The sequence below is a fragment of the Pipistrellus hanaki genome, assembly GCF_964339955.1.
Source record: "Pipistrellus hanaki genome assembly, chromosome: 10".
NCBI lineage: Eukaryota > Metazoa > Chordata > Mammalia > Chiroptera > Vespertilionidae > Pipistrellus > Pipistrellus hanaki.
Genome location: NC_140512.1, coordinates 31,974,097 through 32,262,454, shown reverse-complemented (window position 1 = coordinate 32,262,454; position 288,358 = coordinate 31,974,097). Strand labels below are relative to the sequence as shown.

Genomic DNA, 288,358 nt, shown 5'->3' with positions numbered 1-288,358 from the left:
ACCTTGGCATTTGGGCTTCTTTTGCTTGGAGTTCTCAAGCGTATTCTCATCTTGTTTCCTTGCTCATAATTATCAGTATTTTTTAATTTGTCTACAGTGAGAAAATTCTATATTTAGAAACAGAAAAAAATATCAAAATGTATTCTGACAAATACTACATTATCATCTAGCACAGTGGTCTGCAAAATCATTAGTCAACAGAGCCAAATATCAACAGTATGACGATTGAAATTTCTTTTCAGAGCCAAATTTTTTAAACTTTAACTTCTTCTAATGCCACTTCTTCAAAATAGACTTGCCCAGGCCGTGTTATTTTGTGGAAGAGCCACATTTAAGGGGTCAAAGAGCTGCATGTGGCTCGCAAGCCGCAGTTTGCCGATAACAGATCTAGCAACAACACTCTTGCCTGGTTGAGCTAGGAGATTTAGAATAATACCTCCTAATTCTCAAACATGAGAATCCCGGAGCTGCCCTGACATGGGAGATCAAGAATTCACTTGCCCAAGCCACAGACAGGCTGGGGAAAAAACACATGCAAGTCACAAATCTGATAGAGGATGTGTGTATATAAAATATGTAAAGATGTGTGTATATGAAAACATAAAGAACTGTTAAAACTCAATAATGAGAAAACAAATTAATAAAGACTGGGCAGAAGACATGAACAGACATTTCACCAAAGAAGACATGTGACTGGCAAAAAAAAAAAAAAAAAAAAAAAAAAAGAATCCTCAACATCATCAGTCAATAGGCAAATTGATACCTCAATGAGATACCATTACATACCCATAAAATATTTAAAATTGAAAAGGCTTGCCATGCCCAGTGTTGGCAAAAATGTGGAGCAACTGGAACTCTTGTGCACTGTGGTGGGTGTGTGATATAGTACAATTACTCCCATCAACAGTTTAGTAGTTTCTTAAAAACATAAACATACACCTACCATATGACCCAGACCTTCTCCTTCTAGGTATTTACTTAAGAAAAATGAAGGCATATGTCCACAATTGTACACAATATTATACAGCTTTCCTTTGTAAAAACGGGAAACAAGCCAAATGTGCAACAGATAAATGGATAAACAAACTGTGGCACATCCACAATACTATTCAGCAAGAAGAAAGCATGAAGTCCTAAGATAGGCTACAATATGCATGAATATCAACAAAACTAAGCTGAGTGAAAGAAGCCAGACTAAAGAGAGTTTATACTGCATGATTCCATTTGTATGAACTTCTACAAAATGCAAACTAACGTATAAGGACAGAAAGCAGATCAGTGGTTGCCTGGGGAATACGGAGGCGTCGGCAGGGATCACAAAGGGGCACAAGGAAACTTGGGAGGGTGAGGGATACATTCTTTATCTTGATTGTGGTGATGGTTTCAGGGATATAAACATATGTCAAAACTTGTCAAATTGAACATTTTCAATATGTGCAATATACTGTATGTTGAGTATACCTCAATAAAGCTATTTTTGAAATACATTAGTAGTACAATATTCTAGATGTTATATAAATGTCATAGTTCACAATTATTCCAAAAACTGTCTCAAACCTATTAACCCCCTTCATATGTGTTACAGATACAGTCTTTGTATTTAAAGAAAAAATGCTTTTCTCTAAGGATTCACACAAAACTTGAAAATAAAAGAACAGTGTCTTCACTGTTTTCATGGTAGACACAGGCACATAGAGGGCTAGCTGACTGCTAGGCAGGCAGATCCTATTGCCCTGAAGGGAAAGAGAGTAAGGCAAGTTATAGATTTATTTTGTCCTATTATTACAAGGCTTACCTTTTAAGAAATATTTCCCATGACAAAAGGATTAAAGGATTTTAAAAGAACTCCTTTTTTCAACTTGCTTATCTTCTTTCAATTTCAACTGACTACTAAATAATGTAAATACATCACATAAACTGAAATTTTACGTGCGATCAATAGATAGCAGATCAATGGACAACAAGAATAATATATGTACACACACAGCTTTCTCTTCACATTTGTGCCCAAATCCAAAAAATATGTATATTTCATGCTGCTACAAAATTAAAATCTTGAACAATGTTTTCAGCTTCCTCTGCTTCTTCTGTATGGTGGGTTATGAATTGCACCATTATGTAACAATAATACAAATTTAGACAAGTTTACTAATTTATTCTGAGAGGTACCAAAAAAGGAGGTGGCCCATGCTTTCGGTAGTTTTAATCTTGAGACATTACACAATATACAGCACTCCAGAAGAATCAATGAGAATTAGAGGAGCCCTGGTAGACTTCACAAATAAGTAGCCTTGAGTTTAACCTCACCTGATGGTTTGGGCACCGTTATAAATGAAGAAGAGGCCTTTCCTACAAAAAGGATCACTGTGAACAATAACATGATGTGTTCTTTGGGAGTGACCTCAATAGAGGCATGTAGACAAGCAACAGAAAATGAGACTGCAAAAGGAAGGTACAGATAAATTATTGAAAGAACTAAAAATATCAAGGGAATATTAAATATCCAGAGTGGTATATAGGACTTGTTGTTTACTATTATTGTGTAGTCTGGCTTTTGAATTTACCACTTCTGGATTCTACTGAAGAGGTCAGTTGTTTCTGCTTTGAAATGTGAAACAATAAAGTTAACATTTTAGTCCTGGTGTGACAGCCAAGTATAATGGTTTTGAAAACCAGCCTTCTATGTGACAAGGAGTGAAGGAGAGTGACGGCCTAGTCCAATGGTTGGCAAACTCATTAGTCAACAGGGCCAAATATCAACAGTACAACGATTGAAATTTCTTTTGAGAGCCAAATTTTTTAAACTTAAACTTCTTCTAATGCCACTTCTTCAAAATAGACTCGCCCAGGCCGTGGTTTTTGTGGAAGAGCCACACTCAAGGAGCCAAAGAGCTGCATTTGGCTTACAAGCTGATCACGGATCTAGCAACAACAACACTCTTGCCTGGCTGAGCTAAGCACCATTGGAAGCACCAACCAGTTCCATAAAGGAATGTGGGCACAGTGTTACCAAGTTTGATTTTTCAAGACAACTGGAAATCTACAATTTTGAAAAATCTGGTTTTCAAAGGTAGAAAAAAATTCAAAATGTTTAAAAATAGTCTGCATAATGCCTAAATCCCTTTCAAACTGTATTTAGCCTTCAGGTGATAAAATTTTAGACCAATAAGAGTGTTTAAAAATGTAAATCTAATCACAATAAGAAACAATTGTGACTTAGGCATTTAGTGGATATTCTGGCTAGCTCATCTATCTGGTTTTCTTTGACTAGGTTATGCAGTAACTCTATTGGAGGTAAAGTGTATGAAATTGACAGCCATATAAATAAGCCCTGACAACAGAAGTGCATCTGGAAGACTGCATTCATTTCTGTCCTGAGGACAGTGACCAGTTTTGCATCCACTTATAAAACCGACATCCCCTCATTCTTCTATAAATAATACTTTGAATGATACTTTTGAGTTCTCATTTGAACCCATTATATCTTACTAATTCTCTCCTTAATTAATGAGTAAAGTCTTTTTAAAAATATATTTTTATTGATTTCAGAGAGGAAGTGAGAGGGAGAGAAAGAAACATCAATGATAAGAGAATCATGGATCGACTGCCTCCTGCACGCCCCCTACTGGGGATTGATCCTGCAACCTGGGCATGTGCCCTTGACTGGAATGGAACCTGGGAACCTTCAGTCCACAGGCTGATGTTCTATCCACTGAGCCAAACCAGCTAGGGCATGAGTAACGTCTTCGACGGGTTTTAATATATGTATAAAAGGTGTGATTTTATCTTGTTTAAAAATGTATCTATTAACTTCAGACTACCAATTAGGACCCCAAAGATTCTCCCCCTGTCTTTCCACCCCATCTCAATATTTTTCTTTGTGAAGTTTTGTAATATTGATGTAATATTTGGGAGGATAAGGAAAAGGGGAGCAAGAAAAGTCATGTAAACTGATGTTACATACAAGCTCCACAGAACTTTTGAAAGACAATTAATGAAATAAAAGTATTAACATAAGCTTATTTCTGCCTCTCTGATTTATGCTCAGACACACACACACACACACACACACACACACACACAAAGGCAAAAAATGGCAACAACTCACTCAAGGAATAACATAAAGAACTGAACCTTGGATCCATAGATGTTTTTCAAACTCCAGGTCCAAACTCTTGAGAGGATATAAACTCAATCTACTGAGTCATGGCCAGATTTATTAATAGAATGAAATAGGAAGGGGAAAAGGAAGCAGAAGCATAAATATTATGAGTGAGAAGCACATATGATAATGGGCTATGAACATTTGCTTTTGGATACAAGGACAAGGTCATTGAAATGTAGTTCTTAAGTTGGGTTGCCAGCAAAAAATATTTCAAAACAGCTAATCATACTTTGGTGCTCACATATCCCCTAAAAATGTTTTGAAAACACGCCCCCCAACAGTCCAGAAATGGAAGATGCTGACGACGCCTTGCCATACTAGCAGTCAGCAGCTGTGTGTCGCTGCAGGTTGCCCAGAACCAAACCAGAGAGGGTCGGACCTGCATCACCACCATTTGTCCACCATCCAGAAATGAAATATCATTGCTGACATGTACACATAGGAACTATTTGACATTGAAATTGATACTCAAAAGAACTGTTGGCCCAGAAAGAAACTCACTACAGACTGATTCATTTGCCTCAGCATAACCATATTGCTTGTCTTCATTTTTGGTTCCTTTAAGTGTATTTCTAGGATCACTCATCTAGGGGAAATAATAAACTGATGAACAAAAACAGACTTGGAGACCTGGAAGCACTGATCAGACTGTCAAACCTCAGAGGGAAGGTAGGGGAGGGTGGGGGTAAGAGGGAGAGATCAACCAAAGGACTTGTATGCATGCATATTAAGCCTAACCAGTGGTCAGGGACAACAGGGGGTGGGGGGCATGTGTGGGGAGGGGTTTAGAATGGGAATGGAGGGATGAGGACAAATATGTAATACCTTAATCAATAAAGAAATTTTAAGAAAAACATGTTCCCCCTTGTACTTTTTTAAGTCATCTAAAACTTTCCATTCAAGTTATAAAGGATGTAATTTCTAGAATGCTATAAATATTTATATGTTGTAATAAAACCAAGGTATCATTCTTTTACCTTTATCCAATGAATTATAAACACTATAATGTTTTTATACACACCATCAACCATTTAAAAAAAAAAAAAGATGAACAAATCCTTTTATGACAGCAGAAAATTTTACATTGCTCTCTTACTTCCATTTCCACTGGCCTGGAGTAGCTCAGAGATGCCTCCAGAACACTCCTGCAGCTTTTCTAACATATCCGGATGAATACAAGGTGGTGGTGACAGCCTCATTTTTAAGAAAGCCTGTCCACTAATTTAACACTCCTAACTGTTCACTGGTCACCTAACTGGAAAAGTAACATCATGCGCATATATAACAAGTCATTAATAATTTGAATTGACGTGATCTAATAAAACTCACTTCCCTAATATGACTGCATAGTTGCTTTCAGCAAATTCAGAAATTAAACACGTATTACTTTTAGCCAAAACAGACCATCTAAACTACTCAGAAAGTCAGAGGTCTGGAGCTACAAGTGCATGATTATAAAGCATTGGGCAAGGGAGGATTCTGGAAGAAGGCAAAGGAGCTCCCTGGAACTTCACAGTGTAGATTTTAACAGGGGCTAAGCTGGGTGTGTGGTTTTTTTCCCCTTGATTCTATAGTTTTTTTCTTGATCCTTACTTATAGTTTAAATCCTCTCCTATTGTATTTCATATTATATTAAATGCAGAAAAGCTTTTCAGAAATGGGACATGTAGGATTCAAACATGAAATTCTTAAACAAAATACCAGAAATCTAGGTTAAAGGAGTACTGGGGGTGGACGGGCTGCCAGTTTATCACAAGGGATGATTTTAACATGGCCTTGTTGCCATGGAGAGCAGCACAGGCTTCATTTGATCATCTCAACAGCCAGCTACTGATCACTCCTGTAAGACACCCACCACCAGAAACTCTCTGCAATCATTAGCTATCACTAGAATAATAAAATCCTGCTATCCTGGGAGCATTACACTTTCTGGAATTTTCTCTAGCAGAATTACTTTCCAAGCACATGATAGAGGCATCTTGAACAGTCACAAGTTGGCCCAAGAAAATTTTAGAACAAAACCTTCATTCTGCTCAGACCCTAGTCTCATCATCGAATGGTCTCACTAAGGTAAAACCAACCTCATAGAAATTGACCCCCCTCCATTGTTTTGTAAATAAATATGACCTCCAAAGTCTCTATGAGAATCAACAGGGAAGTTTGTATATTTTTGTTGTTGGATTTGGGGATTTTTGTTTGTTTTCCTTTTAATTACCCTAATACTTTCAGAATAAAAATGGTAGCCTGGCAGTGGGAAAAAATAACTACCTTTTCCCTCTACTGTCCCTTATTCAAAAAAAGAAAAATAGAACAGTATAATAAAGTCTCCTCTGATTCTACTAATTTGGGGGAAAGGGGGGGGGGGAGTCTCCTAGTACATTAGACCCAGGTTTCTCCATCTCTGTATTCTTAGTGTTTTGGTCCAGAACATTCTTTGTTGTAACTTACTTCTCTGTGGATGGGCGTGATCACCTAGTATATGATACACTTTAGTCAAAGACATCTTAATTTCAAGAGGTTTTATTTAAAAAACAAAACAACAATTTCCCTCTCTTTAATGCAGTACATGTGAGCACCATGGATTATTTTTTCTAAATAGTGTGGGGAGAAGTAGACATTTAGAAGATACAGTTGTTGTTGCTTTCTGGAGCTTATAAATAAACTGTACTTGTAACTTATACCATTTGGGTCTCAAAAATATAATTTAAAGACTTTAGTGTTGTCCCAACTCTTCTAAATTAATGATACAATGATATGACATATTTTTATGTTTTAATAAAGTTACAGACATAATTCTAATACAAAAAAACAACACATTTTGGCTTTGGCTTAAATAACACTGAACCTACTTATACAACACTAATTTCTACCCACTGCATTCAATGTTGCAACTCTGAAATGGAAAAAAACAAAACAAAAACACAATATACTAAAAAAGACTTCAGAGAACTCTAACAAAACACATCTCTTCACATAAAACAAATATCTTAGGTGAATAAACACATTTAAATAATGTCCTAAGAGAGAAGGAAGTCATCCGATGTAAGGCCACACCTCTTTACACTCTCTATTGCACAGGGAAAACCTAGAATGAATAAAAATAAAAATAAAACATTATTTAGCGTTGGTCTTTCAGTTGCTCTATTTGCTCACTCACATGCATTTAACACACAACAGGGACCCTTGTATTCAGCTTCCAAAAAGTCTCACCCCCAAAATTGTCTACTAGAAATCTGCATCATTTGACTTTAAATACAATCTAACTGCAGTATCAAGTCTTTACTTCCTACCCCCACCTCCGCACCCTCCTAAAAAAATTCTGAAGGGCAAATACTGGCCAGGCACCATGGTAGGCCCCACAAAAACAAAACCAGACAAGACATTTTGTCTAAATTCAAGGGAATATCCAATCTTCTTGCTGCCTCTTTGGCCTGCTTCTCTATTACATCTCTCAAAGCCAGTCCCATAAAGTATGGTACTGAGTCCTGTGTAACACTAGCACCAGCCATGCAAGAGGCTAACAAGTCTAGTCAAGCATTGCTATTTGCCTGAAAACTTAGACTCCTGAGTAAACAAGAAAGCTGGCTGTTTTGCCTTCTCCCAATTTTTTCATCAAAGTGTGCATAAAGATAACACAAGACAACAGTTGGCAATAGCTCCCTCAACCACGTGCCAAAGTCTGAGTCAAATTTCCACGAACAGCACAATCAACAGGGATAGGCCAAAAAGTACAACTGACCAAGAGTTCCTAACTGTACACTGCCACATGCTACTACTTCTCTCCAAGGAATGCAGGAATAAGTGAGTAAACAAGCAAACTAAAACTGGAGAGTGAACCACAAAGATGGAGAAAGTATTCCGTCCATTCCCATCGCCTAAACTTAATTCTAAAATGCAGAAGTTGTACCCGCCTGGGGAAAAATTGGCTGCCTGAAAACTCTTTCTATCTAAAGTCTGGCAGAACTAGATTCCCTCCCCTATCCTGACCCCTCCCTCGGAAGATCATCCACCTCCATTCAAAGGTCAATGGTTTGTACCTGCCCAAGAAGACTGTAAAACAGGGGCCCAGACAGAAAAAGTTCCATGAGCCGAGCCAGGAAGGTGTCCATTATGCTCAGACTCTCAGCCAAGTACACCCACATATAATGAGTGCCAGTAGCCAGTGGGAGCTGAACAAGCTGAGGAACGTGTACATCCGTCTTTGGACACGGAACAAGTAGCTGCATGCAATGAATTCAGAGAGGGAGACTAAGGTAATCTCACCCACCAAGTCTCTCCTTCAATACGAGATTAGCAGAATAAGGTCAACATAAAGTTCTTGGATCACATGATCTCACACATCTAGGGGAAATAATGAGCAACATAAACTGATGAACAAAAACAGACCCAGAGACAGAGAAGTAGAGATCAGACTCTCAAACCTCAGAGGGAAGGTAGGGGAGGGGAGGGGTAAGAGGGAGAGATCAACCAAAGGACTTGTGTGCATGCGTATAAGCCTAACCAGTGGCCATGGACAACAAGAGGGTGGGGGCATATGTGGGGAGGGGTTTGGGATGGGAATAGGGGGATGAGGACAATTATGTGATACCATAATCAATAAATAAATAAAATAAAAAAGAAGGGGGGGGGGCAAGATCAGCATATAGAAGGGAAATTATGGAACCAAAGATTAAGAAGGCTATCTCTCTGATGATTATTTTCCAAAAGAAACTGTTGATAAGTAGAGAAAACACCTTGGTAATATTGAAATGGTTGTATAAAACCACAATCTCTTACATCCGAGCTGCTGAGCAGAACGGAGTAAAACCCAGATGGATTCAGGATCTCCGCTCTCAGACAAGCCCACACACTTCCTTCTTTCTGTGGAAACACGGTTTCCCTCACCCTTCACTATCTTACTGTTCATCATCACGAACATGTTCAACGGATACCTAAGGACAATCTGGCCGTGCTAGTAGCAGTTATAATTTATAGTTTATTACTAAAGTACTCAATGTACCAAGGCACTGTGCCCAATGCTTTACAAACACAATTTTCTTTCACGCTTAATAATGGTAGTATGAAGCTTCACCTCCCATGTTAATACAAATATTGCAACTATAAAAGGATGAATAATTTGTCCGGAAATCACTTAAGTGAAAGGATCAGGATTTCAACTAGGCTGTTTTCTCTGAGTCTATGTTCTTCACTCTGTGCTACACTGACTCAATGTTCACTCCTGAGTCATCTTCCCAGAACTACTCTACTCTCCACCTCAAGCATGATGGTCCGAACAGCTGCCAGAAACAAAACCATGTTACCTTAATTTCACCCTCTCCCTGTCCACCCAACACTAAGCCTGCAGCTCATGATATCTCATGAAACTTTTGGTTTTTCTCTATTCCTACTGCCACTAGTTCTTGAGTTTAGCTGACCACAATCCCCATTATGGGTTACTGCAACCCCCTTGGGCATCTTTTCAACAGAGTAAACTCTCAGTAGCCATGTTTGTACCCAATCCTCCTCAAATCTCCTTCCACGCCATAGCTGTTTAGATGGCACATGGACAAGTGACTAGAGCTGGCAAATTAGATTATCCCAAGAAAGGAGAAAAATTTTATTTATTTATTTTTTTAAATATATTTTATTGATTTTGTACAGAGAGGAAGGGAGAGAGAGAGTCAGAAACATCGATGAGAGAGAGTCATCGATCAGCTGCCTCTTGCACACCCCCTACTGGGGATATGCCCACAACCAAGGTACATGCCCTTGACCGGAATCGAACCCGGGACCTTTCAGTCCCCAAGCCGACGCTCTATCCATTGAGCCACACCAGTCCCGGCAGATTATCCCAAGAAAGGAGAAAAATTTTAAAAGCAGAACATAGAAAGCACAAAATGACTATAGAAATGATGCAAAAAAATATCAGTAACAACGATCAATGTAAATGGACAAAATATAGAAATGTTAAATCTTCAGCTGCAGGCAATATTTACAAGAGACACACCTAAAATTTACAGACACAGAGAAGCTGGAAGTCATAAGGCCAATACAGACACAAATACCCACAGTATAAATGTCAAATAAGGTTCATTGAGGAAATATAACAAGCAGAGAAGTACAAAACACTCATCATCCACCAAACTCTAGTGCTCCCTTAGAGAGGAACCCAGCCTCCATGCATTTGAGCAATTCTGTTATAATGGAAGCCTCTTGGTTAAAAGAGTGTCTGTTCTTCCCTTGAGTTAGACCTGCCCAGTCAGCCCTGATAAACACCTAAGAGATGAGGCAATGAGCAACCCAAGCCCTTAGGTGAAGTACATGATGGAAAATAATACAACAAACAAATTCTAACCAAAAGAAAGCTGGTGAGAAACTAAAAGAAAATTAACATAAAGCCAAAAGGCATGATCTGAGATACTCACTACTTCATTTGACCATTTACTTCACAATCCTAATCTTGTATGAACTGAATAACAAATCTTCAAAAATACATAGTACAAGTCATCAGAAATTCAAGGGAAAACTGCCAGTTGCTACCATCTGTTGGATACTTAGCACAATTATCGCAATTGAGATATTAATTAGACAAAAGGTAATAACATAGGAATAGTTGAACAATGCAATTTACAAGCTTGATCCAACAATTGAAAAATGCATTTTTTTCCAAGCACACATGAAATATTTACCAAAATTGCCCATGTACTTGATAAGCCTTAAAGCAAGTCACATATACTTTGAAAGATAATGCAACTACATTAGAAATTAATAAAACAAATAACTTCAATAAATAAAACCTATTCATTTTGAAATAAAATCCATGAGTCAAAGAAGAAATAGGTTGGAAACTAGAAAATATTTACAATTTAAGGATGATGAACATCTACTTATGAAAACTGTGGGACATGCCTGCAGCAGTAGGTTGAGGGAACCAAGGCATAGCTCAAGATCCTGCGTTTCGGTTCCAGACCACTGCAGTAAAGCAAGTATCTCAATACAGTGAGTCATAAGCTTTTTGCTGGTGAATGGTCTTGCCTTCAGTTTATGAAAAATGCAACAACTGTGAAGGGCAATAAAGCAAAACACAATAAAATGTATAATAGACGTAGAATGTTTTACAGGTGGGTTCTACCAAACAGTTGACAAGCAGATCAATTCAATTTTACACAGAATCCAAGAGAACAAAGGAAAGACTCCACAACTCATGTCATGAGACTAGTACAACCTAATAATACCAGAATCTGACAAGGACTATACAGGAAAGAAGAAAATTATAGGCTAATCTCCCTCACAAATTTTTATGATGCAAAAATCCTAAACAAAACAATATCAAACCCAATATCCTATCTAATAAAAGAGTAATATGAAAATTGACCATCACTCCAACTCACAAGATGGCCGCCCCCATGTGGTCAAAGATGGCTGCCCCCATGTGGACATTAGATGGCCACCACAAGATGGCAGTGGAGAGGGAATAGTCCTGCAAGGGAGAGCAGTTGGGGGGTACCAGGCCTGCAGGGGAGGGCAGTTGGGGGGCACCAGGCCTGCAAGGGAGGGCAGTTGGGGGGGACCAGGCCTGCAGGGGAGGGCAGATAGGAGGGACAGGCCTGCAGGGGAGGGCAGTTGTAGGAGACCAGGCCTGCAGAGGATGACAGTTGGGGATGACCAGGTCAGCAGGGGAGAGCAGTTAGGGTAATCGGGCCAGCAGGGGAGGCAGTTAGGGGCGACCACACTGGCAAGGGAGGGCAGTTAAGGGTGACCATGACAGCAGGGGAGAGCAGTTGTGAGCAACCAGGCCTGCAAGGAAGGAATGTTAGTGTTGACCAGGTAGGCAAGGGAGGGCAGTTAGGGGCAATCAGGCTGGCAGGGGAGTGATTAGCTGGTGATCAGGCTGGCAGGCAGAAGCAATTAGGGGCAATCAGGCAGTCAGGCAGGCCAGCAGTTGATAGCCAGCAGTCCTGAATTGTGAGAAGATTCCCAGATTAGAGAGGGTGCAGGCTGGGCTGAAGGACACCCCCCACACATGTATTTTGTGCAACAGGCATCTAGTATAATAAAAGAATATATCAAAACTAAGTTGTGTTTCTTTCAGAAATATAAGCATGGTTCAATAGTGGAAAATTTATTCATTTTAATCATCTCAATTAAGGCAAAACATTTTATCAAATATCTTAATCACTCAATTAAAATTCTTATCAAACAGGGAATAGATGGGAAAACCCTTAACCTAATAATTAGAACTCCAAGTTGTAAAGAACTTCCAGGAAGGCTCCTTAAAGGGAGCTGAGTCCCATGAAGGCACACCCTTTTGTCTACTATTTCTCTGCTGTCTGGAATGGGAAGTAAATGGTTGATGCCCCTGCATCTATCCTAGCCTATGAGGTGATCTTAAAGATGGAACCAGAGAGAGAGAGAGAGAGAGAGAGAGAGAGAGAGAGAGAGAGAGAGAAGGGGATTACTTTTCCACTTATTTATGCATTCATTGGTTGCTTCCCTTCTTATATGTGCCTTGATCAGGGATAGAACCCATAACCTTGGCATATTGGGACAATGCTCTAATCAACTGATCTACACAGCCAGAGCAGCCTTTATATATTTAAGACACTTTTACTTATGCAGTCAAATCCCACCTGAACTAAAACACCATTTCTATTCAAAATGGTATTAGAAATTCTAACATGGGGAAAAGCAAGAAAAATAAAATGTGTGAGAACTGCTAAAAAACAAATTATTCACATATAAATAGAAAATTTATCTTATAGAAAAATTACAAGAAATGACTTTAGCAGAATGGCCAGAAAAAAAAGTCAAATGCATTCTATATATCAGCAATAATCAGTTAACAATCTTTAATTAAAAAAAAAATACCATTTATTGGTGCCCCTCATTTATTGGCTCAGTGGATAGAGCATTGGCCTGCAGACTGAAGGATCCTGAGTTTGATTCTGGTCAAGGGTACATGCCGGGTTGCAAGTTCAATTTCCAGTAGGGGGTGTGCAGGAGGCAGCCAATCAATGATTCTCATCATTGATGTTTCTATCTCTCTCTCCCTCTCCCTTCCTCTCTGAAATCAATAAAAATCTGTTTTAAAAAGCATTTATAATAGCAACAAGTTACCTAGGAATAAATCTAATGTAAAAGTCAAAACCTTTATATAGAAAATTAAGAAACTATTTGGAAAGATTTTAAGAGGACCAAAATAACACAAGAATAGTAAGAGTTGTCATTATGATGTTATTTCTGAAGTCAATCCAAGGATTCAAATGCAATTGTGATCCGATCCCAACACAGTTTCCTACGGAACCTGACATGCTAAATTATATATGAAGTATCAAAGAGCCAAGAATAACTACACATTCATGAACAGCAGATCAAGGTAAAAGAACTTTCCATCAAGACATCAAAGTTAAAGGCCACAGTGTTGAAGAGCGTGAGTAATAGTGCAGGGACAGAAAAACAGATGAATGGAACAGAACTGAGAGCCCAGGAACAGACCCACACAATATGTAAACTTAAGGTGACATCAAAGGTCAATGGCAAAGGTCATAGTCAAAAATGATGCTGGGACAATTGAAATAAAAACAAAAGAAAGAAATTGGATATCTGACAACATACATGAAAACTCAATTCTAAATGATGGAGTAGTTTTGAATATGAAAAATAAAACTATTTCAAATTTTTAGAACTTGTTTTAAGAAATGATTTTTAAATTAGATTTTTTGAATTGCCTTTTCAACTATTTTAAACTTCAGGAAAAAACATTTTAACTATATTAAAAGTAGGAGTTCTTTCTATTGAAAGGGGGGAAAAGGAAAGAAAAACAGAAAGAATGAAAAAAAATTGAAAGGCCTAAACTAATAAATGCAACATTACTATCCACACTAATACAAAAGCTCTCAAAAATCAATAAGAAAAATCCTCAATACAAAACAAAAAGGTAAACACAAATAGCCAATAAATATTTGGAAAGCTGTAGAACATTAGTAATCAGAAAAAGCCAATTAGGACCACAACATGAAACCATCTCATTGCCAAAAAAAAGCAAACAAACAAACAAACAAAAAAACGTGGATCAAATGGAACTCCTGATAAGAGAATAAACTAGTACCACTTCTTGGGGAAAATTTTGGTTTTAGTAAAGTTTTAGTAAAGCTAAAGATGCACACCCTATGTTCCAACAATTCTACTGATATACTTTTGCACAAGTGCACCAACAAATATATACCAAAATATTCACAGAAGCCCTATACACGTAGAAATGAATTTCAAATAATCAAAATGTCAGTCAATACAGCAAAAAATTAAAAGAATGAACTCCACCCACATGTGTCAACATGGATTAATCTCAAAAGCAAGTAAAAGAAATAATTCAGAAAATATATATGGTATGATTCTAATTTTATAAAGGTCAAAATTGACAAAAACTAAACAACATTCCATCTAGGAATGTCTGCTTGTGTAAATAAAAATATAAAGAAAAGCTTAGTGTTTTCCAGATAGTGTTGCTTTCTGGCTGGTAAGGAGAAGGACTTAACTGAGGAAGTACAAACTACTAATTGGTAAAGGTCCATTTTTTAAGCTGAATGAGTTCGTTTAATCTCTCTGGTATTAAATGAATACATACTGGCCATATTTGAATTTGAATACATACTGGCCATATTTACATTTCTCTATATGATGTATTATTACCTAATACATTTTAAGTGACTCAAAATATATCTAAAATGCTGTTTTAAATGATCTTCCTGCTTGTCTCCATATTTTGTTTGCTTTTTAGAATGCTGTTGGAAGGTAAGAGTGGCCTTTTAACTGTAATAAAATAATGATATTAGCATCTGGTACTTTAAGGCTTGCTATTAAAGAATATATTCATGCGTGTCTTACCCTATATAATGCAATGACTTATTTTCTAAAGCGATACTAAGGTGCAAAAGACATTAAGTCTTCAGAAAAAGTATAAAATAGATTATTGATTTGCACCAATAGAATCACAACTTTTTTACAGACCAATTGACATACATGCTGCATCAATTACCGAAATTGTTTAAATTTGTTTTTTTTATTTCTTAAATTTCTTTATTGATTAAGGTAACACATATTTGTCCTCATCCCGCCCCCCCATTCTCACCTAAGCCCCTCCCTACATATGCCCCCTCCCCGCTGTTGTCCGTGACCACTGGTTAGGCTTATATGCATGCATACAAGTCCTTTGGTTGACCTCTTCCCCTTACCTCTCCCTTCCCCTACTTTCCCTCTGAGGTTTGACGGTATATTTGTTTTAGTGATAGCAACACCAAAGACAAATATATGTGCTACTAAGTAAACACTGAGGTAGGCTATCCTTTAATTACGGTACATTAGATTTCCATTTTAAATTGCTGCAGTGAAGTCTCAAAGGACCTTAGTTGCTTAAGGCTCCAGATAGGTCCCTGAATTTGAAAGATATCAAATAAGGTGCCTTAGGCAAACTCATGTGACTAAGTTCCCCCAAAATAGTAATATCCAATAAAAAGTGTTTTCCAATTTCTGCAGCCCTGTTGGCAGGTATTTTTATGAGCACTCATTCTGGAATATCCCTGGCAAGTCAGGTACCAATCCGCAAGCACACACACACACACAAAACACAAAAACAAACAAAACAAAACAAAAACATGAAAATCAATAGCCACATGAGCCAGTGAGATCTGCTTGAAACAGGTTATCCTCCACATCTCCAGATCTCTCCCCTCCAGAGTCCTGGGGAGGGGGGGGAGGATTGCAGAGGAGTTAAAAGGTCCGTGAACCATAGGGACAACAGTTGCAATTTACTTTGTCAAACAGTAAATTACCTACCCCCTCATTTTGCGGATGGGGAAATTACGGGTCAGGAAATTACCGGTCAGAACCTAGGAGCAATGTAAATTCGGCCCCTATCCTGGTCCAGAGGTCCTCCCCGCTATGGACCCCCTCCCAGATGCTCCAACACTTCGCTCCCGCGGAGGGGAGAGAACCTGCACCTCCGCAGTGTGGCCTGATCGTGGGCACCTGAACGGGTCTTGGCGGTCATCAGATCCGCCTCTCTCCCTACAGGTGGGGAAACTGACAGCCTCTCTCCCTTCAGATGGGGAAACTGACAGCCTCTCTCCCTACAGGTGGGGAAACTGACAGCCTCTCTCCCTACAGGTGGGGAAACTGACAGCCTCTCTCCCTTCAGGTGGGGAAACTGACAGCCTCTCTCCCTTCAGGTGGGGAAACTGACAGCCTCTCTCCCTACAGGTGGGGAAACTGACAACCTCCCTCCGTACAGGTGGGGAAACTGACAGCCTCTCTCCCTTCAGATGGGGAAACTGACAGCCTCTCTCCCTACAGGTGGGGAAACTGACAGCCTCTCTCCCTTCAGATGGGGAAACTGACAGCCTCTCTCCCTACAGGTGGGGAAACTGACAGCCTCTCTCCCTTCAGATGGGGAAACTGACAGCCTCTCTCCCTACAGGTGGGGAAACTGACAGCCTCTCTCCCTACAGGTGGGGAAACTGACAGCCTCTCTCCCTTCAGGTGGGGAAACTGACAGCCTCTCTCCCTTCAGATGGGGAAACTGACAGCCTCTCTCTCCCTACAGGTGGGGAAACTGACAGGGAAAGTGACGCAGCCTGGGAAGTAAACACCCAGCCCTCCGCCTCCCGCGTCAGGCGGCCTGGCACAGACGGTGGAGATCCCTGACGACCCCACTTCCCACCTCTAGGAGGGCGGGCATCAAAAACAGCCTTATCCCTAGGTGTCCACACGCAAGAATCCCGCCCTCCCCACGCAGAGCCTGGCAGGGGAGGGCGAGGGAAATGCGAACAGCCGGGGACAGCAGCGACTCCGCCTCCCTCTCCTCACCTGTCAGTGGAGAGAAGAAGGGGAAAGAGGGAGGCGGCGGGGCCTCCCGCCAGAAGAGGTACCTGAGGCTCGCACCGCAGGGTCCCGCCGCGCCGGAGCCCCGCACCCTGCTTCCGGGGTCAAGTGGCCTCGGGGAGGCCGGAGATCAGCGGAGGGAGCCTCAGGCCCCGCCCCTGCCGCCCTCTCCCACGTGGACAGGGCCACTTCCGGGACGCCGCGCGTCACTAGGCAGCAGATCCCACCCCACTTCCGTTCGCGTCCCTCCTTTCGCTTTCCCTTTGGTGGACACCGTGAGCCCACACCGAGATTTCCGCGCATTTGATTGGTGGAGCGAGAGTGCTGGTCTCCGCCGATTGGTGCCAGGGAAGCCCGCCCCACAGACGCCCGCGAGCCGCTGTTTCCACTCCGCCGCAGGTTTCCCGCCAGCCGGCCGCGGGTCTCCGTCCACGATGATGGTGGAGGTGATGGAGCTGCCCAAGTCGCGTATCAACGCCAGCATGCTAGCTCAGTCCATCGACCGGCCCGTCTGCTTCGTAGGGAGGCTGGAAAAGGTGTGCGCGCTGGCCGCCCGGGCTCCCCGGTTGTAGTCCGTGGTGGGGGTTGGGTGGCGGGAGCGGAAGGGACCCTTGACTGCCTGGGGGGGTGGGGGACGTAGAGTTAGGAAAGGTCACGGAGGGTGGAGGAGGGCAGAAAGAAAGCCTTAGCCTCACGGCGTGCCCCGTTGCTTTATTTTTACACGCTTTGTAGCTATTGCAGCCCCATTTTGGCGCCTCTTTTATGGCGCGGAATAGCAACGTTTGTGTATGCGCTCCGTTCTAAGTTCTAGCGCCCCCCCACCCTGGTTCTGTTTGTGTTTACGTATAAAAGAAATTGTAGACTTGACTCCCACATCTACTTTCTTGGTCGTTTAGTTTAGCCAGACTCGACGGCTAGTCTGATTTTCTGACTTTCTTCTCTTCTGCAATTCTCCTTCTCAGACCTCGTTTTTCCTTGAAATCACTTCTCGATAAAACATTCCTCGACTGTCCCTTCCAGATCCCACAGCTGTCTCTTACCTTATCCCAGTGTTAAGAGTGCAGCCCCTTCGTCCTTCTGGTTGAGAAACAGGCCCAGAGTCTCAGAATCGGTGAACCAGGTTAGAAAGCTGAAAGAAAACGGATATTATATAAAGGCTAAGTAATATCAGCCACACAACCTCTTTGTGAAATAGGTGTTGTTATTAAATTTGGTAGTGTAGATCAACCAGTGAACTTGTATGCATGTGTGCATTACCTGTGGACACAGATAATGCGATGGTAAGGGCCTGGAAGTGGGGTGGGGTGGGGCTGGAAGGGGCTAATGGGGAAAAGAGAACCTATGTAATACTTTAAACAAAGATTAAAAGAAAATAATTAAAAAGTTTCAAACAAACAAAAATTGCTCAAGACCACATCAAGTAGCAGAGCTAGCACTCAAAACAGATCTGACTGCACACTTTGCAGCTGTCTCACAAGACTAGAACCCAGATCTTTTGACAACTGATTCTCTTTACTAAATCATTCCAGATTTTTTAAACATACCCTCCATGGAATATGTACTATTTAAACCATGGGCCCCGGCAGAGTTCATTTTTAGATAATATGGACTCTCTTTAGTTTTTAGCATAGGGTTGAGTGATATAGCAAATAAAAATACAGGACATATTTGTACTAAAAAAGGTGTTAATCTGGAAATTGAAATATAATGGGATCGTTTGAATGGATACAGCAACACAAGATTATAATTTGAACCTAATAAACTTCAAAAGCGATTGCTTTGCACACATGTATCACAAAACTTTGGGTCAACCTACCCATCTTTTGTCAAATTAATTTTTATTATTATTATGGTATCACATAATTGTCCTCATCCCCCCATTCTCACCCCAAACCCTTCCCCACATATGCCCCCATCCCCCTGTTGTCTGTGACCACTGGTTAGGCTTATATGCATGCATACAAGTCCTTTGGTTGATCTCTCTCCCTTCCCCCCACCCTCCCCTACCTTCCCTCTGAGGTTTGAGAGTCTGATCCATGCTTGCCTATCTCCCAGTCTGTTTTTGTTCATCAGTTTATGTTGCTCATTATTTCCCCTACATGTGTGTTTTTTATTTTAATTAGATTTTAAAGGTTTTGTTTATGTGAGATGTTTCATTGTGTATTTTTTTTTTTCAGATTCATCCCACTGGAAAAATGTTTATTCTTTCAGATGGAGAAGGGAAAAGTGCAACCATTGAATTGATGGAGCCTGTACGTTCAAATATTAATTCTATGCATATCAGAGTTAATTCTACATCTTGTTTTGGTTTGTTGCTGATATTTTTGGTTCTTGGAGTGGATATATAAAGGATCAGGTTGTAAAACTTCCCTGGCTGTAAAAGTCATTTTTGTCCTTGTATTACATTCTATTTCCCTTTTACATGTCTAACCAATGATTATTTGGATTCTGTGGGTTTTTTTTTTTTTTTAATACATCCCTTAAATACTAGGTGACAATTCCCATGTCTTTTGAAAGACCATAAAATCATGTAAGGTAAATCTTTTGTTTAAATCATTTTTCTTCCTTAAGAAAACATGAAGGTGATACTTTTTTTAAATACTGTTTTCTATTTTTGTTTACATATATTTTCAGTTTTCACTTAATTTGTTTTTCCATTTTTTATATATATTTTTATCTTTTATTAAGATGTATGCATATGCTATTTGGTTAATGTATACAGAATATACTGTGCAAGATTATAGGAGGTTCCTTTCATTGGTCTTTTTGAACAAATCGCTCCTTGTAAAAATGCTGGACAGTCTAAGTATCTTTAAGTGATTTTGTCTTCAATTTAATACCTTTGGACCTGGAGCTATAGCTAAAGGTTAATAGGATTTGTAACATGCTGACAGCAAGTACTCAAACATTTTTTAACAGGTTGCACTTCAGTTTTGGCATTGGTAAACTTTTAATTATTTTGTTACATAAACTGAAAGATATAACAATTTTCCGAGTTCATTATCAACTGAAAATGTGATAACATGAAGTTGGTATTTTGTTATTTGTGCTAGCTTGATGAAGAAATCTCTGGAATTGTGGAAGTAGTTGGAAGAGTAACAGCCAAGGCAACCATTATGTGCTCATCTTATGTCCAGTTTAAAGAAGATATCCATCCTTTTGGTAAATAAAGCATTTAGTTTCATTCAAGAGAAAAACAAATTTTATTCTTTAGTTTCAGTCCTGCTACATTTTCAATTTCTATAGAATTTTCTGATATCAAAAATTCGAGGACATTTTGCCCTGCTTCTAAGTAGTGTGTGTATTTGTAAGAAACTCAGTAAAGTTTAATATTTATGGAAATAATTTTTAAGCCAAACAAAAATAATGTTAATCTTTTTTGTTTTGTTTTAATATATGGATTAAAGCCATCAAGTAATGTATAATACTTAAAGCACTACAATACCATGGATGATCTCCTGTCCCATGTCTTTCATTTTTTGGAGCCACAGTTAGTTAAATAAAGATGACAGTCCATATCTCAGTTTTAGAAGATGGATCGGGAAAATAAGTTGACCTTTAAAGGGGAGGTAAAAGAGAAAGAGGTAGAAATGTTTAGAAATAATTGATATTACAATTTTCCACTGTAGATTAAATGTTTGCTAAAATGTTTTTTTTTCAGATCTTGGACTTTACAATGAAGCCGTGAAAATTATCCATGAGTTCCCTCAGTTTTTTCCTTTGGGGGTTAAGCAATATGATTGATCTCAATTGCAAATGAGCTGCAGTGAAGACTATTAAAGGAGATCCCTGGTATTTGAGGGATAGATTTTTTGTTATTTTTTAGTATTTAATTTGTTCTCTTTTTCATTTCATTTACCTAACTTTATTAAATATTCCAGTATGCCATTTTTAATGGAACTGGTATATTTATAGTTCTCTCCTACCTCCTCATAAAGTGTCACTTATCTGGCATATGGTCAAATCAGATGCAAAAACAAAGCAGTTGTCTGACTTTAGTTTTCTGTTTTATTAATAAAAAGTTAAATGATACTATTGGTCATGCTATTATTTTTTTAGGCAGATATTCAAGCACAAACTTAGAATTTAATAGCTGTATGGTCAGTCATTTTAGCTTGAAAGAGTGTAATTTGAATGAGGATAGCTGCCCTGTGTTCCTTGGCTTTCTAATAAGAATTTTATTAAGATAGAATTCACATACAGTTCACATATTTCAAGTATATAATTCAGTGGCTTTTAGTATATTCACAGAGTTATATTATCATCACCAACAATTTCATAACATTTTCATCATCCCCAAAAGAAAACCTTATACCATTTACCTATTATATTATAGCCCAGTTCCTCCACCCCCCATACACATGCCTAACACATCACTATAGATTTGCCTATTCTGGACATTTCACATAAATAGAATATATATAGTCTTTTGCACATGCCCAGGTTGTGGGCTCAATCCTAGTGGACTTGCAGGAAGCAGCTGACCAATGTTTCTCATCAATGTATTTGTCTCCCTCTTCCTCTTTAAAAATCAATAAAAACATTAAAATAAATAACCAGACAAGTATGGGAAGAGGGAAACTTCTGGGAAGCTTACAATGGAGGAACCTGGCCAGTACTATCTTAATAAAGTGATCATGGTGAACATCAATGATGACATGGACATGTGCCCTCTAATAGGATGTGATAACAAAGGCACTTTACCTTTTTTTTCCAAAAACCCTCAACACCATTCAAATCATGAGAAAACATAGACAAACACAAATTGAGGGACATTCTACAAACTGATCACTACCTCCCAAAACTTGAGGTCATGAAAACAGAAACTCACATAGAAAAGACAGGAAACATGACAACGAAGTATGATGTGGGATCCTGGATAGGCTCCTGGAACAGAAAAAGAACATTGAATAGTCTGGAGTTTGGTTAATGATAATATACCAGTGTTGGTTTCTTAGTTTTGACAAAGGCACCATGGTAATGTAAGATAACATGAAGGGAGACAAAAGGTGAGGGGTTATACAAGATCTCTGTACTATCTTGGCAACTTCTCTGTAAATCTAAAATTGCTTCAATGAAAAATATATTTTAAAAAAGCTAATAAACCGTGGAAACCGGTTTGGATCAGTGGTAGAGCGTTGGTCTGCGGACTGAAAGGTCCCAGGTTGGATTCTGGTCAAGGGTATGTACCTTGGTTGCGGGCACATGCCCGGTAGGGGGTGTGCAAGAGGCAGCTGGTCGATGTTTCTCTCCCATCAACGTTTCTAGCTCTCTATCCCTCTCTCCTCCTCTCTCTAAAAAATCAATAAAATATATTTAAAAAAAAAAAAAAAAAGCTAATAAACCTCCAAATAGTCTCCACTGACTAGGTCAGGTCTATATTTCTAATTAATACTTGAGACACTTTGCAATCTGACTATGCCCACCTCAGTCTCAAATTCTACTCCCTTGAAACTACCCTCCAGCACCAGTTGCCGTTCCTGGAACCCACTATAGTCCCATTAGGATCTGGGTGCTATTGAACTTGCTATTTGCTCAGACTAGAATGTCTATTTCTGTGACCAAAGGAAAACATCATCTAATCTTTCCCTAACTTAGGCAAGCAGAATTAGGTACTTAATGTTACATTCCTTTATACCTTATCACACTTAACTTACTGATAACCTTTTTTCAGCTTTTGTTTAAACACTAGAAAAGTTAGAAAGTAAAGTTCCTAGTGTCCTCTCAGGGACACTGCTATAGATGTGCTTTCCAGAACTTTCTCTACGTAGATAAACGGTCTATAGCATCTCAATATACTGTTCAGTAACATGTATTAATCCTTTAATATGTTTTGGCAATTGACATGGAGCCATCTCATTCTTTTTAGTGGTTGCAAAATGTTCCCTAATTGATTTAAACAGTTCTTTCATTAGTCTTCTCCAGTAAGGAGAGGTCCTTATAAAGAATTTATAGTTAAAAATCTATCCAATCAAGGCAGAGAGGAGAGGGAATGAAAGTGAACCATAGCATGTGAAGTGGCAAAGGATAAGAGGCAAGGAGTTCAGAGTAAATTATATTGGATTCCATAGGACACAGTGATTGATAGTAGGAGCTTAGACTAAGAACCAAGGATGAAGTGAATTTGTGAGGAGGCAATAAATTCACTTCAATACAAATTTATGTAGCTGACAGGCCCTTTAGTGAAGATGTGCAAAAGGCATTGCAAATATAGGGCCAGATAGAGATTTGAGAGATACCATGCCTAAAATATTTTAAGATCTACCAAGTCCTTCTCTTTCAAAAGCCTAAAATGATTTGAAACCAAAAAGCTTTTTCCCAAAATTGGGACAAAACTCATTTGGCAACAAAACCTGACTAAGAATGTAATGGGGCTACTTACAGTCTTTATATTACTGTAAATGCTCATGCTTCACTGAAGAAATAATGTATTTGATTAGAGGGTCGGGCTCTTCAGGGAAGGCTATTACATAACATATGGTAAATCTATGACCTTTCTAAAATCCAAAAATTCTGAATTCTGAAGCAGATCTAGCCCCAAGCATTTCAAGGGAGGAATTGTATTTCTAAATCTAGGGACAGCACACAGAGTGAGAAAACTATAGAACTGGGGGATGAAAAGGGGGGCTGCACACTTAAGGAACAGCAGTGGGAGAGTGACTGAGTCAGGAGAAACTCAATGGCACCTGATATCTAATAAGCATTTAATAGTTACTTGTTGACAAAAAATATCATGAAAGGCAAGGAAGGAGAGTTTCAAAGAATAGCAAATAATGCTGAAAGTTGAAAGAATCACTGGAAATAAGGACTGAGGATAAAACACTGACATTCATAAAATCACATTTATAAAAAGGATTAGGCTAAGTAAATGAAAAAAAGTGGCAACTGACAAAAACAATAGGAAATATAATAAGACATTAAATTTAGCTCCGCGTGTTCCTGGGAAGCTAGGAGAAAGAAGGAACAAGAATAGGCCACAGTATTTTAATAGCCTTAAATTTATTAGGACAATCAAACCTTCCCCTAATACTATATCCTAAAAGCAGTATCACACAGAATCTAATGTGACAGATGATGAACTACAAATGGTTGTCTTCAGTAGTAATTTTAGAAATGTTCTTCAAATGATAATTTTTACTTTAATCTGGTAAAGACAACATTAAAATAACTCTGAAAACATCTCTTCATTGGGTAAGTTAATTGAGTGATAAACTAGTATTATTACTAAATTTATCAAACTTCAAGATTGTCTTTTAAGGTGTTAACATTCATTAAGACACTCAACAAACATTTTGTGTCAGGTCCTGGGCTAATTATTAGAGATGCATATAAACAAAATCCCTGCCCTCTATTAAATCTCCATCTATGGCAGTTTAGCATAGTCTCTAAATAAATCTGATGTCTCAACTCAGATTTATTTAACATTTAATTAGTCTAAAGTTTTGAAGAAAACCACCTTGAAGAAAACAACCAAATTCTGGAAGCTCTATTTAGTGAAACTGCAATTTGGTTCTCTTATTTAATTCACATGGAATTTTATTATGTTCTGTTACTAAAAGGAAAATAATAATCCATGTACCATAAGTTATTCTCCCTATAAAGGTAATGTTAAATCTAGAATACTAATAAAGCATATGTTTTAAGTTACTTTCTAATTGTGATGTTGGTTTGAGGTAAGCCACTTATGTTCTTCATGACCTCATTTGACCTACAGCATAGGGTTTTGAGCTGGCTAATTAAGACCAGAGGTGTAGACTATGAACAATTTATAGTGTAATATCTTCATCTTGACAGTGAGGATGAAATTTGTTCTTAGCATGCCATTGTTTCTTCTTTAAATATTACAGAACGTCAACAGCAGGGCATGATATTCTGTAGCATTTCCTCATTAGCTACTCAAAATCCTTAGAGATTTTGATTAAAAATAGTGGCTTTCATATATGAAAAAAAAAAAAAGCTTTCAACATGATTATTTTTGTAGGTGAGCAGGTAAAGAACAACAATCTCTGTGGATTCTATATAATGTGATATTCATGATGAAACTTTGAAACAGTTCTCAAAATATAGTATAAGTTGGGAGAAAGAAAAAAATATAAGCTTTATAATAGTTATGGGTAATGTCATAGATGACATTGAGACTTAATTAACCGCTCTTTTTAAAAGACTATTTTTCACAGGTATTTGAAGTATATCCAAGGAAAGTTAAGTCAATTATTTTGGCCATTAAGAATCTCCCACCATAAAATAGTGTATTAAGGTAATAACATTTATTTAATAACTAGAGGCCCGATACACGGAATTCGTGCAAGGGGCTTGGACCTCACAGCCTTAGCGGCTTGCCTGGGCCCTCACAACTCTGGCTTCGTCCAGAAGGTCATCCAGAAGGATATCCGATGTCCCGAAGGTTATTCGACTGTCCGGACTAAATAGCATGTTATACTTTTATTATTATAGATAGTAGGTTTAAATGAATGGTTTCATTGAAAGACCTTAATATCATGTCACCTGAATCTTTAAAGATAATGAGCAAGAAGAAATTCTTCTTTTATAATCACTAAATTCTTTTTATAATCACTAAAAAGCTAGATAATTTAATATTATTGTACTATAGATATGTATTTTAAAATAAATGTTTTTTAGATGTTAACATTGATTCAACTCCACTTCATATTCAATTATTTAAAGCCATACTGCATCAATAAATGCAGCATTACCCTATAGAAAATCAGAAACTGTCACATTTTACTTAGACTTAAAATTTTTCTTTAGCTTTTGAGAAGGAAAACATTAGGCTTCGTGAGAGAATATATTTCTTTTTAAGAGATGCATCTATTCTTTTAAGTGATCAGGACCCCGTTTAGTCAATTATTTCTTCCATATGGCTCAGAAATGGTATGCCCTTAGTTGGTCATGTATTTGACCTTTTATGAGAGGCAGACTGTGGACCAGGGGCTATGTCATTTTGGAATCTCCTCAAAAATGACTAAATGTTTTCCAGATGAACATACTGTAGACCAAAGGAGGAGCAAGGAGTTAGAAATCATTGCTTCCAAACCAGAGATATTTGTAGACTTCTTTTTCTTTTGGAACCTATTGACCTAGAATTGACCCACTCAACAATTTCCTTCACTCTCAGTAGTTATGATTAAGTCATGTAAATAACTGAGGATGAGCTATATTTATTTCTACCCCACTTATTTCCAAAAATATATAATAATAATAATAATAATAATAATAATAATAATTTAAGACAGCTACAAAGGCTTTTATCCTTTTCCTGTTTTCTCATCTTAAATTCATAAAATGTGACTTTTCCTAATGTAAATGTGAGTTACCAGTGGAGGTAGAATGGTATAGTCAATTGATCACTGACATTGTCACAGGAACATTAGTCCGCTAAAATTGGCACTAGTATTTGCCTGCTTTATCCCTTAAGAAAAACTTCCAAATAACATTTCAAGATGAATGAAACATGGTCTATGTTGCTTTTCTTCCTTTTTATTCTATTTTACAAGCTAGACCTATATGAGGTGAAAATTGAAGAATATATTTTAAACAATTCAGGGGAAAATTATCAGTACATTGGACTCAAAAACTATACCAAAGATAATGTACACAAAAATAATGCTTCCCTGTTTAATCTATGACTCAAGTTGATTCTTTCAGCACTTGCTTAAAGGAAGAATAGGCCAAAGAAGTATCTGTAAATTCACCTTCAATAATTGGTAAAAGATACTTGTTACATATACATCTATGTAATGTATTTGATGATACTTTAATCAAAGCTGGAAAGGATTATAAGGCACCATATGCTTCCAGATCTGACTCCCTAAACAGTCTGGAGTACATGACATTTGGTTTCTAACAATTTAAAAATAATATCTACAGATAAGTCATCTGATAAATTATCTCATTGGAAATGAGGTTGGGAAACTGCAGGGGGTTGGGTAATATGATGCACAAAGATAGCCATTTGCAGCAATAGAATACGGGAATTATCTAAAATATGTCAGATATGATTGATTGGAATTGATGTACTTGAACTTTAAAATTTTTATGAATTAAAATCATTAAGTCAATGTCATTTAGAAACAGTTATACTGCATTCTGTGTTCTCAACAGATTCTAAATACAGCTTCACTGTGGCTTGTGATCACAAGATCTGGTTACAAATAGCAATAATTGTTGCAAAGCAAATTCCATGGTGGCACAGGAAAAACATTCCCTCTTCCAGCAGAGGGGAGAGTGGATTACCTCACTCATACAGTCTGCAGGTTATATAATGAAGATTACAGACTTCAAAATGAAAAAGGGATGTATGCTAAAGTAAAAAAAAAAAAACTTATTTCATAGAAAGGAAAAACTTATTGGCGAAAACTTCTAAAGCACTGAAGGGAAATTTTAGGTGCAAATATTTAAGTGTTTATAGGCTATGAAAACTGTTACTAAGATAGGAATTTATTAATTTACATAATATTTAAGAATGCACCCAAGCAAATAAGTTTTATGCATATAGGCCTTGGATATATTAAAATATACATTGCACAATATATTGTATAACAAGTAGGTACATATTTATACAATATTATGTATAATACTAGTAGCCCTGCACACGAATCCACATACCAGTAGCTCACTGCCGCCCTCTGGTAGCTCTTCACGGGCTACCTCACCCTCCTGTAGCTCCCTCCAGCCCTCCGCCCCCCTCATAGCTTGCTGCGCTTGCCCCCTCCTGTAGCTCTCCGCCCCCTGCTTGTAGCTCACTGCCCCACTCTTCTGCTGATTTGTGATCCAGTCATTACAAGGTTGGCCGTTACCCTTCATGGCGTAACGACTATTTGCATGTTACATCTTTATTATATAGGATGTTACACGTGTATATACTACATCTATAATAGCCAATATGCTACAATTATATGTAATATATTACAACCTGAAAATTGGTAATTTCTATTTAGCTGGATTCAACACAGAGATGAAAGTATTACTGTTTATTTTAACCCACACATTTTATTTATCTACTTTTTGATTTATTGATTTGAAAGAGAGATTGCCAAACATTGTTTTGTTGTTCCACTTATTTATACATTCATTGGTTGTTTCTTGTGTGTGCCCAGACGGGGATCGAATCCCAACTTTGGTATATCAAGGTGATGCTCCAACTAAATGAGCTACTGGGCCAGGGCAACCCACACATTTTAGTGGTTTGGGCTAATGAGTGGTTTAGGTGTATATGGATTTAGTGGTTTAGGTGTATATGGGCTAATGAAAAGTGGCCAGAGCATACCAAATTCAAACTATTTCAGGATACATTTTCATATAAGTAACCCCTAGAAGGTTGCCACACACAAGCATGATTATTACAACAGACATTCCTATAATACATACCTATGATAAAGTTTAACATATAAATTATGCACAGTAAGAGATTACCAATAATTAATATTAAATAAAACAATTATCACAATATGTGATAAAAGTTATGCGAATATAGTCTCTCTTGCTCTCCAAGTATCTTAATGTACTGTACTCACCCTTCCTCTTGTGATGGGTGATGAGAGATGATAAAAGTCTACATGATGAGACGAAGTGAGGTGAAAGACCCAGGCTCTGAGATGTGGCGCTAGGCTACTATTGGCTGGTGATATGTCAGGAGGAGGACTATGTGCTTGGAATGATCCTGGATCATCTCGAGCCATCAGCTTGACAGTGGGTAACTGAAACCACAGAAAGTAAAACTGCAGGTAAGGAGGGGACCACTGCAACTTTTAATTCCACAATTCACTGCAACTTTTAACTCCACAATTCCCCCTTTACAATTTATCTGACAGATATGCTTACTCACAGGTACCCAAAGATGTACATGCGAAGATGCTCACTGCAGTATTGTTGGTAAAAATACCCTAAATGTCTATCAATGGGAGGATATACATACATAATCCCATACCGTTCAGCCTTTTCTTTTTGTTTTGTTTTTCATTAGGAGTATATGGGCTAATGAGAAAAACTCTACAAGATACATATTTTAGGTGAGGGGGGGAAATCAAAGAGAATTTATATAGTATGACCTTAACCATGCAAAAATAGAAAGGCAAATACCGACAGAGAGGCAGATAGATGCATATGAACTTTAAGGCAGTTTCCCATGGGAAGTGAAGATTGGAATTTTGGGAACTAGATCATAGAGCTGGTTGGGGAGAATTTAATGAAGCAGAGGGATGGGGCATTAACTTGCATTTTATACACTTTGTCAACTTTTTTTTTTTTTTTTTTTTTTTTTTAGCATGACCCTGCTTTATGTTTATAATAAAACACTAGCTTTAAAAATCATTGAAAATTCTTATTTAGTACATTGTACTAACAAGGAAAAATTCATCTGGTCCAGTTTATCTGTCAATGAAACAGAAGAGCACTAAACTTCAGTCAAGAAACCTGACATCTAATTCAAGTTTAGTCCACAGCTACCTCCCTAAATGATCCTGTAGCTTTCTTCCAGTTCTAACAATTCATGATGTTAACTATTTTAAAGGTCACTTTCCAAGTCAGTGGTCAGCAAACAGGTGAATGTTGACCAGTTGGTATCTGCTGGCTGGAATATTCTGTGAAAAGCGTTCTGAGGGAAAGTGGGTAATTGATAAGGAAGGTGCTCCCACCAGATCAAGCATATCTTGATCTAACTTGCTCATTTCCTAACTGAAAATAATTACCTGCCAATGGAGAATTTTAACATACAAATTCACAATTTTAGCACACAAATGAAGTTTGTTATTGATCTACTTGTAGAGCTTTTGCTCCCATCTGTGGTGTTTATTTTGTTTTGTTTTGGTTTGTTTCATATCTTTGCAGTGTTTCCTCTTACCATAAACCATATTATGCCCACTTTTCAAAATACAGGTCTCACTTATTTACCCCAATAATTGTTGGGTAAAAATGTTCTCTGTAGCAGTCCTCAAAACAGCCTTTTCTAGCTTAACGTATACACAAACCAGGAAAAGATGAAAATTCACAATATCATCACTAACGACTATTAGAATCTGGAAAGATTCTTAACCAAATGCAGGGCAGTAGCAGCTGGATAGAGAAAAACCTAGGATGGCTCCATTTCATCACATAACCAGTCAGTCTCAGTTCAGAGGTAGATAAAGAGCTGGTCCCAGGAGATTCTGAGGGAGCTGAGCCAGGAAACAGTAACAGAAAATTTAAGGGGGATGGACAAAACATGCCAGGTTGGAAGAAAAAAAAGTGGGTGAGGAGGGAGTTTAAGTGCAGTCATGTTGAGAACCCCCAGAATGGAGTCCCAGGAGCAGGGAGAGATGCTGAAACAGACGTTCTAAATGCCATCATTTTCCTTGGGTGTACCACTTCACAGAATTATAAGCTGCCACTTTTTTGTAGGCCTGTGTAGGCTCTCTTTCTTTGCCATCTGCTTTAGAAATGCAGCCCATATCACCAAGACACGTAAATGATGATGTTATCACCTCACTCTCACATCTTGTTGAATAAGAACTTTTATTTCAATGTATCTGGGTATCATTTGCCAATTAGATCTTCTAACAGAATCTAACTGCTCTCCAGTAGGATTAATTCTGGCCTTTCAAAAATGTCTAACTCTACCCTTTTATTAAAGGCAATACTTTGGCAACTTCATTTTCACCATTGTTTGCAAGTTGCACAAATTCATTAATTTACATTTCATGCTAACATGACAGTGATTAATAAACAGACTGGAGAGTTTGAATATCTTAGTAGGTTGTAGTCAAAACAAGAATAACTTCACTCCCATGCTTCCTTCCTCAACTTAAGGCTTTCTGATGCTGGTCAACAAGGAAAAACATAACCTTACCAGGAGTGACTCAGAGGAGATTATTCTGTGTTATTTTTAATGCCATAACTTAATTCTTTTATTTAAATGCTAATAGACTGTCCTAGCACAACCTTCTAGTGGCAGAATCAATTTCAGTAATAATGCTGATGGCTGCAATATGATCAACTGAAGCCTCCGCCATTTGCTATGAAAGAAGTGGAAATGATGGGCAGTTCATTAATCATTTATCCCAGAGATGAATGTGTTCAGTTGCTGATAGGGGGCCATAAGGTGAATGCTGCCAAAATGAGAAATGTCAATTGTCAGGCCTCGTGCATAATGGTGGAGCGACTTTTAAGTGTCTTTGAAGATTAAAGTTATGCTCTTTTTCCCTACAGTTCCATCACATATGCTTGGCAATTTAGTTCTATGAGAATTCATTTTCACCCTGCTCAGATGTCTCTGCTTGAGCAAGTATACATATTCAAAGGCTAGCATATTTTAAAAGTTACTTAGAAATCTGTAGAATTCCACATATTGGGAGTGAACTTTAAAAGAATCGAGAAGTGAAAGAGGCAAACCTGGGTGTATGTTTTACTAGCAAGGATATTTGTTCTTAATTTCTCGGGTCCCCAGAAGAAACAGGCGTAGTCTCTCATTTCCTGTAACATTTTCTGAAACAGATAAAACAATTAAATAGACCTAAAACTCATTCGTTTACCAAATTAAGTGAACAATGTTACCAAAAGAGTAGTCCCAAATGACTTCAGAATCTGTCCCAGATTAGTTATCTCCAATTTGTGTCTGATCCTTCAGGGGAAAATAATGTGTCCGGCCTGAAGGAATATTCTCTTTGGAAGCCAGCAGCATCTTATTCACTGAATTATCTTTTTCAACAAGAATTGTATGTAGTTCAGAAATCTGTCTTTAAAAGAAATGGTAATTTATCATAAGAATCACAACTAACTCTACATTCCATTTTTTGAGAACTAGATGGAAAAGGTCAGAAGAGAAAAATGCATTATTTTTGCAAGAGATATAGGGTGTCCCAAAACAATGTATTCACACTTTAACAGCTGATAACCTCAATTATGTTTCCTACTTTTCAGATTTAACCCATTGGAATTAATAAATATTCAAAATATGCGTACATTTTTTGGGACACCCTGTACATCTCCCATTTTTATCAAGTTGCTGAATATTTTGCTCCATAACTTATATATCTTCATCTATTAGGAAAACATTTATGTACAGTAAAGATACACACCCTTAGCTGTATAAATATTAAGTATACCTGCTTAATGAATACAAATTTCCAAACTGACAGAGAAAATTTACATAATTATGTAGCACAGGAACTGTGTACCAAATTTTTATTATGAAATAATCAGTTATCAAATTATTTGCTTCTGAAAAATGGTATTTTGTTTTACCATTTGAGAATGGCAACTACTTTAAACAGTTATCAGCAAAATATGGGGCTACAAGGTAAAAGAAATCTGAATAAAAATGGATTTTCACATTTGCTACTTCAAGCTCCAGTCTTTCTTGCATATGCCCATCCCCCACATAAGAATCCATGTGTAAGTGGAGCTAATACTCTCTAAATAAAAATATGTAAGACCCAAATATGCATGAATTCTTATAAAGATGCCTGTTTCATGAGACATTAATTCGTTTAAATGCTCTCCCAGACTACCCTGTCTTTGACTTCATAGTTTAAGAGCCCAACTAATTAGATTTCTCTATCTGGATTTCAAGTTATGAAATTATGTTAAGGCAACATGTTTTTCGTAAATTGAATGATAAAAGACTGTATCACTGAATTACTATTATTGCTGCTATATCTGAAATTACATAAATTATCCTTTAATCCAAAAGTTACCCTTTTAACATAGCATTTTAAAACACTGCACTCCTAATAGATCAGCAAGAAAATTACATTTTTAAAAAATGTATGGACAGCATCTACTTCCTCAAATTATTTCTAATTAGAAAATAAATTTTTAAAGTCTAAAATTAGAAATTTTGGCCTACAGAGACAAGATGCTAAAATGATACTATTTCAGTAATTATATTCATATGGACAGATTTGAGTCTGCTGAAAATTATGCTTATGACCCTCTTCTATTAGACATATGTCTCCTAGGGCAACTATTATGTCATCAGTCTTTGAACTCATAATTTTTAACATGTCAGGCCCCATAGGATGCAGATAGTGGTTTTCTAAACACTTGGACATGCATACATGTTCAGAATTAACTGCTTAAACATAAGTAACTTATTAAATTAATAGAGGTCCGGTACACAAAATTCCTGCACTTGTGGAGAGAGGTGTCCCTCAGCCCAGCCTGCATACTCTCCAATCTGGGACCCCTCGGGGGATGTCTGACTACTGGCAGTTGGACATCCTTCTCACAATCTGGGACTGCTGGCTCCCAACCACTGGCCTGCCTGCCTGATTGCCCCTAACCACTTCTGCCTGCCAGCCTGATCACCTCCTAACTACTCCCCTGCCAGCCCGATCACCTCCTAACTACTCCCCTGCCAGCCCGATTGACTCCTAACTGCTCCCTGATGACCTGATCGCCCCAACTGCTCTCCCCTGCAAGCATGGTCACCCCCAACTGCCCTCCCCTGCCAGCCCAGTTGCCTCCAACTGCACTCCCCTGCTGACCTGGTTGCCCCCAATTGCCCTCCCCTACCAGCCCCATTGCCCAAATTGTTCTCCCATGCCGGATCCATCACCCCCAACTGCCCTGTCACTCCCAACTGCCCTCTCCGGCCAGTCATCTTGTGGCAGTCATCTTTGACCACATGGGGGTGGCTATCTTGTGCAAGGGTGTGAGGGTCAATTTGCATATCACCTCTTTATTATATAAGTTATATAGAATTAGAAACAAGAGGCCTGGTGCACAACATTCATGCACTCGGGGAAGGGTGGTCCCTCAGCCTGGCCTGCACCCTCTCACAGTCCAGGAGCCTTCAGGGTATGTCCGACTGACGGCTTAGGCCCACTTGAGCCTAAGCTGTCAGACATCCTTAGCAGTGCTGTGGAGGTGGGAGAGGCTCCTGCCACCACTGCTGCACTGGCCAGCTGTGAGCCCGACTTCTGGCTGAGCAGCGCTCTCCCTGTGAGAGCGCACTATCAGGGGCAACTCCTGCGTTGAGTGCCTGCCCCACAGTGGTCAGTGCACGTCATAGCGACTGGTTGTTCTGCTGTTCAGTTGATTTGCATGTTACCCTTTTATTTTATAGGATGTGATACATGTAGTGTATCAGCTTGCTTGCCTTTTAAATGTTTATAGCATTTTTGCCATATTAAATCCAGGGGCTTGATAAAGAAGCAAGGATGTGCCTTGTTTCACTCTCCTCTTTTACACTGCTATATGCAGACTGAGGTAACGAAGGATCCTTGTTTTACTCCTTTCTGTAGGAAGAATTCTAGAATTAGGCATGAGCCAGCTATTTTAGATAGTAAAATATGGTGGAAGAAGCATTTTTATTGCATGATAAAAATGCAATCCCCAAAACAAATTAAGTCAGTTGATAAAACAAATTCCATTTTATCAAGTGGCTCTTACATCCAAGAAGCCATTGACGTGTTTTTCCTCTTTTGACATATTAATACTAAATATAATAAACCCCCGTCATAATAAATTATTTTCATACATAGCCCATAAAGTACTACATTGCTATATAAACAGTAATTAAAAATATAGACTGGGAAGTCAGAGTACTGGAGTCTAAATCTGGGCTCTATTCACAAGATGTGTATTCCAATTGACTCATGCATAGAATGGACACAGTAATGGTATACCTGCTCATAGAGCTACTGTGGAGATCAAATAGGGTAACATGCATTGTAAGGATAATAAGTACCAACAATAACTATTTCTCATTAATAAAGTTATATTTGATATTCATTTCACTTACGAGTTTCATGTATATCCCTAAGTAAAATCAGTCCCTTGTTTTGTCAATATAGGATGATTTGATATGCAGGGTATATTAGCTTTAAAAAACATTTGGAAATCTTTCCTTCTGTCTCTTTACTCTGGAATAATTTATATTTTATGAAAATAATATTTTTAAAGTGCTACTTTTCATACTTAGCAAAATAATTTATAAAATTTGGGGGTAAGAAGGAAAACAAGATGTTGTAGTGGAAGGAGTTAGAGTACTAGATAGAAGGGCAGCTGTCCAGCTAACCCCACCTCTGCCATGGTCATGTGGGTCACAAGTACTCCATATGAATATGAGGTAACACATCCCGCCCACCTCTTGGATCTTTTATCTCAGCGACTATTAGGCATGTACAACTAATTAGTGCCCACTTGTTTTAACTACCGCTCCTAAAGGAGAACAAATCTCACTGTGTATTTCCTTTTTTATTGCCATTATCTCCCCAACATGTTAACTTAAATGAACATCAAGTGTAATAGAATGACTAAAAAGGAAAGATTATAGAGATAATAGTGGATATTTTCTACCATTAAGACCAGGGTTTAATAGTTGAATAGAGATATGAAAATTTCAAGTTTTAAAAAGTTACTGGTCAACTATCAAGATTTGCCAAAATTTTAATTTTCATTCCTGGATTCACTCAGATCACATTAAACTCCTAGGTACTTGTTCAGAGGATTTCAAAAGCAAAAAGTAATATTCTAAATATAGGATAAACAACAAAAAAAAAGTCCTAACTCCAAAGAAAATACCATAATTTATTTAGATTTGGGAAAACACACTCTTGGAAAATTCCCACTTCTGAGACAAATGTAGGTTCTTCATTTAAGTTACATTATACTAGAGGCCCAGTGCATGGATTTGTGCACCGGTTGGATCCCTCAGCCTGGCCTGGCCCCTCTTGAAATCCAGGACCCTCAGGGGATGATGGACTGCCGGTTGTGGCCCAATCCCCACAGGCCAGACTAAAGGGACCCCACAGATGCACTGGGCTCTAGTCCCATATAATAAAAACCTAATATGCAAATTGTCCCCTCAAGGGAGTTTGACCAGGAGTTCAACCACTTGCTATGATATGTGCTAACCACCAGGTGGTGGCACAGAACATGGTGGGTGCCAGCAACGCAGTGCTGGCAGTGGGCAGCAGAGGAGGCGCTGCCAGCTCTGATGGACCCTGATGAAAGCAGGACTACAGCGGGATGGTGGAGCCAATGAGCAGGCAGCAACCAATGCAGGCGGCAAGGGGTGGGGCCCCAATGACTCAGGCAGAGGGTGGCACATGGGGGCCCAGGGACCCAGGTGCTGTCCAGGGCCAGATATCAGCTGGGACCTACCCTTCCAGGCCAGACACTCACACTTCCATCGCCAACCGGGTTTAGGGACTGTACCCATGCACACATTTTATGCATTAGGCCTATAGTATGCATATAAGATCTCTGGTTAATTTCTTCCTACCCTCTTCCCTCCGCACTTCCCTCTGAGATTGATCAGTCTGTTCCACGTTTTCATGCCTGTGCATTTATTTGAGCGTCTGCTCCCAGAGGGTCAGTGCATGTCATAGTTACCGGTCAAACGATCCCTTAGGCTTTTATAAATATAGAATTCAGTTAAAAAGTACTGACATACAAATACCAATAAAGATTAAGGTTATAATGACTATTTAATCATTACCTTTTATGGGGAACTTAATATGTGATATAGCACTTCATGTTTATTTCATCACCTAACAGTCCCATCACCCTATGAAGCAGGTGTTTCTGTACCTTGCTTTTAACACATGAGGAAATTGAAGATCAGAGCAGTCAAGGCACTTGGCCAAAATAATAAGGCTAATATTATCATTTAAATTTCAAAGCTCATACTTTTAATATTTAGAGTCAAATGAGTGACTAGAATTAAATTTAGTTAAGCAATTAAATGTGAAACTATATTTTTTGTAACTCTAATACTTATTACCATGTATAGCACTGACAATAGGTTACTTTTTGAATAGATGATTTTAAATAACCACTCTGAAAAGCATACGTATTAAACTAAAAAATAGAGCCTAAAAAAAGTTACTTCCAAGATTAAAACTGCCAACAAATTAAATACTAATATTACTTTCTGGAATTATTTGTAGGAATCGTAATTTCTAGATTAGAAATGTTGACTTCAACCCAGATTTATTGAATTAAAAAAAATTTTTTATTAAACACTTCTATTGAACATAACTAGGTAAAATATCTTGTTGAGTTTATAAAGAGAAATATCAGTGACCTAATAATAAAAACAGAAAAATAATTTAAATCTATTTTCATGGTCCACATACACTGAAACTAAAACAAACATAATAGGCATCTTGTATCAACATTTGGGCTTCACAGAAAATATCAGGAAATTGACACATAGATATAAATGATCTTTAAAATGTCACCCTGTATAACAAGATTATTTATATAGTAGACTTTGTGTTATATTTACAAAAATTATAAATATTTTAGATATAACCCTATTCTAAATATACATTCAATAATTTTATCTTACTTAAGCTAGGAAAAGTTGAAATATATAAGATAGTCTGACATTACTTAAAGCTGACTTTTCATAGTTAGGACACAGTAAATTTGAAAGGGACAATGCAATCTTTTTTTAAAAAGATTGTGTTAGTAAAATGAAATCTGAACGATTTATTAAGACTGAAAAAGGCCCCTTAATAGGAATCTTCATTAAAAAAATTACACACACACACACACCACACAGTAGGTCCTCGGGTTATGTTGGAGATCCGTTCCTACGGCACAACTTAACTGGATTTTCACCGTAAGTCGGAACCCACCTATATAAGCACCTAGCTTACTCACAGGGAGCACATATACAGCAGTGAAACAGTAAAAAACATTTAAAAGAAAGATAACAATTCCTGACCTCTACTTGTGTTAAATAAATAATAAAAAAACATACAGCACACATGTACATATGTGGAAATGACAGAACTTTTTTTTTTTTTTTAATAAATGGGAGATGGCGACGTCACCATGAAAAGACGTACGTCGAGTCTGATGCAACCTGAGGATTGCCTGTGTACGTAGTATTTATATTGTACATACATATACATGTATATATAAATATATATGCATTTTTAGAGCTATTCCCAGTTCTTTCATTTTAAAAGAAGATTGTCATCATCTAAGTGAGACAGATATGCAATGTTCTCCTACAAAGGAGCCTTTTGTATCATATCTAAAAGTAAAAAAATATTTTAATCCACTTTTATTATTTAGGTCACACTTCAAATTAATCAAATACAATAGATCTTAGTTTCATCAGGTAAAACTGCTAACATGAAAGCTCTTAAAATTCAAGGTATTTCTCCAAAACCCATAAAATAATTAAGTTTTAGGGTTACCTTTTTATTTTTTAATACACCTTCAATTATAAAAATCAGATCAGTCCTTTGCATATTCAGATGACAGAGAAGCAGCTACAATTCTTTTATACTTCTCTTCCATCTAGCTGTGAAAAGGGGAAAAAATAAATTTAAAATAAAGGCCATGAATTGGCCCAAATATACTTACTTTTAGAAACGTACATGTAAAGTAAAAATGTCTTCCAAGTGACCTTGTTTCTCCCAACATCTTCTAGTTTACCTTAAAAAAAAACAGAGCAACCCAAAACAGGAGCAAATTTGAGGGTAGACATACTGACAGATTGCTGAGTGGTTGATCACATATAATCTTGCGCAGACTTTGTGTTCAGTAAAATGCTCCCAAATGACGAGCATAAGATGAATTAATAGGAAGAGAAATCTTTAAAAGCAAATCAGGACATTGATAAGCAAAAGGCTGAAACTGAAATTTTATAACATGTTCCCATGAACTGATATAATTTTTTCTCTTCAGAAAATTTGTAAGATACAGTCTTAATTTTGGCTTTCTAGGAAGAAAATAATGGTCTGTGCCAAAAATGTCTTACCTTAAAAATGAAAGTACAAGGGAAAAGAACTCCTTGGGGGGGGGGGGGGGGAGAAAAAAAAATATATATATATATATTTTTTTTTCCTTCAAGGTATGGTGTTTTTATATATATATATATATATACACACACCATACCTTGATAAAATTATTCTCCAGTGTGGGGTAGAAGTTCTCCAATTCTAAATGTAAAAATCCAACACTTAATTTTATCTGAAAGGAGACTAAACATGAATGAGTTTAAATTATCATCTGAGTCACTGAATTGATCATTTTAATCTATTTTCAAAGTGTACTGATTTTATTGGAAGATATCAACTTTTAGCTTGGAAAATAAAGGTTCCAGGTCTGTTCTTGGCTATTCCAAAAACTCTGCTTTTTTATAATTTCAAAAAAACCCTAGAAAGTTGTTCCAAAGTGAACTTTTTCAACCTATTCAACAGAATTCATGAAAACACTCTGATATCCATTTCAGCAGCATTTGTCTCCATGAAGCACATCAAAATCATCCAGACATCAAATTGCTGATTTGATAGAATGATTTATTTTTCCATTATAGGAAAGTCATGAGTGACTTGTTCTGAGGTATGTTTTTGCGCTATGAAGGTCATCTATTAGAAAGCTCCACACTTGAAGGTTCTTCTGTAGGTGGTAACATTTACGGCTGGACAGTCTCTGCAGGCACCAGATTCCCTGTTGTATCCAACTGCATACATTTACACGTGCATGCAGACACAGGACACTCTGCATGGTCCCTAAAAGAATAGATCAAATAACAGTTAAAAATCTAAATTAATACACACAGATATATACATACATAGGTACATATGTACATTTTTTTTTTAAATCTGCATACCTATCTATGTCTATAATGCAATTTTTCAAAATGATACTTGGGAAAATATAGCAATTCAAATCCAAAGACAAAAACACATTAAAAGCATTAAATTAGAAATTTATGCCACGCTGACATGGGGCGAAAGTTACTAAAAACTTAAATGGCTTTGTTTTATAAATATACAATAAAATATGCATCTGCAGTTATGAAGGTGAAGGGATATGGTCAACTTTAAATTAAAGCCAGTGTGACAAAGTAAGTGTAGAAGCTATAGCAATATAAAAGAGTGTAAGGCCACTAGCACTGCTCAGTGTAAAAATTAATTATGGTCTTGAAAATCTCCATTGCATGAGGTACTTACTACATAACAGCTTATTTAGAAGATAACTGATATATACTCTATCATTTAATTTATAATTCAATTACATATTACATATAGTAGGACCTCCAGTTAACTATGAAAAACTGTAAACATATATTCCCCCCAAATAAAGCAAAATAATGCTATTCAAACACTTAATCCATATTTAAACTACTTATTATATGTTTAATTTTATAAGATTACAAAGGATATCTAATAATAGAAATGTTGCCGAAACCGGTTTGGCTCAGTGGTAGAGCGTTGGTCTGCAGACTGAAAGGTCCTGGGTTCGATTCCAGTCAAGGGCATGTACCTTGGTTGTGGGCACATCCCTGGTAGGGAGTGTGCAAGAGGCAGCTGGTCGATGTTTCTCTCTCATCGACGTTTCTAGCTCTCTCTCTCTCTCCCTTCCTCTCTGTAAAAAATCAATAAAATATATTTAAAAAAAGAAAAGAAATGTTGATGCCCCCTTAGTTAACTCAGGTGACAGGAAAGAACAAATTCATCCTTTAGCTGTATAAACCTGAAGTATTTAAAAAGCCATCAGCTTTATCTTCTCTAACTCCAAGCCTATTAAAGAAGGAATGTGATTATTACCTGAACCAACTAAGCATATGTCCAGCATGCCCACCATGCCTGCAATTATGACACCATGTGAACCAGTTGTTAAATTGAGCTAATTTTTTGTCCTTGCTCAAGTCTACTTTTTCATCTGATTTGGATCCTCCTATGGGTTAAAGAAAATGATCTTCAATAACTATATTATAATATTAATTCAAATTTTCTTAAAAGGTATTCCAGAAGCTATGTCAAAATACAAATCACATATCATATTGAAAGAAGCATCAAACAGACTGTCAAACTACAGTGGGAAGGCAGGGGACGGTCTGGGGGGTAAAAGATCAACTGAAGGACTTGTATGCATGCATATAAGCACAACCAATAGACACAAGACATTGGGGGGAGGGGGTCAGTGAGGGCAAGTGCTGGGAGACCGTGAGGAGTCAATGAGAGGGGGGAAAAAGACCTATGTACTACTATTTGTAATATCTTAAACAAGGAAAAGGAAAGGGAAAGGGGAAAGGAAAAAGGGAAAGGGAAAAGAAACATAAGACAAGAAATAGTAATTTTAATGCTAGTATCTAGTTAGGTTGAAAATATACTAAATAACAAGTTTCCTTACATCTTTCATAGCTAAAAAAACACTTGAAAAATATAAGGTATCAAACCATCTAAGAAGTAATCTGAATTAACAATTTTAGAGAAGTAACTGGTAGCTTAAAATCTTCCCATAAAGAAAAACACCAAGCCCAATTTACAAGAGAGTTGTACTAAACAATAAAGGAACAGGTAATTTTTACCTATACAAACTCTGTCAATGAATTGGAAAAGTGAAGAAATCTCTCAAAGAACTCTATGAAGCTGTCATAAGTTTGCTAACAGAATCAGGCAAAAATAATATAAGAAAGGAAGATTAAAGACCAATCTCTCTCCTGAACAGAACATAAAAACCCTAAGTAAAACATTACCAAACAGTATTATTTAGCATTTCTACTCATAGGTAAGTACACTAGAGAAACTCTGTACATGCTAAACAAAGACATGCAGGAATGTTCATAGCAGCATTGTTCGTAATAGTAAAAATCTGGAAGCAAACATGTCTATAGGTAGCAGAGTGGAAAAACTGTGCTACAGTCATTAATGGAATACTAAATAAGAATGAGAAAGGAATAAACTATAGCTACATTCATTAGCATAATTAACACTAAAAAAACAAACAAACCCCAATGTTAAGCAAAAAAGCTAAATCAAAGGATATAACCCATAATTCATTTGTATGGAATTTAAAACACAGACAAAACTAAACATGTTATAAAACTATACAGACAGGCTAGAGATTGAATAACACAGTTTAGGATAGTGGTTACCTCTGATAGGAGGAAAGAGGTGAGACTAGGCAGGGAAAAATAATCAAAGGCACTACCAAAGACAATGACATATTAAGTAGGCTAGAAGACTCATTGATGTTTGTTTTATTACAGTACATGACATACACATTCCTATCTGTTACAGTGCACAGTGAGTTCCATTTTCTATTTATCAGTATTGGGGCTATAAAAAGTGAAGAATATGAAATGTATAAAATGGAAATCTTGATTAAAATTTAAATTGAAAGTAATAAGTGCATTTGAAAACATAATGTATTGCCTTTATTTGTTTAAAAAAAAGGCATAAATTGAAAAATAATTACTCAGCCAATGATACCAGCAAATCTCTTTCAAAGATGTTAATGTAACAATAAAGCAGGCTACTTAAAATGAATGAGCTGCAGACTAGAATTACCAAATTTCATAACTATGAAGGATCGCCCCATCCAACACTTTATATGAAAAAGAGCTAACTTAACTCTAAATTTCAGACATTGAAATGTCAGAGCTGTAACTAAAACAGGTATTCTGACATCTTATCCAATTCTTTATTCATTATACCAGTGTGCCAAATATAAAAATGATTTAATTAAAATGTTTGCCATAGTATCATAATTGAGTTATATAAATAACTGGAATATTTCTAGCCACTGGGTACATTATATTCAGTTATCCACTTTCCTCAAATATTTTTTTTGTATGTTACCAAAAGCGGTAAACAATAATTCTAATACTTCCAACCATACATATAATACTTGCTAGGTAACTAATAAATATTGCAGGAATAGCACTAAATCCTACAAGTAAAGGAATTTTACTTTTAGATTAATACGTTCTGTATTTCACAGGTAGATTCTGAAAATGAAATAAGAGAAAATGTGCAAGTGCTTTGAGACTATCAAAAACTCTTTATGCATTAAAGGTAGTTATTAGATGAGGGCACACTGACTGAATATAATATTTGAGGAAACCCCTCTTAGAAAGAGTGACAAGAAAATGAAATAACATTATTTAATATTTAAGCTCTTCTCAGTTCAAATTGGCTAGAATTTGTGAGATTACCTGAGATATCCTGGATATAGATTTTACTTTTAATGTATAGATTTCATAAACCATAGGGAACAAAAGCCAGCAAGTGGTTTGCTCTTAGAATATAAAATCAAGCTCGTATTACTTTTATTTACATTAGATCAATTATGAAAGAACAATTTCAGCACAGAAGAGAATATTAGAGAATTATCATACCGGGACAGCTCGAAACAGGTGTTCCCATATTAATGAGACAAAGTGCACATCGAGGGAGGGGCTTTCGACAGCCAGGGCAACTTGTGACTTTGGATTTCGTTGGCGAGCCACTGACCCCATACTGACTAAAACCTCTGCCCTGATGAGGCACAGTTGAACAACTGTAGGAGATAGACTTGCCACAGAAATTGCAACTCACAAACACCTGGAAAACAAATAGAAGAAATTAAAGTATAATACAAACTTTATAAATAAAAAATTCAAAGTTTGATCCTAACAAATTAAAATAAATTTTAAACATTATTTTGAATTATAAAATAATTTATCTGCTGTTTTATTAGTAGCTCTTATTTAAGATTTTCACTTAGCAACTACATTGAGAACTTTCAGTTACCTTTGTTTAGTTATATTCTTCCTAATGCCACTAATATACTGTATAAAGAAAAACTTGGCAACATTAGATCCTAACATTTTAGAAATAATAATGAGAGTTCACATTAGATCATAATATTTTAGAAATAGGGACTCAGAGACATTAAAAATGATTTCTGATCCAAAGTTCCATGATATAATCTCTTGTACAAAATTTTCTTATAAAGAAAACACTCATTTCCTAAAGTAGGAAGGATTTAAGGATCCTGTAATGGTAAATAGTTAAAACTTGAGAGTAATAGCATTAGTAACCATCCATTTTGCTTTAAATTGAACTCCTAGGTTCTTAAAGACTTATCATATAGATCAGTAACAAGTATTATTACATAATGCAATTTTACTAATACTCAGGTTGTTTTAATAGCAGCAATTTCTCAACTTTCTAAAATAAGAGAACAGCACCATCCAGTGCTCACATTGAGGATATACCTGATATTTAATGTCTGAACTTACTCTGTATCTTATGTCTTGTGCTTTATAAGATAATTCATTTCATGTTTTTTAAACTAATGCAAAAAGAAAAAATTTAAAATGTCCATGTGCAAGCAGACATACATCTATATACGTACATACTGTTAAAAAAAAATCCTGCCTTATAACACATAAATAGTGCAGAAAAATAATACATAAATGAAATTTATAAGACCATAGAGTTGTTTAGATTCTGAAAGGGCTTATTAGAATATACTGGAAAACCTCAGCCAGCCCTAGGATTAATTTAGTTTTGCTTCATATCCTCTAGGCCTGCTGTGGTTTGCTCTATCTTACTAAAACTCAAGCCACTAAGGTGACTGTTAGAAAGTGAAAGGACCCACACAAGTGTAGTTTGGGATAAAGACATCAATGTGAACTCAATATAGGCAAAAGAATGAGCTAATCATTTTATTAAAATGGATTCTAAATGCAGCCTACATAATATGCTACAAACACTTTTAGTTTTGGCTAGACTATGCGGTAGATGTTATTTGATTCTCTCCAAAGCAATATACTTACCTGTGCTAAAGGCTTGGAACTGGGATCCAACTTACTCCGGTGAATATCAAATTCAGCTCGTTTGTGCCAAAACCTCCAGGCATCTAATAAATTTCTATAATTCTCAATCCAGTACTGAACTCTTTCATCTTTAAGAACATCTAAAGGAGAACCCTAAAAAGAAAGCATGAATATTTTAGTTGTTTAAAAATGTCCTGGCTAAACCAGAACATTCTAGGTAACATGTGAGTACAAGTCACACAAAGAAGAAATAGGCCTCCTTCTGCCAAAAGCTGACTCTTAATGAGGATAGAGATAAAATAATTATAGGAACCTCCATTAATTTACTTTAAGCTGGTCTCTACTAATGACAGAAATAGATAATATGTGTACACACACACACACACACACACACACACACACACAATGTAGATATCATTAGACTGGCCAGGGAAGGATAAAAAGCTTAAAAATCCAAAAGCAAACAATTCACCATCCTGGTTAAAAGCAGTAAAAAGTGACGTGAATACTCTTTGTCTCAGCTATCAAGATTTCTGGGTTCACAAAATCTGTTTACTATCTGATCCAAATACATACTAAAACTACTTAATCAGATTAAAAATAATCTGGTCCTTCATTATCTAGCAATGTATTATGAACTGATATTCTATTTTGTATACCTATTTATCTGAAAGTTAAACCTGACTATTCTCAACTCTTACCCCCAATTAAAACATACATTTATTACCTTAAAAATTAAAAAGAAAAAGCCAAAAATATTCTTAGTTCTTATGTCCCCAAGACAGTACAAAACATTTTATTTTCCTTAAATTTACTTTAGATTTTTTCTCATTAGTCATTTTAATTTCTTGCCAGTAAGTCTCTTCCTAAAGCTGTATTTTCCCTGGCAGCTGTCACATTTCACATTTCACCAGTCGTTGCTTTGTTTTCACAGAATGCTTACAGGCCTGTCCCACATATATCTCCTTAACTTACAAAGAAAGGATGATATGTCTACCTCCAGTGATGCTCCAGCATCAGTGTGAAGCCCAGTTTTCCCAATTCTAATTGGGAGCCAGATAGAAAACTAAACTGTTAGATCTTAGCATGCATCTTACTTATGGAAATAGAAAGATACCTACCACACTTAATAAAGACTATCTTTACACATTTCATTAAAAAAGAGCATATCTATCACCTATTAATTACTGGTAGGTAGTAATTTCCATTAACAGAGTTCATCTAACTAAAGAAAAACTGTTAGTCAACAATTTCATTTCTTTAAAAAGTAAATATCTACTCTAGTCTTAATTATTATATGAGCAACTAGTTAGAACTAAGTACTAAAGTAGAATACAAGCCCTGTTTTGTGTGTTGTTGTTTTCTAAAGAATTCTTCATACCCCCCTCTTGCCTCTTTCATAGCAGTAAGGATAAACTAAGAAAATTTGATCAATTCATATTCAGTAAGTCATCTCTAGATTGCTCCCCTTAAAACCTCAAGTCAAACTCTGATAAAATCTGTAGAGGAAACAGTTCAGTGATTAAGTCTGTCCAAATCAGAAGAGCGGGCAGAATACCCTGGGCTTTCTATAGACTAGGGGTGTCGAACTCAATCAGAGAAGGGGCCAAAATCTAAAATCCAGCCTAAATCGCAGGCCGAATGGTTTACTGAACAGTCATAAACTGACAATGTCATAAACTGACAGCGGAGTGCAGTGATGACAGCGTGATGCAGGCCACATTGCAAGGCCTGGCGGGCTGGATTTGGCCCTCGGGCCTTGTGTTTGACACATGTGCTATAGACCCATAGTAACAAAATGTAAGACCAGAGTGAGCAGCAAGTAACTTCTAAAAATAATAACAAAAATTCTTCAGGAAAAGGTAAAAGAACCAAGAGCTTTATAATGTACTGTACATAACATGCAATAGTAAATTAAAAATCACTAGATATATAAAGACACAGGTAAATGTGATTCAACGTTAAAAGAAAAAGATTGCCAATAGAAACTAAATCTAAAAAATTCCAAATGTTAGAGCTAGCCGACATACAGTTATTGGACTCATTAAAAGACTCAAAGAAAAATGGTGTTTTAATTAGTGAATAGATAAGGATCTGGGCTAAAAATGTAAACTATACAATAAGATTCTAGAATGAAAAAGCACAATAACTGAAATTAAGTATTCCCTGGAAAACTTAACATGGGAGAGAAAGTGACAGACAAGGAATACATGAATAGCATTAATCCAATTTGAATAGCAGGGGGGAAAAATGGAAAAGAACCTCAGATACCTATAGAGTAATATTAAATAACTTAATCCTATATAATAAAGAGGTAATATTCTAATTGACCATCACTCCAACACACTAGATGGCCACCCCCATGTGGACACAAGATGGCCACAACAAGATGGCCAGCAGTGGAGGGCAGTTATGGCGATCAGGCCTGCAAGAACAGACAGTTGTGGGCGATCAGGCCTGCAGGGGAGGACAGTTAGGGGTGACCAGGCCTGCAGGGGAGGGCAGTTGGGGGGGACAAGGCCAGCAGAGGAGGGATGACCAGGTTGGCAAAACAGGCTGGCAGGGGAGCAGTTAGACATCAATCAGGCTGGCAGGGGAGTGGTTAGGGGGTGATCAGGCTGGCAGGCAGAAGTGGTTAGGGGCAATCAGGAAGGCAGGCAGGTGAGCAGTTGGGAGCCAGCACTCCTGGATTGTGAGGGGAATGTTGACAGATGGACATCCCTCGACGGGTCCAGATTGGAGAGGGTGCAGGCTGGCTGAGGGACAGCCCCATCCATGCACTGCACAAATTTTGTGCACTGGGCCTCTAGTATTTATATAATGGAGACCAAGAGAAAAGAATGAGATTGAAAAAATATGCCTGAAAACTTCCCAAATTTGATGAAAAACACTAACTTGCAGATCCAAGAAGCTCAGCAAACCACAAGCAGAAAAAATAGGACCACATTAGGGATTAAGGTTAAACTGCTAAAAATAAAAAAAGAAAACCTTGGAAACAGTTCAAGGAAAAGATAAAAAATTACATAGGGGACAACATATTAATAGCTGACTCATCATCAGAAATATTGGGAGGCCGGAAGACTATAAAACCACGTCTTTAAAGTGTTGAAAGAAAAATAAGAACAAAATGGTCATTTAAAATTAAACTGGGAGAATCTGTCTCCAGTATTTCTGTACTATAAGAATTCCTAAAGAGAAGACCAAAGGAAAAGAAGACTAGATAAAATTTGTATCTATTGGTCTAAACCACAGGTAGGGAACTTTTTTTCTGCCAAGGGCCACTTGGATATTTATAATATCATTCGAGGGCCATACAAAATTATCAATTTAAAAATTAGCCTGCTCTAATCAAACATATTATTAGCTCACTCCTAATGCCTTGACAGGACCATACCAACAGATCTCACAAGCCTTATACAGCCCATGGGCCAGACATTCCCTAGCCCTGATCTAAACAGTACCAGGAATTGTAAATAAGTAATAAATAAATATAAAACCCCATGTTTTTGTTCTTCACATAACTTACACAAATGACAACTAACTGTTCAAAGCAAAAATTGTAACACTCAACTTTGGAGCTTATAACATATGTTGAAGTAAAATATATAACGAAGGACAAAGAAGGGGTGTATAAGTATAATTACACTGTTGTAACAATTGTGGTATGTGAAATATGAAGCAAAGTATAAAGTATTAGATATAAGGTATGAAAAAGAAAGGATGAGGTAGGAAGTCTGAGTATTAGATATGACATGTGAAGTATGAGGAGGTAAAATGTTCACTAATGAGTTAAGGATATACATTGTTAGACCTAGAGCAACAACGTCTAAAAGAAAAAGAAAAAGAGAGAGAATGAAAAGGGGTTTTGCTACAAAGCCACTAGATGAAATAAAACGAAACACTGAAATATTCAATTAGCCTGAGAGAAGGCAGGAAAGGAATAGAAAATAAAAGAAAACCAAAAAAATGGAAAACAAATAGCAAGATGATAGCTACCATCTTTTCCTTAAGACAGATGCTGCCACACATTGCACTAACCTGTAACATGCAGTAACTTGCTGTTTGGACATCTCCAGTCCTATCGACATAACTCTCCATTAAGTCCACTCCATCTTTAGTAAGGCCTGTAAGCAGAATTCCTTCCAAATTTCCAGCCTCTTTCATTTCATTGGTCAACTTTTCGATGTATCTATTTAACTGGAAAATTCAAAGTAAATTTTCTGAAGCAATCCATTTCATTTATCTCTTGTCCTTCAAAACTTCTACATTATGGAACAATTTTATTCTTAATGCAAAATATTGTAAAATAAAAGCCCCTACAAAAATCTAGATGTATGATCTTCTAAGTCTTTGCATCTAATATAAATTACAATTCAGCATTCATGATCATAAAAAAAAAAAAAAATTTTTTTTTTAAAGGCAAGGCATTTCTGTGTTTGATAATCCTATATACTAAAAGGGTTATATGCAAATCAACTGAATGGGGGAATGACTGGTCACTATGATGCACACTGACCATTGGGGGCAGATACTCAGTGGAGGAGCTGCCCACTGGTGGTCAGTGTGCTCCCACAGGGGGAGTGCCGCTCAGCCAGAAGCCCTGAGCTGAACTCATGGCTGGCAAGTGCACAGTGGTGGTGGGAGCCTCTCCTGCCTCAGCGGCAGTGCTAAGGCTGTCCAACTACTGGCATAGTGGGGAGTGGGCCTAAGCCATCAGTTGGACATCCCCCAAGGACTCCTGGACTGTGAGAGGGCACAGGCCTGGCTGAGGGACGCCCCCAAGTGTTCAAATTTCATGCACCAAGCCTCTAGTTATTCTATAAAGACTATAGAGGGTTTACTGTTAAATTTAAAGAGAACTGTCCTTATTATTCTGCAAAGTTCTTGCTGCCTATTATAGTAGGATGCAGTAGAATCATAGAATCTTAGTAGAAAGGGAACCTCCAGATTATAAAAAACAATCATCTCTTGTAAGGTCTTCCCAGACTTCATTCCTCCCCAAACTCTAGTCAAGATTTCTCTATATTCCCCCAACATTATTTTCATTATTATAGCACTTAGCATTGTAATACTAGCCATATATGTATTTCTCACTATATATATAGCATATGTATTCAGTACCTACTTACTGCATTAGAAAACAGAGGGATCCCTTTATAGCATCCCTAGGAGGTGAGTTTAACATCTTTATCTACTGACCAATCTCAATCCCCAAAACAGAAATAAACTAAATATTAAGTAAGCATTATTTTAAAAAATAAATTTAGTTATCATATACATTTATAATATTTTAATCTAATAGATTATTTTCTTTTCAGAGGGATTTATATATACATATATAACTCACTCATACATATATTTATAAAGACCAGTTTCTCAATCCAGTAACAATAAATATTAATCACTTCAAACATGGAATTAAAGCTAGTTCTTACCTGAGTATCACTAAGGAATTTACAAGCAAATGCCACTCTGTCACGGACAGCAACTTTGTTTTCATACTGAAAAGAAGAGAAAAAGCAAGGAGTTACTTGTAGGTGCTATGGGTTTTAAATATTTGAAGACTAAGTATTTTATGTACATAAAATATAATTATATTTTTAAAGATATTAATAAGTTATTGTGTATATATTGGCAGAACCACTGATTCCTTTTTTAAATGCCTTTTTTAAAATAAAAGAAATTTTCAATTATGGTTGACACTCAATATTGTATTAGTGTTAGGTATTTACATACTTTATGCAGTGATCCCCCATAAGTTTAATTGCCCACCTGACACCATACATAGTTATTTCAATATTATTGAGTATATCCCCTATGCTGTACTTTATATCCCCACAATGATTTTGTAACTATCAATTGGTACTTCATTAATCTCTTCACTTTTTTCATCCAGTCCCCCAAGCACCTTCCATATGGTGACCATCAGTTTGTTCTCTATATGTAAGAATGTTTATTTTGTTTTTTAGATTCCATATGTAAGTAAAATCATATGGCAGTTATCTGACTTATTTTATTTAAGATGACTAACAATATAAGTTAAAGTTCTATTTCTGCTCTGCTCAAGTTATTGTCCTTATGAAGTAAAATTTTATTTAACTGAACAATTCAGTTAAAAAAAATTCTAGTTCAGCCTTATAAATCTCTAACAGAAAATATAAACAATGATGTACAGCTTGTCAAGTTTAAGATGCCATGTATTCCGTGCATCACAGAAACTAGTTTGGGGGAAATATGAAATCTTCCTTTGGTTGATAGTTAACCAACAAGTCTAGGAAATCTGTGAATTACCAGTGAATATATTAGTATGAATATACGAGGACAGAATTTAGAAAAAAAAAACAACAATAACACATATTTCTAAATACAAGCTGGTAAGTTTTAAAACATAACCTTTATAAATTAAAAACACACAATTTTGTGCCTACAGTAAAATACTATTAGGTGGTTTGTGTCAAAATTTTCAGAGGCATACGATAAATACTTAAATTTGTGTGAACTTGTCAACACTGTAAAACAATATTTTGAAAAATGTTTACTATGAATGAAAGTACAATTCATTTTGTGTTAAGTAAAAAATTGTTTAAAGGTGGAAAAAATCCTATTTCCATTGAAGTGAGTCAGTCATTCTAAGAATTATATTTTTCCTCCTTTAAACAAAACACCACTTTAGTTGATACCTATCTTAGTACGTTTTCACAAATATAAAATATTTTCTAGGGTTCTGCACTAAAGAGGGGAACATGTTTGATACAAGCTGGATATAATTTTTAGTTTCTGTTTCATGTGTTAAAATTTTTTTATCTGAAAAGAATTATAAATATTATCTGTCCCATTTTACAACTGAGACAAAACTAAAATCCCAAAAGTTAAGATATGTGTAGCAGAGCCAAAATTCAGACCTTTATCTTTTGATTTTCCAAGTCAATACCTTTCACTAGATTACTGCAAATTAACAATTTTTAAAAAGAAAAACATTAATTACAATTATTTACACATAAAGTATAATTAGGTACACTCTTAAAATAGTTTGGAAATCTGAACTTCCTACTCAAGATAAGGTACCTCTACCTAATAAACCAAATTTAGCTATATGAAAAGAAGGGTCTTTATAATAGGTCACTTAATTTAAAATACGGAATTTAATATTTAGACAATAGACTTCTCTATCAATTTAAAATTTGAACAATCCATTTATTTTCTAGTCCTTATCATTCTCCCACATTTCTTGAAAATATCATTTTATTTCTCCAATATGCAACATTTAAAATCTATTTAACAAAAAAGAGTACTAACAGTAAAAACAAAAAGAACTCCAACATGCTCTCGAATATTAACTTGAGTTGTCAGAAAAGCCCAATTCCAAATTATTTAAAATGGACAAAATCAATAAACTAAGGAATTGCAAAGATGGACACTAACATTTATTAAAATTTTCATTCAGCCGAAACCAGTTTGGCTCAGTGGTAGAGCGTTGGTTTGCGGACTGAAAGGTCCCAGGTTCGATTCCGGTCAAGGGCATGTACATTGGTTGCGGGCACATCCCGGTAGGGGGTGTGCAAGAGGCAGCTGGTCGATGTTTCTCTTTCATCGATGTTTCTAGCTCTCTATCTCTCTCCCTTCCTCTCTGTAAAAAATCAATAAAATATGTTTAAAAAAATTTTTTTTTCATTCAATAAAATGCATGATTTTATAAAATTTTAGGGAATAACATTTAAGTAAATTATTCAAGAAATGTAGATTTTATAAAAAATGCTATAATTTTCAAAAATAAAGTTAACTTTCATGTTAGAAAACTCTTCTTGGTGCTAGAAAGAAGCCCAACAAAACAAGGAAAGTTGTGGTACTGATGTGAAGTTTAAAACTCAAAAACTACTAGTAAAACTGATAAGCAAATCTCACTTTATTCTTTCTTTCCCAACATTGTGATAAAGAACCTATATGGTTATTGTGGTCATAAGTGATTAAAGCAGAGAGAGAGAAAAAAAAATGAAAATACCAAATAATGAAAAAATGAAATAGCCACTATAAGTAGTGTGATCATATAATTTATCTTCTAAACTAGATCATGTCTGAGAATGATAAATACTAAGATAAGATGTGGTCATCCTAATCATGTGTTGATCATGTGTTAGTTCACTGAACAAAAATAAGAAACATGCACACACTTTTAAAAATTATATTTCAATATAAAATTTACGTTTACATAGTTGTAGAGTTCTGGAGCTCAGAACTTAGTTCTTAAGCTAAAGGTTAAAATTCTATTCCTTCTATGTCTGCAAATTATATTACTAAAATTATTTTAAAAATCAAGTTCAGTTTACTATCAGCTAACTCCACGTTGGCAGTCACATTCATGAATAGCTGCTCCAAAGATGTTTAAGATACTTTATTTTAAATAATAGAAAATGCATCAAACTGTAACAATATTTTTATACAACAGACATTTGAAAATTTTAACAAGCTGGATAAAAACTCCTATCTTAAAAAGAGAGCCTTATAAACAGAAATTAGCTTACCAATACTCCATCATAAGATCCTGCTTCACTTGTCAGAAATGCAAACATGACACACAGATATGGGTTGTTTAACTGTAATCGTAGAGTGCTGCACATTTCTCTCCAAAGGGAGTTCTTCTCATCAGTATAACCTGATAAAGCCATTGCTACCACATTGAGATTCAGATCACCTGCATATTAAAAAGACAGCTAATCAAAGTGTCAAAAGCTTTATAATACCACCATCTTTCAGTTCTTAAATCATAAACAAATAAAGGTCAGAGATAGAATTTTATATGCAAAAAAATAACCTCACTAGAATATGGGTTTTGATTCAGGCTAGAAAATTTGAAAAGGACCACAAGTAAAAATTTCCATTCTTACAAAACTTGTGTCCATATTGCAAACCCTATGAACGACAAGTACCTCTTCATTTTCAAGTCCTCATTCCAGGCAGGTTCCTACAACGTATATTACTACTCAGGAACTAACGTTGAAAAGAAAAGTGAAGCCACCCTACCATTTCAAAGCATTGATAGTAAATATTGCTATAAAATTATTTCAAAATAATTTTGTTCTCCTATTCCTAAATACATAATGCATATATTTATATGTTTTAAATACAAGGTAATAAAAACCAATATTTCAGCATTCTTATTATAGTATTATGCTTTTAAATTTTCTAGGGCAAAACTATCAATCAGTATTACCACATTTGAAAAAAAGCATTTGTTACAAATACTCTTTTAAACATTTATTCTTAAAAGTTTATGTGGCTGTTAAGCTGATAACCTAGAAGTCAACACTATGTCTATCTAGACTTCTAACAAGTTTATCATCAAAAGAGAAAACTAAATTGACCTTTAATTTTTACTCTTTAAGTATTTTTACACTCTATAGTACAATAAAACTGTAATGGTTTCTAAGTGGACCAGCAAATAGGAATTAAGTTTCCTGACTACTCAGAAATAATTTGCCGAGTATATTAAAAATCAGTAACTCTATACATCTTAGGCATTTCCAAGTGATATGAAAACAACTGAATTTTTGGGCCCTTGTTGGGTAGCTCAGTTAGTTAATGTTGTCTTGATATACCAAGGCTGTGGGTTCAATCCCTGTGCTGGGCACATACAAGAATTAACCAATGATGCATAAATAAGTTGAATAAATTAATGTCTGATTCTCTTTCTCTTCCTCTCTAAAAAAAAAATAAAATGAAATCAATCAATAAAAATACTTTAAAAAGAGAAAAACTGAATTTCTGAATTCAGCTTTCTCTAAGTATTCTTTTGCAAAATATAAAACTAAAACTTTATCACATTTTGCTGTTTATTCCTTTCTAAAAAATATTAAGTGGGAATTATATTTAAATCACCAGACTCAAGTAGAAAAACTGCAAATCAAAAATATCATTTTTTAAAGAATCTACAGTCTAACTAAAAATGGGTACAGAATTTCCTAAAAGTCAACCAATAACTATTTAAAAAATTATATATATATAATCTCCCTTAGCAACCAGTCATCCAAACAACCGGACAACCAGCTGGTCACTGTGACACACACTGACCACCAAGGGGCAGCCGCTCAATGCAGGAGCTGCCCCCTGGTGGTCAGTGTGCCCCCAAAGCATGAGTGCTGCTCATGGGCGCCAGACACCAGACACATGGCTGCTGTGTGCAGCTAGAGCGGTGCCAGCCTCCCCCGCCGCCGCAGCAGTGCTACCAAGTGGCGGCAGGCACTGCAGGACAGGGATGAGTGGGAGCGGCGCAAAGCCCAGCCTGGACTTGGGCTTCTCTCGGGCTGCCTGCCGCATCACACACTACTATATCCCCCGAGAGGGCCAGATTGCAAGAGGGCCAGGCTGAGGGACCCCAACAGTGCACAAATCTGTGCACTGGGCCTCAAGTATAAAGTAAAATACACTCAAATGTTCACCATAAAAATGCTTGCAAACTAAAGTAGTCCTAATCTCCAAGAAAATACATTTTAAAAATGAGCTATTTTTAAAAGAAAAAACTGAAAATGGACACATCTGAGCATTCCTTAAAGGACAATTTAGACACTTTCCCCCACCTCTCCCTAACCTTCCCGCTGTAATTTGACAGTCTGTTTGATGCTTTACTGCCTCTGTATCTATCTTTTTGTTCATCAGTTTAGAATGTTCTTTATTATCCACAAATGAGTGAGATCATGTGGTATTTTTCTTTTATTGACTGGCTTATTTCACTTAGCATAATGCTCTCCAGTTCCATCCAGGTCACATTTTCTTTTTTACAGACTTAATCCAAGGCATAAATAAAAGGGAAGAGCTAACATTTATAGAGTACTGTGCTAATCTCTCTTTCAAAAAAATTTAATGAAAATATTAACTGATTAGTTTTTTTAAAGTTGTCAGCATCTTTTTTTTAAAGGAATCGATGAACTGCAAGTACCGTAGAATATAACCCAATACCTTTTTCTGAAGATGCCCCTTCATTCAGGATTTGGATTGCTCGTCGAATATCCAAGTTGAACAGTGCCACAGCAGCGGCTCTCTCCCATTCCCCTTCTTGTACCAGGGAGTTCAAAAATGGCCCTACATCTACATCTGTTCCTTTCTTAATCCATCCACAAAGCTGTAAAGCTAAGATTCTTTCTTCATTTAAATTCTGTATATCAGTTTGCTTATCCAATCCACTCCAATTATGTCTAGTGTTTTCCACCATTCCTAAAATGAGAAACATTTTTATATTAATTGCTTTATTATTATTTTTATAGTAAACTTATTGAGGATACATTGGTTAATAAATCATCAGAGGTTTAAGGGGTTCAATTCTATATTACCTGCATATTGCATTGTGTGTTCACCACACCATGTTATGTCTCTTTCCAACACCATTTATCCCTCTTTCCACTCACTTTTGCCTCCCCCAACTCTCATTTCCCTCTGTTAATAACCATATTGTAAAATTTTTGAAATTTAAAAAGTTAACTAATACACTTGAAATTACTTATTTTTAACCTTACTACTGGAAACTGTTGACAGTATATGTCAAGGAGTTAAAGACGACCTCTGAAAAGAGAATTCCTGCCCATCAAAATGAAGAAAGCATTCTGCTATATTAGTAACAATAATGGAAGTTATTTGAGACAAAAAAAGAAATCACTTTTATCTTTAAAAAGTGAAATTTTAAGAACTATGAGAAAACTTTGAATAATTAAATGTTATTTTTCCAAATTTATATTGTTTAGATAGAATGTAATCATTACATTTCAGGTAAAACAAACTGCAGATGTACTAAGTATTTATTTTCATACTAGAGGCCCGGTGCATGGAATTCGTGCACGGGGATGGGGTGGGGATGGGTGGGCTATCCCTCAGCCCAGCCTGCACCCTCTCCAATCTAGGACTCCTTGAGGGATGTCTAACTGCCCATTTAGGCCCGATCCTATCTAAGACTGCTGGTTCCCAACTGCTTGCTTGCCTCCCATCTTGTCTGTCCCTAATCGCTTCTGCCTGCCAGCCTGATTGCCCCTAACTGCCCTCCCCTGCAGGCCTGGGTCTCCCCCAACTGCCCTTCCCTGCAAGCCCGGTCACCCTTAACTGCCCTCCCCCCTGCAGACTTGATTAACCCCAACTACCCTCTCTTGGATGCTTGGTCCACTCCCAACTTCTTGCCCCTGCTGGCCTGATTGCCCACAACTCCCCACCCTTGCAGGCCTGGTCCCTCCCAATTCCCCTCCCCTGCTGGCCATCTTGTGGCGGCCATCTTGTGTCCACATGGGGGCAGCCATCTTTGACCACATGAGGGCAGCCATCTTGTGTTTTGGAGTGATGGTCAATTTTCATATAACTCTTTTATTACAAGGGATTGCCCCTATAAATTTTGGATTAAACTCTGATATTATTATTTTTTAATATATATTTTATTGAGTTTTTACAGAGAGGAAGGGAGAGGAGAGATATAGAGAGGAAAGGGGGAGAGAGAAACACTGATTGGTTGCCTCTATATACACCGGACTAGGGATAAAACAGCAACTTTGGTGTGTGCTCTGACCAGAATCAAACCTGTGACCTTCAGACTCATAGGACAATGCTCCAAACAACTGAGCCATCTGGCCAGGGCCAAAAGATCCACTGTCTAATCACAACCCCAAAGACTTCTAGAAACCTAATTTCCTATGCTTCAACCTCATACTCTCTTGACCACTCATTTTTACTTAGCAGTCTTTTCCTCCAATTTTTCCTCTCTATTCAAGCTAGATTCCAAGGGTCAACAATCGAGTCGCTCTCTTAATTCTCCTGCCACACTGCCCTTTATTCTTTCCTCTGGTAAAGCAACATTTCCCCACAACCTTCCCATGTTTCTCAAGACAACTCTCTCTGCTCTTCTCCCCATCTTCTCTAGACAACCTTCTTGGTCTTTCTCAACAAGCAAACCTAATATATTGAGAAAACAGGAGTCATCAGGTAGCAAAGCCCTCAGCTCTTGTCACTGAACCTTAAACAAACTGCAAACCTTCTCCCTTTCCCTCTGGCTAATATGGAGGTGCACATACTCCTACCTAAAGCACTGGATCTCTTTCCCACTTATTCCTAGGTATTTTGCTCTTCACCTCCTTATCTCATCTTCAACCTCTCTCTTTGGGGTTTTTCCCATCAGCATTTAAACATACTTAAATTAATCCCATGTTCAAAACAAAAACAAAGCAATAAAAAGTCCTCTTTGACCCCAAACTCACCTGCTGCTATTACTACGACTGTATATATTTTTATCCTTCTTCATCTAGGCAAATTTCTTGAATTATGTAAAATGGATGACTTTACTTCTTCAACCTACTCTAAATTTCTTACCTACCCTAGATATCTCCATCTAGCTATCTCGATTTAACTTATTCCAAAATAAATCCTTATTCTCTCAAATACGCTCTTTATATGTGATTCCTATATAATTAACTGATACCAGTATTAAACCAGTTTCCTAAGCTAACTATATGTTATCTTTTCCTCCTCCATCCCCTTTATCCAATTAGTCATTAAATTGTGTCCCAATCTCTAACTTATCTACATTTTTCTAGCTCCTCTGCCACTAACCTTGGTAAAAACACCATCATATCGTTCCTGATTACTGTGGCTTTTCTGAGGTTCCTGCTATCAATCTTGATCCTCTTCTATTCATTCCTCACAGTGACAGCTCTAAAACACAATCTAATTGCCACTATTCTTTAAAATGTTTCCCCAGTTTCCCCTTATTACAGGATAAATCTCCCTAAATTATTACCATAAGTCCTGAGTTACATTGCTTACTTTTCTGATATCCATTCTTTCTTCACTTTCTCTCACATGCTCTGTTCCAGCAATACCTGCATATCCTATGCTCCTTCACCTTGGGGCTCAGGCATATGCTGCTCCCTGCCTGGACTTTGTCTTTGCCTTTGCCTCCTCCAGGAAACCTTCTCAATACCTACAAGTCAGATCAGGTATTCTATATATAATTGTCTTCTTCATGTTATAACTGCCTGTTTTAGCTATCTTTTTCAGTATCCATAATTGATATCTTGTTCATAATTATGTCTCCAGTTTCTATAACAATTCTTAGCACACAGTGAACAAGTAATAAATATTTGGTGAAATAGTGAGTAAATTTACATCATATTGTAGTAAGAATTAAAGTAACATGGAAAACGTGATTGGCATGATGTCTAATTCATAATAAGCACTAAATATATTTGCTACCAAAGTTTAAATATAGCTGTGTTTTATAATAAATTTGATTAATTATGGTGGACAAGATACCTCAATGTATAGAATTATTATGTGTTAACACATAATGGTATTTTATTAATACAATGGTATTAGAGATACCATAGAGAATAGAGTATGGCCAGATAAAAGATTGAAACCTAGGAATGCTATCTTTGACAGTCATTTCTTTACCTATTACTTTCAAGTTGTATAAACAAAAACATATAAGCCAAACCAAACAAAAAGCTGAAGGTCTAGCAATGAAAAAATCTTTCCAACAGTAGTTTTTTGTTTGTTTTTTTTTAGTTTGGGTGCAGACCATTTGACTTAAATCAAGATAATCAGTTTGTCCCTCCTGCACCAAAACCACAGATATTCCACCTTCCCTCTTGCATTTCCTCAGAGGTAGTTTGTTGGGTTTTCCTTAAAACATAAAAATATAACAAAAACAATAAATCTCAGAATAACTGAGAACGCAATGTTGCCTGATGTACTTTTTAGATAAAATACTAAAAAATTTATAAACTCCCTGTTAAATTCTTTGTAGCAATTCTAAAATCATGAACCACAGTATTCAGGCTCATTGATAGGGGTATTACAGTATATCTGTCCTTTTACTTATATTAATAAAAAAACAGAAGTTTTAAATTGAACTCACTCATTTTATTATTTATAATAAAAATTACTTTTTTTGGTGGAGTGCTAATGAGAATACTTAAATGAAATAGGTCATAAAAGTAGTCCACTGCATCTTTATCAATGTGAACTAAAGCAATTTTTGTGTGTGTTTTTTTTAATCCTCATCCAAGGACATGCTGAGAGAGAGTGAGTGAGGGAGGGAGGGAGGGAGGGAGGGAAGGAGTAAGAAAGGGAGGGAGGGAGAGAAAAGGGTATCAACGTGGGCTCCCCAACCAGGGATCAAACCCACAACCCAGGCACGTGGCCTGTCCAGCAATCTAACCTCCCTGGCAACCTTTCAGTGCATGTGACAATGCTCAATCAACTGAGCCACTCCAGCTGGACTGAACTAAAGTTGACAGTCCTTTTAAAAATTGTAACAGTTTAATCAAAATACTTAACCTATTAAAAATAGCATTCACTTAGTACGATTTGTATAGTATTGAAAGTTGTATTAAAATCTAAGTTGGATTTATTACTTCTGCTAACACTCTGACTAAATAATGTGAACTTTTCTAGCAGCTTGAATTAGGCCCAAATTTGATTGCTAACAAGAGCTAGATATGGAATCCTCATTTGGGGAGATGTCTGTAATATAACCTACAACTTAATTCCAATAAAAACATTAAAGAAGTCAGTGGGGGGGGGAAAGTAAGTTTGGCTCTTTTGTCCTCTTCACTTTATTCTTCAATAGTCTTATCAATTTTGCCGAAACCGGTTTGGCTCAGTGGATACAGCATCAGCCTGCAGACTGAAAGGTCCCACGTTCGATTCCGGTCAAGGGCATGTACCTTGGTTGCGGGCACATCCCCAGTGATGGGAAGAATGGGGGTACAAGAGGCAGCTGATTGATGTATCTCTGTCACCAAGGTTTCTAACTCTCTATCCCTCTCTGTAAAAAAATCAATAAAATATACTTTTTAAAAATAGTCTTATCAATTTCAATCCTATAGTAATTCACACATTCATTCAATCAGCAAGAACTATTTTAGGTATGGGTCCTTCAAGTGAGGCCGTACTTGGTATCAATTACATATAGACCTTGCCATTAGATAGCTAAGTGAAAGTAAGCAACAAAATAAAAAGGGGTTTCTTCAATGAGAAATTTAGTATTCATAAAAACAAAATACTATAATAAAATTCTAACTAACAACCAGGATCCTATAAATCATCTAATGTAATACCTCTCAAAATGGGTCTTCATAAAAAACAATTACACATTTAACTCAACAACTTACAAAAATATCTACTCAAAACCCAAGAGAAAAAAAAAAGCATTTATGTATACTATCCTGAAATAAATAAATAATGGGGAAATATAAAAGTACAAAAATTATGAACATATTGCAGAAAATAGAATTTTCTTACCCAAAGATGATTTTACAATTGATTTAATTCCTGCATAAACCAATGATCCTTTGTTGCCTGGAGATTTCTGGTCCATATCTTCTGTATACTGCTTCATGAGTATTTAAATGCATAGGAAATACTACTAATAATAGATAATAAAATATTTCAAAGCTAAATTTATTTTCATTTGAAGCCGATTTATAATAGGCGTCAGTGCAAACAAGGTGGTTCTACTCTATTATGGAGTTATACTTTCTTCCTCCTACACAATCTGCAAAAGCAGTATTTCAAGTTCTACAGTTTTAAACAATTTTAGTTTGTAATTTTAGCATTATATAACTTGTATTTGCATATTAGACATTCAGTATATTTACAGACTGACCTTTCCACAAACTTCAAGAACATTTCTATCTGATTCATCTGAAAATTCACAATACAAAGGATATAGTGCAGAGTATACCAGAGTGATTTGAGCTGTGGATCTTCATTTCCAGCTAAAATATGGTTTCTCCACACTTGTTCTGTATCAAGTCCGTACCTTGATAAAGCCCGAAGGCGCATCTTAGTTGCTATATCTTTTTCTAAAGAATTATCATTTTCTTCTTCTGTACATTCATACAAATGACGACCACAAGCCCACATTAAAGATGTAATTGGGCTCCAGGCAAGAGATATCCTTTCAAAAACAGTGAAGTCAGACATTGTTCGGTTGGGAGTTACAACTATCATTCGATTTTGACTTGTTGGATGCCAAGCAAAGGAAGCAATGTAATTGTCACAAGGTTGCACACTTCTTTCAATTATTGTGGGTTCAGTTTCATCCCCAATGGGAGTGGGTGTATGTTGCATATCATACAATCTAATAATATTACTATCCCTTGTTAAAGTGGCAAGCAGACCAGTCCTAGTTGGACACCATGCAACTTTTGTTAAGGGTTTTGGTTGCTCAGTCAAAGTCAAAACTGGCTTCTCAAATTTCCTAAGATCCCAAATTGCAACCTGACCTTCATAGAAGGAAGCAACACGATCATGGAAGTATGGGTCTACTGTCACCCCCTGAACAGCTTTTGTATTTACAAACATCTTTTGGCTTGTATTCCGAAGATCAAATATGGCTAGGTTACGATGCATACCAGCGAGGAGAAGTTTCTGGTCCCGTGGAAGCCAACAAAGAGAGAGACAAGCATCATTCTGTCCTAATTCATAAAGCGGTTTTGTTACTAATAATGTTGTTTCAGTTTCACCTGCTGAAAGTCTCACTTTCTCCATGGGGATTATATCAGGAGTATATTTGCTGCAGATATCCCAAATCAGCACTGAAAAATCAGCTCTATGTTTATCCAGACCAGCAGCAAGCCAGTTACTATCCAACGGATTCCATGCAAGAGTATTGCATTGTCGTGCATGCTTTGGAACAAATTCTTTTCCTATCAAATCTCTGAACTTTGAGTTGTGATCTTGACCAAGGCTTGTGAGTACAACTCGACCATTTGCTTGTCCAACGGCTAGGAGACATTCAGGATCATAATTGAGATACCAAGCAACACATTTCATATAGGGTGTATCTGAATTTATTGATAGCAAGGTAGCTGCAGAGTCTTCAGATAAACGTAAAGATCCAGCTTTGAGTTCTGAATTCACAGTAGATTCCACATGATAAAGGCTCAGTTCTGAGTCACATACAACAAATCTATCAACCTGGTGTGGTGCCCACAATATATCAGGTTTGGTACCGCTCATGTTTATTGATGTGTTCAAAGTGTCCAGTCAGGTCCATTCACTGAATATCTGTTTAAAAATGAAAAGTTTAAAATGTTAACAAAATATAATTCTAAGTTGAATAAACTATTCAGAAAGTCAGAAAATACTAGTATAGGTACTCTGTTTTTCAATGTATATATATATTTCTTGTATTTGCTATGAATCCAAAATAATACCCTATCTAATAAAAGAGTAATATGCAATTGACAGTCACTCCAAAATACAAGATTGCCACACACACACCCATTTATCTCTTGTACCCAGCTCAGAATTAGGCCCTTATTAGATACTTAATTGTTAAATGAAGTTAAATTTCAAAATGAAATTAACTTACTTGTTAAATGCTCCCTCTAATACTTATCACTGTTATCTCCAAGTTTTACCAATCTCCGCATCTTTCCACCCATTACCTCTGAGAAGCTGACTCCAGCCAAGAACAAAGTGCCCACTGTTATAACTATTCCAATGATGGGCAGGAGCCCACAAATAGCCACCTGAAGAGAGGATCACTCTAATACACTTTCTTTCTTTTATGCTGTAAATATTTATTAGGCAATTTCTCTGTTCTACACACTTTTCTAAATGCTATGAACACATTATTGAACAAGGATATATAAGGTCCCCGGCTGCAATAAACTGGATTGTGTCTCCCCAATATTCACATGCTGAAGTCCTAACCCCCCATGTGATTGTATTGTAGACAGAGCCTTAAAAGAGGTGGTTATGGTTAAATCAGATCATAAAGGTGGAATTCCGGTCTAATTGGTGCTCTTATATGAGGAAAGAGATACCAAAACTCTTCCCACCATGTGAGCACACAGCAAGAAGGCAGCTATCTGTAAGCCAAGAAGAGAGCTAGACCACACTGGCACCCTGATCTCACATCTCCGGTCTCCAAAACTGTGAAAAAGTTATTCTGTTGTTTAAGCCATTCAGTCTATGGTATTTTGTTATGGCAGCCCAAGCAGACTGCATTCTAGTGCTGAAGTTATGTCCAATCTTAAAGAGAACTTAAAAATTTAGGAATGAGAAGGAAGAGAAGCACCTCATGTACTAAACAGTAACTAACACAACAAAAAGAAGGAACAGATACTGTCAAGTAATGGTTCATACTCATGCCTTAACAGACGAAACCTCTAACTTGCAGGTATCCTGAGATCTGACCCATCTTCCTATCTCACTAAAAATTAATTGCTTAATAAGCTTACTTTTTATCCACACTTCCATCCCACATCCACACTCTTTGTATCAGGGGTAGGGAGTTCTTCACATCACACAGACGATGTATCACAACGATTCCCTTAAACATCCCTAGAACTGAATGTTTTTTAAGTGTTGGAGACATTGAAAAATTGGGGGCATAAGGGGTGGAACCTGCAATAATTACAGCTCACAGTTAGATCCTCACCTTCCAGTTTAACAAGTTAAGTGCTCACTTCCCATCAGTGGTGTCTGAGCGAAGGAAAGCCATGTTGCTTCTGTGTTCCTCAGCATTGTCCAACAGAAATATAGTGCGAATCATAGTTTTCTAGTAGCCACGTTGGGGGAAAAAAAAAAAAAAAAAGAAATGGATGAAATTAAATTTAATAATATTTTACTTAACCCAACATATCAAAAAAGTATTATCCCTTTCAATATGTGATCCATGTAAACATTTTTGAGACTTTTTTTTTGTTTGGGTACTAGCCTGGAAATCCAATGTGTATTTTATACTAACAGGTATTTCAGCCGCACCGGGCTACTGGACTGTGTGTGATCTGTAATACTAATCACGCTTTCACATGCGTTTTTTGTCGTTTTTCTACTTTTCTGACTATGACCAAAAAGCAACAGTAGCAGTTTCAATAAAGTCCAACCACCACCACCTTCTAGGGCCTATATGCACTGTACCTATATGCAAATTATCCTTAGAGTTATGCAAAAGGATAATTGCAGCTAGGCCAATTCGGCCAAGCTCACGCCGCACCGAGAGGTTTAGTTTACCCTTTTTGTGGAATTTTCATTGCTCCTCCCCCAGAGAACAGAGCGGACCGGTAAGTGTTTGGAATACAGCCAGCGCAGGCGATTCCGGGGGAGCCGGGAGCCTGAGGGCGGCTCCCACGCTCAGGGCACCGGGCGGACCCTCGGGTCCCCGGCGACGACGCCGTTCCGCACAAACCCGCCACCCCCGAGGCTGCAGCGCGGCCCAGGCGCCGGGAAGTCCCTGCGGGACCCGGGCGGCCCGCCACCCCCCGAGGCGCCCTCCGAAGCCCCGCGCGGTTCCCGCAGCGCGAACCCCACTCCCAGCGCCCCGGCTCCGAGGAGGCCCCCGGTCCGCCCCCGCCGGCCTTTCGGCGGCGCCCCAGATCCCTCCTCCAGGCTGGCCTTTCTTTCCGGCCACACTCACCGACTTAGGAGGCCGCGCTCCCGCCGCGGGAAGCACCCCCGACACGGGCAAGATGGCGGCGCGGCCCGCAACGTGGGCCCACCCGACTGGGACCCACGACCCCACAGCCGCGCCTCCGCGACGCGCGCCCACGCCTCAGGCTCGGAAGGGGAGTTCCTGGCCCACGAGCTCCGCCCCTTCAGGAGCCCGGGAGTGCCCTGCCCCGGAGCGGGGGCGGGGGAGATGGGGGAAGAGGGAACTTCTCAGAGACCCCGCCCCCAGAGCCTTCTACAGGCCCCGCCCCCAGCGCCTGGTTCGCTCCTGCAGGCCCCGCCCCTAGCGCACTGGTCCGCTCCTGCAGGCCCCGCCCCTAGCGCACTGGTCCGCTCCTGCAGGCCCCGCCCCTAGCGCACTGGTCCGCTCCTGCTGGCCCCGCCCCCAGCGCACTGGTTCGCTCCTGTAGGCCCCGCCCCCAGCGCACTGGTCCGCTCCTACTGGCCCCGCCCCCAGCGCACTGGTTCGCTCCTGCTGGCCCCGCCCCCAGCGCACTAATTCGCTCCTTTGGGCCCCGCCCCCAGCGCCCGGATCCGCTCCTGCCGCTCCGCCCCGAGCTCTGGGGCGGGATCCTGGCCAGGGACCTGGGCAGCTTCTCAAAGGCACGTTTATTGTTTTAAGTACTTTATATGCTTTAGTTCATTTGGTTTGTTAACATTTTCATTAAACATTTATGTTGATTGATGTATGAGAAAGGTCCAGGTATTTCGTTCACGATTTATTCACTAATTTTCTCATTCCACAATCAAGTTTTGACTGCCTTTGGTATAGCTAGCACCAATGCTAGGGATACCAGAATGAACCAAAAAGACATGATCTCACAGGAAGCAGGCAATTAGAGTGGTGCTTCTTTGGGGCTAATACTGTGCTCCACAGGCAGGGGCGCCCCCTTACTTTTCGGGTATCAACAACGTTTCTTTGAGGCCCACTCGGTTGAGAAATGAAAGATGAGTATGGGATTAGCCAGGAAAGGAAACAGGGGAGAGGGGTTTGGAAGGGAAGAGTCTTCGTGGGTGCAGGAAGGGCAAGTGCAAGGTCAGGGGGAGGGCAAAGCAGTGGGTAGCAGTGCAGTGTGGATGTGAGTAGAGGAGTGGGGAGAGATTAAGATGCTGTGTCAGAAAGGCATTTGGAAACCAGGTCAGTGAATTCGGATGGACTTTTACCTAAAAGCATTGGTGAAGCCATTGCACTGAAAGTGTTTAAACATGCCCAGAGGTGTGATCCGTTTGGGGGAGGACATGGGAAACGGACAGGATAAGTATCCCAATGAGAGATGATGGTCACCCAAACTACCGTCGTGTGGAGAGTGGGGATAGAGAGAATTGTGTGACCTGAGGAATATTTACAAAGTCGGATGACACACTGAGGGAGAAAGAGGCTTCTAGATTTCTGGCTCCCACATTACAGCATGTGGTGCTGCACCAGTGTTACACATCCGACACAGGCTTTCTTCAGATTTCTGGCAATCTCTGCTTGTCTGTCCATGCTTAAAAAGGGATGGTGTCAGGCTCCTGGTGATTGATGTGAAAGAGCTTAGTTCTGATGACCTTCAAGGCAGAACAATCTGTGGAGAATATGACTGGCTAATCCCCCCTCTCTTTACTTCCACAAGTACAAAATCAGGCTTTACCTGAGGGCAAGTTTTGCTCTTAAGCATCAGGAGGAAATTTTTGTCCTGTAAACATTTGACATGGTTTAGGTAATCTTTTTACAAAGGTTGAAGATGATATATATGAGATATTTAATAGATATATTTTTAAAGAGTTATAAGTTTTTATTTATTTTTCTTTCTTTCTTTCTTTCTTTCTTTCTTTCTTTCTTTATTTATTTATTTTTAGAGAACAAGAGAAAGAAACACTAATTTATGCATCCATTGGTTGTTTCATGTGCCTTGACCGGAGATTGAATCCGAAACTCCTCTGAGGAATGTGCTCTAACCAACTGAACTACTTGACCAAGGCCAAGATCTGAGATGTTTTAAAATAGTGGTTTTCAAAAGTATTCTAGCATTATTCCCAAATTATATAAGTCAATGCACTTATTCATACATTTGGGGGGTTACATCTAATATTGTCATGAACCTTACATAGCTACCAAGGTTATGATTTTTAATACATTTTTTTATTGCTGACACTATTAGCAATGCCCCGCATATCTCACTGCTTTTTCTTCCTCCTCTCTGCCTGTGCCCTGCTCAGGCCTTCACATCATTATTGTCTGTGTCAATGGCTATGCATATATGCACATATATTGTGGGTTTTTTGGTATCCTCATTGGAGGATATTTTTTCCCACTGATTTTTAGAGAAAGTGGGAGTTAGGAGGGAGGGAGGGAGGGAGAGAGAGAGAGAGAGAGAGAGAGAGAGAGAGAGAGAGAAACATTGATGTGAGAGAGACACATCTATTGGATGCCTGCCACATGTGCCCTCACCAGGGACCAAACTTGCAACCAAGGTACAGCCAATTCATGGGAAACTTTAGAACTGGACTGGCCCGTCAGAGATGTCTTGAGTTGGGATGCTCTATTTACTGAGCCACACTAGATAGGCTGCATTTATATTCTTTGATTGCTCTCTCCCTCTCTTCCCCACCCTCTTCTGTTGCATCCAACAAAACTTACATACTTTAATGATAGTTTCTCACTATTTTCATTTTTAAGTTTTGTGAGTAAGCTATTTATTTTTAGTAACAGGAAATTCTATATCATTCCATTTTTTTCTTCTTGAATTTTATTTCCATTCTACTTACTCCCACTGGATTATTTGTTTTATAACAAACAACTATAGAGCAAATACTGTGTGCCAGATACTTTACAAGATAGGCTCACTTAACACTCTAAGAGTGGGTGACCCGAGAACCATACTCTAAGATGGAGATTAGGATGTAGGATACATATTAAGGAATGTTCTTGGGATCAACACTTGCAGAAGGTGGGAGAAAAATGCTGGATTGGATAGAGTGAGAAGCTGAACTGTGATTCAATGTCAACAAAGGCCTCAGCCAATTCATGGGAAACTTTAGAACTGGACTGGCCCATCAGAGATGTCTTGAGTTGGGACAAGGATTCCAGGCCTTTATACTACCTACTGATGTGCAAGTGTCATTGATGTGAGCTGTCCCTTGAAGGAAGTGGGACTTTAAATGAGTCCATTTTCTCAGGCAAGGCAATCCCTAAAGAAGGCTGACAAATGTTGGTCCATTTTTACTGAACAGGTAGAGTTAATGTGTTAAAAGTTCTATGTATGCCCTAACTGGTTTGGCTCAATAAATGGAGTGTTGGCCTGAGGACTGAAGGATCCCAGGTTTGGATCTGGTCAGGGTCACATGCCTGGGTTGCAGGCTCAGTCCCCAGTGCAGAAGGCAGCCGAGCAATGATTCTCTCTCATCATTGATGTTTCTATCTCTCTTCCTCTCCCTTCCCCTCTGAACTATATATATATATATATTTAAGGTTCTATGCATGTGTGACCTCATCTTCAGGATACCTACTAATCAGGATCTAAGGGTTGGAGGCGGGGAGTGTCACCCTTTGCAGCTGGAAGACTGGTGAGAAAGCCCAAAGTCTACATATGGGTGAAAGCATCGGGAAGCGTGGTTGGGGTTGCAAGTCCAAGACACACTCAACTTTACTGATAAAAAACGCTGGTATTTTTACCTCCATGTCTTTAACTGCTGTGTATGCCTGTTCAGTAAAAATGGACCAATGGATGTTAGACCATCTCCCCTATCATTCAGGAGAAATCAAACTCCTCCTCCTGTGGGGACAAGTGAATAAGGGGAGGATGAAGTATCAAAAGTTATACACTGGCAGAAGTATCACATACACTAGCAGGGCATCATATTTGTTAAAATGGAAATGTCAATCAACATTCCTGTTGGAACTACAGTCATTCATCAGTTGCAATCATAGATTTACTAAGGATATGAGAATTTGGCAAAAATCTACAAAAGTGTTCTGTGACAATCAATAGAGGATAATGTATATTTTGTTATTACTTGTATACTACATGCTCCTTTATATCAGTAGCATTTATAATAAATTTATTGACACATATGCCCACACAGTTATTTTTTTTTCAGAGAGCCAATTGTTAAATACTTTTCAGAAAACCACTGGGTACTGTCTTTCTTCATTTCCTTCCCTTTTCTAGGCCAATTAACTGTTTCCTAAGTATTTCTCAACATTACTCACTTCTTTTCAATCCCACAGCTGGTCTTGAGAGCCTCATTGGCTCTCATTGGCATTTTAGTAAGGTTCTTGGTAGGTCTCTCAGTCCCTAGGCTTGCTTTCCTGGAATTAATTCTTCACCAAGTCACCAGAATGAGTTTTCTAATATGAAAATGTGATCCTGTCACTCCTCTGCTTAACACTGTTTCATGGTTCCTCATTGCCCTCAAGATAAAGTCTAAGCCTTTTATTGTAACATGGCATAAACTTACTTACTCTCTGGTGCCTGCACTTCCAACCCATGGCACAGTACGGGCTGTCGCCCTCTTTGAAATCTCATTGAGAAGTAATATCACCCTGCACTGCCATTGCCTTTTTTTGTCTAATACTTTGTTATTAAAATTTTCATACAGAAGAGTTGACAGAATGATACAGCAAATTCCAGCACCTTGATTCTGCAATTAACATTGGACATATAATTGACATGTTTTCTGCAATTAACATTGGACATATAATTGACATGTTTTCTGTATCATATATTTATTCATCTGCCTATCTCACTATCCAGCTTCTTTTATAATGCATTGCAAAGTAAGTTGCAGACTCCAGTACAATTGGCTCCCAAACACTTCAGCATGGTACCATCAACTAGAGTTTGATATTTGATTACTTAAGAATAATTTTTTTTGTAAAATTTGCCATTGCCTTTTACTTGCCTATCTCCTCCACTGGGTTGAAGAGACTGGATCTTATTTTATTTGTTTTCTAACCAATGCCTGTCCATAGTAGAAACTAAATTAATGTCATTAAGTGAATGATATTCAGATTACATCAGATGTTACTTCGTTTCTTGATTCAGATATAAAAGTAGTTTTGTCACTCCTTTGATTCATCTCGTTATTTCCCTACCCTGAGGATTTACAGAAAGCAACGTACATTCTACCTGTTCAGAGGCAATTAGGAGTTTTAATCTGTTAGTGATCCTAGATAAGTTCTCTTACACCATGTCTTTCTACAAAGTCCCACAAGGTGGTGCCCAAATATCTTTTTTCAAACAATAGTTCCACAACACCCAGTATCAGTCCTCACTGATTTGTGTTATATCTGGCATTTCTGAATTTGATCACTTGGTATAATAGAAAATATAACCTTAAATAAATGTTATATACACTAAGTAAATTATACATGTGTAATTCCATAATCTATAGTTCTGGATATAAACAATGAACCATGATTCTAATAGTACCTTATATTTGTGGAGGGGTTTATGTCATTAAAAGATTTTTAGCCTGGCTGGCATTGCTCAGTGCTTGAGTGTCAAACCTATGAACCCAGTTAGGGCGCATGCCCAGGTTGTTGGGGGGAGTGTTCCGGAGACAGCCAATCAATGATTTTCTCTCCTTATTGAAGTTTCTATCTTTCTCTTCCTCTCCCTTCCTCTCTGAAAGCAATAAAAAAAAAATTTTTAAGGTTTTTATATCCCTGAATAGTAAAAATATTAATTCACCTCAAGTCATTTTTACTGAAAACTTTTTCAATGGGTAGTACATAATTTAAAAGAATAGAAGAAGAAATAAACTATTGTCCAGGCAAAACGATATAATTTAGATGTATTACCTTAATTAGTGACAATGTTTTGTAAACCAGAGTTGTAATGGGTTGACATAATGTGGGGTAATAAGTAATTTAATGTTCTTAAAACATTTTTTGTTTCAGGAATTCAATAGAGTTACTTTTAAAACTTTCTTTGTTGGATATTCTTATTAAATTTCAAATGGGCTGACCAGAAAATTAAAATGGGTGTTGAATTTCTGAAACGTATTCAAGATAATGATATGTACTTACATTACTGTCTGTGTTTTAATCAGGTATCAATTTCATGCTCCACAGGTCACTGAAATCAGTGAAACAATACCAACTACTCAGGCCAACCCACCCAAATTTAGAGGAGGAAGTTCTTCAACTCAGGTTCTAGGAAGTATTGTTCACTCCTTGGATGGCCCAGCATGAAGATTTACACAGTGACATGTGAGACTCAGAGCACACGGAATTTAGCCCAAGGTAATTTGTTCTGAGCCAGTTGCCACTGAAATAAATCCATATGTTTCAGACATAAATAGTTGGCTATGGACCAACAATTGCTGTTCTCTTGTTCTGGCACAAGCCTGGATGGTACAAAGGCTTAGTTACTTCCTGGGGTATTTAGGAATAATGAAAGATGGCCAAATGACTCACAAACATCTAAACTGTATTCCTTCACTGACCCCTGGTTTGACCTTTGGATGGTCTGCCCTCTATTTTGCCATCTGTGAAGTGGACAAATAAAATGAAAGTGGTATCTAAGTTTCCCTCCAGTTCTGAGATTCAATATTATCATCTGTCCCTAATACAAGAAAAGGTTAAATACCATGTAGTGGGCAATCAAATAAATCACTAAGATAGAGTACAACACTTTCTATTACCTGAAAGTAAAGCCAACTAAATTAAAAAAAAAAAAAAGAAAGAAAATACTTTCCTCAATGAAAGTAGAATTTGGTCCAAGCTTAAATAGATCTAATCTTTCTCTTCTGGGTGACTCTGCATGAAAAACTTGACTGCTCTATCCACTGACTGAAAATAATGATTTTTTTTTTTAATTGTTCATTCAAACCTATGACAGAACAAAACCTATATCCACTTTCAGATATTTCTTAGAAAGGAAAATTGTAATTTTTTCTAGAGAGCACTCTGTCTTTTTGGCATAAAAGCATTTGCTCTTAGTAAAGAATAAATAACTCAGAATAAAATATCAATTATGAAGGAAAACTTTAGATAAAGATTTTAATAGTCATAAGATTGGGACAGTGGAAATTACCCTGTCACTGTGATTTAGGGTGTTGCATATGTGGCACAATTATTCAAGCCTGGGACCAAGTGCCAAACAATGAAGCACGACAAATCAGGGAGTAAACAATACAAAACTAATTGAGTAGAGGGAATGCGGAAGAGATAACTCCATCAGAATTTGGTGAAGGGTGGAGCACTGGAGTCACACTGCTCCAGACTTAAGCAATGCCACATTTTCTACATTTGATTCCCAATGACAATTTCCACTTCCCTACTGTCTTTGAATGCTTTTCTTCCTTTCCTAAGTTCATAAATAAGACCAATAGCATTTTGGTGTTTCTTTAAGTTCCTTACAAATGACATGAGAGAATGTCCAAGTAGAACTCTTGAAGACAAGAAGGGTAATAATCCCAGAAACTTCAGAGCTTTGGGCAAATGTTATAAGTTCTACTACACCAAGATTTTATACTGGAAAAAAAACAAAACAGAAGAGGACCTCTGACAACAAACCAAACTGGGTAAGAAGCTTCATTGTCTTCTCACTTGATAATGTTCTTTTCTATTCTCAATAGGCAGTATAGGAAGTGGGTGAATTGGGAGAAAGATTGTGAAACATTTCCCTGTACCTTGATCTTGGTCTAGATGTATGTGATATAAGTTGAAACTGATATGGTACTAGCCTTTTTATTTGTTTCTGCAAATAAATAGTGAAATGGAGATCTTGGCACTGGTCCCCAAATGAATACAGTTAATATAGCCCTGGCCTGTATTTAGAACATCAGTCCTTGCACTGAAGAGTCTCGGGTTTGATTCCCAGTCAAGGGCAGGTACCTAGATTTCAGATTTGATCCCCTGAGGCAACCAAAGATGTGTCTCTCTCACATCAATGTTTTGATATCTCTCTCTCTCTCTCTCTCTCTCTCTCTCTCTCTCTCTCTCTCTCTCTCTCTTCCCCCTTCATCCCTTCCACTCTCTAAAAATCAATGGAAAAAATATTCTTAGATGAGGATTAACAAAAATGAATAAATAAAATTTAACTTAAAAAATAAAGCCAATATAGATTCTACTTAGGTAGAGTATTAACATTTTTTTTAATTGAAAAGGATTTGTCATTTACCAGTGCTCTGGAGGAGAGCAATCTGGTGTATCTTGGTTCTCAAGTGACCCAATGGATGAAGACAGTGCCAGGGTGTAAGGACATGGGGTGCGGTGGGGAATCAGGTGGAGGGGAGCTATGCGGGGGGCGGGGGGGGGACACCTATAATAATCTGAACAATAAAGATTTATTTTAAAAAAATCTATATAGGGCCCTAGCTGGTTTGGTTCAGTAGATAGAGCATTAGCCTGGGTCTGACGGATCCTGGGTTTGATTCTGATCAAGTCAAGGGCATATGCCGGATTGTAGGCTCGATCCCTAGTAGGGGGTGTGCAGGAGGCAGCTAATCAATGATTTTCTCTCATCATTGATGTTTCTACATCTCTTTCCCTCTCCCTTCCTCTCTGAAATCAATTAAAAATATATAAAATAAAGTATTAAAAAATAAATCTATATGTGTAAATATATAAATATCGATATATACTAGTATGTTTGCTTCCTGGGAAATCCCATTTTACTTCTGCAATACACCTACTGTTCCTTCTTTCTATTACCAAAGCCCCACAAAACTCCCTCCCTTCCTCAAGAACTGCTTTGTGGTGAGGAGACAATGGAAGTCCAAGCATTCACCTGAACGCTTAATTTAATGATGCAAGAGTTGTTATAAGTGAGGCTCAGGGGTCTGGTAGTCCTTAGTTAAGATCCCATTCTGGCATTCTCCAGTATTAGCATAAAGGTGGGCAAGTGACTGAACTCCTCTCTGCCTCAACATCCTCAACTGCAAATGTGAATTCTTAGAGTACTTTCTGTAGGTAGGTGGTTGTGCTTTTGGAAGTCTAGATGCCATAATGAGTGTCAAGCACTCAGCATAGGACCTGCTTGATAAAGTATTCATGAAATGGAAACCATTGTTACAACTAGACACCCGATGCACGAAGATTCCTGTAGAATGGGCCTTCCTTACCCTGGCTGCTGGCACAGCCTTTGCTCTGCCTGGAGCCACCTTTCTATCTCCCCATGCTACCAGGAGGCCCAGAGCAGCTGGAGTGCTGTGAAATGCCTTCATCGTTGCCGCTGGGCGCCTGGGTATGCAAATTAGCCTGATATCTTTGTTGAGTTAATTTGTATACTCACTCCTGATTGGCTGGTGGGCTTTGTGAAGGAATAATCAATTATATCTCTCCCTTTTATTAGTGTAGATAAGCAGATGAATAAATGTTAATATGTATTCCTAAGAAAGCTGATTTAAAAGAATTATAGCACGAACAATTATATTGTTTTCCCTAGTCATCTTGCTAATCTCTAACTCTGAGACTATCCATAGAGAAGCCTCCCTGTTAGTTGTGTAGGGGTCAAGTGGCCTTTTGGCTCATGTTTTGTACAACAAACATTGTTAAATATTTATTGTTGATAAACATCAACTTAAAATGGGCTGTAATCACAAGGTAGAAAATAAGAAAAAGAGAGAATGGAACCACCACAGGGACCACCTTTCCTGGATAGAAACCTCAAAATACTGACTCTTGTAAACCTCCCTCTTATGTTATAGTTTGAAAGGATCTTGATAGATAATTAAATGCACTACCTCCTATTGTAAGTGGGAAACTGAGGTCCCAATGTTACAGAGAGAAGCCACCACTAAATTTAGATCACTCTTCCACTATTTTGCAAACCTTTTATTATTAAAACTTTCAAAAATAAGAAATATAGAAAGACTGGGATAATCAGCTTCTACATGTTCATCGGATGTTTCAATCATGATCAACCCATTGCCTCTCTTGGAAAACACTGCATCTGAATCTGGAGTCATTTATACTCCTTCACAAAGCTGTTTAGACCCACTATCTAACAGAGCACACACCCCAGGCAAAGAAATGTAAAAATAGAAAGTGAAGAATATAGCATAAGAAACAAAGACAGACTCAGCAAGTGCCTAAAATGTAAAAAATTTGCTCAAGCTGTTTTTAAAACAGTCTGGAAAACACAGATTTGTTCCGAAAGGACACTGTTCCTTTAAATTACTTACTGATCCCACCCAAATCTTGCACCCTGGCCAAATGCCTGACCACTCTTGCTTTAACTTAGTCTAATAAAAATGAATAAAGGATTGCAAAAGATCCAAAGCAAGGACAATTTTTATTTCCCACAGAACAGAGAAATATTCACTTGCCAATTCCATTCCCAACGACGGTCCTTGCTGCTGGCCTTTCCTTAACCAGTCTTTAATTCCTGTTTGACAAACTATTTATAAGGTAAGACATAACTGCTTTGTTTTAATCGCTTGTAATCAGAGAAGACATTGTGGATCTGGGGAAGATTAAATTGTTCACATACAGTGTGAAGAAAACTTATCAAAAAATTTTATCCTCTGCTATTACTTTAATTAATTATTAGAAAAATATGACTAATTGTAGAATTTAAAAATGCAGAAATTTAAAATGTATTTAAAGTTATTTAAAAATTAATTTTTAATGTACATTCTACTGCATAGCATTATAATAGCGTTAATATATTTTGGGGTATCTTTTTCTTAATTTTGAACATGTTTTTATAATTAAGTATTAACTGCAGAATACTTTAAAACTTGACAAGTATGTCAATTTGAACAAAGTATTTATACGTCATTTTATTTTTAGGTAGAAACAAATGGGATGCACTGTGAATAAAATGGTTAACTCTGCTGAGAGATAATTTCACTTGTGAAAATTATAAAATATAAAGTCTCTTGGAGTTATTGATCCTAATAGCTACTCTCAAAATTTTAGGCAAAAATATGGCATTTGGTTAAATTTAATTTTTTTTCTGCATTTATAAAATTTAACCAATAGTAAACATTGAGGTTTATATTTCTTTCACTTAATAATGACCCTCCCGAAACCTGTTTTACTTGAATGTGATATTTAAATGAGAGAAAGATGGGAATTACTAAAAATGGAAGCGAAATAAAACATGGTAAATATTATAAATAAATGGGCCTTTAGATGCCAAACTAATAAAGATTTCAGAAAAGTAGAAAACACTAAAGAAAGAAAAGTGGACAGATATAAGCCTGTCCTATGGCCAATATCAGAAAACAGAATGAAATACCAAACTTTGGTTTGGGAGAGCTAAATAAAAAGTGGTAGAGCAAATAGTAATAAAATATGAGACATTGTGATTATTACTAATGATTAAGTTACATTAGTAGACATTGTCTATCAGAGATTCAGGTAGGAATTCATGATCATATTCCAAAAAAACTATGAACAGGTGCTTAGGTTTGGAGAAAGATAAGTCTTACTTTAAAGCCACATTTTCAAAGCCCAAAATGAGGCCTACAAATGAGGGGGAAAAAGTGGTTTTCTTCTCCTGATGCCCCATGGTTATAACCTTTAGGTTTTTGAAGGGTCATCTTGACCATTGATCATGTAGCTTTAAAATCTCTCTCTCTTGTTCTCAGTGAGATTAAATTCTCAGTCTATGAGAAGTTCCTTCTGGTATAGGCTCAACAATAAGAAAAGTCATATGTAATTCCAGGGACATGGTGTTATTTCTTTCCCCCTAAAATTCAATAGCAGCTAAGTTTTGCTACATAGCTATACCCTTACATTAATCTTCAGAATTAAATTTGAACGTCCTTTGTATTCTTCTCATTGGTTAGTAATAGGATGTGCTCTGTATATTCTATTTCCTTAGTATAATTCTTGTTCTTTCCTTTAACATCCACCCGTTTTCACATCTTAGCATCCCTGGTCCAAAGAGTCGTTGACATTTGGTCAGTTGTATTTGATGTACTTGCTAGCAGGATGCTTTGGCCATACAGAGTCAGCTTAATAAACTTCCTGCCAGATGATCCTATTTGAGAAACAGACCATGGCATGGAGCCATTCATTGGTTCATCCCCAACCTAACAGTTTTGCTTTCCTTGGTGTTTCTTCATCTGGTAGGTATGAAAGATTTTTCAGTCACTCAGCTCATTCTTCACTGCTTTTGCATATATTTCTACCCCCTACTCAAAACCTGGAAAAATTATGCTCATGATTTCCCAGTTCCCATTCCCTCAAGGCAAGGTGCCAAAGAAGGAAAATGTGATTCCTTTCCCAGAACTTCTGAAATCAATGTAATTTAAGCAGGCAAACATTCTGAACCCGTGGTTCAACATAAGCTTTCTTATCCATTCTTGGGTATACTGAGCTAGCCACAAGTGAATCTTTTCTTACCAGGCAAGCATGCAAATTTAAAGTTACTTCACGTATAGCTGGGCATACTGAGTGATGGAAATGACTGAAGATTTTAATACAGGATTAGACTTTTTATTGTTAAGCTACCCAGAAAAATAGTTTCACATGGCTATTCAGAAGGGGTGCTTCCTGATTTCGAGTCTCATTTCAGTCCATTAGCTGGAAGAACAGCTGCACAAATCTATTTTTGCTCTCATATTTTTTTATTGGATATGCAGTTGTGGTCCAGCTTGGAATACAGTTGGAGATACAGTTTACAAAACAAGAGTAGAAAAGGGAAAAGGGGTTTTATGGAAACAGAAGGGCAACTTAATTTTTGACTTGACCTCTGAAATCACTGAAGTTGTGCGTACACATAGTAATACTGAAATGTGGTGGTTCTCTACAGTCTGGAAAAATATTGGGCTGGTCAGGAATTAGTTATAATGAAAATGAATGAAATAACCATGTGACAGTCTGAATGTGGAAATGTCAAAGCAGACCCTGTGATTGAACCACAGTTGTCAGAATGGGACAGAAATGTGTTAAATGGCTCTCCCAACTTTGATTGATAGAAATATTCACTAATAAATATTTGGTTATAGTGCCATAATTTATTTGGATTAGAAACTTTTAAAATCTCAATGTGCATATTCTTCTATAAATATGAATGAAAACTCTTTTCTCCATTCACATGCCTGTTTTCAATTCTGCTGGAATGGAATTAAAAATAGTAAGCATTATATTTTATTATAGTATTTATAACTGATTTTTCTATTAAAGGTGCTACCGGCAGATGATTTTCCACCATCTACCAAAATGTGGAATGGACATTTTGTCTTTTATCTCCTGATTTTGCCAGCTTTTATGAGTCAAACGATATATGGACAAAGAAAGAAAGGATCAAAGCCCAATTCACTTGCAAGGACAAATGATCTCCAGGGTAAAAAAAAAAGTTTTATTTTTGTTTTTAATGATTAGTTTTAGCCTGTTCAAACACCAACGTGCATTTTTACCAGTAGCATTTGATGCAAATAAAAAACTATATATATATATATATATATATATATATATATATATATATACACACACACACACACACACACACACACACACACACTATGCATATATGTTACTTTCCACTTTGATATGATTATATTATGATAGTGATCTACCTTACAGGGCATACTTATAAAAATCAGAGTTTTTAAAGCACTGTACATTTATTGTCTTGTTTAAGCTTCACAGTAATCTTATAAAATAGGCATGAAAGAGAATGCCACTTTCATCTTATGGATAAAGAACGAAGGCCCAGAGAGATAAGTGGCACACCAAGGCCATAAGCAAATTAACTAGTAAGAGCGAATAAGATTCGATCTTAAATTCCCTGCTTTTCTTTCTCCCTTCCTGTAGCTACAGTGTGAGGTGTACAGTTACTTTCTCTCTTAAGTTCAAAAAGTTAAAAAACAACAACAACAACAACAAAAAAAGAAACCACTCCAAAACTCAAAAACAAGAAGGGGTCTTACTAACATGAAACACACCTGAGAAAAAAAGTAGGGTATTATTTACTTATAGACAACTGTGCCCGATGTTTGTTGAATTTGTAAACTATGATGCACTTTCCCCCTCCCATTTTAAACAGGTTTCACTTTGGGGAAGATGCTCAAAATATACGGTATTTTAAAAATGATTGTGTTTGATTTGCATGATTTTACAATATATAGACTTGCAAAGAGATTTAGTTCTTTACACCTGAAGCCCTATCTTTTACAGTGTTTCCCCGAAAATAAGCCATCCTCCAAAAATAAGATCTACTTACAGGTTTCCTTCTGAGTGAAATATAAGGCATCCCCCCGAAAATAAGCCCCCCCCCCCAGGCTAAACATGAGAGATTTGGTCCACTGATTCTGAAAGAAATGAAGTCACAAGAAATTCACCAGGAAATTCAGGAATTGGATTGTTATGATGATGTTCCAGAAGATGATGACATGATTGTCATTGAATAAATGAGTAAATTCTTGATACTGTAGGATTCACAGTTTGTCTGGTTTGTGTTGACAACTACCGTACTACTGTACCGTATACAGGTAATAAATTTCCTTTATTTTCATTTAACAATAAATGTATACCGTATTCTTCTTCATGGAAAAATAAGACATCCCCTGAAAATAAGACCTAGCGCATCTTTGGGAGCAAAAATTAATATAAGACACTGTCTTATTTTCAGGGAAACAGGGTACACTTCTCTCTCCACTCAAAAATAAACAATACCCAACATATCAGCTCAGGGCTTTTCTTATGTAAAATTGCTTCATGAGTAGGTACAAGCAATTTGCCTAACCTATTTTTTCTATTTCAGACTCCACTTGCTTCATAGATGTTGTCTTCATCGTGGACAGCTCTGAAAGTTCTAAAATTGCTCTCTTTGACAAACAGAAAGATTTTGTGGCTAGCTTGAGTGACAAGGTTTTCCAGTTGACCCCGGGTCGCTCCTTGAAATATGACATCAAATTGGCAGCTCTTCAGTTTAGCAGCTCTGTCCAGATTGACCCATCTTTTTCTTCTTGGAAGGATCTACAGACTTTTAAGCAGAGGGTCAAGTCTATGAATTTCATTGGGCAAGGTACTTTCTCTTATTATGCCATCTCCAATGCCACTAGGCTATTTAAGAGAGAAGGACGTAAAGCTGGTGTAAAAGTAGCTTTGCTGATGACTGATGGCATTGACCACCCAAAGAGTCCAGATGTTCAAAGTATTTCTGAAGAAGCCAGAACTGCAGGAATACTATTTATCACCATTGGACTTTCTACTGTAGTCGATGAAGCCAAACTTCGTTTGATATCTGGGGATTCATCTAGTGAACCCATTCTCCTGTTGAGTGATCCAGACCTTGTAGATAAAATTCAGGATCGCCTGGTAGGTATCTAATGGGTTGGTTTTATATACAAACCTCTCATTATAATAATGACATTTTAATTGTAAATTCTATAAGAATAAATACTGGGTAAAAAAAAAAATGAAAGGAAAAAAAAACACCTTGGAAATGCAAAGAAGAATCTTTCCAAAGTCTCTCTCTACTTCTTCGATAGTTCACTTCACACCAGATATACTGGGGAAGTAAGTACCAGGTTCATTCTCTGCAGCTGCATTCCTCACTTTAATGCTAGTCAATGCTAGGGATTTCGGAAGGATTAGTTTCCAATCATACACCTCAGGCTCCTGTTTATACATCCTGGGCTTGTTGAACACTGCTGACTTACATTCAATTTGAGGTCAACTTAGGTATGGTCTGCTATCTTTGTATTCAGTTGATCTTTTCCCTTTCCACATGTGCAGAAATACTTTGTACTTTGTCTCAACTATTGCCATAGTATGCTCAGAGTTCATAGGCTCCCAATGGAAACAAACAAACAAACAAACAAACAAACACAACTCCTTGTTTCTTAGGTGGTAACAAGGTCACCCAATGTAAAATCACCTACGACCTGCAGTCAGGCAACATTTTCTATGAGTCCCTCTTTGTGGATCTGATTGGCTGAGTGGATGCTTTCTTCTTTACCTGTTGCTCAGTTGTGTGTAAGAAGCTTTCCTCGCTGCTTGGTGAAACGCAAGGCAAAGCAATCAAAACAAAATGGTCCTTCACTGTATTTTTCAGAGAAAGATCTCCTGGAAAAAAAGTGGTTGACTTGCTATGTTAAAAAATTGATTTTCTTAAAAAGATTAATTGTCTTAGATTTGTTGCAAGACAAATATATCCTTCAGGGACTGAGCATTTCATATGGCTGTTTTGTGTAGGTTGGAAAAAACCTGAGGCTCCATTTCAGAGATTGTTTTTTCCCTTTGTCCCTTCCTCCACTCTTTTCCCATAACATTGCTCTTCATTTTTCACTCAGCTGTTTTCAGCATGAGATATTGAGTTTTCTTATCTAAATGATAATTATCATATCTTGAGTGCCCTGTGTGCTAGGCATTGATCTGAGCACTTTATATATTTTATTTTATTCAATGATTACAACAATCTTGTAATGTAGAAACTATTATTATCATCATTTGATCATTGAAAATTTAAGGCCAGGCGAAGACCCCAGAGTCTTCATGCTTAACCCTGTAAAGACTTGTAAGAGGAGAAATAATAGCTTGGGGTAGATGCTTACTCTGAGCTGCTCTTTTGTGTGAAAGAGAACTGTGCAGGGAGCCTGGCTAACTGCCTAGTCCTTCCTGTGCTGTAATTTAAAGAGTCCTCACCAGGGAGCTTAAAACAGAAGGATCCTGCATGTGCAGGAGAGAACACTGGGGTTGTGATAATGACGTGCCTGTGGCTGACGGTAGAAGATGCAGGACAGGCAGCTCCTTGTTTGACCAGATGTGAAGGCTCGGGAGGCTCATATCCCTCCAGACACACCCTCACCAAGAACTCCTGCCCAACCAGGAGCACAGGCTCTTGGCAGCAGACTCCACGCAATACTGTTTGCTCGTTTCTGGGGAAACTAAAACAGGACCAAGCATCCTACTGACTCTGCTCTTCCTTAGCATCCTGGGATGTTAGCTTGTTTGTTCAGATGGAAGTTCTGTGAACAAGCTACTTCTTAGAAGGAGATGCCTCTTTTCAAACACTTCCAGAATCTGAAGGGCTTACCAGGCTCTTCAAAGAAAGATATACCAAATCTCAATGTTTCAGATTGCCACTTCTAGGAAGCGGCACTTGTCTTTTCATCAAACCACTGGCAAAATTCCTCATCTGATCTATTTCTATTACATCATTAGCTGAATTTTTAAACTTTTTTATTTTGAAATAATTATGTAGCTGACTTTAAAAAATAAATTAGGCATAATTTCTGCACAAATCTGCATTTATTTGAAGTACACAATACCATGAGTTTTGGTAGATGTATACACCCGGGAAACCACCAACACAAAGTAGGATATAGAATATTTCTAGCACCCTCGAAATTTTCTCATGCATCTTTGCAATACATTTTCCCTTGTCCCTGAGCTACTACTGATACGGACTTCTCACTCTAGATTAGTGTACACATTCTAGAATTTTACATAAATAAACTCATTCAAGTTGTATACCCTTTTGGTGGCAGGCTTCTTCTTCCCAGCATAATGACTTTAAAAATTCATCTGGGTTGTGTTTTTGTTATCAGCACTTTATCCCTTTTTATTGCAGAATAGACTTTATGGATAGACATGAGTGTCCGTGATGAGTAGATTTTGCAGGAGCCAAGAAAATTCAGGAAATCATTGCACATTCTTGGCACCTCTAGTAGAAAGTATCATGTAAGAACCCCATGAAAACTTTTCAGTTCTGAATCACCCAAGAGAGGCCAATTATTTTTAAGTTGAAAATTATTTTTATTGCTATTTTATTATGATTCACTAACAGTGTTGAAACCTAAAAAACTTGACCCAATCTCCTGAATATATTACTTGGTTCTTTAGAAGAGAAAGAAAGATGTGGACATTTAAAAATAAATATTTACTCTATCATCATTGATGTTAATTTTTCAAAAAGCCTTTATGGGACTAAAGCTTGTGACACATGGGTCTCTTTCTCTGAAGATTAAGAAAACCCCCAGTTTAGTGTATCCCCTTCTTTACACCCCAAAAGGAGATCAACTTGGTAATCGTTCTGTCATCTTTAGAATTCTATGCTTTCTTAATTTATTAATCATAGTCCACTTTTCAGTTTTTGAAGGCTTCCTCTCTTTAGAGCCTTATTTCTGCTCTCTGTTTAAGGTTTTGTTATTTTGCTAAAGCTGCAAATAGTTCTTGTCGTAGAGTTTGCAGTCCTTGCAACTAAGTTCTTTATTTTCATCCTATTTGCTGTTGTGCTATAACTTCCGCAGCTTCCTCACATTTCCTCTCTCCCCTTCTCTTAACAATGATGCCATAGTCATTCACAAAACTGGCAATTCCAGTCTAGCCTTCTCCTGACACACACATGCCATCACAAAACTCTGAGTCATTAATACTTTTGCTTTAGTAAGGGCCTTATCTATTTACCCTTTTCATTTAAACTACAGTATCTACCTAGACCTTAATTGACCTTCCCTCTTGCTTTAACCATGTTCTCCACGGAGCCCACCACTCTGCCTCCGTGAAAGCTCCCACTACATCCCAAGGCCTCCAGCTCTGCCATGTGGGCTTCTCTGTCCACTCTTTCTAAATGCCCTTCCTCACTGCTTCCTTTGTCTAATTGCCCACACTAGTCTTTATGACTTCTTTCTTCATAAACTTTGACATATAGAACTGCATTCCATCAAAGAGCTGGTCCTTTGCATTCCTCCCTTCAAAATTATCCAGAAAATCCACCTATTCCAAGAATCTGTCTTGTTACCCCCACCCCACCCCCCAATCCAGGATCTCCTTCCCACGCTGCTTGCCCTGAGCTATCTGTTCTCCTGTCACTGGGGTTCAAGACTATCAGTGCCCATAGGGAATGGAGCTTTGTTCATTGTTTGAAACAGTCTCATCTATTGTGCAGTTTGGGGTCCACTTTTGTTTCCATAGAAATATAAATCCCAACAAACACAAAATCAAATGAGTTTCCAAAATAATTAGTTGTGTTGTTATGGTTTTCATCCTCATGGCACACATTTTTAGATAGCAATATGGCAAAGCAGAAATTAAATTTTCAAAGGAAGAGCTAGAAAAGTGTAAAATTACACATCAGGCACCCTAGCAGCTAAATTCCTGAGTTTAAAATTGATAAGGATGTTGCTTATTAAAAAGTGACAAAGCTTCAAATTTTTATTTATTTCACTAGTTCTCAAATATTACAATTTGACTTGTATTATAAGTTGTTTTTATTGTCTCTTTCAATTTCTTTTCCCTCACTCTCTCCCAGAGGAAATCAAGCTTATGACATGTTTTAAATATTTTCATAATTTGGATCTCATTGCTTTTTCACTCAATGTTTTTGAAAAATGTTTATGTTGAAATATGGAGATCCAGGATATTCACTTTAGCTGCTGAATAGTATTTCATTTGTTGATCCATTCTACTATTGCTGGATATTTTAATTATTTCCAATTTTTCACTATTAAAAACAATGAATGTTGAAATGTACAAGAATTTCTCTAAGGTATGTCCAGAAAAGTTGTCAGGACAGAGGATGGAAACAAGGACTTGTCCTGGGCAGCCTAGAGATAAAGCAGGCACATCTTTAGCTTTCTCAACACAGCAGAATGTTCTGGAGAGGGGTAATGGCACTTTCCACTGAGATTCTAATTGTTTCCAAGTTCTTGTTTCTCCACATGACCTGCTGGGTCTTACAGGTACATCTTTAAGACATTGTCTGCTTTCAGCCTGGATTTACACTGGCTAATATTTTAAAATCATTGGATTGAGAAGGGATTGAGAATGGGGAGAAAGAAGTCCACAGAAACCCTGAATTTTGTATGGATTTGTGGATAGAATTTTACAGCTCCCAAGACCATAAAATGGTCCAATTTTCTCATTTTATATATGTTGGAAATGACCTGGAAGGCTTATATGACTTGCCCAAGGCCACGTGAGTAATTAATGGTGGGAACAGAATGAAAACCCTGGATGACATTTAATACCCTACCTCAGCGGTCGGCAAACCGCAGCTTGTGAGTCACATGCGGCTCTTTGGCCCCTTGAGTGTGGCTCTTCCACAAAATAACATGTTCGGGGGTGCATATATGGTGCGATTGAAACTTCGTGGCCCATGCGCAGAAATCGGTTTTCGACTCTCAAAAGAAATTTCAATAGTTGTACTGTTGATATTTGGCTATGTTGACTAATGCGTTTTATCATATATATGTTATCCCTTCTGATTCAGTCATAAGGCATTAAATTGATAGATAATACCTACTTTAAGAAAGCAACAATTCTATCTGTAAACATAGGTTAATTTCCCCCCAGGGTTTGATTTTTGACATGGCCTTCAGTGCACTTGTTAGACAATACCCTAATTTCTCTAAAATTAAGAATTTAAAGTAATTTTGAAAAATATTCTGGCTAATTAATTTCTGAGTGGGTAAGTGTGAGGTAACATTGAACTTAAGTCAGGTGGCTCAGCCCAAATGTGTGACCTTGGACAAGTCACAACACTGCAGATCAAGTTTCCTTATTCCAAAATGAGAGGTTCAACATGATTGACTTCTAAAGCTCACTCATTAATATTTCATGAAGTCATAACCCTATAACTACTGTTTTAATACTTCCAAACAAATGCATGTATGTATAGGGATGGAAAAATAATGCAAAATACACAGTTATGTATTCTGCCGAAGTCTTTGTAACTAAAACTAAGAAATTTCTCATTATGGCTGATTAAAGTTGTAGCCAAATTAAGCTTTTAGCCAGATCATAGAACTGATAAAAGAGATCAAAGATAAGCATAGGATACAATAGGATATTCTTAGATAACAAACTAGCTTTAATGTTAGTTCTCTTCATGTCTCTTATTGTTATGTGGCTCAGAGTATTCCTTGGGTGGTTGGCTGGTAAGCTTATTGCTTTCACAAGGCTAAAAAGGCTGAATTGCTATTCTTTGTAGAAATTGCATATCCCATAGGGAATAATTAAGACTAATGAGAAGTTGGAAGCAGAACCATGAATTGAGTTAATGTTTCATTCTTTTTCCCTCCTAGGACATCTTGTTTGAAAAGAAGGTAAGAACCACTTTCTTTGAATTATTCCAAAAGCTCACATTATCAAATCTGCATTATAATTCACATTTGGAGATAGGAGTGACTAAAAAATGCTTAACTATTTAAAAAGAGCCACTCTATTGCCAGGCCACTGTCTAATTTCTTTTAGGCCACCAGATCCACAGCAGGTTGAAAAATTAGGGGGGGGGGGGAATGTTAATGTGATTTTAGAGACTGATTTTAGAAATTAATGATAACCAAATGGCATAGTTTTTGCTTCATTTGATATGACTTATTTTATTCTAAGCATGTCTCTGATGCCAATTACTCGGGGTATGGGGATCGGGGAGTCCTTCATTTTGGGAGATGTGCCTGTGATGGGCAAGCAAGGTCAGGGAGTGTTCCTGGCTAAGAGACAGGGCACAGAGTCGCCCCCTACTGCCTGCTGATGGACTTTAAGCTCATTCTTCCTGACAGTGGCCAAGGAAGCTGGCCAATATTGGTTGGATAGTACGTAGCACAGAGATGACCATCAGCTTTCTGAGGACTCCTGTACTCAACATGTGTTTCTTAACATTAAAGAGTTTGGAATATCTGAACTTAGTTCGATAAACTGCTTATTTAACATCAGAAAATTGACATGTAATATTGCATAAAATAATAGGAGTCAACCAAACCTTGTAGAGCATATTTCACGGAATTACACTTGGTCAGATAAACCATTTTTATGTGCCATTAAGACAAGAAAACACTCTGGTAATTAAATTATGATATAGTGCCTTCTTAATTAGGCTTTTTCATTTTATACTTATGCAAAGAGTCCTTTTAGATTTATTTAGATATAGATTTTTACCATAAATCCTGTATTACATGTATGAAGATATATAAGCAAGATAAATTGATTATTTCTAAAATTTCTTCACAGTCAGAGTCTAAATCTGCTGAATCACTTTTTGTCTCAGAGTCATTGGTGTACTTGTTTTTCTATAAAATACTGATCTCAGTTCTGTCAAAAGCACCGGCGACCCAACATTTCTTGCATGCTGCAGTAGTGTCTCTGGAGTTTTCTCCCATTTCATTCTGTAAGTTTTGAAGTACTAACGCAGAAAATAGTAATTTCATCAGACTGAGCTCTCTCTGATTTCAGAGATGCTATCATAGGAAAAATGTGCATCTTGGAGAATTGATTAAATATGTTTTAAGTCAAATGTTTTCCTTTGCTGAGTAAAGGACTCTTTGATCTTTGTATTGATCTTTGAGCTCTGATGTGTTATATAATAAACAGCAAAAATTCCAAGAGTCCACTAAAAATGTTTCTTCTTCCCCTTTTTAAACTGGCAACTGGATGATATATATGTTTGATAGGAGGCCTCCTCAATTCAACCATGGCAATATTTAATAATACTTGAATGTATTCAATTATGTTCTTATGAGGTCTGAATTTTCCTAGAAGACTTTATTAGGAAGAGCAAAATCTCCATAAACTTGCAAGATAAAATTCCTTCAAGGGGGTGTTCCACTTAGTAATGTACTGAATAAGATTTGAAATGCTGTTTCACCATGTGTTAATATTGTATTTCATTAATGATTCAGTGTGAACGCAAGATATGTGAATGTGAGAAGGGTGATCCAGGCGATCCAGGCCTTCCGGTGAGTATATTTCTCCTTTGAGCTTAGGGTCAAGTCAGGAAGTCCTGGCAATGATCACTCTCACGCTCAAAAATACCAGGACTCTTCTGTGTTGCTGAAATGCAGTTGCGTGCCAAGAGCAGCAAAAAAGAAAATGTGTTTTTTTTTTTTCCTTCTTTCTTTTGTTCCTAAAGGAATGCCTTCTGCCCTTAAGAATAAACCTGGCATTTTACTGATCTGAACTAAGGTTTAACATGATTAAAGTGTTCCCCCAAAGGTTATTCCAGTATCACTTCTTATGTGGCAATTGGGGCCAGAATTTCTCAATACTGAAGTGAAAATATAAAAAGATCTTTCAAATACTCAATGCTTTTGGCAAAGCTTTGTTCCACCTGGAAACAAGCGACACTGGCCTCTTTGTCTTTACATTCATCTAAGAGCAATGCCGCATGGCCTTGAGCGGAGGAAGCCCGAGTCAGGAAGCCTTGGGGAATGGAGTGAATTCTGGGACATGGAAGAGCACTATGATGACTGGAGATGCCAAACATTTCTCTAATAGCAGATCATCCGAAAGCATCTATGTTTCCTTTTTCAGTGGTTCCTTTATTTAGGTGACCCCAAACCTTCATGTTCAGAAGCACAGTACAGATATTTCACAAAAGTGCATGGGTAAAATGTTTGAACTAACACGAGTTTGGGGACAGGAAGGGAAATGCGTGCTGTGAACTTCTTAGCCTATGACACATGTTACTTTGAGACTTGTGTTCTAAGCTTATACGTTTTCCAACCTTCTTCCCAATCAAGTCATTAGAAAGTGGGGGATGTTTGTCTTTTTTAATTTTAAAATACAAAGTTTGATACATTACATGCTAATGTGGCAGCCAGTAGATGCTGACTTTAGCCAAAGCAAAGGCTTAAATTTCCCATGCTGTAAAGTCTTGTTTTATACTTATTACACCAAGGGATTACCACTGGAAGGTTTACTTGTGATATTGAATTATGATTTAGAATAAACAGTAGCAAAACTTGCCATAACTGAGCTAACCTGACAACTTTAGTCAATCAATATTGTTAAAAGAGATAGTTCCATGTTGTAATATGGATAAAGAACTGTGTCATGTAACATTTATTGGGTGCCCCCAAAACCTCTCAGAAAAGTGAGCTTTTTGAATAAGAAGATGGAGCACCTTTCTGGAATAAGATTTGGAGAACTCTCTTCTTCCATCTTTGAAGATTGTCCCTTGAGTATTAGGAGAGAGAGAGAAACATTATCTTCTTTTGGATAAGCTAGCAAATCTGCCTATTCAAGACAGTGCAGTTTTCCTGATATGTATGAAAGGAGAGAAAGAGTTGACTCTTCTTGGTAAGTTAAGTATTTTTTTTTTTTTTTTTTTTTTTTTTTTTTTTTTTTACGATCTTCCTTCATTTCATGGGATGAAGCTGATCAGAAATTATTGTAAGGTATTAGAAACTAATAGAATGGCTGTTCAATATGATCTTTTTTTCTGTTTGCCTTTAGGGTACCCATGGAAACCCGGGTATCAAAGGTGAACGAGGACCAAAAGGAAACCCGGTAAATAAGTGAACAGCTTCCCTTTAAACCAGGGTGTCTTCTTCTAACTTTATTTCGAGAACAAAAATTAAGAAAAACTAAGAGCATTGCAATGTATGTCAATGCCAAAAATCTGATGATTTCTGTGAAAAATACAAAATGTCCACCTGCTACATTAGCTATCTGGTTTTTGTTAGCTTGCATTTACAAATTCTGAGTAACAAATGGCCATTTTAGTCAAAACGTTTAGGAAACCTTGGAACCCAATACATAGAAGCCTGTAATTAAATAGTGATGTCCCATATTAATGAGTACAATGTTCATCAATTATTAAGAATGTTCCATGTCAGATTGATATAGATACTTATGTTTTTATGGATCCACTTTATAGATAACTGACATAAAATAATAATGGAAAAAACACCAGATTATCTTAAACTCTTCAAGCATTTTCTCTAATTTTTTTTCTTTGTGTATCCATCAAAAAACCTCTAGATTAATTATTTTTAATGATCTGTTCTGGTCATTGTTGGGATGATGGTGTTTCAACTTTTAGAGTGACTGAAGGCATCACAAGACAGAGATTAGTAGATATAACTATGTGAAAAATTTAAGGCTAAATTATGTATAATGAACATAATAATTAAAATAAAGAGAAAAACATATAGGGAAATGTTTTCACAAAATACAATGGACATTGGGTTAATTTCCGTAGTATATAAAGACAATAAAATGAATAAGAAAATATCAAGCTTCTAATAATTAAATGGTCAAAGGACACAAATAATTTCCAAGAGAGGAAATAAAATCAGTAAATAAAGAAATAGAAAAACATTTGATTTTACTATATAGTGAATGAAACTTAAAATAGAGGTACTGAGGTACCCTTTAATACGAATAATTCACCCTGTAGACACTTTGGTGTTCAGTGTTGTTGGGTTATATTTTGAGGCAGGGAAGAGGCAATTTTCTAGTTCACATGATTTGGGTTAGTCTGTGTTTCAAATTTTTAAAAAAATTATTTTTATAAAGGTTAACCCAGAAATATTAAAATAATAATAACTAGTGATAGCAATATGATGGTGAAACTGGTTTGCTCTTTATTACAAAGGTAATGTGGTACCTTGTGAAAAGCAATTAGGCACTACATAAGTGGCATTGAATATTAAAATATTTAACCCAATGATTTATTTCTGAGAGTATTATACTTAGGGAGATAATGAAAAATATAATAAGTTAGATGCATGAAAGTATTTTTGTCAATTGCAGGCTTATCAAAAAAAGGGAATGTAAAGAATCTTTGTAACACACACACACACACACACACACACACACACACACACACATCCCTACACACACCTTACTAGTATTGGGTTCAGATTGTCATTATGTCTTCTTTGTGTTTTGTTTTGTTAAATTCCTGATATAAGTCTATGTTCACATTTCATTTATTTGGCTTGTAATTTTGTGCCACAATATATATTTTCCTAAGTCTTGCTGAAATCAGGCAATCACTCTTTAGGACATTTTGGAAAACATTCCAAAGCCCCTTGGAGAAAAGCCAGAGGGGCTGGCCCTAGTGGGTACAATGCTATATTTGAGAACAATAGCTATGTTGTTACCCTGGGATGCAAGACTTGGCCTTAGCTGTGAAAATGTACCTGGATTCTGCACCCTCTACATCTGGCTTCACTTCAAAGGGCTAAAGCTATCTGAGCCGCTGCTATTTTCTCCCCTAAATTGCATGGTGAAAATGTCAATGGGAAAGGCCAAAGAATTCCCCCTGGCGATTGGCTTGTCTTGTTAATCTCGGAGTTCTGAAGAATGCATTTTATTGAGCAAACTCAGTCCCTCTGCATGGCTGTGGAATTCTGATTGAGTTTTTTGTTTGTCACAGGGTGATGCTCAAAAAGGGGAACCTGGAGAAAGAGGCCCAGGGGTATGTACACAACTGGACTGCCTTCCTAAGGAAGTGATCCCAGGGTGCTAAGATTCTGTAATTGACCACTCTGACCCCTGGAGTGCAAGTGAAAAACTGATTTATATCTAAGTGTGCTAGTGATGTCTCTCTCACACAAGCAATCAGACAGATGACGAGACGCGTGTTCAACCACATGACATTCTCTGGTACTAAATTGGACATCTGTGAAAGGCTCAAATAAGAAAAATATTTTGATTTACTTCTTGTGTTGTTTTTTTCAATAAAGAGAAAATTAAAATTCTGGAACTACAATGAGAAATAATTACAGCAAATATTTGCATTAGCCTTTGGGTTAGAATTGCAGTCAGTGTAGCAAATAGCAGAGAAGTATACAGTGAACAAAGGAGGCTATAATAATTCTCTCCTATCAGTGTCTCCTTGGGTGAAAGCCCAGAGGTTTTAAAAACTGTTGTCTTAGTGGTGTTTTTAGTTCACTTTATGAAAGAACCTGATAGAAAGTTGGAAAATTTCAATGGAAAGCCACTCAGAAATTTCTGTTATTTATTTATTCAGGAAACATTTCTTAATTATCTTCCTTATATAAAGCATGTTTATTAAGTGGAAATAAAATTAAGACAAAGCACTTATATTTTTGAAATGTTTAGTATCTCATAGGAGAGAGAAGATTTAAAATAGCTACTATATGAAGAAGAGTGTAAGTATATTGTGAAAATTGCATGCACAAAGTATTATGGGAATTCAGAAGTTGGAGATGTCAGGGCAGATTTTATGGGATGACCCTCAAAGGGTCTAGTATTGTGACAGGAAAAGACAGAACAGGAAGGTGGAAGGGGACAGGCATTCCGGATGGAGAGGGCTATAAGCAACAGCCAGAGGGAAGGCAGTGTGTTGGGAAACGCTGAGATAGGGTGCCTGAAGAGTGGGTGCTCTATGCCGGTTGTAAGGTCTCGGCTTTGCTAGGTGATGGGCACTTCCCCTGAGATTTTAGATGAGGCATATGACCCAAGACTGTGTATTTGGAAGATTAGTTTGGCATGGCTCTAAAAGAGAAACTTAAGTGGGAATAAGCAGAAGGAAGAAGCACTTAGAAGGTTTATTGTTACAGCCTATCCTATCTAATAAAGAGGGGATATGCTAATTGACCATCACACCCTCTCAAATGGCAGTGCCCACAGCCACAAGATGGCAGCATCCAGTCCCTTCAGCCCTGCCTCATCCATGTCCCTACAGCATCCAGCCTCATCCAGCGAGAGTCCCATAGTCCCCTCAGCCCTGTAGGGGCAGTCAATTGGGGGCAATTGGGCTGGCAGAGTAGGGAAGTGGGAGGCAATTGGGCCAGCAGGGGAAGGCAGTTGGGGACAATCATGCTGGCAGAGGAGCAGTTAGGCTGGCAGGGGAGTGGTTAGGAGGCTATCAGGCAGGCAGGCAGGCAAGTGGTTAGGAGCTAGCAGTCCTGGATTGTGAGAGGAATCCCAGATTGGAGAGGGTGCAGGCAGGGCTGAGGGACACCGTCCCCATGTTCAAATTTCATGCACCAGAGCTCTAGTATGAGAAATAACAGGGAACTGGCTAGAGCTGCTCTGGAGGATATGAAAGCCACCAGCCACCTGTGTTTACTGAGCAGATGAAACGTGGCCAGCCCGAATTGTGGTGTGCTTTAGAAATAAAATACACACCAAGTTTGGATGACTTGTTATCCCCAAAATAGATGCAAATGATCTCATTGATATTCTTTATATGATTACATGCTGAAATGATGGTGTTTAAGACGTATTGGGAATAATTTAAAATATATTATTAAAAATTCATTTCACCTGCTCATTGTTTTTTTATGTGGCTATCACAAAATTTAAAATGACATATGGGGCTACCATTTGGAGCTCACATTCTATTGCACAGAACTGGGCTACAGTGATGACAAAGTAGAAAGGAAGAGGACCTTGTGAGGACCATGAAAGGAAAGAAATGATAGGGATGTGGTGATTAAATCTAACTCATATATCCAACAAATATTTATTGAGCACCTTCTATTTGTTGGGCCCTCTTTTAGGTGCTGGAAATAGAGGCGTGAGCAAGACAGATAGTCCCTGCTGCATAAAGTGTTCTAGCAGGGGGAGGCAATAACTAAGCAAACAAATGAAAAAGAATTTCAGTCAGTGAGAAGGGCTATGGAAATACGAAACAAGGTCATCAGGATGTTCTAGGCAGAAAGAGCAACAGAGACAAAGGCTCTGAGGTGGAACAATGTTGGCCGACTCAGGAAATGGAAAGAAGCCAGACTTGATGAAGGAGTTGGGAGGTGAAGCTACAGAGGCAGGCAGAGGCTAGATCACACAGCGCCTTGTTGGCCTGGGTCAGGAGAGTGGGTTTAAAATAGTGCAGTGGAAGCTGTTGGATAATTTTAACTGGTTGGATTAAAGGAATGTAAGGGGGGAGTAGAAAGAAAAGATGACTTGAAATCCTATGATACCATTAATAGAAATAGAAAAGTCAGAAACAATTTTGGCAGAGACCCACAAGTGCAGTTTTGGATATTTTAAAACTAATAATTAAGATGCCATGAAAAGCCTGGACAGCATGGCTCAGTGATTGAGCATCTACCTATGAACCAGGAGATTAGGGTTTGATTCCCGGTCAGGGCACTTGCCCAGGTTATGGGCTTGATCCCCAGTAGGGGGCATGCAGGAGGAAGCTGATCAATGATTCTCTCTCATCATCATATTTCTATCCATCTTTCTCTCTCCCTTCATCTCTGAAATTAAAAAACAAAAAATGCCATGAAAGAAAGTAAGGAAGGAAGAAAACTTTTAGCAACGAAATAATCAATGAACCAGAGATTTCAGAAAGAAAGAAAAACAAACAACAACAACAACAACAAAAAACAACCCGTATTGGCTCCTTCTAAAATACAGTCTTAATTCTTTTAACATAAAGTAATGACAGAATTTGAAATATGGTTGTGTGTTGTAAGGGGTGGGAAGCACCCCAAGTTCCATGAGATTAGAAGTCTAGCTTTTTTAGCACTGCTAACACATATTGTTTTAAATAAAGACCCTAATTTAACTATTCATATGTGAGCCTTCATTTTAAGCATCATCCTAAAAATTAAGCCACTTATGTGAATTAATATTTCCAAAAATGAATTAAATTGCAGCAACAATATTTTGGATTAGTTCTACTGTTATGTTCTATCTCTCAGTGACTACTCATTTGACCAAGAAGTTTTTTTTTTCCTTCTTAAAGTTTTCCTTTTTACTTTTGTAAAAGTTACACATAGAACAAAATTTTGTAGGCGGACTTACATGTAACTGCAAGAATAGTTTTCCATTCCACTAGTTTCTACAACCCACTTAAAATCTGTCTTACAATTCCATTTTCATACTTGAAAACTACAGTTGTATGAAGAAGACATGAAATCCTATATGAAAAAGACTTGCTGTTGCGTCAAGTTGGTAACTTCCAGTCCCTTTGTTAATCACTATTGTATAACTTAAAGAGGAGAGGGCTGTGCAGGGTTCCCAAGAGGAGCAAAGGAGCAAAGCTCTTGCCCCTTATTTAGCATGAGATAAAATTTAGTAAATCAGAGCTCACTGTCTCATTACGATAGAAAAAGGAACCATTCATTTCCTTGATGTTTATATTCTAGAGTCTAGAATCTAGACTGAATGTGAAAGAAGGATCATAAAGAATATAAACATTTATGCACATTTTAAAGGACAGTCATTATTCCAGCTCATTCTCAAAGCCAATTTCTCTACCAGTCCCTGTGAAACATACTCACTTGTGACTGCTCATAGTTTGTTTAAAAGTCAATGTAACAATTTGAAAAGACAATTGCGGGTCTTCACTACAATGAGTTTCAGTGTCTAGTTTCTTCTTCAGCTTCAGGCCAAAGGGTAAGAATTTGGGTGTGAAAAAAGACCTGGAGCTGAGAATAAATGTAATACATGGAAAACTAGTTTCTCTTCTTCTCACTAGTAAATGCACAGTCCCTAAGTGCAAAGTGAAATAGCCTAGGTCTCTATGGTCTTATTTTCCAAGACTTAACAGAGGTGTTTTGTTGTATGTTATAAATGAAAAACATAAAGTACTTTCTCTAACTATGCCTTCTAATATCATATTTCACATTTTCTTTTCTTTTTTTCTTTTAAAATTAGGGAATTCCTGGGTACAAGGGTGAGAAGGTAAGTTTGTAACAGCAAACAGACCAGATTCCAGAAACAAAACAGAAACATCACTGCATTTATGTACTGAATAAAACTTCCTGTCCTTTATTTTTTGTAAGTCGGGATTTCCTAACACGCAAATACAGTGTTAACTATGTTGACACAAAATCCTATATAATAAAAGGCTAATGTGCAAATTGACTGAGCAGTGGAATGACCAGTCGCTATGACACGTACTGACCACTAAGGGTCAGATGCTCAACGCAGGAGCTGCTCCCTGGTGGTGAGTGCAGGGGTGATGGCGGGAATCTCTCCCACCACTGGCTTAGGCCCACTCCCTGCGCTGTCAGTCAGACATCCCCCAAGGTTTCCTAGACTATGAGAGGGCACAGGCCAAGCTGAGGGATCCCCACCTCCACCCCCGTCCATGAGTGCATGAATTTCGTGCACCAAGCCTCTAGTAATAATATAACTTAAGATCTGGGTGTGTATTGTAAGGGGTGGGAGGCACTCTGAGATTAGCATGTAGTCTCTCAGAGCTCTGCAGACATGAACAGAGAACCCCAATTTAACAACCATGCAGCACAGATATCCAGATGAAGAGTTTCCATGTACAAACCGAGGCAGAAATACTGCAATTCGTTTGTTCCTTTGCTGCTTAACTTCCTATAAAACCTGGGCACACAGCCCTCTTATTGGGGAAAAGATGATTTATGTTTGTTAAGCACTGAAGAACCACTGACTTCGGTTAGGCATCTGGGTAGACACTGTAGCAGGTAGTGTAAATGTGACAAATATACAAAAGGAATGGGCTGGTACATTATTTGCAAATTGCAGGTTAGGGAACTGATCAGACTAACTCAAAAGAAATTAACAGACTGACTCAAAAGAAATAAACAAGTTGGACTGGGGCTCAGGAACCTTTGGGAGTGTTCAGTGCTTCATTAATAAATATTATCAGATCTTCTGTCTGAAATCTGAACACATCCTTACCATCCAGTCCATCCTTCAGGTGCTACAACCCTCAGATCTCGGCAAGTGGCCTGCACTTTAGAGGCCCTGCTCTGGGTCTCCTGTGCCCCCACCCCCAACCCTCAGAGCCAGGATTTGCAGGGCAAGAGGCCTTTGCCCCCTTGACCTAGGTCATGCTTTGGTAACCAAGACCCCCAAAGCCCTAGCAAAGTGGTCGGAGCTGTTTGCTAGAATAGGGGGGAGCCTTGGAGGCAGCTTTGTGCTGTGTGGGCACCTTCATGTACACACACTTACAACATCTTTTGCTGTGGAAGGAGCTGGTCGTGGGAAGTGAAGTGGGAGCTGGGCTCTAGGCAGGACTGAGCTCCTGCATAGACCTCTTGAGGAATCCCAAAAGTCTATGATTTAAAATGTCTCTTAAAGGCCCCTTTGTCAAGAAAGGAAGGTAGAACATGACTAGTTTTTTAGTTTGACTTATAACTTCCAACTATTTAGATACATGGTATGTGGGCCTCTGCTTGTCCTCATTTCAAAGCTCTGCAAATATCAGGGGTAAACCTTTATACAGGGAAATAAATATATCCATCCCCAAGGACTGGAAACATTAGGCCTAAAAGATGAAGAGTGTAAGAAATGTGATTCTGCCCTTAGTCATAAGAACCTGGGAACTGAGCCTCTTGGAGTGTCTATTTCATCATCCACATAGAACTGGACTAATCCAGGCCTCCCTAAATTTCAGAGACTCGAGTGAGATAATGGATGTGATAATAAAGTGTTCACTTTTTGCTGGTCTGCAAATGTAAGGTGCTATTAGGAAGAGACAGAAAAGAAATGATAATGTGGGAAAGTTTAAAAAGTTCCATGATTACAAAATTGTCCATATGTAGTTGTGAAAAATGAGATTTACACATGACCTAACTATGAACACCAGGAAAATTATGTATATCATGTAAGAAAATATTCATTTAAACTTCTGGGGAATTATAGATTCACCGGAGGAGTTCGCATTTGGAAAACGCTCACTGTCAGAGCACAGTGACCCTGACCCATCGACATTCAAACCAGAATTTCATCAGGAGCAGTGGCCTCAGAAGCCAGAGGCTAGGAACAGAGCTAATCTGTTCGCAGCTTTCTGAAGCACTTTCTCTCTGGAACTGTGTCATTGTGGCCATTCCACAGGGACTAATGAGTCCACCAAAAAAGAAAACGCCTTTTGCAGAGGCAAATAACATGAGTACAATATTTTAATTGATGGAAAACTGCATCCCTCTTTCCCCAACAAATGCTGTTCCTCAGGATCCTATAGCGAACAAATCTGTCTGGACTAGTGGAATGTGAATTCTGGCCAAAATACTTCGGAGTGCATGTATAGTCCTTTTCTGTTTGATATTTTGGTGGTTGACTCATTTTATTCCCATCCAACATTATTAAATTAACTGCCTTCTAATAGATTCTTCAAGAGTGATTTTCCATGTGCATTCAGAAGTAAATGTTCGACTTGTCCTAAGAGAGGGCTCAGTTTTTCCTGGGTCCATTTGACTCACACGATGTAGAGAGAGAATAGATTGCTTTCGAGCAGAGGCATAGCTGGACCTAAGAATCATGCCTCCCTCTTTCCTACTCCAATGTCAGCATTACCCCAGGCAGCACCCTCGGCAGAAGTGTGGAGTCAGTGGGAAGGGATCCACAGACGATGGCAGTGAGCTTTGTTCAGCGTTGGGTGGCTAATGGAGAACATGAACTTGAGAGTCTAACAGACTCAGCTTGTGGTCATGGAGAAGTTCCTTAATCCCTCCGACCCTCATTTTCCTTATCTGTGAATGGAGACACATCTCCCTAGTGAGGCCGGTGTGGGGGTTAACACCAATATAAAGGCTTTGGTACACACTGTGCATCCATAGTTGGTGGTTACAGTTGTGATTTCCCTTCTTGGAGCAGCTGCTGTTCAAAGAGTGGTGGGCAGCAGGCCTGCTGTCAATCTGTGAGCTGTTTGTGGCTATTTTGTGAAAAGATGAAGTTTGCACCAGAATATGAATCCACTAGATCACTAAGTACACTGTTTAGTTCAGCTGACATGTATTTTTCATAGCAAGACCTCCCTGATGAAGGAAGCAGGGCACTGAAGTCCATGTTAGTGCAGGTTCCTTATGTCAGTGTGCAGGGGCACTTTGAGTAGCACACTTAGAGCAGCACACAGGAGACAAAGCAGCAGCAGAAGCAGAAACTAGTAGTGCGGCACTGGACTAGGAGTCATGGGCTAGCATGTGCATTTAAGTGCATCTCCAGCTGAGTTGCCTTATCTCAAAAATATGAATTGGTCTGAGGCTCAGAAAATACATATGAAAGCTCTTTGAAATTCTAATGTTAGTTGTTATTCCAAATAGATTCTTTTACATTTTGGTTCAATTATTAGAAGTCCTGAGCAAGTTACTTAGTAACCTTTTTGAATCACAAAATTTCATACTGTAAAATTGGGCTAATAATATCTACCTCAAACCACTGGTGTCAGAATAACTAAAGCTAATTTCTAAAATAACATTAGTAATAAACTGTGAAACATAATTTATATGTTAGTTTTTTTCATTAATATTCTGGGAGAGGCAGGACAGTGAAGAATGATGATGGAAAATACATAGCGTGTCCTGCTCTCTTGCTCTCACAGCAGACCTTGTTCATCCATCATGACTTCTTCCCTACAAACTCATGACATGGTCTCAGGACTCTTTCCTCATACTCTCTAGGCAAAAGCTACTACTCCATCAAAGTTGGTACTGGGGCCGGAGCATGGTGTTGTGGAAACAAATGGCCCTGAGTCTGGGTAGACCTAGGTTCCGACCTGATTCTTCTTACTAGCTCTATGATGGAGAGAAGTTAACTCACTGAGCTTAAGTTTCCTCTTCTATAAAATCAGAATTCTAAAACTGATCTCATTGGTCTGTACAGTGGATTCAGTTAAATCACACATGCAAAGGGCATATAATATATGGTAGATGCTCAGTAAATCTCAGCTTCTTTCCTTTTAATTCATTCATCTCTCAAAAATGTTCAGCCCCATTAGGTGGTACCACTGATTTGATTTTGTCAAGTTAAAGATGACTCATGGATAAAAATTTTCAGAGTTCAATGCCCAAACAACCTACAGGATTGAGGACAAAACTGGGTATAATCTATCAGAGTGCTTACTAGTATGTCATAAGATTCTGCTGGGATTCCTTAAGAGAAAATCATAACACTGAACGACTACAAATGCCTTCTTATTTTATTTTATTTCTTTTTTAGGGTGTACCTGGAGAATGTGGTAAACCAGGAATAAAAGGTGACAAAGTAAGGAACATGTTTATAAAATGCTAACAGCTGTGATCCTTTGGGGCTAAATTTCCTTAGGAAGGAATTCCTGTTTCTATGAGTCTGTTTTTGTTTATTTGTTTGTTTTGTTTTGTTTGAACAGAGACCAAAGGGATGGTTACCAGAAGGGAGGGAGTGGAGAATGGGTGTAAAGGGAAAGGGGAAGATAGTCAACAGTATTGTGATGAGTTTGCATGGTGACAGATGATTACTAGAATTAATGGAGTGTTGACTCACTACATTGTACACTTGAAACTAATATAACCAATCTAAGATTGTATACTGACTATACTTATTTAAAAAACACACAATTGAATGATTTAAAAATTACAAAAGTAAATTTCTGGAATACTTTATGTCAATCACACTTCTGGTGTTGGAAAGTCATTGGCTCAATTTTCAGATCAGTCAGACAAGAAGCAGAAAATAAAGCCATATAAACTTTAATGAACAGTGCCCCTCAAATGCCTTTTTTATAGACCATTAAGTCTTTGCTTTGTGGTATCCTAACTTTTGAAGCCATGCCTACTGAATGTTATAGTGGAAAGAGTAATTTAACCAGCAAATAGTCAATTCAAGCTCCAATTGGGGAAAAGTAGAACTGTTTTCCAGATGTAACACTGAGAACAGGCACTTTCCAAAGCAGAGTTAAGAACTCTATGAAGTAAGTTAATAAAATAGTTATAAAAAATGAAGCAGACAAAGATAGAAGTTTGAAATTTTGAAAATACAGCAAACCATGGATAGTTGAATATATATTTACTTTTCATTAAAAGATAAATATGAATAAAGTATTAAGTTGGAGACAGTATTAAATATGTTAAAGAGTTCCTTAATGGGCCAGAAATTCATAGAGAATGCATTTGAAATCTATATACTAAAAGGCTGATATGCAAATTGACCAAATGGTGGAACAACCAGTCACTATGATGCACACTGACCACTAGGGGGCAGACGCTCAATACAGGAGCTGCCCCCTGGTGGTCAGTGCACTCCCACAGGGGTTGTGCCACTCAGTCAGAAGTCGGGCTGATGGTTGGCAAGCACAGCGGTGATGAGAGCCTCTCCTGCCTCCACACATTGTTAAGGATGTCCAGGCCTAAGCCTCAGACATCCCTGAGGGCTCCTGGACTGTGAGAGGGTGCAGGCTGGGCTGAGGGACTCCCTCCAACTCTCGAGTGTATGAATTTTATGCCTCTAATGTAATAATAATAAAGGGTCAGAAAAGCACACAGTAAAATAGTTTTCATTGCAGTTAAGAACTATTAAGAACATGCCGTTAAGATACCAAACTCAATATATATATATATTTTAATTATGGCAGAAAGTCAAGGGAGAAAATGAGGCAGAAGGTGAAAAGAAAAGGATAGGATAATGGCAGTGGCACATGTAACAAAACACTTTAAATAGCTTGAGACTTCCTGAAAGCTTTTGAAACTGCTGGAGAGTGAAAGGTCAGTTAGATCTGAAAAGTGTAGGCTTGGTAATTATTTCTGGACAAAATGGAAAGTATAGTAATGAGTGGATTCTTCCTGGATGATAACTAAAAATGTGAGATGTGCCTGTACTCAGAAATACAGAATAAAGGACATATGTAAAAGAAAACAAAAAGAAAGATAAATAACTGGAAATACTATTTGAAATAAAAATGATTGATAAAGAGTTAATATCATATTTCATTTACTAAGATGCCAAAGATTGTTAAATGCCCTAATGTATTTGTGCCAAAAAGAAAGAAAAAAAATATTTCCAATTATAAAGACACAATTGATTGTAAAATGTATCCCAATGTCAGAAATGTGAAAATTTGAAAAATCCATGTCTAGATGTCAATGGAATATAGTGTCCCTGATATGAAGAATTCACATAATTCATAAGTAAAATATACAAAGAATCAGAAAACAAAAAAAGAGAAAATTAAAATGGCTAATAAATGAAAAATTATCTGCCCTGACTGGTTTGGCTCAGTGGATAGAGCTTCGGCCTCCAGACTGAAGGGTCTCAGGCTTTATTCCGGTGAAGGGTATGTACCTTAGTTGCGGGCATATCCCCAGTGGGGAGTGTGACGGAGGCAGCTGAATCGATGTTTCTCTCTCATTGATGTTTCTAACTCTCTATCCCTCTCCCTCTCCATTCCTCTCTCTAAAAAATCAGTAAAATATATATTTTTTAAATGAAAAATTATCCAATGCATTGCAATCAGATAAGTAAACTTAAAATATTATTTCACTGATCAAATTAGAAAACACTAAAGTAATATATACTCAGAGTTGATGGGGATTCTATAAGATGAAGATATGCTTTCTTTACTCAGGTAGTGAGAATGGAAACCTGAACAAACTTTATGGAGAAAAGTTACATGTTTTTATCACATAAAAAGTGTGAGAGGCAAGAGAGAGTAAGAGAGAATTTTCAATGTGCTTATTGTCTGTCTTTACATCAGGCATCCTTTCTAGGAAATTATCCTTAGGAACGAGTCAGAAGTTGGACAATATGTATATACAAAGATGTTTATTATAGCATTATTTAAATAGTAATCATCAAAATGAATTTAAATGTCCAAACTAGAGAAATTACTAAGTAAATCATGATTGATTTATATTCTTTTTAAAAATATTTTTTTTTTTATTGATTTCAGAGAGGAAGGTAGAGTGAGAGAGATAGAAACATCAATGATGAGAGAGAATCACTGACCAGCTGCCTCCTTCATGCCCTCTCCTGGGGATAGAGCCAGAAACTTGGGATGTGCCCTTGACTGAAATTGAACCCAGGATTCTCCAGTCTGCAGGCTGATGCTTTATCCACTGAGCCAAACTGGCTAGGGCTGATTTATATTCTTGAATATTATTCACTTTACTGAGTTATTAATGATACAATAAATATTTTTGATACAGAAGGCCAAATAAATAAAATTGTATATATACTCTGGTCAAATTATTTGAAGAAAAATCTACTGGGAATAAAATTGGATGAAAATATGTTAATAGCAGTGTGAAGACACACATAAGTAAGAAAGCAGAAAAAAGTGGAAATCTGAGAAAGAGACTATATTTTGCTCTAATAAAAATAAACCTTTAAGGGGTTTCCTAGCTACGGAACATACTGAAATATTTTCTGTTAGAAGACTGTTGAGTATAAACAGTGTTTTGCCAAGTTTCATGTCTTGAAGATGAGCAAAAGAGTGATCTAGACATTGGAGAAACTCACTAAATTAATTTAACTGACATTACCTTGTTGGAAAAAAAACAATATTCTACCAAGCTTCCTGCTTTCCAAAGAATCCTAAGAAATCATTTACTTTGATAAAAATGTCAATATATAGGCCAAGAAGTTATGTCTTCATGGAGTTTGTTTGCTAAAGGACAATGTGACCTCCATTTGACTTGTTAATTAGGATCATTTCGTTAATAATGAATAGGTTAGCTTTACTGTTTGGATAACCAGGGAAGACTGGCCCTTACAGAGAACACATTCCTTCTCTTCCACCTAAAATCATTGCCCTTTGAAGATGGATATTTAGAGTGGCTTACCATCAATTTTATTTCACAGGGATCCCCCGGGCCATATGGATCAAAAGGACCCAGAGGACTTCAGGTAAGGAGGCTAATACCAAATCTAAGTCTAGAGCAGAATCACCTAGGGAGCTTTTTAAAATCCCTTTGCCCACTTGCACCCTCTACCAATTCAATCAGAATGGCTGGAATTGGAGATAGGCATCAGTATTTTTAAAGATCCCCAAGCGATTTCAATGTGCAACCAAGTTTTGGAAACCATTATGTCAATGTTTTATTTACCAACTCAGGCTCCTAAAGATAGGTACCAGCAGGGGAATCCATTTAGTGAGTAGTTGAAGGGATAAAGGTTTAAAAATTAACTTCTAAGAAGACAGTAAAATCATAGTAGTTAAAAACAAAGTGTAACTGGTTTTTTTGTTTGTTTGTTTGTTTGTTTGTTTGTTTTTGCAGTGCTACTATAATGTAGTTGGAGGAGCTATGCATTTTCTCTAAATTAAATATTTGTATTGTTTTACCACTATAAGTAGTTGATGTTCAATAACATGCAGTGATTCTTTAAGGCATTTATTTAGGTTAGACATACCCTATAGATTTCAAAAAATAATATGGATGATTTTTTTTTTCTAATCTGTGAACTTGCCTCATCTACAGTTATAATGGGGGGAGGATATGTATGTGAAGAGTTAATTTCAGTATTTCAAAAAGTCTATTGAAAATTATACTTTTACCCAAGATTTCCTAGACAATATCTACTTAACCATCAACTCCTTTGTTTTAGCCTGGAGTTGTGTCAGGGTAGGATAGTCACTCCAGCTATCACAGGGTCATTGGAAGTTGCAACTTTCAGTTATATATGCTTTAGATATATTTTTTAAAAGTTGTTTCTTTGAAATCTTTCAAAGAAGAGGTCCAGGTCAGGAATAAGGTTGGAAACACAGGTCTAGAAAACCAACCTTTCATTAATAAGTATTTGTTTTTAGAGGGTACTTATTTGACATGAAGAATTTCACCTTATTCCATTTCTCAGCCCCATGTAATTACAACTTAACTGAGTTATAGTCTGAATTCTAACTCTGGGGTCTCTAGGGACCTGAAGGAATAATTCATTTCTGATGGGCCTTTTGTACACAGAGCTAATTCTTGGTTTTCATCTTGGAGCAGGGCATCAGTGGACCTCCAGGGGACCCAGGCCCAAAAGGATTTCAAGGCAATAAGGTAATCCTATTCCTGGGTTAAAGACAGGCAGAGTGTCTTTCTCCTAGTGAGCCACGGCAATGCATGTTTTTATTAGGCAGAAGTCAATGGACTCTTTGGGGAAGTATCTTTGGAAATACAAAATAACTTGCAGGCATATACACAGAATCATGTTCAAGTACATCTAGGAAGTCATTTACATAGTTTTACAATTTATTATTATATTATTCAAAGGAGCATTAGTAAATATAAGCCATTATCAGAATCTTTGCAGTGTTTCTTTTTTCATTTCTGCCATTTAGTTATTATATGGCTCACTAGAGACTGATAAGTAGTAATAAGTAACTCAACTCAAATGACTATTTCCCCCATGTAATGTCAACTCAATATATAGTTTGTAAGGGAAGAGAATTTATAGCTGTTATACCAAAAGAAATCAAGTTGTTGGTTTTGTGTGTGTGTGTGTGTGTGTGTGTGTGTGTGTGTGTGTATTTTAAACAGGGCATAGTCTCAATCATTACTACCATGTTTGTAATGTCTTTCCACAGAAAACCAGGCAAGATAGGTAGGGGAGAGTTGAATAAGAGTTAAATAGAACCAAAATATGCTATAAGAAGGATCTTTAAGAGACTTTATAAGGCTCTGTTTTCCAATGAGAGTGGCCATTAATTTGCTGAAAGCAAGCCTTTTAGTTCCTTTTTAATTCTTCCCAATGCTTAGTAAATTTCGCGGATATAGTAAGTACCCAATAAATGGAATTGAGTTAGTGACTGGAGATCCATCCGTAGAATTTATGGTGGTAATAACAGTGAAGGTGCTTTCCCCAACCAACCCTAGATAAAGCCAATATTTTAAAAGTACTATTAAATTTAAGTTGTGGGGAGTAGTTGAACTACTTGAGTATTCTTTTCTCAGAGGAAAGGGAGTGACAAGTATAGTGATTTAATGAGATAATGGCAGTGTGCGATTCCCCAGGCCACTTTTAATTGGCAAATTAAAATAGAATGGGCTTCTCAGCAGGAGCGTGTTCAAACTTCATCTAGGGGAAGTGTCTTCTCCAGTCCTTGCCTATGATTAATTCTCTCTGGGGGAATGAAATAGCTCCTTGGAATACAGAGTAGAAGGTTTTTATAAAATTGCTTTGGCTGCAGGTAAAATCTGCAGCAAGAAAAAAAAATATTTTGACAGTTCATGCTTATTTCTAGGATTCTTTGTTTACCTAGGGTGATAATTTTCACATGTTTGTGTGAGGCTTAAAAGCAGGGGTCAGGGTTAGAATTTGCAACCATAATAGAATTACAGAATTTTTGAGCCACAAGGAATATTTCGTTTTTGAAAATGGGAAGCAAAGTCTGGAGGTCACATGGCTGGCCTGAGGCAGAGGCAGAGCCAGGTCTTCAGCTGTTGCAGGGCAAGTGATGGGTTGGGAGCAGGCATGTGGCTTTGGGAGATGGTTGGTGGCAATCCATATAAAGGCGCCCATTTGATCACGTCTCGTTGTGTCTCCTACAATTACTACTTAGGTTTTCCTTTTTAAGTAAATTCATTTCAACAAACTTTAGCTTTTCATTTCAACCATGCATTAATTCTTTGAGAGAATAAATAAATAAAGAGTCAAGTGTTTGGGAGAACTTGTAAACTTCTGACATGAAAACATTTCATGCTTGACTTTCATAACGTCATACAAGGAGTGTTGTTTCAAAAGTATTTGAGAACTTTATCAATTTTCCAAGGGTGTCTCTTAAAATTTTTTTTTTTAATTCAGTAAAAGATATCCTATATTATAAAAGGCTAATATGCAAATTGTCCCCTTGACTGGGAGTTCAACTGGGAGTTGGACTAGAGGGTGGGGCTGGCTGGCGAACCATCCAAGATCCCTTCCCCAGGGCCAGCCCGATCGGCCCCGATTGGGGCAGGCCAGCCAGACCCCACCTGTACAAAATTTGTGCACTGGGCCTCAAGTATAACATAAAATTACCACTTTGATGTTATTCACAGATTTCACTGCTAGGTAAACACAAACAGTTCATTGTCACTTAAAAAGATATCAATTTCTAGAGCATGTTCAAAGTTGTTGGTAGGAAGTAAAGTGGAAATGAGCTATATTTTTTCCTGCTAGCTAGATTTCTGGTCACAAATGTAGTGGTCTCTTGATGTTATTACTGATTTCCACTTCTCTTTGGATCTGTCAACCAGACATGCATGTCACATTGATTGTTATTTTTAAAAATTTTATACTTGTATGAGTATATTGTATTAAAAGTCAGGTTTCAGGGAATAGTTTCATTTCCCATCCCAAATGTACTTCTAAATCTTACAGACTTAATTAACTATTTTATCCTCAATAGTTATGTTTTACATTTCATCCATTACTTTTTTATTACAAAATGTTAAGAAATTGCTATTGCAATTTGTACAAGAAAAAAAAAAAAAGCTCCTAAAATCCAGTAATTCTGTATTTTCTAATGGGCAAATAGGGGATTATTTTTTAAAGTTTTTATTGATTTTTAACTTATTTTAAAAAATATATTTTATTGATTTTTTTACAGAGAGGAAGGGAGAGGGATATAGAGTTAGAAACATCGATGAGAGAGAAACATCGATCAGCTGCCTCCTGCACACCCCCTACTGGGATTGTGCCCGCAACCAAGATATGTGCCCTTGACCGGAATTGAAACCAGGAACCTTCAGTCTGCAGGTCGATGCTCTACCCACTGAGCCAAAATGGTTTCAGCAAGAGAGGATTATTTATTTGAGAACTTCTAGAATAATAGATAACACTTATTTACTGATTATTTTCTATGTACAGATACAGTTCTTAAATTCTCATTTAACATAATACCAAACTCTCTGAGGCAAGAGAGTTCAGGTACAGATTAGGCACAGAGAGTTTAAGCAATGGGTCCAAGTCTACACAGTGAGTAAGGGACAGAGTCAGGATTCAAACCCAGTCAGTCTGCTCTTAATCATCATATTCTATTTATTCCCTAGGAAAATCACTCAATTTCTGGAATAGTCAACCTGAGGCCAATGCATTTCTTTTGGACAGTATGGAAGCTGCATATGTGTCCAGTTCTAATGTAATCTGGCTGGAAACAGCAGTCTGTTAAGGGGTACCTTCCTACTTTGTTATAATATTTATCTGGAAATGCAGGAAAAGAAGGAAGAGAATTGTGTTGGGGGGCAAAAAAAACTAGCAATGTGCTCTTTCAAATACTTGGTTTCTTACAAGATCTTAAAATAGATATCTTCAGATTTGTAACATTTATGAAAATTGCCTGAGAGTTTCTAAATGGGGCCTGCCTGTGTGTTTAAATTTATGAATGGTTTCTCTCAGGAACTACAATCCTGTTGTACTGCTCTCATGGTTGGATTTTCTTCATCAAAGGGTTTGCAGTCAAGGTGGCCAAAGAACAAAAGGGGGGGAAATAGCGTGCGATAAATAACTTTTAAAAAAAGTGGTTCTGGCCTTGTTTCACAAACCATTTGTCATTAATATTTTCCACATGTAACATAGCTCCTATGTTGCCCTGAATACCCTTGTTTCCTTAGCAACAAAACATTGCTGTTCCTCACAATGAAACTTTGGCTCTAAGGGCACCTCAGCATGGTTCCCATACATGAGGGTCATGCAAAGCATTCATAAGGAGAACATCCCATCCATCTAGAGACGGATGAGTTGTTCTCCTTATGAATGCCAAGAAGACATATCCTAGCATGGGACTGAGAGTGTAGCTCAGGAACGAGCACTCTACTCTTTCTCAGTCAAGTTGAGTGCTTGCTTCCAAGGGCTGCAGTGGTGGTTCGGGTTGCAATCACATCCGGCCATGGAATGGGCTCTCTAATAAGTGGAAAGAATGGCTCAAGACTGGCAGGCCTTTCAAATCACAGAAAATAAATTACTAACATTAGTTTTGAACAAGTAAAAAGAGCATGCTGGGTATGCAAGCCCACATTAGGTAATTTTTGCCATTTCTTGGTGTTTTTCTGAGGTAATTCTGAAGATTATTTTTTCTCAAGTCTCATACAAACTTGCTCTTTCCAAGACCCTCTTTGGGCTCCTGAAGGAGAGATAGATAGTTCACTGTGGCTTGACCAGAACACAGGTTGTGACGTGTTGAATCTCTTAGTGCCAGTGCTTCAGTGCTAAGGACAAAGGACACTAGGAAATAGCCCTGGAGTATTTTCCCAAGGCAAACTACTAAATGTTAGTGTGCAAATAATTAAAAATATGGTGATATATTATATATTAATTTATCACAATAGATGAATTGCGTCCCTTCTTCTAACCTTTTTCATTGTTTTACTCTTGGATGTTCCTATATTTCCTGCAGGATTTTCTTTCCTCTAAGTGTTTTTCTCTTGTGCTATACTCAACATAAGCAACTCAAAGTCCTTTTATGCATGAAACTTGGTCTTACCTTGGTCTTAACTTCAGCTTCATTTCTGAGATGTTAAGAAAACCCATAAAGAGATGTCGCCAGTCTGGTCCAATTGAATAAATTGGATATGGTCAGGGTAAAGAATCTCCAGTGAATCAAACATCCATCATCCATCAAAAATGAACAAATGACCTAGAATTAATGAAAAAACAAAACTTATGTTTCCAGAGGAGTGATGAGGGCAAATTCGGCACACAGAACACACCAAAGTTCTACATCACACCATGATTCTTAGACACACCACTTCTCCTTATCCAACTCTGCCCAGCTTCCATTGTTCTCATCCCATATTCTGAGAATTTCAAGCACAGTAGATATTTTTAAAGTAGCTGGTATTTTCATGATATTAAGTAATACCTTGTTTCCCCGAAAATAAGACAGTGTCATATATTAATTTTTTCTCCCAAAGTTGTGCTAGGTCTTATTTTCAGTGGATGTCTTATCTTTCCATGCGCTAGGTCTTATTTTCGGAGGATGTCTTATTTTTGGGGAAACATGGTAGCTAAATATACAGATTCTAAAATTAAAACCGTGAGCCTAGTAAACATCCCAATATAACATCCTGTTTCCTTTAAAATACCCTATGAAAAGAGGTCATTGTTTAAAAAAAAAGAAGGCTATTTTGCTTGGTAGTTCAGTTTGCTCATTAAATTCCAAATATGAGTGAAATCATATGGCACTTATCTTTCTCTGACTGGCTTACTCAGATAGAGAGCAGGCAGACAGTTCTGTTGTGTGTGTGTTTGGGGTGGGGTGTTATTGGGGGTGCTGGAGGGATTGATCAAAAAGAAGAGAGAGAAAGAGAGAAAGAGAGAGAGAGAGAGAGAGAGAGAGAGAGAGAGAGAGAGAGAGAAATAGAGAGAGAGAGAAAGGGGAAACTCATGGACAATAGTGTGGTGATTGGGGAAGAGGGGAAGTGGAAGAGGGCATAGAGAGAATAAATGGTGATGGGGGAAAATAAATTAAATTAAAAATATATTTGAAAATGTTTGCATCAAAAATGAAATAAATAAAACGAGGGCTACTCATTAACTCTTAACATAGGTACTAGGAATGCATATGCAGATAATTTTGATAGCCAACAGTGTGCTAATTAAGTTTTCTTTGAGCTTCCATGTGTTATGCCTTTAAATATTGCCATCTTTCTGTCAGATATGAACCACTGACAGGATAATCAGACAGATATGTGCAGGTCCATCACCCTTATAAAGAAAAATCTAAAGCAAAAGATCCAGTGATAGGTCAGAAGCACAGAGATAAAAAAAAAAATATATCATATGCACACTCATACACATTTAAGATAAGCAAAAAATAAGTATTCATTGACTGAATGAGTAAAAGGCTTTCAATGGAATGAGTTGTCAACAATAGCACTCCCTCCCTCCCTCCCTCAGCATTCCACAGCTGGTCGCCCTCCATGTTCTGTGCCACCTCCTGGTGGTCAGCACATGTCATAGTGAGTGATTAAACTTCCATGCTCCCTGTCGAACTCCCAAGGGGACACTTTGCATATTAGCCCTTTATATATAGAGATATTTTCATTGGAACACAGTGTCAATATTTTCATTAGAACAGAAAGGTAATTAATGAAGATCTAGTAGTTTTAAAAGTATATTGTATATTGATGTTTTAGTAATTATTTAAATACACGACTTGACTCAAAGTTAGCTTAGTAGATTTATAGGTCAACCTACTAAACAAAACTAATATTTCACTTGTGGTTTGGAAGTAGTTCAATACCACAAATATGAACAACTCTGAAGAATTTTAAACCTTCTCCTTATTTCAGTTCTCACACAACTCAAAAACCTAACAATTTCCTAACAAGATGTTGCTTTCAATCACTAAAGACTCATGATTTGCAACAGGTTATAATCCCTTATAACTCAATGGGAAGTAAATCAGTTGAAACATACGTGGATGTCAACAATTTCTAGTGCTGTTCAGAATAATAAATCAAATGAAACTTTCTTCTTAACTCCATAGCTCTCCTAACTGAGTGACTGTATTCTTGGCTTCGTGTAAAGTGTTTTAAGTGCAAGGACCTGGAACATGTCAGCTTTCCAGATGTCCAAAAACAATAATGGGCTCTCTGGTTCAGGCTAACAACTTTGAACAAGGCTGTGATCGCTCAGTGCAGAGCCATGCAATAGGAAGAATCCCTTTTACAATTTCAATGATAAATATCTGTTTAATGAAGAATCAGAACCAAGCTGCCAAACTATGTGCATGTTTTTCCTTCAGAGATGGCAAAGTCTAAGTGCTATTTCTGTCCTGGGCCCTATAATTAAAGGGAAAGGATCAGTAATCCAACAATTCTTGTGGAAAGGTCTTTGTCCTACATGCACATCTGCCCACCAGGACTCTCAATTAGCTTAACTCACTTGACATGAGACCACTGACAGTGACAACCTGAGGTGGATGCCAGAACATGTGGGATGCCAGTCAATGGCTTCAAGGTAGTGGATTTTCATCCCCAATGCATGTGGTTCTCAGCAGACAGCCTATAATGTGTGGGAATGTGTATGCAGGTGTGTATGCAGGGACAGCTAAAGTGAAAACTCTGACAGAGAGAGAAACCAAAATGCTGCCAATAGATCCTACAAAGGTGCTTGAGTCTATCCCACATGCCCAGACAAGCTGGCACTAATGTGAAATAGAATCAGTTACTGCAATTCCTCAGATGTCGGAATTTTAAAAATTAATAAAATCAGTTTCCTTCATTAATTCAAGTAAGTTGCAATAGTAACACTGCAACAGGGAAAATTAAGTTCATTCCAAGGATAAGGTGCAATATACATAATATGTATAATTTTAACAATTTGTAAGTGTACATTCAGTGGTATTAAATACATCACCACCGTGTAAACACAAAACTTTTCCACCATCCCAACATAAACTTTGTACCCTTTAAACAATACCAACTCTCCTTGTCTCCCCTTGTCCCCAGTCTCCAGGGTAAGTTTTTAAGAAGCATATTACACTGTCACATGAACCCATCTCCTCATAAATTGATATTTTGTTCTCTTATTTATGGAGAAGGTTCACCCTTGAATATTTTCCAGCTACTTATTTTGTTCTGGAGAAGTCCAAACAGTGGCCACCAGACCTGTGATTCTTAGAAGCTCTCCTGAGGGTTGTTGACTGCTCCTTCCTTTTAGGGAAAACTACACACATTGCCTTAGACTTTCTGAGTGATAAAGTATGACTTTCCAACTAAATCAAACCATATGAATTGCCATTTTTGTAGATCAAACGTGGTTGAATGTTGTCAGTTTCACATGGTTGAACCTAATGGCATTGAATAAAATGAGTTAAGTGTTACTAAAATATGGTCCAATAGTTTAGTGGCAATTATATTATTTACCAATTCTTTGATATTGTGTAGTTTTTTCTTTTTTGGAGGGGATAAGTAGGTGGAGTGTTTGAACTGTGGTCTTTTCTTTTACCCTAGTAGAAGTTATTAAAAAATACTGTAATTTGAGATTTGAAATAATGGTGGTTCCAAACTTAGTATAGGTGGTTAATAATCTGTTTATATATCTAGAATTATATTGTGTGATCACAGTATTGCCAATTATAATTTACATTACATTTACCACTAATTCAGTGACAACACTGATCCAGGTAAACATAGAGTGTTCCTGAAATTACATTTATAAAAGCATATTTCCTCTTGGTTTATACTGTATTTCAAGATCCTTGGTCTTCATAGATGGATCTTCAGCTGTGTGATGGATTGAAACTAACTTTAGTGTTTTTCTTCCTATAACAAAGACATAAATTTAGTCTTTGATGAGATGTGTTTTCAAATACTTTAAAAAAAAGAATTGAAAAGTCCCAAGGGGCAGTTTGCATGGTGGTTAGAGCACTGGCTCTAAAACCAGACTTCTGGGGTTCAAATTCAACCCGCTGTTGTATTAGCTCTGTGACTTGGGCCAGTTACTATTCTCCCCCATGCCTCAATTCTCTCATCTATGTAATGGGTTAATAATAGTACCTACCTCTTAAAGTTGTTTTGAGGCTGCATAAGTTAATATATGTGAAGCACCTAGGGCAGCACTTGTTACATAGTAAGTGCAATATATATTGTCAATAATTACTCAGCAGTTAAGAACTTTGAAGACCCCTCTTATTATTAAAGCAGAATAAGTCTAGCTTGATATGTGTTCTAACAATATGCCTCTTCTTACATAATGCTTTCTCTCAAACAAGAGAAATTAGGGACTAAAAATAGAGCCTGACTTAGAAAGTATTTGATAAATATTAGTTTTCTTCCCCACCCCCTTTTCCTTCTTTCCAAAAAAGGGGCCTTTCTTGACTTTTCCCCAAGTCTTTGTATAGTGCCACCATGTTCCTGAGTTTTAGCTAAGAGTGTATCTTGGCCATACTTGAACCATTTTGCACTTGCAAAATGCTCATCCATCATTTTGTTCCAGTTGGAAAGTATGAGAGTATTTGTCCCAAATGTTAAAATATTAAAGTTTGTGCTACACAAAGCTGGGAAATATTAGAAAGCAGTTGCTAAAACATCCTTGTAATGTTAAGAAAATGTCATGGTCTGATTACATTGTTCATAATTGTATTATTCAAGAAATGGTGAAGTTCTATTTTCAGAAATGTCTAAGAGTTTGGGGCAATCATTCATTATTTATTATCTTAGGAAAAGGAAGGATGTTCGTTGGAGTCAGGGCCAGGAAACAGTAGTGTTGGGTTTCTCTAGCTGGACTATCCATCCAGTGTAAGCTCAGGCCACCTATTAGAATTTCATTACTCCTTCAGCTGAAAAAAAAAAATGATTTGTCTCTGATAAGCATAAAAGAGGAACTGCTTAAAAGCTACTTGGTATCACTATGGTTGAACACCTGAGTAAACTAAGGGCAACTCCAGGGGAGCATTTCCAGTCTTCCATTTCCCCAGCCTAGACCAGCTTTCCTGTTTTGTTCATCTCCCGCAGCTAGAACAGCACCTGATCCCTAGTTGCTGCTCAGTGAATGCCGCATGGATGCTTGAGTGAATGATGTCAACTGGCCGAGCACTTAAAATATGAAACTGAGCAAAATCTCATGCCATCCTCCCCACAGTCTAGGGGGAGATATATTAACTAAACGCAAAGTTGCCATTATTAAGAATGCTCAGTAAAAAAAGAGGGAAATGGTGCTACCAGTACCTCTATCATAGGGATTGCACCCAATCAGAAAAGCCTTCTCTGAAGCTATACTGCTTAAAATAAGATCTGAAGAATGAGTCAGGATTGACTAGGAAAATGCAGAAGTAAGAACATCCCAGATAGATAAAATAGTGCATGCAAAGATCCTGTGGCAGAAAGGAACATGACAAGTACAAGGAACTACAAAGGTTCATGCTGCTAGGGTGGCATGTGGTGAAGCAACTAATAATAACAGATGGGACTGGAATGGCCACAGGACCATACTGTACGGGAGTCCTCAAGCCTTGTAAGGAGTGCTGTCTGTACCCCAGAGGGAAGGGAAAGGCTTTGAAGGGTTTTACTCAGATTAAAATGAAAAGATTGCTCTGGCACAATGTGGGGGAGGAGGAAGAAATTGGAGTGTGCTGAAATGGACACATGGAAAGTACTAAGGGATTAGTTGTAATCTGAGCAAAAGATATTATTAATTTGGGGTAGACTGTAGAAATATGATAGAGAATCAAGGAGAAGGATGGATTTGAGAGAGACTTAGGAGGCATCTTGATAGGCACTGGTGATGCATTGCACACAGTGGATAAGGGAGTGCGAGGTGCCCAGAAGGACTCCTAGGCTCTTGCTTGACCCCTGCAGGGATTGGGTTGCCCTTTCCTGAGACAGAATGCTGGGAGATGAGAAGGTCTGCAAGTGGAAGATTATGAATTAGTCTTTGGAAATATGAGTTCCTTTTAAAATTCTCTTTTCCCCCGACTTCCTTTACACTGCTGCTTTATTTTATTTTATTTTTATTTATTATTATTATTTTTTGTCAGCTCCCATTTCTTTTTCTTGGCCACTGCCTCCCCCAACTTCCCACAAAGCATCTCTGTGTGCTTCCACTCCCATATCACCTAAATGTTGGTACTCTCCGTGGTTCTGACCAGAACCTCAGCCTCTTTAATCATGCTAACCCTGTGCTGTCCAATACAATGGTAACATGTGGCTACTGGTCACTTGAAATGTGGCTCAGGCAAATTAGGATGTGCCATAAGTATTAAATACACATTGGATTTCAAAGACATAACATTAAAAATAATGAAAATTAAATAAGAAGATATTTTTTATATTGATTACTAGAGGCCCAGTGCACAAAATTCTTGCTCGGGGGGTGGGGATGGGGGAGTCCCTCAGCCTTGCCTGCACCCTCTCACAGTCTGGGATCCTTCGGTGGATGTCTGTCTGCTGGCCTAGGTCCACTACCTGCGAGGATTGGGCCTAAGCTGGCAGTAAGACATCCCTCTCACAGTCTGGGACCCCTCTCTTCTTACCACCCACTTGCTCGCTGCTCCTTAGGGCTGCCATGGAGGTGAGAGAGGCTCCCGCCACCGCTGCTGCACTTGCCAGCTGTGAGCCCTGCTTCTGGCTAAGTGGTGCTCCCCCTATGGAAAGGCACTGACCACCTGTGTTGAGTGTCTGCCCCCTGGTGGTCAGTGCACATCATCGAGACTGGTCGTTCTGGTCATTCTGCCTTAATGGTTGCTTAGCCTTTTATATATATACTAAAAACCCAATGCAAGAAATTCATGCAAGAGACTCAACCCTCAAAACCCTGGCTGCCTTCTTCCCTCGCAGCCCCAGCTTCATCTGGAAGGTCGTCCGGACGGTTGTCTGGATGGTCATTCTGCTGTTCAGTCAAATTAGCATATTAGCTCTTTATTATATAGGATATAGATATGTTGAAAAGCTAATATTTTGGAAAGGTTGGGTTTAATAAAATATATTATTACTCTCTTAATGTGGCTTCTAGAACATTCAAAATCACATGTGAGGCCCACTATGTGTTTTTAATGACAGCATGGCTCCACTAGTGACCCTTTTATCACCTCATTCCTCTCCTCTTGAGACCACAAAAGTGCTTACTGCCCCAGAACATTTTAAAGCATTTTATGTCTCATATGCTTTCCTTTCCCTGAACTTTTGTTCCTCTCCTTTCCTACCCGAAAGATATGACTCCTACTTCTTTGTTCAGAGCACATATCATCTCTACCAAATGAAATTGTCCTACTTCCTTAAGGCAGAATTAAACATTTCTGCCTTGGAGTCATACATGCTCTGTTAGTATCTTTATTATGCCTAATTTACATGCGTGTATCTTGTTTTATGTTCATTTTTCTGTCCAGCCAGATTGCAAGTGTCTGAAAAGTGCAGGTGTGATCTGATTTATGTCTGTAATTATGTAACTGGTACTCAGCATCAGTTTGGTGTGCAAGGAAAGCCGAATGAATAACAATTGAGTCTACACATATTAAACAGCTACCGTGTGATAGTTACGACTTAGATGTCTTACAGACAATATCTTGAATCCTCTCAATAGCCCTGTAAGGAAGATATAATTATCTTCATTTTGCATATGAGGATCTTATGAAAACTCGAACTGTTAGTAAATTATAGACCTAGGATTCAACTGCAGTGAATGACTCCAAAGCCATAGTTTTCCCTGTGATTTCATACATGCTGAAAAATAGATTAGAAAGTGGAAATTGTATTCCTACACCATAATGTAAAAAAAATAACCATTTCCTAGGGTTGTAAGAAGATTAAATGAAATAATATATATACTAGTAAAGTGTCAGGGTAGTGCTTGGCAATAGCTGGTTTAATTAATGATTGGCTTACTTCAGTTTTGAGACCCAGAGTATAGAGGCTCTTAATTTCTGAGGAGGACCAAAGTGGTCTACCTAACTTCTGTGATGCCTCTACACATGCTCACACACATTATGCTCATATGAAACGATAAACAGCCCCTCTGGGAACACAACTTTTACCCAGTCCTCTTTATACATGCCTCTGATGGTTAAAGAAAGTGAAGTAGAGAAATAATAAGTAATTCTTGGGGTATTCAATCTGTGTGTGTGTGTGTGTGTGTGTGTGTGTGTGTGTCCTTGTGTTTGTTGGTGAGGGTTGGGATAAGAATAATAGCAGAAAAGCAATCAAGTCTGGAGTCTTACTGGGTCTATATTACCTTGGCAAATTCCTACAAAATCATTCCTAGTAGAATGCCAACTCTCCTCTTCTGGCTCTGCCTCACCCAGCTATGGTGCTTTAAAATCAGGACCATTTTTTTTAAGCACCTCAGGAATCTTTGTAGGAAAGGGAAGAGGGAAGTATGAAAAGGTAAATACTGGTATTCATTGTAGGGAAATACCAGTCTGCAGGTGCTATGTTGAAATGCTAGCTCCTAATGAATATCAATTGAATCTATACATATTAAACAGCCACCATATGACTGGTAGAGTGAAATGTGGATATATGTTCCTATAGGGCTGTCTGTGTTCAGGTAAGGGAAAACAATCCCTTTGTAAGCTTCAGATCCTTGTAATTTCCCCCAAAAGGCAATATTAAGAGATTTCTGTTGCTACTGATAGTTGACTAAGGCTAAAGGGGATTGTGGGCTCAAGAGTTAAGACAGTTATTCTCCTCTTGATTCTCCTGATTTACACATTTCAAGGAGACAACTGAACCAATGCCTTGTGCAGAGCCAGAGGAAATTTTTGTTTGTTTTAGATCAAACATATAGGCAAGTACTAAGTATATAATATATAATATAATGTATTACATATACACTATTTAAGAACCTTCTGACCCATAACAGGTCCAAATAGGATAAAGGAACTTAGGACTTATTATTTTTTTCATCATTATCATTTTAGTGGTGTGTTTACTTCTCAAATTAGTCCTTTGAGTTGAGGGACTATGTCTTAAACATCTTCTTATTTACTTTGTTACCCTCCACATAGCAAGTAATTGGTATTCATTTACTGATTAACAGAGTCACCATGTACAGTATAATTGCGAGGAGATTCCAACTTGGGTGCACAGCATGAGAAGTTGTAAGGAAAAGGTTCTTTGAAGTGAAAACTTAGATTCCTTAGGAAACAAAATCTTCTCTAACAGCTAAATCAAACTTTAAGATTAAAGAGAAAAACTGCAGGTGTAGGGATAAATTTTAGTCTGATATTATATAGAGAGAAATTCTATGGCCAAGAACATGTCAAAATAATAATGGCAAATTTCCTGGCGGCTCCAGAAAATTTGATCAATATAGACAAATAAGCGCAACCTTGAATCTGAAAGTTAGAAATTGAAGTTGATTTGTCTGCCAGACTGACTTGTATTCAAAAGAATGAACAGAAGGTACTTTTAAATTCAACCCACTCAAATGCCAAAGTGTCAGAAACTCTCACAATCATCTGATTCTGAAGTAAGCTCTCTGGGACTGAGGTTCGTTGCTGGTGCATAGTATGAGCTTGATGTTCTCATTCAGTTCTATAAGGACTAAATTGGATGCCAGGCCTGCTACATGGTAAACAGCAATCACTGAAAATGCTCTGGCTTCTAGTAACAGACATCTTGACTAATAGTGAGTGACTTGAATCATAAGCACTCTTTTGTTGAGTAAACAGAATGGTTGAAGGTAGGTAGTCCAGGGTAGAATCAGCTGCTCAGTGAGGTTCTCCAGGAGCCATGCAGGCTCTTTGAAGTTTTTTCTGCATCATCTTCATCATCTGAGAGATTGTTGCCTCCTGGCTATAGATAGCTAGTACAGCTCCAAGTAGGGAAGAAGAGTCAGAGGCAAATGGTTTCTCTTTACATTCAGTAGGATCCCTACACTTGTCAGAACTCAGCCAAACGACCAACCTAGACTAACCAGGGGCAAAGGGAAAGAAGATTCCAGACTTACATTGGACCAATTATCATTCATCCCACACCCCTGATGGCAAAGAATAGTTGCCCAAGAGCAGAGAGAATGGATATTGTGTAGAAAATAAAACATGTCTGCCGGAAATTTAATAAAGATTTATTGAATGTAAAAATGAGGCTGCATTATGACTTTCATAGATCCTAAAAACTGCTTTTGTGGGTTTTATCTCAGTAAAAATAGTGTTTTAGAACTGAGTTAACTTAAAGACACATAAAATCCAGACTGAAATAATTGTTATGTATTCATTCTTATGCTTAATTCTGATTTTATAAATAAAAATTGAAACATTTTGTTGGCCCTAAATCATGTTTCTACTATGCCCAGCGGATAATTCCCACCCTGGGTTTATGTTGTGTTTTCAACTGAATTAGAAACACTAGAGGGACGTGACTGTGAACGAGGTGTCATAATTGCCCTCAAAGCCCCTATCACATCACTATGAATCTAAGAGCTGCTCAGCAAATATTATTGACTTGAGCTGACGTACCACCATTTCTTCCTCTAGGGTGATCCAGGTCCTCCTGGTCCTTATGGTCCTCCGGGAGCCCCTGGGATTGGACAGCAAGGTATTAAGGTAAGGATCCCTGTCTCTTTGTTCACTGAGGATTTTTGAATTTATTGTAGGGGCTGGGAGAGCTGTGATTTATACTCTGCTCAGTCTTGCCCTCACAGGTGCCAGGAGACTGCTTACAGAAGTTACAGTGTCCAGTCTGGATGCTTGGACACTTGAGTCCTGTGGTCAGGGTCAGTTACCACAAGAACCACCAATATATTTTATTATTTGGTTGGAGGGAAAATTTGCTAATCTCCAAATACCCACTCTCTTGCCAGTGTACACCTTGTTCTGTTGATTTTTTATGAACTTGAAATGTTAACATGCAAAATGTTACTGGGTTGTAAACTACCACTTGCTCACAACAAATAAGCTGACAGGGGCAGAAACCAGAAGAACCATGAGACTGAAAAGTATGTTGTCAGGAAGGTTAGCAGGGGACTAGAAGGGACTTGAACACTAGGTTAGTAGGGGACTAGAAAGGATTCTGTGTCTTCTGCATCCTGCAGGATTAATAGAGTTTATTTTAAATGGATTTTTTTCTGTCATTGGGACAAAAAGACGCTGATGCAGGACTAAAACAGAGAGCAGTACAAAACAGTGCACTTTGAATGTAAAACAGTGTCACCATGGATGGCATGTACACAATAGCACTTGAGACTTCAGGGGAATTTATGTCGGTGGAGTTATTGGAGAAGGGTTATAAAGGAGATCAAGTGTGAAGTAGAACTGAGAGGAGAGGTGACATGGGGGAGAGTGGGGATGGGAGAGGGCAGCATGCCAGGACTGTGGGGAAGGGGTAGGAGCAGCATGAGCATTGCCAGCGTGTCATCTCAGTCGCCAAAAGGCATCACACACAGTGTATCCTTCCAATGGTTTCTGAAAGTGGAATGTGCCCTATTGCATTTAGACAAGAAGGAATGTTGAACATTTTAGGGTAATTTGTTCACTGAAATTCAAGCCAGTCCTCCTCCTCCAGATTATTTTTTATCTTTTTGAATGAGAAAAGTTTGACTGTTTTGCTATTTATCTTTGTTGAAATCTTGAGAGTATTTTGTGCTGTTTCTTCTTTATGTAAAAGCTCCAGCTTTCGTATGATTGTTTCTTTCTCTTAGGGGGAGAGAGGCCAGGAAGGAAGAACAGGAGCTCCGGGACCGATTGGTGTTGGTGAGCCAGGCCAGGCAGTAAGTAGCCAGAAATTCTAGATGGAATAAGAAGGACAAATATAGTTCATAGGTGCTCCCTCTGGCTAGGAAAGTGGCTCAATTAATCCAACTTGTATCTTTTGGGCAAACAAATGATAGTAAATATGCAAGAACCAAATACAAGGCTCATTTTTCATAATTAAAATAGGGAAGCATGAGTGCACACACGCGCGCGCGCACACACACACACACACATATGCACATACATATAGGGTGGGGCAAAACTAGGTTTACAGTAGTTCATATGGAAAATAATACAATGACCAATAAGTAATAATACAAGAATAAGCTATTTTTGCATACTCAAACTGTAAACCTACTTTTGCCCCACTCTGTATGTATATGATATGTACAACTGTTCTCTCTTACAGTAATAGCTTATCCAAGATTAGTCAGCTTGTTCAAGAATTATATGTCAAAATTTCCTAGGAGATTCAAGAACTGGACTCAGGCCTAATGCCTTTAATTTACTTTCCTGGAACCATGAGAAACTCGCCCACCATGAGGACTTTGCTCATTACCTAATCCGTGAGTGTGCTCTACAGCTGGTATGAAGGATGGTAGACAGGCCAGACCTGTGTTATTTGCAATCTCTACCTCATGTAACTTTGAAGTTTCCTATTGTCGGAAAGGAAAAATAATACTTCTATCAAAAGAGATCTAAGGAGGAAATGAATAAAACATGGCTATTCTATCATAAAAAGCTCCTTAACTTTTCAAATAATCATTCCCCTAGGAAAGAACAGCCACTGGCGTACAAATGAAAACATGGCTGGTGTCCTAATTTGGTTTTGCATTGCATAGCTCCTAGTGTGTAAGTAGTAACAGAAACGTGCTTCCGGGCTGGAGGCTGTGAGTGGAATGGGAGCGTATTGTCTGAGGGCTAGGCTTTTCACTAATGTCTGTGTACACATTCAAAAAGAACACATCGCATGGAGGAAAGGTATACTGCACTGATTATCTAGAGACCAGTGGTCAAGTCTCAGTTTCTGCTGACTAGGTAGTGCCCTTAAAGGTAACCTCCCTGAGAGAGAAGGAATCAGCTTTCTTGCAAACACTGCTGGTTCTTCACTGGAGAGGCTGCAAATGTAGAAACTGGAGGGCCATGGAAAGACACAGGCCCATGTAGATCGCCATGTGTCCTGGGACTACAGCAGAGAATCTGGGCTTAAAATTAAAACTGGGATAAACAAGAATTTTTTTCATAATGATCTGAATAAGTGGGAATAAAAATTAGCTACATAAACACTTTTTTTTAAAAATGAGCTGCTAAAATATAACAGAGAAGGATTTAGTAAACTTCTACCAGATAGACAAATTTTAACATTTTGCTACACTTGCTTTAGATTTTCTTGCAAAGACAAAGAAATATTATGGGTACAGTCAAGTTTACATAATCTTTTCCATAAAATAGAAAAAGAAAGAACACTTCCTAACTTATTTTACGAGGCCAATTTTCCCCCAATACCAACACAAGACAATGATAATACATAAAAAGGAAGCTATAGAACAATATCCCTCAGGAATATAGACACAAACATCCTAACAAAATATTGATAAGTAGAATTCTGCAATATATAAAAAGAATTATCTAGCAGCATCATATGGGGTTCATTCCTGGATGCAAGACTGATTTAATAATCATTATAATACATTGTACTAATAGGCTAAAAATTACATGATCATATAAAAAAAAGAAATAGGAAAACATTCAATAAAATTTTAAATTCAAAACCCTCATATGTCCTGATGAAAACTCTCAGAAACTAGGAGTAAAAGCGAATGTATGCTCTACAAAAAACTACAGCTAACATATATTCAATGGTGAAATGGTAAAACCAAAAACAAGAGAAAAATTTCTGCTTTCACCAATCTTATTCAGAAGTCCTAGCTAGAACAACAGGCAAGAAGAGGAAATAAAAGGCATGGATTTCAAAAAGAACTAAAGCTAGTCCCTATTTGCAGATGACATTATGGTCTTCATAGACAATCCCCAGAAATCTATACCAAACATCCTAGAACTAATAATTGAACTAATAATTGAGGTCATGGGATACGAGCTGAACATACAAAATCGATTTTATTACTCTATTCTAGTAACAAATACAGAAACTACCAGCTTTAATTTTTGATTACCACTTGTTTTATGCTGGTCTCAGTGATGACTGATTCATGAAAGATAAATTGGTTCAGAATCTCAGGTGACCTGTTTGTTTTATGTGTAAAGTTATTTCAAGTGCTATCTATAAAAGATAAATACTCCCTGAAGTAGAACTATAATTGCTTTGAAGTTAAGAATAAAGTACATGGCATGTGTGACTAGTATAGACAATTATTATTATTTAACATTATCTTTAATGCTTGCAATGTATATTATAACCACTTTGTTGATTGTCCACGCTATTTAGATTAAGGAAAGTAAGAAAATAATAGATCTTGCTAATGTCTCAAAGCATTTCACTGACCAGATTGCGTTAACCGATAATTATGCTCCTCCATTATATATTTTCATTAGACACCAAATAAGTATGCCACAGTTGTAATTTATTTTCATGGCCTTTGAAAAGGATACTGAGCATTTCTGTCCTTTAAAAATGATCCATTGGTGCTGTCTTAATAAATTTAAAATATAGTTAATCTAACCCAGTAGCTGCTCTTTCTTGTCTGAGGTTAACAATCATCTCCTGTCCTGGCCGCTCCACTAGAAAACGTGAGAATGTAGTGGTGGTGTGGAATACTACCCTAACAGTCTGCAGTAACTGAACCTTGGTTCTCTATATTTTTAAAGGCTCCTAAGTGATTGCTCACCAGCATTCACTTTCTTTTCTCAGCAGTTTGGAACACATGGCTCCTAAAAGCAACCAATGTGTTCACTTCCACCTTAGCTGATGTATTCTAGAAATGCAGAGTCGAAGGGCCCACGTTTGTGAAAGCTTTAAATCTGTCTGACTTAGTCCTGACCGTATGCTGAGGTGATGTAGGTACTGTTGCTACCATTGTTGGGATAAGTTTGCTGAGCTCTAGAGAGAGGAACATATGTGTGTAAGGTCACACTGCCAATACTGCGCAGCAGAGCTGGCACTTGAACCTCAGTCCAAAGGCCACCAGAATCTGCTTTTAATTATCATGCAAGACTCTAAACTCCAGGAGACAGAAAGCAGGTTGGTTTGCTCTTCTTAGAACCTAGCATGGAGCCTCGCACCTGTTAGATATTTGTTGAATGAAAAAAAAAAAAGGGGGGGGGGATAAACTAGAAAATAGACTTATTAGTATTTAATGTACATTGTGTTATTTTTATATGTCATATCATTGGGGGAAATTATTGGTCAATATATTTTCTTGTTATAGTGTGTGATGTTAGTTTACAATCCAGTTTTCATGTCATATTTATTTTCCCCTAGTGAATGGCTCTAATATTAGAACAATCTGTCATGAATATTAATGCTTTGATTAAGGATTTGGATTGTTAAAAACTAGGTTTTCCCATAAACATAGTCATTTAAATGGAATTAAATGTTAGCTTTTTTATTTTAATTAAAGTTTTTAATTATTGGCTATGCATAAATACTAAAGAAGACTGTCCTTTTAAAAACATATACTAGGAGAATCCAAGATGGCTGCTCGGGTAGGCAACTAGCCGCAGCCGCACACAACAATTTCAATAAAATACAACTAAAATATAAAATGGACATTACCCAGAACTACAGGAAAGTCGACTGACTGGAAATCCTACAACAAGAAGCAAGGAGAAAACCAGAAGGAAGCACGGAGGAGCTGTAAAAGCCTAAGGTACGGAGACACGCGGCGCGCGCGGAGAGGACGGAGCCGGAGAGGAGGGAGGCCGAGTGCCTGGCGGGCGTTCCCTAGCGGAAAGGAGATAAAACTCCGACTGTGCTGGGCCCCTGACTGCTCTGAACCCCCGTTCTGGGCCAGACCCCGGGGACTCAGGCTCAGCCAGAGGGAGCTGGGCTGTAAGTCGGAACCCCGGGGTAGCGGAGAAAGGAGGTCCCGGAGGCGCGCACACAGCGCGCAGAGAAGGGACGGCCGGCTGTGCCGCGGGATTGCCCTGAAGGGAAGGAGACTGGGGCTCCAGACTGCTGTGAACGCCACCTCCAACTCCACTTCCAACTGAACTGAACCCCAATACCGGGCTCATTGTGGGAGAGCATAGACTGTTTGGCAGCAGGCGAAAATCGAGGGCACCTTTCTCTCAGAGGCGCCGGCAGCGAGCACTGAAGGACCCGCATAGGGCGGGGCTGACGGAAGCCAAAGCTGCAGGCTCCACCCTGAAACCCCGTCCCGTCTGTAACTGCGAAATGCGACAACAAAATAGATCACAAACGAAAGAAATGGAGGACAAAGAGCGTCTGGATATAGATTTCAAATCTACGCTTATAAGGTTTTTCAAGAATTTCCTAGAAAAGATGGATAAGGCCTATGAGGATATGAAAAGAGATCAACTAGAATTAATAAGGAGTCAACAAGAAATGATAAGGGATCAACAAGAAATAAAGAATACATTGTCTGAAATAAAAAATATTCTACAGAGTCCTAAAAACAGAAGGGAAGATCGCAAGAATCAAGTCAAAGATTTGGAACATAAAGAGCCAGAAGACACTCCTCCACAGAAGCTAGAAGGCAAGAGAATCCAGAAAATTGAAGATAATGTAAGAAACCTCTGGGACAACTTCAAGCGAACCAACATCAGAATTATGGGGGTTCCAGAAGAAGAGAGAGAGCAAGATATCGAAAACATACTGAAAGAAATAGTGACAGAAAACTTCCCCCACCTGGTGAAAGAATTTGACTTACAAGTCCAGGAAGCGCACAGAACTCCAAACAAAAGGAATCCAAAGAGGACCACACCGAGACACATCATTATTAAAATTCCAAGAGCAAAAGATAAAGAGAGAATATTAAAAGAAGCAAGAGCAAAGAAGGTAGTAACTTATAAAGGAGCACCTATACGATTGTCAGCTGATTTCTCAACAGAAACCATGCAGGCCAGAAGGGAATGGCAAGAAATATTCAAGGTGATGAATAGCAAGAACCTACAGCCAAAAATAAGCTACCCAGCAAAGCTATCACTCAGAATCGAAGGCCAGATAAAGAGCTTCACTAATAAAAAAAAGCTAAAGGAGTTCATCACCACCAAACCAGAATTATATGAATTGCTGAAGGGGGTTCTTTCAGAAGAGAAAGTAAACAAAGATAAAAATTATGAACAACAAATACGTAATTATCAACAAGTGAATCTAAAAACCAAGGAAATTAAAAAAATCTGATGAACAATATTAACTGTTGAATATAATAGAATCAGAGGTATGGAAGGGGAGTGAACTGAAGATTCTTGGGGAAAAGGGGAGAGGGGGGCGTGGGAAGAGACTGAACATAAACTGTGCACCTATGGATGAGGACAATGGGGAGAGGGGAAAGGGCAGAGGGTGGGGTGGGAACCTGGTGGAGGAGAGCAATGGTGGGGGGGGGGAAGGAACATTTGTAATAATATGAAAAATAAAAACTTATTAAAAAAAAAATAATAAAAAATAAATAAATAAAAAAAAAACAAAAAAAAAAAAAACAAAAAAAAAAAATAAAAACATATACTAGGGGAGAAAACACCCCAGCCAGTGTGATTCAGGGGTCGAAAGTTGACCTATGAACCAGGAGGTCATGGTTAAATTCCCGGTCAGGACATATGCCCCAGGTGCAAGCTTGATCCCCAATGTGGGGGTGTACAGGAGGCAGCCGATCAATGATTCTCTCTCTTCCTCTCTTTCTTTCCCCATCTCCCTTCCTCTCTGAAATTAATAAAAATATATTTAAAAAAAAAAAGAAAAACAAACACTGGTATACAGTTCTTATAAGCTTTGCTGTAAGCTTTTTTCCTCACAAATCCATAATGGTGCTCAGTCACTGATTAGCATAATGCTCCATCCTGATTCTGCTTCCACACTTGACCAGAAAGCATCTCTTAAATGACCCTGGATGACTGCGTATCCAGCCCCAAGGTCACTCAGAGGAGCTCTTATTCTGTCTCAGGTTTACTTCCCCGGCAAGTGAGCCCTCATTATCTTTTTAGAGTCAAGACCCATTCAAAGGGAAGCTCCAGTTTATGCTTTTAAGATTCCTGTTGTTAGTCTCTGTTCTACTTTTTGGCCTGCTGGTCAAGAAGATTTAGTGGGAAAATATGTAGCCTTTTAAAATTTCTGGTGTTTAAGTGGAACATTACTGTTTATTATTATTATTATTATTATTATTATTATTATTCCGAGAGTACCTTTCTAGCCAGTCCACTTCAATGCCTGAAACTGTCGTTTTTCTATCCTTATGTGAGAAGTTCTCACCTTTCCTAATGCCTTTCTGAGCAACTGTCACATAGACTTCTTAATTTTAATCATTGAGATTGAAAATCATGCTTCCCTTGATCCAGGTTTCTACATACACATAAATCTCCAGTGGGTTCAACTAGTTCTTGAAAGATTTCAAGTTTGAGTCCAAATTTATGAGGATAGAAATTAAAACACATGTACACAGAATTCAGTATTTTAACCAGCTGTGCGGTGATTTCTTCACAGCCCCCCCCACATCCCATAATTCAACTCTGAAATTACTCTGTGTCCATCTCCAGCCATGCAGTCCCCGAAGTTAGCCTTTCCTCATGAGGTTTATTTTCTGTACCTTATTCTGACACATCAGTTAATTTCCATTTCCCACTAATTTGAGGATACCAGAAAAGACAATCATATGCCAATCAAGTGGAACAAGTATTTTTTTAAAATATATTTTATTGACTTTTTACAGAGAGGAAAGGAGAGGGATAGAGAGCTAGAAACATCGATGAGAGAGAAACATCGACCAGCTGCCTCCTGCACACCCCCTACCGGGGATGTGCCCACAACCAAGGTACATGCCCTTGACAGGAATCGAACCTGGGACCTTTTAGTCCACAGACCGACACTCTATCCACTGAGCCAAACTGGTTTTGGCGGAACAAGTATTTAATACAATGGGAATTTATTCTTCACATCTCTATAATTCTCCTGATTACTATGAAGCTTACTAAAAAAGTTCTTACTAATGACTTCAATAGGACTATATCATGCCTATGTGAACTGAAATATAACCATTTTCTTTTCCTTCCTCTCCTACCTTCCTTTCCCCTCCTCCCATTATCCTTTCTCTCTTTTTTATTCTTCATTCCCTTTTATCCCAACCAGGGTCCCCGTGGTCCCGAGGGAGTGCCGGGAGAGAGGGGCTTACCGGGAGAAGGCTTCCCAGGACCAAAGGTAACAATACCTTCTGTACTAGGAAAAGGGCTTTGTCTCGCATGGTCATGAATTACAAATTTTAAAAACTGTGTCCCATTATCAGAAGTCAAGTATTTTCTTGTTATAGTGTGTGACCAACTTCACCCGATTAAATGAAGGAATATGTAAATTTCCCCTTTTTATGAAACGACAGCAAATTTTGCAATCATAAATGAGACGTTGACAGACTTCTACTTTATATAATTATTGCATGTGAAATTAAAATAAAACCTCTCAGACTGGAGTCATTAAAGCACCGTGATAGCCTCTTTATGCCTGGTAGTTGAGTTACAGTGTGTAGCTATGCAAAGCTTTATTCTCAGCTTTGTTTTGTGAAACACAGATAAGAAACCAATTTGTAACAGCATTGCCTTTAGTATAATAAAAAAGAAATTAGCTTATTGCTATAAGGAGCAAAATGGTACGAAAGACCAATCTTTTACCTGGCAATTGAGAATTTAAACATCTCCACTGCTTCCCATATATAATTCTTGGAACTCAAGTTCCTCTAGACAAGGGGTTAGCAAACTTTTTCTTTCAAGACCAGGCAGTGAATGTTTTAGGCTTTGTGAACCATATGGTATCTGTTGCAACTACTTAACTCTGCTGTTGTAGCACGCAGGCTGCCATAAACAATGTAGTTTAAATGAATGAGTGTGACTGGGTTCCAGTAAAGCTACATTTTACAAAACACAGGCAGAGAGCTGGCCATTGGGCTTCAGTTTGCTGATCTCTTGTCCAGGCTGTTTACTCAAAATCTATGGCACCTTTTCCAAAAGCCACATGGGAAATTATTTTCCAAATACTTTGGGCAACATCAACAAAATTTCAGAGTGAGTAAGGATAAATTTTGAAGTATTTTTCCTTCTTTTCTAAAGCATTTCCCCCAAGCACATGTGCATGCATACACACACTGCCCGCAGAGAAACACACACTCTTTTTCTATGTGACTAAGACCTTTCATGGTATTCAGTCAGGTCCCTAAGTTTTGAACTTCTTAGTATAGCTGCACAATCTAAAACTACAACTCATTCTTAGCCTCTCCCGACATGATCAATATTCAATGACCTTTGAGGAAACCATATCTCAGCTAGAGTGAGAATAATTAGCTACAACAAGTAATTCATACTAAGTTTTGGGTTGAATTTTCAGAGAGGCCCCTTTTAACTAACACATTTAACTTGTCATAATAAATGAAAATGATATGTTAGATAAAGGGGACTTCAGTAATGCCCTTGACTAACCAAAATGTCATTATTAGATATAGAGGCTGGCAATTTAGCACTACATTTCAAAATAATTTATAATACATAGTTTGTTGAATTATATATAGTAAATTTTTATATATGAGTAGCCCAAACAACCTAGAAAATTTAAATAGCCAGAATTACTTCTTTTTATAATCGGTTTTGTCTTTTGTTTGTTTGTTTTTTACTATCTTTATATATAAAAGCCCAAGTGACTGGCCAGTAGCTATGACACGTGCTGACCATCAGGGAAAAGATGCTCAACACAGGAGCTGCCAAGCTGTGGTGACTTGGCAGCTGTGGTTCTCAGGTGACATACCCAGAACCACAGAGGAGGAAGCCTGATTCTGGGGTGCATGATCTGAAAACTGCCCTGTCACAATCTGGGACCTCTCAGAGGATGTTGGAGAGCTGGTTTCGGCCCAATCCCCAGAGGCCAGCCTGAGAAACCTAAATTAGTAATTTATATCTAGTAAAGAAATAAATGAGAAATAAATATGTGAAACACTAAGAAGCATACAGGAGGGCATTGTCTTAGTGACAAGTTCAACTGCATGATATAAAGATATAGTCTTGCTCATAATAACCCACACAATGCATTGCCCTCTATCTCATCAAACAAATAACTCACCATATTCAGTATTGTTTTAGGGTCAGCTGTATGTAATTAGGTACTATGGAAATGGCCAGAAGAACCCACTTTTCAGACTACTTTATTCCTCAATCAGCAGGACCAAAGGGAATTTTCTATATGTGCTACTTGGGGCTGCTTCCCCTGATGTAGGGCTTAAGTGATTATACCATTGAATGCATAAAGACACAAAGGATATTTTCCTGTTTTTTACATTTTTTTGCAAATGTCCTTTGATTTTACTCAAAATTCATATAAATTCATCAGATGAATACTATTTTTTATTGCTTATATGGTTTATTTTTCATACCAATGCAGTGTGATGACTTCATTGATATTACATTACATAGGTCATGTGATTAAATCCAAGAAGATTTTACATTAATTATCTTAAAACTAAATTTTCAAAGAATGTGTATAAATTCTGATATAAGACATTTAATAAATAACCATAGCCAGTATTAGTTCATATACTAATATGAGGGACACATTTCCATTGTGTAACAGGCATAGTTGCAGCATTGTTGAGGAGACGGAGGACTGACTCAGTGCGTTGTACTCTGTGACTGATTAGGTCCTCATCCCCAGATATTTCTGACTATTTTGGGAATAGAGCTCTTTTCCAACATTAGCGATACTTCATATGTGTTCTGCTTGGACAGAGTACTTCCTATTTAAGAGTTAAGACTAATTTTTTTTGCAAGTTACAAATCTTGGCGTCAGTTAGAATTACCCATTTTCAGTGAGCTGTAAATTTGGTTGCTTTGAATGCTTTAACTGTTTTATTAGTGCCCTGATGTCTCTCTCATATATTTTCAGGGTGAAAAAGGTTCTGAAGGTCCAATTGGCTCACAAGGACTACAAGGCCTGTCAATCAAAGGGGACAAGGTAACATATATAGGATATGGGATGGAAGACATGCCAGTAAAATTATTTTTAAAATTTTTAATTGAATGAACTGTATACAACCTGACAACCACATTACACAGGTGTCAACTTAGTTGTAAATCAAGTATATGCAAGGTATATTATTGTAGAGATGAATTATTATCTGGAAATTTCCATATTATATGTTTATAGTAATGTCCCATTTATTTGGCTTCCAACTTCCAGTATCCCTGTCGTCAGCCAAGCAGCTTTGAAGCTAAACATTAGCAGAATAGACCTCTACTTTGTAAAGAAAATAGCTGTTGAAACATGACTTGACCTCATTACAGAAGCAATATCCACCCTTAGGCATCCACTAAAAAATATTACCTTAAAAGGAGTCTGAAAGAAGATAACTCATTTAAGAAAACTAGCATTGATGTCCTCCAGCAAGGACCAATAGGATCCCACCTATAATTGAACAAATTTAGGTTTATTGACTCTGCTGTGAAAGAGGACACATACCATGGGAACTGATCACAACTTAGTAAGATGAGAGGTTTCTTTTCATAGAATTTGGGCTCATAGATTAGGTGGCTTGGGTTAGTGTCTAAGGAAGTATGGCTTGGCTCTGAGCTGGAAGCTCTCAGGAAGTGGGGGTAATTTTAAGTTTGGGCATTTTAACGAATCTTAACTAGGAGAGAAAGATGGAGCCAGGCTACTGCATCTGGTAAAGAAGTAGCAGCTACTCATTTTTGTCAGTATAGGAGAATGTTTGACCCCTTTTGAGGAATTTGGACATTGTTTATTTTTGTTTCTGTCTGTGCTCAGACAGGACTATGGAGAGGTTTTGCTTCACCACACAGAATGGCCATGTCTGACACTGGTGTTCTGGAAAGTTATGCTCAACACTACAGCCTACCTGCCATGGCCTTCTTCTTTCTCACTAGTTCCTTGTTTTCTTTAAAATAGCTACAAATTATATCCAGATTAGAAGTAGGGGTGAGGCCAGTGATAGGAGATACTGGAGGCTGATAAGGCCCTAAATTCTAGTGGGAAGGGATGATGCCAGAGGATGGGAGATATAAAAATACACAAGAAACAGAGACCTCATATCAATTTGGAGTCATTTACCAAATATGTCAACCTCTAATCATATTATTATATTATATTAGAATAATGATTGATATTCAAGATTATCTTAAGTGTGTTTTAATCTTGAAGTACTTATTTAAAATATATATATATATTTTATTGATTTTTTACAGAGAGGAGGAGAGAGGGATAGAGAGCTAGAAATGTCGATGAGAGAGAAACATCGACCAGCTGCCTCTTGCACACCCCCTGCTGGGGATGTGCCCACAACCAATGTACATGCCCTTGACCGGAATCAAACCTGGGACCTTTCAGTCCGCAGACCGACGCTCTACCACTGAGCCAAACCGGTTTCGGCTGAAGTACTTATTTCTTTTATTTACTACCGGTAGCCATCTCTTCTGTAAATCTGTGTTTAAATAGCAGAGGTAGTGGGAAATAGTGAGTTATACAGATTTTAGATACAGTACAATTCTTGGTTGTAACTTCAGCTCCAAAATACTCTAAAAATATGTAAGATGTTCTTTCATCCTTTGGAGCAGTGAAAATTGAGTACAATAGGATACTAATTTTTTATGAGTTCAGTAAATTAACCTTCTTAGGTTTAATTGACATTGCATTTTTAATTTTACACCTGGAGCTCATGCAAAGAAAACACATGGAAATATCAGGACATTATCACAGAGTAATTGCAAAGCCATCATCTGCTATTCTCTTACCATATCAAACCGTCTTCCTTTTATCTCCACTCTTTCTTCCTTTTCTATTCTTTTATATATATTAGATTCAGAGACTTGGTGCCTCTGTTTCAAATGATAAGATAAATGCCTCTATGTTAAGTGCTCTCAAATATATAAATTGGTACAAAACAAGGAAGTAGTTTTGATATAGGTATTTAAGTGTATATCACAATGCACAGAAGAGGGTCTTTCTTTTGGGTATACTGAATATTTGCAGAATAGTGGTTATGAGTTAGATTTTATAGTCAGAGAGAGTAGACTTGAATCTTACTGCTAAATGGTGTGTACTTAACTTCTTCAGGAAAATGGGATGCCTACCTTCAGAATGAAAGGCATTCAATGCAATGCCTGCTACATGACAAGCAACTGAGTTATGAATCAGAATAATGCCGTTCTGAATTAGAACTGAACTCCATTACATTTTCCTTCCAGCATACTTATTTAGACTTGGATCGATACAGAGTGAAACACTGAGAAGCATATCCCAGGGCATGTTTTAGTGACAGGTTCAACAGATTTTGTAATATTATATACAGTTTAATCTAGTGATGTACTTTTGTTCATAAAAATATATTTATTTAGCCCAGCATTGCTAGTTAAATGTGGAGCTGGCTGCCTGTTTTTGTAAATAAAGTATTATTAGAACACAGATATACCTTTTCATTTATATGTCATCTGTGGCTTTCACACTACCCAAGCAGTGTTCATTAGTCATGAAAGAGACCTTATTATGCCCTCACACATAAAATATTTGTTGAAAGATACAAAGGATGGATGAATGATATTCTTCTTAATGATAACATTTATTTTGTTTCCCAAATTTATTTCATGGAGGGGAGAGGTAAGGTTCTTTAATTTTGTTGCATTTAACTTAGAAAATTTCTTAATTTTCAAAATGCATTTTAATAAGATTAAGCGGGAAAAGGTATTTAGAGAAATTTACAATATTTTGCTTCAATTTATTTCTCAGATCCTGTGTTCCTTGAACTCTATGAATTTTATACTTTTAAATATTTCTGTTATGAGCCTAACAGATAGTGCTTGTGTCAGTATAATAACCATTCAGGAACTTTTGATTCTTGTGAGAAAAAAAAAAAAAGACTGATAAATATAAACTGGTGCAACTTCTCACCAATTCAGACTAAAGAGTAAAACATAATTAACTATTTTGGCAAATTTGAACTAAACTGTTTAAAAGGAGTTTGCTAACTTTCCATGTTGAACTTTTTAAAGAATATAAAAATATATTTTAATCCAACATAATTCCAAAGTATGAAAATAAGAAAGAATGAAGTTTCATTTTATTATAATATTTCTGATTTGTTTTCTCTACAGGGGGACTTGGGACCCGTGGGACCCCAAGGACCAATGGGCGTTCCCGGAATTGGGAGTCAAGGGGAACAGGTAAATGATACTTTTGCCCTTCCCTGGCCCAATGCTGGAGTTTGTCAAAGGCCAGTCCTGCCAACGCCAATGAATGTACCTGATAGTTAAATTGAAATAAAATTCACATCTAAAGGGAATATAGGGAAGGATAAGCTTGTTTGTAAGATCTTATTTAGTAGAACTTCCAAAACTTAAGAAATAGTAAATTTCTTGATGCTGTAACCTTTAACCTTAAAACCGAATTAATAGGATAAGAGTTTTGGGGTAATAGTTTGTATTTTCAGTATCCCTTGGGAGCAATAGTTTATTTACCTGTTGCTTTGTGTGTTTATTCTCTCCCCACCCCATCCCCCTTGCAGCTTTGTGAGTGATTAAATCACACTCTCTCCCAATGCTAGTACTATAGTACTTCCACCCCCTAGCCATGAACCAATCTGAAAAAAATGTTAAATTTAAAACAAAGTCCAGAATCAGAGGTAGCTACTTGATTTTAAGGGGCACAAGCCACAGAGTTTATAAATGACAGTTGGCCTCTGTTAGTGAGAAGAAAGAAAAGATCTCTTAGCTTGTCTTTCCATTTATGACTAAAATTGCTTCCAAAAACTTCTGACCAAAACCACTAGGAAAGCTGGATAATCTTGTTAGATCTGAATAATAGGAAGATAATATATCAGTCCTATCTAGGGTTCTTGTTGACCATACACTTTTACCTACATTATCTCATTTAATTAAGTAACCAATATACCCAAATTTATGCTGAATACCCTTCTGCTAAAAAGAAGAAGAAGAAGAAGAAGAAGAAGGAGGAGGAGGAGGAGGAGGAGGAGGAGGAGGAGGAGGAGGAGGAGGAGGAGGAGGAGGGAAATCAGTTTGGTTAAAATTTAGAGTTAAGGTTTGAATTATTCTACTGCCTAGAGAATGAATAGTACTTCTTTTATCTAGGATAGTGGGAGAAGAAAAGAATTTTTAAAATGAGATAACTCCAAAGTTTCTTGCTGACATTAACTGAGTTATTTCTATTATAACTGTCTTCTAATTATTGAGTATGTACGTTTATTGTTGCTAATCCAAGCAACAGCAAAATTGGACTGACTTCTTTTTCCATTTCCTTTTCCTTGGTACAGGTCCTAGTGTAGTACATTAGGAGTGTTAAGGTGCAAGAGAAGCCAAGATAAGTCCGTAAATAAATGTTTAGAAAATAATGAAGAGCTGTACATTTTGCCTACATTGGAGTTGACTATGTGATCAGGCATTCTCCAGCTTTGTAGTTTATTTGTTTACCTTCTAATCCCAAAAGTGGCTGGACAGTGCTGCCGCATCCTGGGTCTCGTGGTGCTCCTGGTGCTGACTCACCACCATCAGGCTGAAAAATGAGGTTCAAAGAAAGCTAAGTCTTTCCAGATGGCCTGGGAGTTCTGGACCTCCCACCTGCAGCTTCCTGTTGCCTTTAATATTGGTTCTTCCTGGAGGTTGTTTTCCTTTATCTTAAAAAAGCCCTCAGACCTCCTCGACCTCTTTGGTTTTCTCATCCCCTTCTGTTCTTTTCCAAGAGAAAACAATTTTAAACGTAGACAGATCCACATGAAGCTGAGCCCTACTGAGTAAGGTGACGGAATAGAATGTGCTATTTGAAAATTGCTCTGAGCAAGAAACAAATTTGTTTATCCTTTGAAGATAAGCGATCTATACTCTACTTGAATTTAACCTTAATTCATGTAGTTATTCATTCTTCTTCTTATCCATAATTTAACGTTTATCCATTGAATTCCTGTAATTATTAGATCTTTCTCTTTTTCTTATAGAAATGAATTTTCCCATTCATCTGTTTATGAGGGAGCTTCTGTTTCCATTTCCAGCAACTAGCATAAAATATCCCTGCAGATTTTCATTAAACATTTGCAGACTTGACAATATCAAATCTTTTATAAAATAGAGTAGAATCTAAATAACCATATATACATGTGTATGCACATATGGGCACATCCCCTGGAAATGTTTGGTTCCTTGTCCCATTGCATGCGACGTGTGGACTACTGAAAAAGTGAAGAATTCCTTCTTATAAAAGCTCAATATTTTAAAACTTGGCTTTCTTAAATTGTTTAAACTTTTTCATCTTCATCAACCAGAGAAAGGGAATGCTAATTGTACTTTTTAAAATAAGCAAGCAGTTGTATGATATATATAGAAAAAGGACAAAAAATTTGCAATAAAATAATATTTCTGTAACCATTATATGCCCTGTCGTGGTTTGTGGGGTGCAAGCAAAACAAAAATCTTAGTTTTCTCTCTCATCATCCCTTTAAACTTTTTTTTTTTTTTCATTAGGGGAAGATTTTTCTTTGGTGTGGCACAGAAAGAAATGATCACCAGATTATAGACTTGTCTTATCACTTTTAAGTTAATAGAAAGTTTTAGGGTCACTCTAAGCTACAAATCACAGTTTTCATTATATAATGAAAACTGTCTTGTCGAGGTATAAATCTTCCTTCCAATCTTTCCCCATCTGGTATGAGCTGCATGGAGAACCTGTGGTCCATGGGAAGGTCTGTGCCTCTCCTCCCTCCCAGCTGAGTCAAGCCTGGAGGAGAGGATGAGTACAGAAATTGTCTTGACTGCTCCATTGTCAGATGGCTTTGGGTCCTCTGGTCTTGGCAGATTTTGATTTTGACACTCTTTCTCGTGGGGATCAGGCACTGGCCCCTGCCTTTGCCCCTCCTAGGACATGGATAAAGAACTCTCTTCCTCCAGCGATTTCTCCCATCAACCTCTGCTCTTCTAGAGGTTTACTCTATGCTGACTCTTTCTGTTGGAGTTCCATTACTCTTCCAGACCCTCTTGGAAAGGACTCTGGTCCACAGAAAAAACTCACGTGGCCTTTGCACAAGCCCTGATGCTCAAGCTGATCCCACGCCAGCTCTTTCTGGGCTGTCACAGTCCACTTTAGCTTTCTTAGACATGAGTCACCTTTTTTTTGTTTGTTTAAAAAAATATCAAGATCTTCAAGTGGTTTTATTGAAGTTCCCTTTCTAGAATGGGGTACCGAACAAAGCAACTTAAACCCCTCACATCTTCTTCAAAGAAAAAATGTTATGACTTCTTTCTCCAAAGAACTTTTAAACGCTGTCTCCTTCCCCCTTTTAGTGTTGTCCTCACCTACAACATGGGTGAGAGTCAAATGTTTGAACATGCATCGGTTTAGTGTCTGCTGCCTATTGCTTCTTACAACCTAGGTCAGTGGTCGGCAGGTTCTAATACCACTTCTTCAAAATAGACCGTCCCAGGCCGAACAGCGACTTCTGCGCATGGGCCACGGAGTTTCAATTGTACTATATGTGTGCGCCAGCATGGGGTGTTTTGTGGAAGAGCCACACTCAAGGGGCCAAAGAGCCGCATGTGGCTCACAAGCCTCAGTTTGCCAACCACTGTCCTAGGTCAAACCTTCATCTGAACATCTTGATATATACCATGGTACAGCTGGCTTGCTAGCATATGACTGAGATGTGGAATGGGTTAACAAGATGAAGCATTATTTCTCTTCTTTAGAACTTCAAGCTGGAGTGGTGGCTCTGCTCATCAGGGCCTCAGGCTTCTTCATTACTGTCCCTCTGCCCTTCTGAGGGTGCGCTTTCTTCCTCTACAGGAAAAACACCTGTCTTCACTTCATCCACTGGAAAGTGTGTGTAGGGGAGAAGGAGGCATACTTCTACCTTTAGCAGGGACTGGAAATTACACATCACTTCCATTCCCATTCCATTGGCCAGAACCCAGTCACATGGCAACATCTGGCTGCTATGGAGCCTGGGAAATGTGGTCTTTATCCCAGGCAGCCATGTGGGCCAGCTGATATTTCTCTTACCATGGGAGAAGGGGAGAATGCATTTCATGATTCCACTAGCAGCCTCTGCTATCCCATTCAACTAATATTGACTATCAGTAATTCATTATGGGACATGAACTAAACTCACTTTAGAGGATTGGAAACTTTTATTCACATTTCTTCTTAATTTCACTGATACTATTAAATTTTTTATTTTAAAGGGAATCCAAGGCCTTATTGGTCCCCCTGGTCCTCAAGGACCCCCAGGACAGGGCTCACCTGGTTCCAAGGTAACTTTCTCAACGATAAAGGAGTTCCATATGTCTATAAATATACTGGCTGTTTTCTGGGCAGTGGTCAGGCATTTGGAAGACTGTAGATGAAATGAACTTAAAAATCAGAGGTCTCTACTTAATGTAAAATCTAACTGATAATCCTAATGGTGTATAAAATTTAATATATATTCCTTGTGCTCTTAGAAGCTTTATTTAAACAATCTTCATTTATTGTTTTCTTTGTTACTTTTACTATTCTAGCATCTCAAGCAGTAATATCCGTAGGTACTACCTGTGGCTACATGCCTCTTTGGACTGACTCATTTTTATTCTCACCGGCACTTCCACAATAGGTCCAACTGCTGAAACATTTTCTTAAAGATATGGAGTTAGAAATGACCCAACAAATAAACATTTTCTATAAACAGAAATCAGATTATCTCCTAAATTAGAACTATTACTTATCCCTTGGGGAGAGGGATGACACTTATTTCTAATTAGCTGTCCTTAACATTGCTTCAAAAAAATCATTAATCATTGTTAAATAAATAAAATACTTCTCTGAGAAGTCTCACCTTCAAGCCCACTCCTTAGCGATGCCCATGTGAGAAGCAGCTTAATAGACTGCTGTTACTGTCCTTAAGATGCCTGATTCTGGGCACATCATCGGAAGCGCAGGTTGTTCTCTCTGGTTATGATACTGCTTTTGATCATCGGTCATCTTGATTTCTCATGTGTCAATTTTAGTTGTTCTAGAATATAACTACCATTTCCAGGGACTCTTTATTGGGGGTAGGGGGGCGGGGGGTCCTTACAATCAATTTTGAGTATGTTACATAGCCTATACTTTAAGCCAGATCATTTTACATTCCAAATGTGGTGGGGTGAAGTATATATATGAATTGAGCACATGAAGCTCAGTGTTCTCTTATTTTGTTGATATAAGACAACTCTTAGGAGATCAAAGAAGGAATATGCTATTTTTATTTTGCTGCCTTGGTCAAATACTCTTTCCTTATTAGGGAGAAGTAGGCCAGATAGGACCTCCAGGCCCTAGAGGACCAGTGGGGATTGGAGTACCAGGTCCAAAGGTGAGTTCACCATGCTGCTCAGAAGCATTTAGATGATTTATGTGATATTATGTAAAGTTTCATTTATATCCAAATGAAATACAGATCATGCATGTGTCATCTAACTGTCCCCTTTTCCAGTATAGAGTGTTTATTTAGAAAAGGGTCTGATGCTCAGTATAACGCTTATTGTTAAAGAAAAACAAAAATTGGTCTATTTTAATGACTACTACTTGTTTACTTATTTGCTTATTCATTTATTAGCACCACAGGCTCTATTTTAGCATGGAGTGGTTCTTTAGAACAGTGGTCGGCAAACTCATTATTCAACAGAGCCAAATATCAACAGTACGATTGAAAATTCTTTTCAGAGCCAATTTTCTTAAACTTAAACTTCTTCTAATGCCATATCTTCAAAACAGACTCGCCCAGGCTGTGGTATTTTGTGGAAGAGTCATACTCAAAGGGCCAAAGAGCTGCATGTGGCTCGCGAGCCGCTGTTTGCTGATCACTGCTTTTGAACTTTATCGTCCACCATATTATAAAACAAAGCATCTAGTCGTTAGGATTTCAGTAAAGGCTACTTCCCTTCCTTTGTTTTATTGTTTCGTAAGCAATTCATTTCATAAATCTAACATGTGTCCAGCCCACTTCTGTTACCCAGTAATTCTATATGTCAACATGCTATTTGTTTCCCTTGCTTTTACCTCTTATCTCAACTTGCATGTTTTTTTTTTAATTTAGGTGATCCTTGAACAATGTGGAACATAAGGGTGTAGATTCCCTCCAACAACTTTGACTTCCCCTAAAGCAAGTTGTCCCTTGGTATCTGTGAGGGTATTGGTTCCAAGACCTCCATAGACATCACATTTTTGGAGACTTAAGTGCCTTACATAACATGGCATAGAAGAATGCCTACAGTTGGCTGTCCACATACACGAATTCCCAATCATAGAATAATTTCCCTGTACTTTTTTTCAGTAGCTTTTTAAACTTGGTTTAGTTGAAATTCCTCTCAATTATCTTTAATATATTTTGCTTATAATAAATGCAATAAGGACAATTTTATACTTTTTGAAGGTAGCATGTATTTTCTCTGAATATATTAAAGAACTTATTCTTAATCATAAGTTAACTTGAAAGCAAATAGAATTGTTGAGCATTAGAGCTAGAAGTGATGCTAAGTCCCCAGTTTTTTCATGTCACTTTTATATTCATTTCTCAGGATTGCTGTAACGAAGTACCACAAACTGTGTGGCTTAATACAATAGGAATTTATTGTCTCATAGTTCTGGGGACAAAAAATAGAAAAATCAAAGTGTGTGCAGGGCCATGCCTCCTTCAAAACCTGTAGAAAGAATCCTTCTTTGCTGCTTCTTAGCTTGTAGTGGCCAATTCTGGCATTCCTTGGCTTGCAGCTACATCACTCTAATCTTTGCCTCTGTTGCCACACGGTATTCTCTCTATGTGTCTATCTTCACATGGTGTTTTCCTCTTTTTATAAGAACACCAGTCATACTGGATTAGGGCCCACTCTAATGACCTCATCTTAACTTGATTGCATCTGGAAAGACCCTATTTCTTTCTCTTTTTTTTTTTTTTTTAAATATATTTTATTGATTTTGTACAGAGAGGAAGGGAGAGAGATACAGAGTTAGAAACATCAATGAGACAGTCATTGATCAGCTGCCTCTTGCACACCCTCTACTGGGGATATGCCCGCAACCAAGGTACATGCCCTTGACTGGAATCGAACCCGGGACCCTTCAGTCCCCAAGCCGACTCTATCCATTGAGCCAAATCGGTTTCGGCGAAAGACCCTATTTCTGGAAAAGGTCATATTCACAAGTACCACGGGTTAGGACTTCAGTGTATCTTTTTTTGGGATCAATTCAACCCATAACAAACAACATAATCCAAAACTGAGATCCAGGAAGGTTAAATAATTTGTCCAAGGTCAAATAGTTTGATTACTAGTAATTACTATTTAGATTTCTCAGCTTAGAGGCTTTTCTCAGAAACTATAAGCTATATCTATTAGGTCTAGTAATAATTAATGTCGTTTTCTAATACTTTTTTTAAATCGAATTTATTTAAACAATACAACAAAATTTAATCAACAATATAGTTGCCGTTGTTTTCTACTACTTGTGCCCAACGCTCAGGAAGCATTTTAACCCCTCTGTTGTAAAATTCTTGTGATTTTGATGCAAAAAATTCGGTCAATGCATTTTTGAGGCATTCTTCATTATTAAATTTTTTTCCAAGAAGAAAGTTTTGCAAAGAACAAAACAAATGGTAATCGGAAGGGGCAATATCAGGAGAATATGCAGGTTGAGGGAGAACTTCCCATTCCAACTGGCGCAGTTTTTCAGCAGTGATTCTTGCAGTATGCAGTCGTGCGTTATCGTGGTGAAGAATTACGCCCTTCCGATTAATCAGCGCGGGTTCTTTTTCTCTTAAAGCTTGGGCTAACCTTTCCAATTGGGCACTATACACTGCACTTGTAATGGTTTGGGTAGATGGTAAAAGTTCATAATGAAGAATTCCTTTAAAATTCCACCAAACACACAACATCACTTTTTTCGCATGCAAGTCAGGTTTTGGCGTGGGCTGCAGAGCCTCATTTTTGTCCAACCATTGAGGCCGCCTTTTCAAATTAACATACAGCACCCATTCTTCATCTCCGGTAACAATTTGCTCTAAAAATGGCAAACGGTTTTGACGAGAGAGGAGTGAACTGCAAATTGTGACTCTTTGATTACGGTTGTTGTCGGTCAACTCATGAGGAACCCATTTTCCAAACTTTTGGACTTTGCCAAGTGCACGCAATTGATTGGAAATTGTTTTTTGTGAACAATTTAAAGTTGTCGCAAGCTCTTGTTGGGTAATTTGAGGATTTTGCACCAAAAGAGCTTGAAGAGCTTCTTGATCAAAATTGGGCACACGGCCTCGACCACCCTTGTCATCTAACGAAAAATTTCCCTCGCGAAATTTCTCAAACCAACGCTGGCATTTTCTGGCGCTAACTGCATCTTGACCAAGAGCACTACAGATGTTTTTTGCAGCCTCACTTGCTTTTCTTCCTAATTGGAACTCGTAAAGCATGCAGTGCCAAATATGCTCTTCATCCGCCATCTTCTTAGCCCTAGTTTTGCAACAAAAACCAAACCAAACACAAACTTTTTCAAGCAAAACTTGTTAATTGCACTTCACACGTTCTGTAGATACCACGTGTTTGAAGGTTATGTCAATACAAGTCAACGCCAAGCAAGATTTTAAAAGAATGTTAAAAACGACATTAATTATTACTAGACCCAATAATTGCAAGTACTGCAAAATGGGGGTGCATGATAACATGAACTTCTGGGAAATAAAATCTTTGCTTATCCACCAGGGGGCGCCAGGCTCAATAGGGCTCCCAGGACAGCCAGGCATACCAGGGGAAGATGGAGCTGCAGGGAAGAAGGTAACTATGTTTCCATACTCCCCAAGGTAAAAACTACTGAGCCACACTATACCTCGGTCCTGCAGGACCTCAAGTTAAACCATCCAGGACAAACTTAGTCTTAAAAAAAAAAACAAAAAAACAACCCACAAATCTAAATTTCCTTGTCCACTTACTCTAAGAGAGAAAGAGAGCAACAAGCCAAAAGGTAAGTAGTGTTTAACACCTGCCTTCTCTCAGTGTTTTGGACATGACATTCTCTAGTGACATAGTCTTTCTGGGATTCCTAGAAAGCACTTTAATTTAAACTTAGAGAAAGACACTTTTTTCCCCCTTCTAAAAGGAGCATCTGTAAATGTATTCAGGAAGTAAGGCCATTGAGTACTTTGAGTGGACATGTGAAATACTCATTTTTCAATATACGTAAGCAGTGAAAAACAGCAGATGGAAAGGCTGAAGATCTTTCTTGTTTTCTTAAAAAACAAAACAAAAAACAACCACAAACCACCAAATGTGAATGATGAGGCCCCCCCCCCCCCCAAATAAATAAATAAATTGGCAAATAAATTGGCCTTTTTCATGATATTTCAAACTGCTCTGAGCTAAACTGGAGTTTGATATTAATTTATTCAAGTTGGTAAGTTTCCAAATTAATTTTGAGAGTAGAGTTAAGGTCTGGCCTGCTTTGGAGGGTCTCAGCAGAGAAGCTACTGGCCATGAGAAGAGACAAGGTGGGCTGATACACACTGTCTACGAAGGGTCAGCTAAGACTTCAGTATCCTTCTCTCCAGGGAGAAGCGGGGCTTCCAGGAACAAGAGGCCCAGAGGGAGCACCTGGAAAAGGACAACCTGGCCCCAAGGTATGGAACTGACAGTGCTGGAAGCAGGCTGCCTGTGCTCTGCTCCTGATACTAAGGAGCCGACTTAGGAAAAACGTGATTGTTATTCTTGCTGTGTCAAATGTGTTTACTTCTGGCGTGAAGTTATGGATACTAGCTTGTGAGCTATGGAAGAAAGCCAAGTATGTATTATTCATTTTTATTTCCCAACATCTATTATAAGACCCAGCTTATACAAAGAGTTCAACACAGGTTTTTCTTAATAAATAGCCAGACTGAGTTTAAAAAACACATAGGAAGGGAAAAGAAGGCTTGAGATATATCCTTGAGACCCGAAAGCCCATAGATTCTTTAAAAAAAACTATTTATGGAACTTCACACAGTAATAAGAAATATCACCTTATTAAGTGGCAATTTTACTTTCACAACACGGAATACATTTATTTTACACATTGTAGAAATGCTAGTGAATCCCATCTTTATATGTCATGATGAGAATATCTAAATTCATCAGTAGAACCATTAGTGACATAACACAGAGTTCTAAGGTGCCAGATGTCCCTGCAGTTTTTATGTAGAGTCACCAATGCCCATATAAAGCTTTTGAAGAATTCAATATGAGGAAAGTAAAAGTAAAATCTGTGCACTTATTAGTACTTTATTTATAATTGTATTAAAATAGTAATTGATTGCTTAAGAAGTTTATGTCTTGAAAAATGTTGGCTAAAATTGAGTCCTTACCCTTAAATGTGTCAATTTGAAATTTAAATATATTTGTAGAGTTTCAAACAATTTTATTTATTGACTTACCAGATTATAAAAGATCTTTGGGGGCAGGCAGGGGATGTGGACAGAGAATATCTTTTTAATTAACATCATGCAAACATACTTATAGAAATGCTTGCTTACTAACATTCAAGAGAACTAATGTGTTCTAGAACGCACTTTTGGAACACAGATCCTTGAATTAATAACTGAAGCTGTAAGAATGATTGATATCTCTGAGAAACAGAGCTGAGGTTTGAATTTCATCCTGTTCAGTAGCTGGAGAAAGAATATTCAGAACAGAAAAAGATAAGCAGAAGAGTTGCCATGTTAGGGAAACCAAGGAGAAAGGGTTTCAAAGAGTGGTACAAGCCACCCCCACAAGCAAGGAGGATGTGCATTGGAAAGAGAGGCCACTGGATCTGTGGCTTTGAGGTGATCTGTGGCTTATGGAAGGCAAGAGGAGAAGAAATGCTTGGAGGTTTCGGAATGAAGATGAAACAGTTCTTCTGGGAGAGCGTCAGTGGGCAACCAGGCTGGGAATAGACAGTAGGCAGCTTCTATCTCTGTCCCAGGTTAATGCCCACATATCTCTTTACCAACAGAATTGCCAGTCTCCTTTGGGGGGGAGAACTGTACTCCCTATGGAAGAATAAATGGGGCTGAATTTGAAAAAGATCTCATTTTATGTTTTAAAGCTGAAACAGCATGGAAGCTGAAGAACCACCTGCTAACAGACCAAGGGTGAAAAAGAATTGTGAATTCAAACAAAGGTCCCCAAAGACAGACACTGAACTTAATTTTTTTTATTAAATCATGTTGAATAAATGAAGACTGAGTAATTCTGAAGTACACAATATGCTCAAGAACACAGATTGATAAACCCTGTGTGACTGAGCTGGGCTGGGGCACATCACTTTAAAATTGGCATTAGTTAAGAATGTGGCCCTGAAATGGTTGCTATATGATTGAGGAGGGTTTGTTAATATGACAACTATATTCTTCTAATTACTTTGTCAGGGTGATGAAGGAAAGAAAGGGAGCAAAGGAAATCAAGGACAGAGGGGATTTCCGGGGCCAGAGGGGCCAAAGGTAAGTTTTTTACTCTCACTTTTGCCTTGGGAAGCTTGTAATTGTGTCTGGTTTTAATAGAATATTAGATTTCTACTGCAAATCTGATTTCCAATTTCCTCCTCAACAAATACAAACCAAAAACTCCTAAATGAAAAAGGCTTTAGGAAATACACTATTCCAGACCTCAATAGAATGGAATAAAGAGATTGCATAAAATATGTTCTCTTCATTGGAATATTTATGCTTCTACGAGAGAATCTGCAGTCCTCTCTACCAACAAGCAAACATTCAAAAGTTGTGATAAAGTTAGGACATACCAATTCTCTGGCATCTTGCTTTGCTGGACAACTTACAAGGTCCCAGGCTGAGCGGCGGTGCAGAGGGGATGACGGCGGGACTACAGAAGGCAGGAGAGTGGGTTCTCACCCTGCCCCTTCCTGGAACCTTTCGGGCCAATTGTTTCAATCACAGAAAAAAAATAATAATAGTATATATTTCACAGGGTTGTTGGGAAGACTAAAACTGTTAATAAAACACTCAGCACAGTTTCTGGCACATAGTGAGAGTTTAATAATGCATTTATTTAAAGAGAACAGATAATAATTTAATTAAATGAATGAATGAATGAATGAATAAATAAATAAATAAATAAATAAATAAATAAATAAATAAATAAAATATAAGTAGGTGAAGGGGCACCAGGATCTGATTTTCTTAAATAAGTGCCTTCTGCTGCAGGTAGTTCAAGCAGCACACGATGAGAAATTCCACTTTATAAGAAATGTGTTATATTACTATTAATAACAATGACTACTCTTTATGTCTCAGTTACTCTTATTCAAAGTGAATATTTTTCTGTATTTTTAAATAAAGTTATTTTTTATAAAGAATTGCTATATTTGAAAACATAAGCAAATCTTAATACAGGGTCTTTAAAAAATATATACCATCTAGGTACATAACTATGTATTTAAAAGTACAGTAATTGGCCTCTTAAAAAAAGTAGAGTAGATTAAATCTGGAAGCATTATTTTGCCCTGGTCTTAGTGAAAAATTGAACAGGTTAGTGTTTTATGACTTCGCCATAGGACTGAACTGGGTAGTTATCTGTGGCCAGAATCCTGGTGTGTCATGTGCCATTGCCTTGTAGTTTTGGAATTAAGGGTGGGCACATATATGCACTGGCATGATGTGGGCCCCAGTAGGCTGGTGTGCTCAGCTGTCCAACATATTAGGGACCCTGCATTAGCTCCTGCAGAGCAGGAGGCCTCAGCTGTGGCTCAGGGCAGGAGTCATTACCAGTGACTCTCCCAAAGGACGCAGGAGATTAAAATGGGCAGCTCACGATCTTAGAATAGTTCATTCTTTAAGGCAAAAGGAAGCAAACATTTTTTTTTTCTTTTATTAAATCCTCATGGAGGATATGCTTACTGATTTTAGAGAGAGAGGTATGGGAAGGGAGGGAGGTTGGAGGAAAAAAGAGGGAGAATAGGAGGAGAGAGGGAGAATCATAGATGTGAGAAGACATTCATTGGTTGGCTCTTATATGTGCCCCACTGGGGATTGAACCTACACCCTAGGGATGTGCTCTGACCAGGAATTGAACTCACAATCACTATATGAGACAATGTTCCAACCACACTGGCCAGGGCAGGTGGAGGCAATTTTTTTGGTAGATGTGTAGGTAGTAAATATTATAGGCTTTGAAGGCCAAGGAGCAAAATTGAAAGTATTATATACACACTTTATTAACAACCATTTAAAAATGTGAAAGCCATTTTTAGCCCCTGGCTGTACAAAGCAGATGGCAGGTGGGATTTGGCCCACAGGTTGCAGTTTTCTGCACCTGTTCTATATCAGCAGTTTCTAAACTGTTTGATTATGCATCTCTAATAGTAAAAAAAATATTGACTACACTCCAATATAGTTTTATTTTTAATTATAATTTTTATTCATATACTACCATATTAATGGCATAGGTTTATCTAAATAATTGAAAATTTGAAAGATGAGATAAAAATTATAGTGTAGCCCTAATATTATCTTCTAATAATGCCAAACGGGTAATTTTAAACACATTGTAGGGAGCGTGCATCCTCTTTTAATGATAATTGCTCTGCATAGTGTGTTTTGGGGAGGTTATAGAACCTACATAAGAATCAGTAGAGGTGCCTCATAAAAATTCATATTCCTGGGCCCAGTCCCTAGATCTATTGAATTAAAATATCTGGGATTGATCATCAGTAGATAACTGATCATCAGTAGATAAAGAAGATGTGGAAATATATGCAATGGAATATTACTCAGCCATTACAAAGAATGAAATCTTACCATTTGTGACAGCATGGATGGATGTAGAGGGTATTATGCTAAGCAAAATAAGTCAGACAGGTAAAGACAAATACCATATGATTTCACTTATATTTGAAATTTAAAAACAAAATAAATAAACAAAATAGAAACATATCACAGATATAGATGACTGACTGATGGTGGGTAGATGGGAGGTGGGTTGGAGGGCTGGGTGAAAATGGTGAAGGGATAAAGAAGTACAAATTGGCAGTTACAAATCAGCCATGGGGATGTAAAGAACAGCACAGGGACTACAGTCAACAATGTTGTAATAACTATGTATGGTGCCAGTTGCTTCCTAAACTTACTGTGGTGATCAGTTTATAAATGTCTAACCACTATGCTGTATACCTGAAACTAATATAATATTAAATGTCAACTAGAGTTGGGGGAAAAAAATTTTTTTAAATATATCTGGGACTGAAACCCTAGATTCTGTACTTTACCAAATTCCTCTGGTGATTATACCCTAAAATTGGTCTAGAACTAGGTGGGACAGAGATACCACTTGATATTTCAAATTGAGTCTTTATTGAGACTCAATATTGAGACACCAAAAATTATTGAGAAATGTTTTAATTTTTCTATCTGAAAATAATTTTTTTTTTTTTACCATAAACTCTCTACTTCCAAGATGGAATATAAGATTGCTTACAATGGAAGACTAACACAAAACAAAATAACAAAGGAAAAAGTTATAAACCGTAAGAAACATTATTCATCTAACCAAGTATACCCCAAAACTTATGCTGAAGATAATTGTTATAACTGAAGAAATATTTCCCTCTGACTTCCCTGGCCTACGACAGAAGGGAAACGCCAGGAAGTGCCTAATCTTTATTAGCTAATAAAAGGATGCACACGAGATAAAATTTTCCTAATACTCAGAAATTCGTTGAGTGCATTTATTAAAGGCATTGAAATCTTAGTCATCAATAACTTTAGTTGTGACTTAACAAAGATATAAAAATATTTCACATTGGTCTGTAAAATAGACGGGTCATGATATTTTAAAATGCTGGAAGCACATTTCTATGTTTTTCCTAATGTAATTCCGATATATAGTTTTCTTTTGCTTGAAATGTAATGAGTATTTTTCTCTGCTCTTAGGGTGAGCCAGGGGTTATGGGCCCTTTTGGAATTCCTGGAGCATCAATTCCTGGACCACCTGGACCGAAAGTATGCATTCTTGGCAATATATTTCTATTTTTCTTAGATAATTGGTAGAATTCATGATACCAGTCAACTAGAATTTTAGTTTGGGAAGAACCCAAGCTATTATGTAGTTCAATTAATCAAACTAAAGACCAGCAGCAAATATAAGATTAGAAACCAGATTTCTGTTCCTGGTCGTGAACTTGTCACTTCACCTTGAATTATCTCCCCCAAATTCTAGACCAGGGGTCCTCAAACTTTTTAAAGTGGGGGCCAGATCACGGTCCCTCAGAGAGCTGGAGGGCCGGACTATATGAACTACTAATTCCTACTGTAACACCTCGGCTGCGCTCACTGCCCAAAAAACCTGGCGGGCCGGATCAGACTCCTCTGCGGGCCGCATGTGGCCCGTGGGCCGTAGTTTGAAGACCCCTGTTCTAGACCTTAGAGCAGGTAAGAATTTACTGCATCTATTCAGAAGAATATCCTAAGACTTATAACCAGGAAGTGTGACAGAAGAGAAATCCATCCAGACATTCTTGCAGCCTAAACATTTGTGTCAAGTTAGCCACCTCTTATTTCAGTGGCCTTTCTTCTAAACCAGCTTAGTAGTTTTTACTGACAGCTTTTATTTACTTAGGATATGAAATTCCCTTTAAGAAGAATGTTCTCTCTCAGGATCTGATAGTAGTACATTAGGCCCTTTACAAACCAAGTTTTTTGCCCCCTGCCATTGTGGTTTCTCATGCAACCTAAAGTCTGAAACTCTGAACACTGTTTGAAATGTCCAGGGAGACAGAGGTGGACCTGGGGTGCCCGGATTTAAAGGGGAACCCGGCATTGCTATTCGAGGACCAAAGGTAGGCTTTGTTTATGCTCTTCTGTTCTTATTTTCCTGCATGTGAGAGAATGACAGTAGATTTAATGCATCCTAAGTTGATGATGGAGATGGTTCTATTTCCAGTATGCTGATGAACTCAAATATAAGAATACACTATTGCCTTCAGTAAAAAACCAAATCAAACAGATCATTAATTTTTCATGAATGCAGAGGATCATTTATTTTTTCCTAAATGTCATCCATCTTTCCAAGTTATTTTAAATGAAAATGCAAATAATTATAGAAGACAGCTTTAAGTAGTCATTTCTATTTTTCCATGGCAGCGAAGCCCAGCACTGCAGCAATGGTTAACATTCCGAATGGCAATAAGCACATCCCTGTGTCCATACAGGCTTCAGGGCTACATAATCAGCACTCACGAAATGAGTAGAATGTTGTTATGTAGCTTTGAAGCTGTATTCAGTTCTATCAAATTGTCTTTTCTAGACAAAAGTGTTCAAGTACTAACATCAGTGATTTTCAAACTTCAAAAAAACAAACTTGTGAGTGTAAGAATCATTGATTGGCTGCCTTCTGCCAGGCCACTACTAGAGACAGAGCCCAAAACCCAGGCATGTGCCCTGATTGGGAATCAAACCATAACCTCCTAGATCATAAGTTGATATTCAACTACTGAGCCACACCAGCTGGGCCATAAAAACAAAACTTAGAACCACTTTTGAAATATAATGCAAAATCTATTATATACTGATCTAAATTGTAGGGGTTCTTTCTGAAGGTCAAGGGAGGATCCTGGCATCATTTTTCTTATTCACGTTAACAGTCATCCTTGCCAGGGTGACAATCTTCTGGTTTATTGGGGACAGAGGAGGTTCCAGCTGAAACAGAAAGTCCCAGACAAACCGGAACCTTACTCCCCAGACTTTGACGCACATAGGAATCCAAGTTATATACAACTCCGGGTGAAAATCCAAATTTCGTAATAAAAACTAGAGATATGACCTTGGGCAAGAACATTTGGGTGATCATTTCTATACTGTTTGATAACTCCCTGGATCTGTGTATTCCTGGATTTATGATTTATAGTTGCTTCTTTCTGCTTATTCCTTACAATAGATATAAAATTCAATTAAATATGCAGCTAGGGTTTATAAGCCCCACTTTATTTTCTACTGATGGTCATTGGACATTATTGGTGCTAGAATTTTTGGTGCTAGTCAAGTCATTGCCTCTTCACTCTCAAGTATTTTTGAATCCCATGGCCTCCAAAGATCCTTGTTCTGTCCTTCTTCCCTAATACATGGGTCTTGAAGCATTTGGGGGTTAAATGCCTGATGGAAATTTTGTCACATTAATTCAGTTTTTGTGTATTACTTCAGAGACCTCCCAGCTTCCCAAAAGCCCATTTTAAAACATCAGATTAAGATTTCTGCCCTAACTTATGTTGAATGAGAGACACTTCAAGTTGAATCACTTTGCACGACATTTTTTTGAATCCAGTGCCAAGAGGCCAAGTGGCAATCTTCCGTCTGAAAGTGTGTGGTGAGGGGCCAAAATGAAAACCCGAGAAGGAGCACGTCTCCCTCCTCCCCATCTCCTGATATTCCTGTGAACGTTAGAAGCAACAAGCTAACTAACATTTTTGCAGAAGAGAAGATAAAGTTCTCTAGGGAAAAAAATGTTTGTAAACTATTAATGTTTTAATGTCCACCTTCCCCCCAGTGTGGGTGCCAGAGGCTAACTGACAACAGCTGCTGACAATTTGTTATAGGCTTGGCATGAATGAAGAAAAACTGAAAGCGAATTTTTATTCCAATTTTCTTTCAACTTAACCGGGGAGCAGTTACTGCTGTCTGTTGTGGGCCTGCTCCTTGTGTAAGCATGGAGAGAAACGGACATCTTATTTTGGGACCTATCCCATGTGGATGCTTAACCTCAATTTAAACACAGTTGGAATAGCAGAATAGATTGCTTCAGGAGTGACCAGTTTTCTACAGTTGGAGATACACCAAAACTCACCTCTGCAGAAGATCTTGCTTTTGTTCTCTGTCACACAGCTGTATGCAGTCATCTTGGATTTCTGTGGATGATAAACAGTAAACTAAGTTTTAATAAGTGACCACATGTGTTCTGAACATGATCCAGTCTCTTAGATTATATAGGAAAAAACAGTTGTTGCATGAGTGGGGGGGGGGGGGGTAGGGGGGCAAAGGGGCAATAAGGACACATAGGTAATACCTTAATCAATAAAGAAAAACAACAATAACAACAACAAACAGTTGTTGCATTCATGGTTTTCAAAGCACTTAACTTTCTTACTACTTAAAGTAGGGGTGTCGAACTCAATCAGAGAAGGGGCCAAAATCTAAAATCCAGCCTAAATCACGGGCCGAATGGTTTACTGAACAGTCATAAACTGACAATGTCATAAACTGACAGCGGAGTGCAGTGATGACAGCGCAGTGCGGGCCACATTGCAAGGCCTGGCGGGCTGGATTTGGCCCGCGGGCCTTGTGTTTGACACATGTGACTTAAAGGGTATGCTGATTTCCTTCCTCCCCGTCCAATCAGTTATTCTTGCATAGGAAAAGAATGAGGCACATTTTAGAGAGTTGGATTTTGGCCAACATTGTGGATTAGAAAAATGGCAGTTTGATTTCAGAGTTTGCTATCATATAAGCAAAGTATGGAGAGTTCTGCTACTTTTTCCATTCTTGGAAAACAAAGGCCTGTCTATTAATAGAGTTTCTTCCTAATGTAAAAGTCAAGAATAATTGATACATACTGACAAGGGTCATTGCAAGAGTTATTGTAGTAACAATGGAATGTGGTATAAAAGGAATATTGCAAGTCTTAAATATAAGTGCAAAAGACTTATATTGAATAAATCTTCTAGGTGTGTTTTCCTCATTTTTATTTTGATTTCTCCCTCTCTATTTTACTTTCACCAATATCGTTACTTTCCATTCATAGAGAATACACATCTCAAAACACTTGTTCAAGAGGCAATAAGCACATTTCTCTATATAGGAGTCCAGTAGTTACTACTAAAAGTTTTTGATGTTTAACTTTATCACAATAAAACAATACTTACAACTTTTTCCTAGGTATCAAAATACAACCCATTAACTCTGTGTCCTGGCCCTTTATACCTTAAAAAACACACACCCTGATTTAATTTTTTATTTGGTCTTACTTATTCCCCATGTAACTGGGGCCCTGTTGAGGCCCATAGTAATAAATAACATCCAGTTATCTTACTTTAGACTTCAAATTTTGCTATGTATTCTTTTTTACTCTTTCTCTTATAGGATGCTCACTAAATTTTCATATTTTTATACCTTTTCCTGATGTATGCTAAAAATCCATAATTTAAAAAATTAAAATATCAGCAACCAGCCATCTTCTAATTCCTGTGAAATGGTTTTTCTATAGAACACTCAGCAATAATTCACATATATTATTTCCTACACGCATTTCATGATTCCCACCACATACAAGGAGTAAGACTTATAAAAAGATAATGAGTTACCATATGTAATAGGATTTCCTTCTAAACATTTCTAAATCATTCCTTTTGCCCTTATCAAATCTACTTACAGCTTATTGAGTTGGTAGTGTGCTCACGTCTTACCAGGTGTCCACAGTTTAGTCTTACGATATTACCTGGTGTTGGAATTTTTCCAGGGTGCCCAAGGCCCACGAGGACCAGTGGGTGCTCCAGGACTTAAAGGCGATGGCTATCCTGGTGTGGCTGTAAGTATGGGCATTACTTTTATTTCTTTCCTTCTTCCCTGCCTTCCTTCCCCTTCTCCTTGTTTTCCTTCTTCCTGCCCTCCCTTCATCACTCCTTCCTCCCTGCCTTCCTTCACTCCTTCCCCTCCCTCCCTCCCTCCCTCCCTCCCTCCCTCCCTCCCTCCCTCCCTCCCTCCCTCCCTCCCTCCCTCCCTCTCTCCCTCCCTTCTGCCTCCATCTTCCCTCCCCTTACCTTCTTTCTTTCTTCCTTCTCTTCCTCCCTCCCTTTCTCTTTCTCTCTCTCTTTCTCTTCCTCCCTTCCTCCCTCTCTTTCTCTCTTTATCTCTTTCTTTCTTTCTTTCTTTCTTTCTTTCTTTCTTTCTTTCTTTCTTTCTTTCTTTCTTTCATTCTTCCTTTCTTTCTTTTGAATACTGCAAACAAAGTTGCTCACTCTCTCCCTTATCATGACATCTAGGGACCTCGAGGATTACCAGGACCCCCGGGACCAATGGGTTTACGTGGAGTGGGGGACACTGGAGCAAAGGTGAGATTTTAAAGTGGGTAACATAGTAGCTTCTAGAGGGACATGATTAGTATGTGTGTGTTTTTAATCAGGCATGATAGAAGAGTAGGGATACCTAAAGAATTGACAAAGTTATTAATCCTCATCCATGGACTTCCTGGGAACCTTGCACTCATTTGAACATGTAGCTTAACTTTATGGTTTTTCTCTTGCTTTCTTTGTGGCAATCCTCACATCCCTTTGCTGTTTGTCTTCCTGCACCGGGATCAGTCTGTTCAGAGCCCCCCCCCCCGCCCCCCCCCCCCCCCCCCCGGTGCTCTCATCCCGTCCCATGGCTTTAACCACTAGCCACGTGCCAATGGCACCCCAATTTCTGTCTTTCCTGCTATAAGCTCTGGTCTCACCCCTCTGGTTTCTTCCACACAGCTCCTCTTAGATTTCTCACAGTCATCTCTAACCTAACATCCAAATGGAACCTTTGCTTTTCACCCCATAAGCTTGTAAATGGCATCATGTGCCCCACTCTGATCTGATGATACCCGAGTCGTTCTTGGGCCCTTCTTTCCCCCTTCTTTCTCCATGTCCAGCCCCCATGGTAAATCCTGTCAGTTCCACCTTCAAAACATATCTTGATTCTGTCTGGTTTTCTCCTGCTTCCACCAAGGAAGACTGCCTGGGCTATTAAAATAGCCTCTTCACTGCTCTTTACCTCTGGCCTTCTATTACCTAGTGGGCAAAGGACTCTTTTGCAACCATAAATCAGATCATGTCTCTTTCCTTCTCAAAACACTCTGGTGTCTTCTCTTTGTGCTGAGAACAAACTCCAGCCAGTCTCCATGGCCTCTGAGGCCCTTCATGACCTGACTGCAGCCCCTGCCTCTTCCTCTCTTTCTGCCAATGCCCCCCCCCCCCCCAAAAAAAAAAAAAAAAAAGCCACACCAGCCTACACTACACACTGCTTCAGCTCATCCCTGCTTCCAGGTCTTGATTTTGTCAGGATGGCTCACCTCCCTCACCACCCATTCAAAAGCCATCATCTTTCCTCTCCCTTCCTCCTCATCACTATCATATCCCTTTGAGTATTTCCTACATAGCAGGTATCACTTTCTGAAATCATCTTGCTCGTTTTCTTGCCTTGAGTAAGTTTTCTTCATTGCAAGCTTTTTGTTTTGTTCCCTGCCAAATTCCTCACGCCAGACCTAGGTGTGCCACCCAATAGGAGCTTCATAACATGTTGAATGAGTGGAAAATTAATGAATGATCAATATTACCTGAAAGAGAGCTTTTTTCCTTAGAATACACCAACTCAGTTTTTGTTGTTTTTTTTTTTAGTTGTAAAAACAGTTTATTCCTGGGAGCATGTCTGGGCAGCATCCACTTACTCTGCCACTTTTTTCTTCTTAAAATAGTTTTTTCTTGAAATATTAATGTTTATTGCATATAACATTATTATATTTAAATCATTTTTCTTGAAAACAACTCAGTTTTTTTAATGCATCCAGGTCCTTAGGGGGAGCTGTTTTAAGTGCTCAATGTCAACCTTTTGTCTTTTTTTGGTCTCTGCCCCATCGCTTAGGAGTGACCACACCTTGAGACTGCTTCCATGTGGTAAATGAGGCAGGCGTTCCCTTGTCCTCTCCCAGTAGAATGAAAGATTGCAGACCCATGGCACTAAATATCCCGTCCCAAGGAGATCTCTGTCTGTCAGGGAGATCATGGGAGTCCAGGAGAGGCTTGTCTGACAGTGCCCAGTAGCCTGTGCAGAGCAGACACCCCCAGGTGTTTTGATCAAGGATCTGGCCTGGTCAGACTAAGGACTGACTCTAATCTTCTACACACCCCAGCAGTGCCAGTGACCTTACTGAGTTTAGGCATTGTAGTATTTTTTTTTCTTTAAGGCAAAGTATCTGTCAAATGTTAAAATTTAAACATAGAAAGGAAAAAGAAAAAGAAATTATTTTGACACCACATATTCCTTTAGTTAGAAAAATAGACACTTACGGCATTCCTATTTATAGTGAGGCATGATATAAAATCTGTTAGGTATATACTGGAATGTAATTGTATTCCAATGGAATTGTATGATCATTTACATTACCAGAGTAGATATAAAAATGTATACTTATATAAAAATAAAAAAATTATATAAATATACATTGTATTATGTTAACTATGCTATTACGTTACTATCTTACAGTGAGCAATAATAATTAGCCACAGATAAAGAACATTTAAAAATTTGATTCCTGTGAATGTTCACTGTCAGATTATTTAAGCTGTAGACTAAAACACTTACTAAGTGATTTCATATACGGCTTTTCTCTAAGTCCCTTGTATTTATTTCCATATATACTTCGGGGCGGGGGAAATCAAGGAAAAAACTCTTCTTTCTAAATTTTATCCTGCCTATTTTTTTGTAACAGTCAACATGTTGCCAGAAGCTCTATCTTAAGTGAAATAGTATCTCTATTTCACTTTATAGAGTTACTATTTCACTTACGGGGCGCTGAGTGGAAGCAGCAGTCTCTAGCTCACTTCCAGATGAAGGGAGAAGAGGACATTAGCCTGGACCTGCCTCTGTTCACCCACCTCCTTCTCTGCTGCCTATTTCGGCCTATGGGGGGAAATTAAGTTATCCTGCCGATCACTAGCCCTGGAGGGCGATGTCAAAAGTGTGAGCTAGCCTTAGAATCCAAGGACTTGAATCAATCATTTGAAAATACAGGAAATTTTTAACACAAACATCAGCTTTTCATAACTTTCAAAACCATCTCTCCTTTTTAAAAGAAGCCTTCAATGTCTCTATGTGGCCTTTTATTTTTCTCCAAAGAAAACTTGGATGCGTGCGCATGCACACACGAACAGAAGCTGGTAAAGAAAGGAAAATATTCAGAGCAGTCTAATTCCCACTTAACGTTGTCCTGCTAGGTTGTCAGAGTGAAGGTGAAACTCTTAAAATACTTAAAGCCGCTGGTAGCAAAAATATAGGACTTAAGTGTGTGCAAAATTTCTCCTCTTCCATTTTGACTTTTAAAAAGGCAGGGAAATCATATTAGGTGTGTGTGGTTGTATAGACATATATAGCTGATACATTTTTCATTAAAACTCTGTGTAGTCACCTTAAAGTACTGGCCTTAGGGCATTAACTTATATAACAAATGTGTTTTGAAATGAGGAAACCATTAAGGCAGACTATTAATTTATGGCGAGCTTTTGTGATATTTGGCTAAGGTCACATATGTTTAGCATATGACGCAGACATTTGAATCAAAGCTTCTATGTTTCAAAACATATAAAAACCAGTCCCTGACTTCTTGCACCCTGGTGGTGCTCCCAGGCTTTCTTCCAAGTGGACGAATTCCTTATGACATCAGTGGCTGGAGCACTTCTATATGCATTACCTTGAATATAATCCAAATTTTAACAAGGGCTTCTGAGAGATTTCTAAAAGTCTTGTAAAAACTACAACATTCAAGGTAAAAGCAGATATAGTGTTAAAATCCACTTTGGAAACACACCCTGAAGAGGAACAGACAATTTGGTTTCTTGCTAAGTGGGATGTGCTCATCCAGTGCTCTGACCCCTGGATCCACATTCCCTGGTCCTCTATGGGGGAAGTCAAGTTCAAAGATCCTGTGTAACACTGCCTGCATGTCTGTACTGAAACCTATCAACTAGAAGGACCCTTTGTGATCTGGGGACAATCATTATATAAATCTCATTTTCCTTTGAGAAACTCAGGTAACTTCCCCCCACCCCCCACCCCTGTATTTTCACCCCCAAAGACTCATGAGGTGCATACGTCCCCGGGTGATTCACTGACGTCTCTGAGGGTAAGAGTTTGTTCTTGGCCTCCTAGAAGAGGAATGAATGAAAGGACTGGCTCTCCCGAGCTCCATAAAGGCATCCCCCCATGTCCCTCTCTGAGCTCTTTCAGCCCCTTCCGTGGGATAGTTCCTCACAGAGAAAGCATGGCCTGTCCAAAGCTCTGGGGCTGCTGAGCTCAGGCCAGTTCTCGCACAGAACAGATCAAACCTGGCATTTGGGGCCCTCAAGGGACCTCTTAACCATCAAGTGGTTGGAATAAGCTCTGTGGGCAGAAAGACTTTTTGGGATGTTGTCATTACTGTTGTATATTACCTAACTATTATATATTATATACTATCTAAATATTTCCAGGATATGGTGACATTTTTAAACAACCCACTTATTTTTAAAAAAAATATATTTTATTGATTTTTTACTGAGAGGAAGGGAGAAGGATAGAGAGTTAGAAACATCGATGAGAGAGAATCATCGATCAGCTGCCTCTTGCACATCCCCTACTGGGGATGTACCCGCAACCAAGGTACATGCCCTTGGCTGGAATCGAACCCGGGACTTTTCAGTCCGCAGGCCGACACTCTATCCACTGAGCCAAACTGGTTTTGGCCAACCCACTTATTTTAGAGATGAGGAACCATAAAGACTAACAAGTTGCCCCTTTGTAATATAAACAGTTTTGTTACTATGTTGTGTCTGTGTATGAGAGGGACATTATGAATATGGATGAAGGACTAAATGGGTGGAGAAATCAGAGCAGAAAGAATGGCTCGGCCTGTTATACAGGTGCTCAGGCTGCAGAGCTGCGCCCTGTCTATCAGGGCACCGTTTAGTGTTCAGTTGGATTGTTTCTCTTTCCAGTCTAGCTTTTCCACCGTCATGACTTAAATTATGTAAACATTAAAGGGAAGCATAAAACCTAAACCCCAAAGAGTTAAACATTTTTCAAAAGCTTTAAATGTTTAACTATTGTAAATGCATGCTTTATTTGACAAAAGTGGCCCAGAGTCATAAATTAAAATGCACATCTATGTGAAATTCCACTGAGTACCATTATTCTAAAAATGTTCCCAGCATCTGAATCCCTCCTCTGTTCTCTGCAATGGCTCACATATGTGCATACCACCAACAGGCAGTGGCGGAACAGAGGAGCGATTCACAGAGCTGCATTCGGAATTTGTAGATTCCATCGGCGGACATGGAGTGGACAAGGAACTCCATTTTGAACAGTGTTTGACAAGGAGGGCTGGCCTAGGACACAGACTTCATGATAATGAAGTTAAGGGTCCATGATTCCAAATTGGAGTTGAAGAATCCCACCTCCCAGAACTTGACTGCAAAATTGCTACAGGCAGAACAATCAGCTAAAAAAAAAAAAAAAAAAAAAAAAAAAAAAAAAAAAAAAAAAAAAAAACAGGACTAATTAAAGCCAGAGCCATATCAAATTTAAATGCCAGACGACTTGACCTTTAGATTTCAAAGGTCACATTCAAACCAGGAAAACCTGACTAGGTGACTTTTCAAGGTTACTTCCCTATTCAGTTCTATGCATGATTGTTAAAATCAGAGCTTCACTCCAGACTGTCTTATGATTTTCAGTGTTGCTTTTCTCTCTGCTGTTTTCCTAGCTCTGAAGTACACACATACGTTCCCTTCAGCCCTGGAGACACACGCTAAATCTTCTTAACATTCTCCACCCATGCCACCATCAATATATATATTTATTTTTTACAGAGAGGAAGAGAGAGGGATAGAGAGCTAGAAACATTCATCAATCAGCTGCCTCCTGCACAGCCCCGACTGGTGATGTGCCTGCAACCAAGGTACATGCCCTTGACCGGAATCGAACCTGGGACCTTTTGATCTGCAGGCCGACGCTCTATCCACTGAGCCAAACCGGTTTCAGCCATCAATATATTTTTATTTTTTATCATGCAGACTGGAGGAAATTTTCCCCAGTGGAAAATTATATTGAATATCAGTAAAAGAGAGCCTTTCCCCCCTGTCATTGGGGGGTAGTGTCAATGTTTCTATTTTCAAGTTTTCAAACTCAGCTGAATAAAACTCTCCCTCTCCCATGTGATTCTTGGCATAGGAGAATCATTTGCTCATCTTTGATGAGGTGATTTTGAGAAGAGGAAGAAACTACCAACAACAAATCTCCAAAATCGTAAAGCAAGTTTTTAAAATTATTATGGGCATTGATTTACTGCTGCTTTGGAGTGAGTATTAAATTTCTAGAAGAGAAAATGATTTGAAGAATTGAAATTATTTTAAATATTTTGAAATTCAAATCTGGGAAAAGATACTAAAGGAAATGTTATGTTTTCTAGCATTTTCTTAATCTTTTTCTCATCCCCTTGGTATTTGTGCTGGTAATTGTTACTCTCTCACTTTTCAGCATGTGTCAGTGAGAAGTGACTGAGGGATACTGACAATGGCCAGTCAATAATCAATACGCATGGTCAATGTCTGGGTTGTTTGTCCATAAGTTTAGAAGAAGGACTCTAAAATTTCCATTGACATTCTGGCAACACAAGTGAGATATTCAAAGTTACTAAACCATTGCATATGCTCATTACCTCATTCAGTCCAGAATGGTACTTATGCTTGTGGTAGTTGGAGCTTGGTAGTTATATCTTAATTTTATTTAAAAGCCAGAAAGAAAGAAACAATAAGCAGCTGCTAATCATTGCTTTGACTTCTACCTTATTTTAAAACTCAAGCATTTCTTGTTTTCATCCTTTAGTAGAATCTTCAGTATACCATTCCTTGGAAAATTCTCAAGAAGCTAATTATTTCCACAGTAAATTTGTGTTTTATTGTCCCCGAAGTAAAAAAATAAAAGCACAAAAATCTCTTTTAGAACAACTGCAACTTGCTTCTACAGTCTTCCCAAAGAGTGACAGGGATTTAATTGACACAGATTGAGAAATAATGTTTAAAAGCTTATTAAGGTGTGTGGGGAACAGGGGGGAGAGATAGTCTAATGGGCAATTTTGTCTCTCTGAGCACTATCTTTTCAAATATTGTATTTCAGTCTTATAAAATATAACAGACTGTATCCTTATCACTGCTCTGCTTGAGACCTCTGCCACTTGTTAGCTGTGTGACTACAGCAAGTCATTTAATCCCAGTGAGACTTAGTCTTCTCATCTTTGATTTGGGGTAAAGATATCTACTTCATAGGGTTATTCTGAGAAATTAATAGAATTATGCCTATAAAACATTTTTATAAATTCTAACCTACTAGAGTAGTAGAAGTAAAAGGACTAGTAACAGCAGTCATAGTATGCTTTTTTTCTGCTAAATCAAGTATATTGCAGTTGGATAAAAAGAGAGAATAAGAATTTGTGTAGGCAGGAAATCTGGAATGAGACCAATTAAAACATTGGGGTAAACCACAAAATTGAAGAATGGCAATGGAGGGAAATGGAAAGGGAAGCCTTAGACAGCTGGGTACTTGTGCATATTGTGTGGGCCTCTTAGGAATCTTATAATCAGGATATTTCCCTTCTCCGTGAGAGAGTGTGATGGACACCATGTAGGAAAAGAACTTTCACAGCCAAATAGCTATGTGTTTGCAGTGGCAGCTGGAGGAAAGTCTATGGAGAAGTTAGCATATTTTATCCAGCCCCAGCCAAAGATGAGAGATGAACTCTGGAGTCATACCTTGGTTTGAATTGCCTCTGGCTGCATGGTTTTTGGCAAATCATGTATTTATATTATTTTCTTTATTTGTAAATTGGAGTAAGTTGATGTTCATAGGATCACATAAGAAAATGAATGAAAAGCAAAGTACCTGCCATGTAATAAATTTAATACATTTTAATTATTATTTATTATATTATTAATCATAATAGTTTTAAGACGAGCCAAAGCAAAGATTTACCAATGAGAAAATGAATAATCATGATAGTGCTTTTGCTTTTTTCTTTCTTTTAAAAAGTAAAAGATTCAATAAAGTGATTACTAAGATTATGTATGATTTTATAGGGGTTTAAATTAATCACTCAGCAAGGTTATGATCTAAGTAAAATCTTCACCAAATCATTTGTTAAGTTCACCTATACAAGTACTGCAGATGGTCCTAAACTTGACCATTTCCTGTCAAAATGAAAGGAGTGTCTTGTCTAGAATCCCCTTTGTGGGCCAAAGGAAACTGTTGGCCATCTAGTAGTTGTTCTTTTTTGAGAGAGTGGAAGTGGCAAGGAGGGGTAGGACTTAAGCTATGGTCTTATGAAATTGATGGGTGTAGCTACAAACGCCAACTCCACAATTCGCTTTCTGGTTTGCTCCTTGTCTCCTAATGCAAGGGCTCCCTCTGCAGGCTCCAGCAACCCTCAGATTCTGCATGGGAAGCTAAGTCCAGCTGTGCAAGTACCTGTTGCAACTCTTTTTACTTGTGAGTGTTGCTGTACCCACTGACAACAAAACTGAAGTGTCATGGTAAACACACTCCTTCGGTTCCACTGGTGCTGCACTGTGGCGTAACTGCTGCTATCAAGTGTGAAGGGAGTCCTCTTCTACACACATCCACCTAGCTGTGTGTTGTAGCCTAGTATGGGCACGTGGCACACAGAACAAATGGCGGGATGCATTTTTAAAACCTCACATAGTAGAGAGGCACTACCTCTATGGACTCACACAGCTCTTTAAATCCCTGATATTCCCATCGATTGAAAAGTATGGTACATATACTGTATACCAAGGAATGACCCTGGTCCTATGTTGCTGACCAACTCTAACATCTGTAATCTGTGTTACAATTTGATTTAAGGTCTATCAATTTCATTAGGCCTGTATTAGATTATGCTCACATAGGTCAAAAGATACAACAGAATACTTTGGTAGATAAAAACATAGCTAATTATATGAATAAGAATGGACTTGTTTGAGGTAAACATTTTAGTACCACATATAACATGGGACCACACCCTTACAAACTCATTTGCCAAAGTTCATGTATAAAAAGGGTAACCCTGTGGTCAGCTATGCTATTGCATTTAGCCCCAGACATTTTTAAATGGTGAGGGTTTGGGGGAACTAAATAAGAGGAAAAAATAGTAACAATAACAAACTTGATGAGAGTGGCCTAAGGTAAACTCACAACTTCAACTATTTTTCCCACTAGGTTTCCCATCAAGGATGTGTATGTGCATGTTTATGTGTGTGTTAGTATGATACATGCAATTTGAGACAGCAGTGTTTACTAAAGTCCATCACAAGGAAAGTATCATGAGTGTCAAATTCTTTCTTAAAAGAAATACTTCTTTATTAACAATCTCTATCTGCCTTCTTCCTCTTCCTCTTTGTCCACCTTTCTATCTTTAAAATCTCATGGTCTTCTCCTGATTAGGGATGAACATCACAGTAACTTTCTTACCCTCACTGGTGAGATATTTATGAGGCATTGTTCATGGATTTTAAAAAGATGTTATCAAAAACATTATGAAAATTATTAAGCACATACAAAAGCAGAAACACTAGTAAATTCTCATTTACCTATCACATTTCTTCAACAATTACAAATCTGTGGTCAACCTTTACGTGTATCCCCCATCCCTCACTTCTCTTTGCACTGCATTATCCCAGCAAATACCAAACGTCAGCCATATAGAGCTTTAGCATTTGTCTCTCTAATGTAAGAGATAACACTTAGCTGCAATATCCTTAGCAAAACTAAAAAGTATTAATAGCAATTATATAGCATCATCCAATTTCTAACATTAAACTTTCCCAGTTTGTCTTCTAAGTTTATGATAGTTTGTTTGAATTGGAATCCAAACAATATCCACACATTGCATTTGAATTTGCATCTCTTTTTAAAATCAAAGGTTATATATCTTTCATTTTTTCTTTGCACTTTCTTAGTAGATGGTTTCTTGAGGATTTTGCTGATGGTATCCTTATGGTGTTGTTCAACATGTTTCTCCACCTTCTCTTGCTTTTGTTTGTTTGTTTGTTTTTAGTAGTTAGATTTAGATACCTGCCAGAATCAGATTCAGCTTTTCTTAGCTAGAATAATTCATAGGTGGGGCCATATACAGTATTTTCCGGCGTATAAGAGGACTTTTGAAAGGAAAAAAAGTCAACCGAAAATCGGGGGCAAAAGACCAAAATTGCACAAAAATTACCTGCAGATCTTGACGGCAAAGTAAGTCTTTTCTTTGAAGTGGGGGGTAGTCTTATACAGGGAATATAGGCCCAAACCTATGTTTAACTGTAAAATTAGGGGGTCGGCTTATATGCCGGAAAATACGGTAGACCCATGTATCACACCAAGTGTCTGACCTCCTCATGGAAGGGTAGAGAAGAAGAGAAACACAAGAGAGGAATTCATTGTATCTAGGTGGGGTTGAGAATGACCAGGCAAAGAAGACCATTATTTTTTGATAAAACATTTAATGATTCTGGATAAAATCTACTTAACTATGTTTACTACTTAGCTGCTTAACTGCGCTCTGTTTTGCCAGAGGGACTCTAAATACCTTTCTAAATTCAAGTGTGTGAATCAGTTAGTTGTAGTTGGAGGCCCCCACTGAGTGGACGCTCCCTTTAAAGGTACTTCAGAAAAGAGAGATGGTAAAAATGTAGGTAAAACAAGACATAAAAATGTATGTATTGCATTCTTGGAACTCTTGATGATCAGAGTGATCATTTAAGTGAGGAGAAACTTGGGGCCACTCAAATGTGGGAGTCAGGAGAGAGGTATTAAAGGGATAATTAGTACCAGTAGTCTCAGAAGCAGTTAAATAGTAACAGAAAGAGATGGAGACTGGAGGCCAGAATCATAAAGTGGTATGGAAGCCAAATATGTAATATAAAAATAAAGATAAAAATAGTCAAGTCAGTAATAAAGTATCATTTAAAGTTTTCTTCAATCTTTTAAGGCTTGTTTCCTCTAGAAGTATTTTAAGGTTTGTAAGTAAAAAGTAAAGGATAAGCTGTTTTTCTAAATAAACAGTTTCATCATTTCTTAAGATCTTTGAATTTTGCACTGTTGAAGGGTTTAAATTATTTAGCTCCTAACAGGACATGGACAAAACAAGACCCAGAGCAAAGAGCTTGGGAGATCTAGGGTCAAAGTCTGACTCTGATCCTTTTTTAAAAAAACAAAAATAACTTTATTGACACATATTTAATATATCCTAGAATTCACCCATTTCTGTGACTATTTAGCAAGTTGTACAGCTGTTACCATAAATCAGTTTTTGAACATTTTCTTCCCCTCAGTGAGATCTCTCATGCCCATTTATAGTTAATCCTATTCCTGGCCCCAGGCAACCACTGATTTACTGTCGCTATAGATTTGTCTTTTCTGGACATTTAATATAAATGAAATAAAACAATATGTCTGGATTCTTTGACTGCAAATAATGTTTTAGGGTTTATCCATGCCAAAGCATGCATCTGTAGCTCATTCTTCTTCATTGCTGAATATCCCACACTTTGTCTATCCATGTATCAGTTGATTGACATTTAGGTTGTTTCCAGTTTGGAACTATTATGAATAATTCTGCTAAGAGCATTTGTATGTACCAGTAGGTCCTGGTATGGACATATGTTTTCATTTTCCTTGGGTGTGTACCTAGGGGTGAAATTACTGGATTATAAGGTACATTTATGTTGAACTTTTAAAGAAATTGACTGCCAAACTGTTTTCTAAAGTGGCTGTACCAGCAAAATATGAGAATTCCTATTTTCCCACATCCTACTAACTCTGCCTCTTAATAGTTGTGCAGCCTTGAGCAAACTTTGGTTTCCTCTTTAGCCAAATAGGTGGCATGGAATGTTAACATTTGCTAAGTGCCTACTCTATGCTTGACTCTGTGATAGGAGCACTCACGTTCTTAGTCTCACCTCATTGTCCTCACCGTGAAATGTGGAGATGTTTTTCTGTTTATCTAATGAATTTACTGAGGCCCAGAGTAGGTAGGTAAGTTAGTCATCACTGTGATACAGGATGGTTGAAATACTAAATTATATCAAATAACATATATGAAGAGGCCTAGTAAAGTGTTAGGTACATAGAAGGTGGCTAATGAAGAAGTTTTTAATTTCTCTGCTTCTTCCCATCATCGTTCACATCTCTGACAGGTCTAACTCCAGGGCCTAACTTATCCTAACCCCCAGGACCTAACTTATCCTAACCAGGTCTCACCACCTTTCTGGTGTAGTCACCTGTTATAAACCTGTCACTCTTTGGAGAATCTGAAAAGACTTTATAGGATTTATCCTGCAGTCACAGCCACCCTAGAGACAGAAGCATCACAGAGCCAATCCCAACCCAAGTGGCATAATCTTTGTTGCACAAAATGAGAGCAACTAGTTTAGGATGGGGTTATGTCTTTTAACAATTGCTTTTATTTTTGTCTCTTTTCACAATGGAATTAATTTTTCCCCCAAATTCCAGAGAAGGGAGTTCCGGGGGTGGGGAGAGAAAGTATATATTAAGGTTGCCAAGCAGTTAATCGACTTGATTGCTTTGAAATGGATCCTGTTGGCTTGAAGACTGAATAAAGAGCAATAAGAAGTGAAAACAAAGGGAGACAATACTCCCTTTGTCAAGTTTAGGAAAGTGATGTGGGTTAAAAGGGCTCAATCATTTAGACAAATTCAAGGGTGTGGAATTTAAAAAAAATATATATTTTGAATATAAAAATTTATGACATATATTTACTATTTTAACTATACAGCATAAAATGTTTTTGAATACCAGTAACTTCTCATTCATTGTCTTTTCAGGGAGAGCCAGGTGTCAGAGGACCTCCTGGCCCCTCTGGGCCTCGGGGCTTAGGAACCCAAGGACCCAAGGTGAGTCCTCAGGCCTGTGGTCTGTGTGAGGGTCAGGTACCGTTAATGACAACCGAGTGGACATTAACTTCAGAGTAAGTGCTCTTCTTGGTGTTTGCTTATTTTTTCTTGATTATTAATGAAAAGTTTTATTTTCTCATATCATGTGAACTTTCAGTAAATAGAACATTTAAGTTTATAAAGCTATTGTCTTCCCCCAAAGAAATTAATAAGTCTCTCTTAAGAAAGTGGGTGCAAAGTGCTCAAAATATTTCTAGGCTCATGCAAGGCTGTGCCATGATTCAGAAACACATCTTTACTTTGGCCAGAGGTGCTTCAGGTGGCCTTTTAACAGGACACCAGCCAATGTATCTATTGTGTATATGTGTGTAGGACACTGTCAGAGCCTCAGTGCAAGGATCTAGGCCAGTGGTCAGCAAACTGCGGCTCGCGAGCCACATGCAGCTCTTTGGCCCCTTTAGTTTTTAGCAAAGGCCAGCTTAGGAGTACCCTAATTAAATTAATAACAATGTACCTACCTATATAGTTTAAATTTTAAAAAATTGGCTCTTAAAAGAAATTTCAGTCATTGATATTTGGCTCTGTTGACTAATGAGTTTGCCGGCCACTGATCTAGGCTTACTGTCTCCATGGAAGGTAATCGAAACTTCCTTTGGCTCCCTTTGCTCTTATTTATATTTCTCTTCCTCTTGCCACCTTCAATTTGGTGATTATTCATCCACTTATTTTTTTAATCCAGCTTCTCAGGAAGAGAAATTTGGTCCTCCCCTCTGCACTGCAGGGGGACATTTGGGATCATTTCAGGGGGAGGGGATCACAACTGGAGGAGGACTAGTATTGGCATCTAGCGGGCAGAGGACAGAGATGCTGCTAAATGTGCTGCAGTGCACAAGACAGCCTCCCATAATGAAGAATTACCCAGCTCAAAATGTCAATAGTGCTCATTCACTTGCTCAACAAATTTTATTTATTTATTTATTTATTTATTTATTTATTTATTTATTTATTTATTTATTTAAAAAGTGAAGTAGAAAACCAGCAGACATGTTTATAGGGAAAACAGGTATCAGTAAGCCACCCAGCACTGATTCAAATTTCAGATAGATGTATCTATGTCCAAATGCACAGAAGTGAATTAGAATCATGTTACAGAGAGAAAAGCAGAGAGGCTGTATGAGTCAAAGTTACTAAGGATCTCAGAATTACTAAGATTCTTTATCCTTTTTTTTCTTTTTTGTCCATCAGCTACATATGGGCAGCGGGCTATTTCTTAATCTCATAGTTCACTTTATGTGGATGAAGACTGCATCTAAGATGTTAGCTATTGTTATTGGATGCATTTTTTTTTTCTTCAGTGTCATCTTTCTGTTTAAATTTTCTTTTCTTGTTTTTTTTTTTTTTTTTTTTTTTTTTCAATGAGCAGGTATTCCTCTTATAATCAGAAAAAGATACAGCTTTTTTTTCATACTGGAAAGAAAAAGTCTAACTTACATTAATCCAGCATTTTTACAAAGCTTATTCCATCAAATATTAATTTGGGAACTTCGGGGATAGTTAAATTAATCACTCTATTGTGGGACTTCTTAGTGGCTTTAATATTTTAATACGTGATAGAGATCTCCAAAGAGAGGCACATATTGTGCTGCAGAACATTTTCCAATCTCAGTGGGCCACAGAAATTTTTCCTTAAGAAATATGGGATCCACTTATATTATAAGGAATACATACTGGGAAGTCATGCATTTTTTGCTTCATTTACATATCTCAAAAATTCAACACTGATCCACATTAATATCCGCTGATTCTTTACCCACTACCCCGGTGAATGAGCATTCCATATGGAAATGGAGAAATAGATGAAAGGCTACACACAACAGAGTGTGTGAGTGATCCTCTTACTCCTGGTGTCTAGGGGATGGGGTTAGGGCAGCTGAAGGAGCCCAAGCTGACGAAGCTACAGGGACAGCACTTCTGCTTACACCCAGCAGCCCTATCTTAAGTCTTCATTTGTATTTAGATTATATGTACTATTTTTGCTTAGGATTCTTATGCATCAACTGCATAACTGCAGTGAGCTATTTCTTAACCTTTTCTTAAAAAGGTTAGAAAATCACTGCTCTATATAAAACATGAATTAGCTTATGGGCAGCATGGATGAAGGTCCTGATCAGACTGAAGTAAGAACAGAGCTAAGAGTAATAATACATTGTTTCTCCCTAAATCTTCTCACACTTGTCTGATTTCTCTCCAACAGGGTGATATTGGGCAGAAAGGTTTGCCTGGCCCTCCTGGGCCCCCTGGCTATGGATTACAAGGAATTAAAGTAAGTGAACATGATTGTGTTGGAGTCCCATCTCCGTCTACTAAGGTGGTGGAGAAAAGACACTGAGGACAATATAAAATATGACTGTTATGAAATGAAGTTAATTGCATGTAGTATTTAAAGATACCATCCAGCCATGTAAAAATGGTGTAAGTGCATCGTTTCATGAGTGCTAAACGTAACATAAATTTCTTGGTGAAAAATTTAACTGATGCAGTGATTGGCTGTGCTGCTGCTGTGGCATTCCTGGTCCTGGGAAACCCTGAAAACTTGAGGGGCCCACTCCCTCCAGCACCGCAGCAGCCTCAGGTCATTCCTGTGCAGTCCCCGCTGTGGCTGCTGACCCTGCGCTGCAGGGGCGCTCCAGCTCCCACAGCCTCAGAGCTGTTTCTCAACTGCAAATGTCTATTGATTGTATGGATGAATGGGGGCCTGTGGCTCTTTGGTCTCAAAAGGGCCTTGGTGTTTCAGGTTCACAGCAGAGGTCAGGGGGTCATATGATGACATGATCTTGGCCCTGTGTGAGCCTGCAGAACTGGCCTTTTCCCTAGATATGGACTCTAGATATGCCAGTACTTCCCCAGGTTAAGTCTTAAGGGCCAAGGGATGGGGCTGAGTCCTAAGAGAAGTCCTTAATATGCCCATTAGTCCTTGAGGGGCAAGGAGGAATCTACTGAGAGGGTGGGCCATTCTGGTTAAAAAGCCAATAATGGGGACAGACAGAAATCTTCATTTCTACTCAGGAACCATTCCAGTTTCCCTCTCCCCCATCTTTAAGTTAGTTTCCGTGTTATTTCCGCCCCAGTGTCCACATCTGAGTAATGGGGATAATGATAGTACCGTTGTATTTCCTAAAGTTGATGTGAAGCATAAATGAGACAGTATGCATAATGCACTTAACACAGGCTCGGCACATTGCTGCCTATGCAGTAAATGTCATAGTTACTCACATTGTTACTCTTTCCTGCTTCTCTTCTCTTTCTGCTAGCACTTGTATTTTCCAGGATGGAAGTCCAGAATGCTGACATTCAAGTTATTTAATTCTCTAAAACATAAAATATAAGTTGCATTAATTAGTGCAGGCATAGCTTCAGTATCCAAAAAGACCCCCAACAGGTACAATGGCTCAAACACAATAGAGCTTTCTGTTCACATAATGGGCCGGGTGGGTGTTCATGGTTGGTGGTCAATTTTCTTCCACATAAAATTTCAAAGAACCTATCTTCTATTTATGCTTTCTCCATCTGTTGGGCCTATGTACCACTTACTCCCAGCAAGCAGAAAGAGAAAGCATGCAAGAGGCACACTTGCCTCTTAAATATCTAGGCTAAGAGATGACAGACCTCACCTCTGACCACATTTTATTGGTGGGAACTAGTCTCATGGAAAGGGGTCTCACTCTGTGCCCAGGAGGAAGGGAACCAGAGGCTTGGTGAAGAGCTGGCATTTACTGCCACAAATAATTTAACCTGTTTATAGGTAAGACTAGAGGCCCATTGTGCAAAATTCGTGCACGGGGTAGGGGGGTGTCCTTCATCCCAGCCTGCACCCTCTCCTATCTGGGACCCCTCAAGGATGTTAAATGGCCCATTTAGACCCTATCCCATTGGACATCCCTCTCACAATCCAGGACTGCTGGCTTCCAACTGCTTGCCTGCCTGCCTTCCTGATTGCCCCTAACTGCTTCTGCCTGCCAGCCTGATCACCCCCTAACCACTCCCATGCAATCCTGATTGATGTCTAACTGCTCCCCTGCCAGCCTGTTTGCCCCCAACTTCCCTCCTCTGCCGGCCTGACCACCCCCAACTGCCCTCCCCTACAGTGTTAATCGCCTTCAACTGCCCTCCCTTGCAGACCTGGTCCCTCTCAACTGCCCTTCCTTACAGGCCTGGTGCCTCCCAAATGTCCTCCCCTGCTGGCCGTCTTGTGCTGGCCATCTTGTATCCACATAGGGACAGGATCTTTGACCACATGGGGGTAGCCATCTTGTGTGTTGGAGTGATGGTCAATCTGAATATTACTCTTTTGATAGGATGAGGTAGTTATGTGTTGTTCTGAAGTATGTTGGTGGCTCCAGAAGAGAACAGGGGTCTCCATGACAACGTCCATGGTGCCTCGTCACTCTCCTGATAGTGTGGGGCACAATCACTTGGACTTTAAGAACTGGGGTCAGCTCTTTCAGGTCTATAATCCTATCTTGAAAAGAAAACCTTAGAGCCTTGGCATCTCTTTATTCATTTCAACCAGCATCAAGAGCACCAGTGGGTGATTTAGAAATAGTTTTGAGTAGACAGGCTGAGTACCAGGTAAATAGCTGGACAAGGCTTGGGGTTAAGTGGGATCAGAACATTTTCCTTTACTTTTCCATTTCCCTTTGACAGGGTCAGAGGATGAGGGACCCTGAAACCTGGTAGAGAGCTGTGATTCCAAGGCTGGGGGAGGTGGGTATGGAAGCAGAAGAGGGAGGCAGAGCTGGCGTGAGGATATTGTGAGATAAGGAAGACCCAGCAAGGAGGCTCCTGTGGGGAATAAGGGAGTGTGGTAATCCTAGGGGGTTAGTTGGGATGCCAGTGTTTGAGAACAGCAGAGTGGTGGTGGTTTTTAAAGTACTTAAAATTTTATTTTTCAATTACAGTTTATAGTCAATATTATTTTGTATTAATTTTACATGTTCAGCATGCCGACATTTTAAATTGTTCTGACTTTTTCTCTCCTCTTCCTTTCTTCATGTCTTCCTCTCTCCTTCCTTGCCCACTTCCCAACTACTCATATCAAATAAATACATAAATATTATATGTTTATTCCTTTTTACTCTTGTAATAGACATTATCCATATAAAAACCAAGTTGAGTGAAGTGCTTAGATGAATTCCTCTTAGATTCTGCTACCATCTTGATGGTATTTCCCATGAATTTCATTGTTGAAAATTTATATAAAGTATTTTATCTCTTCCCCATCTGTGCCTAGTTAGAAGTTTCTAGTATACATTTTCTCCTCCTTTCAGCAACGGAAGAAATACCTTCACTACTCAGAGCTTTGAGCTCCGGGAAAGAAGTAGGGCCAAATACATTCTCAAAGTTTCATGCTTTATCTTCTTCAAGCTTCACGAGCCTGTGGGGTAGGCTCTAGGAAACAGGGCACAGAGATGTTAAATAAGTATCCCAGGTCACTCACAGCTACCTATGCAGGCTGCCTCCCTGAAGAAATCATGCGTTGGGTAGTAAATGTCAGAGAGAAGGAAATGACCAGCTTGAGACTTTCAAAAGGAGATGCCACTCCAAATTTTTATTTGCACGCTGGAATTAAAAGTTAGCCTACATTATCAGGAAAAGAGACATATGCAATGGGTCTCTTTTCCTGATAATGTAGATTGTGTAAGAGAAAGAAGTATGGAAAGAACTTGCATGCGCCTCCCTCCTCCCCCGCAACTGAGTGCAGTTCTGCCAGAAGGCAGGGGTTGGACTTCAGAACCTTTTGAAATCACTTGGGAAGCACAAGACTAGGAATTGTAGCCGGATCTGGGCAGACACAGTGGAGCTGCCCTGGGTGAGGCTGTAATCACCCATTCAAAGGCTTATCAGTCTTTTCTGGTTGGGTTCCTTTGTATTGCAAACTTCTGTGACAAGTCAATGAGTAGCCAGCACATCTGTTTTTATTGCTTTTCCAAATACCTTCAGAACTTCACAATGATTGGCTTTTTAAAATATATATATTTATTACTTTTTTACAGAAAGGAAGGGAGAGGGATAGAAAGCCGGAAACATAAATGAGAGAGAAACATCATTCAGCTGCCTCCTGCACACCCCCCATAGGGGATGTGCCCGCAACCAAGGTACATGCCCTTGACTGGAATCGAACCCTGGACCCTTCAGTCTGCAGGCCTATGCTCTATCCACTGAGCCAAACTGGTTTCAGCGATTGGCTTTTTATTAGTAGTGCCTTTGCTTATCTATGATAGCTCCAGATATGGCTTCTGGTTTTGAATATAAGAAGTGATGGGAAATGAGATAAATTACCTGTCCAAGGTCACTCAGAAAATCCCTAACAAAGCAAGGGTTATGCAGTTTTCTGGGTACTTGTGGCTCAAATGGTCAGGCTATGCTAAAGACAGCCCCAGCATATTTTTCTTTTATCTTATGAAAAATCCTTCAATCATAAATTTTTCAGAAATGCTTATCACATTACCAGGGCGGAAAACCATAGGCACAACTTGTGTGCATTCTGCCACAAGGGGAAAGCCAAACAGTGAGAAGAGCCCAAGTACTGAATGGAGAGAAACAGGCAGAAAAATTATCTGCCTCTGAGACAGAGAGAGAATTAGGAGGGAAAAGAAAGAATAGGAAATGGGTTTCAAGAACGTTTTAAAAAATGTTTTCATTTATTTTAGAGAGAGAGGAAGGAAGAGGGATAGAAACATTTGATTTGCTGCCTCCTGCAAACCCCCTACTGGGGATCTATCTCACAACCCAGGCATGTGCCCTGACTGGGAATCAAACTGGTGACCTCTTGGTTCATGGGTCAATTTTAAACCACTGATCCACAGCAGCCAGGCATGCTGACTTTTTAAAGGCACTATAGTTAGTAATGCTTTTGTTCTTACACTCTTCTATTACCTGACATTAATGTACTTATTGTCTTTGGTTAAATTTTACTGGTGTTCTACTTCCATACTTTTACTTCTTAAAAGAATATTTTTCTAAGTATAGAATTCTAGGTACACAATTTCCTTTTTAGCACATAGAAGATTTTCCTGTCATTTAGTTGCCATTATTGTTCTTGAGAAGTTTCTATTCCATTGGTGATAATTTGCCCTTTTCTCTGTTTTATAATGCTTTCCCTTTCTAAAATTTTTATTTTATTGTTGACAGTATCACAGATGTCTCCCATTTTCTACCTGTCTGTGTCCATGGGTTATACATATATGCATAAATGTTCTTTAGTTAATCTCTTCTTGCCCCCACCCCTCGCCCCCTGCCCCTGCCAATCCCCCACTCCCACACTGAGATCTGTTATTCTGTTCCATGCATCCACACCTCTGGACCTATTTTGTTCATAAGTTTATTTTATCCTTTAGATTCCACTTATAAGTGAGATCATGTGATATTTGTCTTTCTCTAACTGGCTTATTTTGCTTTGCATAATAGTTTCCAGGTCCATCCAGGATGCATTTAAATGTAGATTTCATGTTATCCTCTTAAGATAAATAATATGTACTTTTGTTAATCGTTTCTAGGAAATTCTCTGCCTTATCTTTATAAAACGCAGTAGCCGGAAGCAATCTACCCTAGTCTTCCCCACTTCACACCCTCTCTTGTCTTTCTGGAACTGCAACTAGTTAAACATTTTTATTGTTTCCTCCTGCATATCTGTCCTTTCACATCTTCACTCTTGTCTTTTTCTGAGTAACAGTAACTCTTGAGTTTGCTAAAGCTTTGTCCCAAGTAGATTCTGGGAAAGGATGTTTATCTAAGGCGTCCCTTGAAGTAAACTTTAACCATGCAGGTGTTGGGTCAGTTGAATGTCGTTGCTAGCGAAGAGGCTACAATACTTAAGAAGGACCAAGGACAGGCTTAGGACTGAAAAGACCAAAAGTTTTAATTTCAATTTTAAGCGTAAGCAAAATAATTCAATGAACTGCTGGAGGAATTACAGCACATGAAACATATGCAGTTGCAAATCACACAGCACTTTATTACTCACACAAGTTCCTGATGCTGTGGGTGCAGGCTTAATGGGATCCCGGTGGTGCTGTCCTCTGGGGTCCAGCAGCTGGGCTGGTCCGATCCGGATGCAGGGGGCCGATGTTCCTTACCGAAGAGCTCAGTTGTTTCGATTGGGAGGTACTAGCCGCCATTCTGTCGTCTGGCAGAGAGAGGAGCATGGAGTGGCGTCACTTGTCAGACTGACAAAAGGACATGCCTTTGTGGCTGTCCGTTGGCCAGGACCTAGTTTTAAAGCCTGTTTTGTACCCTCAGCAGTTCAGGTAGCTATCAATGAATGATGTCAACACACACATGTTAATCTCAAATGGAGCAAAGGGCTACATGTAAGTATCTAGGGAAAGTACATCACTCACACAAATGGTTATCTTAGCAAGTCAATCTGAGTCAGTAACTGAAGTTCAAATCCTTATTTATGGGGTACACATGCTTCAGGGCAGTGGGGAATGTGTCCTTAATGTCTCACTTGTTTTTAAAATATATTTTATTGATTTTTTACAGAGAGGAAGTGGGAGGGATAAAGAGCTAGAAAGATCGATGAGAAACATCGACCAGCTGCCTCCTGCACACCCCCTACTGGGGATGTGCCCGCAACCAAGGTACATTCCCTTGACAAGAATTGAACCCGGGACCTTCCAGTCCTCAGGCCAACGCTCTATCCACTGAGCCAAACTGGTTTTGGCAATATCACACTTTAGGTTTCAAGAAAGTTAACTCAAAGATTTTAAAGCCTTTTTAACATTTTTAAAGCATTTTAAAACATTTCTATATATTGCTACATCTTTTTCCAGCTGTGTTAAATTTATTAGTCAGTCCATTAAATTTTTAGCTTCTATTATGTTTTTCATTTCTAGATGTTCATTTTTAGTTTTTAGAATCCACATAGTCATGCTATATAGAGTTTTCTTTCTGAAAAAAAATTCAGATAATTTCCCTTCCTTGTTTGAAAAGCTTCTAAAGTTTTCCTGTAATATTAAAAAAAAAAAAAAATTTAAAACAAAGAAAGAAAAAAGAGAGAAAAAGCTCTAAGTGCTGTATCTCATCTGGATGCTGCCCATGCCTTTGACTTTATCTTACATCTCTTTTATTTCCAGTGGTTTTTAAATTAAATTTATTGGAGTGATATCAGTTATATCATGCAATACAATCGCCATGGCTTTTTCTGTCATTCCCTTTGTAGGGCCTTTGCACTATTGTTTCTCCTATTTGAGCATTTCACATGGCTGGCTCTTTCTCTTCATAACTCTTAGCTCAAATGTTATGTCCTTAGAGAGAGACCATCCTTAACCACACCATTCCAACCCTACCCCATTTTCAATCATTCCATTATATTGTCTTCTTTTGTTGCTTTCATAGCACTATAACCATATGAAAATATTAGAGGCCCGGTGCATGAATTCTTGCATGGTTGGGGTCCCTCGGCCTGGCCAGCAATCGGGGCCAATAGGGGCCAGTCAGCCAAAGGGAGGGACCATGGGAGGTTGGCTGTGGGAGTGCACTGACCACCAGCAGGCAGCTCCTGCATTGAGCATCTGCGGCCCCTGGAGGTCAGTGCATGTCATAGCGATGGGTCAACTTAATCTTTTACATATAGAGATTTGTTTTTTTATTTACCTGTTTATTATCTGCCTTTTTTTTTCAGTGGGAAAAACAAGTTCTTTGAGAGCAATGGCTTTCTGACTTTCATCCATCTCTAATTTCCTAGTATATAGCAGTGTCTGACATATAGTAGGCATTTAACAAATATTTGTTTAATAAATAAACAATGTAAGGAGTAATTGAATGAATGCATGGAGGTTGGTGAATGAGGGTCTACCTGTAACCATATTGTTGACCCACAAAATGATTCACTTAATTCAATAAACAAGTATTAAATTTCACCATTAAGAGAACTCTGAACTTGTGAAATGATAACTTTCCCCCTAAATCCTAGTGTTTAGTAGCAATGTACCTTATTCTTACAGGTTGGTATACTTGGCTGACCTAAGAGGTTTTAGAAGTACTAAATCTGGCTTTCTTGAAAGTATATCTTTGTGATTAACTATTACCATACTATAGCAGGATCACAATGAATGCTATAAAAGTAAACATACTTACATGATATGACTAAACTAGAGGATATTATATCCGATGTTTCTTTTATATGCTTAGTGGATTCTGCCCAGTGATAATCAGAGTATATATATACAAAAATTATTGATTGAGCTGATCTAGGTTTTCCTTGAATAACTCATATTAATATATTAAAATTGTCTCTGAGATATAAAGGACAACATAGGGACTTTAGAAAAAATATTGTCATGATTATGTTTGTCACTAGGTTGGGTACTAGACTTATCAGTGGGATCACTTCATAAGTATCTATGAGGCTGTACAACTGAAACTAATATAATAAGGAAAGTTAACTGTAATTGAAAAATAAGAAAATTAATATAAAAAAGAGCAAAGGGGAAGGAAACGTAACTCATCATTGCCTGTCACCAGACCAGCCCCTCATTATGTAATATCATGACATGTTCCATGGTCCTCATAAGTCAATAATTAAATTAGAAATAAATGAGAGATGCAGTGCAATCTAGTTGTTAGATTTTCACAACTTTGTGATTTTAAGCAGGAAGTTTAAGCCTTGGAAATGGACAGATTTTCTTGTGAGTTCATATTTGTAGAGACAACATTCATAGAGTAGTACCAACACATTATCAATTCCTATTCATGGAGGTAAAGAGAATGAGCTTTTATAAGCTTTTTTTCCTGGCATATGCAATTATACCTTTAAACAGTAGCTCTTAAATTTCAAAGTGGAAAACAGACTTTTAATCCATTAGAATACTAGTCTTCTGAAAGTTCTCCAACAGGCTTCTGTTGGTTTTAAATGAAATCTGATGAGTCAATAACTCCCATTGTGATTATTATACCAGTTTTAGAAAGAAAGAAATCTTCCATGGACCTCAGTCTGTCCTTCCTTCTTTAATTACCTTACTGTGGTGGTTTCCTACAGTAAACACAATTGCTGTGTTTTCTTGTTGCATATATGCTTAAAAGATAGTGCACGCAGACCCTGCCAAGATTGTGATGCATAATGCTAATATGTCTTTCAATATACAATCTGTTTTTGTTCTACCTGTACAGAAAATAAGTTTATATTTAAGTTTTAAAATCACAACTTCTTTCTGCTCAAAATTAAGGATACTGACCCCAATATTCAGTCTTAGCTAGTTATATAAAACTAGAGGCCCAATGCACAAAGATTCATGCAAGAATAGGCCTTCCTTACCCTGGCTGCTGGCACTGCCTTCGCTCTGGTCCGGAGCCACCTTCCACCTCTAGCCTTGTCATGCCAATTTGCATATCCCCTCCTCATTGGCTGTGGGTACCACCATCTTGGTTGTGGAGTTATGGTCAATTTGCATATTCCCTCTTTGTTAGATAGAATTTTATTTTGACAATTCATTCATTATGTATTTAATGAGCATAAATAAATATGTCAGGCTCTGTTCTACGTGCTTGGAATGTATCATGAGCAAAAGAAACAAAGATTTCTGTCTTTATGGAAGTTGCATTCAATTGGCAATAAATATAACAGATACATTATATGTTTGAAGATGAAAACTGCTATGGCTGAAACAGGAAAGCAGGGTAAGGGGGTGATGAAAATTTAAGAGGGAAGGCCTCATGAGATAATAGCATGAGCAGAGACTTGAAGGAGGGGAGGGAATGAACCTTGTGGATTTCTGAGGGAAGAACAGTCCAGGCAGAGATAGAAGCTCATACAAAGGCAATTTGATAGTAGGAGGATGCCTGGCACATTCACCTAAAAGCATTGTGTGCTGCAGAAGTCAGGGAACTAATAGCAGTGAGGCTGGAGGGCCAGTTCAGGAATAGCTGTATAGGCACTTGTAAGGACTTTGGATTTTACTCAGAGTCAAGTAGGGAGCTATTTTCTGGGTTGTATCCCACAGTGTGATACGGTCTGACTTACTTTTTAATATAATAATTGTTACTGCTGGGCTGAGAATAGACTGTAGTAAGACCAGGATTGAACGAAGGAGGCTATTCAGGAGTCCAGGCAATTACAAGTGGCGTTTGAAAATCCAAGTTTTATAATCTAGTTCACATACATTTAATTCCCTAGGAAAGGATTTATATCTGGTTAACTGTCTAAAAACAGAAAACACTCTGACAAAATTGATGCCAGATACATAAATCTGATTGCAGGTCTATGCAGTGAATTTCAAGCTATTGAACCATACTGAACTATATTCTACATCTGGACTGTAGCACAAAATTTAAAAAATCCTAATCCTAGATACAGTTTTCATTAGGCATTTGGAGAAAACAAAGGTGGAATTTTCCTCTCTCTTTTTGCCTTTCTCATTTTCCTCTCTCTTCAATTAATGATAATTACATGTTCAGACATTATAGGTGAAATTATGTGGTTTACAACATACATAAGAGAAGTACCACTTGTTATTACCTGACTTGCCTGCCAAAGTCCAGTAAAATAAGTGTCTGCCTTCTATTGGCCATTAGAAAACTTTCTGGTATCTATTTCTTAATAAATTAAACCCTCATTGATAGTAAAGATGTGGATGTAAGTAAATTTCAGCGAATCTACTTGATAATAAAAAAAAACTTGATATATTTTTATATCAAGAAAATAGATCTAAAAGGTCTTTAAATGCACCCAAAGAGATCAGCTTCAGAAATTAGCAAGGCCTCATTTGATCTGGACACCTTCTCAACCTCTCAGCTCTCAACAATCCAGTCCTTCTGAAAGTCTTTCAGTTTCCTGTGAAAGCTGAGTTTCCTGATGCAGTCTATGCTGTTCCCTCTTCTCGGATAAGTCCTTCTCACCCCTCACTTCTACCGGTTCCCTCTTACTCATATGTCAGGGCTCATATTACATAGGTTTCCTCTAGAAGCCCTTGTCTCCTTTAACCTGTGTTTCCATGGCACACTGAATAATAACTCCTTTCATAAATCTTTGCACATTATATTGTGTTTGTTTTCTTATCTAAACACCGGACTCTGTGAGATATATGAGATTAGCAGATGTCGTGTGTTTATTTTTTGTTTCCTGTGAACCTAACACATGGCTTGCATGTGTTTGGCATCCAATAAAAATGAATGAGTTCTATAGACAGGACTCTACTATCTTTTAGAGCATTCATTCAGCAAATATTAATCAGCACCTACCATGTGCTAGGCACAGTGCTAAGTGCTGGGGATAGAAGTGACTATAATGGCTAAAGCACCTATACATAGAGATTAGATTCTGTAGAGTTTCCATTTTCATTCCCTTAGATTCAGTTACTAAAAACAAATAAAACATACCAGGAAGAAGAAAATAGGAAGCTGTGGGTTGGATCTATTGGTTCTTTACCTGGTGTAATATTTCGACCTGATATTTATTTTACTTCAAGTGAAAGCTACAAGTCTTCATAGTTTGGTTATTTAAACATCTTTATAAAGCAGTTTGCTTTCTATCTGAGACATCTGCTACATACATCCTCTCCCATGTGACCTGAGTAGTGGAATGGCTTTGTGTTGAAAGTACTGGAATAAAGTGGTATATGTCATAGAACTTGAAACTAGTAAGACTGAATCCATATATCACAAATCAATATATCCCATTGCTTCTGAGCCATAGAATATCATATAATAAAAGGCTAATATATACTCCACCGGGAAACCAGGAGTTCAATCGCTCGCTATGACATGCGCTGACCACCAGAGGGAGATGTGGGTCATGGCTGTTGACCAGAGGCAGTGTGCTGGTGACTAGGAAAGGAGGAGGCAGGGGGGCTGGGAGGTGGGGAACCTGATCCGCCCTCACCTCTGGCCAGGCCTAGGGACCCTACCTGTGCTCAAATTGTGTGCACCTGCCTCTAGTATATTTATAACTTATCAGTTCTCATTGCATAAAATAATGTCATTGCAACCAGCCCTGGCAAGAAGAAACAAACTGTCTTCAAGTTTAACCCTGGTTACTTTGCTGATGAAATCATAAATAAAATTTATTTAGTGGAACTAAATAAAATCAGCCAATGTAAAAAAGTTTCCCAGAGTAACTAACTGTGTTGATGGTAGATTCTAAAGTATGAATTAAAGAAACAAAAGACAATGCTTCTCCTACTGGGAGAATCCCTTTACCACCTGCTTTCACTTTCTTTGTCAAAAATATCCCCTTATTGGCTATATTCTTTGTCCTTTAAAAATTTATCTTTATTGGTGAAAATATGACAGATATCCCCGCTTTCCCCCCACTGACTCCCTCTACCCTCACACAGCCATCGCCCCCTCATCCCCACCCCACCCCGCTCCCCAGGCCTTCATTGTACTATTCCACAATCCTAGCTCTTGACATTCCATGCTACATATTAAAAAGTGGGATAGAAGCTCAGGCAGTGGGTAGGAAAAAATTTGATGGTACTTAATTAGGGATTTGGCATACTTGAGGAATGCAGTGAGTCATCAGGTGAAAGAACTTTGTACAAAGAAGTAACCTGACATAAATCATGTTTTAAAAGGATGGTTCTAGCAGTTCGTAGCAAGTAGACTATGGGGGAACAAAGGCAAAGTAAAAGTTGACATAACCCTGGCTGGTTTGGCGCAGTGGATAGAGTGTCAGCCTACAGACTGAAGGGTTCCAGGTTTGATTCCAGCCAAGGGCACATGCCCTAGTTATGGATGCAATCCCTAGTAGGGTGTGTGTAGGAGGCAGCCAATCAATGATTCCCTTTCACTATTGCTGTTTCTATCTCTCTTTTTCTCCCTTCCTCTCTGAAATGAATATAAATATATTTTTTAAAAATTGACATAGAAAGATATTGGCAAAGTGCAGGTGAGAGATGGTGAAGGTTAGCCAAGAATGATAATGGTGGAAATGGTAAGGGTTGGTTAGATTCTGGATTGGATGTCAGGTGTTTGATAAAGGAGTTAAGATACCAGGATTTTTGGGCTAAAGAACTAAAAAGATGGAGTTGCCATTTTTCTGAGGTAGGAGAATCTATAGGAAAATAGGGATGGGTTAGTTGTGCAAGCAATCAGTAGATAATCTGAAATTTAGATTTGGACAGTGTAAAGCTAAGTCTTCAGTGAAGCTATTAAGTAGGAATTTGGGAATAGAAACCTAGAGAACAGAAAATATAAATTTAACATTATATAGATAATACTTAAAGTTTTATTGTGGATGAAAACATGTGAGGAGTGAGACAGAGAAGAGAAGGGATCCAAAGTCTGGGCCCTGGGCCCTCTTTATTTGGAGGATTTTATGATGAAGAGGCCATAGCAAAGGAGCCTGGGAAGTAGTAGCCAGTGGAGTGGAGAGCCAAGAGAAAGTGGATCCTAAAAGCCAAGGGAAGAAAGTGGTTGAGGAAGGAGGGCATAGACTATTACTTTCAATGCTGCTGATTAGTCTAAAAGTTATCTTTAGACTTGACATCATGTAAGTCATTGGTGACCTTGACAAGAGCTATGTACGTACACACACACAACACACACACACACACACACACACACACATTCATACTTATGCACACACATTCACACTGACAGAATAAAACATATGAAAAAGTCTTAACAATTGATGGGTTTGGGTGAAATAACTATGGGAAATATTTATATTATTGCTTTTCTGTGAGTATAAAGTTATTTTAAAATAAAAGCTTTTAAAAAGAGTTAGTAGTGAGAAAGGAAGTGAAGACAGCACATGCAGGCAATACTTTTGAAAAGGAGAACATGGAAATGGAGTGATAGGTGAGATTAAGGAAGTTTTTATTGAAGATGGAAGACATTATGTGTATTATGTAGGCTGATGGGAAAGATCTAGCAAACAAGAAAATATTCAGATGCCAAAGAAAAGGGAGTTGCTAGTGGCATTCCCTTGATCTTTTGAATGAGAAGGGGCTTCTACTAACACCTTTCCCATCCAACACAAGAGTCTGTTCTCATGGGCATCTAGCCATCAGATTCTCCTTGGACACTCTAGGGAATGGAAGCTTTTTTCCTTCCATGTATGTTATTTAATAACCTTTTAACAAATTCAAGAAGCTCTGTTACTTTTTAAAATGAAAATAATGCATACTTGTATTACATCTAAATAATCACCCCAAGTTGTGAAAGTCTCTTCTCTCCTTCAGTCCTATCTCTTAGAGGTTGTCCCTATTTGAAGTGTGGTATGTAGCTTTTATATTTTTGATAGATATGTAAACATGCACATATATATATAGCATGACAGCCTCCAAAATCATTCCATGCAGAATTTTCCCAACTTCCTACCCCACTCCACCTTCAGTTAATAGAGCATGACTAGCCATCCAAATCAATACATAAAAAATGTACTACGTTTTTAACAGCCATTTAGTAATCCATAATGTGGATGTATCATAATTTATATACTCCCCTTCCTCAAATAATGCTGCAGAGAACATTTTTATATTTCCTACACTTGTAGTAGTATTTCCATTTCATTGTGTTTTGAAATCTATAGCTATAATTGGTAGACTTTCCTTCTTTATATAGAACTGAAATCTGCCTACCTGTGAATTTTTCTGCTGCTGCTAATCCTTTGATGTGGTTTTCTACTTGACTTTGAGCATGAGTCTAGGCTTATAAAAATTTGTAAATACTATTTCATTACACACATATTTGTCTCTATAACTATTAAATTTTAACACATGTTTTCTTGCTTGAAGCAAGTATGATGCATTAAAAACTGAGCTAACTTTGTTAATAACTGAATTTTCTTGAAAGGTATGTTTTTATAGGAGTCTGTAACTTTGTGGATCTTTTTACATTTTTTCAATCTTTTTTTTGTGGTTTTTTTTCTTGCCTCAGAAATGCCAGCTACATCTGTGTGTTTTATTGTATGTCAAGGCCAACTCCTAATGTTGTTAAGCAGTTTATGAAGACAGCCTAACAGGGTGTTGCAGGAAAAATCAAGAGGCAAGTTTCCGTTATGAGTGCTCTGCCCCTCTGAATGAGCATTTGAATTGTCAGGAACAGTTCCTATTGTGTTAAGTTGGAAGCCATGAGGAAGGAAAACAGGGCATATAATTGCCTGAGGTTGAGGACTGCCTATAGAAACTATTAATTATATGACTTTACTACACTTTTATTTTCCCCAGCTTTTTAAAATTAATTGAATTTCTTTATTTTATTAAACATATATTTGGATATATGTATCATTTCCTTTTTTAAGCAAATGTATTATTTTTCAACTATTGTTTTTATTTTTTATTGTGGTAAAAACACTTAACATGAGATCTATCCACTTAAACTTTTAAGTGAACAGCACAGTATTGCCCACTGGAGGCATTAGGCTTTCAGAAGATCTCTAGAACTTACTCATCTTGCATAACTAACTCATCTTGCATAACATTATACCTGCTGAACAGCTTCTCATTCCCCGCTCCACCCTCATTCTACTCTGCTCCTATGCCTTTGACTCCTTTAGTTATCTCACCTGAATGCCCTCAATGCAGCATTTGTCCTTCTGTGTCTGGCTGATTTCACTTGGCACCACTATGTTCACTCAACAATATTCACAATATCCAAGATGTGGAAACAACCTAGCTGCCCATCGAGGGATGAGTGGATTAAGAAAATGTGTTAAACACACACAGTAGAATATTATCCAGATCCCCAAAAGAAGGACATTCTGCCATACGGGAGAACATGGACCAATCTAGAGGAAATTGTGCTAAGGGAAATAAGCCTGTCATACTTTTATTTAAGGAAGTCCTAGAACTTTATAAATATTACTTCTTTAATCCTCGTAGCATATTCAGAAAGAGACCCATAAAAGAGCTAATACTGTGAATTCTGGAGAAAGGCATTCTCTGAGAGGCAATTGTGAGTCTTTTTTGTGCTTTTAATTCCTGATAGAGAATAACCAGTTTATAGAATGCTACAGTTCCTCCATAGCAATAATCCTTTTTGACAGATGATAAAGCTTACAAGAACAACTCAGAAGTATATATCTTATAATTCTCATCTCAAATACAAGAATTGAAAAAGCAATATATTTTCATTATGGTTTTTACTAGTAGATGTTAGTGTCAACCATGTCTCCTCAATTTCTACATGGGAGGGGCAACAGTTGAAATATCCGGATGGCTGGGGGTCTGATCCGGGAGAGTGTGGGAATAGCAGGCACTCTGCCTACAGTGGGTGGGAGGTCACAGTATGGTTGAAGGAAATCCTGGGATGAAAGGTGGGGGCAATCTACCCCTTGGTCTTCTCTTTGGTTGCACTTCACAAGTTAACAGGCCTCACCAAATCTACTAACAGGAAGTAACTTAGGCCTAAGGGAAGACCTGGTTGAATGTCACAATGGAATATTCTTTTCGATATAATTGAACATGTAGCATGTAGCCTTTCCCCAGCCTTCATACCTCAGTGTGTGATGGTTGAGATACATGCATTGTGACAGCTGGAGCTGCTGCCTTCTACATATAGACGCGGCTGCCTGTTGTCCTCTCCTGTCCATCGTAATAGAAAAGACTCCCACCATCCATTCCCTCGGGGTGCTTCTCAAGTCTGTGAACACCCACGCCTGGGTAATTCTAATTGGAATCTTCCATTTGGCTACAAGTCCAAGGATGCATGACATGTTTTTGGCATATTTGGAAGTTATAGGTGTTTTTGTCCATGTAAAATAACATTTATAGGTTCCAGGTGTGGGGGCCTGTGTATCGTTGGGAGCCATTATTGAGCCTATGAAGTCAGACAGAGGAGGCTTTGCCTTTCACTGCCTTTGGGGCCTGTTCTTGTGTGTTGGTGAGCTGATGTATGGAAAGGGAAAGAGTAATTTGAAAAGCATACAACATTTCATGGAATCCTTTCATTTGGCAAATTTGTACACCGGGATTGAATATTATGCTGGGAGTCCCTGAAGCAGGAGGCCCTTTTCCTGATAGTGTGGTAACAGCTTTGGTCAGGCAGGTTGGCACCTCCCACTGCCCTCGCACCCTTGTACCCTTGTGGCAATGCAGCCAGCAGAATGCTTCTTAAATAAGTCACGGCTGTTTCCTAACTGGTGGAAACACCTCTACCTGCTTTGTGCAGCGGTCTCTGAGGCCAGCGCCACAGGAGCTGTTAACAGAGTGGACCTGGGTACAGCTCCAGACTCCAGGCCAGAGGACCTGATTACAAATACCCCCTCCAGTTGACCCACATCATGAAATCTCAGCTGGCACTTTCCCATGTGTTTCTATCCTGTTACCCTTTTCCCACATCGATCCCCCAAAGCTTATCATGAAATTTGTCTTTTGTGAATCAGAGAAGCACCTCTGTACCTGTGGGGGTTTGTGAGGCAAAATAAGACAGTATTTAGGGTACACTGTCTCTAGGAAACTTTTACTAAAATGTTAGCCAGACTCCACATCTACTCTCTCTAGCTCCGTATGATATGCAGGGCCCTGAAATAGGAACCTCAGAAGGTAGAAACAGAAATAAGACAAAGTGCTTCTACATGGGAAGTTTGAGATAAATAGGACAGGAAGAACATGAGCATCCACACCTACAGGAGAGGTGGGGTTGACACAGGGGCATTACTCTTTCTTGGTGGGGCAAGGCAGTTCAGGGAAGGCCGCTTAGGTGGGTTTGGTGGCTGGGACTTGGCAATCTGGATATTCAGGGAGCTTGGACAAGGTCAGAACACAAAATTCCAAGCCTGGAAGACCAAGATGTGAGTGAAAGAGGGAAAGCCAGGAAGAGAAGTAGATGTGGCTGCATATAATTTCTGTATCTGATAGATTTGGTTCTGAAATGGCTAACACATGGAAAGGTCTAGAAAGCAGATAAAAGTTAGGCCTGGAGCTTAGGGACTGGGATAAGACTGGGGATTAGAAAATTGGAGACAATACCTATAGGCTCACCATTAATACCATGGATGCAAAAAAGATTGCTAAGGATAATACAAAAGTAAAAGTAAAGGACCAAGGCAGGAACCTTCCTTGAGAGCATAGACAAAACCAAGAGAGACATTGACAATGAAGCAAAGGAGCCAGGAGACAACGATGTACACTCAGCCAGCAAAGGGAGCATTCCCCTGTCTCTAGCAGCTGTCATACAGCCAACTTTGTCGCTTCCTATTTATCATCTGTGATGCAAGCATATTCAAATGCCATGCAAGATATTCATGAAATTTGGCAGGTTTTACAGAAGGCTATGTAGGCCGAATGGAAGGACAAGATTTATATAACTGAATCCAACTGGTAAAGTCCCTAGAGGCCATGCTGGTCTTTGCACTGTGATCTATCAATGCATTTCACTCTGGCATTTATACTACTAAGGATCATTTTATTATCAGACAACAGGATTAAATTCTGTGAGTTAGCCAACAAATCATAAGAGTGAGCACATGTCCACAAAGCAATCAAATAGTCCATGAGGTGGCTCTGGTGCTGAGATTATTTGCAAATATTTGTGTACTTGCTCAATTGGTTTATTATGGGAAGTAGATATAAACAGAGAAATGAAAACAGGGACTAAATGTTTAAGAAAAGTGATAGGGGAAAATATGCCCACACTCTGCACCTTTGGCTATGACTGTTGTGAGCTAAGCTTGGTCAATTTGGACATTTACAATTTTTCAGATTCTTTTTTCATGCCATCAGTAGCCTCTGAAGATTAAAAGTCAGTAGGAGGTATGTGCCACCTCCTGGAAAACCTGGCTATTAGGTAGCATGCTTTATTTAAAGCAAGTGTCAGGCAGAATTCTACCCCGTATTTAGCTACTTATTAACATGCATTCCAAAAACAAAACAAAACAAAACAAAAAAACCACACACACAAAAAAAACATGTAGTGAAAATTTGTTCCAAATTCCAAATCTCCCCCAAAGTGGACAAGCACTTTGCATAAAATGATCACTCTGAGGCAATATAACCATTTTCTCATACTGGGACCAGTTAACCTTTCAGTCAGGTCAGGCGAAGGCATTCTTCACGATGGGGTGAGAATAGGAGGCACCTATTCTGAATGAGTTGTTGAATTAGGCTGTTCTACCAAGACTATTTGTCTTGTGGGCCCACCCTATTCACACAAGAGGTGAAGTATCTGTACATTTCTAGCTACTGCATGTCTTGAATCCCTCTTATTTCCCTAAGGATAAATTGTTTTTATCATCCCTCTGGAGCAAATTGAGATAGTAATAGTTGAAGCACATGTCTTTGAAGTGTGGACCATTGGTTATGGTACTTCAAATGTTAAGTCAACACTCTTAGAGTGTAAATTAAATTAACTTGCACACACACATATTAATGATACTGTCTAGACCGAAACATATTAAGGTAAATTATAGAAAATATAACAATGTTCTTACTCTTTTCATGAATAGATTAAAAAGAACACACAGTTGGGGGCTGGATAATGTCCTCAGAGATGGCCATGTCCAAATCCCTTGATTAGGCTGCTTTACTGGACAAGCATTAGACTGGCCTCGTCCCCACTAGCAGAATGTTAATCTATCAAAATGGGATATCAGGTTAGAAGAATTTAATTCCACAAAGGAAAGGATTTTAGGAAACTAGAAGCTCTTGATTGATTTTCAAGTCAGAGATGAGGAAACTGCCTGGCTTCTTCCACTCTAGGGCAAGGTGGAAGTGCGAAATAAAAATCAGCAGAGCCTTTGCGGAAACTGTCAGCTTTGCATTTGGAAGAGAGAATTACTGTTCAAAGCCTGGCTGTGAAATCAGCTACAATTCAAGGTGACTGGAAAGAATTGCTAAAGCCTCAACTTCATCATTTATATACTTTCTTCCAGGGTTCTTGATGAAATTGATTAAGAATATGTCTAGCTCTGTTATTACCTGGCTCAGTCCTTCACACATCAGCACACAATACGTGGCTAGTTAGGAGAGGAGATTATAATGATCATAACTTCAGGGAGGAGATAAGTCCAAAATGTCAGACCATCCAGTTGTTCTAAGGGTCTCTGGGTCACCAATGATGTGTACTCCATAGGCTACTTGGAAAATACCATTTTCCTTTTGAAGTGAACAAGCTGTGCCCACGAAGCATAAGAAAATAATCCCTTTCAATGCAGAATGGTTCCTGGATTCCAGGCCAACTACTATGACTGTGCAAGGCATATCACTGAGATTTGCTAACTACCATTTACCCACTGAATCAACATCTTAGTACAACACTGGCTTCTTTCTTCAAGCTGGCAGCAGGCTGACTGGATAACTGTTGACTTCCCACTTTGAACTTTATAATTCCCCTGGCTTCTAGTTAGCAATACGCTAATCACATCAGAAACAAAGAAAGGCAAACAAGAGGAGAGGCAGAAGAAAGAATGGTAAATTGATTTATTCTAGGATGTCTTGGGAGATACTACTAAATGATAGGATGGGTTTAGACATTTAATATGGCTGCACAATTGCATCCTGCAAAGAAAATTCAGTGAAAAAGTGAAATGCTTCCTCATCTCATACCTTCTACTGCAAGAGCTCTCTACCGAGAATGTTCCAGCTGACCTATGAATGAAGGTTAGCCAGAGGTTTTCTTTGTTTTCAGTAAGAAATCGGGCCTCTGCGGTTTCTCAGACAAGACCATAAATCTTGATAGAGAAAAAACCCAGGTTTCTGGCTGAGCTGGAAATACTGGAGATACCTTTTCTAATTTTGACTTTAGCCCTTTTTCTTTTAGCAAGAAAAGTGATAATGTAGAAAGCAGCTCAACAGTAAAAGGAAAAGGATATAAAGATATATAAAAAAATAGAATGGTGAAGTATTTTCACTGAAGTGAGCCTGGGTTTGGGCCAAAATCTCATTTAGGTATCATAGTTGGGTTTTATTTCTTACCATCCACATTTTATGCTGAGCCAATAAGCAAGTGCTGAAATCCTAAAAGAGATCATAAAAATTTCCCCCCATAGTAGATTTCTAGAACTCTCCTGTAAATGTGTGATGAGTTGTCTCTATGTTCTAAATAATTCTCTCTGTTATTACCTATGAGATGACAAGGGGACTTCAGAGGCATTAACTCGAACAGGAAGGGAAAGTGGTAGCTGAGGGCTCCCTTTCGGGCTGTGCAGTCCAGATGTCCCACTCTCTCAATTAGCTTTTATGACATCCCACAGATAAAGTCACAGGATGTTGGAAGTTAACCAATATCAAGCTTATAAACTGGTTGTGTCCAAGTGAGGCAATGCTACTGATAGTTTAAAAGGTTGAACTGAGTTGGTATGAGGATAAGTCCTGGAGCAACAGGTTTCTGGTAACCTTGTAGGACTCCTGAATTCAAAGAGCAGTTGTGTCTGGGTAAGGAGAACCCCACAACTGTGACTCTGCTTCAGGTCTCTTGTATACTTTCAGCCTATGGGTTCCCAAACTTTGGGTTGGTAAAATATCTGTATACTTATATGCTTCAGCTCCTCTAGCATTAATAGATGATATATTTTTGCAATCATTCAGTGCATTCATTCATTTTATATATAATTTTAAATATATTTTTATTGATTTTTTTACAGAGAGGAAGAGAGAGGGATAGAAAGTCAAAAAACATTGATCAGCTGCCTCCTGCACACCTCCTACCGGGGATGTGCCCGCAACCAAGGTACATGCCCTTGATCAGAATTGAACCTGGGACCTTTCAGTCCACAGTCCGATGCTCTGTCAACTGAGCTAAACTAGTCAGGGCTTATATATAATTTTAATCCTCACATGAAGATATTGATTTCAGAGAGAAATGAAGGGAAAGAGAGAGAAACATTAATCAGTTGCTTCTTGTACACACCCTGACCAGGGATCAAACCCACAGTCTAGATATGTGTCTTGACTAGCAATTGAACCCTCAACCTTTCTTTCTTTCTTTCTTTCTTTCTTTCTTTCTTTCTTTCTTTCTTTCTTTCTTTCTTTCTTTCTTTCTTTCTTTCTTTCTTCCTTCCTTCCTTCCTTCCTTCCTTCCTTCCTTCCTTCCTTCCTTCCTTCCTTCCTTCCTTCCTTCCTTCCTTCCTTCCTTCCTTCCTTCCTTCCTTCCTTCCTTCCTTCCTTCCTTCCTTCCTTCCTTCCTTCTTTCTTTCTTTCTTTCTTTCTTTCTTTCTTTCTTTCTTTCTTTCTTTCTTTCTTTCTTTTCTCTTTTCTTTTGTTCATGCGACAATTCCAACCAACTTAGCCCACACAGCCAGGGCTATTTTAATTTTTAACTTTTATTTTAAAACTAGAGAAAATTGTGCACTGGGGGGTGGGGGGAGGAATGTCCTTCAGCCTGGCCTGTGCCCTCTCGCAGTCTGGGAGCCCTCAGGGGATGTCTGACTGATGGCTTAGGCCTGGTCCTGATACACTCACCAGCCATGAACCTGGCTTCTGGCTGAGCGGCACTCCCCCTGTGAGAGTGTACTGACCATTAGGGGACAGCTCCTGCATTGAGCATCTGCCTCCTGGTGGTCAGTGTGTTTCATAGTAACCAGTTGTTCTACCATTTGGTCGATTTACATATTAGCCTTTTATTATATAGGATAATTTCAGACTTAAAAAAGGTTGCAAAGATAGTACAAAAAAATTAATTCCCATACACCCTTTTACTTAGATTTCCTAAATGTTAACATACCACATTTGCTTTATCAAACTCTATGTGTGCAAATGTAAACACACAATTATTATTTCTCTGAAACACCTGAGAATAAGTTGCAGATATATCCCTTTAACCCTAAATACTTTAGTACTTTTCATATAATAAGCATGTTCTTTTATGTAACACAGTAAAATTAAAACCGATTTGGGTCTGTGGACTGAAGGGTCTCAGGTTCGATTCCGGTCAAAGGCATGTACCTTGGTTGCGGGCACATCCCCAGTAGAGGGTGTGCTGGAGGCAGTTTGATCGATGATTCTCTCTCATCGATGTTTCTAACTCTCTATCCCTCTCTCTTCCTCTCTGTAAAAAAAAAACCAATAAAATATATATTTTTAAAAATAAAAAATAAATTAAAAAAATAAAATCATCAGAAAATTATTACAGTCATGTGTTGCTTAATGATGGGTATGTGTTCTAAGAAATATATCATTGGGTGATTATATCATTGTGGGACTACCACAGAGTGCACTTACAGAAACCTAAATGGTAGAGCCTACTATACACCCAGGCTATATGGCATAGCCTTTTGCTCCTAGGTTACAAACCTGTATAGCACATTACTGTACTGCATACTATAGGGAATTATAACACAATGGTAAGTATTTATGTATTGAAACATCTACATATAAAAAAGGTTCAGTATAAATATGATATAAAGGATAATAAATGATACACCTGTATGGAGCATTTAACATGAGTGTAGCTTGCCAGACTGGAAGCTGATCTGGGTGAGTCAGTGAGTGAGTGGTAAGTGAATGTGAAGGTCTAGGACATTCACTATTGACAGCAAAGTTATCAATGCTACTCCATGAACAGGGATATGGGCTGGGATGATTAGAAATAGTGAGGTGAAACTGGGTGTATTAGGTGTAGATCACCCTAACAGTCACTATCAGGGGGAGTGAAATGTGGCCTGAGGATCAGTAGGAATAAGAAATCAAGACAGTCAGAGACATAAAGGATCTTAGGGGCTTGTCATGGCTATGTGGTTTGGTTATTGCGTGTTTGAGCAGCGGTCAGATTAAGGACTTTGTGATAATCATAATAAAGAGTGTACTTAACATGGAAAGGCTGTAGAACTGAGGACTCAATGTTTTGAGATAGGAAATTTGTTTTTGGTTCCATTGACCCCATCTGGGACAAAGAGCTCTCTCTGGCAAGGAATTGATGGAAGAAATAACACTTAATGAATGCTTTACATCTTTACAATCCAAAAAATATTTCCAAAATACAGGGATAGGCTCTGCATGACCACAGAGAGCTTTTACCACAGTGTTAGTGGCACTTAATTATCGTTAAGGCAGTTCCTGTGGATCTGTGTTCTTGTACAGGATCATCAAGATTTTACATGGTCTCATCACATTAGAACTTGAGGGCTGTATCACCCTCTGAATATATAGCGTTGGGAGCACAGGCTCCTTACACTGAAATGGGTCAGTGGCTGACTGCTTGGGGTGTAATCTGTGCACCCAAAACTGAGGTGCAGTGAGTGAGAGGGAATCTATTCCCAAACCCTGCAGATATTGCTCCCGAGAGAGAAAAAAAGTCTTCCTGAACCACACATCTTTCCATGTCTTATAGGAAATTCAGCTCCATTAGAATCTTATGGGACCACCATCCTTTATGTAGTCTGTTATTGACTGAAAAGTGGCTTCATGGTGCATGACTGTGTTGATCTACCACTAGTTAATCTATAGACCTTATTCAGTTTGCCAAATGTTCTGTTAGTTCTTTTTAATTGAAAAATATTTCATTTTTTAACAAAGGATTAAATACAGAAAATGCGCCCTTGTAAGTACATATAGTTCCCTGAATTCCAGCAAATGCTTAGGGGCCTCTAAAGGTCTGGGCTGAGGACCCTCCCCAAGGAATAAAGCATCTCTACAGGAATGGGCCCAGGATGCTTATGTGCAGGTTTTATTCTATTTCCTTCTCCCAGCTGCCACGGGTTGCCCTAAAAATGACAGTGTTTGTTACGCTTACCCCAGCAGCTTAAGACTTTTATCCCATAGAGAGCGTTGTGCCTTTCCCTGGAGGACAGCTGCTGCTCTCCCCTCAGTCTGTTCCACTGGGAGCTTCAGGACCTGCCTTGCCTCAGTGCTTCTCTTGAGCATTGGTGAGGTCCCCAGAGAAAAGCTTGTGAGAGGAGATGAATTCCCCTTGTGCCTGAAGCTCCTCAGGGTTCTCCCCTCTTACCCTAGCCACACTCAGCCTTTAGCGATTTGTTAAAAATGTTAGGTGAAGTCCTCTTAGCAGGGTGGGTGACAGCTGGCGTTTCTAGCAGGAAGTGAGTGGCAGTGTCCTACCTCTCCCTGGAGGAGCCTGTTTTTCCTTAGACTTTGAGTTAGTTGGTTGCCTTGCAAACACAGCTCTATGATGGATTCACGGAAAGTTGTGATTTCATAGACTCATTAGCATTATTTGTTATTTAAGAATGAAAGCGGCTTATTTCCATTTTCTACCTCCTAAATAGAAGACAGACATCTATTTTGTATTTTTTGATCGTTTGTGAATTTTACCTTACTGAGAAAACATTTGGAAAGAAAAACTGTTATTTCCTGACATATCAGTAATGAAAAAAAATCTATTAAAATATTCAGGTAGGTGGGCATTTTCCTTAGAAAGTTCTCTCCCAGAGAATAGGCAATCATATGAAAAATTAAAAAGATCATGCCTTTAAACAGGACAGATCCAAGAGTAAGAAGCTGGCTGACATTTAGATGTAATTATACCTTCAGATAGACAGGTTCTTTCCTGCAGTTGCTTCTGACTCATGCAGAAATCATTGTATATCATTTTCCTGACCCTTGTAAGGAAAAAAAAATCTGATTGGATAGCATTCACCTCTGCAGAGCTGAGGCATGGACTTACTTGCTAAAGGCTTTTAGCTAGAGAGTCTTCTCTGAAAATTATATTGTAGAAAGCCTATCTTTTGAAGGTGAACTGGTGATTAAACAGGAGGGAGGGGAAGGCCTTTATAGGGAAATCCAGATGCCTGGAATAGTTGCAGTGTTCAGAATAGTGTGACAGTCCCAGCTCCTGTGACTGTCACACTATTCTGACCTTTGGAGTGGGGACAAAGTCAAACATAGGTTTCCTTTTAGTGTTCTCACACGAAGCTCTAGTCTCCCCTACACTTGGCTTGGAACCCTCTTGACCTCTTGACCAGTGACCTCATGAATATCATTGACAACCCGAAACTACCTTTTAACCAGGTACATGGTTGAATGAAGAAGTCCTCAGTCGCCTACACACACACACACACACACACACACACACACACACACAACCTGAGAAAACTAATTTATGCCAAAGTATCATTTACTGATACATATTTGTTAAGGGGATATCTTTCTTATACTTTTAAACAAATTTTCTTTAATTAGAAGAGAGAATGGGAAACTCTCAGGAAGGTATCCTTCCACTATCCTTCATACCAGTCTGTGGGCTGGCCAACCTATCTGTATGTAGAGTGATGCATATCAATGTCACAGACAGGTTTCCTCTCTCTTTTGGGAAATGGGACTGAATACATGGGGGTTTCAAGGGTATCTGTACTATTTCATTTTTAATATAATGATATGTAGATGAATGTTTATCTTTTACCCTGTGAATTATGTGTGTGTATAATATTTCATTATAACACTTAAAAAAAAGGATTCTATTGACTTTAAAAAGATTCTAGCATGAGCTAGAAAAGGAGGCTCAGGAATACTGATACTTAAAGTCACACTGGTCTCCAACAGTATGGGGATTACCAGAGTGAAAGGGGTGGGGAAAGGTAGAATAAAGCAGGAATAAATGGCGATGGAAGGAGACGACTTTGGATGGTAAACACACAATACAATAAGCAGACGATGTATTATAGAACTGTGCCCCTGAAATACATGTAATTTTATTAACCAATGTCACCCCAATAAATCCAATTTAAAAAGAACTACAGCAGTCTCCAAGCAAGGCTCTGTGGCCCTTTTCAGGAGTGCCTTCTGGAGTAGCGGCTCCCAAGCCTTTGCAAGCTTATGACAAAATGCATACTTGACCCCTTCCCCTATCCTTGATTTTCACTTAGTTGGTCTTTTTATTAAGCATGCCAGTGATCCTAGTGTGATACCTTAGAGAGAGATGCTGAAGGTAAGCAAGCAAATCAGATCCCAGGAGCCCATGGTCCTTTAGACCTTTGCCACAGACTCCTGGCTAAGAATGGTCGAGAGAAGTATAGGTTGCATATAGGATCCAAGCAGCATCAATACAATGATTCTTCTCATTAGAGATTATTATTGTGTCATGATCAACATCATGAAAACGCTTTAAACCTGGATGATTTGAGTGGAGGGGCAGGTAGGGGAGCAGGAGATAATGTTAAGATATGGTGGAAACAATTTAAAAACAACTCCTGAAATGAAGACATTTTAATTGTTCAAAGTAAGGGGCACTAAATTTAGATAAATAGATTCATGTTGTTATAAGTTATCAGAGAAAATGAACAGGAACAAACCTTTCTCATTGTGTGTAGGGGGAGAAAGGACCTCAGGGATTTCCAGGACCAAAGGGCATGGCAGGCCGTGGCTTCCCTGGCCAGAAGGTAAGCATTTCGGACCTTAAAAAAGTCTCAACTGCTTAACTTGAACTTTGGAAGAGCTCTCATATACTTGTTACTCTTCTCCTTACGAACTCTCAGAGTGAAAAATCCATTTGAAAGTAAGTCCTTAGGTATTTCCTTTTCCCTAACTTACAAACATGTTTTTTTATAAAACCCCATTTCCTTCATTCTCAAAAGCCAGCTGATAAAAGAATAAACCCTTACAGCATGACATGTAGGAGGTACTAGATAACTCGGGTGTAAAATTATACAATGGTTGGTTTCCAGAGGCCAGTGAGCTGATCCAATGGTATCTCAAGGTCTCCTCACTTTGAGAGCTCCAGTTCATGAAGAATTAGATTATGGTACCTTTGGGGGGGGGGGGGGGATGTAAATAAAATGCCCCATTTTTCTTCTATCAGACATCTGTAGTTATAAATAAACAAAATTTCAGAGTTTTTATTACTTGGCTTTAACATTCACATTCTAAACTTCCCCTTTCACTATGTTTTAAAGGGAGAGCATGGAGAACGGGGTGATGTGGGGAAAAAGGGCGATAAAGGAGACATTGGAGAGCCCGGATCACCAGGAACACAGGCAAGAAGTGATTTTTAAAGCCTTACTGTAATTATATATGTTAACTACGTAGTTCCTATGTTGATTCTTTTTCTTCTACTAAGCAGGGGTTACAAGGACCAAAAGGAGAGCAAGGACTTACAGTGAGTACCACCCCTAGAGGCTACCTGAGGGTTTGTGCTGGCAAAATTATTACATTCAGGTTTTAGCTTTAGAAAGTATGAGTTCTTTTGACACAGAGTTCCAATTGCTGTTTGAATGATAGCACTGCTAACAAAGAAATGAGAAAAAATTTGATGTATACTTATGATTACTTAAAGCATTTCAGACCTGGTTATCCAATAAAAGCCCACTGAAAATAATTAAAATTCAATTGTGATATATAAATTATTCTTACAAGTAAATAAAAGAAAAACATTCTAATAAAAAATGGACAAAGAATATATAAAGACTGTGCACAAGAGAACACAACTTGGAAAAGTGTGTAAGTAAAATTTAGCCTCACTAATAATTGAATAAGTAAAATTTAAAACAATGAAGGAGAGATAAACCAAAGAACATATATATTTATATGCATAGCCCATAGACAAGTGCAATAGGGTAGTGAAGACCTAAGGGTGGGGGAGGGGGTATGTAATGGCTGGGAGGAGAGAGATAAAAAAGGGAAATGGGAGATATCTGTAATACTAACAATAAAATATATATTTTTTAAATAAATAAAACAATGAGATAGTTTTCTCTATCAAGTGCCAAAGATTATGCAATAATAACCAGTATTGTGTGTCTAAAATAAACAGGTTTTCTTCTAAACTCTGTTAGAGTTGTCATCACTACAACTTTTCTGCAGGGCAATTTGGCAGAATGCATCAAGAGCCTTAAAATGGCCATGCATTTGACATCAGTAATCAAATAATATGGGAAATTAACTATGATATCATATTAACTTAAAACTAAATTATAAAACTTGGCATATAGTATTCATTTATAAAAAATAAACATAAATATATAAATATATGCATTTCCCCTTTCTAGACCTATTCTAATTTCAGATTTCTTAAATGTCTCAGTAAATGTAAAAAAGAAATTCAAGGACTGGGAAAAAATAACTCTTGACTTTCTCATTTTTATATAATTTTATTAATATTGTATTGTAAGTTCTTTTTAAATAGCCACTTGGAATCATTGGCTTCTACTAAAATTATGGTGTAAAAAAATTAAATTTAAATGCCCTGAATATTCTTTATACATGTTTTTGTTAAGTCATGTCACCTTCACCCCAATTCTGTCATTAACGATTTTTTTCTTTAAAACTTTACTTTTGCCACTGTTAAATTTTATCTTCTTAGATTAGGTCCATCACTCCTTCCTGCTGAAATTTTCTGGGCTCCTGTTTCTTTGATCTATGAGTTAATCATAACTGTCAGCTCCTGTCTTTGGCAAATGTACAATCCTGCCTTCTCTAGTCTCATCCCAGTTATCTGAAAGGATGTTACTCAGGGCCGGGCCTCAGCTGATTTACTTCTGGTACCCAGTTCCCACTGGGCCCTTCTGAGAGGGCTGATGGGCAGGAGGACCTGAAGCAGCATCCAGAACACTAAGACATTTCGTGAAAGTGCCCAAGAGAGTATTAGGAAACAGGAGAGGGGACTTGCAAAATTGGGGAGTGGTGCAGAAAAAGAGGAGGGGATAAGCATGGAATAAAACTGTTATTTGGCCCTGGTGTTTGTCTTGGTTCTTGGTTGCTCAGCACTTGTGGGTTAAATCATGTAGCTGTTTGCATGCATGGCTCACACCACTGTAGGTAGTACCAGTGGTCCCCCTTATCCACAGGGAATGTGTTCCAAACCTCCCCAGTGGATGCCTGAAACTACAGCTAGCATCCTATATATACTATGTTTTTTCCTATACATACCTTTAATATAGTTTAATTTATAAATTAGACAAAGCAAGAGGTTAACAATAAAACTAATAATAAAATACAACAATTATAATAATATACTGTAGTAAAAGTTATGTGAGTGTGGTCTATCAAAATATCTTATTTTACAGATAGAAGATTCACTCTTATCATAGGTCTTAGCAACCTCAACATAGGATTTTTTTTCCCTAAGTGGAGAATTTTTACCTTTTTCACTTAAAGGAAGCAGTTTCTGGCTTCTCTTTGACATATCCAAATTTGCAGTATCACTACTCTTGTGCTTTGGGGCTTTTAGTAAGTAAAATAAGGGTTACTTGAACACAAGCAATACCTTGACAATCAATTTGACAACCAAGATGGCTACTGAATGGCTAATGTTTGGGGTGGGGAGCCGGGAGGAGGAATGTGGGAGAACCATACAACGTGAATACTCAGGGAACAGGGATGAACCACACCTCAGACGAGATGGAGTGGGACAGCACGAGATTTCATCTTGCTACTCAGAATAGCGCAAAATTTAAAACATATGACTTGTTTATTTCTGGAATTTTCTGTTTAACATTTTCATACTGCAGCTGACTGCAGGTAGCTGAAACCATGGAAGGTAAAACCATGGGTGGGGGTGGGGGGAGTCCTCTGCAGGGCCAGACGGTGTGGGAAGAGCTCTGTGTGTGTTATCCTGTTAAATCTGTCCACAGCCCTAAGACACAGACACTGTTAAATCACCTAATGCCCAAGGTCATACAGCTAATAAATGCTGGAGCCACAATTTGAATTCCAAAAGTCTGAGGTATTACATTACACAACTCAAACACATTTAGTTATGATACATTACAGCCATCTTTTAACCTCTGTGCTACTTATTTTCTGGCGTGGAAGCATTAAATCAAATGGCCCAAAGCTGATTGTAATAAGACTTATCTTTTATGACTATAGAAAAAATATTATGGTCATACTATTAACACATATTCTTTTTTTTTCCTCCAGAAAGAAGAAATTATCAAACTTATTTTTGAAATCTGTGGTAAGATTTGACTATGGAAAAAAAAAACCCCACACCTTTTAAAGTACCAACCCCACTATGCTCTGTGTTGGTCTAGATGTGTTCACCCAGAAAATGTATATTGTGTAGCTCATGAGAAAGTTTGAAGCTCATTTGAAAAGTCAGTAGGAGACTGAAAGGAAGCAGTGAGAGGGGCAGTGGGAATCCTAATTTAAGAAAAGAAAGTCATCTTCCTGGTGATTAAGAAGCGTGAGACCGGCCTAGAGTCAGTGGGCAGCCAGTCATTCTGAAAGTCCGGTGTCATTTATATTCAGGGACATTTACCTGACCTTGGGAAGAAGAAAGCAACAAAGGAAATATGATCATGGGGGCCTAACTCATATTTGAGTCCAGCCTGGCTGGTGGTTATCATGCCTGTGTTTTTTCCTGAAACAATCTTTCCGAATTGAGATTTGAGCACTACTTCTAGAGCGCATTCCACGAAGTCATGGGGTTCTTGCTTCACAACTATTTCTAAATACCGCTACATACGTATTTGGTCAAACACATGAGACTTAAAATAGAGTGACCAAAGAGAGGAAGTAAAGAAGCCCAAAGGCAAGAGATTAAAAGAATAATAAGGGCAAGTGAACCTTCTGAGTTTAAAAAGGACAGGTGCAGGAATATCATGGTTCTTCCATACAGACACCCCAGAACTGGCTTGTCACCCCCAAATCTCCTGGACTTTAAGAACCAACCTGGTACTCTACATGATGTGGTGACAGGCCAATTTAGATATGATTTCTGGGTTCTAGAAGCTCTGTAAAAATAGCAACTTTCCTCATGATTTTTTTGTGGTAGGATTGTTGGGCAACAGGAGGATGACTAAACCAATGGATCGCTGATAATTCTTAATGCCTGGGGACTCCGGCATCTGCTTTGAATGATAAACCCTAAACAGAAGTTGTTTATTGACCGGTATTCTCATTACCTTAAAAAGGTTTCATAGTATGGTATGAATGGACGGCTGGCCTCGTTGATAAGATGGGAGCCACTATAGTGAGCAACTAGGGACATAAATTAGAGTAGATATTTATTATTATTATTATTATTATTATTATTAGCATCAATGTGTTTATTTTTTGATATTTATTAAATTGATTGGGGTGATATTGGTCAACATAAACATATAGGTTTAATGTGTAGGCTTCTATGTTATAAGATCTGTACATTGCACCATGTGCCCTCCACTCAAAGTGTACAATTCTTGTATACAATTAGAAGCCCTATTCTTTCCCCACGATTAAAATTTTTCATCGCATTATTTTACCCATTGGCCGTGCCAATGAGCTAATCCCTGTTTTCATGTAAGGATGACGTTGAAGACTGAAACATTAGTTTTCAGATTCAGATGAAATACAAATGGTGGAATGACAAGTTTAGGAGAGTGTGATCTCTTAGAGAGAGGGAGGGGGACATAATCAGGAAGGCAGACACAGGGGATGCTGGTTCTTAAAAATATTTTAGTCTTTAATCTGAGAATATGGCACACAGTGCTTATTATTTTATCATCTACAGTGTTTTGTGTTTTTTTTAAAATAAATTTTTTTTTAAAGAGTCAGGTATAGAAACCAGATGGGAAACCAGTTGTCAGCTGTGTCCACAATCACAGGAAAGGAAAGTAATAATTCAGGTCTCAGGTTCACCTGTGCTCATTTCTCCCCACCCCCACCAATCTGCTATGAATCAGTGACTTTTAGAGTTTCATTCCTACAATGTCTCTGACTTGACATTCATCTTTTAGGTTGTGGACCCAAATGTAAAGAGACTCCTCTAGAGCTCTTGTTTGTGATTGACAGCTCAGAAAGTGTGGGGCCTGGCAACTTCCAAATCATCAAAAATTCTGTGAAGACTCTGACTGATCAGGTGGCGCTGGACCTTGCCACGACCCACATAGGCATCATCAACTACAGCCATAAGGTGGAGAGGGTGGCTCATTTGACAGAGTTCTCCAGCAAAGATGACTTTAAGCTGGCCGTGGACAACATGCAGTACCTGGGGGAAGGCACCTATACGGCCACAGCTCTCCATGAAGCCAACCGCATGTTTGAAACCGCAAGGCCAGGTGTAAAGAAAGTGGCCTTGGTCATCACTGATGGGCAGACAGATACCCGAGATGAAAAGAATCTGACACAGGTGGTGAAGAATGCCAGGGACGCCAATGTGGAAATATTTGTGATAGGGGTGGTGAAGAAAAATGACCCCAACTTCAAAATGTTCTACGAAGAAATGAATCTAATTGCTACTGATAGTGGTCATGTTTATCAATTTGAAGATTTCATTACCCTACAAGGTAAGACTCAGCTCCAGGGAAAAGGCACTTATGCTGTTCTTCCAAACATGGAAATTGGGAGGCTATTGAGACTCATGATAACATTAAATTGTAACACACAAACTCCAGAAGGTAAAAACACTTAGTAACATCCCATTTTGAGAGTATAATCCCTTGTCTTGTTTCATTAGTAACATAAATGCTGAGTTAGTTGGTCTTGGAGTTAACTTGAGTATCTCTGGTTGAAGGACATGGATGAAAAGAAAAGCTAGAACTTGGCGGTATTGCTAAGATTAATGTTCAAAAAATTACCTAACCTGAATAAGAGATGGAGCAAGCCAGTAGCAAGGCAGACAATAACCTTAGAATAAAAATTAATTAAGAAATGCATGATGAATGAAAAAAATTATGGTAATCTAAAGAGAAGAGAAGAGAGACACAAGTATCTGGGATTATTCTAGTTTATTCTCTACTCTTACAAAAATGGATAATGAGTAACAAGTTGATGTCAGGACTATCTTACAGAGCACCATCTTGAATATTCAATCAATGCCAATGAGCTAGGTTTCCCTATGCTCATGCACTCTTTCACATGAACTGAGGTCTCTTAATGAGGTAATCTAAGACCCTGTTTCATCTATGGTTGAAGGATGATGAGTATTGTTTTACAATGGAACATGTTCCACCTCTTTAGAAACTGATAATTCATTCTGGCAGGACTTCCACCTGGCAAGATTGTGAAGGAAGTAAATGTTATGCCTAATATGTTTGAAGGTTTTGGTTTGGCACCATCTTTCTCTTCTGCACACTCTGGAAGTGGGGCCTGACATGGTCCACCACAGACCCTTCTGGCCCTAATGACAGCATACCATACTTAGATCTCCCCACAGTCTAGTTTCCCCTTTTTTCAGACCTTTCTAACTTGGGGTCCCAATTCCTTGACACCCAGTTGGATGACCCAGTTGGATGATATATTCAATGTCACTGGGCTATTTATATGTTAGAATGACCAGAAGTATTACACATCTAGTCATTCTAACAAGTTCTATTTTAATAATTGAGGAGCTTTATCATCTAAACCTAAGGGGTTAGTGTAATGTGTTCCAGCCAGAGAGGAATATCTTTGGGGGCTGGCTGGTCATTTGCTACCCTTAACCACTCATTAAACTTAGGAGGGGCAAGACTTGCCCCTTCCATAAAGTAGTTCATAGTTAACTGATGTTTTTGGTAAGCAAGCATTTAAGTCATTCTTTTGCTTATTTGGCTCTCCCTCGTATATTATTACATTTAATTAAATTATTTTAGATGGCCTCTCATAGATGATGTTAAAATGTTTTAAAACTTAGTTCACCTAGCAGTTGACTTCACGTGATGGAAAAGTCTGTTTATTTTAAGGAGAATTCAAGTCTCTTTAAACAGGGTTTGAGTAATGTTCCATTGTTCCTAAGATGTCTCTTTTCTACTTCTCTTTTAAAAGACACCCTGAAGAAAAGACTGTTCAAAAAAAATTGTGAGAAATTTGATTCCTACCTCCCTAAAATTTTGGGTTCATCGCCACTTCAACCTGGGTTTGGGATGTCAGGAGAAGAACTCAGCATTTCCACTCCAGAGCCCCAGAAAGAAATGTCTGAGTCAGTAAGTAACTGTCTTGCTTAATTTTCTAGCTTCACATTGTGTTTTCTGTCTGTTTGACATCAAAGAACATCTTGCTTTGCACTGCCAAGAATCAGCTGAGGTGTGCATATTTTCCAGTCCTTGGCCCTAAATATTAGCTCTTTGTCTCCAGATTTCTAGTTCTGAAATAGCTCTGGGGCTTGTGAGCATAAATATGAGATTTCTAAATATCTCTATATTTTATAAGTAATTATTTATTAAATGTTGCAAATTGTATTTTTATATTAGACCCCCCACCACCACCAAAGCCATAACAGGCATTAGAAGAGATGAATACTATACAATTTGAATCACCCACTTGCCATGCTTTACAGATCCTTTCATACCAGGTCACAACTCTTTCTTGTCTGTCTGTGTATCCACTGCCCATTTTGCATCCTCTCAGGTTTCTTCAAAGTTACAATATTCAACCTGCCACTATGCCCCAATTCAGGCCATATTCTTAGCTCACTTAACTTCCACTTCTTGTGGTCAGAGCAGGGACTGGGAGGGAGGCTATGAAGGCATATGGTAAAAGGTGGATGCTCTGTTTCCTAGCAACAGAAAGAACTACCTCCCGGATGTATTGAGACAAATGTGACTGTCATGGCTAGCTTCTGGGCACTAACCTCAGCCAATCAGGTTATGAGCAATTATTAGGTTCTTTTTGGCCAAAACTGGAGAGCCTCCCATAGTTACTGGCCAGCGGATGTCGTAGTCTCTTCCCCACCACGTCACAACAGAGCGATCCCTGACTCATTTTTACTGCACAAGTGGACATCCTCTGGCAAGCAGGCACATGGCTGCCATGACCCTATTCTGTAAGCTCAATGAAGTCCCTATCCTGCCCTTTTATGAAGGCTTCATGGACATGGGAGATTCATTATGAGCAAGTCCAACAATATTCTAGCATCAGGATTCAGCTCTAGTTGGACTAAGGCCTTGAGAAAACCTGCAGGTCAGTAGGTGGACTCAGGACCATCAGGAATCAGGCCTAGGGAAGCCATTCCTAAGGGGACAGAGTCTAGGGTTCACTAGATTTTTATACTCTGTTCAAAAAACTGGTGGGAAGGCTCTAGCATATTTCTATTTGATTAACTACTAACCATCTCTGAGATGGGTAATTGCAGTAAGAGCAACAGACTGCCCCTGGATTGTTGACTGAAATGAACACATACATTCTTGCCACCTGGTTTGTATTCGGGGTCAGCAAACTCTTTCTGTAAAAGGCAATATAGTAAATATTTTTTGTTTTGTAGGCCATTTGATCTCTGTCACAATTACTCAACTCAGTCTTTGAAGTGCAAGAGCATTGTAGCTAGTACTTAATGAATAAATATGGCTGTGTTTGGATAAAGCTTATTTCCAAAACATGACGACTCTGATTTGGCCCCAGGGATTGCTGTCCCTGGTATTTACTGAACATTATAAAGTAAATTCCAGACATTAATGTACACAGTCTATGACTTTGTCCCTCCCCTAGTCAATCCACATGCCTTTCTAAAACCTTCCTAAAAAGAGCTTGCTCAGGTTTCTTCCAGCAAGTGGTGTTTAAACTGAGCTCTCCTTGTGATTAATGAATTCTAGTAGCATGTATTGATCACCTACTACTGTAGCTGATGGTGATTCTTAAGACACAGTTCCTGGCTGGCAGGTGTGACTCAGTTGATTGGAGCTTCGTCCTATATACCAAAAGGTGGTGGGTTTGATTCCTGGTCAGAGCACATATCCAGGTTGTGGGTTTGATCCCAGGTTGGGATGCATGCGAGAAGCAAATGATCAATGTCTCTATCTATCTATCTATCTATCTATCTATCTATCTATCTATCTCAAATGAAAGAAGGAAGGAAAGAAGGAAGGAAGGAAGGAAGGAAGGAAGGAAGGAAGGAAGGAAGGAAGGCAGGCACAGTTTTTACCTGAGAAAAACCCAGGGTCTATCAGTGAATGGGTGACGTATAGAAGGTATTAAGAACTTTAGTGGAACTGTGGATGAACCACAAGAGACAGAACAATTAATCTCAGGGCAGAGTAATGGAGGGCTTTATAGAGGAGGTGGCATTGAGCTGAGTCTTAAGAATACGCAGGAGTTTTTCAAAGAAGAAGGCTACCTCCAGCAGAAGGACCATGTAGGCAAAGGGGGACACCAAAGGGCAGAGTACTTCAATAAATTAGTGCAAGTCTAACTGGAGCCCAAAGTGTGTGTGGCAGAATGGTGAGAGTTAAATCTGGATAAATAGAGGACCAATTACAAATGGCTTTATCTGTTAAGCTAAGCATTTTAAACTGAATCCATAAACCAGGCAAGCCAGGAGAAAGCAGAGACGATTTTAAAACAAGGGTCATAAAATCATATTTGGTTCACAGGAGGAATAACCCTGATTGCAGTGTGAAAGATAAATAGGAAGAGGCAGGAGAGACAGAGACAGATATGAGTCCAGGTGAGAGATAATGAGAGCAGTGGGAATGAAAGGAGGCATGGATTGAAAAGCTGTTTCTGGGGTAGAATGAATAGGACTTAGTGATTGTGGGGATTGGAGGTTAGGCAGAGAGAGTGATTTGGGGATGACAGTTGGATTTCTAGCTCGGAGATAGGGTGAAATGAAACATCATCCCCTGAGATGGAGAATACAGGAGACAGGATGGGTTTTTTTGAAGGAAAATGAAGGAGCTTAGTTTGCACTAGGTAAAGCAGAGGTGCCTGAGGGAAATCCAAGGCAGTTATAACACAGAATGAAATACAGCAAGACCCTATGCCACACATGACTCGGGAAGTCTGATGGCCTGAGAGACAAGTGATGTTAATGGATTGTGACAGTAGAATTATTCTAGTAGCTGGGAAGGGAATGGCTTACAAAGAGTACATCCAAAATAGTTTGTATTTATAACAACTAGAGCTGCACAGAAGAAAACTCAGCATCATCGAGGTCACTCTAGGGTGCCTCTGACTGAGATAATGGGACCTCACAATGAACCTGGGTTTCTTAGATAGCCCACTTTCACCCAGGCTTTTGCAGAAACGCCAAGGCAAGACGGTGGGATTCCTATGCAGAGTGATCCCACAGCAAACCAGTGATGAAATGACCAGCTAGGATAGGAGGAGACCCTCTGGGAGCTCCTGCACCATGTGGAGCGGGGGAGCTGTGATTCTCCACTTCCCTCTGATATTGTCCTGAGATGTATAGTTCAATGTTAGCCTTAAGTCTAGGGTACAGGCGCTGCATCTTCACGGAGGAAATGTATATTCTGCATCAATGTAAATTATAGAAAACTAACACACCAGGCTGACTTTGCTGGCTGTTCCCACCCTCTCTTTGTCCTTCCTTGCTTTTAGTGAGACCTTGTCCCTGGTCCCCACCTCTTTTTCCCCCCTCCTGTCAGGATCACACAAGCTGTTCAGAGATTTCCATTGCAGTTTTCCCTCCTGCTATTTCCCCCACCCCTTACTCGCCTTTCCTGACAACTCTCCCTCATCCATTCTCCACTTTGAGATCGGTCTAAAGGTCACTCTGATAGTTAGGCTCCACTGGCAGTGTTTCTTTTTCTTTATTTAAAAATATATTTTATTGATTTTTTACAGAGAGGATAGAGAGCTAGAAATGCCGATGAGAGAAACATCGACCAGCTGCCTCTTGCGCACCCCCTACCGGAGATGTGCCCGCAACCAATGTACATGCCCTTGGCCGGAATCGAACCTGGGACCTTTCAGTCCGCAGACCGACACTCTACCACTGAGACAAACCGGCTTCGGCCACTGGCAGTGTTTCAAGAGCTGGAGCTCTTATCGGTTTGGCTCAGTGGATAGTGTATCAGCCTGTGGACTGAAGGATCCTGGGTTCAGTTCCAGTCAAGGGCACATGCCTGGATTGTGGGCTTGTTTCCTGATGGGACATGCAGGAAGCAGCCATCCATGGATCTCTCATCATTGACATTTCTACCTCTCTCTCTTCCTCTCTGACATCAATTAAAAAAGAAGAAGAAGAAGAAGAAAAAAAGAGCTGGAGCCATGAGCAGGTTCTGATCTGACTTGATATTGGAATGAGATGTGGTCTTTCATCCTAAAACCTGACCCCGGGCTCTGTCCTCAACTCTGATGGCACAGCTTTTAGTCCCTACCTGCGCTCTGAGGCCCATTCCCCTCTCTTCCAAGACAGGGCCTTGCTTCACTGTGGTGCTCATTCCTGCCAGTATTTCTCACTTCTGTCCTAAAGTAAATTCCCTAACCCTCTCATAAAAATATAGATATATTAAACTAGTATGTTATTAGTTTAATATATCTATATTAAACTAATATAGATATATTAGTTTATATATATCACACACACACACACACACACACACACACACACACACATACACCCCCCCACACACCCCCCTACCCTCACACACACACACATTCTCATTCCCCTCTCACTCTGGCTCTCATTTTCAACTTCTTTTGTAAAAGTATATTATTAGAGCAGTAAAAAGCGTATACTGGCCAATGCTACTTCCTCCAATATGGCACTGAAACTCTGCTGAAAAGCCACTGCCAATCTCCTAATTGTCAAATCCTATTGCCATCTTCTAACTGCTTTCCTTTTTCACATATAACACTTATTTCTTTGATTTTGAGGGTTCTCTCTCTCTCATTATTCTCCTCTAACCGTTCTGAGCATTCTCTCTTAATTGCTTTTGGGGTTTCTCTGTTTTTTACCTCTTAAATATGTAACCCTCAATTCTTCTGAGGTCTATCCTTAGCCTGCCTCTCTTCTTGTTCCACACTCTCTTTCTCAGTTCCAAACTAAAAACTCTCAAATCTGCCTCCCCAATCCAGACCCTTCTCCTGGGCCCCAGAGCGACATTTATGATGGTTTCTGCACATGTTAGTCCCCCTGGCATTCAACATGGACCATGTTCGCCGTGTTGCTCTCTCACATTTCCTTCCCAGGCTACGGTCCCACCAACCAGGCGGGCACCTGACAGGGAAACTGTCTCACCACTTCTTGTCTCTATTAATAACATGGCCTCAAAACATGGATCCCATCTTGCTTTTCTGTATCTTCTTCAGTTTACCCATTACTTGTTGATAAAATAATTTTATTTTTTTGGTCTTATAAAAATGACATCATTGAATTATTTTTCTTCTATATAATTCAATTTGTGCTGAATTTTCTTTAAAAATCTCTAATAACATGGCATACATTTTAATAGTAGATTAGGAAAAATAATATACTAGTTTAATATATCTATATTTTTCTCCTAATGTTGTAGGTTGCTCAATCATACTATACTCACTACTAGATGAAATAACCTGTTCAAAAGACGACTGGAGTTTTCCTGTCTCCATTGAAAGGAAAATTGGTTTCCTAAAATTAGACTTACTTAGTTGACTAGGCATATATACAGATATATTATAATTTATTTTTATAAAATTCAATTAACACTCATTGTGGTGGTGGGAAAAAAAACTTCAATTATTTTGGATAAAATCCTGCTTAATGACTAATTTTTAGCATTACTACATGAATTTGTGTAAGCATCTTATATTGTTAATAATAGACTTATTACCCTTAGAATATAAGATGCTCCTATCCTGTGGAGGAGAGAAAAAAATATTATAAACTGTCCTAGGAGAAATCTCCCACACCTGAAAATCTGGAAATGTGGTCTTCTCAATGCTGAAGCTAAATACTTATTTTCTTGGCTCAAAATTTTATATTTTTTCTATTTTAATATTTCAGCGATTGGGTGCATCTAGTTTGTGTGTTGTGGTCTTCTTTTGAAATACTGAAAATTGATAGTGTATCTCACAGTGACGAACAAATTATAAATGAAATCTGATATCTGCCTGACACTATTTCTTAAGGGTTCTGTTTCCTCATTTGTAAAATAAGGGATTGTTACCAGCATATTCTTCCTTTAGTAACATTATATTATTAGAACAGTAAAAAGCATTTACTCGGCATTATATTAATGCATGTGAGGGTTTAAACAGAATGAAATCCTGCAGTTTACCCTCTAGGGGAGCTGCAGAAGATGGGAGAGATGCAGCCCAAACTAAAGGTGTTCCTCTACAACCTTAAATGCAAATAAAAAGCGTTTGATTTAAGTACTACTTGAGAGCTGAGAGTCCTGGCAAAAAAAAAAGGTATCACCTGGGAAGAGTCAATCAAGGTCAGAAGCTGGAGAAGCCACACACCTTGAAGGCACTGGCAGCTGAGCAGCTGGCAAGCGCAGACAGAATCCCCACAGCCACCCGGGAGGAACACGGACCTGCACTGCTGGGAAAAGCTAAGCCTGAGCACATAGGCTAAGGCAGAGGATCATTCGCATTCATCCAGAGAAGACATGAGCTCAGAGTCAAAGAGCTTGTCTGTGATAAATGCAAAATTCTGTGTAATGAATTATGAGAGAAATGTTTGGAAATCAGAGACCAGATGGCCTTTTGGAATTGTTAGTAATCCTGCTTTAGGGCATACATTTATGTTCCTAGGATGCTGCTCCAAATCTGTTTCCCTCCCCTTAAAGATCTGCCCTAACAGCGAAAGGGACTGGCCATAGCACATCTGCCTGGGCAGCTGCACGGAGCAGCCCTGGACTCCAGGTGTTGGCCCGTCACGTGCCCCTAAGCTTCTCCTCTGTGTCTTCTTACTGTGCTGACACCATTTGTCTCCTCAAGGCAAGCCAGTGTGGGGGAGCTGGTAGGCAGGCTTTTGTTTTTAGGTTTAAGGTTTATAAAAAGAACAGAGAACACGTATAACAAACATCTGAGTTCCCACCACCAATATGTAACCATGGTTTCCATTTAATCACTCCTTCTTGCTGCACATAAAGTTAAGGTCCTTGATTGTTTTAAGAGTCTCTTTCACCTCCTCCTCTCTCCAGGGGAACCACTACCACCAATTTGGTGTGTATTTTGAAAGTAAAGTTTGGGGCAGTTTAAATTCCACTTTTAGAATGTGAAGTTATGTTAGGGTCTAAGCTTTTCTGGTTTTCAAATGATGATGTTAAAGCCTACAAGAATTAAATAATTAATCCAAAGCGCCCATCCCCCCTTTCTTTCCCTCTCCCTCTCCCATTCTGAATTTATTCAGCAGCCGCTATTTGCTCATCTATGCTATGAAAACTTAAAAAAAATAAAAGAAGAAAAGGAAGGTAGAAGAAAGGAAAGATAAACGTCGCATGGTTTAATTTCTCTTAGCAGGAAAGTGATATTTACACATGTGAAACAGGAAATGATGTGACAGCATAGGATTAAAGGTTAACATCCATTTGATCAGGGCCAAGTATGGAACACTAGAAGGTATTGTGCACCATCTGGAAGAGGACCGTTAGTACGGACTGGGTTACTGGGACAGGTTCTGCAGGTGGGGTCCATGGTGGGAGGGTTCACTTTGGTCCTGATGCAGAATGAAGAAGAGGAAGGGATGAAAGAAAGGATACAGCAAGATGTGCTGGGAATAGTGGAAGCCAAGCTTATAACATTACCAAAGTGTGGAGGACACAGATTGTGGCAGTGCCATGGATCAGCTGAAAAATTTACCTATAAATCGGTAATTATCTCAATTATCTCTTTTTCTCAACCATAACATCTAATAAATGGTGATAACTCAAGAAAAGACACTCGGCAGTGAGAGGGCAAGTTGGTAAAACTTTTTTGAAGAGGACTTTATCTCAGAAGCTCAAATATAAGTGTTCTTAAACCAGCAATCAGCCATGAGCTTTCTAATAGAAAAAGAACAAATTAAATGTTTTTAAAAGGCCGTTATAATTACATGTATTCTGTATTTAAAATGGTATATACAATAGTTGGAGGAAAATATATGGAACCAGAATATATTAAAATTTTAAAAAACACAGAAAACCAAACACACAGTATGTTTTTGTTTAAAATATATATGTGCACATGGGAAAAAGACTGGGGAAATATACACCAGAATATCAACAGTGACTATTTCTGGGAGGTGGAGTCACTCACTTGTGATTTCTCTTTCCTTCTTGTTGTTTGTTCAGATTTTCTAAAATCCCTTCCATGAACATGTTTGCTTTTGTAATAAGGAAGAAAATGATAAAATGGCAAACCATAGCAAGTATGTTTTTGTTGAAATAATCTGAATTTCACAGAGCCAAAAAATATAATTATCCTCATTTATGAAAAATAAATGAATTTCACTGGTTCTAAGATCCTGAGATGTGATGTTCTGGTGGTCATCACTCCCAAATGGTGATGTGATTGAGAAAGAAAACACACACTCCTAAAAGCGTAAGGAGGAAAGAATAACTTAGGGGGCCGTGAGGCTTGACTACGGTAATGATTTTAAAGGCTGAGTTCATTCCTTTAAGAAAACCATGCTGCCCCATGCACTTCTTCAAAGGAATATTCTCGCCTGATAGATAGTGTATCTGAAGTGTAGCCTCATGTCCAGTGACACTTTTATGTTTTATAAACTGCTCCTCAGGCAACTTACTCTTTTTTTCCGTGTGTGTGTGTGTGTGTGTGTGTGTGTGTGTGTGTGTGCGTGCGCGCGCGTGCGCTTAAAATGAAATATGTGCAAACAAACAAAAACCCAACAGTATTTCTTCCCTGAAACAAGTATGTCTCAGATTTTGCCACTAGCTTAACAATAATTTGGGGGCAGTTCCTTACTCATTTGGAGCTTTAGATTCCCCTCTAGACAATGTAGTACTGAGAAAATGTTGCTCTAACCTTAACATTCTCTAGCTCTATGATTATAACAAAAGTTCTCATTCATATTGTTATATGTACACACCAGATCAGTCTGAAAAGAAACAGGAATATCTAGTGAACCAGTTTTACCTCCATCTGTCCTAAAAGTTGTACAAAAGTTTGGGGCTAGTGAAAATCTACCACTGTGTTTGACTTGAGTGCCTATTTCATAGGACCGATGACTAGATCAATCCCAATAGAAATATCTGCTATGATTTACCTGGTAGTACTTAAATCATTGCAAATATATGTTTATACCAATAAGAGAACTGATTAGTGTTTCTCCCATTATATATATATGTGGTAGGAAAAATCCATAATGTAAGAATTCAGGGATGCATGACATAGAAGAGGGGCCATCTCCTGGGTTTCATTGAAAGAATCAATATTGGAGAGTTGGGGAGAAGCAGCATGCTGCACTTTTCCTTAAATATTCCCAAAAGCAAACTCACTTTTTTGACTTGATATCACTAGAAACAAAAATGTGAACTTCTTGTGTAGGTCAGTATCCTCGGAGCCCAGGACAAAGAGGATGAGCCTCCAGAGCATACCTGGGCGGACAGCCTGACCACCACACCTTCACCTGAAGCTGCCACCATCCAGGGGCCATTGCGCAGCCCCTCTGAGGATGGGACCGTGGGTCTAGATACTAGAACTCCAAGCCCCAATTTGAACTTACAGTGGGGAAAGTTGGTGCACAAAGGTAAGAGATACCTGCCAATCAGCTACTGCATCTAAAATGTGAAGAAGGCACAGAGAAGATGGTCTCTAAAATCTCATTTAGAGAGAATGTATTTTGATTATAAACAGGGGGAACAGAAGATAATTTCATTTAATTATATACTAGAGGCCTGGTGCAAGAAATTTGTGCATGGGATAGGGGTGTTTCCCTCAGCCCAGCCTGCACCCTCTCCAGTCTGGGACATCTCTCTCACAATCCAGGACTGCTGGCTCCCAATTGCTCGCCTGCCTGCCTTCCTGATTGCCCCTAACCTCTTCTGCCTGCCACCCTGACCATCCCCTACCACTCCCCTACCAGCCTGATTGATGCCTAACTGCTCCCCTGCCAGTGTATTTGCCCCTAACTGCCCTCCCCTGCAGGCCTGGTTCCCCCCCTAACTGCCCTCCCTTGTAGGCCTGGTAGCCCCTAACTATCCTCCCCTCAAGGCCTGCCCCCCCCAACTGCTTTTCCCTGTAGGCCTGGTCCTCCCTAACTTCCCTCCCCAGCTGGCCTGATCACCCACAACTGCCCTCTCTTGCAGACATGGTCCCTACCAAGTGCCCTCCCCTGCTGGCCATCTTGTGGTGGCCATCTTGTGTCCACATGGGGGCAGCCATCTTGTGTGTTGGGGTGACGGTCAATTTGCATATTATTCTTTTATTAGAATAAAATTAGAAAACTGACAAATTTTGAAAATTTGTCAAAAAAATTTAAAACTCTCTAGTGTTTGTTATTATTATTTCTTATTTATTTTATTTTGTCTTTGTTAATGCTCACCCAAGGATATTTTTTCCATTGATTTTTAGAGAGTGGAAGGGAGAGAGGAAGAGGGGGGCAGAAAGAGAGAAAGAAACAGTGTGAGAAACACATGGCTTGGTTGCCTCCTGCATCACTCTGATTGGGGCTAGAGATTGAATCTGCAATCCAGGTATGTGTCCTTGATCAGGGATCAAACCTGCATGCGAACCTTTGGTGTATGGGCCAATGCTCTAACCATTGAGCAACATAGACCAGAGCTGTTATTATTTTTAATTTGAATACTTTTACATATGGTAGGGTTGTACTTTTGTGTTTGCCACAATCCCTAGAACTCCCTATTATCTTACACATGGCCTTCACACATATAGACATTTGAGTTTTGACCTTTAGTTTGTAGAAGAAAGAAAAAAAGCTAGAATCTAGATTCATTAACATATTATCTACAGTATTAATATCTTTGGAAATGAATCATTAGATACATAGATTGTGAAGAACATGTCAGAGAGACAATATTCTTGCTTAAAAGAAGCAAAGATTGCCTTGAAAAGAAGTTACATAATATTATTTATTGTTTTGAAGAGCAAAGTGGTAAAAATCCACTGTTCCTTTAATACAGTTCCTCATGTTGTGGTGACCCCCAACCATAAAATTATTTTCGTTGCTACTTCATAACTGTAATTTTGCTACTGTTATGAATTGTAACGTAAATATCTGCATTTTCTGATGGTCTTAGGCTCTACAGCAGCAGTTCTCAACCTGTGGGTCACAGCATTAAAAAGCTTGAGAAACACTGCTCTAGGGAAATTATTATGGGAGATGGGGAGAGGGTGGCTTTGATATTGATAAATGAAACTTATGACATATAAACCATTCCACAGAACACAGAAAACAGACAGCAAATAGTTCGTTGGTCTTATGGCCTTGGAATCACTTCCTTGGTTAGGAAATATGAATCATGGCACTAACGCATACCATGACATAAAAAGGGATTTAACAAAGAATTTATGGTTGTAGTTTTGCTTTTGAAAGTGGACATGTTTCTGAAATTTATTTATAAACTGACATAAAAGGTCATGTTTTTATTATACTGCAAGTGCTTCTATTTATAAAAGAAAATTATGGCATAAAGAGAGCCTTTTGTTCTACTTTTTTTGTAATTTAAAGGGATCTTTTCTTTTTCTTTTCTTTTTTTTTTTTTTTTTTGTAGCACAATGACACAAGATTGCAGTGGTACTTTTTATGAACAAACTGGAAGGGAATGAGTATAGAAAGCCAAAATCATCTTCATTCCAAATATTAATCTGACTTTAAATCGATTCCAAAGTAAATTAGGAAGTCCTATTTTTCTCCTGTCTACTAATTCTCACAAGAATAGTGTGCTTTCGGAGAATTATGAATTTTTAATGGGATTTCATGAAGATTAAAAAATGTATGTTTTCAAATGAATGAATATTTAATGGCGGAGTTTTGGGGAGTGGTGGAGGAAATGTTTTGGGTATCAGGGAACCGTTCTTTAACTTAGAACAATATTTTCTGAGTTGGTGTGTTAGTGTGCATGAAGAATCAAGTTTATGAAACATTTCTTTTTTTATCTTTTCAGAGAAAGAAAAGCCTATACTAACGCATTGTCCTTTCTTCAACCCAGACCCTAGGTGTTTGGAAGACCTAAAGCCGGGAAACTGTGCTGAGTATGTGGTTCGATGGTACTATGACCAGCAGGTCAACTCTTGTGCCCGCTTTTGGTTCAGTGGCTGTAATGGCTCAGGAAATAGATTCAACAGTGAAAAGGAATGTCAAGAAATCTGCATTCAAGGATGAGCAAGTAGGTCTACCTGTAATGAGTCAAATCTACATCTCTATCAACAAGTCTAGAAAGAACCTCTATAATTTCAATATGAATAAACCACCACGTTTGATTGTATACTGAGTATTTGCAATTTATAAACATAATTGAATCCTTGCAACCATACTAGGATGTAGGTGTCATTAACCATTTTTACAGATAAAGAAGTGGAGGCTCTGGCTTTAGCAATTTGTCAACAGTCACCCAACTAACAAATGGCAGGCTGAGGGTTTGGCTTAGAGCTGTGCAAACTCAAAACAGGCCTCAGTATCTACTTCACAACCTGCAATGTGGTTTCAATTCCTGTTCCTTCCTATAATACATTAAACTCCTTCCCCAGCCCAGTCCCCTATTCCTCCCTGGTTCCTGGTGCCTTCTACCCACTTCAGTCCCCCAAACCTCTCACAGCCCTGACAGTAGCAAAAAGATAGGTAGATGGTAGGGAAGGACTAGAGTTTGGGAATCAGAAGTGATGGGAGTAGGTAGGAAAGGATGAGATCAGAAAGATATTTTGCTTGACGGAAACCTAGAAGATGGGATGGTTCTGAGATGAGGGGTACTGGGATAAGAACTGGTGTGGTATAGTTAGATTTTTGCCTCACTTGCTCTGAATCTAAGAATAAAATGACTTAACAGAAATGGATTAACAACTGTTACTCCCCACTCTTCCAACATATTTGGTAACAAACCTTCATTGTGTGTTTAAACTATATATTGAAAATAAAAAGAATAATTTAAACGAAGGAACTTTTCTCACCCTTCCTTTAAAATAGGTAAATGTGACTTTCAATTTTAGGGGGATGGGAAAAGAAGGCCCTTGACAGCCAAGAACTACTTAAAGCCCATATTCTCTCTCTCTCTCTCTTTATTGTTTAAAGTCTTACATGTCTCCTTTTTTCCCTGATTAACACCCCCCTGACAGTGTCTGTGTCCCCACTGCCCCGATGTGTTATTATTGACAGCATCCACATCCTCTCTTGAGCAGGATATTGTACAGATAGGTCTTATGCTGAAAAATGAGCCGCCAAATTGAAGTATGACCCAACAGAGTAATAGAGAATTGGCTCTGTCATTTTATAATAATTTTTAGACATCCAGTCTAGGAAGATCAGTTTTGAGCTAAGCTCAGACAGCACTTGTATATATATCATCTCACAACACCCTTTCTTCTTCTTCCAGGCCTGTGACCCTCATTCAAGGTCAGTGGTACAGAAAAAGCATTCAAGGAAGGAGGTACTGAAGAACAGCCATCTTAGCAAAACTAATTTTGGGTAGTTTGATAAAATTGTTGATGTAATATTTAATACTACAAAAGAATACATGCAATATACTTGTGAGTAAAAATGTGATAAGATGAACACTTTACACAGAGAATGATCAAACATAACCCATTCTGTTGAAGCTTCCTGTGTAAACCTCTACCATCCTAGCTCCCTATTTTCTGCCAGGGATATTTCATCTTGAATTTTGTGTTTACCGTGTCATTTTGCTATTGGCTTTTATATGTAATTTTACGTGTAAAACCACATATATACCTATGTATCTCTAAACAATACACAGTCTTGCTTATCTTAGGACTTTATAAAAATGGTGTCACACTCATTTTTGCAACTTGCTATTTTCTTTTTTTTTTTTTTTTTTTTTTTTTTTAATAAGTTTTTATTTTTCATATTATTACAAATGTTCCTTCCCCCCCCACCCCCCACCATTGCTCTCCTCCACCAGGTTCCCACCCCACCCTCTGCCCTTTCCCCTCTCCCCATTGTCCTCGTCCATAGGTGCACAGTTTATGTTCAGTCTCTTCCCACGCCCCCCTCTCCCCTTTTCCCCAAGAATCGTCAGTTCAGTCCCCTTCCATACCTCTGATTCTATTATATTCAACAGTTAATATTGTTCATCAGATTTTTTTTAATTTCCTTGGTTTTTAGATTCACTTGTTGATAATTACGTATTTGTTGTTCATAATTTTTATCTTTGTTTACTTTCTCTTCTGAAAGAACCCCCTTCAGCAATTCATATAATTCTGGTTTGGTGGTGATGAACTCCTTTAGCTTTTTTTTATTAGTGAAGCTCTTTATCTGGCCTTCGATTCTGAGTGATAGCTTTGCTGGGTAGCTTATTTTTGGCTGTAGGTTCTTGCTATTCATCACCTTGAATATTTCTTGCCATTCCCTTCTGGCCTGCATGGTTTCTGTTGAGAAATCAGCTGACAATCGTATAGGTGCTCCTTTATAAGTTACTACCTTCTTTGCTCTTGCTTCTTTTAATATTCTCTCTTTATCTTTTGCTCTTGGAATTTTAATAATGATGTGTCTCGGTGTGGTCCTCTTTGGATTCCTTTTGTTTGGAGTTCTGTGCGCTTCCTGGACTTGTAAGTCAAATTCTTTCACCAGGTGGGGGAAGTTTTCTGTCACTATTTCTTTCAGTATGTTTTCGATATCTTGCTCTCTCTCTTCTTCTGGAACCCCCATAATTCTGATGTTGGTTCGCTTGAAGTTGTCCCAGAGGTTTCTTACATTATCTTCAATTTTCTGGATTCTCTTGCCTTCTAGCTTCTGTGGAGGAGTGTCTTCTGGCTCTTTATGTTCCAAATCTTTGACTTGATTCTTGCGATCTTCCCTTCTGTTTTTAGGACTCTGTAGAATATTTTTTATTTCAGACAATGTATTCTTTATTTCTTGTTGATCCCTTATCATTTCTTGTTGACTCCTTATTAATTCTAGTTGATCTCTTTTCATATCCTCATAGGCCTTATCCATCTTTTCTAGGAAATTCTTGAAAAACCTTATAAGCGTAGATTTGAAATCTATATCCAGACGCTCTTTGTCCTCCATTTCTTTCGTTTGTGATCTATTTTGTTGTCGCATTTCGCAGTTACAGACGGGACGGGGTTTCAGGGTGGAGCCTGCAGCTTTGGCTTCCGTCAGCCCCGCCCTATGCGGGTCCTTCAGTGCTCGCTGCCGGCGCCTCTGAGAGAAAGGTGCCCTCGATTTTCGCCTGCTGCCAAACAGTCTATGCTCTCCCACAATGAGCCCAGTATTGGGGTTCAGTTCAGTTGGAAGTGGAGTTGGAGGTGGCGTTCACAGCAGTCTGGAGCCCCAGTCTCCTTCCCGTCAGGGCAATCCCGCGGCACAGCCGACCGTCCCTTCTCTGGGGGCAGTGTGCGCGCCTCCGGGACCTCCTTTCTCCGCTACCCCGGGGTTCCGACTTACAGCCCAGCTCCATATGGCTGAGCCTGAGTCCCCGGGGTCTGGCCCAGAACTGGGGTTCAGAGCAGTCAGGGGCCCAGCACAGTCGGAGTTTTATCTCCTTTCCGCTAGGGAACGCCCGCCAGGCACTCGGCCTCCCTCCTCTCCGGCTCCGTCCTCTTCGCGTGCGCCGCGTGTCTCCGTACCTTGGGCTTTTACAGCTCCTCCGTGCTTCCTTCTGGTTTTCTCCTTGCTTCTTGTTGTAGGATTTCCAGTCAGTCGACTTTCCTGTAGTTCTGGGTAATGTCCATTTTATATTTTAGTTGTATTTTATTAAAATTGTTGTGTGCGGCTGCGGCTAGTTGCCTACCCGAGCAGCCATCTTGGATTCTCCCGCAACTTGCTATTTTCATTCAATATTATAATTAATCCATATGTCTTACCATATCGTGTTCCTAAAAATATCTAAATGTGTTTCCAAGAATTTATTACTTAGGATTTTTAAGCTTTATAAAATTTGTTTTATAATTCTTTGCAACTTGGTATGCTATTACATTATAATTTATAAACATTCATTTACTTTTATAGTTGTATAATATTTGTGTGAACATATCACAACATATTTAACCACTATCCTGTCTATAGTCAATTAAATAGTTTCTATCTATCTATCTATCTATCTATATATATATACATATATATATATATTACCATTTTAGCAGCATTGCAATGAATGCTCCTATATATGGCTTTGGGTGCACATGCAACAGTATTTTTCTAGGACCTATACCACAAAATGAAATTGCTGGGTTGCAGAAATGTAAACATTCAAAAATAATATATCATAGCCAACCAATTATTTTCCCATGGTGTTTGAACCAATTCACTATAAACTCTTACCAGTGTGCATAAGAGTTTCCATTGCTTGATGTTCTTATCAACACTTGAGTATTGTCAGTCTTCTTTTGCTAATATTGGGTAGAAAATAATATCTTTTAAAAAATATGTTTTATTGATTTTTTACAGAGAGGAAGGGAGAAGGATAGAGAGTTAGAAACATTGATGAGAGAGAAACATCAATCAGCTGCCTCCTGCACACCTCCTACTGGTGATGTGCCCTGGACCAGAATTGAACCTGGGACCTTTTAGTCCGCAGGCCAATGCTCTATCCACTGAGCCAAACCGGTTAGGGCAGTATCTTGTTTTTTTTTTGTTGTTGTTGTTGTTATTGACATGTCTATAGATCTATTTTGTTCATCAGTTTGTTTTGTTCTTTAGACTCCACAGATAAGTGAGATGGGTGTTTGTCCCTTTGTCTGAAACATCCTTTTCCTCCTTCTGTGATGACCAAATCCTAATACTTCAAAGACAATTTGCAGGCCTCCCTTCTCCTTTGTGGTACTTTTTCACCAGCTGGGCCATGCCCAATACTGAGGACCCAAAGCACTTGGTTTATGCCTCCATTCTACTCTTAATCTGAAATGACTTGCATTTAGTGGATACATATGTCCCTTTGTGGTGTAGGTAACTATTTAAAGGTTCCGGTGACTAGGGAATGGGTATTGTTGCAACAATTATGCCCTCAGTCACAGCATCTGTATTCTCTGCCAGCACTCTGATTTTAGGAGCAAAGACATATCTTATTTATCTCTGTGTACCTAGATCAAGGCACATAGGAAGAACTCAATACATTAAAAAATATATATTAGAACTCACTTTTTATTACACAAATAGATAACTACTTGGACGAAGGGAACAGAAAAAGATCAGAAAAAAATCATACCCATTTAAAAGGAGAATAAGAGAAAAATGGTATGTTAGTGAGTAAAACTATTATTTTCTCCCATCCACTTTGAGATTCAAAGTACCCCCACCCCTTCTTCCCCATCATGATTAGCAAAACAAAGAGAAAAGTCTGTGGGAGTGTTGTCTAGCTAGATAAAGGATCCAAGAGGTGGCATGGAACAATCTGAAAATCAATTCTGGAAAAGAGAATGATGATTTTGGTTTTCCTTCTTAGCTAGTTAAAAAGCCAATAGAACTGGAGGAGATATTTGACATTTTATTCTTCTATTCTCAAAAGAAAAAAAAAGATAGACTATGTACAAAATGCGCTGTAAATAATGTGTATCTAAAGAAGTCTCCATTTTAATTTACATTGAGAAATTTTTAATATTTTATCAAATACTAATGTTCAAGAATTTTAACGGTGATCCTAGCTAGTTTTGTTCAGTGGGTAGAGCATTGGCCTGCAGACTGAAAGGTCCCAGGTTTGATTCTAGTCAAGGGCACATACCTGGTTACAGGCTGGATCCCCAGTAGGGGGCATGCAGGAGGCAGCCAATCCATAATTCTGTCTCATAATTGATGTTCCTATCTCTCTCTCCTTTCCTTTCTGAAATAAATTATACATATACATATACATATAAATATACACATACACATACATATATGTGAATTTTAACAATGAACCCACTCCATTGAAATGTTAAAATATCTTAAGTGATCAATTCTGTCATTTTCATTCAGTTGAAACAGCTTTGCCAACTGTAAGAAATGCTCTAATCAGGGGTCTAAAGAGCATGTTCACTGTATAAAATGACAATTAGGCTTGGTGATTTTAAACTTAATGTTTTTCCTAAACACAACAAAAATTAAATGAGAGAATGGAAAAAAAAATATTTGCAAGCAATATGTAACAGAATTGTTTCATGATGCTAATAAACCAAGAGATGCCATAAATCAAAAAGAATAAAAAGGAAAAATGATAGAGATTGTCAATTCAAAGGAGATAACCCTATGAAGAGATGCTCAGCTTCATTAACTGCAGAGAAATGCATGCATGCTAAGTAGGTCTGGGATGAGGCTGGAACACACACGGGGAAGTCTGCTGAGTAACCCTGGCTGAAAACCAGCAAGGAGACCTCTGCATTATGCCAACCTTAGCAGAGACTCTACTACTTGACTATTTGACTTGGAATTTTAGATGTTCAGTTATTTATGCCCCCTTTTTCTATAAATCTATAATCTGATGGCTTTTGTGAGTAGCAATGCAAAGATGGATTAATGCTGTTGAAGTGTTCAAGATTTCCCCTCTTCTTATAATATCTTATAATTATCACTAAAATAAGACATGTTGTAGAATGTGTGTGTGTGTGTGTGTGTGTGTGTGTGTGTGTGTGTGTATGATCATCAAAACAATAGGCCCAAATCATATTTTACCCATATATTTATGGTACTTAGTTTTTTTAAAAAATATATATATTGAACTGATTGGAATTTTAAAGGCATTATTTTTTTTTAATCATTTTACAAACATTTGAAAAATTCTTCATTTAAACAGTTAATTTAAAGCCACATCAGACAGCCTGGCCTTCATGGCTCAGTGGTCAAGCATTGACCTATGAACCATGAGGTAACAGTTTGATTCCTAGTCAGGGCAGATGCCCAGGTTGCAGGCTCAATACCCTGTGTGGGATGTGCAGGAGACAGCTGATCAATGATTCTCTCTCATCATTGATGTTTCTGTCTCCCTCTTCTTTCCTCTCTAAAATCAATAAAATTTAAATAAAGTCACATCAGACTCTGAAAGGTAGGAATTTTTAAACCCTGATTTAATCAGATTGAAAAATAAGAGCTCTTAGAATCGCCAAGAATTTTCTAGTCCTATGTCTTCTGCTTATATGCTCTCTACATATACCCTAAGTGACTGATGTTCTTGGGGTGAACATTTCTGCTAGTACAATTATCCCCTGGTAGCCCATTCTTTAAACAACACCATCTGTCACGGCTGCAGCTTGAGCTGGGAGTATCTTGTAGCATCCACCCTAACAAATTCCCACTCTGACTTACGGAGCTTTTCCTAACGGTTGTGCTATTATTTTAAGGCCTGAGATATCAATATATCTTCCTTCAGGCTGCTTCTGCAGCCTCTCCTGTTTCCATGGTCTTTCTCCATCCCACCCTCTGATTCTGCGCATTCCCTCCATCCAGTATGTGAGGATGTTTATAGTGACTAGAGTATGGAGAGGAGCAATCTAACATATCCCTTGTTCTAAACATTATATTCCTATGAAACATTAGGGAGATAAGAGATCAACCGAAGGACTTGTATGCATGCATATAAGCATAACCAATGGACGCAAAACCCTGGGGGGGGGGGGGGCATGTATGGGAGTGGGGTGAGGGGGCAAAGGTAGGATATGTACACATATAATACCTTAATAAAAAATGAGAGAGAAAAAAAATCGGTCACAGTGATTTGGGGGACCCAAGGATATGCTATATGAGTTTCCATAAATTCCTGTGGCCAACAATGTGCTGTGTGGATCCCAGATACTACTGTACCTAAGAAAAATACACTCAGCCACAACACAGTCAAACTGCTGAAAGCCAAAAATGAAAGGAAAATCTTGAAAGCAACAAAAGAAAAATGTCATGTTCCAGACAGGGGAACAACAATATGATTAACAACTGACATTATCACAGCATTTCAGAGTTGAAAGAAAATATCTGTCAATATAGATGCAATAGAAATAATCTACAAGATTACAAATGTACATAATTTTAACAAGCTAAGAAAAAATTCATTTTCTTATTTAGTATGTGCTACTTCTTAACTACCCAAAAAGTGGTCGAATTTGGTGGGAAAATACTATGGTGACTCACATGCGGTCATTAAATAATGCACCTTTAAAAAAAAAAAAAGAAAGAAATCAAATTATAAAAGAAACAGCAGTTTTATGAAAGAAAATTAGTAAATGAGATCTCGCAGGAAGTATTATAAAGCGGCGAGAGTAGTGTCCTAGGACATGTTTCCCAGCTAATAGCAATGCTAAAGGGTTGGAAATCCAAGAGAAACCTGCAAAGAATCCTCAGAGTGAGAGGCCTGATAGTCATATGTGTGGTGTCTAAGCACAAAGGCCAAAGCAGAGGAGTCAATGGTGATAAATGCTACTAGGAAGTTTGGTCAGATTCCTATCAAAAGAGTCCATTGGATTTAACAACAGGATGATGGTCATGGAGATTCTGATACAAACACTCGCAGAAGAGTGAATTTAGGACTGGAGCAAGACTGTAGTAAAGGAGAGAATGAGAAGAAAGGAAGTGAAGACAGCAAACGTAGTATGGTCTGGAAAGCAGTTAGGTGGGAAGTAAGAGGAAAAAGCCTAAGAGGGATGAATACAAAACCCCTAAAACAAAATTGTTTGGCACAACAATATTATTTTATCTTAAAACTGCATAGGGTGGCACCCGTCCTGCTCTGGCAGAGGAGGTGGGGGCATAGCAGCTCATTCCACATCAAGTGCCGGGATTCACCCTGCCTTGGACAGATGCATTCGGCTGTTCAGACCAATGCTGGCCGACACTGGCATCATCCCACCAAGTCCCTTGCTCTGATGCAAGGCACCTGAAGCATCCTTCTAATTACGATTCCCAGGAGCTGTGCTATGGGGAGAGATGGAACTGATTATGCATTTCTTATTTGCTTAGCTTAAAACAGAAGGGATGGCAATTTCTTTATTTCAGTGATTTTTTAAAGACTCGAGCTAATGTAATTCCTCTGAGGAACTGGGAGAACAAAACATAGGAAGAGCAGCACAGAGGATTTGCCCTAGAGTCATATTTCAAACTGATGGTTAATGTGCAGAAGTCATCTGCATGCAATAAAACATTGAATTTCAGAATACATAAGGAATGTGTGAAGACCATTTTAAAAAGCCAGAACATGTCTTATAACAACCTTTTCCCCGCTACATGCAGAATCTGGGGCTGTTTTGTAGTTTTACTAAATCGTATATGCCTCAGGCTCTGTTTTTTAATAATCCCATTTCCCTTGGAATTTTCACTCTGAACCATTCTAGCATCTAATGGTACACTGGAATGTTAAGCAAGTGATGAGGATAATTGAGAAACTTAGGTTCTGTTTGCCTCCCCCAATACTTCAGAAAGCAATTACAGACATGTCTGGCGCCATCTGAAACTCAGAGCTCTCCACACTGAGCAGAACACAGGATTTCTCAACCTTTGTGTCTTGTTGGCCAGAGACAATGAATGAGGCATATGCTTTGGAGCAAAGAAAAATATGCGAATAGAAACGGTGGGAGGCTTCTGAGTTGAAGCAGGGAAAGGCTCTCTCAGATCTGGAAGAGCTAAAACTGATGATAGCTTTCTTTACTCCCTTGACTAATTCTATACAACATGAGCCCATCTGCACACAACCCCCCCCCCCCCCCCCCCCCCCCCCGCGCCACTCCTGATATCCCTTCCCTACTACTGATGCCAATACCGGGAAGGAAGGCCTGTTAGCCCACTGTCAAATGCTCATAATTTCAGAAGGTATTTTTGCTAGCATGCCTGTTCTTAGAATGCACTTCTTGTTGACAGTGGCTTCTTAGCAGTGCCCAGAGGATAAATACTGAGTCAAAAGTCTGGGCTTAACACCTTGTGGCTCTGAGGAACTGGTACCAGAGCTGCATAATCAAACTCCAGTGCTATGGTGAGAAGGGAGGGTTTTTTTCTTGGCCTCAGTGACATAGACCTGCACATTGTCCACTCCATCACCAGACAAAGCTCAATCAACCACAGATGTAGTCGTAAAGTCTAGTAAATCTGGAGCTTACTTCCAGAAACAAAAAGATGAATACTGTATGACTCCACTTACATGATATACTTAAAGTGGTCAAAATCTTAAAGACATAAAGCATAATGGTGCTTTCCAGGGGCTGGAGGCTGGGAAATTTATCACTTAATAGGTATAGTTTCAGATTTACAAGATGAAAAGAAATATGGAGATGGGGGGTGGCAATGGCTGCACAACAATGTGAATCTATTTAATACCACTGAACCATATAGTTAAAAATGGTTAAAATGACTAATTTATGTTATGTGTATTTTAACACTAGAGGCCCAGTGCACGAAATTCATATATGGGTAGGGTCCCTACTGGCTGCTGGCTGCTGGCTGACGGCAGGAGCCTTCCTTTGTTCTGCGTTGCCTCTGGTGGTCAGCGCATGTCATAGCAAGCAACTGAACTCCCTATCTCCAGGTCGAATTCCAGAGGGGACAATTTGCATATTAAGCTTTTATATATATAAAAAAAATATGGAACTTAATTAACATACAGTAGTAAGTGAAATGTAAAATTGCAAGCAATGCTAAGTGAAATAAGTCAGAGAAAGACAAATACCATATGATTTCATTTATATGTGGAGTCTAAAGAACAATAAACAAACAAACAAAACAGAAACAGATTCAGAAAACACTGATAATTAACAAAAGGGAGAAGGGTTGGAGAGCTGGGTGAAAAATGTAAAGGGAGTTAAGGAGTACAAATTGGCAGTTGCAAAAACAGTTATGGGGATGTAGAGTACAGGATAGGGAATATAATCAATAATCTATATATGTAAAAGCCCAAGTGACTGTTTGACCAGTAGCTATGACACACACTGACCACTAGGTGGCAGATGCTCAGTGCACAGGCATGAAAACATGGAACAGACTGATGAATCTCAGAGGTAAGGGGAAAGGAGGGTGGGCTGGAAGAGATTAACCAAAGATCTTATATGCATCCTAGAGGCCTGATGCATGGGATTTGTGCACCAGTGGGCTCTCTCAACCTGGCCTGTGCCTTCTCATAATCTGGGACCCTTTGGGGGATGTTTGAGAGCCAGTTTTAACCTGATCCCCGCAGGCCCTATCCAGACAGGAGGGAGCCCAGTTCTAGGATGCGTCACCCAAGAACCACCTCTCACAATCCAGGACTCCTTGCAAGAGATGTCAGAGAGCTGGTTTTGGTTTGATAACTGCAGGCCGGATTCCCACAGGCCAGACTGAGGGACCCCACTGGTGCATGAATCCATGCACTGGGCCTCTAGTACTATAATAGCTATGTATTGTGCCAGGTGGGTACTAGACTCATTGGGGGGAATCAATTCATAAATTACACAAGTGTTTAACCACTATGTTGTACCTCTAAAACTAGTATAAAATAACACTGAATGTCAATTGCAATTGAAAAAATAAAAATTAAAATAACAACAACAACAACAACAACAAACAAGAACCTATTATCCATCAATAGATGATTGTATAAAGAAGATACAGTTACATATATGCAATAAAATGTTACCTGACCATAAAAAAGAATGACATGTTACCATTTGGAATAACATAGATGGACCTACAGGGTATTATGCTGAGTAAAATGAGTTGGACAGAGAAAGACAGATACAATATAATTTCCCTTATATGTGGAATCAAAAAGCAAAATATATGAACACACAAGACTGAAGCAAATTCATAGACACAGAGAACAAACTGTAGCTGCCAGGTGGGAGGGGATTGGGACTGAGGGAAAAAGGTGAAGGGATTAAGTAAAATTGGCAGTTACAAAATGGTCATGGGGATGTAAATAAAACACAGCTTAGGAAGTATAGGTAACAATATGTATGGTGTCAGGTGAGTACTACACATATTAGATCACTTTATAAGTTATATAAATGTCTAACTACTATGCTGTATACCTGAAACTAATTAAATGTTAAATGCCAACTATAATTAAAAAATAAAATTTAAAAAATGAATTAGCCACCCCCCCCCCCCAAAAAAAAAAAAGAGTTGCAAGCAAGAGTAAAGAGAAACAGCCATTGAGACAAATTTCATTTCCATAGGCAAGTAGTTTTACTGGGAAACTAAATTTATTTAGCTGAGGGTGTGCTGTGGAGATGGGGCTGGGTGATGAATTAATTAACCCTCTTAGGTCATATGACCTCATCCTCAGCTCCAGGAGAAATCAAATTTCTAACTATATGCATACCACATAGAGAAAACAAGCAGAACCTGCATGTGCTAATACCACCAATGTGTTAACTTACTGACATTTTGCTTCTTCTATTATCCTTGTGCAAAAAGAAGCAACTCAGAAAAGCAAGTACACAGCCTGGCAACAGTCTTCTGCACAGTCTTCTCTTCTCAGACTGTAGCTCCTTGAGGGTCAGAAACCATGTTTTCCTTCTATGTATCCTGAGAACTGACGAATAGCAGTTTTAAAGGAAATAAACATAATTGGAAGTAGAATTCAGGGAGAGACGACAGTGAAAAGCCAGAAAATATGTTTTCTTTCTAAAATTAGAAAAAGCTAGTTGGTCCGAAGGTTGTGGGTTATTGTTAAGCTGATTAAAATTAGAAAAAGCTAAGAACATAAAAACTTTTTGTTATGAGGAAGAAGGAACTGGCCTCCACACTGACTTCATTCTTCAGCTACACCATCAACTCTTTCCTGGTTGGTCAACCTGTTTGCCCCTCCGATTTTAGATTTTCCAGCCCCCATAATCAGCGAGCCAATTCCTTAAAAATAAACATCTCTCTCTTGCAGACCCATCCTATAAGTTCCATTTCTCTGGAGGACCCTGACTAATATAATATGTAGAAGTTACCTTTTGAGAACATAATTGGAAATTGACAATGAGTGTATTGATGCTGCTCTAAAAATGTTGGGACTGTAAGAACAAGTTCTCAGAGGAAATGTGGAAGGCACTTAGACTTCCATCTCCCTGATGGAGTACACATGTCCAAAAATCCTTCTAATATTGTTACCATTGTAACTAGCTAGTTAATATTAATAATAGGAACAGAGCAGAGGGGAGGCCAAACAGTATAATAAGCATGGTCATGTGGGCAGCTTCACCAGGAAGCTGCAATTTCACACTCCCCAGGGAACCACCCGTCCATTCTCTGCCGATCCCTGGGGAAAGGGGTCCAACAAAGGGGTAGGTAAGCACATGAGCAGTAAAGTCAAAGTGATGTAGGGAAGGTGCTGGAGAACAAGTCTAGCCTGGGGAACAAAAATAATTGGCTAGGGGAGTAGAGTCACTATAAGTGCACAACATTGTGAAGACTTAATTGGTAAAGCTCCTAGTTATAATCCCAAGACAGAGTGCTTGCTCTCTTGTTCTTCTTGCTTTGTTCCTGCTTCCTTGCACTTGCTTGCTCTGTGACCTGCACATACCTCCATACCCACGGGGCCCTACAAGCCACATGGTCCATGGCCATGCGCACTCCACATGCAATGAACTACAGCTAGGAACACAAGCTAAGCTAGCCAGATGCTGGACTGGACTATGCTTTGATATGGATCGAAGACTCTGAGCAGTGGCTTTACCTGTAGCTCTGCAGAAGGTAAGATGGGATTATTTTCCATGGTGAAACGGAGGGAGATGGAACCTTACAGGGAACTCCCTTAATGTTACCTCATCAAGAAAGCTTTCCATGATACCTCATCCTCCTGTGGGAGCCTCAGGAAATTCTTATTCTTGCAGCACCTCAAGAATCCCACTTCTACCAGCAACAGGTGGGGATACAGAAGGCTCCCCACTGATAACAATATGATCATGCTGGATCTCATTTTCATCCACTGACCTTCTTTTAGGGGAAGAGCAAATGCACTACACTTAATTTACTGTCTGATTAGCTAGCAAGGCAAACATAGAATTTAATCAGAGGGGCATGTCCAAACCAGTAGCAATGTCCTTCCCTGATGCACATCATTATTCAGTCAATAATTAAATATTTATTGGATGCTGACTATATGTAGAATACTGAATTTGGTGTGGTTAGGGCTGAAAAATAACTAAAAAATATTGTATCCCCACTGAACCTACTTACTAAAGGAGTAAGCTTAAATCCATATATGGGCAGCAAGTCAATTATAATATTACATAAAACTATCATTGTGAGGGAATGTCAAATGTTACCTTAAAAAACTTTTTTATAATGTAAACTTTTTCACTCAATACTAAAATTTTATTCTAACCTTAAAAATTTGAGTTTTTTATAAAGGTTTCTTATTAAGAAAAATCCCAAACGTTTTCTTATTAAAATCCTAGTTTTATCTATCTTTATTTATAACTCCAAGGTTGACTTATTGGAATCATTGGGGAAATACCTTAGGGAGTAGCAGACGAACCAGACCTAGACTTACATCCTAAAAGTTCATGTTTATTTTCATGAATATTAATTGAAGTTTATCATTTATTAGTCATAACTGAGTCCAATGCCTTCATTATACAAGTGCCAGAACTCAGTTCCTGTATGTGGAAGGATTTGGTCCCAGCTACTTTGGCTAGTTATTCCAGCTAGTCCCGTGGCTAGTTATAAAGTTACTACTCAAAACCAGTTCTTCTAACATCAAGGAATGTGTGCTATTGCTCTAACCATCCCCAAGGTGTTGCTCAGGGTGTCTAGAAATGGGGTAGCTGGCCTGTGAGGAGTCCTTTGCATACATCCCACTAACAAAGGCTGATCCAGGTCTGGTCCAATTCGTGGTGCTAGCTGTTCATTCTGTGGTCTGTTAAGGCCTCTGAATCTAATAATGAAGTAAGAGTAATTTTTCAACCTTTCTGGCTTGGGGTCATTCCTAGGTCACAGGTATTCAGAAGGGGTCAGACCTGTGGGTTTGGTTAACTCTGGGCAGCCCAGTTACTATAATAGAAATTCTGCCTCTTTTCTACACAGGGCATATAGGAAATACATTAGCAATATTGAGTCAATCAGCAGTAGTTACTCAAAAAACTGTTTATGGACCAGAGTGTTTCTTAAAGTTGAGTTGAAACTAAAGAGCTGTTCAAGTTCTCATCCCAAGAGTCTTTGAATTTGAAACTTAGACTTAATCAAACTTCTACCTCCCTTCTCCACAATCTCCAGATAGGCCCTCACCAGTCCTCTGTGCTCTAGCAGCAGACTGTAATTTAAGAGAGATCTAAAACAAGTTTCAGTAGAATTTATACACATTTCCATGCATAATGCTACAAGTAGTATTTTACAATTACCACTATTATTTGTAGAATGCCAACTCCTCTACATTAATACCAAATCTCACCTGCAATTTTCATAGCACAATTTCTTCTAATTCAATAGTGACTCCAGAAACCTTAGAATTAGCCTAGAGGTCTGCACTCCAGTGCCAGGGAAGAAAAATGATACTTCTCAAAGGCCTTAGTTTGTATTAGCATAGTTGGTGAGGGTAGGCAGGGGTGGTCCATTAACCTAACAATAAAAAGCCAAACTAGGAGGCAACAGGCATTTATTTGAGATAAAAAAGACAGCTATTCAGAAAGCACTGATTCAGGCAGAAACCCAAATAGTGTTCCGATTAGGGGGTGAAGGCAGGAAATTTTATGAGAAAGGGAAGGAATAATTACATGAATAAAAGGAAAGAATTTCTATGGGGGTTAACATGTCAAGAAAGGTGCAGATAAGCTCAGCTATTCTTTAGCTATACACACTCATTGCCAGTGTTTGTCTCTGTTCGGTGTGGGGCTGGTCTTCAAGTGAGTCCAGCCCTGACTGTTGATTTACTGCTCAGGCCACTGCTCAGGCCCTGGGTCTTTGTCTTCTGCCAGGGAGGCCCCTGTACAGAGGTCTATGAGGGCCTTTTATCCTCATAGGACCCAGAATCCGGCTCTCCAGCTCTCAGCCCAGTGCCCTCTCCACACTGTCTCTATGCAGCATGCTGCCATCCACAGTTACCTCAGAAACCCAAAGAAGAAGAGAATAAAATGACTCCTGAGCTTGGCAGGCAGGAGCCAGAGCCCTCCAGAGCCATCAAAACATTTAACAATATCCTATATATTCAATACACTGAAACACTTATTACACACCCATTCTCTCGTCACAAAAGAACATTTGTGCTTCTGTGGTGGAGTTTGGATTTTTAAAAATTTTACCCTTGTGGCTTTCTATTCCCAGTTCCCTCCTATTACTAGGGTATATACTTAAGTCTTCTTCAATTCTTCTCAGAAAACAAACAAACAAACAAGCAAATAAAACAAACAAACAAAAAACAGCAAAAAAACAAAAACAAAAAACCAACCAAACGAAAAACACTGCCACCTTGGAATCCCTGCTTCCTCTTGCATCTTACAGGAAAGACCCATCCTCTGAGTCATCATCTCCATTCTCTCCCTACACACAGGGAAGTGGTCCATCATCCATTCAGTGGCTTGGCTCATAGCCTTGTAAAGAGCAAGACAGTCATGCTTGCTTCTGTTAAAGCTGTTTCTCTTTAATTCTATTATTAGTTAGACTCTATCAGATAGCACAGTAGTAGCTTGCAGGTGTAATTCAGACAACAGTCTGTTCCTATCTCAGCACTTCTGAGGCCAGGATCTCCAGAAAGCAGGAGGGAGAACAGAGACCTTGTCATTCGAGATACAGATGCCATGCTGGTGAGTCAGAGGTGATGCTACCCCCTCATCTATTTCCATGGCTGTTTGTATGCTTTTGTTCGAGCTGAAATCATAAAGCAATTAGTGGTATTTGAAAAGTGACTGTGAAGAAATGAGGCTGCTTTCACAGGCCATGGGTCCTGACACATTCTTTTTACATGTGTGAAATGAAGGTCACAGCTTAGAACTACTTTTCATGCCTGCCTTGGGAATTCTAGAATATCAAAGCCAGCTGTGAGTCCAGTTTGCATGAGGACATACTCAGACTCCTGGGAGAAAAGGCCTGGTGGTTGGATTTCTGGGGGTGGGGTGACTCAACTAGGCAGAGAATGCATCCCAGGCAGTCTCCAAGTCTTTCTCACAGGGAACCAGGGGCCAGTTAAACAGCAGAGATGGGGAAGGAGAGGTCAGAGTTCAGTAGGAAAAGCTGAGGGGCAAAAGTCAGAAACAACATCCACACATGGTCATTATCAAGGATAACAGTCAGGTCCACAGAGTAGAGGGTTAGAATCACAGTACATCAGATTGAAAACCGGATGGGAATAAGTGAGGATAATTGCTGATGTAACTCCAGTGTATTGGTTGTTACAGGGGAAAGTAGAAGGTGCCACTCAAAGAGTCAGAGAAGAACACAGAAAGCTATGTTCTATGTGGCTTCTGATAATGACCTTCAAATGCTCTCTGGCCTGGATTCTAGGACATTCTTGCCAAGTAAAATCTCTCTAATCATGAGGGAAAATCCCCAGCACTCCTTGTTCCCTGATAGTCTTTCCAGCAGCTAGACAACAAGTGGCACCAACATGAAGGGGAAATAGGAGTATACAGATGACACCAGGTGTTTCTGGGTGGTCATTAACAATGACAATAACATACCCGCAGCACAAAAGACACAATGGCCACCAAGAGAAATCAAGCACCTTCCGGGTGGGGATGAAATCAATACATGCTCCCTGCAGCCCTGACTTCCCCAGAAAATGTGGTTTTTGCAACACTGCAGAAGAGACTGAGGGAGGGACTCCTCAATCTCCTGCAATCACTCTCCATTCTCTCCCCTCCAGATACAACACAATATATTGTCCTATGGCTGCCTCTGTGGTCTTTGAGCATGCATATAAATTATATATATAAATTATGGTCTTTGAACATGTATATAAATTATATCAAGCTACTTTCCTACCATGAAACCTCAGTGGTCTCTCACAACCTACACAACAGGAGGGCTCTGCCTTTTCCCTCCTGGTCAGTTCCTAGGCACTCTAGCCTCACTGACATCTTTCTGTCTCTTCACAGAAAGGCTCTTTCCTATCTCAGAGATCTCTTCTTGCTGTTCCCTCAATCTAAGGTCCTTCCTCCAGCTCTTTGCATGGCAGGTTATGTCCTCACTGCCCAGATTTCAGCGCCAGTGCCCTTCTCTGACCTCCCTGTCAGTCACCCTTCCCTCAGGGACTCTCTTACACTCACCAACTTCCATACAATGTTTGTTTGCTTCCTATAATCTCTTCTTAGGGCAAGTGCCAGAATCCAGCAGAGTGTCTTTTGCAAATGTGGCACCACATATATCTGTATACTAAGTGGAATGGATTAATGAAAGAATTTTTAGTTAGGAGATGGGGGATGGAAGGAACAGCAGGTCTGTGCCTTGTGAAGGGATTCTGAGTCATTACTACCTCATCTTCATCCCTTTTGCTATCCCCACTTGGCTCCTTGGCTCTAGGCCCTTTTTGTATTATCGGAGCCAGTTAAGGTACCAGAAGAGGCAGCAGCAGCCGCAGGTGCCAGCTTCAAGCATAGATGGAGCAGGTCTCAAGGTGCTGTGATATGAAGGAATGGAAACTGCTCCCCGACTCTAAAATACCTATTCCATCTACTTGCCACAGTGTCTTTTCTTTGTTTTAATTGAGATACAACTGACATCACATTGTCTGAAATCCTTCCATGTGCACAGTCGTACCTTTCAGCTAACCTACTGCCTCCTTTTTCCAAATGTAAACAGCTCTGGTCAGTGTGACACAAAATGTTGTCACCAGCTCCCTGCCATGAACTGCACAGAGCACTGTCAGCTGCCGGCTCCCAGGGGCCACGTGACCCTGCCTGGGAATGAAGCAGAACCAGGTGACTCCACTTTGCCTAAAATGGACAGTCCCAAGATGCCACCGCTCCCACCCTAACAACAAGAACAAGGCTGATGAGGTACAAAATCACCCCTTACAAACAAAACAGTTAAAGTAAGTGGTGAACAGAATGCAAATGATGCCCAGCCCCAGCTCAACTCCAGATCAGACTGACTGGGCCCCAAACTAGTATCCAAGCTGCCATGCCAGCTTTAAGGGTTTAGCCTCATCTGCCTTTTCCTCTTCAGCTTCCTTCCCCACAGGTGTAGGAACTACAAGATTAGATCGGACATTAGCCCTGAACCTGCCCAACCTGCCTCACAGGGGAATAACCAAGATGGACAGAGATAAAGGAGTTAGTCTTTCCTGAGTTACGCAAATATAAGCCTTGACATTGACCTCGGCAGTTCTGCTCAGGGACTGTTCCTTCCTCTGCCTCTCAAATTTCTTTGGAAAGTTTTACCATCAACAAAATGAAGAGACAACCCACTGAATGGGATAAAGTATTTGCCAATGATATAGCTGATAAGGAGTCAATATCCAAAATTTATAAAGAACTTATAAAATTCAACACCAAACAAACAATCCAATTAAAAATGGGCAAGGGACCTGAATAGTCACTCCTTCAAAGAGGAGAGTCAGATGGCCAAAGGACAAATGAAAAGACACTCAACATCACTAATCATCAGAGAAATGCAAATTAAAACCACAATGAGATATCACTTCACACTTCTCAGAACAGCTATCATCAATAAATCAACAAATGACAAGTGTTGGTGAAGATGTGGAGAAAATGGAACCCTTGTGCACCATTGATAGGAATGCAGATTGGTGCAGCCACTGTGGAAAGCATTATGGAGTTTCCTCAAAGATTAAAAATGAAAATGCTCCACTTCTGGAAATATATCCAAAAACACTAATTCTAAAGAATATATGAACCCCTATGTTCATTGCAACGTTATTTATTTACAATAGCCAAGATTTAGAAGCAGCCAGAGTGTCCATCTGATGAGTGGTTAAAAAACTGTGGTACATTTAGGCAATGGGCTACTACTCAGCTGGGGGAAAAAAAGAATATCTTACCCTTTGCAACAGCATGGATGGACCTGGAGAGTATTATGCTAAGTGAAATAAGCCAGTCAGAGAAAGACTACCATAAGATTTCACTCATATGTGGAATCTAATAAACAAAATAGAAGCAGACTCATAGATACAGAGAACAGACACAGATGTCAGAGGAGAGCGGGGAGAGGGTTGGGGTGAAAAAAGGAAGGGATTAAGAAAAAAACAAAAAAACAAAACCTCATAGATAGATAACTGTATGGTGATTACCTGAGGGGAAGAGGAGAGGGAGGTGGTAGGCAAGGGTAAAGGGGGCTAAATGGAAGGAGACCTGACTCGGGGTGGTGAACACACTATACAACATACAGATAATGCATTATATTGTAGAATTGTACCCCTGAATCCTATATAATGTTATTAACCAATGTCACCCCAACAAATTAAATAAAAATAAGTTAATTTTTAAAAAACAAAAACAAAACCCAGGATGCACAGCACTTGGTATGCTGGCATTTCAAGTGTCAGTGTTTATAGATGACATTTGGAAGATCATTGTTTTGAGAGGTAACACTTTCCCCCTCCTGTTCTTGGGGCTTCTCATCTCTCCTTTGGCCCACCCACCTTTTTTCCCCTCCCAACCCCATTAGTTCCAAAGTAGGCCCCACTGACCTGGGGCAGCAGCACGGGTCTTGAGCAGGAAGCCAGTCCCATTCCAAGTCCACCAACACAAAACTGCCCGTCTGGGAGCATGGTGGATTCTGCCGGCGCCTCTAGCAGTCTTACTTACCACACCTGTGCAAATCACCCAGCCTTTTGGCACAGGTGTATTGACTTTGAAAGCAAATCTAGGCCTTGAAATGCATCAGGTTTAGTTTTCATTTACAGCTGAACATTTTCCTCTTGTTTTTCTTGCTTTGCAGGGCTTGGATTTCAAGCCACTGAAAGGCATGATGCTTTCTATTTTCAGAAAGGTCTGTCAGAGATTATTATTATTATTATTGTGGCCCCGCATTCTTTCCCACAGCCTTGTTCTAGTCCTGGTCTCAGAGATGTGCTGCGTTCACATTTGCTTCAAGCAGCATAACCAGGATAGCCCACTGATAGCAAAGAAAAAAATTAATTCTGAAGAAAAAGTATAGAGACAGAAAAAAGGGGTGGGGGGTTGACTTTTCTAACACACCCATTTTACAGACAAGGAAAGGGAAGTGTGAAGATTGCTCAACGTATTTGGCCAAAGGCACAGGGCTAGTAAGATGGACCTAGAACCATGGCCTGTGCCTCCAGCGCCACATCATTTCCACTGGGGAGGATGGTAGGGCTGCTTTGGCAGGGAGAGCCATGTGGAGGCTGCATCTATTCTTAAAATATATATTTTATTGATTTTTTTTTTTACAGAGAGGAAAAGAGAGGGACAGAGAGTTAGAAACATTGATGAGAGAGAAACATTGATCAGCTGCATCTCGCACTCCTCTTACTAGGGATGTGCCCAAAACCAAGGTACATGCCCTTGACCAGAATCGAACCTGAGACCCTTTTTAGTCCATAGGCCGATGCTCTATTCACTGAGTCAAACCGGTTAGGGCCAGTGTGTCTATTAAGGTTAGGTCTTCTCCTGATTTTGGACTCTCCAGTTTGCAACTATGTATCTGTCACTTCTCAGCTTCCATGACCATGCAAGCCAGTTCCTTATACTTCATAAATAAGTAAATACATAAATTCTATTGGTTTTGTTTCTCTGAAGAACCCAGATTAATACACCTTGCTTTCATTCCTTCTTTAAAACAAAAACCCTTTATTATAGAAAGTTTTACAGTTATTGCCCTCTTTTCCCCTGTTAACCCCCTCTTACCCACTCCTGGCCCCTCCCCAGGTCTCCACTGCATTATTGTCTGTCTCAATATAAGTTCTTCATATAAGTGCTTTGGTTAATCTCTTCCCACACCCCCTTCCCCCAGCCCCAGCCCTTCCCGCTGAGAATCCTCAGTCTATTGCATAATTCCATGTCTCTGGCTCTATTTTTGTCAACTTATTTTGTTCATTAGATTCCACATATAAGTAAGATCATGTATTTCTTACTGACTTATTTTACTTAGTAAAAAACTCTCTAGGTCCCTCCATATTGTATCCAAGAGCAATAGATCTTTCTTTTTATAACTGCATAGTATTCCATTATGTAAATGTACCATGGCATTTAATCCACTCATCTACTGATGTGCACTTGTGTTGTTTCCAGATCTTAGCTATTGTAAATAACCCTGTTCTGAACATAGGGGTGCATATATTCATTTCTTCTTTTTCATGGTCAGTTCTTCACACTGCAGCCAGAGTGAGCCTTTTAAAATATAAATCAGGTAATATCCTTTTGCTCAAAACTAGCCAATGGCTTATAGCATGCTTATTATCCTCTCTATCCACATCTTTATTCTTTCCCTCACTCATTTTCCTCCAGTCACATCAGCTGGCTTGCTGTTTATTACACACACAGGGCACATTGCTGCCGCAAAGCCTTTTGCACTAGCTGCTCCCTATTCTTGAAATGCCCTCAGACCTCCACATTGGTCATTTGCCCAATTAACTCAGGTCTTTGCTCCAACGTGGTTTCTTCAGCAAGGTCATCCCTGCTAAACGGGACCTCATCATTCTTCACCCTCTTATTAGTCCTTATTTTATTTTCATAGCACCTATGACCACTTAGTATTATGGTATATTTTGATTTATATATTATTTGTCTGTCTTGTTCTTGAGAATATAAAAGCAGGGATTTGGTTTTGTACAACACTACTTTATCTCCAGTGTTTGCTTGTGTAGTAGATTGCAATGAATGGAATATTTGTGCCTCCCACCTCCTCCGCAATGTCATATGGTGAAGCTCTGTAATGGTAGTAGAATGTGGGGCCTTTGGGTATAATTAGGTCATGTGGATGAAGCTTTCCTGAATGGGATTGGCATCTCTCAACTTCTCCCAACCAGGTGAGGATACAAGAAGATAGCTGTGAACCAGGAAGCCGGTTGGCACGCTAATCTTAGACTCATCCTCAGAACTGTGAAAAACAAATGTTAATTGTTTAAGCCACCCCATCTATGGTCATTTGTTTTAGCAGCCGGAACTGGCTAAGATTAGGTACTCAGTGAAGACTTGTTGAGTGAATTAATTAATCCATGTTAGGGGGGGAAAAACTCAAACCCTTTAGGAGATACAGTCAGAATATGGCTTTTGAGTCTTTGTTAAGGCAGCTTATATGGGCTTTAGAACAGTATTCTTAGCCTACACAGAAATCCCAAATGACAGGTGGATCAAGTTGACAATAACCTAAGAAGAATCCTCCAATGAAAGACATAACGTGGCCTATTTATGTTAATACAAATTCCTTCCACCTTACAATAACCACTGCTGACTTCCAACAGTATAATCCCTATCCAGCGGGAGATGGAAATTCTGGAAAAAGGAATGGAAAGGTGTTGCTCTATCTTCCCAATGGCAGAGAAAATGTAACCCAAGTATGAGCCCAGGAAACATGAGGAAGGATTGTGTTCTAATCGACAGGCTGCTGCTGATCTCAAACATTAGGAACTGACTGGCTTCCTAACATCAGACCCCTAAGGATACCATCAGCTTTCTGACCAAGCTGCTTCTCAAATGGAGAAACCAGGTGATTGTAAGAAGGGTACACATATAGAGTGGGAATCAGTGTATGCATATAGCCAAGTGAGAAAAAAGAGCAATTAGCCTGATGTGCATGGTTTCAGAAAGGTAAGTAATCCATAGCTTGTCAGTGGAAAAAAAAAATGACAGTAAAAAAAATGCTTAAGTGGAAAGTGCCAGGAGAGAAGTTATAAAAGATTCCTGTTGCCCTGGCCGGTGTGCTCAGTGGTTAGAGTGTCAGCCTGCACACTGAAGGTAGCAGGTTTGATACCTGCCCTGGTTAGGGCACATGCAGGAGACAACCATCTATGTGACTCTTTCACATCTATGTTTCTCTCTCTCTCTCCCTCCCCCCTCCCTCTTTCTCTCAATTACCCAAAGGTCATCACTTCTCAGTCTCACTCCCTGCCATTGCCTTATCCCTCCTCCTCAAGCCCTAATCTCAGTTGATGAAAGCTCCCAGGAAAAGAAATCTAAGAAGTCTCCAAGCTTCCACAAAACTCAGCTTTCCACCCTTCTGCATGCCCCCTTAGAGACAAAGGAGCACAGAACCTGTTATAAGCAGGAATATGGTGGAAAAGATAGGGGAAAAAAATTATGGAGAGAATAAAAATTATACAATTAATTCACCAAAATATTTCCAACCAAGTCTTGTTCTGCTTTGTTTTCTCAGTGCTTACCCAGTAGGATGCTCCCTTATAACGTGACGTCAAGGCACATTTCCTAAGAAGTATGAAATGCTAGCATGCGATCTCACACAAGGTGGTCTTAGATGTTAATCTCAGTGTGAATAAAATTCCAAGCAGGATGGTAAGAAGGAAACCTTCTTTTACATAACCCCTCTTTACTCCTGCGGTCTATGAATCAATTCTCTATTCCATCTAGTTTGAAGCTTTCTCTTTGGTTGGATGCACAGGCATCAAATAATAAAATAATTAGGCATGACTTGAGTAAGTGCACAGGTAATGGGGCTTAAATGTTTCTTTTATGCTTTCTTTTCAGCTTGCCTGGCTAGATGCCATTGGTTCAGGATGGGACTTATTTATGAATAGGCAGTTTATAGCGTCTTCTGTTTGTGTGACCTAAGGAGTTCAAAACTTTCACCCCAAAGAACAAAATTTTTTTTTTCTCTATCGACCTGCCATTGCTATCTAAATTCTTATTAGTGACCATCTTGGATAGCTACTGTGTCCTTTTAAAAATGCAAATATTAACCTTGGGAAAGAGAACATTAATGTGATGTCATTTTATCTGATTGCTTTTAATTTGAAAGGAGCATCTAATACTCTGACTCCACTGATGCCCTGGGTAATGTAGCAAATGATTACCGAGAACACAGTGTGCAGCTAACATTTCCCAGTCTTCATATGCCTGGGGCTATTAAATAAGGACACTTAAAAAAAAAAAAAGTACCCATAATTTAAAGAATCTTTATCCCTTAAATTTGAGAAATTCAATTTTCCCCTATGAGTTTACCTCCTCAAAATAACCTCTGGAGGAATGCTTACATGTATGATCAATATTATTGGTGGAGAATGGAGCAAAAGAAGAAAGACTAGAAGTGAAAATACTGGCTAAAAAAAATTGCAAAGGAAATGAGTACTATAATATTAGCAACCTTTCAGAGATGGTGTATTTGTCAACTCAGGAATAGGGAGGAGGAAAAAATATCCAGAACCACCATCAAAATAGCAAAGCATTTTTGGTGATCATGGAAAATGGAAGTAGTAAGGTATGAGGTTTAACCATAGATTTGGTTTTAAATTTGTCTAGCTTGAATAGGGAAGAGATGATTAATGGGCAGGTGGAAATGCATATCTGAAGCTCATAAGAGGGATCAGTGCTGACTTAATTATGAATTAAAACACACACACATATAGAGTGTAAAGAGGGAAAGGGAATGGTAACAGGAGTAGAAGCTAAATTGCAAGAAATTAATGCATGTGGGTGAAGAGGTTGTGAGTAATCCTTTCAAAAAGTATGATGATGAAAAGCAAGTGCATTGGTAAGGTGTTTCACTGGGAAAGAAATGTCAAAGAGAGGATTGTGCTACAAGAGGAGAACTTGCTTGTGTAATAAGTAGAGAGAATGAAGCAATGGAGAGAGAAACCAAGCATACAAAAAAGATGAAGAATGACTAAAGTATTAAGGTGAGATCAAGGTCATAGACTAAATAATTATTATTGTAAAGTAGATGTTTTACCTCTTGCTCCCAAAAAAGATGAATGAAGATAATGTGACATCAAAAAGTAGAAAAGGTGGTCATATCAAACCGGTTGGTGACATCCCCATGCTGCATTGTCACCAGCACATACGGCTGGACAGCAAACATGGAGAGAATCATGAAGGCTCAAGCCCTGAGAGATAACTCAACAATGGGTTACATGGCAGCAAAGAAACACCTGTAGATAAATCCAGACCATTCCATCATCGAGACCTTACGGCAGAAGGCGGAAGCAGACAAGAATGACAAGTCTGTGAAGGATCTGGTCATCCTGCTCTATGAGACCGCGCTCCTGTCCTCTGGCTTCAGTCTGGAAGACCCCCAGACCCATGCTAACAGGATCTACAGGATGATCAAACTCGGTCTTGGTATCGATGAAGATGACCCCACTGCTGATGAGAGCAGTGCTGCTGTGACCGAGGAGATGCCGGCCCTGGAAGGAGACGACTACACCTCGCGCATGGAGAAAGTAGACTAAGGCGCCTGGAGAACACCTGCCCCTCCTCTTCAGTTCTTTCCCTCCGTTCCCTTGGACAATATATTTTCAAGGACTTTTTCCTTTATTTTTGTTAACATTTTGAAAATACGTATGGCATGGCAACTACTTAAAGGGAAGACCGGGTTCCTTTCCCCCTCTATGTGTATGAGACTGTGATATTCAGGCACTGTAGCCAGACTCCTTTTTCTTTCCTAGTTCCATGTTGGCCTGTTTTAACAGAATGGGGTTTTGTTTTAAGATACGTGTAGCCTAATGTTCTTTAGCTTTGTGGTCTGAAGTGTTTACCTCTCAAGCAGATTCCTAAGTAGACCAAATCTTTGTTGCTAAAGTGTTCTGAGATTCCTGGTTAAAACAGCCTTCATCCCCGAAGATCTACTTTTTGAGCCTGACACCCCTCTAGTTATCAAATGCATGTATGGCCTCTAGAAGTTAGTATGCTAAGCTGACCGACACGATGGTAGTAACTGCCCATAGGGTTTGTCTCCAAAGAAAAGGATTGTGTAGCATAGCAGAAATATAAGCTACCTAGGCATGTTATAAAGCCATCTGACAGTAACTCAGAGCAAGTTTTGTGAATAGAAGTGCCGTGATCATCACACTCTGCTTTAAAAAGTTATGGCAAATACAGACAAAAAGAAAAAAAAAACAAACAAACTTAAAATGAATGCACATTGGAAGGAAATAGAAGGTGGCCTGCAGAGCAGGACTGGGTAGACATGCCCTGGAGCCAACATTTAGGTCAAGATAGGGTGTGTGAGGCCCTAGGCAAACATTTTCTGCAACGTCCCTGTCTATATAAACAAATAGATTTTTAAAGTCTTACAAAATCCATGGGCTCATGTGAAATATCATTATTAATCTATCAATGAATATTTAGAATAATGTCAGAGAATAAGTTTCTCTTTGTTTGTTTGTTATCCAGTAAGCGCCATGAAAATCCTTTATAATATCTCTCCCTGTTCAGATGCAGGAGCCATTTCTTTGGGCTCCCTCTTGTCAAATGCACCATTCCTGGCCAATTTCCTGTAATGTTATGGTTCTTCAGAACCTATTAGTATTGAAACAATATAGATACTCTGGCCTTGCAAGATCAATACTATTAACCAATTCTATTAGTGAAGAATGGTTCCTTGATACCATTGGCTTATTGGTGCTTGTTGCATAATTACTCATGATATGGCATCATCCATCATGCTATCCATGAATGTTGTCTTCCAATGGCTGGCTCAAAGCTTGTGAGTATGTTTTGTTGATGATGACAACCAAACATGGTCATTTTTCTGGCCATGTTAAATTTATCATTTGGAATTTTATAGCATAAATGTAGAACAACCTGTTTTCCAACCATGCCTTCTCTTGAACTCTTTAGGCTATAATCACTCCATTTCTAGAATGTGATCTCTTTCCATGTTAACTGCACCATTTCCTTCCACCCTACCACCAACAAGGAGTCTAGGAGAAGGAAGCAGGCAAAGCTAAAAGTCCCATTCACTCTAGGAATGCCCTTCACTTATTTCATCAACCCAGGAGAGTGTGCTGCACTACATTAGTGGAAGGTAAGAGAAGGCCTTAATCAGAAAGACTCATCTGTATTGAGGAGCAAAATTTCAGAAGCCCTTGGAGAAGTTAGTTGCAGCCATCCTGGAGCAGACTGACACAGGGTGCCGAGGCTGGGAGTGTAGGAGGTGATTACCCTATTGCCGGGGTGGCAAGCACACAGAAAAAACAGTTGCCTGCACCTCCCACCCTCCCATGCTGTAGACTGGAACAAGAATTATAGTTAGAAGACTGGTGGGCTGGAGCCAACATGTGGGCTCACACTAGTGACTGAAGGCCAAGGGTCAGCAATGAATTTTCAAAACTCCAAGTGCCACATGTAGCTATGCCTCTGTGAGTGTAACTAAGAGACCTTTTATGCAGGAGGTAAAGGTTGGAGTAGAAAGGCTGCAACCCTTTTAATCATTTTTCCCAGGGCCATGATAATACACATCTCTTACCTCATATGAGGCATCATATAGACAGCTTTTTTTTTTTTAATGAAAACATTAAAAAAGTAGGAAGTATGAAATGCTGGCAGTTTCTACATTTATAAACAAAGAGGAACTTCTGATAGGAAATTTGCAGACATGACATCTCCTATCTTTAGTAGAAATGTGATTGTCTCTAAGAGGCTTGTACCTTGCTTAAGAACAATATATATATATAAAAGCCTAAGTGACCATCCAACCATTTGACCATCCGACCAGTAGCCATGACGTGCAATGACCAGCAGGGGGAAGAAACTCAATGCAGGAGCTGCCCAGTGGCGCTAACTTGGCAGCTATGGTTCTCGGGTGATACACCTGGAACCAGAGAGGAGGGAGCCAAACACTGCCCTTTCACAATCCGGGACCCCTTGGGGCATGTCAGAGAGCTGGTTTTGACCTGATCCTTGCAGGCCAGGCTGAGGGACCCCACCTGCTGGAGGAACTCCGCTCACTCCATAGACCCACTTTGAGCCTTGGTGCCACCCCAGGTGTGTCCAGCCAGGGAGGGACCGCGGGAGGTTGGCTCCAGGGCATGTCTAGCCTATCTCACCCAGTCCTGCTCTGCAGGACACCTTCTGTTCCCTTTCAATGTGCATGAATCTACGTACCAGGCCTCTAGTAGACAATAATCAGCTAATGCCATCTACTTCCCAGAGAAAAAGAAGATTGCTAAAAGTTGGGTCAAGGATTCTCTGACCACATAAAGGTATCTTTCTAAATGGTTTTCATAAGAGTATGTGCATGGGAAAAGTAAGATATTCCTATAAACAGATTTTTCAGAGTTGCCTTAATGGAGGACACAGGATGAGTAAATACAAAACTAGATTTCAGGGAAGAGAGAAAGAAATGCTCTAACAAGGACCGATCACAAGTCTTCTGGGTAACCTTAAAAAGACAAATATCATGCTTCTGGTGGCCTGATAATTGTGACTCTTCCAGAGAGGTGCCCTGGGAATCCAGAGCACAAAGGGGAACTGGTCGCAGAAGAAGGCCATGCATGCTGGGGGCAGAACCCGGGTCGGAGCCAACACATCTTAGGCCAAGTAGCTTTAAGGAACAAATTGTTAAAGTACTTGTCTTTAAAAGATGGAGGTTAATGTACAGCTAGGGGAACTGGAGATGAAAGTCCAGAGAGTACAGGCAGCTTCAGAAACCATGCCAAGCATTTTGAGAGCTCCATCCTCTCCATGGCTGCTCCACTCTCCTCTCTCTCCTCCAGCTGCCTTGGCTTCCACTTTGCATCTGTTCTGCTCCAAATAACTCCTGCTTGTACATAGCTTTTGGCTGCCATGACCCTGATTCATGCTCATCATTGTGTTTTACTTTGACCTTCACTATCAACTGGTTAGCCCTGCAGTGTCTCTTAGTTCACAGTCCCAAGATAAAAAGTGTGATTTACCCAGTGTTTGGGGGTTGAATTGTGTCCCAAAAGAATAAATTCAAGTTTGACTCCCAGTACCTGTGTATGTGACCTTATTTGAAAGTAGAATCTTTGCAGATGTAATCAAGTTAAGAGGAGGTCATACTCCATTGGAGTGGCCTGAAATCCAATATGACTGGTGTCCTTAAAAGAAGAGGTCAAATTTGGACACAGACAAAAAAGAAGCACAGGGAGAAAGCCATGTGACAACAGAGGCAGAGATTGGAGTGTTGCAACTAGAAAGCAAGGAGCAAAACAGACTGTTGGCAACCACCATACACAGCAAAAGGAAGGGATCTTCTCTAGAGCCTTTGGAGCCTGATTTCAGACCCCTGACCTCAGAATAAATTTCTGTTTATTTAAGCCACTCTGATTTGGGGAATTTGCTATAACAGCCTTTGAAAATGAATACACTTGCCATAACCGGTTTGGCTCAGCGGTAGAGCGTCGGTCTGCGGACTGAAAGGTCCCAGGTTCGATTCCGGTCAAGGGCATGTACATTGGTTGTGGGCACATCCCCGGTGGGGGTGGGGTGGGTGCAAGAGGCAGTTGGTCGATGTTTCTCTCTCATCGACGTTTCTAGCTCTCTATCTCTCTCCCTTCCTCTCTGTAAAAAAATCAATAAAATATATTTTTTAAAAAGAAGAAAAAAAAGAAAATGAATACACTCAGTTTATCATTTGGGGCCTGGCCAACCTTGGAATGAGGCTCAGGTGGGACATTCACTCTTTGCCAGTCAGCCATGACCAAGAGAGTAAGGGCAAAGTCATCCAATCATGGCCACTTAAGAAGCAGGGCTGTGGGCAAAGATTGAAGGAGACAATAATGTGCATAGGCATTTGCTGGTGTGACTTTTCAACATTACCAACTAGATGGTTTTTAAATTTATTTCCGTTCCAAAGATGCACACTGCCCAGGATTGCATGCCATCTCTGGTTGTATTCTAGTCCAAGGAATATTTTTGCCAAAGCAATATTTTCAGTATGAATTATTTGCCCACCTGCAATGGGACAATTTCTAAAAAAAAAAAAAAAAAAAAGTATGTTGGTTACTCGGGATGGTTTCTGAAGCTGCCTAAATTCTCTTATTCATAGGGGAGCCCAGTGGCAGTGCCACCCACATTGCCCAGCACTGAGGCAGAATGCATGTTTACCTGGCATAGCCAGAGGCAATTACCATCTTAAGAACTAATAATCTTATCCAGAAAGTTGAATACAGCCACAGTCACATCAAGAGAAATAGAGAGGGGGGAAAAGGAGGCAATGTCTATGGCCTAAGGCCGTGGTCAGCAAACTGCTGCTCTTTTTTTTTTTTTCTTTCTTTTTTTTTTTTTCTTTAGAAGGGATGAGGAAGTGAAATGAAGAAGGAGGAGGAGAAAGAGCAGAAAGAGGGGAAGGAAGGGGAGGAGGAGGAGGAGGTAGTATAGCTTTAAGATACAAAATATTTACCAAGACAATAATAATGTAGAAAAATATCTGTTAAACAGTATATCAAAAAAGCCAGATGCAGGCCTGTTCAGTGTGGCTCAGTTGGTTGGGCATTAGTCAGTGTAACAAGGTGTCTTGAAACTTTGGCAGAGGCCCCAAGTTGTGAGGACCAAAGAGGAAAAGCCAAGTGGTCCCTCATTCCAAAAGTTGGGTAGTGTGTTGCCTACGCAGAGCAGGTCAAGAGAATGTGAAATGGTTTTGCCAGCATTGGCTGGTCACCTACTTCCAGACTAAGAAAGAGAAGTTCAGAACCATGGGGAGATTGAAGAGCCTACTCTGAGGGTTTCTTTGCTGGGAGGGATGGGTGTGTTCCCCAAAATGGGTGCTTCCTCCTTACTTTAAGCTAACGAGAGGAGCTTAGGGAAAACCACATTTGGAGATTTGGACTTGTTATCTGGATGTTTGAGAGTCAGTGGAACCATCGTCTGCCTCCTGCCTGGAAGCCAACGCCAGGGGGCTGTGGTGGGAGCTGGCCCTGCCTGGCAGAGCTGCAGCAGCCAGGGAGATGGTTGCCTAGGAACGGCTTTTCAGTCTGGCAGGACAGGAATGACTGTGGGCTGGGGGCCACGGAACAGCAGCTGGGTTTGGTCATTCTGAGAGGAACCCCTATCCAAAAAAGGCAACCTGGTGGAAGGCTGGGGGCTTGGGAGTGATTCTAACAATTGAATAAGCCTCTTTCTGGGAACCTGGAGCTAAGTGGGAACTCACAAGCAGACCCCAAATATTGTCAGGTGAGAGACTCGTCAGTGATGGGGGATCTCGACAGAATCCCCAGGAGAACAGACCGGCTCTGGCTTTCATCCTGCCCCAGGGTTCGGATAATGATTACAGCTGCACACTTCAAGTTATTCTGTGCCTTCCTTCTCATCGCAGATCTCTGGTGCTCTGTCCACGGAGAGCCCCAAACAGTATCCAAATGGTGGGGAGAGGTAGAACAAGCACTGAAGAAATAACTTAAAACTGAAGTATGCCCCTGTCTGCACATTTCTCAGCCTGAAGTAGGCCTGACCCAGGAAAGGGGACGTTTTAAATTAGAAGGGGCTTTTTTTATTTTTTAATTATTGTTGAAGATATTATATATGTCCGCTCCCCCTCCATTGACCCCTTTTAGCCTGCCCTTGTCCCTTGCCCCAAGCCTTCAACACTATTATCTGTGTCCATGGGTTGTGCATATATGCATACCAGTTCTTTGGTTGATCTCTTCCCACCCACCGAGCCACCTACCTACCTTCACAGAAGGGGCTTTTAAGTTTCACTATTACCCTGAACTGGGCATTGTTACTCATCTTAGTTCATAAAACTGCACGTGTTTTAAACAAAATAGAAACAGACTCATAACTATGGGAGGGGAGGGGATAGGGTTAAAAAAAAAAGGCAAAGGGATTAAGCAGAAAAATAAAAACTCAAAGAAAATGTACTTATTTTAAAGATCCTAAAATGTACAAGTGACTACCAACTTAGGTATGTCACCCTTCTCCATGTGGTATTTTTCTAAGGCTGTATTTCTTATAGGAATCTTATTGATCACACAATAGTTATAAGAATGTCAGATTTAATGATATATGCAATCTAAAGAAGACAGGCTAATTAAGATTGTATATACTGAAAGAAAAAAAAAAACATGCATGCTAAACATTAGCCATGTCGACAGATGCATGGAGTAGGAAGAGTATGTGACAGGATGTTGGGGGTTCCTTTATGATCGATCGAGCGCTTATGCTCAGTGAAACTGCCTTTTCCCCTCCATTCCAGTAACTGTCACCACTAATAGACACAGGTATTCTACACACACCTACACACACAAGGCCTACTACCTACCCATGACGTTACTGAGAATTTTCTGTAAGACTCCAATGGAAACAACTGAGAGTAAATCCATGCAGGTAGCAGGAGGCATCAAATTGTTCATTCTATGTTGAATTTAAAAGATACTTAACTCTTGGAGTTAATAATTGTAAAGAGCATATGTCTCATTGACTACATTTACCGCACTTCAAATGGGGGAATTTTGATGGTTGCTTCAGATAATAGTGGTAACTGTAATACTCTAACATGTATGAACATTTTAATAACATACTTTAGTTTTTCACTTAAAATATAACTTTAAGCCTAAAGAGAGAAGGGAGTACATTGGGATTGTAATGTGTTTAGCTTTTGTAATTTACTAGAGGCCGGATGCACGAAATTCGTGCAAGGGTAGGCCTTCACAGCTGTGCCTCGGTCACTCCCTCGCAGGCGCAGTGACTGCCTCTATCTCACAGCTGTAGCCCCGGCTTCTTCCAGGTACTCTGGAAGGATGTTCAGATGGTCGTTCTGCTGTTCAGCTGTTTGGTCGATTTGCATATTATGCTTTTATTATTATAGATGGTTTCAACCACTAATGAAACGGAAACAGCTGCTTGGTCATTTACAAAATCAAGCACTAGCCTGAGTTCTTAGAGAAAACCCCACAACAGAAGAAATGCTACTCCTTTTTCTTCTGGGGGCTTTTTAGAAGCTAGCCCCAAATTATACATTTTTCATGGCTTCTATGAAGCAGTGCTTGTGTGTATGTGTCAAAGAATAAATCAAATAAGAACCTGCTAACACTGTAAGAAATTTAACGTTGGCATAATTGTTATAAGGAATCAGCAACCTTGAACAGCCAGTCAGGATTTTCAATAAAAATACAGCCCTATGACTTCTGCTTTGTACCAAGTACTATAGCAAATGAGTTCTGGAGGGTTATGCCTGGCAACTTATGTTTAAAGAGCCTCTTATGACAAATTCTCAAGTTGAATAGACACACTACTCTAAAAAGCCAGCAGGTTCTTGAACCCAAAGACAATGTCTCTTTGAGGTCCTTTAAGTTACTGCTTGAACTGCAAGTTCCTGTTGGGGGTGGAGGAGGGAGCATTAAAGCAACTCCAAGGTCTACTTTATAGGCAACTTAAGACACAAAGTATTTTATTGTTAAATTTCTAACATTTGAAAAAGGAGAGCCTAGATTAAATGATGTAATTATTTCCAAAACTGAATGTGCTCATTTGAAGCTCAGTTTTTCTGCTTGAATGTAACTACTGCTTCAATAACCTGCGATCAGGCAATTGATCAGTCCCAGTTGGTAGCATCCCTGTTATCGTTGGTGAGGATTTAAAACATTCTAGACTATATGGAGTTTGTCTTACGTGGGCATTTTCATTCTGAAGGTCTCCTGCGAGGCTATACCATGTGCAGGAATCCATCTTCATCATTCTCACTTTCCTACACCAGAAATCACCATGGAAACGCTCACCATTCAGTGTGCCTTCACCAATAGGAAGGAAGTTTGATTAGTATTCATCTGTACACCTTTTGAATTCTTCTAATTAATTGCTCATGATGGCATTATCTGGCCCAAGGAGCTTAATTTTATCCAGGAGCTGCTTCTCATCCTTAAGTCTTTCTGTTATCCCTGGGCTTTTGATAGGATGCTTTTCTTGGATCAGTCAGTCACCTTCTACTCTTATTGAAGATGTGAAGCTGTTTTAGTCTTTTCCCACCACAGGGAGAGGGAGAGTGGGTTGGTGGAAGGTTGGGTAGATAGTGGCTGCTGTGGCTTAGGCAATGGTGACTTCCATTGTGCCCCTCCAGCTCCATGGCTGAGTCAGCTGGGATGGGTGTTTTATTATGTGACAGTGGCCAGAGAGGTGACAGAGTTGCCTGAGATTTCTTTCAGAGCTGGCCTGGAATGGATCCGTAGCACAGGCAGGAGAGGGAGAAGTGAGAAGGAAAAACACTACATTTTGCTTGCATCTACCAAGCCCAGCTCTTTCAATAAACCAGCTGCCAGAGGATTAGGAGGATTTGGGGACTGAGTAGTCAGCTGTCAAACAAAATGGTCTCTTTGTCGTCACCATTTATCTCATGTCAAGGTTGAAGACAAATTGCATAGCACCGCACAGCATGGGTCCAGAGAGAGGTTTACTGGGCTGGGTTGTTAAGGGAAGAGAGAGCAGGAGGCTACCATTCTCCAATCACCCACAGAGAGGAGTCCTGGGCAGGGCCTCTGCTGGATCTTCATTGAGAGTCTACCTTCTGAAGAAAGGAACTGTCCCCTTGATATTGCAGGGGAGGAAAAAGTTCTCCGCCCTCTTAGGGTCTCTTGTTGGCTCTGAAAATTAAACCACCAGATACAAATGAACAAAATACAAATTTATTCAACATGCATTTAATATGACATGGGGGCCTTCATAAGGAAATGAAGATCCAAACAGTTAGTCCGGAGTATTTTTATTCTAGGTTTGAGGCAAGTGGGCAGTCATGAAGAAATAGGATGGGTTAAGGAGTATGGGGTAAGTGTAGCAAAGTGGGGGAAACTAAGGAAGGCCTGCTTGTTAGGATTCTTCTTAATGTCACTTGGTCTTGTGAGATAAGAATGCTCCTTCCCTCTAGGTATAGGGAGGACACTTCTTAATGAGGCGAGAAGGGGATAGGGAGGTCAGAGGGACTGTCTTGCTTCTGCTGTTTTCTCAAACTCCTTCAACTTAAACACACACACACACACACACACACACACACACACACACACACAAAACACCTCAATGTGCCAAGGTGCCATCTTTTGGGGTAGCATGTCCTGAATCCCACTCATATCTTTCTTTTGTATAGGGCAAATGTGAGGAAGCAACCTGTTGCAAAGTGAGGGAGACACACTGTGGAGGCTGATGTTTACAGAATTTTCCAGGAATGCCAGTTGTCTAGCACATGACAACCCCTGGAAAGTTACATGGGTTGGGAGGAAGGAGCGGAGGGGGGGACTACCCCCTCTTGAGCAGCTGGAGTGAGCACAGCTTCCTCTACTAAGACGGAGCCCCCATCCAGGTGGGCTCACTGTCCTGGCACCAAGAATACACATGTGAGAAAGAAGAAAGCTCTTCTGATCCAGGTGAGAAAGAAGGAAGAAGCAGGGACAAACCCAGTTAGCCCAGAGTATTTTTATTCTAGGTTTCAGGCCAGGACACCAGGGTATCTAAAGGAGGAGGAGGAAAGAAGCAGGTGGAACGTGAATGCAGAGGGAGAGCAAAGTTGAAGGAAAGACTAAAAATTATTTACATAAAAAGCATCCACTATTTCCTTGGTGCACAGAGAAATGAGAACGTGTTGAATGCCTGCCAAGCTTAAATAATTATATCAGCTATTTTCTGACAAAATGGATTACAAAATAAATACATATGAATTTATTTTAAAAATCTGTTCTTTTGCTTCATCCCACTCCCAGAATAATATAAAGGGAAACCAATTATTTTAGTAGCCTTCAGAGTTTTAACTCTGAGCCAGTCAATAGTTCAGTCCATGATGCTCTCGAGTTGACCATCAGTAGGTCAGGGCAGTGGGGTGAGCTACAGTGCTAAAAACCTGCATTACGAAATGACATGTGGACAAGGTTATTCATTACAGCGTTTTTTTTAAAAAATGATTGAAAATAATTAAAGTGATTATCACAAGGGTAGTCATTACATAAATTATGTCACACAATTTACTGGAATATAATGCAACCATAAAAATACTTTTAGAAAACTCTCATCATCCCCCCTTTTTTTAAATCCTCACCTGAGGATATGTTTTTACTAATATATAGAGAGAGAGAAAGAGAGAGAGAGAGAGAGAGAGAGAGAGAGAGAGATGAGAGAAATGTTGATCGGTTTCCTCCCTTTCACGTTCCAACTGGGGATGGAACCCATAACCTAGGTACATGCCCTGACCGGAAATCAAACCTGCAACTTTTTGGTGTACTGGAAGATGCTCTGACCAACTGAGTCACCGGACAGGGCTACAAAAATAATACTTTTTAATATAGTGATACATAATGATATCCACAAGTGATTGTTAGGTAAAATATTGGCATTGTCAGTCTATTGAATATACTCTCATAGAATAGACTCTATTCTATGCTATTATATGTACAAAAAACACTTGTGGTGAGAGCATATGCATGGTCTTGTCCAGCAAGAATATTTCTTGAAAGATATGTAAGAAACTAGTAATACTGATTATCTTCCAGAAGGGACATTAAATAGCTAGGGGCAGAAATGAGAGATATTTCACTGAAACACAGGTATCCCCCCAAAATGTATACACACTTTAACAACTGATAGCTCAATTTTGGAAATGAAAAGTATTTTATAAAACCCTGCCTTTATATTATTCAAAGTGTATGTATACATTTGGGGGGATACCCTATATATTTCATGTCTTTTGAACTATGTGAATGTATTATATATTCTGAAAAAAATATGGCTTAAAACAGCATATAAAATCTTTCATTTACTATCTCTTTCAGACAAGGCCTTTGTGAATTTTCTCATGGCTTTTTATCAAAATATCTGTTGTATCATTTTTCTGGATTCTTTTTTCAAGGCAGTAGAGTGTACTGTTGTCCCTTTTAAGAGTGTGGGTTTGGAGTCAGACTGATGCAGGTTGAGAGCTGGCTCCACCACCATCGGGCTGTGGGAATTCTAAGCTGCTTTACCCAGATTTCAGATCCTTGATCACAAAATGCTCACCCTGTGGCATCCAGCTTCCCCTGCAGTGAGTGATCCAAAAAAGAGCAAGTGCCTCCAATGACCTACACCAACGTCACACACCATCACTTCTACCTTACTCTACTCCTTAGGAGCTAGTCACTAATCCAGCTCATAGCCAAAGGGCGGGAAACTAAGTTTTACCTCTTAAAGGGAGGAATAGCAAAGAACATGCAGATAAAAAAGTAACCATACATTATATGGTTTAAACTCAGACACTTTAAGAGTAAAAGGTGGTGCTGTTCAAAATCAAGTCTGGGCAGTAAGTGTAAACGGGGACTTTGCTGAGCAAAGCAGGATGCACGGTCGCTGAGCTATCATTCTTCCCACAACCTCTCGTGAAGATGAATCTCAGAGCCAGACACGTTTGCAAATATCTATTACAAACTGGCTCTCAAACACTCATACTCCTTGCCCTGTAAGTTCAGTGACACTCTTTCTCCCTGCTCACGTAGGGACTACAATCAGCACTTTGCCTGAGCTATTTTTCAGACAAAATGAGAAAATGTTCTGACTGAAGAGCAGCTAAGTTTCTAATTGAATCAGACAAGAGAATCCTCTTAAGAGAAGAAAGTCAGGGCAGAAAATAAATCTGGGTGTCTTTCCCAAGGTGCTAGGCTGCCTGGCTCCTCAGATGGCACAGTCATTTCACCATTGAAAAGATCTCATCCTATCCCTTTAAAATCCCCTGAAGTACAGATAGAATAGCAACTTTTGAAGCACCTGCAGAAATGTCATTCAGAGTAAGGCACCTTACATGTGTTACCTACCTTTCAAGCATGTACAAAATCTCCAGGTGTTAGCAAACATCTCCTGGGGGATAGACTAAAACTCTTTTAAACAGATACCTGCATACCACACCATCTATGCTGAAGTACTTACAAGTAAATTTCAGACAGAATACAAAACTCAGTAACTGTGTCCCGAAGCAGCTTTCAGTTTTTATTGTTGATCTCACAGAGGAAAGAAAGAGAGAGAGAGAGAGAGAGAGAGAGAGAGAGAGAGAGAGAGAGAGAGAGAGAGAGAAAGAGAGAGAGAGAGACATCAATGATGAGAAAGAATCATTGATCACCTGCCTCCTGCACACCCCACACTGTGGATTGAGCCCACGACCCTGGCAAGTGCCCTGGCGGGAAATGGGATTGTGATCTCCTGGTTCATAGGTCTACACTCAATCACTTAACCATGCTGGCCAAGTGATCTTAAGCTTTTAACAATTCCATTAAAAACTATCATTTCAAGGGGAAAATGAAATTCCAGGCAAGAGAGGTTCGGACTGGTAGTAACAGACAGTATTCCTACAGAAATTCCCAGGATAAAGTATTTCCTTTAATAATTTATTGCTATAAAGTTCAAAGAGAGCAAACCCAGAACTGGATTACCTCTGATTTTTCTTGCTAGTTGCTGCCTCTCCTTTTACTTACCACAGCAGTACTATCACTCGTGCCTTTGTCATTTGTTTCTATGAGTAAAACCCTAATTACCTACTCCAACTCTTGGTCCTGGGTCCCAATTACGATATGGCCAATAGCAGCACGTGCCCTACCTCATTGGCAGTATCATGTCTACCTTGAGTTGCTAAAATCAAATTCTGAGGGAGAATGTCCTTATCTGATATTCTAAGTGTTCCATAATTTTGGCCCAGTACCATCTTGTAGAAAAATAATATCAGCCACATAGGAAACTTAAAATTTCTAGTAGTCTTATTAACATAGTAAAAAGAGGGTTAATTTTAGTAGGATATTTTATTTAATTCAATATATGCCAGAGGGGTTCAGAGTCTGCCATGCCAAAATATGCCAGGCTGGTATAAGAACTATTTTGGCTGAAGGCAATTGAAAAGAAGCAAACACCAGAAAACTCTCTGCCTTCTCCCATTCTCCTAGGATGGGCAACAGGGTTCTTAATCACCAGAGACAACTCTAGACTCTTTCAGCCAAGGGATAGCACTGGAACAATTTATACAAATAAAAAAGCAACCCTTATCTTCCATTAGTTTCTCCATCCATATATTTGTCTTCCCACAAGAAGCTCAAAGACCCTTTCCTTTGTCTAATTACTTCTCTACACATTTATTTGTTCTTTGTTAAGATGCTCTATAAGCCCACATTCTAATCACACCTTTGAGTTACTCATCATTGAGTTAATCACCCCTTTGAGTACTCCTGTGTTTATGAGCAATGAGTGCATTACTAAAATTCTGTTTGTTATTCTCTTGTGAATCTGTCTTTGGTCAGTCTAATATTCAGGGCCTCAGCCAATGAACCTAAGGTAGGCAGAGAAAAAAAGAATTTTTTCTTCTTTCTTACAATCCAAATATGATTTTAACACATAAGCACTATAAAAATATTAGTAAGATATTGTGTTTTTAAATTAAGTGTTCAGATCTGGTGTGTACTTTGACATTTGCAGCAATTTGACATTTACAGCATATTTCTATTTGAACTAGACAGACTTCAGATGCTCAGTAGCCACATGTGGCTAGTGGCTACTGTATTGGAAAGCATAGACTAGTTCTACCAGACCTCGACCCCTTAAATTTCTATCAACCACAAAACTTGTTCTTCCCTGAAAATATTCCAAGGTTTTTTGCCTCCTATCTTGATAGGCACTGTTCCCCATCCTTAGAAATCCCTCCTTCTATCTCATTCTTCTAAATCTTGCCTTATCGTCTCAAATGCAAGACAAAGCTTTTCCATCTGGACCAGATGTGTTCACTCACTTAGTCTATCATAGATGATTGCAATGTATGCGTGCATATCAATTTATTGTCTTCCTGAGAGGAAGTATTGAGACTTTTTTTTGTTTGTTTCTCTTCTTAGGCCTTCTAGATAGCTTTGCATAAATTGAGTACTCAAAAAGGATCTGTTGTTCTGAAGTGGGCTGCACTGAATTCACTGCAAAGGAAAGGATTTAGAATCAAGCCACTGATAGCCAGTGAGACAGCTGTATGGCAATATGTTCTCTGCCTATAGGGAAACCAAACCCTGCTGACTTAGTCACTCCACATCCAAAGCAACCATTAATTACATAGAAACTGCTCACTTTGCATGGCAATTTAAAAAGTCTTCATTGTGAAGCTGATGACTATATTTAATTTAACTATTATCACTTTAAGGCTGCACACGCAGGGCTCCCCACCCCCTTTTGGCATATTGTCTATTAACTCAGCTAGAATCTTCGTCACCTCGTAGAAAACTGCCAGTTACTCCACATCAGGCATTGAGGACCACTGAGAGGGACTGGAAAGAGAAGGTAACTGCTTTGACTAAATATTTATAAAGTGCTCACTCATATCTCCCTGGTCCCATGTGATCCAAAATGAGAATTCTGCCTGTGCTGGGAAGCGGTGACACAAACTAGATGAGGTTTCCTCTTTCTGAGTCCTGTCTTCCCCCTCTGCCTGTCTCTGTCTGCTGTGAGGCTGCAGAAAGCACCGACCTGCCTTCCTTATGGAGGTCTCAGGGCTCAGGTTACTTGAGTTCCTTCCCCAAAGAATATAAACTATTCCTTCAGACCAAAGACTATTAACTAATACGGTAGTATCTAAAGTGTTACTTTCATAGGTGTTTGTACTGTATTTATTTCCCAATATAAACTAAGTCCTTGTGGGTCTCTGACCTACTTTGAGACTCACCCTTTACTATTGTATAGAGATTGGCTTTTCATTCACCTGCAATACTAGATTTTGCTGAATGTGGGGACTCTCAGGTAAAATGAGATTATTCCATGTTAAGAACTTGAGCTTTGCATGAAAACCCCTGGGTTAACCAATCACAGACTATTAGGTATTGAGCAAGTTAATAAACTTATCTGAGCTTCGTTTGAGGATGATACTGTTTAGATCATAAAGTCATTATGAGGTTTAGATAAGATAAAGCTATATTACATAAAGTGCCTGATGCATGGTAAATGCCAAACACATATGGAGACATTACTTACAAAACAGTAAAGTAACATGCTCATGTTCATGCCTTCTACAGTCTAGATCCTATGCTGGCTTTTCACTTACGACCTTTTTCATGACCCAAAATGATTATACTGGGGCAAACAGGTGAGGTTGCCAAAAGCTAAAGGTGAGCAGTCCAGGGCTCTGGCCAATATCTTGACATCCTTGGAACATATTTGTGAAGGGGGGCAGCATGTGCCACCCCAAAACATGCCTCCTTAGCATACGGATTCTTTTGAACTGATTGTTTTGAGAAACTGCAGACACAGGAGAAGCTCTGGAAATAAGTAGAAGTTACCCTTTTATTAGGGAAATTCACATTAGATGTGTGTCTGTAACAGGAAGAGCAATTATAAGAGATAATTTTTCACCTGAGAGACCTAGCTACAGGGCAATCTCAGTTCACCAAATAGTTCCTCTTCGTACCTTCCTAGGCATTGCCTTTTCCCTCAAGTCCAGACCTTAGCTCAGGATGGTGTACAAGCTTCCATCGTCTGGTTGCCTTTTAAATCTCATATCTTTGTGGGCTCCCATAATTAATTAATTTAAGTTAATTCACATTTTAAATTTAAATGAATTAACTAGATTAATTAAATACAATTAAAATTATTTTTTTTCTTCCATTAATCTGTCTTTTACACAGGGGTCTCAGCCAAGAACCTAGAAGAAAAAGGAAACATAATTTTCCTCCCCTACATTTCGTATGCGTACTAGGGAGCCCCAGAACACCAGTTGGAAGTTTTTCTATAAAATAACAGTCCCACCTAATACATAGGAGGGAAGTTGCAGCCTGGAACAGTTAAGGCTGCAAAACTCCTAAGTACCTGATAAACACTGGTGCTATGGCAAATAAAGAGTGGTACTGAGACTTAGTCTTCAATAATCCTGGAATATTTATTCAAACCAATATATGTTTATTGTAATATTTGTGTCAGTTATTTTTTATTAAAATTTTCACTTTGAAGCAATTGTAGATTTATATGCAGTTATAAGAAATAATACAGAGAGCAAGAGAGAGATCCCATGCACCCTTTACCCATTTCCCCCCAGTGATAACAACTTGCAAAACTGTATAACACAGTGTCACCACCAGGATATTCATGCTGATGCAGCATAACATTTCCATCACCACAACAATCCTTCATGTTGCCATTTTATAGCCACGCCCACTTGCCTCCTGCCTGCATCTCACCTTAACCCCTGGCAACCAGGAACCTATTCTCCATTTCTATAATGCTATCATCTCAGGAACAGTATATAAATGGGATCATATGGCTTTCTTGTGCTTCAGACTATAGCAGATAACAGTCAAAGCATACACAGTTGGTCTCTCAGTGAGCTAGAAATATGGGTGGAGCATATATTAGAGGCTTGAAGGTTATAAAGCAGAAAAAAACAAGGACAAGGGCCTAGCATATGCTGAATGCAATCATTTAGATATTATTCCATAGGCCATGGAAAGCTGTTTGAGGACTAATTTAGAATCGTTAATTAGAAAGTAACCATTTCAGATGTGCTATTCAAAGAGCTCACTCTGGCAGCTATGTACTGGAGCCATCTAGGTTGGAAGCAGGAAGAACAGTCAGAACATGATGTTAGAAGTTGATGAAAGAGATTAAATGAGTTGAACTAAGCAGCAGCAAGAAGAGTAGGATAAAGAAGGTATGAAAAGTGGGAGAGAAAGTGAGAAGGTGAAGGGCTGAAGGCCAGGACTGTGGCTTGGGTGACGTGATGGGGAGGAAAGCCATTTGCCAGGACAAGTGAAGGACAAGATCAGAGTTAAAAAGATGAGTCCAGTTTTCAAATACTCATTTCAAGGTACTGTGGGACATCTGCAGACAACGTCCAGGATGACATGCGGGGCGAGAGCTCTGAAGGGAGGGCAATCTTCCACAGACACGTAAGAGGAAATTGAATTGATAGTGACAGAGAGGTCTGCACAGACTGTGGACACAGAGAGCAGACAGAGCAAGACAAGTTACTTGTCTCCTATTTTTCTACCGTCACATTAAGTTTAATGAAAACCATCGAGGGTACATCATATTTCCAGGGGGGAAAGAATGCAATACCAGGCTTAAGCCATTATAGAATTTTATAAATTCAAGGTGTTACTACTGCAATAAAGAATTATGATGAAATACTAGCAAATTTTTATCTTCTTTTATTTTTTCTTTTATCACTGAGCACTTTTTAAACCTTCTCCAAACATCCAAGTCATGCTCCTATTTTAGAAGTGCTCAGGAAGGAAGACATATAATTACAGTGATATTCTGAGTAGTTGTTTAGGCACAAACAGTAGCTTCCACATCCAGAATCTTATAATTAGGGGCAAGTGTTCAGCCAAATCCAGAACCAGTGGGGTGAGACCATGTAAAGCAAAAGAATCAGATCTTCACCGAAAAAGTGTAAAACCAATACCCAAATGTCTTTTCTTCTTTTGGTACATCCAACTTTGAATTTTCCATTAGCATATTGCTCTGAATACCTTCTACCAACAAAACTGAGTAGAGGAGAGATAGTCACATGCAAGAGAACTCTCTTGCAAATCACAACTTAAATAGTCAGATCTAGTCATCTTCCCTCCCCTCCAGTTCTAGCACAATTCCCAGCCTCCCCATGGGAGTGACTTATTTCCTTCACATAGTGACAGCACAGAAAGAACTCTGAATGGGTTAATAAAGAAAATGCACAGAAGTACCTAACTGCAAAAAATTCAATGCTAAACCATAATAAATTCCATGTATCTGACAAATAAAATCACAGATTTGCAACTATACAAGAGACTTCACAAATTCTATCAAACCTACACATGTACTTATTAAGATGTTTTCCTCTTATTAAACTGAAGGAAACAGGAATCATTTATTCAACTTCTTCCTATCACAGTGATTAGCGAATACTTTCATTCCTCTAGCTAGTAACTCTCTGGTGAGGACTGTAAGCAAGTCACTATGCCACCCTGGGGCTTGAGGGAGAGAGACTAGCTTGAAAAATTTACAGTCTGGTGGATACCAGTGAATTCATAGAATCTTGATTGTGATGTTATCAAAATCTTTCCACATTTGTAAAGAATTCCATATTACCTAAGAGACCTCAGGAAACCATGGGCATGCGTACTGTGGATTCTCCATATTTGCTAATTCTATGTTTTGGATAAAGCTACCTATAGGGAGTTATCTTATTTAGCACTGCTTGATTTCAAAGAGAGTGTGGGCTAGCAGCTAAGGATCCCAGGTATAAACTGAATAAAGGAGACCTGAGCAATTACAATAATGAACCCTATATAACCAGATGGTGTGCCAAGACTACATCTGCCCAGGGGGGAAAAATGAGTATTGATGCATGGAGTCATTCTGTGTCATTCTGAAGCTTTGCTGGATATCAAGCCAAGGCTGGTTTATGGGTTCATAATGGATGGAATTCAGTAAAATGTAAGTGCCCTCCAGGAAGGCCCCATCCACCCCTAGCCCATACCTCTGTTTGTCATATAGGCTTCATCTGTATTGGGAAGAATTACTCTGTTACCAGAAAACAGTGATGCTGAGGTCCCTGCATGGAGGAGCAGAGCAATGCCCCTGCATGCTGGTATAAGAGTCGGGAAGGGGTGGGAGGGGAAATCATGTTGAGGGCTGGTGCTGGGACTCAACATCAACAGAGCAGACCTTCAGCAGGTTTGGGCAGGGCAGAAGTGTTGGGAAAGGTTGGGAAGGGAAGAACCATAACATTGGTCCTCTGCTCTCAAGAAACGCATGGTTTCTTGCTTTTAAATCAAGAATGGGTTTTGTAGGCTGGTTGGCTCTTCATTTGTCTAGTAATGATTGAGGGAAACTGCCAGTTTAAAGCTGCATTCAGCAAATATTTCTTGTGTACCTGCTATGTGCCAGGCTGTTCCAGGGGCTGGAAAAAACAGAAGTGAAGAACTCAAGGAGCTCATATTCTGGGTGGGTGGGGGGATAAACATCCAAAGAGTAAAAAACTAGCATCCCTATAGCACTGATCACCCCAGTGCCCTTGACCCAAGGACTCACCATTTTATATGGGAGGCATGTTCTTGGCCTCCCATCCACAGGCTCTGCCTACATAGGACCGTTGGCACGACAACAAGGCACTCATTCTTTTTTTTTTTTTTTTTAAATATATTTTATTGATTTTTTACAGAGAGGAAGGGAGAGATATAGAGAGCCAGAAACGTCGATGAGAGAGAAACATCGACTAGCTGCCTCTTGCACACCCCCTACTGGGGATGTGCCTGCAACTTGGGTACATGCCCTTGACCGGAATCGAACCTGGGACCTTTCATTCCGCAGACTGGCTCTCTACCACTGAGCCAAACCAGTTTCGGCAAGGTACTCATTCTTGACTCCACGCTTTCCTCCCTCATCCCATTCACCCTCATGCTTTCCTTTCTGCCACATCCACTCATGTGCCTTGTCTACAACAGAAGCACAATGAGCAGTTTGTAGGATTTAACCCAAGGCCTGAGGTTCCACTCCCCACTTTCCACTTTGAGGTCTTGGGGAGATGAGACACAGATTCATGAAGTAGACTTCCTGGCACAACTACATCACCTGCTTCGCCCTTGGTTTGTTACAAGCTCTCAGCTTTTGTACATGTCCCTCCCAGTGTTTACATACGTATATACTCTTCTCTGCACCAGCTGTCACAACTGACCAACAGATGACTACCAACACACTCACCACTCTAGTGCCCAACACACCTGCCTGTGCTGAGAAACAACAGTATCTGCCCTCCTTCCCTTGCCCGGGGGGCTGTACTATGCCTATAGGCCTCAGCAGGGGTGATGCCTGTCCACCATGCCCAAGACATCCCTCAGTCCTACTGGACTCATTCTTATGGACTCCTGCACTTTTAAAAACCCAGAATAACCAGTTCTCTGGGGCCTGGTCCTAGACTCCCAAAGAAGGGTGAGGGTGGCAGTGAAAGGCCCAGATTCTGCACTTGGGCATGAACCTGCTGGAGCAAGCCTGAGCTGGGACATTTGTGAAGCATTTCCCGGTAACACTTCTGATTTGTTATTATCATCTGAGGATGTTGTTTAGGCATTTTTACTGTCTACATACAAGATAATTTTATCCTGAGGGAAAAGTAAGTGGGTTAGTATTGGTTGATGACCAGCTCTGTGTAGCGCTCCCTAATAGATGACAACACCTAAGAAGCAAAGGTTTTCTGTCTAGTGCCCTCCCCCTCTTTGGGGCACAGGTAATGTTGTGTTGGGTCTCACTTATTCCCACTCCCTTTTCTCTCTTCCCCTCTCAATAATGTAGGTCATTTGCTAGTCTGCAGGAGAGTTGGGAACAGAAACACTGTCCTAAATAGAGCTAGAAACTAAATCAAAGGCATGGCCTCTGGTGAGCTTCTCTGTGTCAAAGGAAATCGGACCCTCCAGGCACTTTGAGGTCTTGGGGAGATGAGACACAGATTCATGAAGTAGAAAAAGAAGTCCTATAAAGCAATATAACCAACAAATGCAAATAAAAATCATAGGGCTATAAATTCTAGATGGGCCCGGAATAGAGATGTAAGATAGAGAAGACAGTAAAAGAAGGCTTGCTGGAAACACATCCTCCCAATTGAGTGGGTATGGTGCCTGCTGGCAGTCAGCACCACGTCAGCTGCCAAATGGAAGGAAGATTGGGCAGGGATGCTGGGGGGAAAATCCAGTATCTGTGACAAACTGTCAGACAGGCATTAGCATTCCCTGACCTCAGAGGAGCTCACATTTGAAGGTCTCGCCTGATCAAACACACTTTCTGCATAATGAAGTATTGAAATAAAAAAACCCTAAAGGTCTCCTTGGAACTATCCTGCCATTTGGAACACATCATATCCTCATATGGCCCAATTTTTTCTTACATTTTTAACTCTTAATATTGAAGAAAATGACTTATTTTTTTTTTTAAGGAGTAACTGACACCTGGTTCATGTTCTTTCTTCCAAACTGGCTAACAAAGGTGTTAGTACCTCTCATGTAATAAATAGTACTTAAGTTGATCTAATGCATTCCTGAATAACTCAGTAAGACAATCCTAAAATAAATAAAGAGAACTGCTAAATTTATTTTACCCACTTATACATTATGTATATACTTTAAGTACATTTGCTTTTCTTTTTTATCTTAATATTGATATTGTTTCTTTTCTAAATATTTTAAAATATATATTTTTTAATTTATTTAAGAGAGGAAGGGAGAGGGAGAGAGAGAAACATCAATGAGAGAGAGTCATTGATTGGCTGCCTCCTGCAGGCCCCACACTGGGGATTGAGCCCACAATCCAGGTAAGTTCTCTGATTGGGAATCTAATTGTGACTCCCTGGTTCACAGGTCAATGCTAAACACTGAGCCACCAACTGGGCTGCTTCTGTTTTTCAAAGAATAGAAACATCACTTTTTCAATTTATTATCCAAATTTTAGAGCCATATTCTTTTTACTACATATTAGTGTTAACAGATATATATATATATATTCAAACTTCCTAAAGGAAGTCACCTGGAAATGTGTCCTACATTCATACTTGTTGCATTATCAAAAATGAATACTAAGTTTACCTAAGATAGACTGACTCTATGAAATAGTATGATTCAGGGGTCAGAACTACTTGGCTGCCATCCCATGCTTAGATTTTCAGGAGTCTGTAATTAATTCTCAACAACTCTTCTTGGGTGTATGTATATCATTAGCATTTGTCTGGACAACAAAGAGTTCGAGGAACCCTAAGGGTGAATAGCAACATTGGAGGTGTTTGGTTCTTATCCAGCTAATAACTTCATTTCTGAGAGGTCACACCCAAACTCCAACAGCTGCAAGAATGGAACCAGCACCTATAAGACTATGATTGCTGGGATGCTTATATCCCTGGGCTCAAAGTCCTAAAGGATTAAAATGGCCATTCTTTCCCATGCAGACTTAGGTTCCTCAAAACCACGCAACCTTATACAGAAAAAATCAGGAAACCTTAGCAATCTCAGGTTGCACATATACTTAGGAAGCACCTATATTCTTAGGGTTGCTAAAATATACCAACAAAGGCAGAACTTGAAATAGAAATAATGATCAAATTATTTTCCTTGTTTTATATGAATAATATGAGTATGTGAAAATTAATTTCCTTTTATAATTCTTTGTTCACTGGAATTTAATTTTTTTTTCATTCTTTATTTTATTTATTTATTTTTATAAATCTTTATTGTTCATATTATTACAAATGTTCCTCATTTTTTCCCCCCTCCATTGTTCCCCTCCACCAGGTTCCCATCCCACCCTCTGCCCTTTCCCCTCCCCCCATTGTCCTCATCCATAGGTGCACAGTTTTATGTTCAGTCTCTTCCCACACCCCCCACTCCCCTTTTCCCTGAGAATTGTCAGTTCACTCCCCTTCCATACCTCTGATTCTATTATATTCACCAGTTAATATTGTTCATCAGATTTTTAAATTCCCTTGTTCACTGGAATTTTTACTGGCTATTCCTTTCTCACCATTTCAGCATTAGAGGTGTCAAATTAGTTTTATTTTGTTATACATATCTTCAAAAGGAGTATCTTTTTTTTTTCATGTGGGTGGGTTTCTTATTAATATACCTACACTCTATCTGTTAGAAATGTTTCCAAAAAAAACTCACAAATGAAACAAAACAAAAAAGGCAATTGCTCAAAGCTTTCATCAGGAACCTTGGACCTTCCACCTCTCAGCTCCTTTTATCCTTACTCATGAGATTTTCTTCCTCATGGTTGCAAGGTGAGAAAGAGCAATGGGGAAGAGCAACATGCATTAATTTCTCTGGGAGGCCATTTATTGGGGATGGAAAGACTGTAGGATATTTGCCTACATCTCATTGGTGTCCCATCACACCCTCAGCTAAAAGAAATGTAATTTTAAACTGATGATATTTCTGCCCTAAACAAATGAGGATTTTGTTAGTCAGAAGGAGATAATGGAATCCAGTAGATAGCTACCTATATTTGCTACAGATACCATTCTGCATGTGTAACTATGGGATGGTTGACTTCCATTGCCTACTTCCCATTGTCTCAGATCTTCCATTTCTCTAGTCATATATTCCCTCAGGCTTCTGTTCCTAGGCCCTTTCAATATTCTTCTCTTAGCTTTCCGTATTCTGCTTCAAAAACTTCTCTTCCTTTCCTGCCAACTCTCTCTGCCTTCTTTTGTCTATGCCAATTACTTTGTTCCTTCCACCCCTTTTTTTCTGAGTACCCCTATTCAAAATCCTTTTGTTAGCTAAAACATACCCAGAAATAACTTCATGTTTATCCTCTTCTATGTCTCTCATTAAGTATCAAACATGACTCGGATATTTTTTAATCTATAAAATTATATACCTATAATATTAGTGTGAGCTTGCTGACAGGGGAGGCAGCACTCATGTACACCTTTGGATATTGATTAAAGGGCATGAGCTCAGGTGACTCAAAGATACAATTTGTGTCAAAGAGGCAGAGTCTTAGTCAAAATCATGAAGGTCTAAGTAGAGAGTCTCAGACTTTGGCAGGAGCAAGGCAGTGTGGAGATTGGAAAATATTTGCCTTTGTAGCCTTATTTTTTTAACTTAAAAAATTATTGATTTTTAGGGGGGGGGGAGAGAGAGAGAGAGAAAAAGAGAGAGAGAGAGAGATTTATTGTTCCATTTATTTATTAATCCATTGGGTGATTCTCATATGTGCCTTCCCAGGGGTCAAACCCACAACTATGGTGTATCAGAACGACTCTCTAACCAACTGAACTACCCAGCCAAGGCTGCCTTTGCAGCATCTGTAAACATGTTGTAATACTTTGCTGATTCACTGATAATACTATGAAAAGAGAGTATACATATCGAGTAATGAATCTGCTGTGAGCACATGCTGTAGGGAGGAAGAGATGGGTGGCTGAGATGCTGAAGTGGGCAGCCAGACTCACCCAGATACATACAGAAATAGAAGCGTAAAGTCAGCATATAAGAACCTCTCTGTCACCTACAGCAGCTGGGGATGTCTGGGAGAAGTCAAGACAATTTTACTCCCAAGAGTAAGCTCACGCACCCCAGTTGGACAGTTTGGGACCTGAGGATAAGACTGTTGGAAAAAGAGTGGGATGCAGGTAGCAGTATCCAGCTCAAGTCTCAATCCTTCACATCCCAAGAGCAAAATAGTAAGCATTCAATTGATTGAACCAGTACTGGATATTTCAGCAAACATTTGATGTTACTTCAGAATGCTCCTGGAGGTCTTGGGTCTCATCTTCTCAAAGTGTTCCTTGTACATAGAGTATTCTCCCTGAGCTGAGTTCTGGCCAACAATTTTCTTAATCTTATTATGTCTTCAGAAATGTTTTGGTACCCCTTATAGGTGACTCTGTCAGATAGCTGCCCAGTAGACCTCCTTCTTAATCTGACTTTGAAAACAGACCCTGGCTAGACAAGTTTTCTCCTCCACCTAGGCGGCTACATGTTAAAAGAGTTTATTGAGAGAGAAAAAAAATGTAGTGAACCACAGAAAGTTAGAAACTCTTTTAACTGATATTCCATGAGACTGTGGAGAGCATGGGGGGATGTGAGGCTCATACAATCATAGAATCAGGGAACCACACATAAGAAATGGAGGGCCTTCATCTTTTCTCTTTTCCTTTTTCTTGTCCTTTTCTTCTCTTTCTCTTTCCCTCCCGCCCTCCCTCCCTCCCTCCCTCCCTCCCTCCCTCCCTCCCTCCCTCTCTCCCTCCCTCCCTCCCTTCTTTCTCTTCCTGTCTTCATTCCTCCCTCCCTTTCTTTTTTTGGCAACTTATAGATGTCTTTGTAACTTCTCATGATTCATGGAGACTGAGCAAAATGTTAATAATTTATAATCACTTATATTGGCAAATGAGATTCTTAGGCCCCATCTTCCCTCCTAGGAAATAAAACTGAGGTTATGTAGGGTGAAGGTAGAAATGCCTTAGCTTTTGAGTTAAATCTTGAGAAGAATAAAAGAAACTAGAACAGAGGTCCTAAATTGCTGTTTTCCAGCACGGATCTGATCTGATGAACTGGTTTAAGTATACTAATTTATACTAGTGAAAGAATTACGATGTACTTACATGTCAAAGAGACGATGCTAAAGAACTTATATACATGCTCATGAATTGATTTTCTCTATTTTATAGAGAAGTTTAAATTTTCATAAACTTAAGATTCCCTAGCTGGTAAGAGGCAGAGCTGGTATTCACACCCAAGGAAATTACTTGAGCTTGGCCTCATTAGTAGATAGGGATAATTAAAGCTACTTGTAGAATAATTACTAAATAAATAAACAAATGGCTGGGATGCTCCAGCATCTAGAACTAGGCATTGAAGCATACATAGAGTATATTATTAACTTTTGCTTTCCCTAAATGGTTTTTTTTTTTTTTTTTTTTTTTCATTTAAAGGAAATTTCTGCAAGTCTTTCTCTTGGTAGTTAGCTCTTGAGGACCAGAATCCCTGACTGGACAGGAAATAGCCAGACATTTCTTTGAACATTTAGAGAGAAACTGATTCTTCCCTGCAAATCACTGAATGGGGATATGAAGAGGGTGAGGTTAGAAAAGAAAGGGTCTAAAAACTTGTGCTTTGATGTATTCACATGGTAAATGCAGACTTAATTTTCACATCCTAGACATTCTGCTGCATATAATGTACAATACCAGAGGTATGCATGTCTGTCTCAAGGACATTAAGAGCCAATTGCACTTGAGAAACTTACAATGTACTTTTTTTTCTCTCTTTGAAATGGCAGCATGTTATTTGCTGAGGGTAAATAGTTACCTTCCTGTTCCATGTGACCTTTATAGGGCAGGTAAAGGTGGAGTTGGGCATTGTGAGGCATGAACCTGGGGAAAAGAGCTCATAAACGCAGAGAGCGGGCTCTGCAATGGCTTAGCTCCGTGACCTTTAGAACAGGACTCTGCTTTTCTGTGTTTTGGACTCCCTCTGGAAGAATGAGCTAATGATATTTTCCATGTGCCTCATAAGTAGCAGTTCCCAGGAAGCTGTCTGTCTTCTGGGTCTTTTGGGACCTTGCAGTTGACATTGGCTGAATACTCTCTACTATATTCAAAGCATTGCGCCTTAGGTGATGGATAGGACAGAGAACAAAAGGGAATTCACATGCAGTTTTCTATGCATGGAGTCATTTACAAGTGGGAAATATTAGAGCCAACTCTAAGGGATTTAGTGATTAAGATACAAAACACCCTTTGATCTACATCACCCCACTTCCCCCTCCTCACCATTCTATTTTCTCTATAAAATTGGATTTACAATTCAATATATAATAATTTAATTAAAAATGAGCAAAGGACCTGAATAGACATATTTCTAAAGAAGACATACAAATGGGCCACAGGTATACAAAAAGGTACAATCACTAACCATCAGGTGAATGCAAGTCAAAACCACGAGATCCACCTCACACCTGTTAGGAAAGCTATTCTCAAAAAGAGCTAACAAATGTTGGCAAGGATGTGGAGAAAAGGAAACTATTATACACTGTTGGTGGTAATGTAAATAGTACAGCCATTATGGAAAAGTCTGGCAGTTGCTCAAAAAATTAAAAACTGAATTACCATATGATCTAGCAATCTCACAACTGGATATCTATTGAACTGAATTGAAATCACTATCTGGAAGAGATATCTGCTCACCTGTGTTCGTTGCAGCATTATTTACAATAGCCAAGACAAAGAAACAACCTAAGTGTCCACTGGCAAATAAATGGTTAAAGATCAATCTCTCTCTCTCTCTCTCTCTCTCTCTCTCTCTCTCTCTCTCTCACACACACACACACACACACACACACACACACACACACACACACACAAATTGGTTCAGAAAATTACTCTTTTGGAGCAAAGCATACCTATCCAGTATATTTTTTAGAAGTTTTCAGACAAGTATGGTTTTAGCCTGATTTTCAATCTTTGTATTGAAAGTGAGGAAGACTGGCTAATCTTGAAAAATCATAACAAAACAATAAAGGTCTAAAAGACAGAAGTCATGGATTTTCGTGGCCACTCATCTACAGTGATTCTATACTGGACACTGTGGTCCAGTCCCCCCTTAAAGTGTGAGACCACCATTCCCCAGCTGCTGGGAGTGCTGGCAGCTGTTGGCTCTTGGCTGAGTTTGTCTCAGGGGATTACCCTCAGCTAAAGAGAGCTGCCTTGCCCAAGATCACACCTACTCCCTGGGCGGTCCTCACCCAGGGATGGGCAGATACAGCTGAGTAACAGCCAGGCAGCCTTGCCCTAAGTAGAACAAGACTGAAAGAAAGGTCATTCCAGTTCCGGAGTTTCCCCTGAGGAATTGGCTTAAGTCTTTGTTAAAACAGCTTTACAGGTTCAACACCTCCTTCTGCACAAACCTGTTTCTCCTATTTCCCTACAGGTGTGAATCCCAAACACCTTCCTGCATGTTCATCTCTAGCTGGCAACAGATTCTAACAAATCCCATCAGCCCCGAGGACAGATTGTTCAACAGAGGCCTCCAAAGTGGTGTGTGGGTGCACATATGTACAGGCACACATGTGTTCTTGTGCTTAATTTGTGAACCTAAGAATGGGAAAATCATCTGGCAGTCTAAAATAGGACTGGAAAATAAATTTATTGATTTTTAAACTTCCCTCATGATGTTCAATTTTTCTTTTTTAAAGTTTTAATTTCCTCATCCAAAAGGAGTTACAAAAGGCAACAATGGATCTATATCAGAAACTTTCAGGCATTAAGTGATTAAATTCATTTCCTTCAATGATGCACTAGACTTACCATGATTTAGGCACAGTTGAGACAAGAAGGTATCCCAGATAAGGTATTTACAAAAGAATAAAGCCTTTCAAAGTTCAAGTTAACATTTAAGGATGCTTTTTGGCTTAGTGATTAGATTGTTGGACCTGGAACCAAAGGTCAAGGTTTCAACTCCCTGTACCTCAGTTTTAGGTTCAATCCTGGCCCTAGACAGAGGCAAGTTTGGGAGGCAACCAGTCAATGTATCTCTCACATCGATGTTTCTCTGTCTCCCTTCCTCCCTCTCTTCCACTTTCTCTTTTTAAGGATCAATGGAAAAAATATCCTCAGGTGAGCATTAAAATAAAAAAAATGCTCCACTATCTTTGGAAAAAAATGAAAGACAGAAAAATAACTCAAGGAAATTATCCCTCCCCTCACTTCTCTCCTCCCAATTCATCTTAGTTCTTTTGTAGAGTGGTCAGCAGGGGCAAGTGAGCACAGGGACTAAAAAGGCAGCCTGATGGAAGTGCCGCATCTTAGGATGTGGCTGGTCCTTCTATAGAGCAAGAGGCGGGACTCACTGTCCACCAGACCAGACCTGTTAAAGTGTTGATTTGTCTGGAACTGACATGCTGATGCTAAGCTGGTATCTGCAAACTTCCACAGAGAACAATACATAGTGTCTACGAATATGGTAAGGTAGAATCAGTGTGGATCCTAAAACATATGAATTCATCTATGTAAATACCTATTTCATGCCTCAAAGTAGACAGTTCTGTAGACATTTTCTAGGTCTTTTGATATCCTTGTTTTTGTGGAAATTTAGATAATTTGAAAAGCACATTTCTTAAGCCATTCTAAACAGTTAGGGCACAAGGTACTCTGAAATGTGGTGGGAAATCAAGAAGGCCAGATGTGGGCGAGAGGTGTGTGAAAGAGCCTGGCTTCCTGTGATATTCATCTTGGGTAAAAGTTTGGCTTCAAAAGGTTTTAAAAAATGTAAAATACCTGTTTTTAGAGGAAATCATCTTGGGTTAAAAAATTACCTTCTTTAGAGTGATAAGTATTATATACATTGCTACATTTTAAGCAAACACTTGAAGCAAGAGTATACAGCATAATGCAATGCTTCTGAAGTGAGGTTCCATATTACCTGTGTTAGAATCATCTGAAATGATTTAAAAAATTCAGATTCCTGCCCCCACTCCAGACCTACTTAGTCTAGGATTCCACATAATAACTAGCACACTAGGTGATTCCTGGGCGCATAAAAATGTAAGAAAAACTGGCATAATATGATGATTAGTTTTAGGGCCAAAGAAAACAAATCTAGCCCCAAAACAAATCTAGCCCAAACCCCATAGATTGTGATCAAAGCACACAGGTATGTTACAAGGTTTAAATAATGAAGTCGTCTGAGATCTTTTGACTTGAACTTATGGATGACTAACTCTCTGGGAGAGTCAAGATGAATGAGATATAATTCTTGTTCTTGTAAATCTAAAACGTCATCTAATTTTCAACTAAATATGTAATTCAAACTTTCCTCAATTCTGTTTTTATTCTTACATCTTTTCATGTAAGATTGTTTCTTGGAAGTCATTTAATATAATGCTCATAAAATTCCAATATAATTTTATTTTATCCTCTCTACTTATTTCCCCATTCCAAGATCAATACTAATGTGGTGGATGGGTCTGGTGAATAGGAATAATTCCAATCTACTCTGCTATAGAACTTTAAGAGACAGGTATGTGGCTTTAAAAGACAAAATCAAATCAATAACACTCATGATTTCTGTGCTTAGTCTCTGAATGCAATTTGCAACACTACTATTAATTTGTTGATGTGAGCATGACCCAGACCATTCATTGTTTCAAGGAATTCTTGGTTGTACAACAATATGGTTTTACCAGCAACAAAAGCCCAGGCCTGGAGGTCTATGCTCTATTTTAAGATTGACCTTTAACTTGAACATTTGCAGAATATGTTCAACTTTAGAAACTCCTTGAGAGACTAAAGTAATACCTATTCAGAAGTGCACAAGGTCCAACCCTTAGCCTTTACTATCTAGATGAAGACCAGAAAGTTTCTCTCAAAGGTAGCTTTTAATGAATTTAGGTCAAGCTAGTATACAGTGCATAGCTGGTTTATGAGACTCAAAAACGCCGAAGGAATGCAAGATACTGCCTCAATCCTTGTTCTCTAAATTTGAGTTTATGGAGCCCCCTTTGAAGAATTAAATTCAAGCCTATCCTCCCTCCAAAGACCATTTGGGTCTGCTCATCCTTGATGAACAGGACTTTAGTAGATTGAACACTAATCAGTACAATGTAAGTATACATATCATAGGAATCAGAGTGGGCTCCTCTCTCATTTGGTTCTCTGAGGGCAACCCTTTGCTGAGCTCCCCGTATGACTTCTTCACTAGGTCAGTCAACAGAAGGTGAGTGGGACTCTTGGGTTGAGATCTTCACTACCACTGAAGATTTGGATAGCATAAACTTTATGGTTTTCATTAGGAGAGACAAATTCACTTATCCTATTTAAAGAATACTGAGAAATGTGATACTCAAAAATAACAAGACAAGAAAATGTAACTGAATACCAAAAAGATAATAGGCAATAGAAATAGATCCATAGGACAGGGTCCAGATAATGGAAATAGCAGGCATGGATTTTATTTATTTATTAAAAATACATTTTTATTGATTTCAGAGAGGAAGGGAGAAAAAGTGATAGAAATATAAATGAGAGAGAATCATTGATCGGCTCCCTCCTACATGCTCCACACTGGGGATTGAGCCCGCAACCTGGGCATGTGCCCTGATTGGGAACTGAACTATGACCTGGTTCATAGGTCAGTGCTCAACCACTAAGCCTTACTGGCTCACACATGGATTTTATAATGTCTGTGCTTAATATGTTTAAAGACATAAAAAAAATTTAAATTGAGAACATTGAAAGAGTTCTGTGAATTTAAAAACAATACGAAAAGGAAATTCTAGAATTGAAATATTTGATAAATGAAACCAAGAATTCAATCAATGGCTTACGAGTAGACACACACTACCAACAAAACTTTTCATTACAGATGTTACTGGTTGACCTCCCTCAACTCTAATCTCATAAAAACCTTAGCCTTTAAAAAGCAACCTCATTTGCCCTGAAGAGTTCACTTGGCTGGGCTTTAACTCAGGCAAATGGCATTTGTAGTGTTTGACTCGCTTTTGACTTTTAAGTCCTTGCCTTCACTGCTCGTTTTTGACATATTTGAAGATTACCATTGACTCTGTTCCAGTTAAGTTGTAGTAGCCTTCTCTAGACACTGAGTTCCTCTCTGCAACCCCAGGCCAGCAAAGCACCTGGGGACAAAAAATATAGTCCTTCACATGAATACAAGAATTGGACTTTAAGAGTAGAAGGAGGGCACAAAAAGGGGACTTTCAATAATAAATATATATATTTTTTTAAGTGTAGAAGGACAGTGAGGGGTTAATGAGAAAGACTGAAGAAACAAACCATAGGCCTGAACTGCAGGACACTTGGAAGTGCTTCTCATCTCAAGGCAGTTTCTTCTGTCTGTGCTTTTCCTTGCTGCTCATCCCCACCCTCCATTTGGCCAGCCCTCCCTTCACAATGATTGATGGAAGTGTGAAACAATCCTTGTTACTAAAAGATATCATGTTTATTCTGAGAGTATTAAAAAATGGAAGACTGCACCTAAATCCTTACTGCTGGTGATGGAGCGGGGTCTCGCCCGTTTCCACTTCTCTAGTAGTAACATTTCTCCCATCTCACATGTTTAGCAGAGAGCTGAAAGGTACAGATAAATATTATCCAATGGGATGGAAATTGTGAAGATCACAATATGATACTGAAGTTACTGTTTAGTCACCTTGACTGAAGACTAGACTACTAAAGCAGAAAAAATGTGGTGAACTGGCCTTTTCCTGTGTGCAGTACGTGAGATGGAAAACGGGGTCCCTGTATTTGTGTTGTCTCTTTATCTCCCTTCTCCATCCAAACCACTGAACTAAACAAAGAGCAAGGCCCCTGAGGAATGAGTTTTGTTCCCTGCTTTGTTAGTGGGAGAGGACTATTGTTCCTAAAAGACAGTTCTGAAATGTCAGGAACAGTTAATATTTAATTAAACTACATTGTCCTTGTCCCTAGAAGCCAGATTGTTACTTGTCAGACTTTCTGCCATTCTTTCTCATATGAAAGGGGGTGTAGACTGACTGGTTTAGAATCAGGGTATTAGGAGATTTAATGTCTATGTTACCACACCCCAGTCTCCTATGTGTGATTTTGACTTATATAAAAGCTAACAAAATAAATTAAATATTTGTGTATACAGGATAGCTTGGCTTGAATCTTGGGAAGAATAACTATAGGGGAGGTGAAAGAGGAAATAACTATAACAACTCCAAATTTTAACATGATATGTCATAGGGTGAGGTTAATGTTTAAATCTTAGATGTGAGAAGTACAATACTTTAAGAGAGGAAACCACTACCATCCTGTCACATAAGGTGGAGTCTGGAGAATTATAGTACCAGTTCATAGGAAACCAATCTACATTCTTTAATGTAATTTAAAAGGATAATTAACCCCACTGATACTATTAACTGTGCTTTTGAGTAAAGTCACTGCTTCACATCTTCACAGCATACATTTCTCTTGCTCTACTTATTTCAGTTTCAATAACAGAAAGTTTGAGTAATTATTCATCTAATTATGTATAATTATGTGTAAAGAAGAAAAAATAAAATTCCTTAAGACATCCTGACGAGTTCCAAATAATTCTATGCAGTAATCTAGTTATCAAAGAGCAAATTTAGAAAATATTCTGTAAGTTTAGGATCGGTAAAGACTACTGAATTAGTAAGAGGCCAAATAAATTTCTATTGCTTCATATGCAGCAAGAATTTTATTTTAAGGCATTAATTCACATTATTAGGTCACCAATTGCCCTAAATGAGGTCATTTGTGATCTTAAGATTTGAGCACACAGCTGTTTTCCACCCCTGTTCATCCTCTAAGTCAACAGTGTATAATAAAGAACACTGGATATGGTCATGTTTTGAAACTTCAGATTCAGGTTCAATTTCACCACTCAGTTCTGCTTCACTTGTCCTCACCGAGTCACTGGACTTCTGAATACCAGTTTTCCATTTGGTAAATTTGAGGATTTAGTAGTCTAAGAGTGTCTAAGGACAATAAAACATGAAATGAAGGTCTAACCTGATCAAGATCAGGAGACTTTCAGATGGAAAAATAATGCCAACTGTCATGAATACTTAAGGATCTCAGAAATAGCTGGTCACATGTCTAATTTAGGATCACTAAGAAAATAGAGGTCATTCATTTATTTCCCAACTTTTTTCTGCTCCCACTTTCAAATTTTTATTTTAAAGAGGGTGGACCTGATATGAAAGTAGCTAAGTTTTTAAAAAGAACATAATAAAAAATGAAATCATAAAGTATCATTCTGTTAAGTTTCAAAGCTGATTAGTGTTATAGCAAGGTGACCATGGCTGAAATTGGAGCCTCTATGTCTGAAACCCTAATGCAATGAGATGGAACAAGCACAGCAGAGTCTGGTGCAGCCTCACCTGCATTTAGTGTTGCTGCTGTGTGTGTGATTCACTTAAGCACAAACAATTCAGACTTCCTGATACATATTGATGGCAGACTTTTAGGCGATTTTCTTATTGGGGTCACAAATCCAGACCATACTTCTCTGAAGAGAGTGAATATTTTCACTGTCAGTTTCCCAGGGGAAAGGTCAGTTTTCCAGAAGGAAGGTGAGGAGAAACAGTTTCACACTGGGTGAAGGGAAATCCTCATTTTTCTTAGGACAGATGTCAATTTAGCTCAGATTCTGAAGATGTGGTGGTAATCAGAATGCTTCTAGTGGGGGGTAGGTCAGCTACTTCTGGTGCCTTGGAAACAGGTGCTAAAGAAAAAAAAACAGCGTGGTGAGAGGCAAGAGAATCCTACTGGGTCTGGGCAGCTCTCATTAATTATTCTGTGTAACTTTCCTTCTGTTATTCTGGAATACTCCTGATGTCTGGTCTCTGTTGTGCTGTGGTAATAAGAGAAGGCAAGTCCCTCCTCCAAAGCCACATACACGTCACAGCAGAAGATGGCAGTGCCCAGTGCACAATCATGTACCAGGAAGCAACAGCAAAGCACAGGAGAATCCTCTGCCTCACTTTTCACAAAGTAGAGAATTATCTGTGATTCTGTTCCTAAAAGCTATCCTCGGCCACAAGGAGTGCCATTCAAAACCTCTCTCACCACTCTTGCCAAACAAAATGACATCAATTTAGGGTCAAGGCAGATTCCTACTGGTTTTCAAGTATTTAAAAATGTACATTTTCGTTGGGTAGGTTCTAGAAAGAAACCTTTCCAAAGGGACGAGGAAATTCTGGGATTATGCTGGCATGCATTCTTGAAGTCCTGTCTCTTCCTTCGCCTTTCAGTTAATTCCAAGAAAATTTGTTCAGCTGATGAGAGAATTAAAATTTTCCAAAGATATGTAATTCTTTAAAGTCTTCAAAACATCTGATGGAAAGTGGAGCAATAAAAAATCTTAAATAAGAATTACTGCCAATGAGAAGGAAAGAAAGGAAAAAAGAAAATACATGGGATGAAAGAATACAAGAATAGGGAATTCAGAAAGAGCCAGAAACTCAAAGGCAAAAAGTGAGGGGGAATTCAACCAGGTTTGTAGAAACTAATATTTTTATAAACAATTTATCAATCTATGCCAAATTATTCTAAGCACATAGTTACTGTCACCTCGTCAAATATAATTACTTATTATGTAAACAAAATCAGTATGTAAAAGCAATTTTAATTAAAGAGAAATCCAACGATTAAAATAACCATAGCTTTCTACTCCTATCTATTTTTGACACACATACACCACTGAACAGTACAAATGCAGAGACAGCGTTATATAGAACTAAAGACAAAGTTGAATAATTGCTTCCTTTAAACTACTTTCTGGATTTTATCACCATTCCTCTACAATCTAACAACAGCAAAATTAATGGAAAGTGAATTTAACTTAAATGCTACCAGGAGGATGTTTGTAGTGTCACAGGTATAGAAGGAGGAAAGACAATGCAGTTTAGAGTAAGTTCTATGAAGAAAGATTTGAAGCTATCAAACATCAGAACTTGATTAGTTGTTAAGACTAAGATATTGTACTCAACTTAGTTCTATGATGGCAAATCACCAAACAGTTCTATAAACCAGGAAATACTGTTAATCTTCCACTAGACATTCAATGAAGAACCCAAGTAGCTTACATCCTAAGGAATTACCTAAAAAGAGACAATGAGTTTTTCACTATTGCAAAGTAAGCAGCTGTAATCAACTGCACTATGCAGAGGCAATATATATGAGAGTATAAATACCCTGGACAAATTTTCAGTCCTGTGAAAACAAGCATCAATAACAGAATACGAGTAACACCAGCACAAACAATTGGTGGTTCTTTGGCAGCAGAAATGATTCAACACAAAGATAATTTTATTAAGAATTTGTTCATTACAAATAAAAGGTCAGAGAGGCAACAAGTGTTAACTTGAGATAAAAAAGAATACCCGTTTGGGAAGAAGCACTGATACAGGCAGAAACCCAAACAAGTAGTGTTCTGATTAGGAGTGAAGGCAAGGGTGGGTTTTGTTTTTGTTTTTGTTTTTGTTTTTATGAGAAAGGAAAGGGAAGCCGAAACCGGTTTGGCTCAGTGGTAGAGCGTTGGTCTGTGGACTGAAAGGTCCCAGGTTCGATTCCGGTCAAGGGCATGTGCGTTGGTTGCGGGCATATCCCCAGTAGGGGGTGTGCAAGAGGCAACTGGTTGATGTTTCTCTCTCATCGACATTTCTAGCTCTCTATCTCTCTTCCTTCCTCTCTGTAAAAAATCAATAAAATATATTTAAAAAAAAAAAAAAAGAAAAAGGAAAGGGAAATAACTACATGAGTAGAAGGAAGGAATTTCTATAGGTGCAAATAAGCTAAGCTATTCAATAGATATACATGGTGGTGCTAATTCTCAAATATGTCTTTAATTTTTAGTGGGTAATCAGGATGTCTGCTTTCCTGTTAACTTTGCAAACAGTTGTTTGAAATACCAAGCTGGTTTGGCCCAGTCCAAAGGTTATTTTTCCCAGCTCAAACATTCCAAATGTTGAGTAGTAAGACATACAAAGTAGTTCCTCTGAATGGCTGACCTAGCTCTATTTTAAAATGGTTCCACTTATGTCAATTTTTCACAAATTACAGTAAAATTCTAGGCAGCGATTCATTTATTAGTAACAAGTCAAGCTCACAAACAAAACAAAGTTTACTTCAGTGTGTTACTAATAGTGACATTTATTTTGAGAATGTAAATGTTGCTGAACTTAATGGTAGTTGTTAAATGTTCAGTCTTAAACACTAAAGCAATTTCTATTTGGACAATCTATATTGACAGCGTTATTAAATCTGATGTAAAATATGTTTGAAATAAAAGATATGTTTAGCAAGAAGATAAATTCAGTAATAATCTTGTATCACTGGACTATACCTTAGGAAAACTTGAAATAGGTGGTAAATCTGCATATTTAAACAAATCTTTTCTCTAATGACTTGTCAATTAGTGATATAACTAAATATAACTAATTTGGAAACTCCTTAGCTTTTCTAAAGCTGTTTAATCCAAATGACAGCATATACACATATGTGTATACATACATATGTACACATATGCACTAATAAGGAACATATAGGGTAGCAGGTTACTGAAAATGGAAGCAGACAGGGTAGACTCAAGGGCCTTATGAACATTTGTAATCATTTGCTTAGGAAGAGGTACGTCAATTTTTCTTCTTATTTTAAAAGTCCCAAACTGATTTAAATCAATAGACCTGAGCTATGGATGAAACGTGCCTAAAAACACAAAAGTTTTTAGACTATAGATCACATTTCAGGAAGCCTTCATCTACGCAAAATAAGCAAAGGTGGAAGCATGTTTTTACATCGTAGGAGCAAAGAACTTCGGATGCCTTTTGCAGTATACAGTATACAATGTCTCATTCAGCCCTGGTCAGTGGTGGGAGAGGTGGCCTTCACAATGCAGGGTCCTGGGTTAGGTCCCTGGCCAAGATCAGGGCTTGTGCAGGAGGCAACCAATTGATGTGTCTCTATCACAATTTAGATTATTGTTTTCTAGAAAATAAATCGCAAATTACCCAGAAGATGAGTTATTCCCACAACTTTTACATAAGTTAAAAATAATCAGATAAAACAGCTTTAAACATGGTAATTTATTTTACTCAATTGTTTAAATCCATTATTTAAAAATGTTCAAAAGGCACTTCAAAAAACATATTTAAAAATACATTTCTCTGACTTATCGGTGATCACTTAAAATAAGCAAGTCACCAGACAGTGTTAAACCATTCATGACACTATTACCTTACATAGTTTAAAAATTCCAAAACACAAACATTCTCTGTGAAATATAGCACACTGCTTAGCAGTAAGATTAGTTTCCCTCTAATAATATACTTATATGAATTATTAATTTGCAGGGCCCTGCAAAGTTATTTAAACTGAACTGATATAAACTGAAAACTAGAGAGGTAAAAAAGTTGAAATAGGACACTAGTTTTGGGTTGGTTTCTCTATAGAGAATTGGTAAAATTTCTTACTCTAATCTGTATTAAAATTTCTATTTCAACATTGTTCTTATATAAACATAAGTGATTTTAAAGAAAAGATACATTCAGCATAATTTAAACCACAGGTTATCCCCCAGATTTATTAAGTATGTTTCTGCAAGGCCTACTATAAAAGTAGAGAAATCAGGCAAATGGTTTTTTGTTTTGTTTTGAGATAGTGGGGAGATGGAATACTCATAACTTTACTTCATTTAATAATTATAATCTAGAATTACTTTAAAATTGTAGACTTTTTAGTAGGGCAATATTCTGAGAGCCAGCAGACATTATTCTTAGATAGATCTTTACTTCCAAATTCATAGGGAAACTTAAAGTTAATAGGTATGAAATTATCAATAAGCAATAGAAATTCTAATCACTAATAACAGCCAGTTAACCATGTGAAAGCAGTATTAATAGTAATTGGGCAGGGGAAGAGTAGTTAGAAAATGGAAAATAGTTTTAAAGAAAAGAAAGGGCAATCAATACAAAGAAGCAGAAACTGTAAAAGACATAATACTCCAAACTGAAAATTTAAATAGAGAATAAAAGGACAGATTTTATCGAATTAATCAAGTGAGGGATTTCTCAATCTTCAAGCTGGTAATATATAGGATGTCCCCCCCAAAATGTATACACACTTTAAATAATTACTAATTCCAAAAAACTGTGTATACATTTTTTGGGGATACTCTACAATTTGATAGGCTCAAGGAAGTGAAAAATTAACACTCAAAAACAATTATGAAAATAACCAGTTAGCAAATTTAATGCCCAAATCCAATTACCATATTTTAAAAAATGTTCAAAATGTTCAAATCACTGTCAGTGATTTATTTCCTAATCTTCTAACAGTAACAAATACTCCTCTGAAATTTAAGGTATCTGAAAACAAATAATTTAATTCTGGGACAACAATCTGCTTTACATCATCTATGAACTTCCCAATTGAAAATACAAGTATACTGTTATGGAGAGGCCACATTAAAACCATTTATCCAAATGACAGAGATCTTAATTTAAAATGTAAGTCAGTATTATCATGAAATCTGGTTTTATGTACTTTCTCAAATACTTGAATTTTTTGCTTTATAAAGTCATATAGGACAGTCAACTGATTCTTAAAAGTAATAAAATTTTGATAGTATCAAAATTAGCAAAAAAACACTATTATGCATATTGTAGAATCGTATTTTCCTATATCTATTTAAACATTTTTATTATCAATTGTGGGCATTTGGGATGACACTCATTTAGGATGTTTTTAACAAATTAGTACTACTTAATGAACCCTTCCTGCACTAATGTGAAATTCCTAAATTCAAAGAATTATAGATTTTATAGTGTGGACCCTGATTTTAGTCACTCTGAAGAAGCTAAAGAATTTTGTCAAAATAAACAATCCACTGACCCTTTAAAACAGCTTTAAAGACTTTTAAATTTAATATAGTGTAATATTGGACTACACTTATTTTAAAGATGCCTTATCTAAATCTTTCAAAGATACTTTATTTACACAGCAGTTAATCCTTAATATATTCAGGAGATGGCATTTCCAACAATTTCCAAATAATACTGATACATTGTAGATTTAGACCACACTTTGAGAACCACAACCTAAGGGCATCTAGTAATAATGAACAATAGTCCTGGACCCCATGCTGGACTCAGAATTTCTGGGCTTGCGGTCTTGAAATCTGTGTTTTAACAAGCTTCCAGGCAAGAGTATAAAAACCACAATTTGAGAAGCATCATGACAATTTGGTTAATTTTACTATTCTTGACCAATGTATCACTTGTCAGTAAGTACAAATGGAAAAATGCTAAATGACTAATCTCTGGGCTGACACGGTACAAAGAGCACATAGGCTTTGAGTAGAAATCCCAGCTATTACTTATTAGCTTTGTGACAGTGGAAAAGATACTTTAACTCTGAGCCTCACTTTTCTCATTCATATGTGAATAGCAGCCAATTTGTTAGGATTAATGCTAATGTACAAAGAGTATCTAAGCACAGTAATTGGCATATAGTATGCATCAGATAAAAACTAGCTATTACTTATAAGAAATGAATAAAATATTTCCTTCAATACTGATTTGATTAAAGCAGATTTTTCACTCATTTGAAACAAATATTTACACTCCAAGTTGACAGACTAAAACCTTATATTTATTGCTTCATACTCTGGACCAGACAATATTCTAAAAGCCATACATATATTCACTCATTTAATCTTCATAAAATTCCAGTGAGGTAGGTAGTGTTATTGTCCCTAATTTACAGATGAGGAAATTGAGGCACAGAGAGATTAAGGAAATTGCTCAAGGTTACAAAACTAGTAAGTGATGAAGCAAGAATTTAAACCCAGGTAGTCTAACTTCAGGACCCTAGGATTTATCACAATGTTCATTTCCTTTAAGATTTTTGGATGTTTATAATAAACTATTTATGCTTCTAGTACAGAAAAGTGGCAAATACGGACTCAGATAAACTCATATCCACACCAAAGTAAAGAGCTGTTTAAGAACAGAATGAATGCCTTGAAATTTTGGCAGATAACCATCATGAAAACAATAAAAAACAATTTAATGGGTAAAAATTGGTGTGAGTATTCACTACATAGACAAAGCATCCATAATTGGCCACTAAGATGAACATCCTCTCAAATATACCATCTAAAGAGGTCATGGTTTTGACATGTTTTGGCACAATAAATAGAAACTATTTAGCTAAACAGTAGAGTAAATGGTGTGACAGCCATGTAAAATTAGCATGATAAACATAAGAGAAATATAAATCACTTGTATCATTTATGATAATCTTATAGAAAGTCTGTAAAATATTGTTATGATACACTCAGGTAATGTTGCTAAAGATAACAAAAATTAAATTTTTTTTCCTTCCAGAAACTCTTTAGAGGGTCACTAAAATAAGAACAAAATATTCATGAATGTGTTTTAGACGACAGTCTTGAATAGGTATTCTGCTCAACTGCAATAATCTATCCATTGGCAATACAATCATCCCCAAATAGAGGATGGGACAAAATAGAATTTACTCTTGAATTATTTATTATTGTATTTTTTCTATACAAACAACTGTAAACCTACTTTTGCCCCACCCTGTATATAAGTCAGCATCAAATTTAGATATTATTCGTAAAATAAGTATTTTGTCTTTTAATACCTGACATATTTCAACTTGTTTAAGCATTGTGCATTTTCTAATGTTTTTAATTAACTCTGGTCAAAATTTTGCATTCAAATTATTTTGCCAGTGCAATTGATAACCACCTTAGATCCTAAAAATGAATTTTAAAACTGTTTTAAAGAAGTTATGAAAGGCACAAAACAAGTTCTCATCTCTCAACAGGATAATAATGAAAAGAACTATAATTATGTAGTTGGAAAAGTTTTAAATGATCAATTAAAAGTGTTGCTTAATTGATCAAAAACAAATTGTAATTCCTGAGTGGCTGTGATATCAAAAAACATTCCCCAAGAAGCATTAAATTTACTATTTATTAGTTACCCATAATTAACAATGGGTAAATATGGGAACAAAATATTTAATCAAATGCTTTAAAGCTTTGAGTAAATATTAATAGTTGAAAATGGTATCCAAGAATGGTTAAACATATTTAGAAGAGATAATAGAAACTCAGCATAGTACCTTAGATATATTGTGGTTTCAGGTCCAGACCACCACGATAAAGTAAGTGTCGCAATAAAGCGAGTCATTATCTTTTGTTTTTTCTTGAGGAGAGTTTTGCCTTGTAAAAGGCGCAACATCTGTGAAGCACATAAAGCAATAAAACGAGGTATGCCTATAAACTATTAACTATTGATTAGAACCAAGTATATACACTATATATTATAGTCAAGGCCCATGATCATTTCAAAATGTGGTTTTATTATGTGCATTAGGATGAGTGCCATTCTGATTCTACCTTCTTCTGAGAGAAATATTGCTAATTTTAAATAATCACAGCAAAATTTAGATTAGCCAAAACTACACACACGGGTATGTGTTGGGAGAGGAGGGGTTCATTTATACCATACTGTGAATATAAACTCATGTCTTGAGTTTATACACAACACTGAACAACAATACTTCCTTCTAAAATTTTAAGGCAGATCTGTTTAGCATCGTGTGTGATACTAATATGGTGCAGTACAGCTTTAGCAACTGTTTTAACTTCCCAGTGAAAATAATACGTATGGTCAGAAACAGGCAACAAAATCTTTTTAGCCCCTCTGCCTTGCCAACATTATAAAAACACAAGTTTTTCATATATATTACTGTATCAAAACACATTTTAACAGACTTCACAGCTTACTAAAGCTTCAGTTTATAGGCGTTCATATGAAAAATTTCTAATACAGAATGTTCATTTAGAATTCTTCACTGGGCTTCCAGTGTTCTACATCAGAAAGCAGAAGTTCTTCTTCAGTGCAATGTTAGACATTTTACCTCTGTTCATTTATGCTTTTCTTTCAAGATTTCCCAAATTTTACTTTGGATCTTCATTTTTGTATGCTTGACTTATTTCCTTCCGTATATTTTCAGGTAAGGCAGGTTGATATCTGTATAAATATCCATATGGACGAAGATGATAAACGAGGTATTCTAACTCATACATGGTTGTAGGATCAACATAGTGAAAAGAAACTGCAAGATCAGAACAGCAACCAGGACCCTGAAAAAGTAGTGGAAACAGACATTATTAAATAAGTAACACATTGTTAAAATACAGTATGCACACAGTGATAAAGGAAACACTAATTTTAACAGAATCCGGTAATTAAAGCTGGCAAGGTTTAAAGAGGCATCTAATTTATTAGACCTGGAAGAAAGGATTTTTTAAGGCTCCTAATGATTTAAGACCAAATATGAAATGGCTAAAGCATTTCAAATTGAAGTAATATTCTCTTACTCTATAATGTTTCAGCAGGAAAAAATCTTGAGACTTTTTTCAATAAAAAGGATAAAGCTCTATTTCTTCCAGTTTTGCTTTTTCTTCATAATTTTCTCACTATAAATTTTTGTTTGGCGAGCTCCAGAAAGATACCGTCAGAACATTCAATAACTAGAAAGCCTTGCCTATTATCTGTCTGCAATCTAATACTTCATCTATACATTAACTCAAATAGTAAGAAAGGAAGTTCTGAGTCAAACCTAGGTTTGAATCCAAATTTTGCCTACTGGTGTATGACATTGGCAAGTTATTAAATCTTTAGAAGCATCAATTTCCCCATCTGCAAAAGGGGTTAAAGGAGATAATGTGCTCCTTAGGACTATGCTTTGCCTATAATAAATGCTCAATAAATGTCAACTATTATTGATAAGAATAATCACATTCAGGTAAGTCAGAGTTTATACCTTCATTCACTTACATAATTCTCATATATTCCTAATACAGTTGGCATGAGAACAAGTTTAAAACAAAATAAAAATACAATAAACAAATGAAAAAGCAAAAAATATAGAAAACTAGGGAAAAAACTGGTCATAGAATCAGAGGTCATTTGGGGATCAGAATTGGTATCTGGAGAATGTTTCAGATGATTCCAACAAAACTGGGATTCTATCTAATGTCTTTGCAAGGACCCAGGGAGAAAAGAGTCTGGTAAGTTACCAGAGAAGATTCATACTGACCTATTAAATTGAATATTTAATAATTTATGTTTGGAAGTATGCAGCTTACAATGCAGTAAAAATTATCAAGAAATTATTCATTGTATTTTCTCTGGCTAGATTCTCAACTTTTCCTTTGAGACATTGTGAAATCTTGGATAATTATGTAGGCACTGAAAAATTATCTGGTATCTACTTTTTAAAGCTTGAGGGAACACAATAGAAACAAATATGAAAAGTAAACTGTAGCCAAAGCAGGTTTGGCTCAGTGGTAGAGCGTAGGACTGCGGACTGAAAGGTCGCAGGTTCGATTCCGGTCAAGGGCATGTACATTGGTTGGGGGCACATCCCTGGTAGGGTGTGTGCAAGAGGCAGCTGGTCGATGTTTCTCTCTCATCGACATTTCTAGCTCTCTATCTCTCTCCCTTCCTCTCTGTAAAAAAATCAATAAAAAATACTAAAAAAAATAAAATAAAATAAAAAGTAAACTGTAAGTCAGCTTGTGATTACCTAAATCAGCTCTATCCAATGGATATATCTAATCACATAATGTAGTTTAATATTTTCAAATAGCCACATTTTAAAAAGTAAAAATAGGTGAAATTAATTTGATGAATTTAATCTTACTGATATTTTAAAAATTATTAATAAAATTAATCTTCTCAGTTGTGCTAAGACTTTGAAATCAGTCATTAATTTTATAATTAAAGCACATCTCAATGTGGACTTGTCATATTTCAAGCTCTCAATGGTTAATGTTAGTGGCTTTATCCTGGCCAGTACATATTGAACTAAAAAACCAGAACAATAGCAGTTATTTTTAAATTGCTGATCCACTATGGAAGCAATTTTATTTGACTCTGAAATACTGTAATAATATTTTTACAAGATTTACTGCATTAATTATGTTACACTCTATTGTATTATTGCTTTTTACTGGATGGTCAGGATACTGCTATTGCTAAGCATTATAAGCAATAATATATAATTAAACAGCTATAATGATTAAAAATAAAATAGTTATTTCCATATGATTATGGTTATTTAAAGAAGATTCAAGGAATCTAACAGAGCCAGATTTTAAAGATGCTTAAAAAACCAGAAGCTTTCATATATATATATGTTTTAAGAAAGAGCCTAAGTAGAATAGTAACAAAAATATTAGATACCTGGGGAAATACTTAAGAAGGAATAAAATTCTGAAGAAAACTATAAAATTTCAATAGAGGACTTAAAAAGCAAATTAAAAAATCCTGGGCAATTATGTCCACTGTCCTTAAATTAATAAATTTATACTCAAGGATAAAGACATAAGAGTTGCCAGAACAGTCTTAGATTAATAACTTAAATATTTTGCTGATCCAAAACCAAATAGAATGGAACAGAACTTGAAATTCAAAAACTGATCCTATACTATACTATAGTGTATGATAAAGGAATATTTTAAATCAGTAATGAAAATAAGATTCAGTTAAAATAATGGTATTGAAATAATTAGTTAACAATTTTTTAAAAAAATCAGGAGCTCTCTACCTCATCATATGCCAGTAAGTTTCAGAAGAATTAGTTAATGTAAATAAAACTGACAAAGTAATAGAGTAAGTCATATTTAATCATTTCTGAACCATGAAAGAGGCAACTTCACATGTAGAAGAAAATATTTATATATATACATATATATTGTGTATATATATATATATATATAGGCAAATATAAAATAAAGAATACGAAAGAATAAACTGTTTCAGATACTCTAAACTGTAAACCTACTTTTGCCTACCCTTTTGTGTGTGTGCACGCATGTGTGTATTTACATATTAATATAAATACACATCTATTTTAAATCCACTGTATTATGACTGCAAATTCTCTGGCGAAAAGTCTATTTCTAAGGAACAGACTCACTTATAGCAAATTAAGAAGGTGGAATGAGAAGGGAACTGTATGAAGAGTAAAGTTCTGAACAACCAACTTAAGACCATAAACTGACCAACTATAATATTTTACACTCTCACTTGCTATATAAAATTTTTTCTATACTGTATTTTTAGTGATTATTACAGAGAATGTACGTATGAGATTTAGGATGACTTTAAAATAGTAACGCAGGGAGAAAAAGTATTAATGGATGAGTATTAATAGAAGTTTGATTTCACATTGGGTTTATATAGAATCTCCTAAGAGAGAAGAGGCAGCATTGAAGTCTGGGTCAGTTCTGGCACTCCCAAATCTATGTTATAGTTTTCAATATAACTGAATAAATTTTTACATAAAAAAAGTTTTTGCCATCCATTTAAAAAACGACAATTTAAATAAAAGGTGCACTATAAGCTCTGGCCAGGTGACTTGGTTGGAGCATTGGCCTTTCACCAAAAGGTTGCAGGTTTGATTCCTGGTTAGGACACCTAAACTTCAGGTTGCTCTGGATGGAAAACAAACAAAAAAAGCCCCAAGTCAAGAACTACTATTTTGGTGATGATTTGGAAGTGCTAGCCTGTCCTGTGGACCGAAGGGTCCTGGGTTTGATTCCAGTCAAGGGCACATACCTTGGTTGCAGACTCCTTCAGGGTCCAGGCCCTAGTTAGGGCTTGTGCAAGAGGCAACCAATTGATGTGTCTCTCACACTGACATTTCTGTCTTTCCCTCTCTCTAAAAATCAATGAAAAAATACCCTCAGGCAAGGATTTTAAAAAAAAGTTCTAGTCTGTGAAGAAGAGAATGATAGCATGATGTATTTTTTTTTTTAATATATTTTATTGATTTTTTTACAGAGAGGAGGAGAGAGGGATAGAGAGCTAGAAACGTCGATGAGAGAGAAACATCGATCAGCTGCCTCTTGCACACCCCCCCACCGGGGATGTGCCCGCAACCAATGTACATGCCCCTGACCGGAATCGAACCCGGGACCTTCCAGTCCGCAGACCGACGTTCTACCACTGAGCCAAACCGGTTTCGGCTGATGTATCTTATTTGTATCAGTGGGCCGCAGAAAAGAAGGCATAGAATTCTAGTAACTTCCCTAAGGGCATTATTAATTAACTAGAGACCCAGTGCAAGGTGGGGTTCCTTAGCCCAGCCTGTGTCCTCTCACAGTCTGGGACCTCCGGACTGCTGGTTACAGCCCTGATAGTCCAACATCCCCCGAGGGATGTGGAAGTGTGCAAAGCTGCAGGCGGCTGGGGTGCCGCTTCCAATGATCCTGGTTGTGCTGTGCCTGCCGCCACTGCCACCACTCGGTGGCACTACTGCAGAGGTGGGAGAGGTTCACACTGCTGCAGCTATGCCCACCAGCCATGAGCCTGGCATCTGGCACCCACTGGTCAGCTGAGTGGCGTTCCCGCAATGGGGGCACACTGATCACCAGGGGGGCAGCTCCTACGTTGAACATCTGCCCCCCTTATGGTCAGTGCACATCATAGCTATGGGCCAGTTGTCTGGTCATCAGGTCGCTTAGGCTTTTATATATATAGGGTAGAGGCCCAGTGCATGAATTCGTGCACCAGTGGGGTCCCTTGGTCTGACCTACAGGATTGGGCCGAAACCAGCTCTCAGACATCCCCCGAGGAGTCCCGGATTGCAAGAGGGTGCAGGCCAGGCTGAGGGGCCCCACCAGTACATGATTGGGGTCGGAGAGGGATGCAAGAGATTGGTCAGCCGGGGAGGCACTGCGGGAGAGCTCTAAGGTGTATCCAGCCCGTCTTGCTCAGTCCGGATTGACCAGACCCCAGCAGCAAGCTAACCTACCGGTCGGAGCGTCTGTCCACTAGTGGTCAGTGCATGTCATAGTGAGCAGTTGATTGGCCTTAACATATCATTAGCATATTATGCTTTGGTTGAACAGCCAACTGGACAACTGGACACTTAGCATGAGGCTTTATTATATAGGATAAATAACAGAACTGAGTATAAATGCTGGGTTTTGTGATTCCTGAACTCAACCCAGCAATAGTCTATTAAATGTTCATAAGCAAGAGAATGGATAAATTACAGTACATTATTTGGTTATTACACAGAAATCTAAATTAATAAAGTAGATACATAGATTAATGTTGATA

General features: G+C 38.5%; 6 protein-coding genes and 1 long non-coding RNA gene across 15 annotated transcripts in view; 2 read left to right on the top strand and 5 right to left on the bottom strand.

Moving 5' to 3' along the window:
* UMAD1 (UBAP1-MVB12-associated (UMA) domain containing 1) overlaps window positions 1-17,198 on the bottom strand; it is a 170,516-nt gene extending 153,318 nt beyond the window's left edge. Inside the window, exon 1 of one of the 2 annotated variants that reach the window (XM_084896707.1) lies at window positions 17,006-17,198. The gene's annotated coding sequence lies outside the window, so the exon portion shown is untranslated. The remainder of the gene's footprint in view (window positions 1-17,005) is intronic. The other variant, XM_084896708.1, reaches the window with a different exon arrangement.
* A 29-nt stretch (window positions 17,199-17,227) lies between these two features.
* Window positions 17,228-21,052, top strand: RPA3 (replication protein A3). Its single transcript, XM_084896712.1, has 4 exons — window positions 17,228-17,556; window positions 19,198-19,272; window positions 20,074-20,182; window positions 20,682-21,052. Exons 1-4 carry the CDS (start codon window positions 17,455-17,457, stop codon window positions 20,762-20,764), a joined length of 369 nt encoding a protein of 122 aa, XP_084752838.1. The 5' UTR covers window positions 17,228-17,454; the 3' UTR covers window positions 20,765-21,052.
* On the bottom strand, window positions 20,192-31,747 carry LOC311628994 (uncharacterized protein). Its single transcript, XM_084896710.1, has 4 exons — window positions 31,406-31,747; window positions 28,555-28,737; window positions 21,852-21,907; window positions 20,192-20,576 (listed from the first exon to the last, which is right to left on the bottom strand). Exons 1-4 carry the CDS (start codon window positions 31,493-31,495, stop codon window positions 20,516-20,518), a joined length of 390 nt encoding a protein of 129 aa, XP_084752836.1. The 5' UTR covers window positions 31,496-31,747; the 3' UTR covers window positions 20,192-20,515.
* A 7,255-nt stretch (window positions 31,748-39,002) lies between these two features.
* On the bottom strand, window positions 39,003-65,203 carry MIOS (meiosis regulator for oocyte development). 2 transcript variants are annotated; one of them, XM_084896949.1, is made up of 12 exons: window positions 64,939-65,203; window positions 63,961-64,080; window positions 61,238-62,579; window positions 60,810-60,908; window positions 55,491-55,745; window positions 53,060-53,229; window positions 49,976-50,041; window positions 48,579-48,737; window positions 44,541-44,693; window positions 43,116-43,320; window positions 40,540-40,669; window positions 39,003-39,498 (listed from the first exon to the last, which is right to left on the bottom strand). In XM_084896949.1, the coding sequence occupies exons 3-12, from the start codon at window positions 62,529-62,531 to the stop codon at window positions 39,402-39,404; spliced, it is 2,628 nt and encodes an 875-aa protein (XP_084753075.1). In that variant the 5' UTR covers window positions 62,532-62,579; window positions 63,961-64,080; window positions 64,939-65,203; the 3' UTR covers window positions 39,003-39,401. The 2 variants fall into 2 exon arrangements, with proteins under 2 accessions (XP_084753075.1, XP_084753076.1); XM_084896950.1 differs by lacking the exon at window positions 63,961-64,080 and having other exon boundaries at window positions 64,939-65,027.
* A 6,991-nt stretch (window positions 65,204-72,194) lies between these two features.
* On the top strand, window positions 72,195-216,438 carry COL28A1 (collagen type XXVIII alpha 1 chain). 3 transcript variants are annotated; one of them, XM_084896663.1, is made up of 38 exons: window positions 72,195-72,482; window positions 73,068-73,155; window positions 75,210-75,312; window positions 78,043-78,202; window positions 79,622-80,178; window positions 85,890-85,910; window positions 87,483-87,539; window positions 89,038-89,091; window positions 90,968-91,009; window positions 95,170-95,196; window positions 99,430-99,474; window positions 103,045-103,089; window positions 104,172-104,225; window positions 119,060-119,128; window positions 120,223-120,291; window positions 127,533-127,601; window positions 130,320-130,388; window positions 133,538-133,606; window positions 137,627-137,695; window positions 138,703-138,771; window positions 142,148-142,219; window positions 142,990-143,058; window positions 144,823-144,894; window positions 148,339-148,407; window positions 149,175-149,243; window positions 152,912-152,980; window positions 153,435-153,503; window positions 166,053-166,121; window positions 168,376-168,444; window positions 195,262-195,330; window positions 195,844-195,924; window positions 196,011-196,046; window positions 198,809-198,845; window positions 200,608-201,156; window positions 202,613-202,770; window positions 211,997-212,198; window positions 214,621-214,797; window positions 215,998-216,438. In XM_084896663.1, the coding sequence occupies exons 4-37, from the start codon at window positions 78,079-78,081 to the stop codon at window positions 214,791-214,793; spliced, it is 3,441 nt and encodes a 1,146-aa protein (XP_084752789.1). In that variant the 5' UTR covers window positions 72,195-72,482; window positions 73,068-73,155; window positions 75,210-75,312; window positions 78,043-78,078; the 3' UTR covers window positions 214,794-214,797; window positions 215,998-216,438. The 3 variants fall into 3 exon arrangements, with proteins under 3 accessions (XP_084752789.1, XP_084752788.1, XP_084752790.1); XM_084896662.1 differs by lacking the exon at window positions 73,068-73,155; XM_084896664.1 differs by lacking the exons at window positions 73,068-73,155; window positions 75,210-75,312.
* Window positions 108,632-235,132, bottom strand: LOC311628998. Its single transcript, XR_014796117.1, has 5 exons — window positions 235,075-235,132; window positions 174,145-174,306; window positions 169,395-169,489; window positions 151,244-151,304; window positions 108,632-108,778 (listed from the first exon to the last, which is right to left on the bottom strand). It is a non-coding gene; the product is annotated as an uncharacterized lncRNA (long non-coding RNA).
* A 36,571-nt stretch (window positions 235,133-271,703) lies between these two features.
* The window catches only part of C1GALT1 (core 1 synthase, glycoprotein-N-acetylgalactosamine 3-beta-galactosyltransferase 1), a 33,555-nt gene continuing 16,900 nt past the window's right edge, over window positions 271,704-288,358 (bottom strand). For 2 of the 5 annotated variants that reach the window (XM_084896697.1, XM_084896700.1), the window contains exon 4: window positions 279,889-283,365. In XM_084896697.1, coding sequence (XP_084752823.1) covers window positions 283,180-283,365 — 186 coding nt within the window. In that variant the 3' untranslated portion in view covers window positions 279,889-283,179. Of the gene's footprint in view, window positions 272,312-272,333; window positions 274,909-274,940; window positions 276,287-279,888; window positions 283,366-288,358 lie in introns of those variants that run through there. The other 3 variants (XR_014796115.1, XM_084896698.1, XM_084896699.1) reach the window with 3 other exon arrangements.

Excerpts from the sequence above, each read along its gene's own strand:
- RPA3 (XM_084896712.1), top strand. The coding sequence starts at position 17,455 with ATGATGGTGGAGGTGATGGAGCTGCCCAAGTCGCGTATCAACGCCAGC. Across the intron at positions 17,557-19,197 it reads TCGTAGGGAGGCTGGAAAAG|ATTCATCCCACTGGAAAAAT; the intron begins GTGTGCGCGCTG and ends TTTTTTTTTCAG. Across the intron at positions 20,183-20,681 it reads AGAAGATATCCATCCTTTTG|ATCTTGGACTTTACAATGAA; the intron begins GTAAATAAAGCA and ends TTTTTTTTTCAG.
- COL28A1 (XM_084896664.1), top strand. The coding sequence starts at position 78,079 with ATGTGGAATGGACATTTTGTCTTTTATCTCCTGATTTTGCCAGCTTTT. Across the intron at positions 78,203-79,621 it reads AAGGACAAATGATCTCCAGG|ACTCCACTTGCTTCATAGAT; the intron begins GTAAAAAAAAAA and ends TTTCTATTTCAG. Across the intron at positions 212,199-214,620 it reads GGGAAAGTTGGTGCACAAAG|ACCCTAGGTGTTTGGAAGAC; the intron begins GTAAGAGATACC and ends TCTTCAACCCAG.
- LOC311628994 (XM_084896710.1), bottom strand. The coding sequence starts at position 31,495 with ATGTTACAGGAAATGAGAGACTACGCCTGTTTCTTCTGGGGACCCGAG. Across the intron at positions 28,738-31,405 it reads CTAGTAAAACATACACCCAG|TTACCCACTGTCAAGCTGAT; the intron begins GTTTGCCTCTTT and ends CTGTGGTTTCAG. Across the intron at positions 20,577-21,851 it reads ATGTTTCCTGTCTTTTCTAT|GTCAACTTATTTTCCCGATC; the intron begins GTGAGTTTCTGT and ends TCCCCTTTAAAG.
- MIOS (XM_084896949.1), bottom strand. The coding sequence starts at position 62,531 with ATGAGCGGTACCAAACCTGATATATTGTGGGCACCACACCAGGTTGAT. Across the intron at positions 60,909-61,237 it reads ACTCTGGTATACTCTGCACT|TCATGAAGCAGTATACAGAA; the intron begins ATATCCTTTGTA and ends GCATTTAAATAC. Across the intron at positions 43,321-44,540 it reads GTTCCAAGCCTTTAGCACAG|GTGTTTGTGAGTTGCAATTT; the intron begins GTAAGTATATTG and ends TTTGTTTTCCAG.